Source organism: Astatotilapia calliptera, chromosome 11 (assembly GCF_900246225.1).
Source record: "Astatotilapia calliptera chromosome 11, fAstCal1.2, whole genome shotgun sequence".
Taxonomy (NCBI): Eukaryota; Metazoa; Chordata; class Actinopteri; order Cichliformes; family Cichlidae; genus Astatotilapia; species Astatotilapia calliptera.
In genome coordinates, this window is record NC_039312.1 from 13,299,570 (window position 1) to 13,556,524 (window position 256,955).

Below are 256,955 nucleotides of genomic sequence, written 5' to 3' on the forward strand. Positions count from 1 at the left end.
CCAGCAGTAGTCATCTTTTCTTTGCCCTTTTGCACTAACACCCTACAGTTCTTTGCGGGAATGAGCGGGCAGCAGTGCTGAAACCTCTCAACAACTCTAATGACATCCTCCATTGTCAAGAAGAGGTAGGTAGTTATGTAGTTCATGCTCAGTAGTGGCATGTTAGCCAAAGCAGCTAAAGGAAAAAACATCCTGTGCTGGTTCTTGTTAATCACATCAGAGATGTTTGCAACCTATTTAATGGTGTTGCAGATGGTGGTTCCCTAGAAACCTGAATGACTCTGTTATGTTCACAGTAGTGCCATTTGGGCCTGGGAGTTCTCCTGGATGTCAATCCTCACCTCCACCATCTGGACAGTATTAAGATTTCTTATTGCACAGCAAGACAGCATTCTGCCCCCTGCTTTGTGCGCCTACAAACCCAGATGTAGTGATGAAATCAGGAGCTAGACACATCACAAGTTTGATGAAATAAGAAGGATGATGAAAGGAACCTCAATGAGAACTTCGTGATTTTTCAGAACATTTGCCATCCACAATTATGTTTATAAATATAAAAGTTCTTTATAGTCAAGCACTCTTAAGTACAAACTTATGAAACTTATCTAGAAAGCCATCTTTCCTGTAGCTACAGTGGTTCACTCTGTGTGCTTTTAAGATTACCTTTTATATCTTTTCTTCTTAGCTTGTATGTAAAGCTGGTTTTTCTCAGCCTTTTATCAATATATTGTATAACACAAGGCACCCACCAAAAGCAGAGAAGTGAATTGTCCTCACGGGACCACGTTGTATAAATTGTGGTTGAATAGAATCAATTAATCAGGTTGCTGCTCAACTGACTCGTACGTTAAAAATCACTCATTGGCAAAGCCCAGGGAACCCAATGTGGGAAAACCCACTGTCTCCACTGATTTATCATAAGGTCTTATTCCTTTTTTTTTATCTCCTAGGGGTTGCAATAGATGCTGGGATACTTTATTATGTATAACTTTTTGAAACACTAATTAAAAAGTAATCCACACTGGTAAAAGTAACACACAGTAAAAGATATGAGGAGAAAAGCAGACGGAAGGTGCTAATCTCTTTGGTCCACGGTCGCAGTTGACTCGCTTCTAAACCGCCTGGAAGAATATTATCCCTGTCTTTCTCTTACATTTAGTTTTTTTCTTAACACAATCCAAGCCCCAGGGACAACTAAAATTGCACCAACCTCATTTACATGACATGTATTGGTAAATCCTAATACATGAAGAAAAAAACTACCTGTTTTATATTTTTCCGAAAGCAGTTTCTTTCCTGTCTGCGAAATAATCCTTTATCTTTAACACTTAGAGGGCGTAAAGCAAACAAAAGGGAGAATCAAAAGTAGGATGTCAGGATAGCGGGCATCAGGCCTGGCTGGGTGTTAGCGAGACGCATTGCATTGCTCTCCGGATCTGTCTCAGCTGACAAAAAGTCTTTGATGAATACAGGTGTAGTCTATACAGTACACGGAAACGCGAACACCCCTCGCACACCTAATTAAAACAACAGCAATATGGTATAGACTAGAAAACGGGTCCAAAGGGAGACGGCCTGCAAAACAAGCGGTTTCGTTCATGTTGTTGTTTATCATATTCACATTGTTCCCCCAGTGCTCTTTCCTCTTGTTTTCCGCGCCCTCTGGTTCTCCATCTTCTGCTCAAGATTAACTTTCCAATCTTTTCTTTCTCTCCCTTCGGCTCTGCCCTCCACTAATTTACCCTCCAACCTGCTGCTTTTGCCATGTACAATTACAAAGGGGAGTGCTAGTTAATGCGCACTAATAATGTTCAAGCTGAGAAGGTTTGTCAGTAATAATTACTTCCCGCAGAATGAGTTATAGTAGTCACAATATGTGTATAAATACCTACTGTTGTGCTGCGTAATTTACAATTTCCGATGCAATGTGATTGTCTCCTGGTGCTAACCTAATCATTTTGTTTTGTGTGTGAAATTTGTCACAGGTGAAAATGAGGAGTGAGGAGAAACAGAAACATCAGTGCAGGGATGTGTCATCGTAGATTCATGTGAGAAGTGAAAGTAAATTAATCCTACGTTGCAATGACTTTCATTTTATTATAATAATTTGAGTGTTTACATGCAGGAACAATTACCAAACTAAGTCTCGCCACAGGTACAAAAAAAACTCTTAAAAACCACAGAAGAAAATGTGTGATGACACACCCCTTCAAAGTGGATCAAATTCCAATCTTAGATTGCCTCCTTGGATAATGTGGAAATATTAGAGAAGCCTTGATCTAAAATGGAGCATGGAAATGAAGTGATAGAGGGAGCCCCGAGGACAGGCAGCAGACACAGCGCTGGGCCAGCCATACATACCTCTGGGAGGCTGCAAGCACAGCCTGCCTCTTCTATGTAAATGTCCCATTCCACACATTAGTCATACTGCCTTCACCGTACGCTAAAGTGTGCTTCGCCCATCAAACTCTGCCTGCCTCCCTCGAATGTTCCACAGATAAACCCTAGAGGCCCTTTCTACCCCTCTACCACCCCCACCTCCAGGACCACAGAGTGGCTGATTGGTTAGATACCCCAGGTAAATGGTGGAAAGCCTAATGGGATACTTGAATGCTGATGTCAGGGAATTTCTGATAGGGGGAAATTGATAACATCTGTGAAAAATATATCTAGATAAAGGCTATTATCGATTTATTTTCATCTAAGTCTACTGAATGACTCTGTAAACATAATTTTAAACATTTATATATCAACAAGCAGTTATTTTCTATGTAAAGATGGGAAATAAAGGTATTACTAGAAAAAAATGAAGTAACACCGCCTCTGTGTGCGTGTGTTGTAACCCCACATTTGAAAGGGTTTTAAAGTTGCAAAGTGCAGTTCGGGGCATTTAACCAAAACAATAAAGCATTTTATTTGTGTTCTTTATCAAATCTTGTCCTTTTTTTCAATTCGAGCTCATTGTGAGTTTTTATTGCTGTTTTGCTGCTCTTCTCTAGTTTCTCTTTCACTGCGTGCCTCCTCTACTCAACACAGGTCTGAGTGTATCACAAGAATTATATATATATAGCAGTAGATTATAGATTGGGTATAAACAATTAAACATAGTCACCCAGTGGTTTATACAAGAACATATTTGGATGAGAGCGTGGACACAGGGAACTACGAGCTAATGGTAGCATGGGTGGGCTAGCTTGGTTAGCTAAGTGTAGGTCGTTAAAGTGAAGTAGGTGAAGGAACCTAAAGTGTTGTTGTAGCACAGAGATGAGATATGACTCATTCAGTAACAAGTCATGTTACAATTTCCCACCTAGTAGATTTGACTTCAAACAAATGTCAAGGACATATATAACAGGAATAACTACTTGGCTGTCAGTGTCCGTGTCCGCAACGAAGTATAAATATAAATGAACTTTAATTTCAGTGGTCAAAAAGTAATGAAACCTGTCTGTACAGAATATTCAGTCCAATCTGATAAAATCTGTCTAAAGTCTTTATATCCTTCTACTTCTACTAGTACCTTTATTTCTGCTAAATTATGTCAATAATTTCAATTCAGATCTAAGTGACATGCCTCTCTTTAATAACATTACTGTTGCTACCAGGACCAAACTTAGCAGTGACACCACAGACTGCCTTTCACCAGTGCAACATAGTCCATCACTGTAAATTGCACCATGACACTGCAATCCACCCAGTTTAGCACTTACTACCCAGTATAAACTTCAGTATAAACAGTATCACATGGAATTTTTTTAGGGTTTTTTTGGTTGTTTTCAAACTCTTGAGAATATGAAATATGCAGATAACTTCACATCACTTATTTATGAGCAGTCCTTACCTCTGAAACAATCTCTCATCTTCCTCTCCTGTCCTCGCTCTCTCCATCTCTGAGAGTGAACTTATCACACAAACAAAACCTTTCTTCTTCACTGGAAAAAATAGCCGCTGTACCTTTAGCTAGCAAGCGGACTGTGTGCCAGACTGTACAGACATAATGTGTGTGCCATAAATCTCAAACTGTTTGAAACTTTTGAATTTGAAAATATTAATAAAAATACTCTGTATTCTAAAAGATTACTCTGCTTGTGCTTCTGTCTTGTAGAGCTAGCTAGATGCTGAAGTTTGCTAGCAGAACTGACATCGAAACAACACATCACAGGCCTAAATGTGTCTGTGGTATCAGCTAAAAGCACCACCAAGTTCCAGCACATGGAAAAATAAACTACTTCACAGTATTTTGTATTACAAATTTAATTAGGTGGTGTTCTCTTTTCCAGATACTTCTGGCACAATGTAACCCCTGCCAGGGTACGTGGATACATTAAATAGAAGGCTAATATTGACAAGCATAAAACAAAAAAATATATAAAAAATAAACATTCCACCAGAATAATTAAACAGCTGACTGAAGAGAATATCTGAGGATTAAATGGTATATCCTCGTTTATGCTTATGTCTAAGCTACAGAGGTTGTTGCTTGCCTGAAAAGAGAGGCAGATCAAGTATAGATATCATTACTACAGGTGGCAACGCATTATGTTACTGCAGCTGTTATAAAAACTTCCTCAGAATTGTTAATTTGCCTAAGAAGTTAACACCAAACTCTCAAGTCAAGCTGAAAAAATTTTTAAAAAGTAAAATAAAGCAGGAAGAAAAATGGAAACCTCTCTGGTCGTAAATGAAATGTAAAGGGAGGAAAGACTGATTTACCTATAGGTTTTGGTCTAGAGCTTCAGGACTTTGAGATGTGTTTATGGTGCTTTTATTTATTTATTTATTAAAAAAAACTGTGTTTAAAAAAGGTGACATAGTTATGATAGAAGTGCAGATTGGACTGTTGGGAATGAAAATTGATCCTCAAGTCAATGACTATTGATTACCATCACTATTGACTTTAACACGAGTGTTGATATGTTTCTGGTTTGAATGCATCGCCATTCAAAGAACATCTAATTACATATTATGAAGCAATTGAGCCAGCAGCAACACACCAGTCCCATTAGCACCCTAAATCCTTATGAGCGCCAAACGTATGGGCCTGCCTCAATGTGAAGCCCTGTGCTATAATCATCAGTCCCTGCTTTTCCCTACTCTGTTTCTATTGTTGAACGACGAGATCTGGGCTAAACTGGCTAATTTATTCCGCAATTAATTGGTCTTGGGTTGTGTGCCTGATTAAAACCTGTAATCGCTTACGGGGGGAGGGGGAGTCTTGGGGCTGGGGTGCTGCTGCTAACAAAATCACCGTATAAGACGTCTCATTGTCCAGCCAGGTCTCCACTCAGAGATCACATTTTCAGCCTTTATTGCTTCCACTGTTAATACATTTAGAATTTTTTGATGCTGGCTGCTTTTATGTAAACAGTATTGTTTGAGCTTTTCAATGCTTTACAGTGCAAATGAAGCATATTCAGCACAAGTGCTTGTAAAAATACAACACCTACAGTAACTCTGAATAAAGCACTCACTGGTATTTTTATTTTAGCTTGTGTAATGTAAGACAGCTCACTAGTGATCATAATGTTGCTTCACAGCTGGATGTGCAAATGCAACAGTTTGCTAAAATGCTCAGTACAATTCAGATTGTTCTTGCTGCCCTCATGTGGTTAAAAAATCTGCTGATGCAGCTTTAAACTTGTGATGTAGTTCTACATCAAATGCATTGATCTGACAAGGAAAGTGATCCATTAATGACTTAGATTCATGCAGTTTTAATTTGCATGAGATGATCACTCAGTACAAATCACAACTGGACAACCAGTAACTTGATTGTCTAGCTTTGATAAATACTGTGTAATTATAACACTCAACAGCATGCAATTGGCAAGCTTCTACAATCTTCAGCCACTCAGGGTCACGGGCAGTGCTTTGCTTTTCTTGCAGTCTTCTAGTATTTCCCTAAAGGCCAAATTGCCTGTTGTACTGGTCAGACAGAGGTAAGGTGATTCAGCCTATTGCTATTCTAATCAGGCTCTATATATGCTGGACTCTTGGCTCCAGATCTCCCCACCACATTCATGTCATTAAATAAATAATGAAAGATATGTATTATCTATCACTCCATCCGACATGGGATCGGCTATGTATTATGTATTACCTTTTCTAATTTATTCATTAAGACAAAACGAAAGTCTTGTTAGCCTCATTCCTAAGACATGAGCCCAAGTCATGCTATACTCCACTGTGATACACTCCTACTTATATACTGCCACAGAGGACTCCCAGGCTGTTAGCAGCGTGAGTGATAAGTCCACCAGTGATTCATTTAATTATATGACCAAAGAGGGGAAAAAACACATTAATTAATTTGTTTGGTGATTATTCTTTCCTCGCGAGCATGTTTTTTATTGTCAGAAAGGCGAGAATTATTGTAAGAATAACATACAAAAGAAAGTTAGCTTAGCACATTGTGTTTTTATTCCATTTAAATATGAAAATATTAAAATCTTTTTTTCCTCTACAAGTTGTTTTTTTTTTTCATTTTGGGAGACTGATACATCCTGTTGTTTTTGTTATTAGTACTCAACAGTGCATCTTTATGCAATGGATAGATTAGAAGAGGAGTGTTGTAGGAAGAAAATAAACTTAATTACTCTGCATATACACTTTAAGAGTGCTTTACTTTAGTAATTTCATTTCAGTCTACTTAACAACTCTGCTTGACTGTATTTCAAAGGGAACTGTTGTGTTCTGTACTCTGTATTATTTATTTTATAATTACACTGACAAGTTACAATTTTAGACCAAAATCTTCCACACAGAACCAAGTAGTCTGCTTATTTAAAAACATATTATTAGATTAGAAATATTACGTTTATTAATACTAATAATATATAGCAAATTCTGAATATGTTTTAATTTGAAGATTCTGACTTTGATCTTACTTTAAATTTAGATTTAAATTAACTTAAATGAACCATTTGAATTCTTCACAGAACTTTGTCATTGGTGACCCTTGTATTTATTACATATAGTTTTGTGCTGTAATTAGGACATAACAGTTGTTTCTGTGAAATCCCCTCACCTCACACCCCCATCCACTCCTCTTCCCACACTCCTGCTCCACAGCACTACTGTGTCAATAAAATCCATAGTAGGTTAATCTCCCGCCAATGGAAACATGAACACTTTATCCAAAGCCGCATACGTTCCACACCCAGGGTCGATTTAGTGTATGTCAGGGGCGATATTAGCATTCATATTAGCCGCTCTTCCCATGTATGATATTCGTCATTGCCAGGCCTTTAGCACACCAACACAGTTCAGGGATGCTTATCTCATGAGCCATAAATTAGGGGATGAATTCCCTTCCAAACATCGGAGGCGAAGGATGGAGGATGGAGTCATTGTGCCTGCTTGGTGTTTTGACACTGTAATGACACATGTTTTACAATCACCCCCTTCCCCTTTTCATTCGGAGGAGTGGACCTGTCCGCTCCTGTTGGAGAGAAATGGGCCTCTCGGACATTACCGCCTCCTCCCACGGGAGACATAAATGAGCGGGTGGCAATAGGGGGAGACTGTAGGCAGAAAAAGAGGAAGGTGCGACTGGAGTTGGTCCAAGTGAAGAAAGAGGGAGCGTGTACGTGTGTGTGTGTGTGTGTGCATGAGTATGTTTGGAGGTGGGGAGGGGTGTGAGGGTGCAGCGAGAGAGAAGAGAGAAAGAGTGTTTGTTTTTAATTGCAACTGGGGCTGCTGCACAAGCACAAAGGTGCATCATTACTTACCTGACAGTGCTCCACAATCACAGGCCCTCCCTAATAAATACTCGTTACTAAAAACTAGAATATAAATAAAGTGAAGGTCACATCTGAGGGAGGTGTGATCTAGTCCAGTGGTAGGTGTCTTACCCATCAACCTAGCCTCTCCCTCTCTTCTTCTTCTTCTTCTTCTTCTCTCTGTCTTACGCTCTTTCTCATACTCTTTCTTGCACTTTCTCTCTCACGCTCATTACAGGAGAAGCCATGCAGCGCTGGTTAGGAGAACGTGTGATGAGCCTTGGGAGATATATCCACTGGGAGGGAGAGAGGTAGAGAGAGACTGAAGGCGAAGGGGAATAGATAAAAAAATGCTGACTTGTCTTCAAAGGAGGCAAAAATAATTGAAATGGTGTGTGTGTGTGAGAGAGTGCGAGTGTGTGTTAACAGGAGGGGTGGGGTGAGGTGGCGGGGGGAGATTGAGTGGCTCCATGTTCGAGTTGGTCATTAATTGAGGAGGAATGTGAAACACTGTGTGGTCCTCCGCTGACACACGAGGGGAGATTGATAGAGGAAACGGTGTGATAAAGATATGAAAGAAGGAAAGAGACGGGGTGGGGTGGGGAGGAAGTGAACAGCGAAAACATAATAAAGTGGAGGGAACATTGTTGGAGCGACTGAAACAAGGAGGAGGGGAGAAAGAGAAGGAGAGAGAGTTCAAAGTGTGCCTAGACTGAGTCCTGTCCTCGCCGTGTCCTTCCTCGAGCCCCGAGTCACGCATCGCTCATCTTGTCACATTGAACTCCAGATGCTCCTACCCTGGAGAACGCTCCGGCCGCGGCCATTTTTCTTCATTCTTGCTAACAATTTGGTAATGAAATATTGATTTTTAGTTAGATTCATATTGATGCCATTAGCTTTGCATTGATAAATCACGTTTGGCTGCTTGTCTAGCGTGGCAGAGCAAGAGCCAGGGCAGACAGATTACAATCAAAGCCACTGATGTGTTAATTTGATGGATATTTCCCCTCGCCCCCCCACCCTCTACCCACACCCACTCCTCTCTTCTTTCTCTCTTTCTTTCTTTTTTCTATCTTTATGTTTGACTGCATTCCATAACATTGTGAGGTTTTTTTCTTTTTTTATTACAAAGCACCCTGCAAGGATATTTATGTCCATGTCCATTTCTCCTGAAATAGCCATTCAGCCGACCTGCCTGTGGCAACGCTGCACAGTCTTAAAGTCATTTCATCTCTGGACAAGACAAGGATATGAGGGACTGTTTCACACCCGTTGAGTCAAATGAGGACAGAAGAGGGCATGGCTATTTCTACACTTTGACATCAACAGAAAGACGCAACAGAGGCTCACAATTTATGAGAGGCCCGCTTTTTTCTTTTGCATGAGATAACCATAATCTCCGGCTGAGGGAAAGGATATGAATTTTATTCAGTTTTTTCAGTATTTATCGTCAAAAATATTGGCAATATATGTGAAAGCAGGAAAAGCAGCTCTCAGGGTACATTTTTTAAGGAGAGACTCGTTTAAACGCCTCAGAATCTCACGGCTCTCTTAAGTGTTTCACATACTAGGTTGGGAGGATATAACATTTGAGAAACATTAGAATCATTTTCCAGATTAGGGCGGTTTTTAAATGAGTCTCCTGCCGCAGCTTCGCCTTCCAACTGCAATATGTGTCTGCACACAGTCATCTTAATGAAAGGAAATGATGGCGTTCACTTTAATGACGTGGAGTTCAAGGACTGCTTATTGTTCCAGAGAAAAGCCATCTTTTTTCACGGTAATATGAGTCTTTCTTTTCCATTTTTTCTTTTTTTTCCACAGCGCAATTTCATTTTGAGAAACAGACACCGAAGGTTAAACGTGTTATATAGGTTGTCAAAATATGAGAGAGAACCCAGGATGTGAAACAGATATATTGATAACGTCCTCCTGTGCAGTTACCATTGTTTTGATAATGCTTCATCTCAACTTTTATCTTTCCGGGTGATTATGCAAAACAGAGTATAGTCCTAATTATCACAGACACATGAGCCACTCTGTTTCACTCTAGTTATAAAGCAATCCTGCTGCAGATGATCAACATGACTTCTGCCTTCGACATCCAGCACACATTTCTCCGTAGCTTTTTAAAGAAATGAACCAATGACAATCCAATTTACAGCATGTTTACAGTGTGTGTCATAAAGCAGCTCCCCGTTTACATTTATCCTCTAATTTAGTGCTCTGCATGGAGCGAATCTCCCACATGCTACTTCTCCAAATATTTTGGTTCAAATGTGATTTTGTTTGATAGAATGACAATAACTGGTATTAAAGGGAGGCAGATGATTCCCAGACGTCTGGGGTGCTCTGACATTTACTCGAAATACAATTAAACCCCAGAGTTATGGCTTCTTTAGGGTTCCACGCGTTCCCTTTGATCCCATAGTGCCCCCATCCCCTGTCATGGATTATAGGACAAAACGGGCTATTTGGGGAAAGGCCAGTCAGGTCCAAATGGCGCTGGTGGAAGAACGCAGGCTCCACTGGCCTCGGAGAGAGCTTCAACAAATCAACAGTTGAACTGGCTGCCCTCCAGTTTGGCTCCGACCTGGTTGATACGCGGTTGTCATTCTTTGAAATAACGTTGCCGATAACAAGGGAGACCTAGCAGCAGCTGATCTAACGATGACCTATGGGGGAGTCGTTTCTGTTTTGGAACTCCACCTAAAGTTGGAGATCTCTTTGACATTGGACAAGTGTCTTCCCCCCACAACTGTTATGATAGGTGCTAAATTTCCGCCCTGGCCAGATTCCCATCACTCCAACAACTTCCATCAAGTCCAAGAAGCTCTCTGTGCTCCTCATTGATTTGGCTTAGAGTCCCCACCTCTCTGGAGAAATAGCTCCAGCTCAGGAGGATTTACTATTGATCCCCACTTCCTGTGAGATGATATACCTTCATCCACACATGCACGCATTCAGTCTCGATTTTACCCGCAAGGTGTGCAGTGCAGATATAGTGAGAATATTATAGCAGAACAGATGGGCTGCAAGGGGAAAAGTTTGTCCGAGTCATGCCACTGTGCGAGAGAGCGCCAACTAAGAGCGAAAGAAACACTGAAATTTGGATTCTGTTTGCTTTGATTGATGAGCCTTTATCTTGCGCTGCCCTTTAGTGTATTGTACGACCAAGCCCTTTATTACTTTAATGCCTTTCCAGTGATGTCATCCTGAGGTCATGCTTAAATAGGAGCTGTCAGTGGCTGTTTGATTGGCACAGGCACCGCTAAGGCTCGACCAATGGCGGAGCACTGTGGCAGCTGGTTGTCATGAGAATGGGCAGGCAGGGGAGGGGCTTTGTTAGCGCCTCAGCCATGCAATGGAATCGATATCTACCCCCTGAGGCATCGCTGTGTTCCCTCGACCAGCCAGCGGAGAGAGGACAGCAATGCTCACACTCACTTCAGAGCTCCAATACTACAGCTCACAGTCACTAAATGAGAGGGGGAGAGGGGGAGGGAAGGGGGTCTGAGGGGAGAAGACAGAGCAGTCAAACATTTCAGGGCCCGCCATTCCAGAGTAATGAAGCATAGCAAGAGAATATACCCCTGCAACATTTGATAAAGATGGGCTGACACACCAGTCCAAATAGGTTCCTCTGTACGCCGGCACATGTCTATCCATCACCGGTCTGCATTACAGACAGGAAGAAAAGAAGGGAGGGCAGTAAAGGGAGGGGGGTGGGAGGGGGGCAAATAGACAGGCAAAAGAGAGTAAAAACTGACTGACAGTGAGAAAACAGGTGGGGAGGCAAAGGGTGGATAGAGAGAGGCAGGGCGAGAGAGAAGATAAAGAGCGGGAGTCTGTGTATCCTTGGCAGCTGGTGGATCCTATCAAGGCCGATTGGTTGGTGAATGAGGCTCGGGAGGCCCGTGTCCTTGTACCCACTGGTTTGTTTTCCGTTCACTCCCTCACTCCTCTCCTGCAGCGAAAGACAATAAAGAAGCGAATGAGTAAACGTTGTACATTTTACGTCCTCATCATCCCTGCACTCTGTCTCTCCATCTGTTACTCCCTCACCAGTGTCATAAAAGAAGGGAAGATGTAACAAAGCAAGAGAAGAAGGTGGAGAGCGGGGGAAACAGCGGTTGTGTTGTGTGCCTAGAGTCACATTTTGGGAAAAGTGTCCGTCGGGTTAAGCTGTTGACATGAACATTTGCGGTATTGGTGGGGAGAGAATAAAAACATTTGAGCTTTGTCTGATTTCTGATACAGGGGAACGAAACGATAATGGTCCTGACTGTTGAGCAACATCATAATGATAGAAAAACTGTTAAGATGATTGAGTCAGAGCCGCACGCATTCAGTGAGGAACAGCGGCGCTTTGACCTAACTTCAAACATAACAGGATTAACAGGTATCATGTTTACCCTGTTCATCATTTCTAGTTCAAGAACTTGGCATCACAGTCGTTATTAATTAGCACTGAACAGAGTACAGCTAAGTCTAATGGAAACAGTTCAAACTGATGGTTTTGTAAGTATTTGGTAAGAAATACTTACTTGGTCGTGCCCTCACCCCCAACTGGTAGTGACAGATGGCTTCTGCTCCCGAAGCCTAGCTCTACCAAAACTGTTAAAAGAGAGTTTTTCCTTCCCACTGTCACCAAGTGATTGCTCAAGGAAGTCTTTTGATTATTGGGTTTTTCTCTGTATTAATGTAGATTCTTTATCTTACACTATAAAGTGCATTGAGGTGACTGTTGTTGTGATTTGGAGCTTCTGGGAACACATGAAATATTAGGAAGTCAATGACATTATAACATTAATTCTGAGGAGGTTACGTATCTGCAATTAATTCACATCAACAAATGTATTTGTTTCAAAATTATGAGTTTCACAAAAATGTCACTGTCGACTAAAGTCACTGGGATTTGCGCTCTGAGGACCGTGGATATCATGGCACTTGAAACAGTTGTTGAACCAACTGACACACTGGCATTGCCATCCCTAGAGGCATGCAGCTGACATGATTACACCAAAGGGAACCCTTAAGAAGATGGTGCTTGGATTGTTTAAGTAATAATGACCTTTAACCTTTGTCTGTTTTTTTGTCTGCAACCTGAAGCCGAATTTATTTTCTTTTCATTGTTAGAATAATCCCAGCTTTCCCCGTCTAGTAGTCACTGCGGCCTCTAAATGACCCAAACAATAACACCATATTTCCACCAGTCTCTGACTAACCTGACTAGGGGACAGGAAATATTCTAATTTTAGATTATGTTTGCTGCGCTGTCAGGTTTGGTTTTGACTTCAGAATGAGCCTTTGTCAAACTTTTCCAGTTGAAATGAACTGGCGCTCGGCTCATTTCTATGTAGCACTGTCTTCCATCGATACACATCTGTAAGTATGGGGTTGCGTAAGCCAGAAATTTCCTCAGCTGGTCAAATAATTGTCGAGTCAGTTGGTATTGATCAACACACATAACAAGCCCCTGCTGGCATATCATGGTTGTTTTATGCTACTGGACAGTAAAAACTTTTCTTTTTTGCTCCTTTCAGCAAATTCATTCTTTTCGGAGACACGGTGTTACTTGGAACCGTGTAAACAGTGCGACAGAAAAGAGAGAAGAGACAAATACAACAAATAAGCCTTGCCATAACATAACACAACATGGCTGTGTTTCGTCCCCAGGAGGTTGTATACGGAGGCCCGCTGCCTGCTGGCTGGCCAGGTATGCTGCTTTGCTCTCAAGTCTTGGGGTGATTAATGAAATCTTAACGGCAGGCCAGACACAAATATTCATCACCTGGCTGCCCCTATTGTAATGCATGTGGAGAAGCCGGAGTGTGACAGAGGAGAGGGGAGACGAGAGCCGGCCCAGAGACAAAACACAACATGGGGCACAGGGATTATTACCAGGCCCACGGAAGCAACGCTTTTTGTTCTCCTCAACAAAATGGAGGCATTTGATTTATGGACAGCCAGCATCTGTTTGGAGCAAGGGGAGACACAGATTCATGTCTGCTATTATGGGCTGTCCATGTTGCTGGGGTAAGAATCTGAAGGAGGAGGCGATGGAGTTGGGCCGGAGTTGTGGGGGGGCTGGACGCAGCCCTTAAGAGCAAGACCTTCTGGGAAAGTACACCATGTCAATTCCTTGTCGTGCTGTGAATCTGTGACATTGTAGCGTGTGGGCGAGGTGTTGTATTACGGCGTATATCACAAACAGATGTAGGCCCTATACGAGCCGCCCCGGGGGAAGGTTTTTTGGAAAGAGTGAAGTGTTTGGTGGGAGGCACTGAGAGGCAGACGCACACAAAGTTTTATAGACCGGCTGATAATGTGTTACCGAACGGAGCACGAGGGAGGATGAAATCTATTGTATCATCACTCCGCGCAATAAATACGACTTTGCGCGCGAGACTGATATGATCATTTTGATTGATGACATGTGCGCGAGACTTCCAAGAATCCCGTGTTTCGTGTGTCTGTGTGTATTTCAGCATCTTTCGGAGGAGCAGAAGCAGAGGGACAAAGAGACATACATAAATACGGAGAGAAGGAATATAATAGCCAAGGAGCGGAAGTGAGACAGAGTGCAGGAGACAGTGAGGGAGATTGTGTGTCGGTGTGTGCAGTGTAGCATTGACTCTTGCATGCTCCCAGTGATAGATAGTGTCAGGTTAGGCTGCTCAGTGGCAGGTCTCACACTGTCAATGCTATGGCTGTGGGGAGAGCAGGGGCCTGAAATGTTTTAACACCCATCGCTGATCCCTGTCAACATACACACTAAAACACACGACAACAGGCGGCGCCGGCTGATGCTCGCCATGTATACATGCACCTGTGTGTTTTCACGTGTACGCGACCCCCACGTCCTGGCGTGCAAAAGACACACACACACACTTTGGGTTCACATCCCGTCTCCTCCCCTGAAAAAATAACACTTAACATATCCAAATCACAGCCTTAGAAAACAATTATACCAGGCAAGGTTTTTTTTTATTGTATTTGTTTTGTAGGGATCGGGGGGTTTTTTTGTTTTTTTTTTCCTCCAGGCAGCAACAGAGAAGAAAAAAAAAAATCCCTCATTGTTCCATTGTTCACATTGTGTCTTTCTTTGCCTTGGAACAGCGATTGTTTGCTGCACAGTTAGGAACACAATGGTGTTCACATAAAAATGAGCCACTTAGCTCTCATACTAAATTAGCACTGCAGAGGAGAGTCAGGCTTTCCAAATTCGCTTATTCACATTTTCCGCTACTTACCAGCCCTATAAAACCAGCCGCTTCTGCTGAGGTGGACAGAAACTGGTGACAGCCGGAGCGTACACTGTATCAGTACCCTGTGTTTTCATAGAGTATGAAAGGAGATATTCGGTTATACGGGGGTGAATTATATTGTCATTCACTATAATCGTTTGGGATCAAAATCTATAGCCTGTTTGAGAAAATATCTAAGAACAAAACATATTGGGGAGGAGTGGGGGAGTACTCAGGTAGACATGTGCAGCTCAGCGCATGAAGTGTCACCGGTTTGCAAAGGAAGAGATGCCATGTTGCATTACTGCAGCTCTAAATCTGAAAAGTGGCCGTGAGGTGCTCCTGGTGACGAGTGACTGGAAAGTATTGTGTCATCTGTAAAGAAGGAAAAAAATGGTGTACAGGAGTGGGGCGATTTTTCCAGGCGCTGTTAAAAAATAGTTTTGCATGGGTGCCTTTGCTCTCCTGTTAGTAAAACACGTCTCGGAGCCCTCCTGCTGCCGTGACCAAGAATGAAGTACTCTCTTGGGCCAGACAAAATCAATTCCTCACTCGGGCAAATTTCCTCCTTGCCTGCTTTTTTTTTCTGTCCAGCTATTTGTTTTTAATGCTGGCATAGACTTATGGCTTGGGGAAGGCAGTTATGCCAAACAGTATAAACTGCACCGCCTGACAAACATTCAGAACGCCATTGAACTTTCATTCATTTTTAGAGGTGTCAGCCTCAACTTTCCAAGGCTTTGTTATGAAGAGGTACTGTTGTGAATTCCACCGTTCCTCAACTGTGGTACACACCTGAGAATGCGCATTCGTCTATGTCTTTCCAAAGCCCACATTTATCATTGGAATCTGTTTATTTGAATGATCCCCCACCCGGATGAATTACCTAAGCCGCTACATGCACAGCATTTACAATTGATGGAGGGTTTTTTCCTGTGGGAAATCAGAGTCACTGATTCAGTACCCAGCATCCCCATTAAATCAAGTGTAATCCTATGTTAACCACCTAACGCTTGTTGCTACAACACCTCACTTACAACACTTATCATTAATCCCACTTGCTCATTCAATCATAGCGTACGTGTTGATTTTACTATTATTTTTTATTTTATAAAAATGACTTATACAAGGAACTTTCAAATACAAACAAATATACTTTTCTCACTCCTCTTTGTGATACTACAGATTGGCGTGTGATTAAGAAATTATTTAAAAGCCATTTCTTTAAGCTGTATGTAAGGCAGTCCAATTCAGCAGCCAATTTATAGCCTATAGATTTGAAATATGGAGTTAAACATTGGCACAAGATTGAGACCATTCTACTGAGAGCAATCCACCCCTCCTAATAACATAAAAATCCCCTTGCGAGCAATCATCTTTGTGTACTTGGCCAGAGTTGGTTTCACACGGTTTTTGGCTCCTCCTCCTCTCTTTTCTGTGTCGATCTGGAGTGATTTCCATGAGAATCAACTTAGCGATTAATCACAGTGTTCCTGCACTCCCAGATGTCATTCAGGGCCTTTTAAAGACAGCAGTGCTGTGTGATGTTTATGGGAGGAGAGAGCGCAAGAGATATAGGCTTGGCAGACCGGCTCAGAGACCCTTGTGGAAGCTCCCAATGGGACGCTCATGCAGTCAGTCAGTTACTACTGTCCTGGATCATCCCAAGCACAGTCACGGTTAAGCAATCAAAGCCAGAACTGACAGACAGTTGTGGTCAATTCCTGACTGGAGATGTTTACAAAAAGTTTGCAAAGCTAATCCCACATTTATACTTTATTTTGTTTACCCACATGTGCTGGACTTCATTTGCTTAAAACTGCGTCTGAAATTTCAAGAAAGGGAAACTTTTTTCACTTAAAATGAATCAGAATCTTGTAAAGAGTTGAAAGATTAAACTGTTTCAGTCAGTGCTGCAGCAGCAGTACAGTCTGCTATCATTTTGCTTCTTATGGCGATTTGCGTGTAGCAATACTTAGTGCACATTTTATTTTTGCTGAAAACACTTTACACAGCAAATTATTCTCCATGTGCTGCCTTTAAAAAAACATCACACATGATCATATGTACGTTATTACAAATTAAGATATTTTCATTAAAAAAAGAAAAACATACAGGAGTCATTAAAACGGCTGATATTTTAAAGGCGGATAAGCTTATGCAGGAATTTCCCGTTTCACCTATACCCAAATGACACATTGCTGCGTTACCTGAAGCAAAAATAAAGGAATAAATATGAGCGTTTTTTTTTTTTATTCCTACATCAAACAACGCGACTGCCACCCCAGAAAGTACAGACAAAACAAGCGAAGTGAAATTCCCCTGCATCGACTGAGCTAAAAGGTTAACAATCCCGAGCTCTAACAGGTCCCTGATAATGAAAGGGGAAAGCGCAGGCTTCAAGTGACGTCTGACTGAAGGTGGTGGGTGGAGGGGTGAGCTCGGTTTAAAGAGTCTACTGAAGTCAAAGACGTGTTAATAAACAGTTATGGAGAGCCCCAGGGGTGGGGGTGCTTTGGGGTCGCGGGGATATAAGGAAGCAAAGAAGGGTGAAGGGATTGTGTGTGCGTGTGGGTGGGTGGGGTGGATGGAGCAGTGCTGGATGGGGATGGGGGGGGGGTCAGGATCATGGTAGTCAAACTGCTGTTTCCTCCTGGGGAGAAGAAAGGAGTTAATGACACCCTAGAGCTTCCCACCCCCACCCGCTGCTCCTCCCTCTCCTTTATGGAGGGTGAACGACACACACAAGCCCTTTTGGAGGTGAGGAGGCCGGGGAGACAGCCATGCCGTCCCACCGCCCCACTAGCAGGAGGCTTTAACAAAAAGGAAGGATGAGGAGGAGGCGCGATAACTGTGATTATTATTACTAAATATAATATAAAACAGTCAGTGCGGGGGCACAGTGAACGGGATCCGCCCCTCCGCCCACATGCTCACTATTGAAAACTCTGTTGAAGATGCCGGGGACAGGTTTAAAGACAGCGCCTTTTCAATGCCAGGGGAAAAAGGGAGGGGTTAATGAGGGGCTTGGAGAGGGAGCTTATGGCAGGGCGGGGGAGAGGGGGTGAGGTGAGCGGGGCAGCGGGGAGGGATGCCTGGCTGCCACGGTGTCAGCGGAGGAGACAGCGGAAACAGACCTGGAGACAAAGCTGAGACAGGCGTGCAGCGAGCATGGCTTCTCCCCCACAAATGAGGGACAATGAGCAACAAATATGTCACCGTGTTTTGGAGCTATAATTGTAGCTTCCTCTTCTGGCCAGGAAGTGTAATTTTTGAAAAGGTGAGGCGCATCATTTTTCCTAGTTTTGTCAAAAATGGGAGGCAAGGTTGTCGGAGAAATCACACGTGATGGAGGGGGGAGTAGCAAACAGCTTCCCCCTGTGCCATTTTGGAAAATACCAGAATGCAGTCGTCGGTGTGAGATGATGTTTTTCACTGTTTTCCTGCCTGTGATTTCATACATCATTTCCCCCCCACAAAGTTTCCAGAAAAGTGGAGCAGTGGTGACAAAACAGCAAACAAGCAAAGTGACACAAAAAGCCCCTTCTTTTGATAAGCGGATAAAGGGATTCAGTAGCCCGATTTTGATGGAGTTGAGGTACAAAAGAAAAAAAGTGCAATGGAGAAAACAGCAAGTCAAGGTCACTGAAATTCAGAGCAAAGACAGCGGCTAAATGCTGATTTCCTCTGAACAAAAGGGGTACTGCGTGTGGGACAGTCCAGGCTGGAGTCCCGGGACTATAAATCCCTCTTCTCCTTGTCCAAAATTCATTAATGGCCACACAAAGTGGCCGGTGAAAACCAGATGGAGGGAGAAATTGGGGGGGGGGGGGGGGGGATAGGTGTATGCGCTGATGTTGGGTAGATCGAGGCCAGGTCGAGGGATAGAGGATAACTGGTTCGACTCCAGTGTAGTGTGAAATTATAAAGCGTTACCTGCTTTAATTTTCCAAATACAAATTAAATCCTCAGTAAGCTGACTTTAAATCAATAGTTTCATTTAAGAGGCCACGCGATTTAACAAAAATGAAAACTAGCTGGTCTGGTCAATGGAGCCGGGTCATAAATCACTGGGCTTTGGGAGGCAAAAAGCCGATTTGACTTGTATATGGAGCGGCTGGTGGCCAGGGGGGAGTGCAGCAGGGAAATGAACTCACGCTTTATTAGGACTCATATTGACCTGCCTCTCCTCTCCCTGCACCACCTCCACTCCCCGGCATCACAGCTTCAACCCTCCCATTAAAAACCCAAGACGTATTCAAGTGGAAAAGAGTTATTCTTAAATTCATATGCAACCCCTGAGTGAATCTTCTGGCGACTTTCTGATTTAAGAAGAAAAAGAAGAAGAAAAAAAAAGAAAGAAGAAAACGAGAGAGCGAGAGATAAAAACAATCCAAACTTTTAAAAAGGGGGGGAAAGGTAAAACTTGAATCGAACGTGGAAACAACAGAAACAACAAATGTATTGTCAAAAATGCAAGAAGACTAAAAAAAAAAGAAGAAGAAGAAGAAAAATCATGTCTCACCGGTGAGGTTTTTATTTGTACATCAGTTGTGCATGCCAACATCAAACATTTAATGTCAGCATTCTTCTGAGACGCAGACGAAAGGAAGAGAGATGCAAGGCCCACATTGTCATCAAACAATCAAACAGTCATCCGCTTCTCCAAACAGCTTGCAGCTCAGCTCAGCTGGCACCAGACACTCACATTACAATAAACATCTCTCCTAATGTTGTGCTTACACCATGCCTTGCTTACACAGACACAATGCACACAGACATAAAAAAATAATACTCTGTTTAATAGGTCGGCCTGACAGCTGGAAAATGGAAGTCAGAAGAAGGCGCGCGCACACCCACACGCTACGATCGGCACTAGCTGAAGTCGCACTTGCCGTCGATACTTGGTCGGAGGATTATGACGGGAGGAGGCCATGAACATTATGCCTGATTGTGAATGAATGGTTCCAAGTGCCACAATAAATCCATTATCAAGTTGTTATGTCATACTTAAATTCTCCCCCAAAGTGTTCCCATATATCTTGTCAGTGGTTCATTAGCCATTTGGACAGGTAAAGCTTTCTGAGTTCGGCCCGCAGCTGACCCCCACATTCTGCCTCTGTGTTCCACTTAAAAATAATGGACATCCCCTGTCCCGCATCCATCAATCACGCAGCGAGAATCCCCGGGAAAATAGTTTAGAGGGTTAGGAATTACAGTTACAGCAGCTTTCTGACTGGGGATAGATTAGCCAGGCATTAGCAGTGTTTCATTAACCTTGCGTTAAGTGACATCCTCGCATGATTAATGGACATTATTAACAAAAGGGAGATTGTATTTCCGAAAATGAACCTTTAGTGAAACGTCTGCTGCATTGTTAATAGGTTTGTTTATTAATCATTCATAGCAGAAGGCCTTGATTTCTGAGGTAGTGATACATAGAATGGCTATGAAGGAGGCTGACAGCGGCACTGAGTGAGGGCTTGTGCCGAATACAAGCATTTGCTTTCACATGTTTGGATTTCAAGCATTCGGCAGTTTTATAAAGTGTTAGAAATCAGCTTTTAATCGAGTGCTGGACTTCACTGTTTGAAGATTTTCATTTTTTCTGCTTGATGTTTGTATTGACATGCATTTCAGTGGTTTTTCTCAGCTACAGTTACTAGTTTTCTGTTTAACCATTTATAGTAAATACAAAATACAATTTTTAAAAATTCAATTGGATAATTTCTAACATTTTTACCAGCTTGTTTCAGATTTGTTAGTTGTAAAGAGTTCTTCTTAATTAATGTCAATGTTTTTGATGCCTACAGTACTTATATATCATTATCCAAATATGAATATAGATTTAGCTTACAGAACTTAGTAAACTACAGCTAAACCCACAGCAGCAAAAGTAAAGGTGCAACAGTCACAGTCGAATCATTTACATCCTTTAACTTGGGAAACTTTATCTTGCAAACACTAAGATGTTTTTGTATGTTGTGATGTATTTAACATTTGAGATCAAAAAAGAAAACATCTGAGCACATTGCTGCAGCTTAGCAGACAAAGAGAAGAAGACCACCTATACAAACCCGACGTCCTACCAGACTCCCCTTTCATCGACTGACATGCAAAACCACAAAGCAAAGACATCGCGGAGACGCGGCAAAGACAAAACATCACCCAAAAAAAATATTTTTGAGGATTACCGCTTCAACTTTGTTTCCTTCTGCTGTTGGCTCACGTCAAAGCGAGCTGTCTGTCCATGACGTTCGCCGGCGAGGGCGAGAGTTCACACCAGAGATGGCCTGTCCATCACCTCTTATCCTGCCGGGCTCTTCTGAGGGTTGCTGTCCTGCACGGTGAGAAGCAATGGGTGAGGATGGAGGTGAGACTAGGAAAGGTTTGTGTGTGCAAGGGGTGGAGGGAGGGGTGAGATGAGGAGAGGGCGTGAGGTGCTGCTGTCCAGGCCTCCTGTCCTGCTGTCTAGAAACTCTCTGGCCACATGGGAGCTCACAGGTGCTGTCAGATGACCTGACAAACCGGACTGCCGTCACATCTTCTGTGTATATGGGAGGCATGAGGTGCAGGTTTGTTTGAGTGTACACCTGTGTTTCTTTGAGTGTGCGTGTGTGTGTCCTTGACTGTCATGCATGTGTGTTGGTAGCTGGCTGTTATCTGTGCTCCTTCTGGCTTGATATTCAGCACACTCTTGCAGCTTAGGCAAATATATATATATATATACATACACATACACACACACACACACACACACACACACACACACACACATACATGTATATATATATATATATATACTAGTGCTGTCAAAATTATCGCGTTAATTGTTAAGATCAACGCGAAATGTTTAATGCATTAAAAAAATTTAACGCTGATTTTGTTTTTTTTATTAATTTCCTGTAATCTAAGACCTTTAAATTCATGAGCACCTCTGGAGGAGGGGGCAACAGTGTGCTATGCTGGCGTTTGGCCTGACAGAAATGATTAGAAGAAGAAGAAGAAGTGACACCATGCTACTATCTAGCTAACACTAGCTAACACACGCAAGCATGGACGAGGGCGGACTTTTGGGTGGAAAGTTTCTCTTTAAGAAGTTGCCTGATGGCTTGTTGGACAAAACGAGAGTAAGATGCACAATTTGCAACGCTGAATTCAAGTACCACAGAAGCAGTTCATCACTGGCGTATCACCTGAGAGCAAAACACCCAACTGAATCCACCTCTACGGGACCTCGCCAGTCTACGCTTCAGGAGTATGGTGCTTGTGGACGAATAACAAAAAATGTGAGAGAAAAGGTAACCAATTCCTTGGTTGTTTGGATAGCTAAAAACTGCCGACCAGTTAGCATAGTAGAAGATGATGGACTGAGAGAAGTCATTCGTGCTGCATCAGGAGATGAGTGTTACAATCTGCCCTCGAGAGGAACCATTGTGTCGAGACTGCACACTTTGTATGGGGACCAGAGGGCTCAGCAGTCCAGCAAGCTTGTGCAAGTAAGGAATGTCGCTCTCACCGGAGACCACTGGACTTCGGTGAACAACGATAATTACTTAAAATATAAAGAATAAAAAAATGTAATTGGAGCCAGGCTATTAATAAAGTAATTGAGATTAATCGCAATTAATAACAGAAAATTGTGAGATTAGTTAGTTTTTTTTTTTTAATCTATTGACAGCACTAATATATACATATACATATATACATATACATATATATATATATATATATATATATATATATATGTATATGTATATGTATATATATATATACACATATATATATATATATATATATATATATATATATATATACATATACATATATATATATATATATATATATATATATATATATACATATGTGTGTGTGTGTGTGTGTGTGTGTGTGTGTGTGTGTGTGTGTGTATAATGAGAGGGACAGATTGAGAAAGAGAGAGGCATAAAATTAAATAAAGATGTGAGTCTACCTGACAGGTCTGACAGGATAAGTAGCTCAATCATCAACTTGCCAGCTGTCAAATCGACAAGCGAGACACAAGCATCTGCACACGCATGGATCATGGAAGAGGTCAGAGAGCCACTGGACGTTTGCTTGAAATCTTTGGATCAGCTGAGCTCTACACCACCCCACCTTTGCTAGCAAAGCAAAGCGCTGAAAGCTACATCACCTTTTTCCTCTCTTTGTCCAAATGTTAGATAGACAAAAACCAAACAAAGCAAACACAATGTTTTTTATGCAATTTCACACAAAATCAAATCATTTTCTCGTAAAGGCAGGACTGCTCTCTTCCCAGTCTGCCTGCGGTGATTAAGGTCTGCCCCCCCCCCCACTCCTCCTCCTTCACTTACTCCTCTCTGTCCCACAGCCTGCTGCTGGGCTGGAGGATGACTGACGCTGTCATAACGTCTGGCAGTCAAACAGACCCGCTCCTGACGGGTGGCGGCAAACGCAATGTGACACAGCCAGCAGTATCTGGTTTCTCCTGCACCAACTACATTTCATATGGCTCAGAGGGGCTTAGGGCGGCCATGGGGAGGGCGCCTCTCTCTCTCTGTCTGTGTGTGTGTGTGGCTGTAGGAGGTAATCGAGCAGATGTCAGGAGAGAGTCTGAGTGGGGATGTGTACACTGAGGGACGACTGAAACCTGTCACATTGATTTTCTGTGGTCTTGTAGCATTGGCGTGCGTGTATCTGTGTGTGTGTGTGTGTGTGTGCCTTTGATGAGTATGTGAGCATGTCCATGTTAAGTAACAGAGCGAATGCAATCACGCTGAAGGATCAGACTGCTGTGCTGTGTGATCCCCACTTTTGCATACACAACTTACACACAGTTGTATGTAAAAGTAGAATATCAAAAAGTTAATAATATAACTATTTGATGGGGCGCGAGAGATAAAATAAAGTGCTTTTGATATTTTTAAAACATTCATATCAGCTTGTGCTCATTACATGTGTGAACATAAACTGTAATATTGGCACATCATGAATCATAATCTATTCTAGGACAGCCAGTTCCACATTTTTTTTTTCACTTGTTGTATTTTTGTGATAATGATAATGTAATGATTCCCAATTAACCCCACAGCGCCCCCCCCCCCCCCCCCCCCCCCCCAAAAAAGAAAAAGGAAGGGGAGGGGGGGCCATTCCAATCATTCATATCTGGGTAAGAAGAAAGTGTTTAGTACAGACATAAAACTGCCACACAGGCACGAGGAAAGAAAGATTAAATGAAATCAGCAACAGCCATAAAAAGACAATTTTGCTGGGATTAATGAGGATGCTTCATGACAAATCTGTTTAAAGATGATGTATGAAATGATCTTTTTCATTCCTCTCTCATTTTTATTTTCCATTTTTTTCCCCCTGCTCCTTTTTTTTAGAGACCAAAAATATTATCGCATAAAATACAATATGTCCTACCTGGTTAGTTAGGGCATTTATTTTCTCTTGGAGATGTTAAAAAACACAAATCATCAGAATAACCATTATTTCTAGCCGCGTTCTCGGATTGCACCGTAACTCCGCATGTTCTGCAGACAAAATGAGACGGGGGGCTCTTAGATAAAATGTCACAGCTATATATCCTCGGCCTCATTTTAGTGCAAAAAGCAGCCACGGGATAGCTTGTTGAGCAACATGAGCAGAGGCATGACACCCGTTCATCTACCTTGCTCCTGCTTCCTCCCTCCTCCTCCTGAATCCTAGAAGCAGAAGAGTCCCAGCAGAGGAAACACAGACGCTCTCCAGGTTCTAGGTTAAATACAGACACCACAGCCGCCGCAACGCTCATCACAGCCCTCTCCCCTCCATACATAGTGTGCCATCTTTTGGCCACTCACAGAACTGCTTCCCTTTCTTCCCCCTCTCCTTTTTCCCCCCTTTGCTTTGCAGGAAAAGATCATAAAATCAGTGAAATAAAGTGAAATGGTTGTCTGGGGATGGATATGTCCCTTGCAACGTGAAGTGGAACTTGAGGAAATCGACGGATCTCCTGCAGCTTTGCGGAGGACTGTTGCTGCAGGGCTCTTTTTTTTTTTCAAACCCTCACAATTTATGCAGGCTCTTGAGCCGTAAAAACACACATTTCTCCCTTCTGATGTCTCGCACACTCGCTCCTGATGAGAGGATTGAATGAATGAATGAGCCGAGAGCTGAAAGTAATTATGGCAGTTAAAAACAATTAGAGATAAATACTACAACTTGGTATAAATTCACAAGGACTTGTGTGCCTGCACGTTCAAAAGTGTGTGTGTGAATGGCATGCGGGCATACATTTGCACACAGCAAAATACAGAGAGAAATAGAGATATTCACCTTCGAAGGGTCACTCTCCTCTTCCTGGCTCATTAAAAACAGCCCCATTAGCAGTGTTCCATCAGAGTCTGACTGCCGACAGATATGTGAGTGTGTGTGTGTGTGTGTGCGCGAGTGTGTACAGTGAATCGTAAAGACATGCAGCGTTTTGGAGGCCTCTGGGCTGCCGAAGAATACATTAAACAGCAAAGAGCTCCCTCTCCTCTTCCTGACTGACTCCTGCTGGGACTACTTAGCATTTCTGGGGTGAAAACTTCTCCGGCAAGGTTGTCAAACACTATATACAAATTACAGCAGACCTAAATTGCTCCTGTATATAGTTATTTAACTTTTGTGTGTGTTTTTTTCCACTCGTGTGTTTGTCTTGAGCTGACGAAGACCGTATTCCCCTGATACACTACGGGCAATGTCGCTTGAAGGGAGCGGGAGCAGTAAGAGGAGGGAGAGAGCGAGGGAGAGAGGGAGATCTGTAAAATTGTGAAAGAGACATTCAAAGCTACAAATCCCACAAGAATCCAGAACAACTTCACAATCGTTAGCTCATGAAAATTCTAGCAGTTTTAATGTGTTTTTGGGTCACAGATGGTAAGAGGAAGTAAAAATGTCTCATTTTTTTGGCGCTTATTGTATCCCGATCCAGGGAGAATTGAGTGGAAAAATTAAAAATTAAATTAAATGCTAATCACAATCAGACCACATGCAAGTTTGTCCTTGTTGCCCTATAAAGCTAATGAGAGGTTTGATTGGCAAAGACCTGATCTCAGATCAGCACTAAAAGTCAAAAAATGTCTCCAAAGCCTCTGTCTCTTGTCTTTTCTCCTTCATTAAACCTGTCCTGCTGGAGTAATGAGTTGTGTTAAAGTGTGTGTTAGGGCTGTTTTCAGGGGTGCCGATGTGTGTGTCTGTGTGCCTCAGACACATCTACCGTAGCATGAGAAGGCAAACTCAGATCTTTCAATTCAGTTAACATGTAACAATGGAGAACGACTCCAGTAAATAACAGGGAGGTTTATTAGCAGAAATGTACTTCATGTCTCAAAAGAAAGCTATACAAGGATTCCTGTTAAATTACAGTAAATTACTGGCAGCCAGCGTTATTTGACGCGTGGGTCTATTGATACGTAACAGGTTTCTTAGTGTAAAAATATTGCAGTGCTGTTCTCTGTAGAATATAACCTTTACAGTTTATTATGCAGTTACTTTAGTGTTCCTGCTGGAATCTCCAGTTTATCATCATGAAATGTTACTGCATGTTCTCACCCCTGTGCTCTAAATTCAGGATTTCTTTTTAGTTTTTTGGTCCTTTTTTGAAGTACGACACTATATCAGCATTGTCACAGTCTCCCTGCTCTCTGCACTTTACAGTTACGGGCCATCTGCTGTGTTTAGCCGATCAAAGCCTGAAGAGAAAATAACAAAAAATGCCCATCAGAACACTTCTAAACGAATGTTTTGCACTTGTTTTCCTTCCTGAGGTTTTTGATAAAGAGAAAATATATTCCAGTGTCAGAACAGACAGAGCCCAGACACCAGCAGCTGCACTGTTCGATGGGGACTCACAAATCACAGCTTTTACTGCACATTATTTCCTATATTCTTTACAGTATGTTGTTGTGTTATAAAATTGGTTCCTCTGCAGGAAAAACACCCCTATTAGTCCTTATTATGTGACACTGCATAGCAATACATCAGCGTGTGGACATTTTTTAAATTTTATTTTAATGTTTTTTTAGGTGTAGTTTATGTACGATTATGAGGGATCCTGAGTTGACTAATGGTCGAGGGCTGCTATTAACGTAAACGTAAATTCATTTCTTGTGCTTTTCTCCTAACATCGTCTGGCTCTGGTAGAATATCAGATGATTTCACTTTTTGGGCTCCAAATAGTTATTTAAAGGAAAACACCTGCAGCAACAAGAGTGGGGAATATTCTTTACATCTGAATATGGAGAACGATCTGAATGTCACACAGGGGTTAAAACTTGTCCTTACCTTTGATGGAAGTTACTCTAAAAATGCTGGAAATGATATCTTTAGACCTTAACTGTGTCTCTTCCACCAGGACATTTTAGAAGAACTGCTTTTAAATCTTGGTTTATTTTATGAAAGGGACTTGAGATTACAGTTGTGTTGTTAAAGAACCGTCATTACGATTACTGGAATCTATGACTTCATTGTTTCCATTGCTATAAATCATAAAACACTTGAAAATAAAGTACTTTCATTTAATTCACAATGAAAACTTAGATTTTTTTGTTCAACACACCACAAAGCAATGAGCGTGATCTATTATGATCTACTTGTTTCTAAGAAGGTTTCAGGGACAGTCGGTAATAGCAGTGTGAGGGAATGTCCGTGCGCGTGTGCACGTGGATCTGTCCTGTAGGAGTGATAACTGATCGCCTTCCTGTTCATTGCCACCGGTCATCCATTAAGCGTGAACCAGGATTCAAATACTCGACCCATCAGAGGTGCCAATAACTAGGAGCACCACTGAAAATTACAGGGGAATTTAAGTCTGCTGGCTAATGGCATTGGCACAGACACTTTGCCAATACACATTTAGCAACGTGGTGGTGCGGCTGGCCCGGGGTGCCGGCGGAGACTGACACATCTCTCTTGAGTCTGTCCAGACGGAAGATTGGCCTGTCTGTCAGCAGCCAGGCCGCTGCCATTACCCCATGATCACCCCCAGCTCTCCTTACCCTTTCAACCACCTCTTTTTTTCTTCGTCCATGACATTCCTTGTGTTTTCCGCCTTAACGATCTTCCATCCTTGTATCACAACCATGTTCTAGTGGTAAACAAAAAGGTGCCCTCCAGTTGATCTTTTTTTTTTTTTAGAGAGAGAAAAACTTCTACAGCTGTTAAACCTGGAGAAAATTAAACCAAAATTTAAATGTTGTCTCTTTAGGTGTTTTTCCATTTAAAAACAAAAGTTCCTCCCTGGTATTGTACTTTGGGTTTACATTTAAGTCATGCTGGAGTGTTACAGTAGTTAAAATCCTCTAAAAAGACAAAGCAGATTGTGGAATTTACATTTTCAAAATAAATTGTAAACTTGTTTCTTTAAAATTTTAGTCCAAATTAAGTTAGTTAAACTCTTTTTTATAGGCTGTACATTTTTGTACATTTTTTAAAATGCATATAAGTAAAATGGCCCTCAGCTAAGACGCACTGTTCAGTTCTTAAAACATTCCTGGGAAATATCAAAAAGTTTTTTACTTTTTTTTTTTTTTACAATGACAATACCACAAAATTGTTATGTTGCTCATTTGCACTTTGCACCCCTCTCTTTGTTTCTTTCTCCCGTCAAAAGCGTCATCACCACAAATTACCTTTGTAACATGCTTGCTATAGAATCGGTTGACCTCGGCAAGGAAACACACGGGAAAAGCTCAGCGCCCTTGAGCAAGGTTGGAAACCCTCACTAATTACCAGAGCGCAGGGCGGAGGGCTGGTGGAGACTGTCGTTTGATACAAACACAATGCTCATTTTTCACATGATAATCTCCTCCATGTACAGATCTAAGAAAGAAATGTCCAATAGGCCAGTATTTCTTAAGGCCCTGTTATCCTCTGTGATTTGCCTTTGCTTGAGGACGGTACGGTGAGGAATGAGAAGAAGAGATGAAGGGTATTGGATATGACTTGTTTCAACAAGAGAAGCAGAAGATGACAGAGCAGGCAGGAACACACAAAAAAAAAAAAAAAAAAAACATGCCCCCCCCCTCCCCACTTTTCCATTCACACACTCCTCCTTAATCTGCTAGGATGTTCGTGTCAATTGGAAAAGAGGGTGTGACCGATAGAACAGATTTCCAACTTAAAGGCTTTGAAACACCCACTCCCTCCCCTACTTTAATTCTCCTGCCTTGTTGTCTTGTTGCAAAGGAAAGAAAGGAGCGACTGAAAGATTTTTGCCAGAAGTGTAACAGGAAATTTAAGCTGCAAGAAGCGGCCACCAGCATTAGCTGGTTAAGTATCAGCAGCAGGGAACGGGTAATGAATGTAGAAGGGGAGACATATGAAATGTCATTAATGTTAATTCTAATCACTTTTTGGCTATTAAGCACAAATTAGTGAAGGCGATGTTAAATGTCATGGTCTGTCCTGGGATTCGTATAAGAGAGGGTGGGGGCCACGGAATAGGTTCTCATTTACATACTTAAGATCCAACTTAATTCTCAAAAGGGGTGATGGAAAATGAGGCCGAGCCGTAAACCGACGGCGCTGACACTCGGGGAAGGAGGAGAGGGTTGGGGGTGGGGGGGACGCAAACGTTTTCTGGCGGCTGATTCTTCATTGTTCATGCTCAAGGTTATTTTCTTGAGCTCGTCGTCGAACGTCATTCCCTTGAATAATTCTGCTCAGGCTTTTCCTCCCTCTGGCTTTAAGGTTTGTGCTATTTAAGACCAATCATGTCAATGTGGAAAAGAATTAATCCTGCTTAAAAATATGTTACACGACTAGAATGCATGTTAACATCCCCCTGATTCTGTCGCGGGATATAGACTTTAGTTTGGTGGAGCAGGAGATAGTTGAAACAAATAATAGCGCGGGCTAGATTTTCAGAGGAGCTCATTGTCAAGTTTACTTATGAGCTCCAACGACTGCTCGTTTTCACGTAGGTACTCCGTTGCTGTCAAAGAGCTCGAGTCCTGCACGAAAAGAAAAAAAAAATCAAGGCAGTGAACAATGTAGCATTTTAAAAGCAAGATGAGCCAAAGCTCCGTAAAACCATGTCATGTAATTCGTTGCGATAGATAGATTAACCCCAGTCCACTGCAGAGGCCTCTGCATTCTTGTCCACATTGTTCTAATGGCAGCCCACAGTCTTTGGGAATATCCTGTCTTTTTCTTCCGCTCCTCTCTTTCTATCCTCTGTGGATACAGTTGACTGTGGGAGAGTAAATAACATTTGATATGCATAAACAGCCCCTTCCTATTCATTACTGTCAGAGTCTTAGAGTGCAGGAGGCAGAGGTCAGCATGTGAAGGTCCTCCTCAGGCAGGAGAAACGCCTGTGGTAGCTGTCACTCCTCTACCCTCCCACCACCACCGCCGCCCCTCCACCCCCAGCCTTCTCTCCACCACCTCTTCTATCCTCCTCTTCCTCCCTCCCTCTTTCACTTCCTCCCTCTCTCCCTTATTAGCACAGGCTCCAGGTCATAACCTTTCCGTGGCATTTTGCGATTCCACAACCCTTTGATTAGTGCAATATTTACATATTTCACAGTGGAGAGGGCGTTCTTGTGTCGCAGACACTTGAAGTGTTGTAAATGTGTTTGGCCTTTTGCCTGGGAAATGCGGAGGAGTCATACTCTCCGGTGGTAACTGCAGTCAAGGCTGCCGCGCTGATATACGCCGTAGTGCGTTTTAAGTATATTTACCCCACACCAACGCAGACAATCTACACATGCAAGTGCAATTTGGTCTGCGACGTGGCCCTTGGCCTCCCGAGGAAGGCCGTTTAGCAGCCATTAGAGAGGGATAGTGCTCCCTAGTGGCAGATATAGATCAGACCCTCCAACTTGGACAGTGTGCTGCAGAGCTAAAGAGGAAGCGAGGAGGTCAGAGGCTTGGCTGTAGTCCAGTCTTGTATCAGTAAAGGGTTAATATTTCTTTCTCAAGGTTTAAGTATTTTCTGTATTAAAATCCTGATGAAAACTATGAAAGTGCATTGTGTGTGGAATGTGTATGCAGAGTCCTCATGAGGCCTACTGTAGCAGTCACCACCTTGGAGACAGTTGTACGTACTTTGGTATGCATGCACAGATTTTCAGTGCTAAAGTAGTGCAAACGTCCAAGATAAAGTCACAGAACTGTAGTGACTGAAAGGAGCTGGGATTGTGCAAATTAAAATTAGATCTCAAAACTGATCACCGAGTTAGGACTGACCCATGAGTACTCAGTAAAGGGCATTAGTCCACGAGCCTCAAAGCATGTCGACATGTTATGTTTTGTATATATCTGTACTTCCCCACATCTGTGGGACATCATCTCATCTACGAACATGAAATATTTATCAGCCACAGCAATGAAGCTTAGATTTTTTTCACCTTGTAAGCCTGTTAGTGTACATGTCTACGTGTGTGTGCGCCATCATAACAAAATGTGGTGCTTGAAACACAGAAATTACCACAAAGAAGCTTTTGAGTACTTTTGGAGGTGTTGTCCATTTGTCTTTCTGTCTGTGGACAGATCTTATCAAGACAATAAAAGCCAGTACACTGTGTAATAAACCTTTACGTCATCATGATGAATTAAGGCAAAAACAGGTTTGGCTGTTTAATTAGCAATGTGCAGTAGCCTAAGCAATGATTTTTTTTTTAATGCACAATAAAACATATCAGGCTTAAATAATCCCTGACCACCTTGAAAAATGGATCCTCTGAAGGCACTAGTTCAATATTCTTATTCATTTAACAGTGTTATTGGAAACACTCATTTCTTTACAGTAAACAATAGGCTGCAGTCAGCAGCTGGGTTAGCTTTTCTCCCGATTAGAAGGATGGGTCAGGTGTATCCTTCGTGGCCCACCATATCCCAGAATTCATAGGGCGGCCCAGCCAATTCCACTTTCTAACAATGGCGGCCGCCACTAAGTTTTAATATTACTCTTATTACTCTTTCTGGGTCACAAAATAAACCTTTAACATATTTTCAGGCAAGAATGTAGCTGTGTAAACTTTAAATATCTGCACGGTTTATCAAGACATCACATATTCGCCAATTTTTTTTTGATGTTTTCGGAGACGTCTGTTACCCACCAGCTCGATAGCTAGCCAGGGTTCAAGGCTCGCTAGAGCCACTGAGAACGGCAAACTCCTGGTACATCGTTTTTAAACCCCTGCGGTCTTTTGCTACTCAGGTTAAACATGATAAATATAGGTCACTTAGATATCTTAAAATGTTATTGTTTGGCGTTTCAGTTTGGCTGACATTAAAGTTTTAAGGTTTTCACACAGCTGAATAAACGTCAAACGGAAGACTGATTAAACAGCAGTTTGACATGACCAAGAATTTACGCCAGTGTCCTGTTATATTTTAGATAGCAAGGAGCAGACGGCAGTTTATTAAACTCCACCAAGACAGCGGTGACGCGAATCTGAAGGCTAGATCGTCCAATTTCACAGCCGCTCACTTGCAGCCTACCCAGCCTCTTGAGGACCCAGCCCACGTAGACCGCAAAGGCCGGGTCCTCGGGAGGATGCAGCCAAGAATTTGGACACCCTTACTGTGTTTATCTTATGCTAACATAGCTGTGTCGCTATGAATCACATAGCACATCATTATATACCAGCTAGTCCAACTTAACCCTACAAAACTCACTGCTGTTTAGTTTTCTGTCTTCATTTATGTTAGAAGTGAGAGCAGAGCTGTATGTTTTAATTTTTTCAGAAATCCCTCAGTCAGAACATGAAAATGCTAACTTCCTGTTTTAAGACCGGATGTAGGGTTGTACATTTCCGGTAGCTTTATTTTGCAGTCAAAGCACCAAAACGTAAAGATCGCGTTATAACGCGGCTCACCTTTCGCGGCTGCGCTGTTTCACAGATTTTTTTTAGTGCAATTTTGCATGCTTTTTTTTTTTTTGACATCGCATTGTGTCCTGCGTCCTGATCGGCTGCAGACCACTGTCGATCTCCTCCGTGCCGTCTCTCCTGTACAGTACAGAATCACTACATCGATCGCTGATTCATTGATTCATTAATGATTCATTGATGTTGAATTATCTCGCAGCTGCTCTATTCCCATGTTCTGGAGTTTGATCTTTGGTTTCATTCTATAATACTGGACTTGGTTTGAACTTTGAGAGTGTTTAAACAAGAGAGAAAAGTGTGAAAATGTTTGTGCCTGTCTGAGAAAAGTGTATTAAGAGTGTAGTGAAGGGCGTTACAGTCTTAAAACATCTATAATAATTGTAGGAAATAAAGTTGGCTACTTCGCGGATTTCACCTATCGCTGGCTATTTTTAGAACATAACATCCGCGATAAACGAGGGACCGCTGTATACAAACACTAAGAAATATAAAATTTGAATCCTTTCTCCCTTTTGCTCTGAGGCGTGGTGGAAAAAATATCGACACATCGACGAACATCACCTACAGATATATTCGGTAAATGCCCAAGACATCTTGAGAAATGTAAATCGCCACTTGATTCATCCATTTGGCTGACTTGTTTTGGAAAACCCGACCGTAAACAAGGAGCGAAGCACTCTACAGGCGTTTCCCCACCGGAAGTAGCATATGCTTAGGTGCTCATAGTCTATCCCTCAAGCGGTGCGGCTTTGTAGCTTACCAAAGTCATACTAAAACATTTTTTGACAGATTTTTGAGCGCTGCGTACCAGATAAAATTGGTTCGAGGTCATTAAGCACAACCAGAATTCAAACATAAGGTGCACCGGATTATAAGGCGCACTGTCAATTTCTGAGAAAATTAAAGGATTTTAAGTACACCTTATAGTCTGAAAAATACGGTATACATGAAAACTAAAGACTAGACCCAGTGAAGTAGTCATTCCCTGTTAAAAAAAGAAAAGAAAGATGATGTCTAGATACACAGGTTTATAATGCTTCTGACTTTCAAAATACATGAAAAGCTGAAAGCTGTGTTTTGTTGTGCCAGCTGATTATTGTGATTTTGTGGTCATTAAAAGATGTTTAGAATTTGGAAATTGATGATTCATCTCACAAGCCATGACACACTGAACTTACCTACATCAGCAGTGTTGGGTAAGTTACTTTAAAATAGTAACTTAGTTACATTACTAGTTACTTCTCTCAAAAGTAACTCAGTTACTTCAAGTTACTCGTTACTTTCAAAGTAACTAGTTACTAGGGAAAGTAACTTTGGTTTTACTCAGAATTCTCTTGTTAATGTGTTTCTTCCATAACTTTGCCAGTCTTCTAGCTTGCTTACTTGCCACAAGTGCACTGTGCCACCTACCAATAGAAAGGATATGATAACGTGCATATTTCCACGAGAGAAATCCCACGCCTGGACCGTCATTGACTGCTGCCATGATTCTAGCCTACGTCACAGAGTCATGTGCGCCTTTTACATCCAACACAAAAACTGCAGTCGTGGTGCTTTCGATTGTACTCAGAACTCAGAAATTCTGCCTTCTGAATAGGAAGATGTAGGTAACACCAGACTGCAGATGAGCTGCATACAGAGCTGGACTGGGAAAGAAAATTGGCCCGGGCATTTTGACTAGAAACTGGCCCACCATTATAGGAAAAATCATAAAGCCTTTGAATGAAAACAAACGCTGTTGTGACAGTGATGTACACTGTTCTGATGGTATATATGCATCAATCTATCAATCGTTTGTTGTAAGATTCAGATAATTATTTTTTAAAAGCTAGACATTTTAAATGAGAATAAGAAAGAAAAGTATTTCTTTGTGCCCCCCTCTCCCTGTTAATGCCCTACCTGCCCCCTTGGCCACACTTTGCTAGATCCGCACCTGCACAGTTACCAGCTGTCAGCTACTTAGAAAAGGATCCTGGGGTTATTTGTCTCTCAGAAACAGTTCATAACTTCCCTTCAACTCATTCATGTCACCTAAAAGGTAAACCTGTTTCTCCATCACCTGTTCAGCTCTGATGCTTCAGTAAGGACATCTCCTGGTTTCATCTTCATGTTTCCCTCTCACCAGATAACCAAACCATATCATGACCAGCAGCTTTTTTTTTTACAGCTGTGGCTCCAGCAAACATCAGCTGATACTAGAAATTAATATTAAATAAATTCTAACAACAGCTGATCAAACGTACTGCTGTTGTTTAGCGCGACATCCGCTGGTTTCCTCTTTCGGCGCAAAGTGGGCGATAAACAAACAAGAGAGCCGATCAGCTGATCATTGATCAGTTTCATGATTGAAGTAGAAACGGGAGAGGGAGGGTAAGAGGATGAGAGAAGAAGAGGCAGCTGTGCAGCAAAGACACAGAATAACTCCAGCTTTGTGCCTTTTTCATTGTAGCTGAATTACGGGACAAACTGTTCCTTTTCACCTCAATAAGAAACGCGTAATATTTTCTCTGAATACCAGACGGGACGGTTGGAAACTCTAATAACTTATGAACAAAATAAGGTTCAACATCATTAACTTCATAGCACCCACCCAGCTGTGTAGAAACTCCGTCATGCTAGCTAGCACGCAGTACGGAAAAAGTCAGAATAACGAAAATAAACTCCACCTAAACTTGGTTCATATCTGACCCAGAGAGACTGCAGGTCAGAACTTCTTACCTGAAGTTCAGTTCACACTTGGACCGGCGGCCGCCTCGGGTCTCTTTTCCTTCTGCGTCCCTTTTCCTTCATCCACCTGCTGCCTCCACCACTTGCTAATGTTACTGAATCTGTGGAAGCTCCGTGATAGCCACCACACAAAGTAACGAGTAACGACCCTATCTAAATCCCAGTAACGAGTAACGCGTTCCTGATTTTGGCATAATAACTAGTTACCGTGCTCGTTACCACAATAATAACGTAGTTACTGTAACGCGTTACTTAATAACGCGTTAGTCCCAACACGGCATCAGCAATACTGATCCCATTTAAGATTCAGATTATTACCCAAATTTGCACTACTTTTCTTCTTCTAGTAACAAAAATTGCCATACATACAGGATTGAAGAGGTGCTGGTGAAAGAGGTTTCCTTTGACAAACCAAAGCAACATCATTTTCAAGGCTTACCAATTCCTCAGGTGTTACGTGGGGCGCCACTTACTTTTGGCTCGACTTCTCATCTTGTGAAACACCTTCAACCTAAAATAACTGAAATAAGCACATAATATCAGCTAAAAACTGACGTATAAATGCATAAACATGCATTTAAAGAAAAAAAAGATTGAAATCTGTACGTACCCCTGTGTTTATACCTGTGTAAAAGCAAAGACTTTGAAACTGAACAACATTTTTCCTTTATGACACGTAAAGATGTGATATAAAGAAGCACATTATACTGTTCTCATCAAAACACCTATCCTATCCATCAAGTCTGACTCAGCCTGACGTTTGGCGTATTTTCCACCTCAGTCAGTCATTCAGTCAGTCAGCTTCTCTCTGCTGTGTGACAGAAAGAAGAGATGTCAGCGAACAGGTTTTTCAGGGAGCTCGGGGCCATCATGTCTGCCTTCGCTGTGACTGATGAGGTTGTGAAGAGTGACGGGCAGCTGCAGTCTTTTCTCAGCCCGCGGGCCTGCTTGGCATTAACGTTATGTGCCATGTTCTCAGAGGGAACCCGTCATTCAGCCGTCACTCAAACCGGCAGACAGATGGCGCGCATAGACTCCGAACATGAAAGAGACTGGCAAAGTAGCAACAATCCCTAGGTGGTCCTTCGTAGTTGAAGGGTGCGGGTTTCTCATCACCGTTGCTTGGCAGCTCGACTTCAACTGCAAGGCCACACATGGACATCAAGGTGGAAACTGGGCCCAGACGAACATCAAAGTCCCGATCCATCAAACGTGTCATATGATATGAAAGGGAACAGCTTGCAGGGTGGCTCAGGTCTGATCTGTTTTCACCTGATCTTCACGACGCATGGGCACGTTCACTTTCTTCTGCAGGCAATGGAGTCGTATGCAGAGCTCAATCAGAAACAAAATAGGTCTGTTAGAGAAACTGGACTTTATTCGTAGTCGAGCAGCACAAGAGTTTTATTCAAACTTCTGTAGCAAATTTGGAGATTTTATCACGTATGACATTAAACAGCATGAGTAAGGATGTCTACAGTTATGTCACATGTGTCGTCATGGTGCAATTACAGCTGAAGGAGCATCTACATCATGATGAAGCAGCAACATAATCCAGATTAATTAGACCCAGCTATTCATCAGACCAGTTAAATTGGTGCCAGGTTGTAAAGGCTTTTATTCTGAACACTAGTTATGCATACGTGTTATTTATATATATATTTATATATATATATATCCATTATCTTCCAGTTTTCCAAAGTGATTGAAACCACAGATTTGAACCAAGGATCTTCTTGCTGTGATGTGGTGGTGCTAACCAGCACCACACCACTTTGCTACCTGTAAATGCTAAATTTTCATGTAACCCAGGCAACTAAACATTTACATCTGCAGTAAACTATATGCAGTTATTAAACAACCACCATCTGGTGTTGGCAAAAGAAATGCTGGAGTCGTTTTCTGAAATGAGAAAAGTACGGGTGACTGAAAATATATAAACACGTCATGAAAAGATTCTGTGTAAAATTAACACACACCTCATGTAAAATATATTTTTAAAAAAAAAACCAGAAGGCTGGTCTAATTTTACATATAGAATTGATGCTTGCACATAAACAGCCAGTGTAGTCACTTGATTGATACAGTGTAAGCCTCATTTTGTAGCATCTGTTCTATAAATGATCAGCACACATCATGCAACAGCATCAAAGAGCCCTGCAGGATGCAGTCTTCAAACTTTATCTGCCTGTCATGTCATTAGCCATTACTCGGTCCAAACGCTCCTCAGGTTCCTAAAAGCAAACAAACACTAGGGCACCACTGTGAGTTATAAAACGGTCCACATTCTTTCAGTTTACATGACCCGTGTGGACATTTTTAAAATACAGTCATGGATTTTAAATATCCATGATTGACAAGGTTTGGTGAAGTTAGACATTATCTTCCTAGTTTCCACCTAACAATGATATACTGAAGTCTGACTGAAGTATTTTGTAAAAATATAAATGTAAACCTCTTTGTAATTTTGGACAAGGAAAACTAAATAACAGCAATATTTGGAGGATTAGTGAAGTGGGGCTAAGTGGCATATGACGTGCTAACTTGTGGGAAACTACAGAGCTATATTTAGGCTAATAGAAACCCTTTAGCACAGGGGAGACATAGGATGAGGGTGAGGAAGTAAAGTTCATGTTGAGCATGTCCGATGGGCAGAGGCCTATTGCAGGAAAAAGACTCGATAAATGGAGGAAACTTCAGCAGATGGAACGTCTGAGATGAGAACATCCACAACACGAGGTTAGTCACGAATATGTTGCTGTGTGTTTCAGATTACTCGCTATGAAAAAAATATTCTGTCCCTAAGCTTAACATCTACACTGAAAGTCAGCTATTCTTTTCTAAAGCCTTCAAATATTTGGCGTCCGGGACATAATGAACCCCTGGGCTATAGTGTGCACTGTAAGGCTTCAAAAACTTGTGAGGAACACGAGTTGTGTGAACAAAAAGCCGAAGATACCGGGGGCGACTTGTTTCTAATAAATAAAATAAGACGAAAGTATTGCAATGGCTTCAAACAACGCTGTAGACCAGTGACTGTAGGCCATATATAGCCCACTTTGATGTGGACCGGACCAGTAAAACTCCTCTTTCCATTAGTGTAAAGAAGTTTAACTTTACATTTTCAAACACGAGAAAAAGAAGTGCAAGTAACATGGAAAAAAATGCATTGATTGACAGAAAATATGTGTTTTTTCTTTTTTGCACACTATAAAACTGATAAATATCTACAGTAGATAGTGAAAAATTTATGTTATTCAATTAATTAATTGTTTATCTATTACTTATTACTATCAGGGAGGTCTTTATTAGAAAGAAAAGCTGCAAAACCTACAAAAATAAAGTTAAAAGTATAAAATTTATGTCCTCATTCATATTTTCCAAAGCCGTCTGGTGGATCAGATTGGAGTCTTGTGCAACCAGACCTCAGGTTTGACACCCAGACACAGGGCTGATATACGATCACTAAACAAGCGAATAGGTGTGTCGTTGAGATTAGCGCAACTGTCGAGCTGAAAGATCTTAATGTTCTGAGTCTACATATCCCCTCTGATTCTCATCTGACTGTTTAGCCTGTGGAAAAGCAATTTATGGCAGCAAGCTGTTCTTCACCGCATCATGATGTACATCGTGATGCTGCGTCACTGTTGACAACATGGTAAAATTCTAGTCGATAGCTGACAGTGACAGGAGTGATCGTGATGAGAATAATTCGTGTGATGGAAAATGAACAAACACAAAATGTTACCGTCAGTATTCAAAGACAACGGGCTGCACGGTTCTAGGTGACATTCACACACAGGCGGCGTAAGTAACTGAGAAAAATGAAATCTTAAAAATTGTGAACGTGTGAAGCTTTTTCATCTAAACTTGGACTCGCTCAGTCACGCTGGCTGAGGTAAATTTAAAACAAACAAGTGAAGAAAAGATAAAACGGTGCCAACAGGTGTCATTTTGTGTGTCTTTATTGTGGACATGACATTACATCTTTTTGAAATGATGTACAAAAGTATAACAGAACTGAGAATGGCTCAGACGAGGTAGAGCTTTCACATCGGCTTGCTGGCTTGAAAACTACACAGTATAAAAACAACCCGGAAAAATCGAATTAAAACAAACACTCCTGTCTGCTTCTGTCCTCTTATCCTGTTTTGAAGTGATAATAAATACAGATATCAACCAAATACATCTGGAATAATAATGTCTTCTAAGGTAAATTAATCATCGAGTTCATAACAAATTAAAAAAAAGAAATATGAATACGGACACAAATAATACAACTTAAGAGGCATGTAAAACAAACCCAACCAAAGAGAAAAAAGAAACACCTGCCAGCCCCTCTGGGAGGGCAAACCATGACTAGCTACTCAACAAATCCTACAGTTTAGCAAATAGACTAAAAACACACTTTTACATCTTTATGAAAAAATAAGCACTGCTGCGCCTAGCATTATCAAACCTCCCTTGAGGAAACGTAGCTAAAAAGCTGTACCACACAGCAGTCACAGAACAAATCATTTTGCATTCATATCTATAGAATCATTCTAACAAAATAAAAGCCCCAAAATAGAAATGAAAAGAAAAGTGTTAGCCGGCACCGTTAAAAAGACATTCTCAAAGAAACCTTAGCTAGAACTGGACAAAATAAGAATGGTTAAAGCACTAACCTAGTCTAAGTGCACTAGTAATGCCATTTGGTTTCTACCGCTGTATATAAAGGGTTTGGTAAGAGTTTAAGAGATTAGAGATATACACTTTATATTACACTTACTCCTGCTTCATAGTTTTTCTAAGTCACACTTCGGAGTACAAATTCATAGCTGAGGAATTTATCTTAAAGGGACTTCTGTACAACATTGGTATTAGTACTACCCTACCTCAAAGGCTAGAGAATCCATTTCAAGTATTTTCACTAACCACACCTTCAACATACACGTTTGTGCATTATTAGTCCGATTCAAGCACACGATATTGTATGCATAACTAAACAACCCAATGGCATAACAACTGTTTCATCACACATTTGCGTAAAAACTACTGAGGTCTCAAAATAGATGGAAAATACAGTACTCTGTAAGCTCCGTCATCTACAACTGGTGTGAATTTTGAATCAGAGAAACCGACTGCTTTACTCTTCTTCAGAGTCTTGAGCTGCTTCGCTTTACTTCTCCTCTTCCCCTACATGCTGGGCATGGCGTATTCAATCCTGGGGGCTATTTTAAGGGTGAAGGACAAGTAAAACAAACAGCCCTGCTTGACATCAGCCAATAAATGTTAGCATGCTTTCATTACAGGAGGTAGGATAATATAGAAAGCATCGAGACGGAGGCTGTAGTACACGGGAAGTTTAGTCAACCTCTAATACAGTATAAAGAGGTTTGAAATGCACGCGCACACACTCTCTCACACTCTCTCACACACACACACACACACACACACACACACACACACACACACACACACACACACACACCTGTGTTAAGGCTGTGACAGCTCTACAATTCAGTGTCTCCACCTTGTGTATTTACTCATGAACTCTCTGATAGGCTGACCTCCTCACCTCTGCCTACTCTTTCTCTGACCCCCTCGAATGCAAAGCGTCATATCACCATTCAAAGAATCAGACTGACAGCCCAGGGGATAGGCTCTGCTTAAATGTTCTGGTAACCTAATCAGCTCTGCATTGTCGGTCCAATAAACACACTGTTACACAGGATGGTGGATACGTTTCATTATGTGCCCACTTTATCTTTAAAATAAAACCATTAAAGGCACAGCTTTAAATCCTAACACGAGAAGATTAACATCACGGTCACGTCTGTCCACTAAGAATGGCCGGGGACTTAGTACGAAGACTGGGGACAGGAAGGAACGGCAGGCCCAGTCGTGACTTTGAACATTTGAACAAGTTTAAAAACGGTCACACTACTTTGCAAAGGGAAAAAAAAAAGAATGCACTTGCACTGCTGCTTTCTTCGGTTATTAAGGCCCCATCATAGACGTCAAGTTGGTCGCTTGCTGTTACAGTGCATGTACCCGCTGAATAATAGGTGTCAGCCAGTAGCTCAACTACAGCACAAATAGGAGGTGATGTCAAAATCAGATGCAAAGAAATAGCTGTTTTTGTTTTGTTTATTTTTAAGTCTTATCCTTTCAGACATTTGCAAAATCTGTCTGTATAATCTCTGATCTTCTGTGCCGACATATCGTTAAAACAGCGGTAAAATCCAACAGGATGCTGTCTCCAATCCAGGTGCGGCGGCAGCTGCACAACATTCCAGGTTTCAGAAACTTGGAGGCGCATACGGGCAGGAACGAAGGCTTGCTACAGTGGATGCGATGTCAATTTGGCGTCAACTCTGCGTTCGTCAGATGCCGCTTGACGGCTATAATGGGGCCCTTAGATGGTATTCAGCCTGCCTATGGGTTCTGAATCAACAAGAGGGTAAAAGCTGGAATTAGGGGCCAAATATTCTCCTACTTCCTGGCTGCAGTGTTAATACCAACATGCTTAGTGCATGAGCTATTTACAAGGCTCCTTATCACAGTTTTGCATTTTTGTGTAATGTAGCCCATCGTTACCTATGTTACTTCCATAACATCCTTTATCAGTCTTGCAACTCAAACCATTTCCTCTCAAAAAATATATTTAAAAAACTGAAGTTGACTCATTAAGCAAAAGACTATCATTCAATCGAAAACGTTCAATCGACAGGCGGCCGGTAATTTTGTGTCATTTTTCTGTATGACTGTTTGTTGCCGGTGACGTGCTCATGCCGAGTTGTTGGGCACAAGATGCATTTATTTTTTAAAAATCAAAGCATCATGGTGGATTCCAGATAGAAAACAGACAGCATAAAGGTTCAGCCATTACCGTTTATGTAAGGCAAAAGATTTATGCTTTCTAAATCCAGCATAAGATGACATCATGAAATTTTTAAGAGACAGCGCGGTCAAAAGTTCAGAACTGCTCTTTAGCAATGGAAAAATCTTAGGACGCATCTCTTCCCCCTAACATGATCAGCACCGTATTTTTCTTTGCAATCTGGAGCCGACTTCTTCCTGCCACTTTCTTCCTGCTTTAGTGGAGTCCGCCTCATTTAAAGCCCAAATAGTCTGAGATGGTGACACTCTAATATGAACGAGTTACTGAGGAAAACTCCACTCAGTCCCTTCCTTTTAAATGGACAATAATTGAAGGGCCATAAAAAATGGTATGCTCATTTATATTGCCTTTTTCATGAGCATACATCTCCATTACTGTTCCCTCTCTTTTTTGTCCCTTTCTTATCCTACCTCTCTCCATCTTTCCCTCTCTTTCTAATCACAAGCTCTAGAATGGTCACCGCACTCGCACCATTACACTGTCGACTGAAGGGGAGTGAGTTTAGCACACCTAAACAAGCGTGCGCACACACACACACACACACACACACACGCGCACACACACACGCTGACAGAAAGAGGCAAGTCTTCTGAGTCAGAGCCCACAGGAGACAAACTTGCTATGTGCCAGCTGGTTGTCGATGAACCGTAGAGCTTCTTTCTTCTCTTGCTGTGTGTTGATGGTCAGTGTCCTGAGAAATGCACAAAATCTCACGTACAATAAAGCTTAAAAGAACAAAAAAAATAAACAATTAAAAAAAAAAAAAAAGGTTTGTGGGGGCATCTACAGCAGCCATGCAATGCCACAGTCCTCGATCACAATGCCAGCAGTTGCATCTGAGTTCAGTTTCTCTCCTCATTTACTTTCCTTCTCCTGTAAAGCAGCTGGCAGCAACTTTACTTGTTGGTACCTCCAAAAATGGCAGCAAGAGGCAACTCATCGAATTTTCAGGGCTCCCATGATCAGAAATCATTTAAAGGTCACAAGCCAACCTTCGTGATAAAGAAGACCCAATGAAGCAAAAGACTGAATGTTGGTGAGTCCAGCCTCCCTGCCAAAGAGAAACTTTGCATTTCACTCTTCACTTCTTCTATGGTGAGAGGTGTGCACACCTGACCCACGCAGCTTCTTAAAGCAGATTTCCATCAGGTGTCATTTCTATTAAAAAGACTTTTTCTGCTCCGGGCCGTCTTTGTGATTTTGAAATTTTCTAGCACAACTTGAACACGCTTTTTTACAGTAAAAAAAACAACAACAAAAAAACTACAATAACCTTCAATGTAGAAAATTCTACATCATTAAAGGGTGACGGTGAAGAGGAAAGGCTCAAAAAGTGAACTGTTAGTCGTAGGTTCTTGTGTCTAGATCTGTGAATTTCAGGAACGGTGACAGGGCTTTGGGATTGTGTAAGAAGCTGGTCCAGGTTGTGATCAGATCAGCTGAAGGTGTTTACTGTTGCTGTTGTGGGTTTGGTGGGTGTTTGGCAGCCGGTCCTCCTCGCTCCCCCTGGCTCAGTAACAAGCTCCTCCTGTCTTGGTACTGGCTGTTGTCAAAAGGCATATGGTGGACACTCTGGACATGTGTCTTTAAGTTCCCTTTCTGAGAGGCTCGGTATGGGCAGAGTTGGCAACAGAATGGCCTTTCCCCTGAGGAACACACACACAAAGTTGAAAGGTCATATGGCGGCCAGAGGTGACACCGTACACAGAATTTAGAGAGGACAGGGATGTTTAAATATACGAGACAAAAATGATGCAAAGCATAGATGAGGCTTGCTGCAGTGGGAATGGAAAAAGAAGGGGAGGAGGCCAGAGAACACAAGCAAACATAAGCAAAGACACATGGTGGAATCCAGCTAGAAGTACAGCAACACTCTGTAGGTTAAGTGAAGCCTTCATATTTATTTATTTATTTTTAAATCTATTTTCACTTAAAAAGTTCTCTATCCTGACCCAGATGGAGTAACTGTTCCTCGCCCTTTCCTGCCATCTGGAGAAGAGTGCCACACATCCCCCTGTCCAAAGAGTCCCACTTTTGTCTCCATACGTTTCTCTCAATCACCTGGGCCACCCAGCGGCCCCCTACACAAACACACCCCCTCTCAAACACACTCTGTGCGCACCCTATACTCTCGCTTCTAATTAGAATGACCTACAATGGCACAGACACCTCTGAAAAAACAAAAATAAATAAAAATAAGCAACGCACACCTGAGCAAAACAAATGAGCGTGCCATTTAATTGCACCTAATTATCATTTTGATAAATGGAAGAATATCAAAGCGGGAAAACAAATGACTCCCCGTGCCCCTCCCGCACCCCTTCTCCCAGAAGAAGAAACAGGGAAATATAGCTGTTATCATACATCATCAGAAACGCAACGGTGAGAAAAGGAAGGGGGGAGTGGGGGGCTGGTGTAAGACAGAAAGCGAGAGAGATAAAAAACAAAAAAGTATAATTAATCACACTGAACCCCCCCCCTTCAAAACCCCCAAAAACAGCTGCAAAGATGGTGAGGGTGAGACGTGCGGGGGAAGCGAAAACCTCCGCGACACCGTCCTGCGAGGGAAAACATCACTGACAGGACCGGTGCACTACATTATACTAAAGGTTATCGGCACCGTAAAGCAGCGTCAACACTACATTTAATTGGACCCCTCTGCAGCGTCCGCTCCCATCACTCACAGTGTGTGTTAAATCTGAGTTCACATGGGCGTGCTTGATTAATTATGATGGAGGTGCCGCGTGTACAGCCCGGGTCTCTCCGAATGTCAAAGCAGAGTAGCTTTAGCCCAATGTTCCCACTGACCCCAATCCTTACTCATCGTTTCTGCAATTTTTAAAGTTTGTTAATTACTTGTGTTCAGTTTCATTTCCACACAATCCTCTTGGTTCTTGTTGTATTTACACCTGCTCATAAACAAAGATGTTATAGTACACTGTATGTGAACGGTGAAAGTAGGAGATACTGTGATGTTGCCCAGTGGTTTGTGGACTGCCTTTTTGAAGTGATTTTTGAGACCCGATACAAGAAGCAATGAGTGGCTTTGACTGTAAATCTGATGGTACTGCAGATGCATTCCCCGCTTTATTGTTTTTTTATTTATTAAAAATAAACTTAAAAAAAAAGTAAATAAATAAAATTTATTAAATAAGTCGTGAAACTAGCAATTCAGACTGTTGAGTCTTCAGAAAAAGAATAACTGGAATCATAAAACAAGTCAGAAATATGGACATTTTCTCACTGAGTTTCATACAATTTCACTACTTTTTTGCAACCACAAGAGTTGCCCTCTGCTGGCCATTAACAGAAATGCATGATTAAGGCATTATCGCATTTCTATATACAGTCTTTGAATAGTTGAGTATATTGGCATTTAAGATTTATTATTTCTATGCAAACCCAAGCTTTTTGCTGTCCTCTTGCCATGCGTATGATCTCAACCTCTTAGTCTCTCGGCAAAAACTGCCATGTTACCGCTGTTAACTCCAGTTAACAGCATCAGTTAGTTTACAGTGTCAGTTAAGATATCAGGATGAATAAAAGCAGTAAAGTTACATCTGCTGACATGATAACAGATGGCTTTTAGTGCTGGAAATTCGTTTATGCTCAAAATACCTGCTAACAGATATTGCTAGGAATGATCATTTTCCTGAATTGTAGCTGCTTGAAGATTTATAAAGTTTGAATTGTAGCAAATGAAGCAATTTTGTACATTAGAATCTACATGCTGTCATTTTGCAATTGCAACATGCTGATGAGCCCATGTGAATGTGTCGAATGTACAGTGAAATTCCGATAAACTGCAAATCCCAAAGCCCGTCTGGCACTGCAGCAAAGCAGCAACTGCCCTTTGAGTTCAAATGCATACATCAAAACACCTAAATTCAATATTTTAGGTGAAAGAAGTGTCAAAGTATGGGTACGGTTAGCCAAAATGCCAGGCAGAGCTATTCACCCTCTACACATGGATGCAGATTTAACTGTATATGTCTGAATGTGTCAGATCAGAGCCTGCACATCCTTTCCAGTGTGATGAGGAAAAAGGGGGATGTGATATTTGTAATGACAATGTGGGGGGGAAAAATGCATCTCATGACAAGTAAAAAGCATGCGCTGTTCTTTAACCAATAATGCTTCTGCCTGATTTAGATAGCTGCGGGGGAATCTACGTTGTAACTTACAATGTAACTGGAAATCCTTTTTAACCCTATGCAGTTCCACATCATTCAGTCATTGCGGGCTCTTCCGATCTCATGTGTAGTTACATTTCTCGGTAAATGCACATCAGGTTACGGCGTAGTTTTCCCATAGACATCTAAATCAGGCGTTAGTTTGAAGTATCCCAGCCTTTTAGTGCAATTGAGCAAACCTCATTGTTTTCAAAGCAAAAGTGAAGCTCGTCAATGAGACAACTGTGAATACACACTCTTACGTGAGGTGTGATCCAGCAGCATGTGAGAATGCCAGGTGTTAATGCCGTGTGCAGAGGGCGCCACATGTGAATGTTAAACATGAACAAAAAAAAACAAACACACACACACACATACACACACACACACAGGCTAGGAAGCTGAGTGACTGACACAGACACACACATGCAGAGGTGAGACAGTAACATTAAGAAACATGCGGGAGCGATGAGCGAGCCCAGTGATTAGCCATTGTGCCACATACTTGTTTGGGAGCTTCAGAAGCGGTGGTGTGAGCGTCAGTACCTCTGTGGAGTCCGTTAAAATCAAACCCAACTGTGGGGGGAGAAGGAGGATTGGGTGGGTGAGGGGGAGAGGAAGAGGAGGAGGAAGGAAGGGGGAGGGAGGATTTGGTTAAACGCTCTACCAGATCCACACAAGCATTTTTTTTTTTTTTTTGGTCTACCACCACGCAAACAAAAAGCATTTTGACACCAGCACCCTTGTTAATAGAGGGGAGCTGGCAGTGATGATGGTGATGATGATGATGATGATGATGATGATGACGACGACGACGATGGTGGTGGTGATGATGGTGATGGAATCTGGTGGAGGCGAGTCGGTGATTTAATATGACGCATGTTAATAGAGGCCTCGGGGTGGCTGGCCTTTTCTGTGCGTGTGCACGTCCATGCTGAAGACAACTGTCGGTGACAACATTAATTACAGCCCCTGTGAGTGTTTACAGAGCCTGTGCATGGGCATCTGTGTGTGTGTGTGTGTGTGTGTGTGTGTGTGTGTGTGTGTGTGTGCGTGTGTGTGTGTGTGTGTGTGTGTGTGTGTTTACAATAGAGCTTGGAGGGAAGCTGAGCTCTGCATCACTTACCATTTGGCCTCTGTCACTTAGAATCACTGGCTGTGCCACATATCATTCACACTCTCTATAAAGAAGCTACTTATCTCACTGTCTACTGTGATCACCGCTGGCCCGGCTGATGGACATGACAGGACAGGAGAGGGAAAGGAGAAGAAGAAGAGGAGGAGGAGGAGGCAGGAAATCAGGCAGCCAAGGAGAAGAGAGTATGCGAGGACAAAAAATAAAAGTGAAAATTAAAAAGAAAGAGAGGAAGGGAGAAGGAGGAGAGGGAAAGAATGTGAGGAAGAAACAAGAGAGAAAAGGGAAGAAAAGAACCAGAAATCAAAGAGGGGGGAGGAGAGTGGGGGAGTCTATGGATAAAGGAAAAGCAGGGATAGGGAGAAAGGCAAAATGAGACAGACGGAGGAGATAAAAAGACCGCAAAGGTGACAAGATGTGGAGACAAAAAGGAAAATAACTGAAGTGAGAAAGAAGACAAAGGATCTAGGAAAGGAAATGAAAGGGAAAGAAAGGAGGGGAATGAAAAGCAGAGGGAATAAGTGAAAGTAGAGGAAGAGCCGGAGTGTCTGAATCAAGCTGTTTAGTGAATGGCACTGGGATGCATGCAAATGGATTCGTAAGGCTGGCGTGGACAAATGCTGTTCTGCTTCATTAGAATGCACAATTCCATCTCTCTAATTGACATGTAATTAATAATGTATACAATTTGTCACAGGTCAGTATCCGGAGCAAATCATGTTTCAGTTTAAAAAATAGAGACAGCTGCCCAGCCCAGGGCGGGGAAGGACTCACAGACCGGTTGTCACACTCAACTGAACAAAAAGATCTGTTTTGATTTATTTGCAGAATGCCAGGACGGAGCGGACGTACAGGGAGCCTGATGATGAAATATTGTTGAGAATGTGAATCCCTGTGCATATATCCTCTATATCTCATGTCGGCGTTGCTGGGTGGATAGATCTGTGTGCGCACAGGTGGTACAGGAATGAGTGACTGGTGAGAGAAACTAGAAACTGGGAACATCTAATACTGCAGGAATAGCAAGTAGCTAAATAAAGTTGTACATGTTAAAGTAGAGCTCTGGACTTCCTTCCCTTGTTTCCCCCCCTTATTTCATATCTTTTGCATTTTGGGTAATTTAATGGTTTCTGTGACTGATGTTTTTGCACCTTGACTACTACACCATTTATCCTCTTTGAGTTGCTCTGTATAACTTTAGAAAGTCATAGCAGAGAACTTTTCAAACAATAATCTTTGGTTTAGGGTTTGGAGATCCAGAGCTTTATTTGATATCTTAAAAAGAATTAATATTTCTAACTGTGCTCAGTGGTTTAAATGATATTACATTTGTTATAAGCTTGGTTTTTTTATTTTAGAGAAAACAATCACATTTTCTGTTTACTTGTGTATAAAAAAAAAAATGGTGCTCATGTCGTAATGTGACAAACATTCAGCAGAATAATGTATTGTATATTTTGCTTGCTGCAGTCCAGGGTTGTCACGATACTAGATTTTGACACTCAGTACTGACATAGAAAACTACAGAAACAAAATGGTGTGTATCTGTGATGAATATTTTAAGACTGTAATGCAAAAAAGCACAAAAAAAAAAAAGACAATATGTTTTGGAACCACTGCTAATCACATAAATTTGGTACTGTAGGCTGTCACTGCTTCTCTGTAGTTTCTGGCAGAACTTTATTAGCTTCAGTCTGGGATTTTAAGACTTTTTAGACACAAATAATTGTGTTATCCTGTCACTATCTACTAATATTACAGACAGGCAGGAGTGATAACATTTTTTGCCTAACTCACACATTAATATTATCATTTTATCATCAGCCATAGGCCCCAGCCGCTGCCTTAACGAGAACCCAACAGACGGCTAATGCTGCTGTTGGGTTATTGCTAATAGGTAACGTTAAGGTGTGCTCTGGCCAGATTAATATTTATTATAAATGTTTTAGTACTTCAGTGTTGTTAAAATGAGAGCTTCACTGTTGTTTAGCATTGTGAATGCCAATTATTCCAAACACTAGTGAAGTTGTGTCAATTTGAGGAGGCGAAGATGGCCGCGTTGGTGTCAATACTGGTGCAAATAAGCATCTAATCTGTCATTTTTACTATCAATTAGCACATTTGCAGCCCTACTGCAGTCACAGGATTTCACTATACTTAGTTCATATGAGTGGCCTTACATTTTGTCACAGTCAAATGTGCATTTGTTAGATTTTTTTTTTTTCATTGTTTAAATTTTTTTGTGACAAACAAAGGTTGTGAAATCCACCTCAAAAAAGTGAGAGTGAAGACGATTTTAACCCAAGGCTTAGACACTTCTACATTAGATCCAGCACGTGTGTGACAAATATGTACTTGCTTCTGTTTGGGGTTTTTTTTTTTTTTTTCCCCAGTGCGTAATGGCTGTATTTACCTGTATGGGATCTCATATGAGTTCGCAGGTGGCTGGGTTGGCTGAAACTCTTCCCACACTCATTGCAGAAATACTGTCCCTGCCGCATGAGAGACCTCAGCATCCCTGCGCACACAAACACGTGAGGGAGGAAACACAGGATTAAATGGTGGCTCTGCAAATTCCAGAGGTCAAAACCACTGCAAGCCATTCTGGATTTAGAGGAGGCCAAATGCAGTGAATTTGAACTTTTGATTCTTAGAACAGAGATAAAACAACAACAACACCAATTTATATTATATATGTGTGTGTGTGTGTGTGTGTGTGTGTGTGTGTGTGTGTGTGTGTGTGTGTGTGTGTGTGTGTGTGTAAGAAAATGGACTATTAGGGGACAAAGAATACTCTGAGTTTGCATAGGCTTTACATTTAGGATTTTTCTTTTAATAAAATGGGTCAAGAGTGAACATCAGAGTCATATTATTTCAAACAGGAAGACATTTTCACGTGGCAGTTTTTCCACAGCTTGTCTAAAGACGTAAAGGTCGGATTCAGGCAGAAAGTGAGTGGGTGTACATAAAGCGCAGAGCCTGGCTGGAGCGGTGGAGGTAGGTAGCATCAGTAGTGGACTCGCGCAGGCATCATTAGTATGTCTAATGTTTCATTATGAGCGGCTAGCTCCAGGGGCTGGACTGCAGCTGTCACACAGCATCATCTCAGAGGCTGACAGCCAGACACACAAAGCGTGCACACACACCGCATAAATTACAGGCAATTAAAACGCCCCGGCTGTGATGTGCCCGCTCCGCTGCCCGTGTGTCACATGTCAGGTATGTGTGTGTGTGCGCATGTGTGTGTTGGCATGTGTATGAGTTATAAGAGTTGTATATATGCGCGCTTGGGCCAAGGGAGGAAAGTGAAGCACGGGCTGTGGCACACACTGGCATCATTTAGACACACACATAATAATGCAACAACTGCGACATTACATGCACCGCTCACCTTTACATGTTCATGTCCTTAAAACGCGAAAAGAAATCAACTTGTTGATAACACACGCTCAAAGCTCGTAAGTCAGTTTTCCTTGATGGCACATGACTAAACGGACACTCCCTGGCTTCAGCCTTTTTGTTACGTCCTGCTTTTACGCAGTTATTTTCAATAACTAAACATTTAGACAAAAACCATCAATTTCCCATGCCAGCTTAATGCGGGTCAACAGGACGAACTTGTAAATTTTATACTGCCGGAAAAGAACCGATTAACTTTGACGTCACAAATCACAAAGTTCACTATGGTACTTTAGCACACATCCTGCGAGAAGAATCTGCGAAACTTTTAGGTAAACAAAATTAAACAGAGAACTCACCGACGCCTTTAACGCTACATGGATTTTACTTTAAAATTGATTTACAACAAAAGGAAAGCGCGGGAAAATCAATCAACTTTTATCTCGCCACATCTAATGAGAGCTCTAAAGCTATAACGAGGCAGTATAAGAAAAACGCCACCGGGAAATTAATTGTTAAGGGGACAAGAAGCCCGCCTGTGCTTTGTAAACCAGATGGAATGCATACTAAAAAGTGGTTAAAAAGAGCAGGAATTCACCATAAAACCCGCTCTGTGTTCATAATTTCGACAGCTATGCAGCAAAGACACGTCACTCGTGCCGGATTTTTCTTTTCCCCCCTGCGTTGCATGTAAATGCAGGGGCAGCACGAGGACGAGAGACATTTAAGGATGGTCTACTTAATGACAACACACATGCGTGCTTGCCTCGGACCTCTCTCGTTGACAAAAAAGAGGCCCGGAGATTCAGGGGTGCTTTCACTGAGGACGCATAAACACCATAAGCTTAAGGCCTGGCATATACCTGGGAAGTGCCCATAACTCTGGTACATTTGTGTATGTGTGTAGGCAGAGAGGGAGGGATGTGGGGGGGGGCAGCTGCGGGAACAAGGAGGACAGGGATGCGGAAGAGGTGACAGAGAGTGTCTCTGGCAGCCCGACTGCTGGCCTCTGGATACTCTACTTCTACTCTGGGCCGCCAGCCCTTCTCACTGACGCACTAATGAAAGACAAGACAGAGCTGGACGGAAAACACAAGCGGACACGCGCACACTCGTGTCCGCTATTACAGAGAGAAAGGGAGAAAGACTCAGTTGCTCAAAAAAGGTCACTTTATCGCATGTGACTCAAAGGGCTAAGGCAGATCGTGACGATATGCGCCTGGACGGGTGACAGCGATGTCATGCGTCTGCTCTGGGGCTGTTGTCTTTGACCCCTGGCTCCACACAGCCCCACTTGACCTCAGAGACACAACTGAAAATGGGCAAATAATACGGATGTTCGGTAATGACCATTTCCAAAGCAGCTGGTGGGGTAATTATTCTGTCTCATCTCTCTCTTTGCCTCTTCTGTTCCCTCTCTCTGTTTTTCCTCCCTCCATTCGCATCTGTGCGAGTCTCTCGTCAGGCAGAGCCGTGACCTAAACAGTTTGTGACAGCTTTCTGGGAGAGTGGAGCTGGAGAGTAGGCATGCCTCGCAGACCTGAGAGTAGCAAAGGTTCTCTCACGTCTTTCACGATTACAAAAAAATAAATAAATAGAGGCTACACACACACACAAACACACGTTCCTTTTGCATCTAAAAATTTCAGGCACATATGGACACACATGCTGCCTCAGATAAAGACTTTCATTATGCCTCACAAACATGCGAGCACACGTGTGCGCTCGTTTAATGGATCCCATCGTTATTAAAAACCTCATCAGACTGTGTGTGTGTTTGCCTGTCGATCACTTTCTCCCAGATGGAGTGCCAAGTGTGTGAGATAAAGAGAAATATGTGTGCCTGCTCTACAAGTTTGGATGTTTGAGGCTGCTGGTGTCTTTTTCTTCGATAGCTTGTCAGGTTTAATCACTTCTAATCATATCAGCTGAAAAAGTTGCTCAGACACTGGAAAATACTCTTCTACATACTCCTGACATTTGGCAAAGCCAAGGCCCTCTGGGCATTTTGGATGTGAGCTTATGATGAGGGACTTTCTGCAGTGCAGCTTTTTTCCAATGTTTGGCATTATAAAAACACAAAAAAACAGAACTTGGACTACGCCACTGCTAATTTTCACAAACAAAAGTAAATCAGCCATAAAAATAAATAAATTGATGCCTACCAGTAGGATCCATGAGGGCATTGGCTGCACCCCAGCGGTGGTACATGGTAGCAAATTCATGAGGGCTGTAGTTTTTGAGGAAGCCGAGGACGTCACTTGGCGTCTCTGGTGTCTCGGTAATTGGCTCCTGCTTTACCTCCCTGCGAGCCTCTGAAGGTAATGAAGAAGAGGATGAGGAGGGACAGGAGGAATTCTGAAAAGCGCCACCCTTCGCCTGCGAGGCACCAAAGTTGGGTCCTGCAGTTGAACTATGGGTAATGGTGCTGGGCCTCGTAGCGTTAGCCCGAACCTGGCTGTGAGGATTAGGAAGCTGCTGATGAGGGGTGCCCCTAGCTCGACTGTACTCTGCTAGGCCGTGTTTGCTAGACAGCATGAAACCCAGTCCCTCTTGGGGCAACAAGTAGCGGTCAGCTCTGGAAGATGTAGTGGAGCCGGCAGTTGGGGCTGAGGGGCGTGAAGGGGTGCCAGTGTTCTTCTCCAAGGAGCTGGAGGATGACAGCGAGCTTCCCCGCGGGTACACTTCCACTTTGGGTCTGAAGCGTGACTGATGAGTGTGGTCCTCCGTGGGTCTGATGTTGCTGCTGCCTGGCCGTGCTGGGACTCTCCCAGCTTGGGTGCCCAAGCTAGAAGAGGGGCCCCTTGAGGAAGAGGCACAGGGAGCAAAAGATGATGATGGTGTGGCTGAATAACTGGCTGGCTTGCTCTTTTTTAGAGCCTCGCTAGAGCACGCTGGAGGCCGTGTGCGCTGGGTGCGCATCAGCGAAGGGAGAGGCTGACACTCCTTCCCTTCCAGGAAAGGTGGAGGTCCTGTGCGTCTCCTAGAGGATAACGAACTGTCCTTGGAGCCTTTTGAGTTGGTTTTAAGAGCCCATTTAGGAGCCAGATTGGAACTATTGCCATTAATGCGGTGAGCCACAGTCTGGTGCATCCAGAGCACCTCGGGGTAGCGGGTGGAGTGAGAGCAGAAGGAGCACTTGTGGCTAGGGAGGCTTTTCTTGTCCAAGGCTAAAGAGGCTATACCCCTGATGCCCTCAGCCCTGACACATAGATCCAAAGGTGCTACGCTGGGATCGAGTGCAGTGGACTGAGCTGAACGGTAGCCAGGAGGGGATGTAGAGTTGTTTACTCCATGAAGAAGCGCTTTCTTAAGTTTGATATTACTGCTGGGAGTTCCTCTGTCCGAGCTGGGACTGGGAATGGTGCTGGATCTATCTTTAGAGGCAGGTGGATGTTGGACACGGACATGAGTTAAATAGGCCTGTGAATCTGTGGCGACAAAGTCACACATGCTGCAGATGTAAGGCTTCTCATCTGTAGGGAAAAGCAACAACAACAAAAAGGTCAGTGGCTACAAAGGATGTCATGTTGATTATAGTTTAATACACTTAATAGTTAACCCAGGGATCATTTCTTTCACATTCATGTTGGTTCGACTAGATGTAGTTTTAGTAAATGTCCACCAGGCTGCAGCATTGATCAGTCTTTCCAAAACCTCTCTTTTTATTTTATGCATACTAAAATAAAACAATTATATCTACTAATGCAAGAATATACAGAATAGCAGAAAACAAAACAAAATTACATTTTAACATTTCATTAAGATTTGGTATTTCTTCAGTAATAGTCTGTGACCATGCAAAACTCATGTGAAGGTTATGTATAAATATTTGAATATTATTTCAGAGAGATGTACATTTCCTTGGCAACTGCTGGGCTGTTTTATAGTCCATATGGATGGAAATAGTTACAACATAGCATCGAACATTGCCATAGAGTTCAATAAACTCCTTATTGACATATAAACAAATGAGGAGTGTTACAGGGCTGTAAAACTGGTTTATTTACTGGCACGCTCTTATGCTGGCACTGCTTTACATTGCATGTGTTAAATGTACTGAGCCAATGCTGCTAAGCCATGCAGGTGCAATTCTATAAACTCCCCACAAGGTGGCAGTTGACAGGTTTCTAACAGTGAATGTGATTGTTATGACTGGATTTCCCTAAGTGTCCAAATTTTCAACAGGAACAGAGATCATTAATAATGATGGTAAAATGGTAAATGGTAAAATGGTCTGTATTTATATAGCGCTTTACTAGTCCCTAAGGACCCCAAAGCGCTTTACATATCCAGTCATCCACCCATTCACACACACATTCACACACTGGTGATGGCAAGCTACATTGTAGCCACAGCCACCCTGGGGCGCGCTGACAGAGGCGATGATATCAAACTGAATGGAAACACTAGTAATAGATGTAGAATGAGTAGCAATATTTGGTTTTAAATAAAAAAAAATATATGTGAGGAAGAACAATCCTAAAGTTAGACTTTTTCAGTATGAAAGACTGCCAGAGGCAGGGTAATCGCACATGCAGACTCATATGTATGATAAAATACATCAGATACTCTAAGTAGCACATTATTGTATTCTCCATAATCCCTCCTCTTTTTTTTTACAGCACCAGCAATCTGCCATCTGTTTTTCCATTTGGCTTCCTGTTGGCAACGTTGGCCAGCGCTCACAGCCCAGGACCCCGCCAAAGGTAAAGCGTGGCACAGGGTAGACTACCAGTTAGAGTGGAACAACTGATGTTTTCTGGTTACCAAACCAGTACTTTTATTATTCAGTTAATAACCAGTGGTGTGGGGCCATCATATAAAGGGTGGAGTACACAACATATGTGTATTAGTAAACACAAATAGTGTGGTGGCTCGAAAGGAGCGTCCTCTCAGCCTGCATGGCCCCTCACTGGAAAGTGACGCTATAAATAACCAATCCCTCAAACATCAGGCTGCTTGGCTGGCTCAGTGGTAAGGAGAGTGGATGAGTGACGGTGGAAGTGTCACAGGAGGTAACCTTAGAGATTAGAAGAGTCAGCAGGCAGACGAGGAAGAAAGGTAACGAGGAAAAGGATGGATGGCCAGATAAATAAAATCTTTTGCTGCTTGAGAATAAAACACATTAGTTAATCGCCGAATCCTAAATACGTTTTCATCGCTAACTGTTAATTTAATGTTTCAACAGACTGATCCTGACACCCTCTGTGTATAAAATCCAACCTGACCTCAGTGACAGTGATCTCTGATGAAGAGACGTTATCTAAGCTAGATAGCACTGCTCGGATATTGGAACGGTGGATTCAGCGGTGTTTGCTACCTTCATTTTACCTTTGACCTTCCCTCGATGAAGCAATGTGCACACTAAACTGTAATTTTGCATCACTGTTGTACACACGTAAAAATATTTTTTAAATGTTTAAAAGAGATTTTAGGCATTTCTAGTATAACTAACACAATCTCACACAGTCAAGCGCAGTCTCAGATTGTTCTTTTTAGAGAGTGAATTCCTCACAGTGCTGCACAACTATAAAAAAAAAAAAAAAAAAACAGTCCGAGCCTGCCTTCAATGACTTTTTGATGTTCCCAGTAAAGCTAATAATTTGTTATTATATAATAAACAATACCAGTGTGTTAAGGGAAGCAAGCAAACATGTGTTCATGGCTAAGACACAAATCAGAGAGAGGAAAAAAAAATCATATTCACACACATATAAGCAGGAGGGAGGTGAGGGGAGTTTCCTGAGACAGGAAGACCTGAAATAGCGCACAGCTCGATCAGGCCTGAAGAAATGCTGCTGCTATTTTTGCATTTCTGTACTAGCAGGGAGGAAAAGAAACAATCACAACAATTCTATGCTATCCGCCGTCCCGTAGCTGTGCAGACAGAAATCTGAAGTTTGAAAGATAAACAGCAGAGAGCTGTAACGCAGGAATTCCTCCTTTAGCATTTTTAACCCATGATTATGGGTGTCCTTTCTTCTTCTTCTCCTTTTTTTCCCCCCTTTGCTTGGCAGTGTTTATTGGTTGTGGAGGTGAAAAAAATGATAGGCATTCCAAAAATGTCCTCTGCTCTGTTGACATGCCGCTGAAAGGCACAAACTCTCATTTAACTGCTAACCGTTCATTGTTCCGCATTACATAATAATGGCACTGTTGTAAACTGACTTTCCGGCAACTGTTAAAGTTTATTGACCATATATAATGGCATCTAAGAGCGGCACTCTGTTTTTATAGAGTGCCGTGCACAAATATGTAACTTGGACATTTTGCCACATGGTGGCTCTACTTCCCACTCTATAAAGGCTGATGAGCTGAGAAGCTGCAGCTTCACAAAGCACATTTCATCAGCAGATATTTACTGCAAGGCTTTAAAAGCACTACAATCACTCCTGAGCCTAAAATCCTTCAAGATATGGTTCTACACTTATGTTTCACATTATATTTTGATAGAATTGTTGGTCATAGCTTATTTAACTAGACTCCTTATCATCACATTAATTGATCCTCAGCTCTTTGCGTATATTATATATTATGTGGCATCTATAATGGAAGAGGGTTATTTCAAACAAATAAAAAGGGAATAAAACAAGATTAAGCCAATAGAAAATACTGTTTACTAACCCGAAAGCTCTCCAGAGTTTGCAGTACCCATCTCTGAGGCCTGGTCTCCAAGGGTGGAAGCTGGTGGAGAATCTCCATATCCCGGGGTGCTGGGCCAGCTGGGAGAACCTGACTCTGGGTCACTGGTGGAGCCCCATCGCTCATCTCTTGCGCTTCTTTCCTTGTCTCCAACAGAGGCCCTGCCTCCATCCTTCCTGTGAACCCGCTGGTGGACGATCATCTGGTGACGGCTGCGGAACACCTTGCCACACTCAAAGCACTCGTTGGACTTGCAGGAAGAAGCTTGCGACTGGGATGGGCGCCTTCTGTCCTGACGAGACGAAGGCCGGTACTCGGAATCACTGAGGCTGTCTGGTGTCCGGTCCCCTGAAGAGGTGTGGCTTCCCAAACCGGAGCTGCTGCGTCTACCCGAACTGCGTTTCTCTTGACCTTGCAGGACATAACGGCTGCTCTCCTTTTCAAAAACCACAGCAGCACCGGCTAGGGCTTCCTCTCCGATACTTCCTGCCCCGCAAGAGGCCTTGTAACTAGACTCTACCGGCTCCACAACCCTTCCTTTAGTGGCTAACTGCCAGGCCTGGTAACTGCAAACTGGATCTAGCTCTGGGATTCTTTGACCTATTATCTTTTCCTCACTTTCCTCCTCTTCATCCTGGTTCTTTCCCTCAAAAGGCTGGAGGTTTAAGTAGTCAAGGAAACGTTTCTTAGCAGCTGGGGAGTCCTCATCATCATCGGGCCTCCCTTGGCTCGGGGACTTCCTGCTATAGCCGAGACTGTGAACTTTATCGTGGGCTCTTAGGCTCTCTCTGTTGTGAAACAGGTTTCCACATTTGGAGCACATTTGGTAGACAGAAGTAACGGAGCCGGTAACAATATCAGGATCCTGGGCTACATCATTGATGGTGGCTGGATGCTCAGTTGACTCTGCTTTTGACCGTGACCTAGATTTGGTGTTGTGTGTTTTCATGTGAGATTTGAGAAACCACGCTTCGCGGAAACGTCTCCCACATATGCGACAGCAGTGATCCAGGATCCCCGCGTGTTTCTTCATATGTGACTTCAAGAACCAGGACTGGGAGAAGACCTGACCACAAGTCTCACAAGGGAAGGTCCCGTCACTCTGGGGCTGGATGACGTCAGCTTCGGTCGCAGCCTCCTCCTTGACAGCGGTCTCCTCTTCTGTGTCTGCTGTTATGTGGACCTTCTCAATGTGGCTGAGGAGCTGGTCTTCCCGCTGGGCCTCGTAGCCGCACAAACGGCAACAGTAAGGCCGCTGCTCAGTGACGGACTTTTCCCTTTTCATGCTCCTCACAGGGACTTTCCTACGGGTTTCCTCACCGCCATCCCCATTTATCATCCGGTTACAGGCAGAGCTGCTCTTGGTTGGGCTGGTGCCTCCATCGAGACCCTCTGAAACCCTCATCTCCTCCTCCTCAGCAGCACCATCTTCATCCTCATTGGAGTGGTGGCTAGACAGCGTGCCCAGCTTGTGACTGCGAATGTGGACTTTGAGGTTGCCCTTCTGCGAGGCTCTGTGGTCACAGTAGGGGCATTTGTAAGGGCGCGCACCCGTGTGGCGTCTCATATGCTGCGACAAAGAGCTAAGGAAAGGAAAGCTGCGTCCACAGATGTTGCAGTCGTAACTCCCAGGAGTTTTGTCGTCCTCAGCCTCCATCTCATTTTTAGGGTTGGCTTTGTCTACGCTCAACTTCTCCTTCTGACCTCCTGACTGAGTCTCCATTACGTCCACACTGTCTCTGGGATTCATGGTATGAATTAAACTACCCTGTCTAGGTGGCCTTTCATAAGCTCAAAAAGTATTTATAACTACTGCTATCTGCAGCTGTACATCTAGAGATGTCTGATGCGTCCTTGTTGGCACGTTGAAAACACTATCTGCCTTCAATCATTCGATCAGGCTACTAATATAGCAGCTGAAGTCTAGTCACTGGATGCCACGCAATATAGCCATCCTCGGTGACTCAAATCACAAACAGCTACTTGTCATTTGCTCTCTCAGGGTCGAAAAGGTCGGCATATAATACCTGAGATTTAAACAATCTCTTTGTCAAAATAATGTGAAAGTTTCACGCAGTTTCATGTCATTGTGTCGGTGGAGTGGCATGTCTGAAGGTCTCTGCCTCAGAGGTGGTCATTCGCTACTCTTCTGGTCTTCATTGTACTGCCAAACGGCGAGCGTTCTTTAAGCGGGGACCCACACGTATACTATCCACCTGTGAATAAAAATGAGAAAGGCATGTTAGTTCAGCTGCAGCGCATCATTTCAAGAAGACTTTTAGTTTTCTAAATCCACCTCAACAAGCCACTGTAGTGGCTGTGTACACAGCCATAGATGTATATGCCACATCCGGGCTTATCAGATGCAAGGATCTCGGGGTCTGACATATTCTTATTAAAAAAAAACAAAAAAAAAACAACCTTTATCCTGCTTGTTGGAGTTCCGATGGAAGAAATGTTAAAACGAAGCAACGAGGAATAACATTTGATATGTTGTTTATGATTTGTTACTTTGTGCTAACTTAATTATAAAGTCACTAACCTAACAAAGCTACACACGCTTGTGTAAGGTAAAGAAAGATGTCTTTGCATCTTTTACTATGATGTAGCCCTAACGTATAATTGTCTGTGTGTTAAATCTGCTTCATAACCATCACGTGCGTCCCTGAATTGTACCTCCAAAGCCATGTAAAGCTGCACAGCCCTGCGCAAATGGACTTGTTTTGTACATAGACTCCCAACAGATAAAGTCAGCAGTCACTGACAGCACTGCTGAGAAAAAGACACAATGAGCCAAATGACTCATCCATAGCTCTCATTTCAAGTCACACTTTAAAATGATGGACTAATTGTCACTTTTTGCAGCAGAACATTTAAAAAAATAAAAATAAAAAAAAAGCAGCTGCAGAATCTTCCTTTTGAAGGTTTCATAATAGAACTATTACAGTTACTATCAACCTACAGTAAGCATTTTGGTATGAATATTTTATCATGAATGCAGTTCCATTCTCATAATAGCAATGTTTACAAGTTTAGCAAGTATAATGTATTCATATACATACCATAGTATGTATGGCTACCCTATTCAAAAAGCAGCTTCCTAACCTTTCTTGGACCTCAAAGCTCACTGTGGTGATAAGCACTTGACCTTCTTGCCCACCGAACAGTCTGACAAAAATGTACAGGGTTTAGGTGTGTGTTCGTGTGTGTGTGTGCGCGTGTGTGTCTATAGGACACTGTGAGTCTGTATCTTGCACTGTTCGCTGCCACTATGCACGTGGATGTGTGTGCAGTGATTGTGCACGAGTCGGGTGGGGATGTGGGTGGGAGGAGAGCGTGGGGGCTCTGACACAATGGCTGAGTCGACACTTTACACAATCGGGGTTGGAGTTGGGTGGGGGTTGTGCTGGAGGAGTGGTGGTGGTGGTGGTGGTGGGGGGGGGTCGCTTTCACATCAGCAACATCAGCAGTGCCACCATATTCCCTCCCCACAGTGGCCTCATGCACCCGTCTCAACTGATTCTATCACATGACAGGGATCTTAAGTACACAACAGGAAGTGGCTCTTCAGACAGTTTGCTTTGCTCTATTTCTCGACTGGAGTTGAATGGGGTCAGAGAGAGAGTCAAACAGAAAGAGATAGATAAGAGAGAGCGATGAGACAAACAGAAACTTCCGTGTTGACTGCATACACAGTATTTCCATGAACAGGTGAAATACTGATTTTCTTAAACTGTTTGTGTCTACGACATTTCTTTATACCAATAATCCCGAAAATCCAGGCCTAACCTGAATTAGCCATAGTGTACCCTGAATACTGTTCAAAGTGCCTACTTTTCACCATATTGACGTTTTTCCTCATGGGCTGTCCCACTCTTTCACAATACTGATTAAAGGTCATTCACATCTTTATTCTTTTCTAACCGTCAGCTCATTAAAACATCAATGCATAAGGCAACCCTGTTGATTTAAAACAAGGAAACATTTTCCTTTATAAAACCGGACATATCACATAAGTTACTATCACAAAACTCTCAAGCATGAAAAGATTTCCATGGGAAACCTGCCTGAAAGCATGAACTATGTGAAATCTGACTGACAACATTATTACAGGCTTATACATAAAGTGTCAGAACCCGTGAGCTGAGTTACTGCCGAGCTCTAATTATAAGTGGATAATTGATCATAATCATAAGAGTATAAGGTGGTGGAGGAGGAAAGTTAGCACCAGAACAATCATGTGTCTTAAATTCTTGCACTGAAAATGACTACCCTGCACCAAAGCTATCTATCTCTCAAGAATGATTTATGCTATTGAAATCAGCCTCAGTAGGCTACCATGCTTCCTCTGGGCGAGCTTAGTCTGCTAAGATTTATAGTGAAGACGTACCATTGCTGCCATAAGTGGAGCTGTGCCTCACATTACCCTGAAATAAAGTACTGTATCAGATCGAGACAACTGTCTAAACATAATACAGTTAATCATAATTTATTTCTGTTTAACTGAAAACTGTCAACCTGTAAAAGCATACACAGTGTTAAGGGCATGGCTTTGTGGATGGCAGTGACATGCATAACCCAAATGCAGGCGATTAAATATGGTAAATGGCCTGCATTTGTATAGCGCTTTACTTAGTCCCTAAGGACCCCAAAGCGCTTTACACTACATTCAGTCATTCACCCATTCACACACTGGCAATGGCAAGCTACATTGTAGCCACAGCTGCCCTGGGGCGCACTGACAGAGGCGAGGCTGCCGGCGCCACCGGGCCCTCTGACCACCACCAGTAGGCAAACACTGGGTTAGTATCTTGCCCAAGGATATTTGGCATGCAGCCAGGAGGCAGCCTGGGATCGAACCACCGACCTTCTGATTAGTGGCTGACCTGCTCTGCCACCTGAGCTACAGCCACCCCAAATATGACCTTTGTGGTCCTTTTCAAAGTTTTTGCTTATCAATTTAAAAAGATCTCAGTATGTAAGGCTCCAGGCAAACAGGCCTAGATAGTGGTCGGCAACCTTTTGGCAAACACCAGTTAACAAAAGGTTGTACTATACTGAAAACCCTCCGTGCAATTGCTTTGGTTGCTAGCAAGTTGCTATGGTCACCAACCGTTTGCAAGGAAAAACGGACTAGTCTGCAATCAGTTGGAAGCTACTTTCCAAATGAGAAATAAAATTGTGAAAAGTCCATGCGCAAAAGTTGTTCCTTTTGAAACGTGCGGGACGCAGCGTTAAAGCACAACTTTTATTTGAAGGCAAATGTTCTCTGTTTCAGGTTTGAATAGCAATTTTTCACCTTTTGCTACGCTCACTTGCAAGGAGTTTGCCACCGTCCATGCAAACTGCAGCAATTTGATGGAAACAAAAGCAACTCCAAGGTTTTTGGTGTCACACCCTCTTTGATACTGATTTTAGCTGGTGACAGACAGCAGCTGGTCAAAAGGTACACATTTTTTCCTAGCAAACGGAGGTTGACAGGGGGTTGCTGACAGGTCTCTAGGCCTGTGTGACTGAGGCCTATTGGATGCACTGGGCTTTGATGTCGTGTCGTGGATTTGCATAGAATTGATACAAGAGTTTGTCAGTTTATGAATGAATTACTAATGAAATCCTCATCTGTCTAAACTGCACTCTGTTTTTAGTGGCAACAAATGCTAACATGCTAATACAAAGAAAACTAGATAACAATAGACCTGCTCAATATTTCAATGCCATTTTAAGAATTTCAGCGCACTGCACTAAATTTAGTGTCACAGAGCCGCTAGCATAGCTGCTGATTTAGATCAGAAGCATTAGAAGTATCACTGTATGTAGAATAATTACTACTGTAAGTTCATGATCTGCATTTCATCTGTGCAGCCTCCTGAAAGAGCACCACAGTTTGCTGCTGTAATTGCTAAGCCCTTATTATTTTAACACCATGACCCATGGCGCAGTGTTTAATTTATGTAGCTATCTTAGAGAAGATATTCATAAACTGTTATATGAGCCAAATATTATCACGAGAAGACTCCAGTTGTCACTGTAACAGACAGAAATTCAAGTGATGAGGGACAATAAGGAAAACAAAGCCATCTACCCACAGCCATTTATCCACCTCAGTTTCCCCTCAATCTGTTCCATCTGCTCTCTGTCTCCAGCCTAATGTTACTCATTAGTACTTAGTAGTTTTTTCCAGTTCTGGCGCTAAAAACAGAGGATAATGATCTTATTTGCTATTAAATGGCCTTGCTGACTGGGGGTCAAGAGGGTTGGGAGGGGTTGAGACTATTCAACTGTAAGCCTGTCATCCACCAGACAAGCACATGTGCCAATTGAAATGTAATGAGATTAACCACCAGAAGGGAAACAATGCAGGCTTGTCGCCATAGAGGCTAAAGGATGAAGAAAAAAAAAAAAAGACAAATTGGCTTAAGGAGAGAGAAACAGTCCAGGAGAGACAGAGAAAATGACCAATCATCAAAGTCATCAAAAACAAAAAGAGATAGAAGCTCTACTAAAGATCACCGTGGCACAATAAATGGATAGGAGTTTTTCTCTGAGACACGGAGCCCATTCCACTTTGTGACTGCCATTGACATCCTCCAGCTAATTAACCTCGTGCACAGTAAGAGGGGAGGAATTAATAGGACTGGAGATGGTGAGAGCACATAGCTGGAAAATGATCCTAGTTTACTGTGTTTAGTTCAGCTACTTCGTAACTGGAGTGTTTAACCTTTTTTTGGTTACTTGCAGGAAACAGATCGCCCTCAAACACAATGATCAGTCTAAACCCAGTTGGCAAAACTGCCACTCAGATATCAGACATGCCATTAACGGACACTTAAGCCTCCTTTGAGTCTCACACACTCAGCTGATAATGACTGCTGCATCAAATAAGAAGAAAAAAAAAAAACAATCCTTTTCCTGTCTTCCTTCCTGACACGTTCACCTCAGCTGATCTGCCTTCTGAATGCCAAACCCTAGCAGTTGTAAACCGGTAAGAGGAGGAAATCCGTTCTCATTTTCCCAACCCTGCGCAACCTTTACAGAGCAGCTTGGCTCGTTTTTTTTGTTTTTTTTTTGTTTCTGGATCTTCCGGGGTTCACATCTGGAGAGAATCTCAAAAAACAAAAAACAAAAACTGTGTCAAACTGTGCAAGCAGAGGATCTGTTTACAGATTTGTTTTCACACAGCAGTGCCGTCGCAAAGGCAGACGTAAAAACCAAGCTTCATCCATTTAGATCCACCACTGGTAGCAAGGCAAGCACAATTTATTTAAGAGTACCAGCTGCAACAGCACCCTCTAGAGGCCGTATATTCTGCCTGCAGAGAACATGTGAGTAAAAGGCATGCTCCCATTTGGCTGCACAGTTTTTGCAACCGTTTGCTCGCCCTCGCCGTTTTGCTCTTTTGTGACAGAAAATGCCACCATTCTGCCTCCATCACAGCAGTCGCCTCAGAGGCGTCCACGGCACAAATCTCCCATACCCGGGTTTGAGGAGATTGGCTTTCATAACGCAGTCAGTCACTCACGCTGTCACCTTATCACTGGTAACGACTCTAGGTCATTCTCATGTGGGACATCCTTCAGCAGAGATGGGATCTGTTTCCCTCCCACACAGCAGCACAGAGATCAGCATTTGAGGTTATGAAAAAAAAAAATAGACAGAGGGGGAGAAAAATAAAGAGTGGACCTTCTGTTAAAATAAACACACACACACACACACACACACAAATACATGCAGGGGGAACTGTGGAATCAACAAGCAAAACAGAGGGGTCTTTTAATGTCCCATACACACACACATCTTTTGAACGTCCGTATATGCACAATGTTGGCTTTTACTACTGTTTCATACAGGCAGCATTGATAGCTTAACAGCACATACAGAAAGGGCTCTCTCACACACACACACACACACACACACACACGCACGCACACAGCTTCAGGGAGCATAACATACAGGGAGCACTTTACAAATAAACTTACTATCCTCTATACAGTTGCTCATAAAGTGGAGACATTCAATGCTCAGAGTGGGACAGAGGCGATGGAGTCTTAAACACTCACACACACACACACACGCAGTGTATTCTCAGACCAATCAATAATCCATTATGAACAAACTGCTCTTCACCTCCCACCCAGCTCTAAACTGGCAGACAAAGAGGTCTGCTGTATGTGCCACAATGAAGAGAGAGAAATAGACCACAGCCGGATAGGCATCTCTAACACACACCTACAGGATGTTCACAAAAAAAAAAAAAAAAAAAAAAAAAAAAAAAGAAACACACACACACACACACTCACACAGAGTTCTGGCATTTTTAGGGTAAAAATGCCGTAGCTGGGAAAAAAAACAAACAAAAAAAGAATCAACTTTTTGTGGTTCACAGATCAGTCTCTGCTCCAGTTGCTGTTAAGTACTATTTATTGACTTACATGCCATATACCAAAAATCCTGTCAGCAGCTGTGAGAAGGAAACACACATAAAACTTTCTTTCTTCACTCTAGAAAAAAAAACATGTTGTGTCAGTAAAATATGTTCAGAATTGTGTACATTATTCCTGCACTGCTAAGAAATGTATGTCATCATCCCTGCAACATTTTTCACATATCTCCACCATAAACCAAAAATATGCTTGTGTGTGTGTGTGTGTGTGTGTGTGTGTGTGTGTGTGTGTGTGTGTGTGTGTGTGTGTGTGTGTGTGTGTGTGTGTGAGAGAGAAAGCTAGACAGGAGATTGACTTCCTTTAGAGATGAACTGCAGATGGATGTGGTCCAGATGTGGGTTCAAGACTTTTAGTCCCATTTTGTGCTGGATTCTTCCTGGTAATGCTAGCTGCGATACCCACAAATGACTAGTTTTAAATGACTTGTTTTGATTCTGGCTCAGACTGTCTGTACCCACTCATGCCTGATTCTTCTGATTGTGTATTTAACAAATTAAACATAGTCTAATGACAAGATCTGACCTCCTCCATTTTGCCATCCTGCACCCCACCCCTAAAGAATTTGGTGTTCTCTGAACGAGGTCTGGCAGAGTTTGACTGACTCCAAACTGAATCCCACTTAGGGCTAATCTATAACCAGATCTCTGACCAATCAGGGTCCGGTGTGGGCTGAGTGATATTATAGTTTTTCCTCTCTTCCTTCTCTTGTCAGAGCAGGTCATTCTCATAAGCAGGAAGAGCAGTGGGGGGTTTTGTGGCATTGTTGGGGTCTCCAATTCCCATCCTATCCCTGGTCCCATCCCTACGCCCCCCACCCATCCCTTAAACCCAGCCAGAACAATAGAGGGGGTCCATGCTGTCTGTCTCTCCTCAAGCCGCCACCCCCCCTTCTCTGATAAATAGACTGAGAAGGGATCCTGTCTGCCTACTCTATTTGCGTGAGAAGGGCCTTTTGGACAGAAAGATCCCACTGGGTCTCTGTTTATGTATGTGCGCTTTTGTGTGTGTGTGTGTGTGTGTGTGTGTGTGTGTGTGTGTGTGCGTGCGTGCGTGCATGTGTGTGTGTGTGTGTTTAGGAAGTGGCAGGTGTTTGGGTCAGTACTGTCATGTTACATTTTAGTGACCCACCCATGCTTGTGGGATTACTGGACGGGTCAGGAAAAAGAAGAGTGCAGTTCTCAGGCCCACACACTAACCAAACACACTGCAATGGAGGCTTTTGTCTTTCAGTACGATTCACTGTGGCTGCAACTGCAATCAAAAGAGACACCTGTTTTTTTAATTTATTTATTTATTATTAATATTTTGGGGTTTCTTGTGTATCACATGAAAATGGATAAAGGCCAGTACTTTTGTCCCCCCTGCCAAGAATTGTGAGAACACTACATTTTCCATTGTTTGATACCTGCTCCCACAAGTATAAAGCCAACAAGCGCTGCCTGCTCTTATGGACCCAACCATCTTCGGCTTCCTCTGTGTGTGTGTATAAGTGTGTGCATATTTCCCTCCCCCTCCTTCTCAAACTCTGCCTGTTTTTCTCACACCGCTCGTTAACCCCTGGGTGCTCCTGCCCACAGTGCCCCCCTCAACACACACACACACACCGTCTCTAGCCCTCTCCTAAACCACAGCAGCATTCCTCACACACATACACAAACTAGGATCTACTGTCACCATGCAGCGCAGACTAAACCATCATAACCCTCGCGTAAATTACCTCCAAGTTCAAAAACGAGCAGACACGTTTCTTGCAAAAGACAAGACTTCTTGTGCAAGACTGCGTTTTTTAATCGTTGGTTCCTAAGCCACTAAACCTAACTTTAACCCCGAGCCCAACATTAATCTAACCACAACCCCTAAATCCAAGTCTTAATCCTAAAGCACTGGAGTGGATGTAAGGATGATTAGAATGTCCTTATATAAGGGGATCTTTTTTGATTTTCCCTTACATGGAAAGACATTTAGGGCCACTCAAGCAGAACCGTTCTGCACACAAAAACAAACAAGTCATTTAGAGAGTCGCAGCAGTGTTTGATCAAAGATAAGACGTTTCATTCTTTACTGCTCGGATCTGTGTGAAAGGCCGCAAATGCAACTCGTTTATATGCTTTGTCTCAGGGTAAAACTGAAGGCATTAGGGTTGGGAGAAAGATGAAGAAGCACAGTGGCGAAGGCACTATAGCCACTCGTGCAGTAGAGTTAAATTGAAACTTCTCCATCTCTTTTAACCCCACTCCCTACTGTCCACTCTCCCTGCCTTCTTCATCCTCTTCCTCTGCACTCTCCTCAGTCTCGCCCGCAGCCCCGCGCGACCTCTGCAATCTCTCTGAAGTGTAATTAGACCAGCGACCTCAAAGTTGGCCACCAGTCTTCCACCCTGTCACACTTTCTGATGTAACCCTTTTATTTTGTGGCTTGCTGAGGCGAGATAGTCAGGCGGTTAGCGAGTTTGCGCACAGGTGCAAACACGTGGAGATGTCGCTTGCACACAATCAACGTGGGAGAGGGATAGAGTAAATTTTGTATTGATCAAGCTGTTGCATACTAATGGGCGTCTCTGAGCCTGCGCTAAGTCGCCCAAACAACAGCACAAAGACCGAGCATCACTGAGACAACAGCCAAGAAGATCTTTTTGTAATCGACTCACAAAAATCACAATTAACTAACTTATTGCTTATTTTACCAGCTAGCTATGGCAATGCGATTTATTAAAGGCCTTGTGTTTATCATGATTCCCCTTGCAGCTTTTTAGAAAGGCTGAAATTTTACTTCAGACTGGAGAGTTTCCACAAACATTATCTCAAATTTCAACATCACCCTCCTCAGCACAGTATTTAAAATGTGTTAGCGTCCAATGTTCTGCTGGAAAACGTAAAAGGTGTCCATGCCGAGGTGTTGCATTAGGTGTCTCTCAGAATATGTGGGGCGGTTTTGTGTGTGTGCTTGAATACAGTTTGTTTGGCTGCTGATTTGCTTGGTTATTTGCTTTTTCGTTACTTGCTGTGCTTTTCTTTTCAAACCTTTACCTTTGGGCAAAATCTGAAGATCACATCCTGCAAGAGTTGTCAAGAGCACATATGAGAACCAAACAGGGCAACAGATCTGTTTTTGAGTCTTTTTGTGTGTGTGTGTGTGTGTGTGTGTGTGTGTGTGTGTGTGTGTGTGTAATACAGGATGGGAGGGTTTCCACAGAAATCTCCTGATGGCTCTACTACAGAAATAGTGTGTGGGCTCAAACAGCCAGTTGTTGTTGTTGTGGGGTGTTCACACACTGAAATAGAGTACAAGCACACACACACACACACACACACACACACACACACAATAAACTAACAAAACTCCAAACAAAGTAACCTCAGGGCAAAATTCAATTACTTCCCTTGGAAAAACTGCTACGTAGAATACAAAAAAAGTTTAAAGACATAGTTGTATGTGGATTTGCGAATAAGAGCGTATAATAAAAGTAATGCCATGCTCACTTTTTTTTGCTTTTGTGGATGGGAGCGTCGCAGATAATTATTATAGCTATCATATAGCTTGTTTTAATGGTATATGACAAAAATATCAGGCATAATAAAGTCATGGCTAGCTTGCTGAATTAATGCCCACTGACATGGTGCATAACTGTTGTTTCTAACAATGTCAGAGTTACACTATAGTGGAAGTAAGATTCTCAATAATTGCACCAGACTACAGTCTACGCACATTTCACACAGGAACTTCACTTATTTTTGGTCAGTTCAGTTATACAGCTTTGAATGTTAGGTGGTAGGCAAACATAGCAGAGCACACTGGCGTAGCATTTCTATCCATCTGTGTGTGTGTGCGTCAGCTGCTTAAACTTAAAAGTAAATGTAAAGCTGTCAAACAATAATAATATATAGGTAAATATATAGCTGATACATTTAAATAACTGAGTAGTCAAATGTGCATGAAAACACTTTGTTGTGTGTACTGCTAAGTTAAAGCTAAGCTACATTAATAACCGAACCCAAGCCCACACAAGTTTCACATTCTTTTGAAACACTTAACCTGTTCCACAGATATGAAGTCACTGCCAGCAGATCATTAGCTTAATTAGCGCTCCTTCTTTTAGCCGATACCTTGAACTTCTGATTGTTTTTGGCCTAGTAGGTAAGTGGCACTTCCCCTTTATAAACCCACGAGGACTAAATATTCAAAGACACCGTGAAGAAAACAAGTTCATAAGCATTACTTTCTATAATGAAGATTTCTAATATAGCACACAAAAAAGAAAAAAGCCAGACAAAGACAAAGGTCAGGTAATGATGCCCACATTTGCAGTGTTTAACTTAATTTATCTCTGTGTAAATACCTGTCCAAATTATTAGAGAAAACTAGAGCTTACTGAGTAGTTTCTGATGCACTATTTTTCTAGAGGTACTTATCCTCGCAAACCTCTCAGATGAGGGGGAAACCACTACTTAGCACAGCCATACAAATGTAGAGCTACAACTTGGCCAGTCACCCATTTGCTCACTGAGTAATGATGTAGCTCACACAGAAGTACCTTTAACCTGCATTACATCTGAAGGCCACCAGATGGTGATAGTTGTGATTGCAAAAAGACTTCAGCTCTATAAAAGTCTATGGGGAAACAGATTTCTGACTTAGCCCTCGTAAACATTTTACTGTTTAATTTATGGGCTCAGTTACTCATTTTGGGTCGTATTGGATAAACAATAGAGTCTATTTTGTAATCTATTTTTCAAAATAGAGGATTATCTGTGGTATGAAACCACACTGAAACTCACTGGCTAACAACTGGTCAGAGGTCTTTAACCAAGTAGGTTTAGAGTCAGACCCGCCCCTCCTCATCACATCTGGGGGGTAATTTGGCTCTCAGGATGACAACAATGGAAACGGTCGGGGGTGTTAAAAGGGCACTTCAAAAACAAATAGGTAATGTCACAGCAGTTACAGTCATCTTTTACACAGACTGTGCTACTTGTATTGTTAGTAAACCACAATAATTTAAAGAACAGACATGGTTTGCCATCTTCAAAATGAAAATTTGCAGTAAATAACTGAAAACAAGATTTGTTTTTTTGTTTGTTAACCTGTAAAATTTGAAATTTGAGAAAACATAACAAGTTTAAATTTAGGACTGGTTTGTTTGTTTTTTTGTTTCCATGCTGTAAGAGTGCGTTTAAAAGAACAAAGAGACAATTTGCAGCGACGTAGCAACATTAGCTAGGAAGCTAAGCCAAGCAAATTTTCTTAGTTTGGAAGCTAAGCTAATTTGCTGGTGCTAGATTAACATTTACTGCACAGGCAAGAGAGGTGTATCAGTATACTTTTCTATTTCTTTCCTAAGCTAACACGTTTTTAGCATACAAAGCAAATGTCTATAAAATCACTGACCTAGAAACATAGTGGGCCTTGGGGGATTATTACAGTGGGAATATGAAAGTGACACCACCGCAAATATAAGATTCCACAAAGTTCACTGAGGTTACTGTAAACTTATTATTGACCATTATGAGGAATATTCCGGGAGTTGTTTATGTGCCCGTGTGTGTGCACGTGTGTGTGTGCACGTGTGTGTGTGCACTGACTGTAACATCTGCCCAGGATTTCATAACCAAAAATAATTTTGAAAAAAAGAAGCAACAAGCAGGAATTGGGGATGCAAGATGAGAATAACAAACATTGTTAGTCTTTCATGTGGGACAGAGTTTTTCTAAAGAGCGCACTAAAGCTACATGCCATATTTCAGGCTGTGCACAGGCTGACAGGCATTACTGTTAGTGTGAGCTTATGTGGCTAGGTAGTTGTGATTGATGGCTGTATAAAAAGAACTGGAGATCCCATCTGGGTCACGTCTTATCAGGCTGACTGATTCACATTGATGAAATCATGCTGGCTTGTTAACCCGCCCAGTGGAAAAACCCTAAACCAATACAGAGGAAAACAAGGCAGCATCAGAAACAAGAGAGGGAGATAGATGCATGTCAGGGAGAGTAGAAAAGGCTGAGCAAATAATGAGAAGGAGGGCAGCAGAGGGAAGATAAGTGGTAAATAGTGATGTAAAGTCATGGCAGGAGATGGATTAGGATAATAAGAGCTGACTGAGAGGAGCGAGAAGGGAAGATGTGGGAGATCGAGGTAGAAAGAGAGAGTGTGAGAGCTGCAGCGTTGGAGCTGCACACTGCAGATGTCCATTTTACAGGCGCATGCAATATTTTTAGGAATTTGGACTGCAAATCACCACTGTCTGTTGAGAAGATTGGTAAGAGAAAAAAAAACTTTTAGCTCATTAGTACTGCATTTTCTCCCTTTTTTTTTTGCTTGTAATCAAATTCTTCAGGAGAGCTGAGTCCAAACACCAACACCAGACATCACAGCGATTATTTGCAGAGTAACCACAGCACAGGAAATTGGCTAGAATGCACTGTCTCTTAACATTCATCCAACAGTCCTACAGAGACAATCTGCTAGTATAGTTACACTGTAACAACCCCCTCCCCTCTTCCTCCAACCAAGCTGTGCAGCTCAAATGTGGATGTGTGCGTGTGAACATGCATGTCTGTTTGTCACGTTTCATATACCTGCATGAGCTCTTAAACACAGGAAATTTTCTTACTTTGTTTTGATATATTTTACTTGAAAAATATTAAATCAAACAGGCAACAACAACAACAAATCTCCCACTACAGATTTCTAATGTTTGTACATAACAGTGAAAAAAGAGATCTAAATCTGCTACTATATATACTGATGGAACATCTGTCTTCAGAGGTTTAACTGAACAAGCTTGTTTCAAAGAAGCAGCAGCCAAAAGTCACATTTGACAAGTTTTCTTGCAAAACATGACAAAAAAAGGAAGATGAACAACACCTGCGTAGGTGACACACAAAAACTCCAAAACATGAAAAACCTGTGAATGACTAAGTAAATTACATCCAAGACACTTCAAGTGTTTCTAACAGATGAATATACATATGACAAAACAGGGAGGAAAACACTCCATATGCATCTAAATCAGCCCACAATGTCAGTTTATTTTCCCTCCAGATGCAGGTGGGCCTAAGAAAACCAGATCACTTCATTCTACTGGCAAACAAGCAGAATTATGCAAGCTGCCCGTTTGCAATAAAACTCCATGCCACAACCTGATCTGCACCAGTTGCACTGTTTACATAGTAGTGGGTTTACCATATTGACATGTAGAAGCAAGCAGAACGTATACTGGCATGAACGTCAGGCTGCCACCCTGTCTAGTAATAGGTTATGTGATAACAAATAAGTTAATGATAACAAATTGCTGTATTCAAGTATCTTGTACATGCAGTGTATGAGTTTGTGAAACTATAACAAAATCTCTAATACTTCTGAAACACTAGGTTTTCAGACTTTTTGAACAACAGTTTTAGTAATGAAATAATTTTTGTAGTTCTTATATTTTCCTGTTATTTATTATTGCTAAATAAAAACTGAAGCTTTCAGTAGAAAAATCATTCAGTGGTACTTTTCATTTGTAAGGTCTGTAGTATACAATATTAAATTCCTTGAGGTGATAGCTGCTGGGCATCAGCGCTATATTATTAAAACAGTTGAATTTTATATATTTAGCACCTCACTGACTGATGATAAACATGGTTTATCATAGTACTTTGATTCAGATTGAAACATGATGGCAACAAAGGTATATAACAACTATAAAGAGTAGCCTACTTGCCCACATAACCTTTGCTCTGTACAATCACACACAGTTCCATCATTAAGTTAGCTTGACATCTCTAGTTTGTAGAAATACCTTTTTTGGCTAACGTTTGTGTTCCAAGATAAACTCTACACAATGACTTTCCATTAACTTTTATTGACGTTCGAGTATTTATTGAGATAATACTTTCATGAGCATAACCTGTACTAAATGTGATTTTCATTGAGCACCAAATTTTAATTTGTTAGCAAATGTAAACATGTTAAGATGCTAAATCTGGAAGGTTAGCATGTGTTACCTCTTTTAAAAATCACAAAGAGCATGCTGTTACTCTAGCTATTGATATGCTACCATGCTTCTGGTAGCTTACCTCAAAGCAACTTTGGGGCTAATTATGGCCTCAAAGAGTAATAGTGTGTTTAGACTCTTTCAGAGTCAGGCTTTGCCTTTTTCTTTAGCTGTCACAGTGTGTTCATGGAGCTACAGTAGTCTACAACAGACTTTATGAAGTTAATGAGCAGTGTTGGGTAAGTTACTTTAAATTAGTAACTTAGTTACATTACTAGTAATGTAACTATCAAAAGTAACTCAGTTACCTCAAGTTATTCGTTACTTTCAAAGTAACTAGTTACTAGGGAAATTAACTTTGGTTTTATTCAGAATTCTCTTATTAATGTGTTGGTTCCCTAACTGGATACCAGCAAGGATGCCAGTCTTCTAGCTTGCTTACATGTTAGTGCTATCCTGCCACAAATGCACTGTGTCACCTAATGGCCTGAACCTAAAATGTCAGTGTAGTAGTGTGAGTGCAAGTTAATGATGAAATGAATGAAACTAAATTAGAAATGAACAATGTTTGTTTTTGTGTCTCACTTTTTATCTGTCTGTTTTAATCTATTTCTATTGTTTCAAACCTCTATAAATGCAAACACATAATTTTGGGGTTGGTGCAACAGTGTTATAAATCTAATCTTTGTACGTAGTATCACTAGGAAGAAGCAGTGGATAACAAAACACGACATAAACTTTTGAAAGGTATATTTATTTTTATCATTGAAATGGGTAGAAAGTATACTTTTAGCAGTGCCAACACTAAACTGTACCTCAGACCATTTAGGAGCTGTAGGTATCAAAATAGTGCAAATAATTTAGTGCAAAAATGGTTCAACATAAACACAGTGAGGTTTGTCCATTCTTTGTAAACTTAACTGAAAACAGCTGAACTGCACCAACTGGAGACCTCATGTTCAGTAATGGCGGGCAAACTTAAAAGTATTTTCAGCCTCACAAAGAAAAATAAAATAATAAATATTTTTAGCCACATAAATAGTCAATATTTAACCAAAATAATATTTCCTCCAGTCAGGTCATGTAGATAAATCAAATATGATGGTAGATTTAGTGCTTCAGTGGTCTAAGATTCTAGCCTACGTCACAGCGTCACGTGCACTTTTTATGTCCAACACGGAAACTGCAGTTGTGGTGCTTTCGATTGTACTCGGAACTCGGAAATTCTGCCTTCCGAGTAGGAAGATGTAGGTAACTCCAGACTGCAGATGAGCTGCATATGTGTTTAATAGTAATTTGTTTTTGTAGAGGGCTAGCAAAACAACCGTTTTCGAGGGCGTCGCCATATTGGAACCCCGACTTCTCTGACGAGGCTAACCAGAACACCGTTTACTCGAGTGTGACATCATTCCCAGGTCCGTGTTTCAATTTCTGAGGTAAGTCGAACGCAACACACGAAGTAACGAATAACGACCCTATCTAAATCCCAGAAACGATAAACGCGTTCCTGATTTTGGCATAATAACTAGTTACCGTGCTCGTTACCACAATAATAACGCAGTTACTGTAACGCGTTACCTAATAACGCATTAGTCCCTACACTGCTAATGAGTTAGTTTATCATTCAATTCTGGACAGAACATATTGTTCCTGAAATATTATGTCTGGTGCACCAGTGGTTAAGGCATACCACACAACCACAATGGCCATGGTTCAATTCATGATCAGAGAAACTTTGTAGGATCTTTTAACTCACTGTGTTCCATACCTTTCTATTGTGTTAACTTTTTTAAAAATGTAAGATGAAAAACCTCCTGAAGGTCAAGTCAAACTGTAGAAAAAAAGGCTGTCTGGCAGCTTTGCCTGTGCTCGATCTCGATGAACTCTTTAACTTCCAGGAGATATCTGACTGAATTTGAATTAAGTTTTGTCTATCGCACCAAGATGACTGTATATTATATTAAAGAAAAACTCTAAGACAACGAAGGGTTAGAGTTATGTGCTTAGCCATAACCATTCAAGTTATGTAGTTGTAGCAATCTACCCATCAAGTCTTCTTTTCAGTGAACAATCAATTTTGTATTCTGATAATGAAAGTCTGAGAAAAAGCCCAAATTCTTAATTGTAGCAGCTTGACGCAGCTCACCACTTAATGTTGAGTCATTAAATTGGACAGGCAGCTGAGGATAATATAGGAGAAGGCAAATATTGCATCAAACAGTGATGTTTGCACAGCTTTCCCTAAAGAGATCAGAAACCTCCAGTGGGAGCTGCTTGCATTACCCAGGCCATTTAAACCAGGCAACCAGCCACCTAACCACTGCTAAAAAGCAACAGCTCACACATGAAGTGAGGGACAGAGGATTGAGGATTACACACAGTCCCCCTCTCCAAACCGCACCAGTGGACAACTTTACACAACACATTGTACTGACTGAAGATGGCAGGATGGGTTACTAAAAATGGACACAGCTAACTTCTAATAAGAAACATAAACACATGGAGGCAGACACAAAGTCTGCTGATAAACCTGCATTTGCAATAATATCAATTCAAGATAAGCAGGGCTCTACCATACAAAAAGGAAAAAAAAAATATGGCACTGTCATAGCAACAAATATAGTTTAGGATCATATATGTGGTCGTACACGTGGACAATAATGTGGAAGCATTGGAAAGAGTCAGGGCAAGAGACTAAGAAAACTAGTTGCTTATATTTCCAGTGTGATGCAGCCTAATTAATTACGTATTTATTGTAGAATTAACCAATACCTCATGCACTGAACTGATCTAATAAGGCAGTCTAAATTAGTTCCACACATTTAGTAGCAGCACTTGTTTTAAGCTGCCCATAACAATTCCATTGACGTTTGAAAATAGAAACAGAAGTTCTAAATTTGAACTTAAATTTGGCCCAAACTGATTTTTTTTGCTCATACAAGTACTCTAATTCACCCACACAGCTCCGTAAAACCTCCTCCTTAGTTCTACCTCTCATGGCACAGAGCTTGCTGCCCAGATACTTAAATCTGAGTACACCACCTGCTTCTGGGACACAAACCAAATTAAAAAAAAAATCAATATGCATTTAAAGGAGTCATATCAGTATATGTACAGCAGTAAGCCAGTACGACGTTACAGATAGCACAACTATAGCAGTGGTTTAAGGGGGAATTTACATCTCACAGTGGTCTCAGTATGATTCAGTGTAAAGTAATGCATTTACTGCATTAAAATGTTTTGGGAGTTTTTTGACCCACTTCCAGATTCTAGTTTCTAGACGAGTCCTGACCATGAGGAGTTCTGACCTTGAGTCTCCTGTTTCTGTGTTTGAGATTATGCCCGAGATTATGACTCTGTATATGGGTCAGATTTTTTGTATGATTTATTAAGGTCTTATTTTCAAGGGAAGCCCGCCTTTTGTGACCATCCTTAAGACTATTAATTAGGTGATTTTGTACAGTTGGTCAGGTATAATCCGATGGGATTAGCGGCTACGCTCTTTAAATAGAGGTCTGCAGCCAGGGATTAGATGATCGCAGCCAGTTGTATTTAAGAGCAACAGATTTTCATCTCCTCGGTTTTAGTTTTAGGGTAAAAGAGCAGAAACGGCCACTGCGCTGTTTGTTGCTATGTGCAGCATTTAAACGTGCAAATATTGAAATGAAAATCTGGGGTATTTGCTCTGCTGGCCTCATTTCTTTTTAGCAGTGAGTTTGTTAATAAATCTTTGCTATTGGGATGGGATTAGCTGGCATGGTCTAGGGCTGGGGAGGGCAGTACCAGGGGCCCTTTTACCTTCCTCCCTTCAACCATCCTCCTCACATCTGGATACAATGTAGGAACAGGGCACTGAGGCCAGGCAGATAGCTAAAGGGAGGCTGTCTGTGTGCTGAGGGATTCTTTACAAAGCGTCAAGAGTGTTGTTGCATCTGCTGCTAGTAGCTGTGGATGTTGGGGTGTTAGGGTTGTGTGTTGTGGATGGGGGGGGGGGGAAAAGGTGGGGAGGGGGTGCTAAAAAGCTCCCTATCTTTGGTCTCTTCTTTCCTGTGTAGTTGACTGCAAGGCCCGGAGCAACAGACGAACAGAGAGACAGCTGGGAACAGAGGTAAAAAGCAGACAGCAACTAGGAAACACAATGGGAGACCAAAAACAGGTTTCTGTTCTTAACAGGCTAAATGCACTGGATATGATGCTGTCAAAGATTAAATACAGTTATAACTGTGATATTACTAAATGAATACTAAAAATGAAAACCACTGAAGCTGCAGATTTTTTTAATCTACACAAAGTTTTTCCCAAATTTTCACACAAAGGCAACTTTGCCACCGACTGTCCAGAATGATGTGTGTGATGTTAGTAGGAGGTAATGTTGCCTCCAGCTAATAGCCTCAAACACTCAAGCAGGCTCAGTAGCTGATTAAGTCAGATCACTTCTTTCAATTTTCATACATCCATTTCTTTCTTTCTTTTTCATATTGTCAGATTTGTAGTCTTTAGTCCCAACTGATGCTAACTCAAGTGGCAGCACCTGAGGATATTTGTTAGACTTCTCATTGTTCCCTTGGGAGACAAAAAAAAAAATCTTTTAGTAACTTTTTTTCCTCTTGAAAGCGAACTTTACTTTTAATATTACATAATAGTTTGATCTAAGAAATAGACAAACATAGGCAAAGAGCTCAACTAGTCTCTACATCTTCAGCTGGTCTCACTTGAAAGAGCACACAATGCAACGTATGTCACTCCCAGTCATAACAACGCTTCAGTATTTGTGCTACTTCTGACTGCAAACTATAACCTACCAGCCATATGGAACAGACACAGAAAGATAAAAAAAAAAGTTAAAGTGATAAGGTTGTTTTCCCTTCTCCTTCCATGTACAGGAGAATCCTCGAGAGCAGATCACAGACACGCACATGGCCTCCAATCTGCATCCAGATTGATTTCATCACGCATGCATGCTTGCAATTCACCTGGATGTCTGAGCCACACTGAGATTTCGGGTGAGCTGGCTAGTCTTTGGGCGACCCTCTTCCCCCTCACCTCTGTCCTCAGTGAACCTGACGCCTGCTTGACCCAGAGCACCTCCTGGTCCTACTTCCTCAGTGCCTCAGAGATGATGTAATCACTGTTCTATGACTGTCCCTCTTCTCCAAGAGGGCTTTAATTTTGCTATAGTTGAATAGATAGTGGTCTCAGAGTAAATATTACCCAAATTTGGATGTTTTTCTGTTTTTGTTTCTTTGCTCTTTCTTGTTATTCATTCTATTGATTCATTTTGAGAAAAAGTAAAACATGAACATTTGGGGAGTTTGTTACAGCAATTGTTGTATTTTTATGTTATATTCCCTCAGCAGGAGGCGGTTCCTCATCCATTATGATCAGCATTTGTTTGTTTGTTTTTTGTTTTTGTTTTTTTAAACAGAGTAAAGTCCATCTTTCCATCTATAACCCCCACAACCCGCACGCACACACATACAAACACAACTCACTAGAAAACATCGTGGCAAGGTTAGGCTGACATCAGTGGCTAACGATCAGTTCCTCTGTGGGCTGAATGATTAGCTGCAGTAGCCTGGAGACATTTCCAGCTTGTTTCCCTAAGTTAGTCAGACATGTAACATCACTGGCCTTCAATCTGGACTAACTACATCCACTCCTCTTCCATTTTCTCTCTGATTCTGTGTCCCCCCTCCCCCCCAAAAAGACTTCTTCTAACTAATAGACGTTGCTAGCAATGTAGTAGTAAATATGGGGCACTTAAGATGGATCAAGTCAAGTGGAGAAGTAGACAGCAGACTTTAAAGTGTGTTGTATTTAAAGTTTTTTTTATATAAGAATGGAGCGACAACAGTAGTTAATGAGGAGGTGTGTGTGTGTGTAGGGACAGTGTGGCAAGAAGTAAAACAATTACTTTTAAAGTGGTTATTCATAACTTCCTCTTTTTTTATGTTTGCATTTTTAGTTCCCATAAGTGGCATTTTCTTTGTCTGTGCTGCCCAAGTGGAAGTCACCTATTCTTAACTTCTTCCCTGCATATAAGTTTTTTTGGACTGTGGTGAATTTTCCAAAGAAATCAAGCCTTAAAAAAATCTGAACCTGTACATGTAAGCAATGGGGTTCTTAAAAATTTCTGTAGGCACTTGCATCCCCATTTAGTGTGTTTATTAGACGGCAGGGAATGGGTATGTTAAAAAATGAACCTCTCTTCTTAGGAATGGGTTCACCCAACCCCCCACCCACCCTTAATGCCCTCTGGGCTGCTGTGAGTTTGGATTAAGTTTGGGTGCTGCGTCCCCTCCCTGCCGAGCCCTGTGAAACACACACAGATACCTACATGCTAAGTGACTGTGTCGTCTTGGTTTATCAAACCTTAAAAAAGGACAGACATAAAAACCAGGCCAGGCAAGGTAGAAAGAATGCAGAGATGGAGATATTTCAAAATATTCTTCAACTGATGTATGCTTACGCACAAAAGAATATTCTATAACGAGACACATATTTCAATGTAAAGTAAGTAATAAATCAGCAGTAAATGGTGTTTATGTAGCCAAATTGAAGGTCTCACTTCTTAAATTTCCTTTGTATAGCTATCTAATTAGACCGTGTATGTGAGTGGTGTGCAGGATATGTGTGTGTGTTTGTGTAAAGCAGCAGATCAATAAGGGCAGTCTACTACAGTGACATCTGGGCTGGACAAAGACTGCCGTTCCTCTCCTCTTCTCTCTCTCTCTGAATCCCCAATCATAGCCACGTGGTCCTCTGGGCTGTTTCTCTCAGCTAAGCTTATTTCTCTTCTTTAATCCAGCAGCAATCACAGCAACGATGCCAAGCTTCGGTTCATGGACGCAGGCAGAAATCTATTAACTATGATCACTATGTCAGCTCAAACCTGATAAGTGCCGCTAATGAATCCAGCGCAGTCAGCTCAGCGCTGCGTTGCTCCTGGTTGTTATTTCATTGTATCGTCAATAATGCGTAAGGCGGAAAATCAACATGAGTGACGGTGATGGACAATGTGGCTTGTAATGTGGCAAAGGAGCTTGTGTTTGAACTGAAGCAAGAGTCAGATTTTCTGCAAAAACTCTCCAACACATCCCACTCTTTGTAACTGAAGAAATCTATGCACTGACAAGACTCTGCAACACTGCTTGCATCCCTACAGGCCCAACCCTGCTGTGAGCGTCGTCCGCTAATAAATGGCGGCACTGATAAATGGAGTCGATATCCAACACTGATCATCAGATCATCAGCCACTCAGCGGGGCCCACCCCTGATTTCAGTGATGGTCCCAGCCTACTCACAGCTGGTGAAAATATTATTTATTAGGGCAACTAGTAGGAGTATCAGCAATAGCGCTAATCAGACCAGGCAAACTGTCAGTGGTGGAAAACTGCAAAAATACTGGCACACACCTACACGTGTCAAAAAGGTACAATGTAGCGCAAATGTATGACACACTGGTTTAGCAGTCGATATAACAGTCCGACTGTTATATCTTTTTCTATTTAATATCTGGTTCATCCTGCGCGAGTCCTGTAGAGGTTTGGGTTCGCTAATTGAAGTTTTTAACAAGTTTTGCCTCAAGAGCAGAAGGCTAATGTTAGCATGTAGAGTTAGCATGGCTGCTAGAAAAAGAGAAGAGAAAACTTTGCCATGCTTTGTAAATGGCATGCATTTGGCTCTTGTATCAGGGCAACCAGGCTTATTAGACACACAACACACATAGCTCAGGTATGGAGATGATGTTTTAAAAATGTTTGTTTGCTAGGTTTAGTAGGATGAGCTGCCATATTTAGCTAAGGCTGCCAGCAGCAATTGCAAATGCCTGCTAACATTATTTTAGTGTACTTTCTATTTTGCACTACAAAGTATGGAAATATAGGATTTGTATTAAATTTTAAAAGCTCAAATTGACCTGTTTCAGGGGGGTGTTGTACTAATTTAGTTATTTTATTCTATTTGTTTGTTTTTTCTTTTTACCAAGAACCAAAGATCCAGCTCTTACCATCAGGTATAAAAAGCACATGCAAATACACACACGGGTTACGCTGTTGATTTCATTATTTAAAATGGAAACAAACGTATGTGTTCTTGGGGAGCTTATACCTAAGAAGAAAAGAGTAAACATATAAAAATAGATACTTTATATATAACCTGAGTAAAAAAATAAATAAATACATTGCAGTAAGAGGAACCCCTCACACTAACTACTCCTAACATCACTAAAATACTTTGGAAATGAGCAATCTCTCAATGACTAAAAATGCTACCTTGTGTCACAAACAGTTTCCATTAGACTCTCAGTGGATGTGTGCAAATGACAGTATTAAAATGTCATGAAAAATGTGGAATTTAGTTGAAAATCATTACTGTAGGTTGCACCTACACCCACCTAAACCAGCTTCAGCTAGTTTATGAAGGGAACTGTGCTCTGCCATTATTGTATCAGTAACCCTAGTAAGGATAGATATAAAGTAAGCTGTGCCAGATGTACTCTATATAAATGTGCACACTGGGTTTTTCTGGGTTTCTTTCTGGAAAAAAAAAAAATCTATATATGGCTTTCAAAGGGAAGTTATTCACTCCTATTAGGGCTTGCTGTCTCAGAGGGGTTTTCCACCACTGTATTAGTAAACTTTAGGTGGGAAAAAGTGAATCCTTCCCAAGTCTGAAGATCACACTTTGCTGAATGGATGCGTACTTAATTTAAAAAATAAAAAAAATAAAAAAATAAAAAAAAACACACCATTGTCTTTCTCTCCCCACCCCAACACTATGAGTAGATGACTAAAATGGCCTGTGCCTAAATCCCCTCCCTACCCCCCACCAGCTCTAACCCCTTAACCCCTCTCCTATCTTAATCCCCTGATTACTACATCATTTTATTTGGGTCTAATTTAGACAGATATCTGTCTTCACAGTTTAGTACCTGGACAATGCTGCTTGGCTTGGCACAGACTGTATTGATCCATACGGGAGGGGGTAGAGGGTGCAGGTGCAATTGGAATAAAGGGATTAACTGCACACCTGTTATCAAAAGTTTTAAGAAAACTGTGGGCACCACAGGAACAGAAGTTAGTAGAGAGGACAAAACATCCACTGGAAATGTGTAGGATGACAGCAAATGCAAAATTCCTTCTGATTATCCTAAGCAGTAAGCAATACGTTTCCCACGGAGGGCTCATTTATAATTTAATCCAGGAGCTTGGTGTTTCTAGGCTAACACAGAGAGACTGCCCTTTCAGAGTGGAAACCCCCACCATGTAGCAGGGAATCAATGCCATCACCAGAGAATAGACACTAGACCCCGTATTAAAATGATGTGGCTGTGGAGCACCAGTAAAAAGACAATAAATTGTTTGATTTTTTTTCCTCTTCCATTTCTGATTCATACCAGAAAATTGTTTTTGCGTTCATCATTGCCCATCTCCAATCCAACTTCAGCATGTCACAAAGTTACTTAACCATGTAAAGGCAGATGCGTACATGTTTGCTTTCATGTAAAAAGCGCTGATATGATCTAAAACATAACAAGGAAGAGCTGAGAGAGGGAAGGGGGGGGGGGCGGCAGGGCACACGGAATGACTTCAGACTATATGCCTCTGCACAAAAACATATCTGTCCTCTGATTTGATTACTTTTTTTCCTTTCATATCAATTATAGTTTCAAACCACACAACATTGCCACGAACGGTTGGGACAGAGATGAGAAAGTACGCTCAAAGCAGGGTAGTAATTACAGTGGAAAATGGACTGAATGGATCGGATTTACGAATTGTGTATGCAGGACAACACAATTAGCCAGCTTTGGAACCATTCTCTGTGAATTCAGCAAGGTCTTAGATACCACCAACAGAGAATGCTCACACCCCAGTATTACAGGGAAAAAGGATTTTTACAAAGGTCTTTACTAAAAGATTTAGACACTTAAGCCATTGCCATTTTCTGAAAAAGATACTAACAGGGATTATTATTGTTGTTTTAAATCTGTGCACCCTGCTTATGAAGAGGAACATTCATGTTTCTTGCCGACTCTTTTTTTTTTTTTTTTTTACTTCCCATCAGTTCATAAGAAAAATATACACTTTTTTTAGCCAATGATTTGCTCTTTACACTGACTATTTATGAAGTTTTTCTCTTAAGGTCTATGCTGGAAATGACTCAATGAGAGCATCAACAATGAAGTGGAACAATAAAGCTCGAGGCCAGACAGACAAAACACTGAGCTAAAAAGTCACAATAGATCATGCACATTATATCACTACAAGCAGAACTTTCCCACTGAACATTATCAGTTCATCCTTTCTTAATGTCTATATCCTAGAGCAGCTTTAATACTGATTGTTGAGCAAGAGACAGTTAGGCAAATCATAAGTTTTACCCCATGTCCAGTTCTGAAAATCGACTATAAACAAGAGTCTGTATAGTGTTTAACCCCCCTCCAGTGTGGTGAAGGTAAATGACTCTGTACATGGTGAAAAGGCACAAGGCAGTAATGAGTAATGAAAACAGCCGAGTTAGTGCTGCCATTCAGTAAAGAGCCTGCTGCTGTGGAATGTGAGGCGCCATTCATTCACATGGGTTAAAAATGCATTTCTGCCACCACAAAGCCCTGCCTTGTCCTCATTGTTTCTCGCCACACCAATAAAACACTTCTACACTCTGAAGGGACAATACAAACCCCCACTCCAAAAAAAAAAAAAAAAAAAAAAATTTAATTGCTAATTTTACTCCCACAGATACAGGAAGAACAGGAGGGGAGGAGTTAGGGGCTGGATGAACTTTACAAATAAAAAAAAAAGTGTCAGGGTAAGATAAAAAGTCAAGGTATGGCTCAGAGTTTGATCTTGATAAGCACAGGGATGGAAAACTGAGTGCACAAACTACGTGCGACAGACAGGCAGTTCTACTGAAGATATACGCAGCACTTCTTCGGTTTATGCAAAGACACGCAGGTGGAAGGCAATCAAACACAAAGGCTTCACTCGAGCCATGCATAAGCTCTCCGGGGACTTGTTTGTGAATGTGAGGCATCTGTGCTTTCCAAAAAGTTCTCAACTCCCTGAACATGACTTACATTTGTATTAGTCAAGTGATGAACCGTCATAATTCACATTTAAACACAGGTCATGTTCCTCTTTCACTCTGCTGCGATGGTCAACAAGTGACGTCACTGCTTATTTACTTCTATGACATAACCTTCTAAGAAAAAATAATACCCCCAACGCTGAACTCGTCAGCTAATCCTGTTTACAGCTTTTCCTTCACTCTTGGATTAAGAAAAGGAAAAAAACTAAACAAACAAAAAAAAAATCAATTAAACATTCAGAAAAACTACTTTTTTCCCCAAACACCCCCCTCCATAACTGACTAAATCTGTTTGCCTATCACACCTATTCTTGTTAGTATCCATGAGACTCAGATCACACGTAACTGCTATTTATTATCTAACAGTCAATTTGGGGAAGTTAGATCATTTATTGTTGTTGTGCCGTGCTGCAGGGTGTTATATTTGCTGGCACGAGCACAGGGCGAGAGTCGCAGGCCTAGAAATATTTAACATAATGTCTGAAATCTAACATGGGGGAGACAATGTAATCCTGTCTGCAAAACAACACACTCTGCCTCTCTTCCTCCCTCCTCCCTTGTTCGCTCCCTCCGCTCTCTACTTCTTTCTCTTTCTGTATGTGTTTGTGTGTGTGACCCTTACACAGAAGAAAAATGCTGTATCTTTCAACAGCTACAGGGGAAAACAGTATGCCACAGAAAGTCAATCTCAAAGAAAATAGACAAGAGAAAACTGGCAGCTGAGAGTCCCGTGCACAATTAGAAACAAAGCCGTTGTAGCGGGGGACAGTGAAGGGAACACAACCCTTTTGCCAAAATTTTCTTACTTGTAGGGAACAGCTGAATATCACAGTATTTGGTGTATACGCATGTGTGTGTGTGTGTGTGTGGAAACTCCACTCGATACAAAGCCACCATTATTTAGGCTCCTATTTGAAGTCAAACTTCCTACACCAGCAGATAAAGAGAACAGCTACCCCCCTCCTCCCTCCCTGTGTGTTTTTTCATCATCTGTATTGCTCAAACTACAAAGCAGGAAGGTGAGCCTGTTTTGGCACATGTGCACACTGCCATGCATGCGCACACTTTCTCCTCTATCTCTACTGCAAACTATGCTTTTACATAACTGTCTCCAGTGACAACTTTCTTTACAACCCCTTATAATATGCATCACTTTATTGATTTTGTTTTATCCTCCTTTATCACCTACAGTGCAGCTATCATTTACACTTACTGCTACCATTAAGACGTTTGAAAGTGTTTTATGATATAGTTCTAATATCCCCGTGAAGCTCCTTTGGGATGTCAGTTTTGCCTACTATTTGCATAGCACCATTCCTAAGTGTATCACAGGATTATGTTGGCTTCTACTTCTTCTTTTTGTTGTTGTTGCTTTTCCTAGCCACAAGGTTCCACTTATCAGTCAAACATTCCCCAAAATGACCCTTATCTCCACTGTAGCACATGCCGGTTTTTTTTTTTACTGACCTTCTCTTAGTCACTTCTCTCTCGCCTCTCACTTAAAGGAAATGACAAGGTTTCAAACTAAAGAATGTGTAACAGCCAAAGATTGCAGGAGCACCAGCAGCTGCTGCAGTAGTAGCAGCAGCAGTAGTAGTAGTAGTAGCAAGACCAGCCAGCACGAACACACCCTCTAAATTACAAACAGTAATAATTATGTGAACTCACTTCCTCACCAGTTAAAACAACGCTGAGCAGCTCAAACAGTCGGAGAAAGAAAGGGGGCGGGGGGTGCAGGTTTCCTAAAGCGTCCAAGAGTCCAGATCCAGCAGAGATACAGAGGAGACCCCGCTGTGTGAGCCAGTGCGGCGACTGACAACAGCAGCCCGCTGATCAACTTCGCCACAATCCTGCACGATTACTATTATTATTATTATTATCTCGGCCGAATTCCTGTCTCCTTGTGTTGTAGCTACCACAGTACAGGTTCCTCTCTCTGCTTCTTTCTTTCTGTCTGTCTTGTCTCTTGTCGTTTCGCTGCTGTTGATGCTTTTAGGTGTTGTCGGATATGTCATGACTCAGGGATAAAGTGACACACGGTTGGAATTATGTAGTAAATTTAGCAGCGACGTAAACAAATACTACTGTATGTTGAATACGGCTCTAAAAGATAGTGTACATTATGGCGTGTGTTGTTAGAGGTGCTAGCCAGTTAAATGGTAATTATTTTTGCTTAGGCATTTATATAGTTTCTGTATTTTCTGGTTTCTCTCATCTGCTCGTCTTTTGAGTCAATAACTTTTGTACACAGAATGATCAGATAACGTTGGAAGACGTCACTTTGCGGATTGCATTGAGTAAGACATTTATTGAGTGATTGGAAATAAAGGTTCCGCAGGGCATTGTTGATTTAGATTAGCCTGTAGTTTTTGATGTCACTTCATTAAAATTAATAATTTCATGTATTTGTTACTTTTCACGTTGAGTCACTCCATTTCCTACAATTCGCATGCGTTTCAAGTAAAGGAAGCACACTAGGCTGGTCCGCACAGACTATCTTTTCATAAGCCATGCAACATCCCCCATGTCACAGCGAGATTCAACAAATCCTTCCTCTTTTAAAACCACCACACACTACTTTCTGATCACATTTTCTAGCATGTGAATGGCAGAGGTTATGAGAGCACCTGAACGCACCGTGCATGGAAAGAAGCCCCATCTGTGTGTGTAAGAGAGAGAGAGATTGTGTTTGTGAAACGGTGAGGTGCAAGATCGAAGGCGAACAAAAGCGAAGAAAAAAAGTTTGTCCTCGCGGTGTCACCAAACCTCTGCCCCCCACGCAGAGGACGCACATTCCACTCTTCGTGCTTTCACGTATGCCCATCGCTTCCTATCAGGGACACGTGAACTGGCGCCCGCATGTGTATTGGCAATTAATGATAAAGTGTACAGAGAAGTGAAGAAGACGCTCATCTCACAATGACCCCCGTGCGCAAATGTGCTCGTGTGTTATATTGGTATGAAATCCCTTTGACACTGGTGTTCTGGGCTTAGTTTTGCACACGCACATACACTCCCTCATTTTTGTATCACAGTCACCTGTATGTACACGTCACGTACACGGTTATGTGAAACAAGGCGAAACAAGCCTCAGTCATCCCAATTGTCTTGCAGTAACCCCCCCGGTTGGAGCTTAGTGCTATTGTGAACCTTTACCATAACAGCAGGCACACATCCTGTAGGTGTGTGTCATCAACTGCGGGGGGGCAAGTAGTAGCTCCTACTTACACTATCTCACACGAACTACACGATCAACCCCCCCCCCCCCCCCCCAACACACACGCGTACGGGCACACACCCCGCATGCAGATTGTGAGAGCTTCAGCAGGCGCAGAGATTGAAAGAAGAAGAAACGCGACACACCAGAGAGCTTCCAGCGGTTTCAGATCCTCATATGTAAGGTCTAAAAGAGCCACCGGACCCCGACTGCTGCCCGGCACCTGTGCCTTGCTCAGTGGCAGTTGTGCCATGTCTATTATGTAGGACACGGCTTCCTAATATGGATATTGCCCCCATCCTTCCCTAACGTCCACCTCCACCCTCCGTGTGAATAAAACAATCTCTAAAAAAGAGAGAGAGAAACTGTTCCTCCTCCTCTTCCTCCTCTTGGATGTTTTCTGTATTGAGCCTCTGAGCTGCCTCTTTTTTTTAACACTACTCAGAAGTCTACAGCTGCCATCTGTGTTTCTGATGCTGCAATGATAGAGTTTATTATCCAAAACATTACTCAAGGAAGAGATGAGTGTGTGTGTGTATGTGTGTGTGTGTCGAGCTGATGGAAAGTTTGCCTGAGCTGAAGGATGTCGGTGGAGCATATTAACCAAGTACTCCACCTTTTATTCAAACGCGTTAGTTTGGTTTAGTCCCTTTTTTCTATCCTTCCTTTTTTTTTTTTTTTTTTTGAAGGATCACATTAGGTATGAGGAGTCTCACAAATTCGAAGTATCATCAAACTGCTGTGACTCACTCAGTGTCTGTAAATCTGTAAAGAGTGGAGAATTTATACACACTTGTACATACTTCTGGTTATGTTACATTGTGATAGCCATACACGATATATACACACACACTGTTATATATATAGAAATACATATGTATTTAAACCAACCACTACACCCTTTCTTGCATGTAACCTATTTATAAATCTAGATCAGACAATCGCATACCACCTACAACCAAATCCAAACACCGACGAGATCGCCCCTGTGTTTTTCTATGTGTCTAAAAGGCAGGGAAAGACGAGATGTGCGTACCTGCGTTATCCAAAAGAATAATCCAGGGTGACTTCAAGAAGCACAGACAATCCTAAAGGTGAAAGCATGCTCTTTGCAGTGTATGCTGAAGAGTATGATTGAGTAGGTCGAATCCATTCTGTCCCGTGAGGTGGGGGGGGGGGGCAAGGTTTCCTCTCCGCTTTCACTCGACCATCACGCTTGTGCTTCGTTTTTGTAACACATGCATAAACTCAGCTCTTACCGTTCATATCACACAGGCTCGTGACTTAAAATAAATATGCTCGACTTCGTCTTTGGGTGAGTGTTTTGGCAATTTCCTGACACCCCTCTTCTCCAACCGAATGGTTTCTCACGCATTAAATGGAACTATCTGCTATTGTCTCATCAGCGAAAAGTTGTTGATACTGCTAAGGACTCAAAAAAGTGCGTCAGGAGTGTGAAACTGCCCAACCCAACCACTTCTTAGAAAAACGCTCAGGTTTTTGTTTTGTTTTGTTTTTTAATGCCACGACACATAAAGACACAAGGTGCCGATGAAATTTCACTCTTCTCCCGTCGAGTCTGATTATATTGACAGTTGATCCAGGATGTTGTTGAGATCTATCTAGAGTATAGAGATGATAAGGTTTATCTTACTGCAATATATATATATATATATATATATATATATATATATATATATATATATATATATATATATATATATATATATATATATATATATATATTTACATATTGCAGTAAGATAAACCAATATATATATATATAAATATATATTGTTAACCATATGGTTAACAAAATCTGAGTAACTACATTGTGTGTTTAACCTTGAGAGAACCTCTTTCCCTTTTTTAACACAGCTGTTACATACTGTACAACGACACATAGATAATATGCTGCCAGCATATTGTCTCATTCTCTGCTTGTTAAACATTGAGTGTTTTGTTTTGTTTTACTTGTCCTTGTGGTAAAGCCAGTATAAGCCTGACACGGTAACTATACAAGCGATTTACAGACAGAATTTGCCCTCAGTTTAAAGATTTAAAACTGGTAGGATAGTCTTACAACGTGTATCTTCTTCTTCTTTTTCCTCTTGATGGAATGCATGACTATAGTCTGGTTTAAGTTAAGCAGGTTGTTAATCCTGTTACACAAACACATGCACAAACACACACACACATACACACGCATGTAGAAGAGACAAACAGAATAACACAGAGAGGTCAATACTAAAATGTCCAATACACAGACATAGGAGAAATTCAATGACTGTCAGCGCACACACACACACACACACACACACACACACACACACACACACACACACACACACACACACACACACACACACACACACACACACACACCGCTGCTAGTTCTATTTTTTTGAAATTTAGTTAAAATGAAATTGTTTGATTAATTGGCTCACTTTTTTCTCTTTGTTTTTAAACATGCCCCAAAAAATGTGAGACAGGAACGAGTAAACAGTGCCTCCCTTGCAGGACTGGAAAGTCTGGAAAAGCATGAAAAATGAATGCGATAGCCCAAAGGTGTGGAAAAGTGTGGACACGCATGCTTATTCAGTTCCAACAATTGTGATTACACTTAAAACTGTATATCAGTGTGGGACCTTTAAAAAATGCTTTTCATTAAACCACCAGAGCAAGTTTTTTTTTTTTAAATTGTCCAGGCATAAACATCACAATACTATGCAAATCAACCCTACTGCTAACAAAATGCTCTGTAGCTTATTGTACTCTGAAGTCATGTGTAATAACTGTCACTCTGCTGTGTTGTTGTGGGTGTTGCGCAGAGGTCAGGCTTGTTTGCTCAGCACGACGCAGTGAGAGGGAGCCATGTTGCTGACTGCTGATATACCAGTGACTTAAGATACACAGACATCTTATCAGCGACAAGTCGTGGAATTGTAATGGCAGGCACTGCTCTTAGTATAGGCAAACCCCCAGAGCTCCATAGGGGGGGTGGTGTGCTGAGAACTTGCACACACTGACGCTGAAATCCACACATCCTTATATACATTTGACATTTGTGTATCATAAACCAGATACGCATCGCTTATTCCTCAGAATTAAGCAGTACTCCTATCCAAATGCGCGCATACAAAAGAACGTGCACACTGAGGCTTTTGAGTAAGGCATCGTATCCTTGTTGAAATGTGATCCATTGAGCTAAACACATGAGAATTAGTGATAGCCCCTCTGGCACACGCTAACAGATTTGTTTAGTAAAACGCACCATTTTTTTTAAATTTGATTTAACCAGAACACAAGAGTGCATGTAAACTTCCTTACACGCACACACGCACGCACACACACATTCACTAGCGCTATTGATGTTCATTATTATCATGTTATTTTTTTATGCATATTTATGCAATCCCACTTATATTTATAACTCATCATACACACACATTAGAGATATGTAGTTCCATGTAGTTGCCTCCATACTCTCTCTCCATGTAGCGTGTGAGTCACTGTTCAGATACTTCCTGTTAGAGAAGAGCCGTCTTTAAAACAGCCTCCCTTTCTCTTCATTCCTGCTTTCCAAGTCAGAGGGAATGTCAGGCCAAACACACACACACACACACACACACACACACACACACACACACACACACACACACACACACACACACACACACACACATCACCAAGGTGTCCTCTCTCTCTTTTCTCTCTCTCTCTCTCCCCCCTCTTTGCCTCTCTGTCTTTTTCTCTCTGAACGAGCCAGCAGAGAAGCTTCTCTGTCGTTTGTTGCCCTTCAGTCTGCACCCAATCTTTTTTTTTTAAATATACCCAAATGAACCTTCACCTTTTTAGAAAAAAAGGATTTGGATTTCTGATAAATATTGCACTGGTGGCACATCTAGATAAACAGTGCATGCATGCATTTCCAAAGTGCTGCATGCATATCTACTTGTGCATGCGTGGCAGACACACACACACACACACACACACACACACACACACACACACACACACACACACACACACACACACACACACACACACACACACACACACACACACACACAGAGCTTGGGGCAGCTCTTATAATAGCTACCCCTGGTTTTAACACAGTGATAGTGCAGTTCTCCAGCCAGCACTGATTCACATTAGTGTGTGTGGCATCAGTGTTTATTTATTTATTTATTTGTATTACCTAACTAGAGTTTCAAATAAAAGGAGAACGTGAATGTGAAATCCACAATTTACTTCAAGCATCAGTAAGCAGCAAATATGACTCACACCCACAAAGCAATAAATTATCTGTTTTTTGGGGGTTTTTTGTTCCTCTATTTAACACGTGATAAATATTTGCTATTTTTGGTAGGGGGCTAACCTGTCTTACTTTAATTTGCCTCATGCTGTGACCCACATTCCTCTCCAAGTTTATCCCTTCTTATCTTAAAATGGCAGTTCTAGTATATGCTCCCATATACAAGCCTTCTCCAGTGACTGACACCTCCAGCCCCCTTGTGCTCAATTAGCTCCTAGTGCATTAGCAACTGCATGCTAATTGTCAGCTGGCAGAGGAGTGCAAGGAGAACCCTCAAGGAGATACCTCGGGGAGTGCTGGGGTATGTGGGTGGGGGTGTGGAGGGATGCTTTGTTGCCTAACCAGCCCGTGAGCACATACAGTATCTGTGAGCAGCAGGAGGAAGCCCACCTCTTGCTGTAGAATGTAAAATATTTATGGGGGATATATCGCATTCTCTCTTTTGAAATAAATAAATAACACCGTCTTCTGGACTCAGATGACACTTCTGCTCAGACCAGGAGAGAAATCAAATGTCTTTTATAGGTTGGAAATAAATAAATCTTGTTGGTACAGAAACCATTTCTCTTTCTTCCTCATGGTAAATTGCGTGTGACCCGCTCGCAGCTTTTCTGTCTTCTTAGGTGATGAAACAAAGCTTGCCAGACCAGCTGCATATGATTTTGAATTTAGGAAGATTATATTCTCTTACTTCTTCATTGTGACTGCCATACAGGAGGAAGTGCTGCCCCCCCCCCCCCCCCCCCTCTCTTTTCTCTCTCTTTTTCTCGGTCTTGTTGACTTGATCTCACACTGCTTTTGGATCTCATCTATTTCCTGCTTACACTCCTCCCCTCCCTTCCTTTTTTTTTTTAAATTCACATTTCTCTCATTCTACCCCTACTCTCCCACCCTCCCTTTTCTCTCTCTCTCTCTCTTGTTCTGTTTTGGTCGGCCACCTTTCCTCTCCAACTTATCAAATTCCATAGGGTGGGGAGGGGAAGTGAGGGTGGATCCACCCACATGAGTGATCATTCAATGCTATTTTAGAAATGTTGTTCTCAGTTGGGGCCAGAACATCCACCTGCAAAGAGGAAGGAAAAAAAAAACAAAAAACAAAAAACTCCCAATAGAATGCAAATCTGTGTTACGTCACCGGATCAGCATTAATGTTCTAGCATCACAGCACAAACATCATTAAATCATGCTTGTAATGGCTAATTTGCTGGCACGAGGAGGGATGATGAATATTAAGGTGAATGACTGGCTCCTGTTGCTGTTGTTAGACCAGGAATGGTGAGGTGTGTATCGGTGTATCAGGCAGGGGAGGGGGGTTGTTGAAAAGTCTTCTCTGTATAAAGGGAAGGTGACTGATTGAGAAGTCCCAGGTTGTGTTCTGTTGTTAATATAGTTATTTGGTGTAATCGTGAAATAATAACATCATAATCCCATCTGGAATGAGAAACTGCGCACTGTGTGCTACACTAAATGAGGCCATTTCCTGTGTGTGTATGCGTGTGTGTGTTTGTGGCAGTGCATTTTAAGCAGCGGTGACTGCAGGAGGCAGCCTGATGGATACAGGATCATACTGCAGCGCTGACATTGTCTTCCTCTTCCTCCTCCTCCTCTTCTTCCTCCTCCTCCTCCTCCTTCACCCTCCCCTGTACTGTCTGCCTGCCTCTCAGCAGAATTATCACTCTAAAACACACACACACACACACACACACACACACACACACACACACACACACACACACACACACACACACACACACACACACACACACACACACACACACAATTTCTGAACAGTCACAGCTGCAGATGCAGGAGCAAGTGCAGCCCTACACTCACTGCAAGAATGCATACACATTAGACACACTAATGAAGCGGATTTTAAGATGACTAAAAGTGCAAGTGAAAAAAAAAAAAAAACAGAGCTGCATGATCCCTACAAGCAAAACTACTGCTCACCCTTCCCTGCAGACAGTACACGTACAGTGTGCTCTTTCAAAGGCAGCCATGCATGTTCAGAAACAAGGTGCTGCAAGAGCAAACAAAAAAGACAAAAAGCACCGATCAGGGGGAGGTGGGGGCTACATAGACTATCACAGGGTTGGATTTCATCATTACAACTTGTCATTGTGTGAGCGTGTTGCAGAAGCCATATGAGGATCCCATGTCTGACTTACACAAGGCAAACAGGAAGTCACCAACATGCACCCATGGTTTATTTTACTGGCGACAGCGAACCTCTCACTTACACCCTGTCACAGGAGAAGGGAAGTGTCCGCTCCTGTCGCAGCCCTTTAATCCAAACACAGAGACAGCTCTGTCTGTCCTCAGCTTCAAAAGAAGCAGGGAGGAAAGAGAAGGAGCTGGTAGTATGTGCACATGTGTATTTGATGTGGCAGGAAAAGGCGAATAAAGCTTGTGTACATGCGTTCTATACATCAGCTCACATAGCGATGTTGAAGCCACTGCTGTTGTGCTGTTCGGTCTCATGCAAATCATGTGCAGTTATAAGTGACATCCGTTTTACCTTTGTGTGCGTTGTGCGATTTGGTAACATCTAACTAATATGTGAGCTTTTTCAGCTCCCCAAATTTCAATCTGCCCTATTTTAATCTGGCTAACTTGCTTAGTCACACCCGCAATGATACCTTGTGTCGCAAGCTGTCATATTGCCATCGTGTTTATTTGTGCAGTGATGTTGTAATTAACACTGAGCCCTAGACGTGTTGCCTGTTTGACATTGTGCCTGACACTGACTGCGGTGATAGACAACCACTCAAAGGCATATGATGAGTATGCCGGCGAGAGGCTAAAGTCTAGACTCCAGGCGACACACCATATGATATTGATTATCTTTTGTTTGGCTATCTCTGCAGCTGCTTGCCTAAAGGACTTAACTCACATTATTGTCTGGCATGAGGCTCTATTATTTCAATCTAGCAAGCTCTGCAAGTAGACAGAAATGCACTACTGCTGAAATGTCCATGTTTCCGTGATTCAACAATGAGGCTGCGAAACATTTCACCACAATTCACTCAAATGTCAATAACACAGACTTCCTAAATTATTTAATGTGCTAATGATCTTAAAAGGTCTGTTAGATCTGCTAACTATATCAGCTAAAAAGCATACATTATTCTAAAATCAAATTTTTAAAGCATTTCTTTCTTTCTTTTTTTGGTCTGGCACCTGCTGTAAAATGGAGCACATGTGAGGCAGTGATAGGGTAGTGGATAAAAATATAAGATCACCTCTGCAAGTTGTCAGCTTTTCTTTATTTACTCGTTGGCTTTTAACACATTTTGATGGAACTTCAAGGAAGGGTCACGTACAAATTTGTTGGTTAAAAAACCCATAAATGACTGCAATTTCATGCGTAAGTGTAGGTGCGAGTGTGTTTGTGTGAGCCTGAGATGGAAGGCTTTTTACAAACAGTGGTTTTAGGTGACCCTTTTTCTATTAAGTACAACATCATTGTAACCGAGGTCACATAGCTAGTGATGTAGAAATCGAGAATTAATAACTGTATTGTGGTAAAGCGTCAGCACATGTTGGGGCCCTGATCATTTCTTACCAGAGACCTAAAAAAAAAACTCATAACCATGTAGGCTCATTTTGTCGTCTACAACTACATCTACAAGTACAAGGAATTCTTAATATTACACCTAGTAGCCACCAGTGCAAATAGCACAATAAAACGCATTATACATTGCATGTAAAATTCAGTTTGCATTGGGCTTCATTTGCAGTTAATGGCTCCAACTATTGATCATCATAAAAATTAAAATTATTCTCTTAAAAATAGTTTTATAATTGCAATTAATGCCTCAATTCAGGTCCATCTTAATAATTGCAATGAAAACTTTTTAATTCTTTAAACACATAAACAGGTTGTGCTTTAAAGAAACATTAAAAAGTCCTATAAGGATTATAAGCACAACTTTAAAAAAAATAATCAATCAAAAGATGTCAGAGTATGGCTGCATCTCTATATCATAGTTTTTCCACTTCATAGCCCAGCTCTACAGCTGATGCATGAAACAGGATGTGAGCTGCAAAAATAGTTCAGGCTCTTATATTAGCTGCTTTGCAGACACTTCCAAAATCATAAATAGGAGTTATATGTAAAATCTGCTTAAATGCCCACTCACCTAACCCTCCCCTTAACCACTCTCACTCACCATCGTGTCCACCCCCACACACACACACTCCCTCCATTATCAGTCCTGAAAAATTGAATTTTTATTTTTCTGCTACTATTGTCAGACTTGCACACATTTATACTGTATATATAGCACATGTGATTTATGTGGTCTCTCTTAAATAAGCTGCAGTTTATATAGAGTTTCTATGAGTTACTTTCCAGCAATGCTTCTGATCTATGACATAAATTTTGGATTGTCAGGTAGTAAAATCTGACTATCACTTTTCTTTATTTCTATTTCTGCAAATATTCTGGATCTGAATCCATTTTACAACAACTGCACAAGCGAATATTAAAAGCATTCATTAATTATTTATCTAACTATAGAGTTTATGGCTTATCAGAAAATGGGAAGTTCATGAGCATATACTAATGCTTGTATAATGATTGAATCCTCCCATTAATGGGTAATGACTTTGAAATATAAATCAGTACTGAATCATTTAATAACTATGATAAAGCAAATTGTTAAAACTTATAAGGTCTTTATTAAGGATGCCTAATCAGAATCAAAAAGACACTGTACTGTAAAATGCCCATCTACCAAATCAGTGCTCAAGTTCACTGAGGATACATATTTGTAAGAGTGCCTGGCTGCAGTCCTGTCCTTTTGAAAAGATCTGCTTGCTAGATATTTATTACCTACCTGGCTCTTCTCTACTTGCTATAAATACTCAAGTAAAATATGTCACAGGAAGGCTTTTTCATGTGTGATGTGCACATGTGCAGGCAGGTGTATGCAAGCTGTCATTCCAGATAAAAACTGCAGCACGTGGTTTCAGTAATTAGTTCCTGAGAAAGCAGCACACATGGCTCAGCGGCCTTGATTTTTCTATGCAGTACATTCACCGTCCTCAGGTGGGAAAACTAATAGACACATATTGTTGGCAAGTATTATAAAGTTTTATATCTTAGCAAACGTTTAGGTTTTTGTACTTTATGTACTTTTATGCTTATTTTTTAAAGATTTATAATTTCACTTTCTGTCTCTAAGAACTGTTTTTATTGCTACTTATATTTCAGAACAAAGTCTATTATGGAATTGAAGTCATTTTAATGTATTAAAGCAGTTATTCCCAACCTTTTTGGCTTCGGATCCATTGCAAAACAAATGAGTCTCTAGCTGGAGCAACTTGTCACTGTTTTACCAAATAGAGTTTCCCTCCATGACCTAAAAAGAGTCCAGCATTTCATAAACAGGAAAAATAAACAGTCTAAAGATTTTAAGGGGGAAAAAAAACCTTAAAAAAACCCTACGCAAATTTGTGCGCCAGAGGTTCATTAATCATCCCACAACCCCTTGCATTTATTTTGTGATCCCACAGTGGTTCACAGGCTGAGACTCAGTGTTATTTGACGATACATGTGCAGCCTTACTGTCACTGGTATGTCAGCATTTACAGGGGTTGTTTCTGCAGAACTGTAATAATTATACTTGCTTGATATATATTCTTGCACATTTACACAACATTTAGCACAAATAAGCAAGTTTTTATTAGCCATTGTGAAGAGGTGTAAATAGTTGTTTTGCAGTGCACAGAAAACACATAACAGACTTCTTGAATTGCCCTCCACTTATCTCTATCTTGCTAATTATATCCAAGATGCTTGTGTGTGTCTGTATAGACAACCGTGTGTTTGACTCTCCTGCTTATGCCACAGACAGCTGTTGTTTGGATAGCCCTCAAGTGCTCAAACCCACTTTGTAATTAGCCCTATCTAGTTTTACTTTACCAAAGTAATGAGTGCGCAAGGGAGACAAGAAGCCCCGAAACCCCCACCAAGCAACACCAACACCAGCACCGTCCTACTTCACAACAGCCAACCGACCCCCAATCCTTTCTGCAAAGTAAAGCCTGGATCACCCACCCACATATACACAAACACACAAAGACACACAGAAGCACACACAGCTCAGGCCACTGTCAATAGCTTTTACACAGAAGCCATGCTAGAAACAGCTGACGTTGAAATGTGTCAGTTTAGGGTTGGCCATTGTTAGTTTCTCCCAAATGACTGAAGATTATGTCGAAAGAAAACATTTAGAGTTTAGTGTCATTTGAAAACTGCTTATGCTCATAGAAACCTGTTGCCTTAAGTGGCAAAGCTGTTAGCACTGAAACCAATGCCACGGTGCATGTATAGACACAGCTATAGGGGTGTCTGAGTGTTTTACATTTTCTTGAGTGCTTAAATATAGAAAGTAAAACAGTGGCCTCATATAAGTGAGAGAGGAAATCATGGCAAGGCACGCATTTCTTTCTACTTTTTTTTTTTTTTTTTTTTTTTTACAAAGAGGGGGGATGGGTAGCTTTTAGATTGTCCCTCCTCCCTCTTCCTCTGTCTTTTTTTCCCCTCTTCCCTCTCATCTTTGTTCAAGTGCTGCTTGGCTTAAACAAGACGCCACTGCTGAATGCTGAACTATCAGAAATGAGTCAAAAGTCGGCAAGACATCATCTGTGACGTTGAGTTAGCGTGTTTACTTGAGATAATGTATACTGTTATTGTGTGTGTGTCAGTGTGTGAGAGAAAATGAGACAATATGAGTGTGTGTGTGCATGGGAAAGAGTGGGTGTGGTATCAGGGGATTTGCAGTAAAATGGACATAAATGGATGAGAAAACAAACTGATTCCATTTCCATTCGATGTATCTGGAGTTTACATGTATTAAAAAAAACTATCAGAAGCAAAACATTTGTTCTCATTTTGTTCTCGCTTAATTTTCCCATGGTCACTTCTTGCAATTAATAATAAAAGACCCAGAAAAGTATTTATCATCTGCATCACGATCGTCTGCCTTTTTTTTCCACCTCCACTTCATCACCATACTGCCAGTGGCTCTGGTGTGTGTCTTGGTTTAATGACCGCTGATGACGCACAAACACAATTTCCAGCTCCATCTATATGCTCAGGGTAGGCAGAGACACACAAAGCTCCCCTCTGAAAAACTCTCTCTCCATCTCCCTCACAAAGCCCTCATGCCTCTCATTTGTAAATCACTTAAAAGCATGACAAATGTGCATTGGAAGTTTCAGAGCGTCCCCTTTGAAAGCATTTGCAAGTCTCTCATTCACACCCACTTCTCTGATACACAACCACATTGTGCAAAGTAGACATATAGCTTGGCTCTACACGCATTGTCATTGTGGCTTAATTGGTATCAGAAAATGTAGAAAAATACAGAAAACGATTTACTGTAATGAAAAGGTGATTTGCAGAATGCGCGAGTCTTATCTTTGTTTGCGTCTGCTTCTTACGTACGCTGAAATGACGGAGGCAGGTTAGTGTGATTTAGCTGATTACAGCTCTTTTTTCCCCCTCGGTAGATGAACAGAAAGCAGTTTTGTAGTTGTGAAATGATTTGAAAGCAGTGGGAATGTTAAACCAAAAACCTAAAACAAAGGAGTCTTGTCCCACAACAGTAATCCCAGGGGAACATTTCTGCAAACGAGTAGGAATTACTGTGTTTTTGAATCATGTGATGGGCCATCAAGCAGGGGGTTTACAGCATTTTCTTGTGTGCTTGGGTCTGAATGTAATCTAAGCTGATGGGCAGTGGCTGCAACTTTATAATGCTGCGCCAGTATTTTTTACAGTTTGGGCTATGAATGAAACATGGTGTAGTTCAGCATGATAACACATCACTGCATTTATGCAAATTGTAGGGAGAGCGATTGTACTTTAGAATGGGTCAGTAAGGGGTCACCTGCTAAGCAATGTTAACCTTGATTAAGTACACTGTTACTGCAGCAGTTCGTGTATAGAAACTGGGTGTTTAACCAGTGCAAAAATGTTTAATATCATGAAAAACTCTTTGCAGCTGCACCACAAGCGTGCAGTCAATCCAATACAAAATGCTTAAAATGTTTTGGGGTTTTTCTCCTTTTTTCCCCCTTTTTGTGTGTCAGGAAAAAAAAATCAGCAGCGTCCTCGCTGCAGTTATAAATCGCTGAACTTAAAGAAGCATAATAATAAATCAACTTACAAAAAAAAATGCTTAAAATGTGACTTCACAATCTATTTATTCTAAACAACATATTACATCATCAAAAAGGTAAACAAAACATGATGTCTTGGCACGGCTGCAGATTATTTTCTGCAAGGTGGATTTGCAAATAACTATTTGATACTATAAATTAATCAACCAAAACAGACTTTACAGATTCAGGGGAAAACTAAAAAAGACTGAGAAATTTTGTGTAACAGAGCTTCATTAATCACACCACAAACCCTTAAATTTGTTATGTGAGCCCACAGGGGCAGATTCACAAGTTGGGAATCCCTGGCCCTTACTTTAGTTAAGAAAACTACTTACAATCTAATAATGTTCTAGTTGTTATGTGAGCATTTACAGGGGTATTCTTTCTACAGAACTTTAATAATTACACTTGTCTTCATACTTCATGATCCCATATATGTTTCCTAGGCACATGTACACTATATTCACCATAAATAGGCAGGTCTTTATTAGCAATTGTGAAGAGTTGTTTTGCGGCGCACAGAAAACATATAACAGACGTCTTGGACTGTGCTCCACTTATCTTGATCTTGCTAATTATATTGGAGCTGTTTGTTTATTAAAAAAGGCCTGTTTCTCTTCAGTAAGAGTTAGCGTTGCTTCTCTGCATATTGTTGTGCAAGAAAAGTACAGAGAAAATTAGCAATGACTAATGACTACTTACTTTCTTTCTATCTAGATATAGAAAGAAAGTAAGTACATTTACTCAAGTAAGTGTAATTGAGTGTTTTCCATGTATATTATTTATTGCTACACTGCAGTTCATAAGGAAATACAGCGGACCCTCGCTATAACGTGGTTCACTTTTCGCAGCCTCGCTGTTTCGCAGAATTTTTTGTGCCATTTTGCGTGCTGGTTTTTGTTGTTGTTGTTTTTTTCAGCGCATTGTGTTCTGCGTCCTGATTGGCTGTAGACCATTGTCACTCAATCTCGTGCCGTGTCTCCTGTACAGTACAGAATGCGTTCAGCCCATCAAATTTACTCTGAAGCGCTTTTTCTTAACATTTTCAACTGGCCGGTAGACAAGCCTGGAAAATTTCATCATGTTGTGACATATGAATAAGAATAGCTAACCATGCAGTTTCAGAACAATGCCAGCTGTCAACAGTTACTGGATGTATGGCTCTGTGCCTCCAGATTAGACAGTTATTATTACAGACACAACATTGGTGCCAGTTTGTAAGTCACATGCAATTTGCCGGCCGCAGATCGGAGCTTATTTGGTCAGAGGTGGTGGATCGTCCGTAGCTGATCAGCCATTCTCTCATAGTGTGAGATCTCTGTTCCTCCCACAGGAAGTTATAGTTTGCTTTTTACTGTCAAAACTGCTGTAAATATCTTATGACCTTTTTTTAACCCCTTTTTTTCTTTTAGTTGTTTGCCAAAATGATAAACACTGTATTATCATACAGTTATATCTGTCTGCAAACTAAATGTTTATAGTCTTTATTAGTGCATTTGCAGCTCTAGGTTGCATATAATTGAGTATTATTTGGTTTCCTGTCTGTAACTATGGCTTTAAAGGGATCTAAAGTCAAACTAACAAGAAGTATGGGATTACCAAACTTGCTGCCAAGCAATTGTTGCCAACATAGAAACCCAGGCAAAAGTATAACACATTGCCCGTAGAGGAATCATGTTATAACGCAACTCCCCCAGCACATCCATTGCTTATGAGGTGTGCGTTTTATTCTCCTGAGCCAGCCTTGGATTGTGTAGTGTTGCTCTCACATCACCGTTTTTAGCGTTATCTCAGCATTAACGTGACATTTAAACACTCCACGTTAATGGTTTACATTCAAAACGAGCCACATTCTCCTCGACATCAGCCTGCTAACTGAGAAGTGAATCAAATGATTTGGTCAGAGGAGCCGTAGCTCTTACACTATACACTTGACAATTTAAACTGATACAGATATCACATCTTCATGATTCACCCATAAATATGCTGTAATGAAAAATTTATGAGGTATACTTTGTCAAAGGCTAAATTATTTATCCCCGCACGAGGTTTCAACACCTCCATTAAGCGTCTGGTCATTCCCTGCAGCACTTTGTAAGACTGTTATCTGTTCCTCCTCACCACTGCACAGATAACAAAAACATCTGACAACATATCAAAGTTTCTCCTCCTAAGCTCTCTTTATATCTACACTCTGGTGTTTTTTTCTTCTTCCTTTAAACGAAGAGCACACAATACACATAAGGACACCTCTGCTCCTGCAACCCACACCACCACACTTCTGTCTTCGTATGAGACCCCTGCCTCATCCCCATTGTCATGTTAATTACCTATTTGGTCTGTTTTGCAGGAGCTCAGCATCAATCAAAGCGTCTCCTAGCTTTTCATCTCACACAGTGCATCTCTACCTGTAATTAGGTTTGGGTGAGGCAGGAGATGGATTTAGTTAGCACCGTGCAGAGGGGGAAAAGAAGACATTAGGTAGTCTCAGTGGCTGTTCTGGGACCAGCCTTTAATGGTGTCTAACTGATCTGAGCTGTCATGGGGCTGTGGCTTCATGTGGTAGGAAGTTGATTATTCCTACGTGCCATCCTCGAGCTCAGCATTTTAGGCGCAGAAAGAGAGACAAGGTGGGTGCATGCATGTGTGCATATAGGAACGCGTGTACGTGATTAGGCACATCTGTGTAGGCAAATATAACAACAAACCGTTTTCTGCAAAAAGATGGGGGATGGGATCCTGGGTGCATGTGCACTACAGTGAGGCAATCGTAGATGTCTGTATTGCTGTGTGCACAAATGCGCGTACGTGTTGGAAGGGTAATTTTACATATGTGTATGCATGGTTTGTATTTACAGCAGCTAAGGAGAGAGAAGGCTGCTCTGCGTCAGAATAATTTAGCATCCAGATGTGCAGATGCCGGGGGAAATCAATACAGATGATGACTCTCCCAAGCAGGTGATGAGCATGCTGTCATAATGCAGTAAGGATGGAGACGGATTAATATTTAACAGTAATCTGGACTGAACAGATGGGCGTTGATAAAAAAAATTGAGAGGTGTGAGCGCGAGTTCATATCAAGGATAAATATTCACAGAAAATTGTGTTATATCAATCAGAACAACTTGCAATCATCTGGTTAATTACTTTGTGCGCGCAGGATATCAATAAAACACTAATTGGGTACTTACCAAGCGTAAGCATAAAGGAAGAATGAAAAAAGAGGTGTGAGGTGATTTTTGGAAGGAAGAGGCAATAAATTACACTTTAAGTACTTCTTGGAGAACCTATTTCGTAATTACAGGGTAGATATAGGAAGGTAATTGTTAACATAAACAGATGCATTTTTCATTTACACTACTGCTGTAGCCTTTACTCAGTCATTTGGCATAGCCTGGAATTAGAGATGTGTGTCTTTTTTAGTCTATAACCATAAAATTGTTCTTTGTTTCAAAGGCCATATTTATGTTTTTTATATCATCATTAAATAACGCAGGAGAAAGTGTTGTTCTGTGGTTTTTATTTATTTAGAATCCACTTAATAACTGTGCATGGTTAAAAAATGCTTCATGTTTAACTGTTCATGAACTTTTCCCTGTAAGTATACTGAAGTTAAATTTAGGTTCCACACAGGTTCTACATGTTTGTTTGATGTATGATATATAGTAATTATTAACTTCGCATTCATATCACTGAGTATCCAGTAAGTACTTTCTTGATTATAGTCTACAGCCTTCATCTTGTTATCCTGATCTTGTTTTTTGAAATGATTAGATTACATTAGTGATCAGATTACTTCAACGGAAGCTTTCCTCAGATGACAGGGCAGCATAATAAAAATGGATTAATGCTTGCGATGAATGAATTTAAAAAATGTAATAATACATTTTTGCACGCGTTAACTTCTTTGCGTTACAGACTGCAGGGACTTCCATGCGGCTCTGCTGACCTTCAGCATGAAATGAAAAGTGTGTGATGCCTCTGGTGTGTTTGGAGGGGCTTTCTCTTTTCCAGAAGATAGGCAGCCATGCATTATTGATTACAAAACACTCCTGCAATGCTATTTCATCTTTCTGGCGTGGCTGACCGTGAATTGAGCTTTATTTTAGAGTAGTTGAGATCTGTTTTATATCAGTACAAGGACTTTTTTTTTCCAGCAGTTGCGTGTACTTGTTTGTACAATGTTGCCCCCCCTCACCCATTCAAAATCACGTGGGAGTCTAAATGGGAGATATGCAAAAAAACAACTGCCTTATCTTCTCCGTGTCCCTGTGCACAGTACACTGACAGACAATTGAAAGACAAAGGTACACAGAGGAAAGACAGTGTGGTGCAATGAGAGGGTGAAATCCAATCTAATGGTTATCACACCAACTGCGTCTCATCTAACGACATTTCTTTGACATTATTTTGAGCCTCATGACATATATCTGTTCCACTTAGGCACCTTGTGTTTGCATCATGCACACATTGCACAATCTTTGTATACGTACTATGTCTGATACTGCCCTGCTTTCAAATGCTTGCTTTATCCTCATAGCATGTACATTGCTTACTGAGTTTTCTGACACTCTGTTCTGTTCTGCTGGTGTTATTTTGCACTACATGCCTGCCGGATAGCAACACCTCATCTTATGAATTCTAGTGTTTCAGACTGTGAAATGTTAAATATTCATTTAGCCGAATTCTTACGAATGTTCCATATTTTTATGATCCGCCTCCTCGCAGCTGCAGACTTTCACATGCAACAATCATTCAGAAGTCCCTCGTCCTTTGGATGTGTTTTGAATTTTCACAGTAAAACTAAACTACAGGATTTTTTTGGTTTTGCTTTTCTTTTCCGTGCAGAAAAGCTTGCTTTCTAGAGCAGTGAACCAGCCATCCAGAGAGGGTTGCTGAGCGATGGCCTTACCTCCCCGGTCCCCCGTCGAGGATGGTCACAGGGGAGGATGCCCATGGCGACCACGGCTGTCAAACGCTGTTTCCATGATGCCAAAGAATGATTGGTTTCATGGATCCGGACAGTGCTCTCTGACAGCACAGGGGGAGTCTCGGCTGCACCTGGGAGAAGAAACACTGGCAGCATGTGAAATGTTACTGAACAGGGTCATTGCAAGGGTCATCGTATGACCTGTCACCCCCCCCTCCCCGTCATCAAGGAATTTACAGCCAGGCCTCGTGCTACATGTTGAGAATATTAGGTCTGAATTTATCCTTTGTTTGAGCCTGAGTTATAGTCTCTGTGCTTTCTGTGAGGCTGTGGTGAATCTGCAGACAACAATGTCTTGGTTTGAAAAGTGAAGCAGCAAGGACACCGCTCCTGACAGCTGACGCTTCTGTGAATAGTCTTTTGTCATTAAAGTTCAACTACAGCGGCTGACAGCTAAGAAATCAAGGTTTAAATCTTTAATTGGGAGGGAGTTATTCACAAGATACCTAATTTGCGAAGTGCTGCAAACAAGCACCGCATTTCCAAGTCTGACTCATGTCTAGCCCAGTCTGTGGAAAAGCACTGCCAGTGCCATTGATTGTCAGTGGGCTTTTTTTTTTTTTTTAGTGAGGCTTGTTAAGCATGAATGACAAAGCAAGTGATGGGACCCAACGACAGCAGCTCCCTCACTTTATTTTCCCTCGCAGCGTGTTTTTATCACACCGTGGCTTTAGCATATCTCTTAAAGATGTGGTCTTCCTGAGAATCCCACTGCACCGAGCCCACGACAGTTTTAATGATTGATCACTTTCCTCTTGCCTGTGGTGAAAGGAAAGTGAGGGGGGTGAATAAGAAAGAAAAAGGAAAGGGAGCAAGTAGGGGCGTGGACAATCCCACAAGGTCAGAGTGATGTGTCCAGGCTTTTGTTTTCAGTGGTGAGATCAGTGGCCTGTGCAGCCACGAGGGGACGTGCAAAGTAAGTGGCGGCCTGGCAGGAACAGATGTTCTTACACAATGAACATGCACTTGGTTGTTTGCTTATTCACTAAAACTCAAGGAGATGACTTCCCCTTTTGGAAACAAATAAAAATACAGACAAAAGTCGTTGCTTTTCCACCTGTAGGCCTCTGGGGAAAATGTTGCTGAGTCAATCAGGCTCATCCTTACATGCTGCCAAACACGTCTACAGAACAAAAGGGCAACAGAGCAAAGCTGAACAAGCATCGTTTTTCATTAAAAAGCATGTATTTTTAATATTTTTCAAATTAGTAGGAGTGGTGCCTTTTTTTCCAATTCTGTGAGTACATGTTAGTCAATATGTTAGATTTGCATTTGGGTGTGTTTTCTTCTTCTACACTTATATACCGTAATGCCAGGATGAAACTTTGAGCAGGATTTATTTATATTTGGCCACAAACCTCTGCAGGGGTTTCAGTAACCTAAACAGCAATAGTCTTGTTCCTCTATTTTAGCTCCGAGCTCTGCTTCCCTGTGTTTTACCTACTAAAATACAAAATAAAATAAAATCCTTTTGACTTTGTGTGAAATGAAAAGTGCTGCCATCAATACAAACATAGATTATTATCAGACAAAGACAAGCAAATGAGAAGCATGCATAGTCTTTAACATGCCCTTAGTCATCCTGGGTATATTTGCATGGGTGTGTGCACCAACTGTCTTTTAATTCAGCAGTGTGTCTGCACTGTAAAGTTCAAAACATTCACTAGATATCAAATCATTTGGACTCCCCGGAGATAAGAGTGAAGTATACAATCATTCAGGTAATGCAACATTTCACAATCATCCAGTTAGTGTCTTCAGGATTTTCGGCCCATAAATGACCAAAGCTATTCATAACTCATTGCTTCCCTCTGCTGGTGTTAAATTAAGCTAAAGTCAGATTACAACTTGTCTTTGAAAAATTATTAGGATCTCAATTGTGAACTCCAAACTAACATATTGCACGTTATGATATTTTTTTTATCTCATACTCCTAGAGGATTTAAACTACGTCAAAAGCAAGTTTATAGTTGAATTAATGCGGAGCATTTTATGGGTGCTTTTATATTCTCTGCCAGCAATATTACACTCATCCTTTTACAGATAGGCTCTTTAATGTGTCACTAGCATTTTAATTCACTTTGTGGCATTTTCTCTCTTTTAGTGGGCTATTAAAACGTTCCAATCAGTGTATCTGAAATGCCTAAGAAAGTGTGTTTTAGTCTGTTGGTCTGATTATTATTATTATCATTATTGTTGTTATTATTTTATTATTATTGGCCATTGATGAAAATAAATACCTCCTTTTTTAAAAAGAAAAAACATTTTGACGAATTTGACTGTACTTGTGTCTTGTTATTTTATCTTTTTACGGCTCGTTTACTGCTAAGATAAGTGGCTTTGCGCATATTCCAAGCATTTCATAACAACGTAGCTTCAAAACTTGAAAGTTGCTGTTGTAGTACACAAAAAGTGAAGTACAACAAACCAAACAGTAGATGTCTCCCTAGTCCGTGCGGCTGTGTGTCTTCGCGAGGACGCTGCTGTCTACTGATGACAGAGTCGCCATTTTGAAAAGCAAATCGTTCACAGCACACCCACCCTGAGTACTGGAACTATGCCGCGGGGCCGGCCTCGCAAACTGAGAGTTCAAAGCAACGACGAAACAGGTAACAAGTGCCAAAATGCAAAGAATAAAATATATATATAATGGGCTATCCAAATAACCTGCTATTGTTTTGCCAAACACCCCTGTAGCGCATATAATAACACTTCAATGTAGTGCATATAGTCCCCGGATATAGTATTGCGGGTGGGCTTTGCTTTGTACGGCGAAGGAGTGATTGAGGCGGAATGATATTAATAACGTTTCGGTGCCTCTTCTTATTGGCTTCCAGTCTAAATTGGTGTCCGCGAGGAGCGGAGCTCGGTGCTGTGTGGCGTTAGTTAATGTACGCTTTTTTTTTTTTACATGGAGTATACATTTAATAGTATTTCGTTGTTAGCATGTTGTTGCTAACTAGCTGGTTTCGCTATCGTTAGCTTCTTGGCTAACGCGCTAAAATGTTGGCCATTGTTGTTTTGATACTGTGAAGCGCTGTAGCGAGGCTGTCCAGCTGCCGATGCATATCTTGGAACAAGTTGTCACAACCGCACATTTAACACGACCCAAAGAAAATGTTATCATGTGCTGTGGAAATGCATTCATTTTGCAATTTGATAACATTGTCAGAACACAAGGTTGTTACAGCTGCTCGGTGGCCGCATAACTTAAACTGAATGTTACCCCGTGATCCCACTGATTGACGAGTAAACGAGGAGGACCCGACATTATATCAAACTTGATGGCTGGATTATACAGTCCGACCCTGCCGGCGACTTAACCACTCCAGTGGACATGCAACACTTGAAATCAAGTTAAACAGGTGCATGTGTATAACTAAAAGCACATATGACATGCGATTGTAAATGAGCTGAAAAGGACAAATACTTTTGTTAATTTCATATACGATCAGAATGATAACTTATGTTCACAAATATTGCTTCTAGATATGTTTAATGCTAATCTTAGACCTGACATCTGCTGTTATATCATAAATACACTATCTGAATGAAGAGTCATGTGACGTGTACAATATAAATGCTACCTACTGCTTGAATCCAGACTTCAAAGAAAAATATCCAGGCAACACATAACCTGTGTTAGTGAAGAGGTACAACATGTACTTTAGCTATCCTTCACAGGAGAAATCCTCTTAAAGCACATTAAGATACTCATGTGTCACTTCTTGTGCCTGTCATCAGATGCGGATCCCAGTGAATCTAAGGCAGAGGGCTTCAGTGATGGGGAGCTCAAGGATAAGAAGTGCACAATATGCTCCCAGATTTTTACCACAGATAGCCAGCTGCAGAAGCACCTCCGTGAACATGAGGTCAATGATAAGGTAGGTACAAGATGGATGTGTCAGCAGGACACAATATCTTGGGTCTGCTCACTTTAGATGTAGGTCACTGACGGTCATCCAGGATTTTAGGGTAGTTCTGGTAGTGCTTTTTTAATTGATTTTCAAGCATTTAATGTCAGTTCAAATATTTGTTGAGTTGAGTGATGATGTCCAGGGTTTTAGTTGTTGTGTATTGTATTTGCTTGAAAATGATCTAGCCCTTGACAAAAAGTTGGGAACATTAAAAAAAAGTAAGCGACTACTTTAAAGTTGACGAGCTTAAATGTCAAATGATTTCTATTACTGCTAAATTAAAGTGCTTATTAAGTCATCACAGATTTTTTTTAGTTAAAATGACTTAGTTTACATAGTCCAGTAATTTAAGTGGGCACTACGGATAAAAATGCCTGTAATACAATATTTTTTTAAAATCCATTGAATTAAAGCTGGATCTGTACTTGTTTTACTTAAACCTCGACACTGTGAAAGTGTAGAAGGCAAAGCTACAAAAATGACGTGTTTGAACGACAAATTATAGACCTGACTGTATGATAGCACACCTAATATTTTAGCTAACATCTACAGTTTGCTACTAGAAACCCAGAACGTCCTCAAAATGAATTCCAACACCGATATTAGCTATTTGGCAATATATCTGTATCCTTTATTTATAACAGTTGATTAGTGAACATTTTTAAGAAGTGAAGAAGATACAGGAGAAATGCCCATTAACCAAGTTATAAGTGTTCATGTTACATAGTTTGGCCATCAGAGGGCACTCTGCAAGAATGTTTGAAATACCACAACAACAACCAGTGATCTGAGCATAGTCAGGCAGAATATGTTTACGTTTTGTTTGTCTGATATAGGGCTGCCACAAACGTTTATTTTGATAGTCGACTAGTCACCGATTATTTTTGCGATTAGTCGATCATGCATCCATTGGACGTAAAACGTACAGCATATTGCACCAGCATGCATCTGCTCTTATATAACTATCATTAGCTTACAGCTTTAAGTGTTTAAGGTATGTGCTAACTAAAAAGAAAGACAAGATGATAGTTTATTAAATTTTAATGAAATTTACAGATTGTTTCGGTGAAGTTTAATAAACTCCTTGCTATCTAAAATATAACGGGACACCGGAGTAAATTCTCGAGCATCTCACACTTCTGATAATCAGTTGTCTGCTTGACGTTTATTCAGCTGTGTAAAAACTATAACTTTAATCTCAGCCAAACCGATTTACTCAGGAAGAAATAAAATACAAAAAAAAAGCCAAACAATAGCATGTTTAAGTTATCTAAGTGACTTATGTATGTTTAACCTGAGTAGCGAAAGACGGTGGTGTGTTTGAAAACGATTTGCCGGGAGTCCGGTGTTCTCACGGGCTCTAGTGAGCCTTGCCCCTGGCTAGCTATCGAGCTAGTGGGTAACAGACGTCTCCGAAAACGAAATATGTTCAACGTTTATTTTGTGACCCAGAAAGAATAATAAGAGTAATTTTAAAACTAACTAGCTGCCGCCATTGTTGGAAACTGAGCTGGGCTGCGCTATGAATTCTGGGACACAGCTTCTTCTTCTTCTTCTTCGGGGTTTAACGGCAGCTGGCATCCTTGTACATGCAGTGCTGCCCTCTTCTGTTTCAGTCCGTTATTACACTCTTAAATCCTACGACTCATTCCTACGTCTTTTGTGATCTTACAAAGCTTCAAACGACGCGTCGACTATTAAATTAGTCGTCGACGATTTTGATAGTCGATGTAATCGTGACTAGTCGACTAATCGTGGCAGCCCTAGTCTGATAGAAAAAAATATCACCTGATATATCTGATTTTTAAATCGCCAAATACTGGTGATTTCTAAACCTGATATCAGTCAGGCTCTATCACACCCACTCTGGATGCTACAATATTAATAGTCAAGTGTAGCTTGTAGTCGATGCATACAATAAAAATAATTACTCTAAAATTATACTTGACCTAGAGTTTGCATAATCTGCAAAGTAGCAGATTAAAAGTACTGAATCTGGTCAACTCAAATGGAAAAAAAAATCAAAATCCTTAAATAAATTTTTTGAAAAGAATTAGGCTAATTACTTGATTTAATTGGTTGGAGTATTAGGGTTTGTGATGATGGAAAAAGAAGAAAGTGTTAGTCTCATACCATGTGAGCAGGTGAAGGGAATGACAGACATGGTGTTAAAGCTGCAGTGGATGACCCAGCTACAGCTACAGGTTGCATTTGGGCCACTCTAGTAGCTTAGCATTAAAGCTGGAGCTATCCTGGATGTTTCAGCTTGGATCATTTTTCACAGCGTGAAAGTTTAAACTTGCTGTAGTCTGTTTGGCAGTCTTAGCACAGGTCTCACCTTATTTACAGCCATTTACTTTGAAAGCTTCTGAAATGTACTGTTACAAACAGTCAAAAGACCATGGTTTCTCACCCTACCTTTCCAGTGACAGCACAGTAAATATTACTGTATGATGTCAGCTGCAGTCTTCCCTCTGTAGTTTCAGAGTTCTTTTTCCCACCTAACACATGTCATGCTGCCACATAGGAAAGTCCTAACATTCCTATTAAAGTTTCTGAAAAACATTAACTGATGTACAGATCCAAACAAAATATGAAATTTAAAGTTTTTGTCAAACTTTCCCCTAGTGCCTTTTTAACAGAGCAAGGGATTTTTAACATGTCTAAAAAATATTAGTTTTCTTTAAAAATATTAAGTTATTTATGTTTGCTCACAATAACACAGTTATTTAAGCAAAACAAAAATGACCAGGGTCACTATTATTAGCCCTCTGACAAACTGACCTTTTTATTTAGCCATAGTACAAACTACAGCTGTGCAGTGATGTGCTTTAACTTTGTAATGTTCAAAGCTTGTAAAGTCAAGTTAAATCTGAGGGTTATCTTCCCATTTACACACAGTAGAAAAGCTACAGAAAGGGTTTGAATTGTCACTTGAGAAAGTGCCAAAGACAAAGGAGATCAGTTTAAAATTGAGAAAAAGAATCACTTATGCTAACACAGGAGGAGATGGATATACAAAGTTATCATAGGCTGGCATAGATCGGACGCCAAAGATTTCAAAGATTCTGGAAAGAAAAATAGTAAGAGATGTATCTAATGACTCAAGAACAACTGCCATGACGCCAGTAAATGACTTAGCCAGGTCAGGAATTGAAATCTCAAAGAAGCCAATCACTACAACCGTGCACACGAATGGACTACAAGACCAAGAAAATCTTCACTTGACTGCAGCCGGACTGAAGTATGTCGATAACAACCTGGAGAAAGATTATGCACACTGGAAACACATCCTTTGATCATATGGAAAGAAGCTAGAGCTCTCTGGTCACAGATGCACTGCTTATGTTTAGAGAAAGAAGGGAGAGGTGTACATCTCCACAGTGTCCCCTCAGTGTAACACGGTGGTTGGAGTATTAGGCTGTGGGAATCCTTTGGCACGTCTGGAACTGAGAATTTCATCAAGTTGGAAGGAAGAATGAAGGATATGTGAAGATTTTAAAAGAAAACCTCAAGCAGTCAACAACAAAACTTGTTTCCTTCCTTCCATTTTTTTTTGCAAAAAGCTGAGTTCAGTTTCTCTTGCCACACCCAGGCCTGATTAATGCCATACCTGTTCTCAATCAAGAAATCACTTTCTGACCTGTCTGACAAAGTGGAGTAGACCAAAAGATACTCAAAAGCCAGACATGATGCCATTATCCAAGTAAATTCAGGAACAAATGAGAAACAAAGTAATTGAGATCTCTTGGTCTGGAAAAGGTTATAAAGCCATTTTTAAAACTGTGGGACTCCAGTGAACCACAGTGAGAGCCACTATCCACAAATGTCAAAAACATGGAACAGGGGGGAAACTTCCCAGGAGTGGCTGGCTCACCAAAATTAATCCAAGAGCGCAGCAACGACTCATCCAAGAGGTCACAAAAGACTCCAGAACGACATCCGAAGAACTGGTCTCACTTGCCTCAGTTAAAGTCGGTGCTCATGACTCCACCATAAGAAAGAGAGTGGGCAAAAACGACCCGCATGCAGAGTCCCAAGACAAAAACCACTGCTGAGCAAAAAGAGGTTCATCTCAGTTTAGCCAGAAAACATCTTGATGATTCCCAAGACTTTTGAGTAAATACTCTGTGAACTGAGGAGAAAAAGCTGAACTTTTTGGAAGGCGTGTGTCCCACTACATCTGGCATAACAGTAACACAGGATTTCAGAAAAGGAACATCATGCCAACAGTGAAGTAAGATGATGGTAGTGTGATGGCTAGCACCTGAGTCACCACATAGGACAAAAAGTATTCTTGAAATAACATTTTGAAAACTTCTCTTCACTTCTTTATGATCACGTATGGCGATGTTGTATGAAGCGGGTACACTGTGATAATGGTTGTGTTGGTGGTTTCTCTTGGTGTAGGATAATCGGACTGCGTTCCTTGGGAACTCATTCTACATCACATTCATTTATGCATTTTAAAGCACTCGCAGCACTCACATCTCTGCCTGCTTCACTTCTTGCTCGCTTTTGGTCACACTCCCTCTCTCACTTCTTTATTCTCAGGATCTCACACATTGCGCACAATCACAGGCAAGTTAAGGGATTTAGTTCTTAATGCCATGCTACTGAGGAGAAAGTTAGAATAGAGAGACCGGGAGCAAAAATATGTCAATTGGAGCTTAATTCATTTCATTTGCAGCTGCACCTGTAGCTCTGGGCCATTTAAATTTCAAGTCCATTGCCTTTGCTCCCACTTTCCAGGTTGAAGAGCAGTGGCCTCTGAGTATGCCAGAGTGAGTAAGACTCAACTGTGTCAGTACCACTCTCAGACTTGACTAGATTCAAAAAAGCACTCTAAAATGAAGTCAGCTTGTTCTCCTAATAGAAAAGAAATTTAATATTGGGGCCATTTTTGCCTCATGGGGATTTTTTACAGTACTCTCTACCCTTCACAACAAAGCAGTTTCTTAATTTAGACAAAGTAGTACATTGATTGAGATTCAGCTGTTCCATCTTGTCTTTTTAGTCTCTTCTCTGTCTCCATCTGCCTTCACATAGTGACAGCAGCAACAAGAAGCTCACAGCAGAAGGTCAGTTTTTTTCCCATTCTTTCATTTCTCTTTCTCTTGCAGCCTCATCGTTGTGACCAGTGCTCACAGACGTTCAACGTGGAGTTCAACCTCACGCTACACAGGTCCACACACACTACATCGGACTTCACCTGCCCCGTTTGCAATAAGAAGTTCTCTCGCATCGCCAGCCTTAAATCCCATATCATGCTGCATGAGAAGGAGGAGGTAAAATGCCTCATGCTGTGGTTTCTGTGCATATTATGCACTTTTATTTCTCTTTTAGACTGCTTTCTATGTTATTGGTTTCCATTCTTGCAGAATCTGATCTGTGTTGAGTGCGGAGATGAGTTTGTTCTTCAAAGCCAGCTCTCTCTGCATTTGGAGGAGCATCGGAAGGAGCTCTCGGGCATCAAGGTCTACACCTGCAAGACCTGCGACAAGGAGTTCAAGACGTCTGCGCAAATAAAGGAGCATATGAAGAGTCACATCAAAATGAGGTCAAACAAGACACTTCAGGATGCTGATTTATTACATTTGACACAGTCAAGTGGAAAAGCTTTGGGTTAAAAATTTGGTATGAATCATGCAGCTGTTTAAAGAAAAATTCAAAGCATCGACATATCTAGTATTTTGTACAGACCGAGGGGTGTCTGATTCAGGATAGATGAATCTTTTATGAAGAAAAAAACATTTTTGCAAAAACAGTTTTAGGTGAATTTGCAGCTCTGCAGAGTGATGAAATTAAAGCACCATCTTTCATGGCGTTCATGGAAAATAAGTACATTTGTAGTCATTGTCAGATAATCTTTCATTTGAGCTAAGCACAAAAATGCTTAAGCGAGTCTATGCAGCTGTTCTCAAAACTCTCTGTAGCCTGTTACTGCTAGAGGCTAAGCCAATTTAATGCTTTATGCTACTTCAGAGCTATTCTTTTAGACATGGTTTCTATGATAATGTTAATTTGCAGACTAGTAACAAATATGCTACTTATTGGACTAAGGCCTGTTTTAAAGAAGTTCAATTTCCTGTAAGTGTACAGCTGAGTACTTTTAAAACTCATTAAACCATTCAGAAAGCACTTGTGTGTAATGCCACATACCATTTTGTCTTTACTTATAGAACAAACATTTGTTTTAATTGTAAAGAAAATAATTACACAAAGGATAATTGTCTAAATCTCAAACATAAGGCTTAAAAAACTGTTTTGTTGTATTATGAGTGACCTTCCGTGGTCCTATGTTAATGCACACTATATTAAACTAGATTTTTTTCTCATGGTTCTTTCCTTTACAGGCCACTTACTTCTACTTCAAGAAACTACAAGAAAAACATAGATCGCAGTGGGTTCACAAACAGCTGCCATCATTGTGGAAAGGCTTTCAAAAAGCCCAGCCAGCTCATCAGGCACATCCGAATACACACAGGTGAGTGAGAATGGAAAAAGAAAAACCTGATTATGGTGCTTATATTGAGATTTAAGCTCAGAGCAAAAATACTGCAGAAACTGGAGGGTAGAATTTGTATCTACTTCAGGCCAATACAGGATCCTTTAGGCTAATTTTCTTTGTTCTGGATAATGAATTTATAAACAAAAAAAACTTTAGACAGCCATTCAGCATTGAGAAGAGGATCTAATTGTTTCTCCTTGATAGTTCACAGTGGTTTTAATTAGCTTAGATCAGTGGTTCCCAAACTTTTTTTGCTAGGCCCCCCCTTTGTTTTACAAGAAAAAAAGTGTGGGGCGGGAACCCACACTTTGGGAAGGTCTGGCTTAGATGTTAAATTAAAATATTAGGATGAGCATTATGAGTCTTATGTGAAGGAATGTAAAGTTTACAAAATTTGGGAATCCCCAACATTGCTATGCAATGCTGTGTGGTGAAATAATAATTGTTCATTTTGGAGGTGTTTCCCCTTTTTGTAGTGACACAAAAAAAAGTAATATATTACAGATTCATACATTACACAGAACACTTTTATTAAAAGTAAAAAGTTATTTTACTGTTTTTCTATAAAATGACCTGAAATACATTGCATCATAATTACCAGTTAACAATATAAACCCACAGGCTACATCCATACACACCAACACAAATCCCTATCCTAATGAGGACACACACATAATCTTTCTCTTAGTATTCAGGTATGAACACAGAGCAAAGATGAAAACCACCACAAAAAGACTGTCCTGGATGCAGTGTGCACTTAACTCTCTCCGTTTGTGGAATGAAAAAAAAAAGTCCATACGCATGCAATGTATTTATTAGAGATGGCACGATACCACTTTTTTATGTCCGATACCGATACCGATATCATAAATTTGGATATCTGCCGATACCGATATGAATCCGATATAGTGTTTTTTAATCAACAAAACTGTTTTTTAAAATATCTTGCTGCATTTTGCAAGTCTGCAAGTTCATACTCAAGTTTAAAACAACAACTACACTAAAGCTATTCTGTTATACCTGTATACAAAAAAAATATTTCATAGTTCAGCAATACTGATCAATCTAATAAACTTAGACCTACACCATCCTCCCTATTCTGGTATTTTAAAGAGTACTTAGCGTAAATATTAAGCAACCTAACTAATAGGGTTCCAACTCCCAGCAACAACAAAATTAAATAAATAAAAAATAGGGAACCACCCCTCACGCGCCACCTCATGATGCTTAATCGACGTAATCAACCTTAATTTGATGCAGTGTGAAAAAAAATGCACAGAAATCAATTATTTTTCAAGAAATATTAAATAGATTCACATCTTTCTTCAACAAAATTGCAGACTGCACAGATGGTACCTTCCCAAAGTAAAAAGTACTATAGCTTACTAGGGTATATATATTAGACTTAATAGTCACTATGTACAGTAATTGACTTCTATTCATTTTACATCAAATTAAAACTTTGGGTGTCGGATAATTATTTATTAAAAGCTAGACATTTTAAATGAGAATAAGAAAGAAAAGTATGTCTTTGTGCCCCCTTTTCCCAGTTAATGCCCTATCGGTCCCCCTGGCTAAACTTTGCTAGATCCGCCCCTGCACAGTTACCAGCGTCAGCTACGTAGAAAAAGATCCTGGTGTAGAAAGTAATATTAAATAAATTCTAACAACAGCTTATCAAGCTTAAACGTGCTGCTGTTGTTCAGCCGCTGGTTTCCTCTTTCTGGCGCAAAGTGGGCCAAAAACAAACAAGAGAGACGGACTCGGGACAGAAAAGCCGATCAGCTGATTTAAGCAGTTTCACGATTGAAGTAGCAGCGAGAAGAGGCAGTCGCTTGTTAAGCTTAACGTGGGAATGCTTTACAAACATTCAGAGATGGACTTACACACTTGCTTTACTTCTCTCGGGGATAACTTTGTCGGAGATGAAATGCCAGGTTGCTAGCGAAGCTCCACATGCTATCCAGACCACCGACAGGTCCTGCATGACACAGCTGCTCTATCACGTGATGCATACGTTCTGAGGTGAGTTACGGCGTGTTGCAAGTTTTGTGAGGTGCTTTCGTGATATTTAATGGATCGGATTACATTTTTTATTTTTCTCCGATATCCGATCCAGTAATTTAGGTCAGTATCGGACCGATACCGATACGTAATATCGGATCGGTCCATCTCTAGTATTTATACAAGTAGAAATGATAAGCAGGATCAATAGACACGCAGGCTAACTGTAAAAACTTCTCACTTTTAAAGTTTAACATGATGTTTATATCAATTTCTATTAAATATAGGATAATTGATATAAACATCATGTTAAACTTTGAAAGTGAAGGGTTTTATAGTTTGTAGCAGACTGCAGGCTCACGTTAAATTGGATGCCAACAATACGTTTTTGTAATTTGAGTCTTCTTTTGAGGAAACTCTTATTTTAGGGACTGAGGAGATCAGCTGGTGTAGTTTTGAAAGCCAGATGTCTGCCATTCTTGCTTGTATAGCTTCTATAGTATTCAGCTACTTGTTTTATAATGTGTCAAACATTTGTGTGAGCAGAATGTAGCTGATCTATGTCCTGCTTTAAATAAGCAAATTCTTCAATTATATAATCTGTAAACACCATTAAGCAAAGATGTTAATAAACCCCATGTACGAATGCACCGCCACCACTGATGCTGGCTACTGACCTGTGTGCTGGTAAACATCTATTCAGAACCCGTCAATAGTTTCTAAAACGAATTTAAAATCTAACCAAAGAAGCATTTGTGGTTTTGTCTGTGAAGGTTGTTCTCAGTCATCCAGGTCATCGTAGTCAAAGGAGCTTGCAAAGAAAAGCGTCTGGACTTCTTTAAGTTGCTTGAAGACGTTTCACCTCTCATCCGAGAAGCTTCTTCAGTTCTAAGGTCAAATGGACAAAAGGACCCCCTGATGATCCTCTAATCGCGATTAGAGGATCATCAGGGGGTCCTTTTGTCCCTCTGTGGGGGGTTACTCCCACTAGGTTTATATCAGAGACTCTCCACCATTTGACCTTAGAACTGAAGAAGCTTCTCGGATGAGAGGTGAAACGTCTTCAAGTAACTTAAAGAAGTCCAGACGCTTTTCTTTGCAAGCTCCTTTGACCATTTGTGGTTTTAACTTTCTTTTGTGTGTGCACTGCAGTAACAACTTTGTTTACTGACACTGTTCCTCTATAGTGTTCTTGAGCCCTTGTGGTATGTGTGGTGGAGAGAGGTATAGATATTTCTCTGGCTTCTCTGAATCAGTTCTCTGAAACAGTGTGAGCGGTTGCTTCTTATATTTCATTTGTGAATGAATTTTGCATTTGAGGTTCCAGAAACCTGAAGAGTGAGTGGATACTGTCAGCAGCTTGAATTGATGGGGGTTCAGTAGCCTGCAGTGGACTTTCAAGGTGTTTGGAGACTTTTTGTTTTCTTTCATTTTGTTTTTAAATTTTATGTCCCTTTGAGGCACTTTCTTCCTGTGAATGCTGTCCAATAAAATTAAAATATACAAGCCATATATAATCAAGGACTTTTTTGTAGCTCAGAATGAGGGTTTGGGGGGTTTAAGCTATGCCACAATTGGCCCTGATATGGTTAAAACATGGAGTTTGTATTACCATTTTCTCCTGTTATATATGGGTATTTGATATACAAAAACATATTAAGACTTAAAACCACAGGTTAAAAATAATCCTGATGATTTTCTTTTGATGGAAAACTCTTTGGTAGCTACAAACATTTTTATGAGCAGGAAAAAAACAGCGCTTATTCTGGTTTTCTTTTCTTTTGCTCTTTCATATAAGGCTACAAATTCGTAAGTAGCTGCACTGCTTATCTGGAAAAACTGCACACCTTCAGCTGGGCCCATTGCTCAGCTGTGGTATGGAGAGATTGTGTGGGTAGAATTCAATATTCCGTTTCAATTCAAATGTTCTTGTGGTTCCTGTGAACGTTCAGCCATCTGGGTTCAGGTTAATGTAGCCAGTAGCTGCCACCCACATGTTGTTTACCCATCATCCACATGTTAAATTGTTTGGCTGGGCTGAGCTGGGGTTTTTTTAATGCAGAATTGAATTGACTTCTCTTGTGCTTTGAATCTCAAACAACCTTTCAGTTGATGAGGTAAAGACTATAGAAACACACATTATGGTTCATTTGCACCTCTGTGGTTTGCAGTGATGTTGGAATGGTACAGGACTGTATTTGAGTCATCTTAATTTAGCTTGAAGTAATACCAGCCTTATGTTGTTACCAAGGTGATAAAATTGCATGGTTGTACTGTAACAAAATTAGATATCCTACCACTGACAGTCACATATGTGGGTAATATTGTTGGACAAATTCTTATTGAAGCAATGCTGGTGAGTTTTTTAATGATCATACATTAAACACAACCATGTATTGTATAACATATAATAATTACTATATCTCCAGGAATAGTTTTAATTTTGTTGTTGAATTTTCTGGAGATGACAAGGGATTCATTGAGATTGTATAAATTTGATATTATTATAAATATTGTCATTATTACAGCTTGATTCTTGACCTCATCGTGCTCTTCCTCTGCAGGTGAGAGACCCTACAAGTGCACGCACTGTGGCAAGGCTTTCAACCAGAAGGTGGTGCTACAGACTCACATGGTGAGACACACCGGGGAGAAACCTCACCTCTGCATGTTGTGCCCTGCCTCCTTCTCCCAGAAGGGGAACCTGCACTCTCACGTTCAGAGGGTTCATTCTGAGGTAAGAGCACAGTAAAAACACAGTCATGGCTTCAGATGCATGTTTCAAGACTGTGTAATTAATTTGTTTATAAAGATTAGATATGGTCATTAAAGGGGAATTGATGCTATAATGTTTTACATTTCTGAAATCCTGGTATCACATTGTATAGAAATGGTACCAGTTTAATCTCACCTAAAGAAAGGTTTTCCTTGGGTGAAGTCAGCCATTGTTTTTATTAGAAACGGTTAATGAGCTCCTTGTTTTGTTTACTTGCAAGTTCCTTTTTAACTTAGTGAATCGACTTAAATTCAGGAAACTAAAACTACATTTCAAAGTAAAAGTTCTAAGGACTTTAAATGGTTTCGAGTTAAGGACTTCACACAAATTTATGTAAACAGTTAACACCCAAAACATCATGTTCATGAAAAGTTTACCAGCTTTCTACAATTCACTAGCATGTCTTTCAGTTGTACTGTTTCCCCAGATACATATATGTATTTTTTCTTGTACATCTTGTTGAGCCACACACTAAATTGCCAGAACCTCTGTTCACAGCTTGTTATACTCAAAGCACGGTACTTTGTCATATTGTTTGTGTGTCAGGAAGGGCATAAGGTTCCTTGTTTGATTTTTCTCCTTTGTAAACACCTCGCAGAAGCCATTTTTTTGCAGCCTAGCTGATTTATCCTTCCTCGTATTGTCAGGGAGGCTAAATGGGGACCGTCAAGTCTTCCACTTAGTGCTACACTGTGGTTGAGGGGTCAGACGAAGGACACACATCATAGATCTCTCTGGGGACCTAAATTCTCATGTGTGTGGTTGTGTCTGTTTCTCGAATTTATAAACTGAACTAGTTAATGGTTGGATTTAAAGAGGTGGTGGTATCTCCTGGTTTAATGACTACTTCCAGTAATGTGGCTACAAGCTGAACTAACTCAGCTCTGTGGCATAATGATTGTAAAGGTCCCTCAAAGGTCCCTCATCACAATGAGCAGCGCTAGGTGAGCATGAATGATGTGTTGTGCTTGCACACCAAGCCTTAAACTAATTTAGTTCACTTCAGCCAACCTGGCTGCTGAGAGAAATAGGTTTACCTGGGTCTTTTCTGTAGCACACACAGTCTGTACTTTCTTATAGTCAGAAGCAAGGAGGTGTAAAATTCTCATTGTTGCAGTCGGGTTGCTTAAACAATATAAATATAAATCAAGCTTAATTATGCACCTAAAGAAGAGATACAGGAAATTGCTACAAATATGTTAGCACATCCTTCTTTGTTACTGAAGCGGGGGCGTTTTAATTACGGCTCTTTCAACAGATTTTACTGATTAATAAAAAGCTTCACACTTAGGTTAGTGAGCTGTCAGAGATTGGCAATCATATTAAATGGCTGGTTGTGGTCTGTTATTTGGATTGTGAATAAAAAGTGCTTTTGAGAAAAACGTTGCATAACTTTTTTGTCACCGGTTCAATCGGTCAAATGAATTGAAGTGTGTGTTGTCTTACCTGCATACACCATTGTGCATTCCATGATAAAAGATGGTGATTTGGTCAGTTGATTGAACTGGAGAGCCCAACGGCTGGACCCTTTAAATAATGCATCAGTTTTTCACAAGAGTTCTTTAGCTTTGCTTTTGTAGACAGTTTGTTCTTACAATTGGCTGACTTAAAAAAAAGAAAAAGTCAGGGGTTATTCACAAAAGATTTCATGCTTTGGTGCTTACTGAGGAGTCAGGGGAGAAAGTGTTTAATGGCATCCAAAGCCTTTGCTTGACACAGATTGTAGTGCTGAAGCTTTTGGAAAAAACTCATTCTCCTGGGAATCTGTGATTTAAAATCAGCTGCAGAACATTAGTCGTTTCATTGATTGATAAAACACCAATTTACAATATGAGTATCATATTAACCTAATACTAATGAATTTATGGTATTATGATTTGTCTAAAAGTAAAGGACAGAATATTATGCATATGCATATAGGGCTGTTCGATATTGGATGACAACAAACGCTATCGTTTGTTTCGTGGTGTCGTAAAATAAACAGTTTACAGCAATATTTTTTTTCATCGTTTTGATGGTCACTGCAGTGGCTATATTCATTTCTTAAAGTTCTCTCATTCTCTTATATTTAATATAACCACACTACGGACGGACGAGCACCTGTTTTTATGTGTTGTCGTTAGCAACAACGACAGTAAAACCATCGTGTGGCTCCGCTGTCCGCTTGATTGTTTTCCACATAAACCTTTCACAATAAAGCTCAAGATCCTGTTGAGACTTTTCAAAATAAACTGAATCACGTGAACGAGTATGCAGAGAGTTTACGGATGAGAAGCAAAAAAGAGCCGTCAGGTGCTAAAAAATAAACCTTAGACTCAAACTTTGAAAGAAAATGGTGGCCGTTTCGACTTATGTCTAAAAATGTCTAGTTCCCTTTCAGTCGATTCACTCGGTACAACACATAAGTATGGGATATCACGCCCTCGCGTGTCCTGGCTGAAGAAACCTTTATTCACGCCTTTACGGCAGATGACGTGTGATGACACGCGCAAGGCCCCGCCCGCACATATAGCCGCTGCCATCACCGTCATCCCTCAGTTCTTACGCTCTTCACCTCGCTGAGAACACCTCTGCTGAGTTGGGCTAGCTAGCTACTGCTAGTTAGCTCCGTTGTCTGCCAACTTGAACCTAGCTTAACTGCCCCTGTTGGTGTTAGCCTCCACCGCCCAGCTGGTGCGTAGGCTGCCCGCGGAGCGCTATTTTCAAGTTTTTCTTGTGCAGCGTTTCGCTTTGCGTTTTGGGAATGGACTCCAAACCGAAGCGAGCAAAGCAGAAATCTTCTGTTCGCCCCTGTCCTCAGGGATGTGGTTTCTCTTTGCACGACAGCGACCAGCACGATGCCTGCCCTGTCTGCCTGGGGATCGTCCACGCTAGGAGAGCGTTGACGGAGCCCGAAGCTTGTGCGTTTTGTCGCCAGCTCCGACGCTCGACCCTGGAAAGACGGGTGACGTTTGTGGAAAGAGTGCTGGGACGCTCGGCTGTCGCACGGCATGACCCTCTTCTTTCCGAGTCTGGAGCCCCGGCTTCGTCCGAGTCCGACGACGAAAATTTTCAGGTCGATGTCCCCGCGATTAGCTGGGCTGACCACATGGAATACGTTGACGGGTTAGCCGATGACGGACCGGAACCATGCAGGAGCGCTGACGGGCTTCAGCCTGGGTTGAAGCCCGCCAGCGCTCCCCAGGAAGACGATGACGTGCTGGACATCGGCCTGGACATCCATGGTTTGTCGGAGGATGAGCAGGAGAGCTCATTGTCGACCCAATATGCCGCCGCTGCTGCGCCGGTCGGCCACGATGACACCTCTCTTTTCTCCCTGTTTCGCCGTGCCGCTGAGAAGCTGCAGGTGGACTGGCCCTCTCCTCCACCAGCTCGGAAGCCGTCGCGGTTTGCGGGTTTTTTCCTTCCACCGGAGCCCGCAACGGCCAAAAACTGCCCCCCCATGTTCCCAGACTTTCTCTGCGAGCTAACAGCGTCATGGGACAAACCTCTGTCTACCCGCGTCACTGTGCCCGGCTATGGACAGTACATGGAATTGGACGGCGCCGAGGGAGCTGGTTTAGCTAACCCACCCCCTATGGAGCCGTCTCTGGCTGCTTATCTGGCCCCGTCCCATAACCATGGTGTCGGTGGCCCCGCAACTCTGCCGTCCAAGCACTGCAGATTCTCGGCCTCGCAGCTGGAGAAGATTTATCGGGCTCAGGCCGGCACCGCTCGAGCCATGAGCTCCGTCACCATGCTCCAGACGTACCAAGCAATGTGCCTGGCGGAGCTTGGATCGCTGGTTCCGGAGGACAGCCCGCTGTCACCTCTTCTTAACGAGGTTAGAGTCACCACGGATTACATCCTCCGTGCGTCTCGCTGTGCAGCGCTCTCCCTGGGCAGAGGGATGGCTTCGACAGTGGTGGCGCAGAGGCACCTGTGGCTGACCCTCTCCGACGTCCCTGATAGAGACAGAGCTGTGTATCTGGACGCACCAGTGTCTGCGGCTGGGTTATTCGGACATTCACTTGAAGCCATTCAGGCTAGATTCGATCTGAGGAAGAAGCAGACGGAAGCTCTGCGCGACATCATCCCCAGACGCCAGCCCCAGCCCAAGCCCACTGCTAGCTCTCACAGGCCCGCCGCTCCTCTGACAGCTGGCAAGAGACCGGCGCCCACTGCTGGAGTGGGAGGGCCGCCGGCGAGAGCACGTACTCCGGCCCGAGCTCCACGCCAGTCGGCCTGGGGCAAAGGCCCTCCCCCGGGCCCCCGACGGGACCCGACGCCCAGGAGGAAGAAGCCTCAGCCCTCCTAGCTGTGATTGCGAGTGGGGAAGGGATCCGGCAGCAGGGAGACGCTGCTCTTACCCCTCTGTTGCCGCACAAGAGGTGCCGCTTAAGTTCTGTTCAGGTTGTCAGCCCCAGAAGGCGCTGCACTTCCCTATCGCGGTCTCCCAAGCACATAACCCCTGCACACGGTTCAGATGTGTTGAATGTTCAAGCGACCACATCGAGTGTTCCCGCTGTTTTTCATTGTTATGCCCCGGAAAAGGTGCACCCAACAAAATGTATAAATGTACATGTTCCCATGTTGCAATCAATAAAGAGTGTTGTTTACTCTCAAACAATCTCAAATGCTCAACCTGCAGGCGAAATGAGCCAGGTCAGGCAGGGGATGCAGTCCCCTGCAGACACACTGGGGGGCGACGGCGCCCCGCCGTCAGTGCTGCAGGCCAGCCGGCTGGCTGCTCACTTCCCTCAGTGGCGCGCTTGCGCCCCCTCTCCGTGGGTGCTGCAAACCGTTGCCATGGGTTACCGGTTGCAGTTCCGGGTCAAGCCGCCTCGTTTCCAAAGAGTCGTGAACACGATTGTCAACCCCGAGGCAGCCTTGGTACTCAGAGAGGAAATACAGGCGCTATTACAGAAGAGAGCAATACGGGTGGTCCCCGCTTCGGAGACGGACAAAGGTTGGTACAGCCGTTATTTTGTCATTCCGAAGAAAGGGGGAGGGCTTCGTCCCATCCTCGACCTGCGAGTCTTGAACACGTACCTGCGAACGTACAGGTTCAGGATGCTAACACTCAGACAGCTCCTGAGTGCAGTCGGCCCGGGAGATTGGTTTGCGACAATCGATCTAACAGATGCTTATTTTCATGTCGCTATACACCCGAAACACAGGCAGTTTCTGAGGTTTGCATTCGAGGGCGTAGCCTACGAATACCTAGTGCTGCCGTTCGGGCTGTCGCTCGCTCCCCGCACCTTTACGAAATGTGCCGAGGCAGCGCTAGCGCCCCTCAGGAAGAGGGGCATCCGCATCTTGGCCTACCTGGACGACTGGGCTCTCGTGGCTTGCTCCAGAGAACAGGCGGAGACGCAGCTGTCGCGGGTTCTGTCACACATTCAGACACTGGGGTTCTCTGTGAACTTTCAGAAGAGCTCGCTAATCCCAGGTCAACAGATCGCTTTTCTCGGTCTGGAAATATGCTCTCTTTCCAGCCGCGCACGGTTGTCAGAGCACAGAGTGGCCGCGTTTCATCGCTGCCTCGCTCAATTTCAGCTGGGACGCAGACTGCGTTTCCAGACGATATTGCGCTTGTTGGGCATGATGGCATCTATGATCGCCGTAGTGCCGCTTGGGCTGTTGAAAATGAGAGCGTTTCAACGCTGGACTCTCTCTCACCGTTTGTGTGCTTCGCGTCACCTCCGGAGGAGGCTGCCGGTGACTGCGTCTTGCATGCTAGCTCTCCGTCCTTGGAGGGAGCCCGGGCTACTGCACCAGGGCTCTCGGATTGGGAGGGTGTTGTTTCGCAAGGTGGTGTCCACAGATGCTTCCCTAAGTGGGTGGGGAGCGCTGTGCGAGGGTGCGTCAGTGAGAGGGATCTGGTCCGCGGCTCAGCGCCAGCTGCACATCAACCACTTAGAGCTGTTAGCAGTGTTCTTAGCTCTAAAGCGTTTCCGTCCAGTCCTGCAGGGCCAGCATGTCTTAGTCAGGACGGACAATTCAACAGTGGTGTCTTATATAAACAGGCAGGGAGGAACACGCTCTCTTCCCCTGTTGCAGCTGTCTCGCTCTCTGCTGTTATGGTGCAGTGTTCATTTTCTGACTCTAAGAGCCACCCATGTCCCGGGCCACCTGAACCTGGGGCCGGACCTTCTCTCCAGGGGGGGTCCTCTGGTGAGAGAATGGAGGTTACACCCTTCAATAGTGGCTCAGATTTGGGATCTATTTGGCGAGGCGCAAATAGATCTTTTTGCTTCCAGGGTGAATGCTCACTGCCCCCTGTACTTCTCCATAATCGACCACGATGCACCCTTGGGCTTGGACGCGCTAGCGCACCAATGGCCAGACGTGCTCCTGTATGCATTTCCCCCAGTGGAAATGATATCTCCAATTCTGGAGAGGGTGCGTCGGCATTCCCTCTCTCTGATCCTGGTGGCCCCTTGGTGGCCCGCGAAGTCGTGGTATGCAGAAATAATCAGCCTGCTTGCAGCAAGTCCTTGGCAGCTTCCTCTCCGCAGGGATCTCCTCTCTCAGGCGGGGGGGGAAGTGTTTCATCCGCGCCCGGATCTGTGGCACCTTCATGCTTACCTGCTGAGAGGTTAAACTTGGTTGCTAAGGGTCTGCCACCTAGTGTGGTAGCGACGATTCAGAGCGCCAGGGCCTCGTCTACTAGGGGCTTGTACGCTTACAAATGGCGAGCCTTCGAGCGATGGTGCCAGGACCGCCACACTCTCCCATTTCAGTGCTCTATTGTGGATGTTTTAACATTCCTGCAGGAGCTGTTGGATAAAGGCCTTTCGTTTTCGACGATCAAGGTTTATTTAGCGGCTATATCTGCTTGTCATATCGGTTTTGACGGGGTGACACCAGGTGCGCATCCCCTCGCCGTGCGTTTTCTGAAAGGGGTTCGCCGGCTGAGGCCCGTGCTTAAGTCCAGTGTCCCGGCTTGGGACTTGTCTTTGGTGCTGGAGGCCCTTTGTGGCCCTCCGTTTGAACCCGTTGAGTCGGTAGATATGAAACTTCTTTCGTATAAGACCGCATTACTTCTCGCTTTGGCCTCGGCGAAGCGAGTGGGGGACCTTCATGCGCTGTCTGTGCATCCTGCCTGCACACAGTTTTCTCCTGATGGCCGCAAGGTCGTATTGCGTCCGAATGCCGCCTATCTTCCCAAGGTCATGCCTGCATCTTATAGTTCAATGGAGTTTGAGTTGCTGAGCTTTTGCTCCCCTCCTTTTGAATCTGAGGAGCAGAGGAGGGTGCATTCTCTTTGTCCGGTGCGTGCGCTACGCACCTACATTGAGCGCACTCGGGATGTGCGTTTGTGTGACCAGTTGTTTGTCTGCTTCGCTAATCCGAATAGGGGTAGAGCTCTGTCCAGACAGAGGCTGTCCCACTGGATTGTAGAAGCTATCTCGCTGGCATACAGCACCGGAGGTTTTGCGTTGCCCCACGGGGTGGGAGCTCATTCCACCAGGGGGATGGCGACCTCATGGGCTCTTTTTAGAGGGGTGCCTGTGGCTGATATTTGTGCAGCGGCTAATTGGGCGTCGCCGCACACTTTTGTGCGGTTTTATCGGTTGGACGTTACAGCCCCTTCGGTGGCTCATGCTGTCCTTTCTGCTGGGTCTACCACTCACTAAGGATGTGGTGGTCCCGTTCCGGTTCGGTGGCTGCTCTGCGGGGCGTGTATATAGGTCCCATACTTATGTGTTGTACCGAGTGAATCGACTGAAAGGGAACGATTAGTTATGTCTATAACTTCTGTTCCCTGAAGGAGAGGAACGAGGTACAACACAGGGTGGCCCCACTGAGCAGTTGGCTCGGTGAAGAGCGGCTATCGAACTGAGGGATGACGGTGATGGCAGCGGCTATATGTGCGGGCGGGGCCTTGCGCGTGTCATCACACGTCATCTGCCGTAAAGGCGTGAATAAAGGTTTCTTCAGCCAGGACACGCGAGGGCGTGATATCCCATACTTATGTGTTGTACCTCGTTCCTCTCCTTCAGGGAACAGAAGTTATAGACATAACTAATCGTTTCATGCATCGGTTAAAACACTCGACCCCAGGTAAAGGACGCCCGGCTGGAAAAATTTCACGCAAGTCGAGTTGCCCGAGATTCACAGAATTTACAGAAAATATTACATTTTTGTGATTTATGTTGTTGTCAGGGCGATAAATGTCTTATATCGGCATATGAGATTTTGGTCATATCACATAGCCCTATATGCGTATTCATTCACCACAATTTCACACCTTATAAGTTAGACTGATCCACTACAGCCACCTCCAGTTATAGCTGGCTTTTGACTTTTGTGAAATGGGAACGTGAACCTTGAACTCTGTTTAGCTTGCTTTTGCATTCTTGATAAAACAGTTTCTGGCTTTGTGAAAAACTTTATGAAGAACCAATGGCAGCATTACAAATGCCTTCCAAGGATTACTGTCTTAAAACGCATGCTGCTATTTCCTCATTTGATTTATATCAGCTAGTAGGGGATATATACAATGTATATGTAACTTGTACCCTGACACAATTTTCTCAACATTTCCTCTGCTCCAGAATCAACCAGGTAACAAGTACAGTACTGTGCAAAAGTCACGAGCTGCCCCCTTTAAAAAAATAATAATAAATTTTGCGAGGAAAATAGGAAATGGGTACACGTCATTGACCAAGGACTGGACTGAAGAAACTCTCAGAAAGACTTGAGAACTGTTGCTCAGGACTAATTAATCTTTAGGAAGCAAAATATAAAGAAACGACAGGTGGCTCAAGACTTCTGCACAGCACTGTAGTTGAGGTGTAGACTTTTACATTGGAGTTAACAGAATTAGAGGAAAAAAAATACAGATTCTTTCCACTGTGACCTTTAAGGTGAAGGGGGTCAAACTAAAGCACTATATACATACCATCCCTGGATCAGCTCCCCAGTGAATTACATTGAAATATATTTCAATAATAGAAGAGTATGCCCTCCAGTTCTTACACTTTCACTCGGCTTCCTTTTTCATCTTCCACAGACATTTCTGTCATGATTCATTTGTCATTGTGGCCATCTGTACCCTCACCCTTTTTACCAGCTCCCCATATGATCTTCTCTTCTAGTTATTCCCCATCTTTGACAGTCCTTTTCTCCCGCTTCATCACCACCACTACAAGAAAATAACAGTCCTCCTCCTCTGTCCAGCCATCTCTCCCATATGTTCCACACCAGCACAGGCTTGTGAAACAAGCCCATCATCCTGGCACTGATGATACCTTTCTGGGGCTCTTTCATATGCCCCACACTCTTCCAAACATACTTCAAATGCATCCTTTCCAGTGAATACAGACTTGAACCAGCTTCATCTACTTCACCAGTGGTTTACCCTCACAGGAAAAGCAATCAAAAGTTTTTGGTGTCAAGCTCAAAAGACCTATAGATATTTTTTTTTTGTAACTGCATTTAGATTAAATATTAGACTTACCTCATTTCCATATACTGCTGTGTTTTCAGTTATGGAAGTGTTCTTCAGCATTCTACCTACACGTTTGCTCAGTCTCAAGGATTTTACAGCTATAACATACAGACATATGTAGGACGTCTATGTAGAATGTAGACACAAAGCTCCCTCACAGCAAAGTAACACAACATCTGACTGAAATCTGGTCACATTTGTGGTGTACACTTGAGGGATTGAATTTTTAGAAAAGGAAGAAAATTGTAAAAACTAAATGGACAATTTATATTTTACTTCTTTATAAACATCATACTTCATGTCTGACACAGTGACTATATAATGTAGTAGTTAAAAATCTTTTGCCTAACACATGAAAGATCGCTGGTTCTAGCAGCAGAGCAACCATAAGAAGCTTACTTGAGGTCTAAAACAGCTTGAAAGAGTGATTTATAGATTGATGTATGCACTCTTTATGTTCATATGAAAGTAGATTTGACATAGTTATAGATATTGATAGAAGTCTACAGAGTGCAGTTTTACAGTTCTGTGACTCTGTCCATTATAAATAAGCTATATGCAGACATTAGAGCTAATTCTTATATTTTGCAAACTTTTTAATATATTGTATTCTTTAATTTAGTTCAGTCTTTAGTACTGTTCTTATTGACTTGGAGCAACTGTAACCATATCATTTCCTAAGGCAGTGGTTCCCAAACTTTTTTTGCTAGGCCCCCCTTTGTTTTACAAGAAAAATGTTAGCGCCCCCCCGCCACGCAAACACATCCTCCAACCACACGCATCCATATTTTGTTTTCAAACTCCATTGCGGTTTATTTCACACCTCATACATTTAGTAAACAATTAAGCAAATACAATCAAACTGCAATAAAATCTGGTAGTAATAAAATACACTACTAAGTCCACACTTAAATGGGTATTTTTGAAAACGCAGCTGCTTCTATGCGTTTGGGCCTCCGTCCACACGTAAACGACGTTTCAAATCACTGAAAATGGAGATTTTTTAAAACCCTTTTTTTGCGTTTACGTGTGGACGAGGAATACAGAGTTCGTTACGCAACGTCAAAGGTATGTGCCTTTTTCCACGTCACGCTGTGCGCCATGTTATTGTTTACATGAGATGAATTGCAGAATGGCAGATAGAGACAAAATACTGTTACTGTTAATCTGACTATCTTCAGGTTTTACACGCTTATATATACACATGCAGTTACTGTCCCTCCATTTAGAAAGGCAGAGACGTCACGGTGTGATTATTTTAAGTGTAGTTGTTTTTTCCTGTGTAATAATATTCAACATACATTTCTCAAAAAATGCCTCTCTGTGCAAAATGGGTTTAAAAACATAAACAACTGTGGGATACTGTTTGTCTGTGATTTGGACAGGAGGAACAAATTGTGGCAGGATCAGCCTGATATTATTTGTATCCCACTGTAACTTTACTGTGTAAAGAGCTAACATCTCCAAAATGTCAGCAGTAGTTAGTTATTACAAGAAGTGTTTGTGAACTAAAAATCAAGAATGTGGGATACTGTTTGTCCGTGATTTGGAGAGCCCAGCACGTAGTCACTGGGAAAACCAATTCGGCAGGGGAGACCTACCTTGGCACTTGTGCAGGTGAAGCCAAAGGGAAGATACACTTCACCATTTTCTAGTCTTTGGCTTGGAAGGAAGTTGGTTTGGAAACATATTTAGCGATGCTTCATCTCCTGCTTTGCCTTTGTGTGGGAGCCCCGTCGAAAACCTGTCCATTATGCTAGCAGTGTCCAAGCGTTCTTTTTTTAAAAAAAATTTTCATAGACCCCCCTAGGGTCGGGCCCCACACTTTGGGAACCTCTGTCCTAAGGGATTAACAAAGCATTCAGATTCTGATACTGATGATTCTGACACCATGCACTGGTCCTTAGCAACATGCGCTAATCAACATGCTTCAGCTTGAATTTTATTTTGAAGAAGCGTAGAAAGTTGTGCACCGCAAAGTGTGGTGAGTGGGGTCAGCTGTTAGTGAAGATTGCCTCGATTTAAAAAACAGCATGCACAAAGATGCTGTTTGTTCTCGTGATATTAGCCAGCTCTGATCCTCAACTCAAAAGTTCACATGTCGATTGTTTTCTAAGTTAGCAAGTCTGATGTCCGTGGGGAAACTGTGGGTCTGAATGGACAGAAGAGAACCTTCAATGTAAATGTCGATTACGGGTCCATGATAAGACGACCTTGAAGGGAGACTTACCAGTTTTAAAAGTTTTTTTTTATTTTTTTTTATTTAATTTAAAAAGTTTTTAATACAGTATGTAGGATTTTGGAGCTTCATGATCACACCCTGTAGGCTTTTCCCCTGATGTTTAGAGTCAGTTTTACATCTACTTCAGGCACTTCAGCTCCATTATATGCAATGCTCACAGTAATCTAATTGATGTGTGGTTTTATTAGATTACCGCTATCATCATCACAATGATCAAGGGAATTCGAGAAACTAGTACCCAACCTGTGATTCCTAAGGATTCATAAACATATAATTTCATTGTTTATGAGGCAGGTTTACCTCGTGTCCAGTTAAACACTCTGATATATGTGGAAATATTATTATATAGCTAGCTAGCTGTAATGTGCTTTGTGTGTTTGTGTTCTCTTACAGACCAAAGGGGTGCCGCTGTTCCCGTGCATGGACTGCAGCTGTGTATTTAAGAAACTTGGCAGTCTGAACGCCCACATCAGCAAAATGCACATATCCGTGATTGAGGTGCCATCCACCACTTCGGTAAGAGAAGGTTGTGTACCAAACGAGAACATCCGCTGGAAAACATTTCTTTGGTCCAGCATCTGAACAGAGGGTTCTTAAGTGTCCTGTGGTCCTCATGTTTAATGTTAACGAGACACCCTGGAGTTTGTTTCCCAAATTAGTTCATACGTAGGCTGTTTGCTTATACTTCAGAAAATTATGCTGTTTTTCTCTTTTTTTTTTTCCCTGAGGAAAGAAGTAGCTTCCCATAACTCGATTATGATCCAGAATTATTATCACTTTTTCAGTGTGCCAGCAGCAGGAAAAACAAAGTGCAGCACTAAAAAAAAACCTCAGCTGTATTGAATGCAGACAAGTCTAGTTTGATTCACTGTGGTTGGTAGCTTTAGCGAACCCCAGAGGCACTGTTACTGATAATGCTTCTCAAATTGTGGACTTTTATTTCCTTCTTTATCCAAAGATTACTGCACAGGATAAAGGGTTTTAGTTTTTTGTTTTAGTTTGTTTTTTAGTGGTAGATAATGGTTGTGGTTTGTTTTTTTTGCCATTGGTATTTCAATACATCCATGTCACCACTGCTAGAAACTCTAAAAACTTCAATTTTATTGCACTAAAAGAGCAGCACCGTCTTTCAGTTTTGACCTGGTAAAATATTTCCCCCTGCTCTAGAACAATCAAGAACAGCTGCTGCCAAATTTGACCTGGTGTACAATCATACAAAGCAGCATAAAGCCAGTCGTCGCCCTAGTTAGAACGAGAATGGTGTGTTTCCATTATTTGGTTGTTAGCAGGTTATTAATTACAGCCTTCATTATTCAGTGATGATCTACCTGCCATATCTACACTTAAACGAACCTTGTGTTGAGAAGTTGTATCTCCGTGTTAATATGTGCATAAATAATGTGGGCATTAATATTTTATTTAATAATCACCAGTGCTTTGTTTCAAGCTCAACAGAGCCACTAATCAAAGTTAAGTCATCCCACAAATTGTGACCTGTCCCAGCTCTTCGTCACGTTGCTCTGTGTCTTTCTTGGTCCCCTCACCTCTTTTTTTGTCTTTTTTATAGGAGGCTGAAACAACAGGTCAGGCTACAGGGGTGCCAGAAGTTGGCGAGGGAGTGACAGATGTCATCCAGCAACTTCTAGAGCTGTCAGAACAGGTCAGTGGGGAGACAGCCCAGCCCCAGCCCCCAGAGCCAGCTATCACAATGGAAACTGCTATTAACCAGGACATCCTACAGGTGAGTGGCGTGTAATCGCATGATTGTTACAATATAAAAAGCAGTATCCAGTAACAATCTGGACGACAATCCGCAGACCCAGCTTGTACATTACAGACATTAATCTTCACTCAATGAGAATGGACTTAAACTGCAGATAAACATGATATATTCAGACAGAAGTTTTGAACTAAAAAGACTCCTGAGTGATGAATGATATGCTCTGCTTTCATTTGGTGATTGAATGTCAAGATTTTTTCACTGTTCTGCAAACACCATCCATCCAGGAGAGAGGGCAGTTTAACAAATATGCACCAGGAACTTTTAGAGATGAGCATCATCACAGAGTTTAAAACGGCCTCTACTCCCCAGCATGATAAGATATGATTGTCGCTGAACTTTGCTTTGCATCATGGCTTTTTTAATTTTTTATTTTAGTGGCCATATTAAAATTATTAGTACATGAATAATGAGATATTTTTAAATAATCACTTTCAGTGTTTTTCAAAGTTTTAAGCAGCAATCGTGTTTTCGATTTTGCTTTTCCCGGAAATATTCTTTGCACTTTGTTAAAAGAACCTCGTTATTTACTGATGTCCACAGGTCCTGCACTTTAAAGGGTTCTCTTTCAAGTAAAAAAAATCCCTTGATTTGTAATGACATTAGTGTGTGTGTGTGTTTTACTTTTAAAAATGAAATGATTTTGTAAAGACGACTGTAATTTCTAAGTTTACACTACAATCACATCTTGATTGTTCGGTTGATTGCTTCTTTTCAAATCCATTGCTGTGGTTATTTGAAATTGCTTGTGTGTGTGAGGTGTGCATGTATATTAAAGTTGTGGTGGTCCTCTGGTACTACAGCAAGCGCTGGAGAACAGCGGGCTGAGTGTGGTCCAACCCCAGAGTGACGCCCCACCAAGAGAGTCAGAGAACCAAACGACCGATGGCGCTGTTGTGGAAAACAAGAAAGTGCAAAGTACAGACAAACTGAACAGGGAGAAAAAGAGGAGCATTTTTAAGAAACCTATACAAATGCCAGGTAGGAGGGGATATTTTACTCTTTATGAGTTTACCCTTTCAGTGAGATTCATTTAATAAATACTGTTACAGAGATAATTGTTTTTTTTTTTTAAAATAAAATTATGTTCTGCCCTTTCCAGGCTCCATCAGGGAGGAGGATGGCGTTCGCTGGCACGGATGCCCCTACTGCTCCAAGGAGTTTAAGAAGCCCAGTGACCTTGTTCGTCATATACGCATCCACACCCACGAGAAGCCTTTCAAGTGCAAACAGTGCTTCAGAGCTTTTGCTGTCAAGAGCACCCTCACAGCACATATGAAGACGCACACGGGTATCAAGGCCTTCGAGTGTCAGAGCTGTCTGAAGTGCTTCTCCACCTCTGGCAGCATGAAAGTGCACATGCGGCTGCATACAGGTGAGAAGCGGGTCCGCTTTGTGAAGGGGTCACACTTGAAGCCATAGCAACACCAGCACATTTCACTTTATAGAGTCACTCCGTATGTTACATTATTTACTTGTTACTCTAGCATAGTTACTTTAAGCATAAGTTAAAGGAGAAGTGTGTGGGCTCTAAATATGTTTCAGCCGCTGTTATTTAGAATAAATAAGATATGTTGTGGTAAATTATGCAACAAATTGCTCAGGCAGGACCTGCATAAATCTCATGGTGCCACTAAAGCTAGAACCCTCATTTGTATTCATGTATATACTGTATACGCTATATGTGTTTGAGCTACTATGTGCACTGGTGCATTCGTTTTTGTCTCTCTAATTGCTGTGTAGTGTCACTCTGTTAGGTGTTTACTTTAGTGCTGGTTGTGTGTTAGTTCTAAGGTAAAGTTTTGATAAATGTGTTTTCAGACGTATGTCTCCGAAGGCTTCATGCTTTCAAAGTTTTGTGTCTGTTTTGTTTCATACACTGTTACCTGCTAAATGAAGGCTTTTAACCTTATGTAGCCAAAATGAAAGCAAATTACGAGAGCGTATATTTTTATATGTGTTATGTTTTCATGTTGATTTAGTTAATAACTTTAAAACCTCTATCTGAGTTTAGATTTTCATTTTATTTTATTTTTCTGTTGTTGTTTAGAAAAAGTTATTCTCTAAATATAAATTTTCCAAAACATCTATTTTTTTCCCTGACTTGTTTAAGGTGTGAGGCCTTTCCCCTGCCCTCACTGCGACAAGATCTTTCGTACGTCGGGACACAGGAAAACACACATCGCTTCTCACTTCAAAAGCTTGCAGCAGAAGAAGCATAAATTTCCACGGAAAGCAAACAAAGCCAAAGTGTCCAAAAGCAACCTACCGCTACCAGATATCCCCTTGCAGGAACCCATCCTGATCACTGACTTTGGTAAGAGGGCATGGTGACAGGCACACATATTGGGCGATGCTGCATTATTTTCACCACACAGAAGGCTAGCTGTTGTAAGCTCACGTGTTGTTTTTAACAGGTCTCATCCCATCCCAAAACCCCCGCCTGGCTTTTCAACAGTACCTGGATGTTGTGGCCAATGACCGGCCATACAAGTGCCAGTTCTGCAGTAAAGCCTATAAGAAGTCAAGTCACCTTAAACAGCATGTCAGGTAAAGCTTCTATGTAATAGTGATGTTTCAGTGCATAGTCTCAAAGAGCGAGAACACAATGGCTTTTTGAGGGCCAGTGCAAGTGTTTTTTTTCATAATCTGTTGCTACTTGCTAGTTTCTTTTTAGAATACAACACAGGTGAAGAGAATTATGGTCAGGATAACCACGTATGTTGAAGGCTGGAGGTGAGAAGAGCAGAACAGAGGAGGCATCACTGACAATAGATCTGACATTTAACAAGTCAGATACTGAATGACAGGAGGACACCACAGGCCATCAAAAGAGGAGACATCTTTGGTTCTGAAATTAGTTTTTGGCAGGATCCACATTGTCAACCCGTTTTTAATGGTCCTCTAGGGATAAACCTTAAAAGTGGAAATAACCTGCAATTTGAATATTTTTCCCCCAAATAACAAAGTTTAGCAAACGCTTGACTTTTTAGATTTGCGTCTAACACGAAATGATTTCACACTGAAGTCAGCAGAGCAGCGTGTCCCACAAATCCTTTCTTAGCTGATCTTATAATGTTAGTCTACATAATCATATCAGAGAAGTATTAACAAGTGTGTACCGCTCAGCAAGGTTTCATTTTGCTTGTCTTAAGCTCATCTGCAGACAGAAGGAAGGAGAAACAGTGGAACAGATTAGAGGGAGTTGGAGGTTTGTTGACAGACATAATGAATTTGGTGAGAATGAAATAAATGAGATTGAATTCATGCAAGAGAAGAAAGAGAGTGTGAAGGGGAAGTACAGAAGAGTTGAAAAAGAGAAATAGCTATATTCAGCAAACCCACTTCAACCTGTAAATATATATACTCTTAATCCTTTTTCCCCCCAATTTATTTGCTTGTTTTACACCGCACATGGCTGAACTTTATTAACCTTGTTTCAAATGACCCTGTCATTTATGGATGGAGAGCAATAAGTGGTCTAATCACTCAGCTGCTCTGCTCTGTGTATCTCTGTTGAACTTTCTAGCCAATCTTTATGACAGAAATCTAGTCATTTGTCTTTGAGGATAATGATAAATAATGATGCTGCCATGTGTGTAGTGCCTTTTTAATGGCTGGTGCCTCATTATTCTTGTTTTCTGGCAGATTTTGAGTTCTAACTTGTAATGCAAGCTGAGGATCTATGTCTGCCTACCCCTACTGACAGTGCCCTTGAATTACCCATGAAGCTGTACTGATACTTAAAAAATTTAGGGAATTTGATTCAAGTTCACCAAGTAATATATCATCCTGACAGGTCATGCTGGACCATGCATAGTGATTTTCCACCTTGTACTAAGGATATACCAATGAATTCTGTTCCTTAGTATTGGCAGCATTCCTCAAAATCTCATCTACAGCAGTGTGCTAGTACCTTTTAGGCTGCTTGATGTCCCAATACACACTGAACCTGTTTTTGAATGTTGCCAGGTCTCATACAGGAGAAAGGCCCTACAAGTGTGTCCAGTGCAGTCGCAGTTTTGCCTCCTCGGGAGTCCTCAAAGCTCACATCCGAACACATTCGGGGCTAAAGGCATACAGGTGTTGTATGTGCGACACAACGTTCACCACCAGCGGCAGCTTAAGGCGCCACATGACCACTCACAGTGACCTGCGACCTTACATGTGCCCCTACTGCCAGAAGACCTTTAAGTCATCACCTAACTGTAGGAAACACATGAAGACGCACAGGTCTGATTTCTGACAGTCTGCTTTTTCACAGATGGATTGGACTGTTTACAGGGATGTTGTTGTGCTCTGTGAATGTATCAATCAGACTATGTCCTGTCAAACCAGGTATGAACTGGCCCAGCAGCTACAACCCCAGTCAGGAGAAGACCCCCTGGGAGCTGGCACTGTAGCCCATGACATGCAAGTGGAAATAGAGGGTGACACTCTCCAGCAAGCCCCGGCTGAAACAGCAGAGCAGCAGAGCATGCTGGGACTGAGCCAGACAGAGGTTGTAAATGGAGGCCAGCAAGTGACACTGGACGCAAACCTGACTGTACAAGGAGAAGGTAAGAGCAACTGAATTCATGTCATATTATATAATGGAATATGTGCAAGTTGTGAAAGATTCAGTAGAACTCGTGAAAGCTGTAACACTGAAACCTCATTTTGCAGAGAAAGCGTAGCATTAAATTACCAAATTCTTCCAAAAACTCTGTGACTCACCTTCAAGAAAGTTTTCTGAGGTAATCTGTGCGTTGTGTGAGTTAAGTTTCATTGCACTGAAAACTTTCAGTTTTCTTAAACGTGTCAGAGAGCAGAATAACTTCAATGTACCTCCCCATCGTCTCCATCTGTTTGCTCTGTAGACCAACACATATGGTTTCACGCAGTATAGCTCAGCACACAGCCTCCAGAGCTTTAGCACTCCAAGGATAGTAATAGAATGATTAGTAATCCCTCTCTAAGGTCCAGGATCTGGTCCCTTAAAGTAAATTGAAAGTCATCTCCAGAAAGAAGCAGCTCAGCCTAGCTGACATCTGAAAACTCTCTAGATTTAAAATGTACATCATGTAGTCAGGTTCCATAATCTTGACCTCAGCTCTCTATATTTGATAAGACTTCATTAATATACAGAAAGCAAATCTACTTTGCATTTAAAGAAGGTACACTGCTAAAAATAAAGTGTAGCTTACAGTATTTTAATATGATACTTATAAATAAATATTGTCACACATAACACACAGTTATTTTTGTTATTCTAAAAATGTTCTGTGCATGTAACTGTGCATGGTGAGCTGTGTTAGTTAGGGAATCTGCAATGTAACTTGCTTTTTTAACCTCAATTGAAAGTTTAACAGTGGAAATATTGTTCTACTGTTTGTTTCTGTGAGCACTAACTAACTTGTTGCTTTGCATCTCTTTCTTTGTCGTGACAGACTCATATGTGACTACCCAGCATGCTTTGCCTCAGAATATCAGCCAGTTTGAGACACCAGCACTTCCTCAGTCTTCGTTTGACCAGCAAGCTCTAACACAAGGTATAAACATAGCATGTGTGGGCTGTTATGTGACAAAGATAACATGGTATGTTTATTTGCTATATCGTCTGTGCAAAACACAGGTTCACTGTTTCAGAATTCAAGAACCAGTAATATATGAAGAGTAGTAGTAACTCGTGCATAGTACCTTTAGTTATATGCACGCTTTCTGTTATAAGGCTTAACTAACAAAGTGTAGGTATTGGCCATATTAGTTATGAAATCTCTTATTTTGAATTAATACCAAAGGAAATCAGTCACACATAAATAGAATTGGTGGAATAACCCTTACTTCAGCTTCACAAAGGTCCCAAATGACAGAGCGATCGTGGGAGAAAGGAAGACTCTTTACAATTCCCACAACAAACCGAGCAACAGTTAATTTCATCAAACTATATATACCCTCTACCAATGTGTCTGGTATCTCCATATGTCTTTTGAAATCAGTGTGTTCTCAAACACTTTTCTTCTTCTTCTTGCACTAACTCACCATGGCGGCTGACTGCTGTTGCCAGCCAGCTTCCTTTGAGATCAGCATCAAACATCTGTGAGGCAAACTGAACTTTTCAATTCTGTGAGGAGGTTCTCTGGGAGAAGCCCTGTATTTCTTGCTACTTTATATATGTGTTGTTTACAGTAACTACACTGTGGTTGATTGAAGGTTGATTTAAGGTTCACACACTGTTTCTGCTGCACATTTGGTGGCTCTTAAAAGTGTCACATAAAGAATGTGCCCACACTGCCACTTTATTAACGCTACAGTCACACTAGAGAAAACAGTGATTGAGGTCGCGGCGCGAACAAAAACATTGTGATCGGATACTTTAAGGCAGCGGTCCCCAACCTTTTTTCGCCACAGACCAGTTTATGCCCGGCAATATTTTCACGGACCGGCCTTTAAGGTGTCACAGATAAATACAACAAAATAAAACTAGTACCGGTACCGAAAAAAAGAAGATTTATTCATAACACACGTGAAAAGACCCAGAAAAACCGAGTTAACGATCAAAACGATAACAAAATAACGCTGAAAACCGATAAAAACCCTGAAAACTATACATTTCACACCTGAGCCTCAACTCTCGCGGCCCGGTACCAAATGACTCACGGACCGGCCGAGGCCCAGGGGTTGGGGACCGCTGTTTTAGATCATATCAGTGCTTTTTACATGAAAGCAAACATGTACACATCTGCCTTTACATGGTTAAGTAACTTTGTGACATGCTGAAGTTGGATTGGAGATGAGAAATCAGAAATGGAAGAGGAAAAAAATCAAACAATTTATTGTCTTTTTACTGGTGCTCCCCGGGCCTCGGACCAGGGATTGGGGACCGCTGCTCTAAGGAGCTTGGAAAGAAAAGCGTCTGGACTTCTTCAAGTTGCTTGAAGACGTTTCACCTCTCATCCGAGAAGCTTCTTCAGTTCTAGGGTCAAATGGTGGAGAGTCCCAGATTTAAAGCCCGGGGGGGGGTGTACAATGATCTGTTGCTGTCTGCACAAATGCAAATTCACATTAGCTACTTACATTCAGAGTCCAGCCAGGGCATCATAGATTTGGAACATCTGTCTGCTTTTATAAATTAGATTAAATTACTTGCAAACCTTTGCGATTCTGTCCAAGGGTGATTGTAGCCGATCTCCAGATGGGAGACAGACTGCTTTCCTTCAGGCAACCCGTGCAATCGCCTCAAACTGCATGCATGAATGCAAAAACAATTCAAGACAGTCACCTTGTGTTCTTTTAGCCAGTGCAATAATTGCAGAATATTCTTGTAACAGCCTCTAGGGTGTACATCACACAGCATCAGTTCAGCTTTAATTATGTAGCATGGCAACTGTTATCTCAAGGGAAGCTTTACATTGTAATGTAAAGACCTCCCAGTATTATAAAGGTAACCTAGAGGTCCCCAATGAGCAGGCGCTTTGCAGTAGTGAGGGGGAAAAACACTTTTATCAGGAAGAAGTGGGAAAAAAGCAAAGAGAGAAGAAGAGCACAGATAAACAAACAATACCAGCTATAACAATAAAACACCTTTCTGCTGCAGGCTGAAATCCCAGGGGCGGTCTGACACTTTGGAAGACTGATAGTGTTGAGTTCAGCTTTTTTTTTTTTTTTTAAATCAATAAAAGCCATCCTCCCTGATGGCTGATATTGTGCTGTGTAATGCAGATCTTAGACACTTTTTCAGATTTCATAGATTCCTATTATTATTCCTATTATGTTTTTAGTTGAAAAAAAGTGAAACATGTCTTGTGTTTGGGTTTTTTTTTTTTGTTTTTTTCAGGTAGACCCAATATTGCTGTCAGCCAGAGGTTAGATCTTTGGATTTGACTATAAACAAGACTGATTATTCTCGTCTGACTCCATCTAGGCTTCACCATCACTGAAACAAGCTACAATCAGTCCCAGTTCTCCACAGTCCAGCAGCTGCAGGACTCCAGCACCCTGGAGTCTCAGGCCCTTTCATCCAGCTATCACCCTCCAAATCTGCTTCATGTCCCACCTGCTGAGGTGGTAAGTTATGAGTAGCTTTCCTTCTTTCATTTTAAATACATCATTACATTTTCATTAGTGTGCAACCACCTGAAACTAAAAATCGTGTTTTCACTGGGTTCAAATTAGCCCACTGGATCTGATATACAGGGAGTGCAGAATTATTAGGCAAGTTGTATTTTTGAGGAATAATTTTATTATTGAACAACAACCATGTTCTCAATGAACCCAAAAAACTCATTAATATCAAAGCTGAATGTTTTTGGAAGTAGTTTTTAGTTTGTTTTTAGTTTTAGCTATTTTAGGGGGATATCTGTGTGTGCAGGTGACTATTACTGTGCATAATTATTGGGCAACTTAACAAAAAAAAAAATATACACATTTCAATTATTTATTTTTACCAGTGACACCAATATAACATCTCCACATTCACAAATATACATTTCTGACATTCAAAAACAAAACAAAAACAAATCAGCAACCAATATAGCCACCTTTCTTTGCAAGGACACTCAAAAGCCTGCCATCCATGGATTCTGTCAGTGTTTTGATCTGTTCACCATCAACATTGCGTGCAGCAGCAACCACAGCCTCCCAGACACTGTTCAGAGAGGTGTACTGTTTTCCCTCCTTGTATCTCTCTCTATCATGCATATGTTATGCATATACTAGTGTCAGTAACCTCATTTATTCCCTGTCCTTGAAAGTGCACATGTATTTGTATGTGTTTTAAGTTGAGCCAGTATTGATCTTTTTTTTATGCAGACGAATGGGCTTCTTCAGCAGAGCAGTCAAAACGACCTCCAGTTGCCTACAGAGACACAGGAGTACCAGGAAGACTGTGAAGACAACACTAAGAGAGCCTACAGGTGTGTGTGTTTCCATGTACCTATACGACTGTCTTAAGAAATGACTCCCACCTCTTTAGTGTTTAAATTACTATCTTTTAAAAACATCATTAGTTTGAATTACAGCTTCCACACTTCCTTGCCTGTCTGTGCACCCATATTTCTCAAAGGCAGGTTCTGCAGTTTGTCTTTGCTAAATTATTTCAGAAATCTGTCAGGATAGAGGTCACTAGCTGAGCTCTAGTCAAAGGTCTCCTCTCCAGTTTTCTCTGCTTAGGCCAGATGATTCGGGACATTCAGTGAGATTACCAAAGCTGTTCTTGTTATATTTGCTACAAGTGACTGTACTTTAAAGTAAATCTTTGCCCATTCTTATGTTGTCCACAATCTGCTCCCTCTATCATCATGACTCACCTCCTCCTGGATTGACTACCTTAAGGCTGATCCATTACAGAAGTGATCTCAACCGTACAATGAGCAGAACCTGGTTTACACCACAGCATTTGGCATTCAGACTGAAGAGTTCAATTTTTATCTCATCAAAGTAGAAAATGTGCCCTTGTGTTGTTTGAGAGCAGTTTTACAGACCACGGGTTATTCGAGGGTAGTGTCAGTCTGCTCATTCCACCATTTAGAGCTGATTTCTGCAGCACTTACGCCTGATGAGTCTGGGTGCTGCAGGTTTTCTGACATGATCATTGATCATAAACCTCTGCTAGGCTCTCCTGTCCTTTTTTCTTGATCTACAGTCTTGTTATTAATTTTGTGTCGCCTAAATCACCCAAACAATCTGTTTCCAGAGCCTAAAAAGATTAATGATATTAAGTGTTATAAGCAGTGACCTTGAGAAGGCAGATGGTTTATAACTTTGTCCTTAATAACCTTACCTAACTTTGTTATCAGTGTCTTTCAATTTAAACTTTTGCACAGATAAAGCAATAGTATTTACAGAGATTTATTCGCTCATGTGTCTCAGGCTTCTCATTATGTTGAAATGGATTGACATCATTTTTTGTCTACTTATTTTGCCTTATTTATGGATTTAACTGAAATGAAATTCAATATTATTGGTTTTCTAATTTATTTCTAGTTAGACAGTTGGTGACAGTTTGCTGTCTATCCATACAGTCCATAAAAACTGACCAGAGAATAGTTCAGTTTCTAAATAAATCTAAATACTTTAACTGCACTATGTGGATACTGCTACTGCTACTGGGCCAAACTCTTTTATATTCGAAAAGCTGAGCCTGTAGTTTGTACTAAATTATTCAGTTTAGCTCTGGCAGATGATGTAAAGGCTCACCTGACTGACGAGTGGTCTATCTTTAAAATACAGCCCAGGGCCTTTGCTTCATCATGACCTCTTCCTATGCCCTGCATTTCTTCTCTTTCTTTTATTATCATTATCAGATAATGCCTTATGCTTTTATGTGGTTTATGGTCATGTTTAAGAGAAGACTAACAGATGTTGCACAAAACCACCAGTTAAAATAAAACATGTTTGCGAAAGGCAAGCTGCTGTTTTCTTAAGCTGTCTTGTGTGTATGTCCTTTCTCTATTTCACAAATAACAAGGCAGTGTAGATCATACGTCCAGTGAAATATTGCTATGTTATTAAAAATGTAATAAAATAATTACATGTTAAGAATTGTTCCAATTCGCATAAATTACTCTCCCAGATCTGGTGAATAACAATAATTCATAAAGATTTACAGCGATTCATTCATTCATGTTGTTGCTGTTTTTTCCATCATCAGGTGCAGTTGGTGCAGTAAAGCCTTTAAAAAGTCAAGCCACTTGAAACAGCACGTGAGATCGCACACTGGGGAGAAACCATTCGGATGTAACCTCTGTGGACGAGCCTTTGTATCAGCTGGAGTACTCAAGTCCCATCTGAATACCCATACAGGTGAGCTCGAGGTCGAGTATGCCATGTTTCACAATGGCATCCTAATTTGCCTAAATTATCTACACTCTAGTCCTTCAAAAGTGGAATAAGTCTATGAACTAAACATACTAAACATGACATTGATTTCATTTTAATTTTTTAATTTGTAAGTCTTTTTCAGGGACTGGCAGTAACAGTAGTGACACCCTAGAGGCTGTCACAAGGATCACACAACACCTTACCTCTGTTCTGTCTTCCCAACAGGAGTGAAGCCCTTTAAGTGTAATGTTTGTGACGCCTCCTTCACCACAAATGGCAGCCTGAATCGCCACATGATCATTCACATCAAGTCTTTCAAATGCTCCATGTGTGATGAGAGCTTCCGGACCAGCCTGCTTTGTAAGAGGCATATGAAAAAGGAGCACGCCATGGACGATCAAAGTAAGCATTACTGCATTGAGTTATACTGTATTTATATTAAACTATATGGTCTCTCCATCTTACACTGTTATGCAGAGCTGTACATGCACCACTTTTCCTTCAGCGAAGAGTGCCACATTAATCAAGTACAACATACATTATATCAGGCTTCAGCTTGTCTGAGTGCATCTTTGTCTCAGTCCAAGCTGCCTTGCATCAAAAGAAAGTGTCAACCAAAGATAGAAAGTGAAAAAACTGACTCTGTTTATCACAGTTATAAGCCTGGAGTCAAGTCAAGATGTGGAAGAAGAGGAAAATGAAGAGGAAAGTGAACAAAAGACATCAAAGAGGAGGGGTATGGAAATTATCACGTTCACTGAAGAGCAGGCAGCCGAATTGGCGAAGGATCCCGGCGAGGAGGCCTCAGTTTCGGAGCGAATACTTTCCCAGTCGGCAGCTGAAAGAGATCGGATCAGTGAGATTAAAGACAAAGCCGTGGAGCTGGAAACCGAACCCAAGTTTGCCAACTGCTGCAATTACTGCCCCAAGAGCTTCAAGAAGCCCAGCGACCTCGTCAGGTAAATGTTGTGCTGCGTATATAAATTTAGAAGAAATTTGTTTGTCTGCAGTAGTCAAAGTCTGAATTGTGTGAGTGTTGATGGTTGGAGGCTTATAGGACTGTGGACCTTATTTAGTTTTACAGCACTTGTCTGAACTGAATAATGACACAGCATAATAGCATTAACATTGCTACTGTGTCCTCACACCCACAGTTGGGCTGTGAAAATGCAGTGGAGATTACATTAACCATCTAAAGGAAATAAGAAACAGCCTTAGATATAAATCATCAAGCTATAATTTAATGCATTAAGTAGATGTTGGATAGATTAACAACAAGCAATAGTTTATATGTATGAAGCCAAGGAAAACAAATCAAGGACATCAGAGAGGAGGTCAAAATAAATGCATTTTAAATCTCTTCAAATTCTGCTCCATGTTATTAAAACTGCACCACAAACACATTTTTTTCATGATCTTTTTCAGTTTCTCAGCTAAACAACTCACCAGAAAGATAAACTGTATGTCCATGGATGATAACCATTTGTATATATCTATTCATATTAGGGTGTGTCTTTACTTTATAATGCATTTAGTTTGTTTAAAAGAAATGTAATCATCACTTTGATATTCTCATGTGTCCTTGTGCTCTTGCAAGTATAACTATATCAATCCTTTTCAATGTCCAGACACATCAGGATCCACACAGGAGAGAGGCCTTACAAGTGTGACGAATGTGGGAAGAGTTTTACAGTGAAGTCGACCCTGGACTGCCACGTTAAAACACATACAGGTTAGTGGTTAATCAGTAGAATATGTTGCTGACTTGTTTGTGTCACCACAAACACCAACCTTACCTTAAAGAAGCTGACACAGTAAGATTGAGCTCTGTTAATTCCGTTCGTTTTAGTAGACCTAGCTAGTCATATATTTGTATAACCCTTTTTTTCAAACACACAGTCAAGAATACATTCATACATAACATTAGGTTTTATAAAAATGGCTGTACATCGTAACAAGATGATGCAGTGCTTTAGTAATTTAAAATAAGAGCATGGACCAAAAAGGAGGCCAACTGCTGGAATACAGTCTCAGCAGATCGGCTTATACAGCTCATCTACTGAGACCTTGACATTTGTAGCCATTTAGATGTGATTAATAGCATCTTAAAATGCATTGTGAATTTTACAGGACAACGAGATCACTGAAAAGTGCACGCCTAAAGCAAGTTAATCAAGATAAGAGAAAAAAGAAAAAAAAAGTTTATTAAAAGTAGTAAAAGTTATTGGCTGACATTAAAGGTTTGACGTTTTTCTCTTTCTCAGATCAAAGAACCAAGATTAGATTCAAGATTCAAAATTCACATGCTGGTCAAAAATAAACCTGCGGTTTTTAAAGAGCAACGATTCATTTTCAGTTTGCCGCACATAACATCCTCTTTGTTTCTTATTCAGGTCAGAAGCTTTTCAGCTGTCATATGTGCAACACCTCCTTCTCTACAAAGGGGAGCCTGAAGGTGCACATGCGCCTCCACACCGGCTCCAAGCCCTTCAAGTGTCCCTTCTGCGAACTCCGCTTCAGAACTTCGGGTCACCGCAAAACACACATCCAGTGTCACTTCCGTCCAAATGGCGACGGCCGCAAATCCAAGCGTTCTTCCTCGTCCTCCAGTCAAGCCAGACAGGGTCAAGACCCAGCGACTGGGCAGGGTGTGGCTCCAAGTCAGGGGCAGCAGCCAACTGGATCAGAGGCTCTTCAGTCTGTGGGGCTACTGCAAACACCCAGTGCTGACCCCAGCATTTACCTCCCAGCTAACCAGGTTCTCACAGGACAGTTTGACCAGAATCTACTGCAGTCAGGACTAGTAGGACAGGCCCTCCTGCCCGCCTCCATGTCAGGTAGGGATAATTAATGAGCCATTACTTTAATGCTGTAAAAGAGAGAATTGCAGCAAGAACAATGGTGTTTTGTTTATAACACACCTTTGATTTTAACTGACAGGTCCTAATGTTTTCAGTAAAGCACCATAAGAGCACGAAATGAGTGAAGACTGGTGCCCAAATTTCAATATCCAAGATATCACTGTGCAGTATTATTGACGACCCACTGGCAACACATTTCTTGTGAATGCCACAAAGAGTTACACATTCCTTGGTAGAAATGATAGGTGTACGATTAATGCACCAACAGTTGGTTGTTGTCAGCAGTTGTGACAGGAATGCCCCAGAGGATCATCATTTGTAGTCTCATTGCTTCATATTCAGTTGGCAACATCAAGGGCAAAAAAGGGTTGCACCGCGGCACCCGATGTCAAGCAGACAAAAACACGCCTTCATTGAAGCCCCAGCGCAGTGCGTGGTTGTTTTTGAAGGAAATCGGTCTTTATGTGATGAGAAAAGTCTATCAAAGCATCTCCAAACATTCACAGTGATCGAATAAAAGAAAAGGGAAACAACAAATGATGCAGGGACGACATTGTGATTATTAATTGGGTTTTTGGAGGAGCTCTGATTTCTAAATGCAGCACTGCAGTCAAACATTCGCTAAAATGTTTAAACGATTAGATTGATGAAGTCTGGCAACATATAAATTTACTTTTCCCACCCTTCACCTGGAGCAGGACAGTGGAGTATTCAGGATTCCCCCCCCCCCCCCCAACATAGAAAACTTTTAACTCACATTTTCCTGCTAAGAACTGTTATCCATTAACCGTTAATTATAGTCTTATTCGCGTGGTCCTAATCCTGTATTATTACATAGCTACTCTCCTGTCAAACATTTACATATGTTTGTGTCTGTGTGTGTGCCTCAGCTGCAGGAGACTTGACCGTGTCGCTCCCAGATGGCCTTACCACGCTGGACGGCATCCACTTGCAGCTGACGCCCGCCAACCTGGTGTGTCCCAACGTCCAGATCTCCGGCATCGACACCAGCAACATCAACAACATCACACTACAGGTTACACATCACCCCTGCCGAACTCTGTGTTATTATCCATATTACTATCCATGTCTAGCCAGCCTAATGTAGGTTGAGATGTGCTCCGAAGAAAACGTGTTTGAGTAATGGTTATTGAAATAGTGTAAGCTATTGAAGGGTGAGTGGTGGCAGGGTGGCAGTCATGCTTCTGAGTAATCGACAGGGAGGCACATCCTATAGTGATACAAGCTAGGAATGAGAACAGTGTCAGTCAACAAAGTCATACATAAAACTTTGAAAATGTTTAAAAGCATTGAAAGGAAATCTTATCATTACTTTATTCCATAATGTAAAAGAAAAGAAAATCCTAACATTGTTGCTGATTCCCCCACACATGCTCTCCTTCATTTTCAAGTTAAGTAATACTCTCTCCTTTCAGATCGATCCCGCCCTCCTGCAGCAGACTCTACAGCAAGGCGGCCTCCTCTCGCAGCCCCTGAGTGTCGATACAGGTCTGGTCTCCCACTCAGGGAGCCAGCTCATGTCTACAACTGACACCTCAGTGTCTGCCAACGTTGTCATCCACCCACTGACCAGCCTGGCCTTGCAGCCCTCCACTATCACACCTGCGCAGGTCACAATGGCTGGACTATCTGAGCAGGATGCTGCCAGTATGTATGACAGCTCTAAGTGAAAAAAACATACAGAGTGGCCACATTGTACTAGGAGGTCACCATCTGTGTTATGTTGCTGTGGGTTGTGCAGGTTCTCAGGACCTAAGCAATGTCATGGGCAGCTCTGCGCTAGTGGCAGGTGGCAACAGCGGTCAGGAGATCACCCTGACCATCAACAACTCCAGCCTGACACAAGCTCTCGCCCAAGTCCAGGCTTCAGCTGCTGGTTCTGGCACAGCAGGAGGAAATCCTCAGGAGATCACCCTCACCATATCAGGTAGAAACAAAAATATCAAATACCAAAAATACACAGCTCTGCTGAACATGTTTTTTAGTAAAGGCAGAAAGGGGCTATTGATAACAAACATGGGAAAATAATAATTTAAAAAAAGCTCTCAACTATCACTATTGATTTTCTCACTCAGGCAAATACACTAGCAGGCAAAGAGGAAAAAATGAAGCCAATAATAACTCAGAGCCATTTCACAAACCCAGATCTAAAGACACTCTATTAGAGGCCATTTTTCAGCTTTTGTATACACCATCAGCATCACCCATTTGGCTGTATCATCTGGGGATTTAAAGTTCATTGCATCAACAATGTGAAGGAGGGATGTAGCTGTATCACTAAGCCTGCTAAGTCTACTCAGCTCAGCTCAATCTCTCTTTCATTTCAGCTCTCTGACTTATTGTATCGTGATTGCAGTCTTTCAGATTAAAGCTTTAAGAAGCTATTCTCATTTCAAGTTTTTTATTTATGAATAAGTGTAGTTCCATCAAAAATAAGATTTTTTCCTGCCCAGGCAGCAGAAATTATTGGGCTGGAAATACATCGTCTTAAGAGAGAAAAATGTTATCAGTCATATTCTTCTTATTTTAGTGTGACAATATGTTTGGTTAATAAAAGTTAAGCACTTATTAAACTACACCGTATGTGGCATTGCATGGCATATTAATCATGTGTAAAACCTAATTCAATTAACCCTGAAGGAATTTTGTTGAGTTACTTTGTTTGAATCTTACTTTGTTACTTTGTTTGCGTTTGACCACCCTTCAAAATATGAATTACATTTCAGAAAACACTTAGCATCTTTATAATAGAAGCAAATAACCTCATGAAAATAATTAAAGCTCATGTTCTACAATACAATTGCAGGTCAGGATCTGCTCCCCCAGCCAAACAATCCCAGTGCCGCTGAGATGAACGGCAGCATCAGGCTAGCGTCACCGCTAAACGGCCAAACCACCAGTGCAACTCTGACCATCACCAATGACCACCTGCTACCTCAAAGCCCCGCCAATACTGGAAATGCTGGTAAGACTATACTCGTCTTCTAACCGCGTGTGATAAGAGAGTTGCATTCTTTCCAAACGATTTTTACAGCTTACTTCAAATATGCATCTGCATGTAATATTGCCCTGGTCATGAAAGACATGCATGACCAGAGAAGATCCTGAATTTGACTTGCACCTTCTTTCACAAAAGCCGTTTTTTCAAAAGCTAAACTACAGTAGCTGGCATGACTTGCAGACTTGCAGTTGCTCTCCATGATCTGAAAAAGATTATGCCTGTTTATCAGACTCCTATAAAGGCTGTTATGTTTTTCCTCCACGTTGTTTACACTCTCTCAGCCCTGAAGCATCCCTTCTGTGCTGCTGCACGCACTCTTTCGTTCATCCTCTTATGACTTGCAACTGCCAACATTTTGTTTTCATTCACATTTTGTTCAGGATCCCAACAGATTTCCTTTGACTTTTTTTGTAATATGACAAGACTTTTGGGTTTCAGAGAAACTAAACTTTATTAGAAGTAGAGGGTTCTACTTCACCAGCACAAACTGTGAGAGGTCCCCCAACTGTGGAGAGATCAAAGTGCACGAGGAAAGCTGCCAGATAGATTTTCAAACCTGAGAAACCCTAATCGTCTGCCATGTCGAGATCACTCAAGAGATATTAAAAAATTGCTATGACAAAAATGAAGCTTGAACTTTTCTGCTCTCTAACAGGGAGCGTGCCAGAAAAATTGCAACTCAGGGTTGTGTTTTTATTTTTTTTATTTTTTCTCCAGACAAAAAGCTAAAGCAGGCTCGTCAATTGTTGCAATTGACTGTCAATGCTGCTGGATTCAAGTGTTTTGGAACCCCTCAATTCGAATGCTAGCAGCTAATTTTGACAGATGGTTAACACCTCTTTCTTTAGCTACCCACTTATGTCTGATTTTAGGGTTGCAGCTATCGATTGTTACTTTGACTGATTGACTAATTTGATAATAAATACTTTTGTCTTCTTAATAAGCATTAGTAAATATTCGAAAGAGAAAAAAAATTACAGGTCTTTCAAAATGAGCTGCTCATTGGTTTCCATGTTAGAAATTCCAGTGTTTTACAGTGCATACAGCATCTGTCAAAAAAAAAGAAAAACAGCTTAACCCCGTGACCCTGTTTATATATATTTTTAAAGAAAATATTATATTAAATGCAAAAATATATAAATACTCTCAAGTCAAATAAAAAAGATATATATGCAATATAAACAAAGGCATAAACATTTATCTTAATTTTGTTATTTTGGAAAGATTTCTGACATTAGTAGGAGGTAAAAAGAGTTCTGAAAGTGAAGATTTTTGTGGCGTTTGTATCTGTGAGTTTTTATGCTGTGCAAGTTCAAGTGTACAACTGAATGAGTGAGTTTGTGCCTTTAAAACCTAACAACGCTGAGGTCAGTGGGGTTTTACTGGCTTTGATCTGAAAAAGGTAGAAAAATAAAATAAAATGTAAAAATGAAAGCCTTGAAATAAATATGGTCCAGTACATACTGGTTTAGACTCACCCCTGTTCACCTCCATGTAAAATAGGACAAGCAGTACAATTTAAACATATTATCAAACTGAATTAGCAGTTTATCAGCATACTTTAATACAACTTCTGGAAGCTTGAATAACTACTTTATAGTTATGAAGTCCAGTCTGTCAGAGAGCTGGTCACCTAGAAGCCTAATCAAATTTTCAGTCTCATCTATATCTCTTCATTACCTTCCACTTAACTCAAGTGGAAAGAAAAATAATAATAATAATGTTCCCACAGCTTCTCTGAGACACACAGAGCATCTTTGATTTTGTTGCTTTGGCTAAAACCTTCCTGTCACTCTGTCTGCAGACACGGTCCAACCCGTGATTTGACTGAGAAACTGTATTTTTATTCAAACCAAATATTGTCTAGTTTTGTGCGTCTCTAATGCAATATCCTCCCAAACCTAATGAATCTGCCAGTGTTAGTTTCAGTCAGAGAGCAAAGCACCAAAAGAGCTGTGGTTGCCAGCCCAAACCCTCATCTGTCTCAGGTGTCCCAGATTTGTGTGAGAGGATACTTGTCAAAAGACTGTTCTTTAAAACGTGGAGTGAAATTATCCTTCATTCTGGCCAGCCAGAGATATGATTTCATAGACCCAACAGGAAATGAAAACTGCTCTGATAAGGCAGTATGAGAGGCGAGGTTAGTGAATGTAAGTGGGCTAAAACTGCAGCTTTCCGTTGTCACAGACAGCCAGAGTTTTACGCCGGATTCTCTCCCTGACGTAACCCCAAAGGGGATTTTTGTCTGTAATTGAACCAGTGACCCTTCATTTGCCAAGAACATTTGTTAACCACTACACCAATGGAGACACTAATATTGCAAAAAGGTTTTGTGGATAAGTGAAAAATGAGCTTTTTTATGGCATCCAGGTCTGTTGTGTCTAAGAGGATAATGTTCATTTAAACACAGTTTCTTTGTATGTCTGCATTTTGCGCACAGTTGCTGGTGGCATAAACCAGCTGGGTATTAACCTTTTAACCACTCTCTCCTGTCAGTCACCAGTCTGCCACCAAGCACCACCCTGTCTCACACTGCTGCCTCCCAGAGCCTAGTGATGTCACCAGGAACTGTGGCCAGTGATGGCAGCGTCACACTAACCCTTGCAGATGCTCAGGGCATGCTGGATGGCGTCACCTTAAACCTCAATACACAGGTATAAAAAAAACCCAAATGTCCAGCACAATTTACAGACTGTAGTAGCTGCTATTTTGCATTATTACTAATTTAACATGACAATCAAAATGTGTCAGACATGAGTTATGTCATGAAGCGCTTTTTCAATGTATATTTTGTTTTTTAGGGTCAGACTTTCCCTGCAGTACTGAATGATTCTGGCCTAACAGGACAGCCAGGGACCACAGGCCAGCAGGTCATACTGGTTAGCCACCAGTCCCAGTCCGCAAATGGAGCAACAGACAATGGATATACTGTAAGTATATTTGTTTTGCTTGCTTCACCAATCCAGGGGAAGAGCTCAAAGAGTGCCTGTCAGCTGATGTTTATACCATCACCATTATGCATTGTAAGCTCTTTGTCTTTGTGCGTGCTTCAGATTTCCACTGATAAGGGTGGGAAAGAGCTCCAGGTGGATACTGATAACCGAAATCAGTGTTTCTACTGTAATCAAGTGTGCCAGAATGCCAATACACTGCGACGTCACTGCAGACAGGCTCACGGCAAGGACCGCTGTCATGTCTGCAGCCTCTGTAGAAAGGCCTTCAAGCGAGCTACACACCTGAAAGTAAGAACTTATACAGACACAGCCTGTTGAAAAATTGTTTTAAATCTAAGCTGCTGAGAGCATTTATCTAAATCATCCAGCTATTGGAATACAGGAAAAAAACCCTGCTTTTTATATAAAGACATAGAAATGATAAATGACCCTCTTTAGGTTTTATTAAAGCAGTATGTCAACTTGCATGGCACGGTTTGTTTTTTTATTTTATTTTTATTAGTCAGTGCCTCTACCTTAGGTGTGAAAGTTATAGATTTGAAGACTGTAAGAAAAGTAGCTTCACATTTTAATGCATCAAAAAACTCAATACAGCACAGCCTGTGTACGGGTAAATCTTCAAGTTGCAGTCCCTGTCACTTTTAACTACACAACAAAGCAATCAGACTGTGAAGGAGCGTGCATGCTTCTCTTTGCCACTGACCCTCTTCACAGTCAAGCACACAAATGCCAGGGAGAAGGAAGACACAGCTCTGTACTCAAGCCCTCTTCCTGCTATTTTTCGTCTTTCTTCTCAAAAGCCACAAAGTGAAAGCCCTTTTTTTTCTGTAAATGTGCCCTAGTGCGTTGAACAGTAACTGTCTCCCATGAATGTAGTGCGGTGGAGATTAATTGCTGTCACACAGAGAGCGGCTGACCTCTTTCCACATCCCTGAGACTCTTTATTAGTCTACAACCAGAAGTTGGATGTTGACGGGTTTTTTAAAATGAATTAGTCCTGCAGTTATTTTTCATTTTTCCTGTTGGACCCCAGATAATGATTTGGCTTTTTTAATTACAGCCAGACATCCAAAAACTTTAGCTTCATAATATACTGAAAAAATTAACTGCACACTTACAGAATACCCAATCCGTTTTTGCTTCAAAGCAAATTCCTCCGGAAATATCAGGAATACAGATACATTAATAATGTGGTACAATTGTACAGTAGTCCACTGTCATAAATCACTGGAGCTTTTTAAGCTGCAATAGAATATTTACCTCAATTAATATATAATAACTCACTGCCTTTTTTGCCAAAAGTTAAGGAGGTGTCTTTTGTGTGTATATCAGAGATAAATCTACAGCCAGGATAGCTTACAGTGTAGAAATGGGAGACTGACTAGCCTAGCTCACGCCAGATGCAACAAAATCACCCTATCAGTTATTCAGTGTACACCATAGTGTGTTTTTTGTCAGCTCTTTTACTTTTGTTGCTATGATACTAGATAGTCACAGAATAAAAGTGTCACTGCTTAACTGTTAGAGCCACAGTGAACAAAATGTTCCTCCAAACATTATTTTTCATATCAGCAATGTAGTGTACTTGCAACCCAGTATCGTGATAGCCTCGAATTTCATTTGCTACATGTATGAATATTCAGAGGGCTGCACTATTGACTTCTACTTCATTAGAGTTTAGCATTTGTACAGCTAGGATGTAATAGCTGGTCAGTGTTGGTTACTTGGAAAACTGAGTACAAAGTGTTAGCATAAGTAGTGTTAGATTTCCTTGATAATACAAAAAAGCACTACCACGGTACTAAAACTAGCTTAAAATGTTGTCTGATAATAGTAATATATAAATAGAACGTGGAGCACAGAAATGTGAGAGGTAATATATCTTCAGTAATTCAGAAACGATGACTACCTTACATAGATTTATGTCATTGAGATCAGTACTCCTGATCAACACTGATCTTAATAAACATTTACTGAGATGAGCATATTTTTATTAATCCTTTATTTATCCAGGTAAAAAATCTCATTGAGATTAAAAATCTCATTTCCAAGAGAGACCTGGCAGTATAGTAATACTGGGTGTAATTAATCTCCTTGTGTTGTCAAAGCAGCCCTAATTCTCTGTGACAAGGTCAAAGGATGCTGCTAATTTCTTTGAGGAATACAAATACAAATGATGAAATACAAATATTTGTGCAGGTTTTTCGCACTGATGCTGTGAGCGCCTGTCTGCTGAGGACAGAGTTAGACTGTAACTGTAAACTCATTTTATCTGCAGGAACATAAACGAGTGCACCAGCCGGGCCCGTCACCCAGCTCCCAGAAGCCCAGAGTCTTCAGTTGTTCCTCCTGCGTAAAAGCCTTCGCCAAGCGTAGTCAGCTGGAGAGACACAATCGAACGCACACAGGTGACAAAACACTGTCGTTCATTATAGTTTAAAATCCCAAACCCTAATCTGACAGTAGATGTAAAAGGCTGAGATGGTTTGGACATGTTCAGAGGAGGGGTGGTAGATAAGAGGAGAGTCTGCTATTGTTTTAGAAATACAAACGACCGTGTATTTTCTTTAATATTAACATCATTTCAAAGCTTGAAGACTTATTTATTTTTCGACATAATCGCCATTTTGGTCGATTTTTAAACGCTGTGGCAGTTTTATAATACCCATGTCATACCCGCTTGCTGCCACTGTAGCAGAATCGCCTTCCGGACAAATGTTCTTTCAACCTTGGCAACATGTTGTAGTCACTGGGTTGTAGTACAGGCCGTTTTTAAAAAAAAAAAAAAGTAATATGTAATAAATAGTGTTGTGTATATACAGTTGAGTTATTGCCCATAGGATTGGTATTGCACAGTGGTGGTCCATAGAGGAAGTGGGAAGAAAAAAAAAAAAATTTTGGGGGGGGGTCAGTTATGGCTTTGGGAAAGAAACTGTTTTTGAGTCTGTGGGTTTTTGTGCTGATGCACCTGTAGCGCAGGCTGAACATGTTGAAACCAGGGTGGGAGCTGTCCTTGATAATGTTTGCTGCTCTGCTGAGGCTGCGGGAGGAATAAATGTCCATCAGGGAGGGGAGAGGGCAGCCGATCATCTTCTGTGCTGTCTTGACCACACTCTGAAGCCTCACTCTATCCGCCTTGGTGCAGCTGCCGTACCATACCGTGATGCAGTAGGTTAGCAGGCTCTCAATGGACGAGCGGTAAAAGGTCAGCAGCAGGTTGGAGTTCAGCTTGTACTTCCTGTGGACTCTCAGGAAGTGCAGCCGCTGTTGGGCCCTCTTGACGACCGCTGAGATATTGTCTGTCCAGGAGATGTCAGCAGAGATGAGGACACCAAGGAACCGGAAGGTGTGGACCCTCTCCACACACTCCCCATTGATGTAAAGGGGGGCCAAGTCAGTGCTGTGTCTCCTGAAGTCAACAATGAGCTCTTTGGTTTTCTTAGTGTTCAGTGCCAGGTTGTTTTCTGAACACCATGCTGCCAGCTTCAGGACTTCCTCTCTGTACTCTGCCTCGTCTCCCTTTGAGATGAGTCCGACTACCGTGGTGTCATCTGCAAACTTGATGATGAGAGTGTTGTTGTGGGTCGAACTGCAGTCGTGGGTGTAGAGAGAATACAGGAGGGGGCTCAGCACACAGCCCTGTGGGGAGCTGGTGCTCAGTGTGCGAGTGAAGGAGAGATGAGGGCCGAGTCTTACAGTCTGGGGCCGGTTTGTGAGAAAGTCCTTTATCCAGGCACATGTGAAAGGAGGGAGGCCAAGAGTGACCAGTTTGGTGATGAGGCTGTCCGGGATGATTGTATTAAAGGCTGAGCTGTAGTCCACGAAGAACATTCGGACGTAGTTCTGCCACTGCTCTAGGTGACTCAGCACAGCGTGGAGGGCTGTGGCGATGCTGACAGGTACTGTGAAACACTGGAAAAACTCAGACGGGCATTTCAGAACTGGAGAACAGGAATACTGAGCAAGGGCGTAAGCATTCTCCACGACACCGCGCGTCCACAAGTCGCCCGTCATAAATACACGGTTGTTTGTATTTCTAAAACAATAGGAGACCTTACTTTTGGGATTACCCTCGTACATTAACTCCTTTGTTGAGACTAATAATATGATTATTGAAAAAAAGTGGGATTTCAAGCAGTGTGTGTCATATTAAGCAGCTACAATCTTCCCCTTTCAGGCTCACTAATTCAAAAACTTATGCAAAGTTTATAAGCACATAAAAAACATATTTCTGTCCTATCTTTCATTGGATCTCTCTCTGCTGGGTTAGCTCATAATTTTGTGCTGCGGGGTTTGTTATGCTTTATCTTTTAGCAGAAAACCCCCCAGAAATGTTCCACTTCCCCTTTGCTCCCAGCTTACGACTGACGTTTGTCACTGCTTGTTATCTCATGCCTAGCTTAACAGACGTGACAGGCCCTGAAATGAAAAATGTTTGAGGAGAAGCGACTCTGGTTGTGTAGCCCTGAATTCCTTAGGAATAGGAGCTGTTTCTTTGGTTAGTTTTGTACAGCAAGTTAGTGCAAAGAGTTGTAGCTTAAGCATAAACAATGTAGGCATAGCTGCTTTGCCTGTGTGTCAGAAGATGTGAAATAAATTGTGTCTTGAGGGGAAAAAGAATATGATTTCTTTACATGGCCATTATCACAATAGCATCCAGCTGCTTCGGTTCAGCTGGATGCTGATTTGTTTGTTTCAGCAGGACACGGCATTAATACGTGAAGAGTTTTCTTACATCTGGCGTACTGAAGGGTCTGCATTTTAGATCCCAGTAACTGAACTGCAGGAGACTGCAGCATTAAAAACACTTGCTTTAGGTTCACCATCTCTCCTTAATGAAACCAGAAAATCACCACCTCTAAATGCACACTCCTACAGTAACAGTGACCTTTCAGCACCCTCATCAAGGACGCAGCGGGTTATGGCAGTTTAATTTCGACACCTAGAAAATTACTCACAAGAGGAAACATGTCAGGATTTGTGTGGCTTTTGTTTCCTACTCAGATTGTAGTACACTTTTGTTAATAACATAGCTTGTGAAAGCAGTTTGTGCACAATGCAGTTCACTTCACAGCTGCTTATTTACAGGAATAAAATCCTTATATCATTATCCATCAATGGGAGCGTTTTGTTCAGCTGTTTGTGAATCAGAGAAGAATCTTTACTAAGAATGTACACAGTATGTGTGAGTTTTTGAACATATTGGGGTAGCATCTGTTGATACTGATTAAACTGTGGGCCTGTGTGTTACTGCAGGTGAGCGGCCTTTCAAGTGCACTCAGTGTGACAAGGCCTTCAACCAGAAGAGCGCTCTGCAGGTCCACATGGTCAAACACACTGGAAAGAAGCCATTCAAGTGTGAGGTGTGCAACATCAGATTCACCCAGAAAAGCAACATGAAGCATCACATGAAGAGATCGCACGGCTACGGTAAGCGCCGGGTGTCACGGCACTAATTAGAAAAAAACCCGCATCTCTCTCCTGTTAGATTCTCTTTCAGTCAGAAAAAAAATGTTTCCAAGGTCATTGAGGAATTTAGCGCGTCACAAAAAAGTCTTTGTGTCTCTTAGTGTCAAGGTTACATTTCCTACACGGTGGGAATGGTGAACATTAAAAGGTGTCTCTGAGCGCTTAAATGATTGAAAAGCACTACAGGCTGTCCCCATTAGAAAAAACACACACCATCTCTCATCCTCGCATGTAGTATCTGTGGGGCTTCACTTCATGATCCTTCTCATTAAGAATGAGTTGTTAGAATGCCAACACTCAGTCTCATCACACACACACACACACACACACACACACACACACACACACACACACACACACGTGCAGTCGCCTTCATCTTGCAGGCTTGGTGAAGCTTCACAGCAGGGGAGCTTTGCTGAGTGGTCCATCAGCTGTTCCCAGAAGCCTCCACTTTGATATCTATCATTGACATGAATGTTAATTTATTGTCTTTCAAAGTTTACCCCAAGACTAGGGATGAGTATTGATAAGATTTTAACGATTCCGATTCCATTTTCGATTCTGTTTAACGATTCGATTCTTTATCGATTCTCTTATCGATTCTTATTTTTAAAAAAGGAGAACATGTCGATTAGCATGTCGATTCTAATGGTCGATTAGCTTAGAACTTTGTTTTTTATCTTCTCTTTGAACAAGATAGAAATTTAGGAGTAACATGGCCTTACAAACCCAACAGTGAGATCTTAAGAGATCCAGCCTACGGCTCTTCAATGGGGTGTCACAGGGTCCCCAGGAAAAAAAATGGATATGTAAAATAATAAAATAAATATTCTCCTGTAGCAATAACAAAGTGTAACATAAATTATTCTCTAGCAATTACACAAGAATATCCAGTAATGTCCCTGCCTACAATTAAACACATTCACTTACCAAAGTGAAATCGGGGGCATCTGCTGTGGCAAATGGGTGCAAGCCTTTGACCACAAACTTAGACACTGCTGGGTGACATTCGTCTATCCTGGCCTGAAAGGAGACGCTACCGGTAGACTGCAGTGAGAACTGCCAGCATCTGAGCCAGCCAGACTCTGTCTGTCTCTCTCATCATGGTCACCTAAATGCACAGTAATGGCAGGTTTTGTAATAAGGCAGATCGCGCTAACATAATATGCACTGTTAGTTGATTATTTACCTGCCGCATTAACGGGAGAGGACGTGCAAACGTTACCGCTGCTGCTGGGTTGAGATTCACGAGTCCGGAGCGGAATTAAAAACACGACATTCATTTAAGGTTATCACGTGTTTTGTGAGCAAATGCTTTTGCATATTCGTAGTGTTTCCTCCCTTAAATGAAATATCTACTTTGCAAGTATTGCAAGTTGCCCTGTTGTCATCCGTTCTCGTAAAGTATAACCAAGCTTTTGAGCATTTGAGCCACTGGCGCCGTGTTTCCTGCCGGGTAAATGACGCTCTGCAACGTGGTGACGTCATTCGGGGCGACTGGAATCGATAAGGGAAACGTTTGCAAAAATGGCAAACGATTCCAAGGAATTGAAACAGTGGGAACCGGTTCTCAACAAGAACCGGGTTTCGATACCCATCCCTACCCAAGACCCTCTTTTGTTTAACCTTGGACACATACACAGTGTTCGCTGTTCTGGGAACCTGAGCGGTACATACTGAGGAGGGCCTGAGGAGGAGAACAGAGCTGTCAGATCTGTTTAACAGAACAGCTTATTTAACTTGAAATCCAGCTCCGCAAAAGGTTCCTGCTCTGTACCCTCTGGCTGAATAAAGAAAACCAAGTGTCTTTTTCAAAGTTGTTTTTTTACTTTTATAGTTATCCAAATCTTAAAGACATGCCGAAATTAAAAGAATATGTTTTGAGGTTGACTAATGTCTCATATTTTCAGAAAACAACAAAGTCACGCAGCATGAAATGCGTGACTGATTCTTGCTACAGTGCAGATAAGACACAAAGCAGCCGTGTCCACGCACTTGAAAACTGTATTTTCAACTTACAGACACAGCGTGTGCAAATCACAGCGACAGGGCAGAATATTAATGTGTGATTCAAAACGCAGCCACCTGCTCTTCTTTGTGTTAGCGGCCTGGCTTCTCAATGAGGGTTTTTTATAAGCTTTTCATCAACATCTTGTACAAGAACGGTTAGACGCTTGTGTGGGACCATGTGATCAAGGTACAAACATTTGAGTAAAGTGACAGTTTTCAAGCAGTATACTGTCTTCAGCACATCTTCTTGGTTTTTCAAGCTGAGATTCATCTCCAATGTCTTAACCACTATTTTCCAGGTGGCCAGTAAATCTTGGAGCTTTTATTTGTCTACCTATCTCATATCATGAGCCAGCTGTATCAGTACACTGGAATTTAGAGGTCTTTAGTGAACTTAAGTTTGTCAAATACGGGGTTTAGTAGTAGTAATAATAATAATAATAATAATAATAATAATAATAATATAATGGATTGCATTTATATAGCGCTTTTCAAGGCACCTAAAGTGCTTTACAATTCCACTATTCATTTACTCTCACATTCACACACTGGTGGAGGCAAGCTATGGTTGTAGCCACAGCTGCCCTGGGGCAGAAGCCTCGCTTCTGCCACCGCTTCTGCCATATCGCGCCATCGGCCCCTCTGGCTATCACCTGTAGGAGGTAGGTGAAGTGTCTTGCCCAAGGACACAACGACCAGGACAGAGGAACAACCTCCTTCTAAATGTCAGTAAGACAAAGGAGCTGATAGTGGACTTCAGCACTAAGCAGGAGAGGAACTACCAGACCCCCGTCATCAACGAGTGCCCAGTGGAGAGAGTGGACAGCTTCAAATACCTCGGAGTTCACATCACGCAGGACCTGTCATGGTCCTGTCACATCAACACCGTGGTGAAAAAGGCCCGACAGCGTCTCTACCACCTCAGACGCTTGAGAGACTTCCAACTGCCCTCCAAGGTGCTCAGGAACTTTTACTCGTGCACCATAGAGAGCATCCTGACGGGAAACATCTTAACCTGGTTCGGGAACAGCACCATGCAGGACAGACGAGCTCTACAGAGGGTTGTGCTCAGCTGAGCGCACCATCCGCTCCGAGCTCCCTGACCTGCACTCAATCTACAGCAGGCGGTGCTGGACCAAGGCCAGGAAGATCGTGAAGGACCTCAGCCACCCCAACAACAGACTGTTCTCTCTGTTGAGGTCAGGAAAGCGATTCCGCTCCCTGAAGACCAACACAGAGAGACTGAGGAGGAGCTTCTTCCCGCAGGCGATACGGTCTCTCAATCACACCACCACACAGTACTGACCCACACATATGGTTCTTACACACACACTGGACTTTCTGGACTTTGTTTTCACTTCATCACTTAAATGACTTTAAGCATATTTGCACTGCACAAGACATAATGTGGATTGCACAACACTGGTTACTATATTCTTCATTTCCAGTTAATACTTGTACAGCTGCTGTTATTGTGTATATATATATATATTTCTTCATACATTTTTATATATTTCTATACTGTGTATTGTGTATTTTGTTGTACAGTTATTTTATTTTCAACTTTAATTTATATATTTTATCTTATTCTTTCCCAGTTAAATTTACCCTTCATTCTAATTTGTGTTGTACAGTTATTTCATTTTTAACCTTAATTTTTTTATATTTTATTCCTTCCTAGTTAAATTTACCCTTTTTAATTTTTCATATTTATTTCCTATCTTATTCATAGCCTTTTCCTTTTTTTTTTCTGTAGGTCACGAGCAGTTGTCTAAGCATTTCACTGCATATCGTACTGTGTATGACTGTGTACGTGACAAATAAATTTGAATTTGAGAGAGCCCGGGGAACAAACCGGCGACCTTCCGGTTACAGATGCGCTTCCCAACCCCCTGAGCCACTGTCGTCCCCACTGGTTTATAATCAATTATAACCTGATTGTTTAATATAAGCAAATGTTAACATGCATGAATGGATCAATTAACTCACTAACACATGTAATTCTTTAACCTTAGCCTGAATAAAGGGATGGTGAACACAAAGGAACAACACTGAGTGAATGAATTAAACCATTAAACAGATTTAAAAATGACAAAACGTTCATCTCATTAGAAAATATTTGTTTTCTTCAGTCTTAAACACACTGTATCCAGATCGTGTAACCACAGAAAAATGTCTAAAAATATGGATTCATTTTCTTTGATTTTCATTTTAGACCTGACCCACAGGAATCTTGTTAATAGACTCAGTTTAATGACCACTTTACATCAAATGGTCCTTAAGTTCCTTAATCTAGAGAGAAAGGTTGTCATGGTGCTGTTTGGAGTGCTTATATTCACCACATGACACGCACAAGAGAAAGGCAAGACGAGAGCAGTCTGTGTTAATAAGGAAGATTTATTAACACAGACACTTGGCATTAGGAAGTTTAAGGCCACCGATTATGAACTGAGGAAGGTTTGCACGATGAAAAGACAAAAATCAGTAATTTAATAAAATTCTAGTAGCGACACTGTCTCCTCTTTGTGTGTCGGCACAACACTGGTTCTTCCCAAGAGTTAGGTGCCTTTTTTAAGCTTGAATAATTCATAGATCAGTATTAAGTTCCAACTCGCACTGGAACAGTCGCAGCTGAGTGTGAAGCGCTGGGAATGAGAATTAGCATCTCCAAATCTGAGGCCATGGTCCCCTCTGTTCGATCTATGTTCCTACCCTCACCTATGGTCATGAGCTTTGGGTAGTGACTGAAAGAACGAGATTGCAGATACATGCGGCAGAAATAGGCTACCTCAGAGGGGTGGCTGTATTCTCCCTTAGAGATAGGATGAGGTGGTGGCCATCCGGGAGGGGTTCAGACTAGAGCTCCTGCTCCTTCACATCGAAAGGAGCCAGTTGAGGTGGTTGGGGCATCTGACAAGGATGCCTCCTGGGCGTCTCCTGGGTGAGGTGTTCCAGGCGTGTCCAACTGGGAGGAGGCCCCAGCGCAGACCCAGGACACGCTGGAGAGATTATATCTCTCGGCTGGCCTGGGAACCCATTTAGTGTTCCCAAGCTAAAGCAGGTGGCCGGGTAAAGGGAGGTCTGGGCTTCTCTACTTAGGCTGCTGCCCCTGTGACCCGGTCCCGGATAAGCAGCAGAAGAAGATGGATGGATGGATGGAAGTGTTAAGTGCCTAACTTGGAAAGACCTTCAGAAAGCCTGGCAAACTATTGCTCAAGACTATTTTATAACATAAAAAAAAGTCTGGCTGGAAACATAATGTCTACATTCATGACCCTGCAAGATCCCCACACGTTGCAAAGTTATCAAGTCTTTGTCCATCGACATGTTGCAAGATGTAAGAAGGTGACAGACTTGTCTTTTCAAAGTCATCTTAAAATGTATGATGGGCACAAGGACTTTGAGTATTTTTCTCATGACCCCTTTAGAAAACTTTTACTTTATTCTTTGTAAAACCACAAGAGATGAAGGACACCCCCCTCCCAAAAAAATCTTTTAATCTTTTTTATTCTTTTCATTTTTCATTTCAACACTTTTCAGTCAGACTTGAGCATTGTTTCAGTGAGGAATAAGGGCAGAAACACTCCTGACAGCCTCGATATGATCTGACAGCCTTTTCTTTTTGCTCTTAATACATTTTGTCATTGTGAAATTGAAAAATTCAAAAAGAGCTTTTAAAGCAGAAAGCTATATTATATATTTTAATATGAATACTTCCTAGTATTCCATCTGTGACTTCATGCAACTGCAGGCTCATCAGCAAGGTTAAAATGTTCAGGAAAAAAATGGAAAAATTTGTCTCTTTGCTATTCGAGTCATGTGTCTGCTTCAAAGAGTAAGATTCAGCCCTTTCTGTTCTGAAAAACAGTTTTCAGCCTAATGAATATTTGTTTGAAGTGTTTCAGATAATGAAATGATTCTAAAATATTAGTAAAGGACTGTGAGGTCTGTAGCGGTAGAAAAAACGTACGCCAAGTTGACTTATTGTTGTTTTATACTGTGACACGAGTCTCAGGTGCTGTTTTTTCAGACTGAAGGCTAACAGTGAGGATGAGGGTACATTAAAACAAATGATGGAACAGCGCAGAGAGGGAAAGGCTGCTTTTGATTCTTATTTGCATGACAGCCACTGGTAAATTGAGTCAGGCATCAGAGCTGATGGTGCTGCTCTACCAACGTGTGTGTTAATGTGTTTTTGCCAATGCTAAAGAGAATTTCACTGGAAGAATCGTGCAAATCCACTCATTTTTTCCCTCTTTCTGCTTCCAGGTCAAATACAAGATGTGCCCCTGGGCCAAGAGGAAGCGGCGCCTCGGGTCGAGGTGACCCCTGAACTTGACCTGGAAGTGGTTCCTGAAGCAACAGGAGACTGGCCGAACGTCTTCTCCTGACCGCAGCCCGCATGACTGCCAAGTATCAGAAAGCACTGCAGAGTCTCATGAGCACTTACTGGCTAAACAGCAAAGCTTTGCCAAACACAATAATCCTCTGAAAGGGGCTGTGTGGCTGAAAACGGATTTGAGGCCCTACCATCAGCTGAAGTGAATAGCGTTCATCATTTCTTTTCGTTACTGTTCTGCTCGGATCTCGGCATTCATGTGGATGTTTCTTTGACACCTGGCACCCAGCTAAGCTTTGTTGCCGACCAAATGCACCTCTACTCTCCGGCCTACTTCTGCAGGGCAGTGGAGCCCCGCCACCTCTCAGAAATTACTCAAGAAACTTATCAAAAAGCCCTTCAAATTCCCCAAATCCCACTTGGATTGTGCAGCTACAATCTGAACTGGGAGAACTCCATGGCCCACCCGACTGTGGACAAACACCCCCATAGCTCCTGTCTCCATCTGAAAATGGGTCCGAGCTGTTTCAGAAGGACAACACAAGGAGGACCTGCACAATATCAGTCAGGTGGTCTTAATGCTGTACATTCAAGTCCTCTGTCCTTGTAGCGGTCCCTGGCTGTTTATTCAATTCAGCATCAAAGCAAGGGGAGTCTGGCTCCCTCTGATTGGCCTAATGACTTTAATCCGTTCTGCTGCGGTCTGATTGTCATCAGTATGATAACCGCTGGAGAGGTTTGGTTCAGGGAACACAGGCATCCCAGATAAGTCTCCATTCTGGAGACAGAGGTCTCCCTCTAATGCCGGCCCTGCTGGAAATAGAGGAAACTGGAGCGTGCTGCAGAAACTTCCTAGTGACCAGTGTCGTCTCTTCTTCGGTGGTGTGCTCACAGGGAGCTGCAGGCAGCTTACCGCTGTCATGGCCTAAAAGCAACCGTCTTACAGTACATAAGACAGAAAGCACTTCTTTTCTACTGGTTTACTTTTGTCATATTTATACTGTACATATTTCATCTCCGAGTGAAATGTTTATTTTCGATTGATGTTTTAGTTTGAAAACAGCGGCTCACTGTGAAAGCTGCGCCATTTTCCAGATTCATGATTGAGGACTGCAACACTTTTTCTTTACTGTCTCACTTTGTAAATAGTGTAGTTAGATGGGGTATATTTTTTGATGAACCACCACAACACAGATTATTGGATATATATAATTTGAGCATTAGGTTGCATTTGTTATGAAGCAAAGCCAATGTACAGCTGTTTCTTCTTCTTTTCTATTGTCCATAATAAGTTAAGATTAAAGTAATTTTTCTACTAATTAAAGCTGGTTGTTTGTTCATTACTATGAATTACAGATAGAATAAACTGTTTTGACGTTTTGGATAATGGGGGCTTATCGGCTTTGTTGCCAAGAGTCAAATGAGGACAGTTGCTTTTGCACAGGAGGAGCATTCAGGCAATATAAAAAGGTGGTCCCCTGCTGATTTTGTGCTGCTTATCTGAGTCAGTGTGCAAGCAAAAAAAAAAAAAAGGAGGGGGGGTTCAAGCTATTTTTATAAACTGCCTCTCCAGGTGCGAAATGTGACAGGGAATGTGCTCATAAGTCACTCAAGATCTGCACACTAGATTTTGGCGAGTGAATTCAAACGGAGCATTTTTAACAAGAAAATTCCAGAAGGCACCTGGAGTCACAACCGTGGTCGGCTTGAGCAACGAGCCCGGCCTTGCTCTGATTTGTTGGGTAGAGGCAGTGCTTCTACATAAAAATACAAAGTAGCTGTTTGCTGGATTTGACCCAACACCAGCGTTGATATAAAACTAGTCAACAACTGTTTTTTCTTGAGTTTTTTGGACCAAACATGATGTAATCTATTCACTGGTGAGTTTGTGATCTGGATGTAGGAACTCCTGGCACAATTTTCACACAATTAAAATGTCTTTTTTTTTTTTTTTTTGTCTCTGTAAACCCACAGTGGGGATTTTAAATCAAACAATCAATATGCGATTGAAGTCCAGACTTTCAGCATCTCAAGGGAGGAAACTTCAGGTTATAGATGTCAGGATTTTCATGCATGTCTTAAAAACAGACCTTGGAATTAAAATCATGTCAATTTGTCCAGCTACTTCAGAGCATCTGAAATGGGGTCAACATATTAAAAATGGTTGTAATTCCTGAACAGTTAATGCAGTACTTTTCTTAAAGTCTTTGAAAGTCTACACAGCAAACTCTGGACCTATCTGTACCTCTTTGCTATATCGTCACATAAAACAGACAAATATCCATGTTGGGTAACTCCATCCTGTTTTCCATTAACTTCCCCATTCACTGTGCAACTACAATAGATTTCCCCAGGTTCAAATTAGAACTCATACAGCTGTTACATGGCTGGTGTTTCTGTGGCCTCTGATTCACTTTTGAATAACCACTCCAAAATGACGTGGAAAAGGAAGAAAAAAACATGTTTGGAGGGCCGTGTTTATCTCTAATTATGAAAGCTGTGGTAAAAAGAATTTCACATGTATCCTCTTGGGGGAAATGCATTCATACTTTCAATGCTCCAGCAAGCTTTTGTACTTCAGTAATTTCAGCATGACATGAAACTGCATATACTCTGTGTGATTACACATGTGCTAGAATAGCGAGCAGGTACTCCATCTGCTCCGGTCATGAGCTCGGAAAGCTTGGCCCAAATAGTGATTACCGAGTGAATCACGAATTTAGGCTTAATGGGAAAAAAAAGACTGGCATGTCTTTGTTTGGTGTGACCTTGTTATATCACTTTGTTTCACTGTTTTTTGTTGTTTTGTTTTTTTAAAAGATACATCATTTGCTGCTCTAGACAAAAAGACACTGCAGTCAGTAGAGCTGGTTTTATATATTTATATATATATAGATATATATATATTTTTTAAATGTTTTATTCTCAGTTAAGTGGCAGGTCGTGTTTTATTACACATACAGTAATGCGGAGGAAGTTTACATTCATTCTCAGGGTCCTTTCAGAACAAAGAAAAACAACACAGCTCTCAGAAGGCTCAAGCAAACAGGGGGCGGGTGGGGATGCTGCAGATCACACGTGGCTGCTTTTGGAAGATGGATGGAACAGCACAAAACTTCTTCTTTTTCTTGTTTGTTTTTTTACAGAAAACTCACAAATTGTCAAAAAGAACAAAAACACCTCATAATGTGTCATTACAAAGTTAGTTACAGAGCACCTTTTTGAAATTGTGTGTTTTTTATTATCCACATGAAGGAAAAACAGCACATTGTATTTGGTAGTCAGGAGGAAAGGCACTTATTGTTGAGCTTTATTTTTTAAGGAATTCAGTTTACAGTATCTGTGCCAAACAGGAGACAGAAGCAATGAGAAGAGGAGACTTACAGAACACTAAAGCACTGAAGAAAGGTCTGAATGTGGCATCGTGATTCAGATTCAAGGTTTTAAAAAAGGTGGAAAACTGCACTGTTATGTGTGGACAGGTAGATTAGTCATTATCTCATAGACTGAAAGAGACTACAGGAGAAACTCAATTTAGAAAATTTGGAAACTTTTACAACAAAACTCCAGATTCAGCCTTAGGTCCTATGATGACAAACGCAGATCAACGTACATGTAGGACAGGACGCTTAACTTAAGTGACGTAGACAGCGTGACGAGACAGAAAACCGCTCTTTTCTAAAACAGAAGTCACCCGGTCTTTTCACCCGATCGGCAGACGGCAATGACGGTCAAGTCAGTCGGACTTGCACCGGCCCTAACCTTCAGCTCTCCGGGTCTGCTTCAGTTTTAGCCACCTTGTGTTAGAAAGAAATACATGGAGACATCCACAGAAACGCAAATACACGTAAATATAGAGGGGTGGGGGCGTTCAGGCTGCACATGTGAGCGGCTTCGGGATCAACTTCGGCAAACGGTTCACACCGGTGATGATGACTGCATAGACTTAGCACAATGCAATGCAGGGAAAGGAGGGAGGAGACAGATTGTGTCGCTATCTACCAGCCAAAAGAGTGTTTGGGGCGGTGGGGGGGGGGTGGAAAGAAATGAGGGATTTAGTGAGCATTACAGTGTTAACAGAGGTGGAAGGGAAGGTGAGTCTAAGGGATGACTAAGATTTCCTCGTTTTCTTCCTCTCTTTTTTTTTTTTTTTTTTTTTTAAACACCCCCCCGTGCTCTTGAACGTCTTCCGTCGTGCTGTTGGAAGGGGCTGTACAGATGGACCTCAGCGTTTGGCTGGAGAAGCACTCCTGCTTCCCTGCATAAGACAAGACACATGATGAAAATGTGCACATGACATGTCGGCTTCAGCACTAAAAGAGAGCCCTCCGGTCATTTTGCACAGAGTGTAATTACAGTATTCACTTAAGCACTTTGCAGACAAATCCACGAATAGATCATTCAGCTAATAACTTCTGAATGAAAAAAACAGCCTTCACTGTGAATGACGGTCATTATAAACCATCAGCCTTGTGAAAAGATAAGCTGCCCAGATAAGTTGCTGTTTCTCTTTTGAATACATGATTTCATCAGCTTTCCCATTAAGCCTGAAATTGACACACATTGATGAATTAACCAACCTTCAGGCTTTTTATCTCCCATACGTTCTCAAACTGAACAATGACCTTAACATTTGCTTGAAAATCTTATTAGCTAAAGTTAAAGTCATAAGCAATGTGTTAAGACCAATGTGTCACCCACCTGCATCTGGAAAACAAACTTCAATACAAGAGCAGTAAATTTAGGTCAGTGTAATGAGTAATATGACAAACTAACCACCTCCTCTGGCCAGTTTCAATTCATTTTTTATATAAATGCATTTATATAACAATGTAGCTGAGATATGCAACTGTTTCCATGGTCTAAGGAGCTTGGAAAGAAAAGCGTTTCACCTCTCATCCGAGAAGCTTCTTCAGTTCTAGGGTCAAATGGTGGAGAGTCCCAGATTTAAGCTCAGTGTATTTCAGACCCAGCAACACACTCAGACAAAAACTGGTTCATCCGAAAGACAAAACTCCAAAACACAAACGTAACAATGTGGTGTATGCTGTACAGTGCAGCGAGGAATGCTCAGACCTCTACATTGGAGAGCCCAAACAGCCACTTCACAAGCGCATGGCACAACATAGAAGAGCCACCTCCACAGGACAAGACTCAGCAGTCCATCTGCACCTACAGGACAAAGGTCACTCTTTCAAGGATGCCAATGTTCACATTTTGGACAGAGAGGACAGATGGTTTGAAGGAGGAGTGAAATAAGCCATTTATGTCCACTGTGAGCGACCATCTTTGAACAGAGGCGGGGGTTTACGACACCAACTCTCTGCCATCTATAATCCAGTTTTGAGATCCCTTCCCAGACGCCTTAACGCCCACTCACATCCTGGGCTATCTGACCTCAGGAAATCACATGATAGGGTGGGGCCAGGTTTCATAATGAGCTCACCTGAAACCCTGGCTGATTGTGACCCACACCCGTTTTCATGCCTTGGCTCATGTGATTACGTAGAGGATCATCAGGGGGTCCTTTTGTCCCTCTGTGGGGGGAAACTCCCACTGGGTTTAAATCTGGGACTCTCCACCATTTGACCTTAGAACTGAAGAAGCTTCTCGGATTAGAGGTGAAACGTCTTCAAGCAACTTAAAGAAGTCCAGACGCTCCTTAGACTACGATGACCTGGATGACTGAGAACCTTCACAGAGATACTGTTTCCATAAAAAAAAAAAAAAAAGGATTTAGAATTATGAGAAAGTGTGTCAGAATCGAATATATTTAAGCAATGTTGTGCAATATGGCAAAGCTTCTGATGCTGAAGTAAAAGTGATTATGCAAGTGACAGATGTGAGTTTTAAAATGACACAAAGTAAAAAAAAAAATGTGAACGCCAAACAGAATTGTAAGAAAATGAAACAAAAATAGGGAAAAAGTCTGTGAAAGGTATCAGAAATGTAGTCAGAGTTTGTAAAAGCTGGGGCTCATCCAGCACAGAGGAAACATGAGAGCAGGATAGGTTGAAGATCGTTGGCCAGTTGCAAATACATTTGCTTTGTCATCTTCAAAGCAAAGATTTCCAGTCACCCATTGATTTTCATCCCAAAAAGAGTCCAGAGCAGACAGGCTGCTTTTATCTCAGAGCTCTCTCTTTACAGACTTTATTGAATTTTTTTTTTTTTTTCCTGTCTCGCTTGTTCTTGTTCGTGCCTGCTACTCTGCCAGAAAAAGCAAGCAGAGCAAAAGGCATAAAGATTATTCAAATGAGACAAATCTTTACAGACTGCAGTAGGAGAAAATCCTGCAATGTACAAGGCTTTTTATTCATAAAACAGCGGCTGCTGACTGCTCTAGCCATTTCACATGAAACTCGATATCTGTCCCGAAAGGGAGCGATGGTGTTCGGACTTAAAAAAATATCTTACTTCCATTTGGGCCTTGCTGACATTTATGTGTAGAAATGCTACTGTGACAGCACTAAGTCAACACTAATCAGCCTTATTAGGAAGATTCAAATGGAGCGTCCCAGGAGTGCGTCGCCTCTTGAGCTGTTTACACTCTTGTAGCTCACTGACAACAATTTAGCACTACAGACATGCTGCCCAGGGGAAATTTGAATATCTCTCTACTAGCAGTAATCGCTAAGCTAAATAACAATCTCAGGTACAGTCAGAGTGGCTGGCTAATTAAATCCTGTCAGGAAATAACTAGCAGAGCATGAAGACTCACACTCCTCTTCAAGACGCACCAAAACAAATCTGGTTATTAGGAACTGCTCTGGAGGGGCCGTGAAGGCAGCAATGTGAAGCTGATGGTGAAAATATAAATGATGGTGAATATAAAATTTTTTTAACATAACAGAAACATGCAATCAGCCAGTGCTAATCTATGGGATACGCATTAGTACAGACTTGGAACATTATTGCTGTCTGTCTATGTGACATTCATTAAAATTTTCTCAGCTTCTTTATTATTTTTGCATCAGTTCTCTCATCTGTTTGTAAATTACCTGCGTCTTAAACACCAGAGAATCACACAATAAAACACATTAACAGATGGAGGCAGCGGGAGATCAGCAGCTCCTGTGCAGCTCCTATATTTTGGCTGCTAATGTGTTTTTTGTGCCAGTTAATACATTCCCGAACACAAAAAAAGGACTAAACTAAACTAAACACTGTATTGCTTGTCACATGATTAATGCCAGACCTTATTTTGTAACAGCATAAAAAAGGGGTTATATTATAAGCATTAGAAATAGTCCCAGCGAACCCTCATCAAAAGTGGATCTTCTGCATGATTATATCAGCGCTGGCGTAAAGCTTGTAGCGTGCACGATGAACAATTTTGTGTCTAAAAGCCTCTTATTATTCTGCTGCTGCCTGCTTTAGCAATGACATTACAATGGCTTCTAAGCATATCAATGCTGAACAAACGAGCAGCGACTCAAACTCAAGTATCCCTCCACCAAGTTTCGGTTACTCACTCTGCTGCTGATATTATCACTGTGGCAAAGAAGAAGACAAGGCACGGAGAGGGATTAGGGAGAATCATTTTCTGTTTGCATTACTAGTGAAGAAAATCAGCATGAAGAAACAGAGAAAGCAGTGTGATTTTATTTATTTTTTTACCATTTTGAAGATCCTAGTCAGGGTGCCTTTGCCGTCCCCTGCACTGGCCTTCTTGCCTTTAGCAGACTGTGACTTCTGGGGGCCCTGGCAGTGGGAGGGAAGAATTAAAGTGTGTTAAAGGACTCTGCAGAAAGCTCAGCCATCTCTTAATCCTCTGATAGAGAGCCCTGAAGAAATTTCCAGCCCAGCATATGACAATGATAAATTCAGAGTTACAAGGGATGGTTTTCTTCGTGACAGATTGGTGTGCTTTCCAAAAATTGTGTAAATGTTTGCAGAATATGCTGCAATCCGCTGGTGAGGTTTTCATCCAAATATTTGAATTATGCATAAAACCATCAAGCAGCATATCCAGTTTTTGCTGATTATTTGAATGTCATTTCTTCTGTTTGATAAATAGAAGAGGACCATTCGTATTATCATAGGTGTTGACATTTAAAACTGCCCTGCATTGATGGATCGGTGTGCCTTTTAAAAACACCCCAAGTGCTAATTGTTAATCAGCATAATCAGTGTTTCAATCTGGTAATATTTCAGACACTAGGATGAAAGTCCTTGGACATTCTTTTCAAGTAGGTGTAAAAATGTAATCAACCCAACATACTGAGGACTGCTCTGAGAAAAGCAGTTAGGGACCGTCTGAAAATTACAGCAGGGAGCTGAGCTTAAATTAGGCTGTCCTCGCAACACATTCAAATCCTTTTACTCCATTGCCTTTATTCATGTACCACCCTTATGACACTTGACACATGATAAAAACAAAAACAAAGGCTTTTTCTAAAAGTGTAATTAAGCACTTTATTAGGTGCACCTTGCTACCAATAGTCAGGCAGTTTGTGGTGTTTAAACCAGGGGTCTCGAACACCAGGCCTTGAAGGCTGGTGGGCTGCAGGTTTTAGATGTCAGCACACCTGAATCAAATGATTAGTTCATTATCAGGCCTCTAGAGAACTTCAGGACATGTTGAGGAGGTAATTCAGCCATTTAAATCAGCTCTGTTGGATCAAGGACACATCTAAAACCTGCAGGACACAAGCCAGCGAGGCCTGGTTCGAGACCCCTGGTTTAAACAATGCCCAGTTGGTACTAAAGGGCCCAAAATGCACCAAGAAAATATTCCTCACATCATTAGACCATCACAAGCCTGAACCAGTTTTAGGTGTGCCTAATAATGTAGCTGGTGAGTATACTTGTGTAATAAATAACTATTTAAACAAATTTGAATACTCGTCTACCTCGGGTCCAAAGAACAACTTCATTCTCTCCCTTGCCAGTAATTTCTGCACAGCCCCTAAGCAAGTCTGCTTTTTCACTTTTACCCACAGTCATCCTGCTGCTGCTTCACATACATGATGGAGACATTAAATTAAATGCTTGCCAAATGAAGCAGAAGGCGGCCTCGCTTCAGTCGTTCTCAAAGTAATTTCGGAAATGCAACAAGGATGATGAAGAGGAGTAGGCCTGTGTTATCATGGATGCACAATATGCGCACATGATGTGGATGAGTCGGGCTGCGAGGTCACCAAATGGAACTGATATACTTTGAAAATGGACTTAAGTCAAGGAAGGAAATGAGGGCATTATCGCTGATGTATGGACAGATTATGAAGGCTTAAGTGGATGATGGAGAGTAAATGGAAAGAGAGCCACAGGCATCATGCTGAAGGCAGTTTGAGAAGATGAACTCAGCTTCCTTCAAGTTTAATTAGGCATGATACCTCCATTTGGATTTTTTTTTTGTGTTTTAAACCACCTACCAGGCCTATCTTGGCTGCTAGTCCTCTCCACTGGGTGTGTAGAGAAGCGAAAGACAAAGACAAGAGATAGGAGAGAGAGGAGACAAATAGCAAAAAAAGGGTGTCTTACTCAGTGCAAAGGCGGGATGGGAAGGAGAGGAGGCAGGTAGGAGAGTCCATCCAGAGGGAAGGAGGGGAGTCACAGGGTCACAGAGGGGAAGGCAGGTGCACAGGAGGTGCAAAGGGAGGTAGAGGAAGGAGGAGCAAGGCAGATGCTCACATCGAAAAGAGCACAAATTTAGTGACATTTAGCAAGGAAAGCATTGCCCACAAAGCATAAAGCTGCACATATATGTTCCCCAAGGCTGTTTCTGCACATTTACACATCTCATCTGTATTTACTGTTTCAACTGATGCTCAACGAGTTGACCTTTACTACCTGAAACTGATTCTATTAGAAAACAATAAATAAAATATTACATTTTTAAAAAATGTACCTTTATTCAGTGTCTTTAGACCTTATGATACACCATAAAGATACACCATCCATCCTCTTAACTGCTTATGCACGTTAGGGTCTGTAGCCTATCGCAGCTGTCATTTCGAATCAAACATAAATGCAGAATCCTTTTAACAAAGTAAGAAAGACTCACCCTAGACTTGGGAGGGGCAGGGGACACCTGAAGAAGAGTTAATGACAGAAGGTAAGAAGGTTTTCACAGAGCGGTGGCCTGTTCCCGCCACTTGAATCGTTCATCACGTATAACGGCGAGCATATTAACGTCGACCTCAGCAAATGAGACGGTTCCAATTAAATAAACAGATCTTGTGACTACAAAATGCCATAATTGATAAAAAGGCGAATAGCCAATAAGAATTGGCACTTTATGTCGCGAGATGCTAAACGCACAATCTGGTCCACCAACCAGCAGCTGGCACTGTTCGATAAGTCCCACAATGGGGTGCAAAGACTGTTAACTGCAAGAACTTCTATTAAAGGCGATTACTTTGATTACTTTTAGGCGATTATCTTGATTTACTTTCTGTATCATACAAGTCCCTAAATCAAAGCGGGGTTTTCTCATGACATTTTCAACACCACCACTTCTGCAGTGTCATCAAATCGCTGCAAGGACTCAACTTTGTTTGACTCAACGTTATTTGACTCATTCTTCACGACGCAGGCGGAAAAGGCTTTTAGTTAGAGACCAAAGGAAGTAATAGGAGAGTAAAGACACAAATACTGAATAACAATGGAAGAAAAGCCCACGCTGACAAAAAACATGTCTGACTCAATGTGAAATGTCTGGTGTGAGAGGATATGAGTGTTTCTAAGGTACAGTTCACTTTAGGGATTACTCACAATCGTGCGGAAGAAATGGACCACGGCGTTCTCGGCCCCGCGCTTACGTGGGGAAGTTGCAGAAGCTTTCTGAGGGCCCGGGGAGAGAGCGCCTCGGAAAGAGCCCTGGAAAAAAAAGGGAAGGAAGCATAACAGTAATATGGCTTCACTGACCTTTACTCAGTGTCGCTAATAGTAAATGTCAGCAAGGTTGGGATTTCATGAATCTCTAATTTAGCCAATTGAAAATAATGTCACATATGGTGTTAACTACCTGAAACATGACTAATTTTAGTTTTAATTTTAGAGTGTTTCATAATGGACAGTGCTGCTGCATCAAGGTGTGAATGTCTTCACTCCTGAAAGTCGTGGTGTATTCAGAAGTGGCTGATGATATCATTGTGCAAAATCGTTGCACGTCACCTCATAACCTTTAGGGGCAAAACCTCTAGCCACAAGCTATTCAAAACAAAAATGGTACAAATGAGCTGTTGGAGTTGTCTGTGTTCTCCTGTCAAAGGGTTGATGTCAAAAATAAAGAGTAATTATCATCCCAAAGTAGAATTAAATGCAGCTAATTGCTTTAAAGTCATGCTTTAAAGGGTACATTGAGGTGACTTTTTATGCCTGTGTGAGAACTGTGGTGCATTTAAAATATTTAACTGATGGAAACATCACGGGGACACAAAAAGGTGGCAGGTGAAATGCATAAAACTAACACAAATAGCGGCAATAAGCAGCAACCCAGAGAAAAAGGAACAAAATTCATTTCCACCTACTCACTGTGTGCTAATGTTAGTGCGTTGATCAGTTTCAGTGACCCTACTAATGTAACAGGAAAACCTCTGTATGTGTGTGTGTGTGGGAGAGGAGGATTCACATCCATTACCTCACATCAAAGAACCTTAAGGTAACCAAAGGGGGAAAACTTTACTGCCAACACCATTACGCAATCTGAGAGCCATCTGGTGTCACACACACTAACTTTAATGGGTTTTGTTTAAAAAAAAAAAAAAAAAAAAAAAAAAAAAAGAAAAGAAAAAGAAAGAAAAAATGTAAAATTACAATAAAAACTTCCCAGAAACAGGGACGCCCTGTTTTCTTCTTGCATTTCCTCAGTGATGTCTTTGTGTGCTCTCTGCTGCTTCAGTGCTGACCCTTTAATGCTTATGTGTGAGTGGAGGTGTGAATGAAAAAAGTTGAGGAATTCGAGTGATCTCGGTGACTGAGAGGAGAAGAAAAAGTAAAAATTGGCAGGATTTTTGTTGCTATATCCTCATTTTCTGTCAGTTGCCCCCTTTGAGGAGAGAAAATCCTTTTCCTTTTGTTTTCTCTGTTTTGCTCTCTTCCATTTTCTTTATCATTTGGTGAAACATGTGCATAATAACTTCTGTAACTGCTCCTGTGAGTGCTTCATCTACATTTCAAATGAATATTACACATTAGTTTTGAGAAGACAAAAAAAAAAAAAAAAAAAACAGGGGGCGCGGTCGTCCATTAGTGCCTCTCCTGCTGTTAATGGAGCCATTCGACTCTTGAGCAAATGATATGGAGGCATTAAAACCAAGTTCCTGCAGTGGTTCTGTTCAGCTTCTGGAACTACTTTTTAAACTTAATTGGCATCTGAAAGAGAGGGCGGTTGCAATCACTGATAGCTTTATGTCTGAAGAGAAACGACATCAAGCAAGCAGGTGTGACGGAGTTTTTTTGGATTTGTGTGCTGCTTTCATTTAAGTGCCTGCTAAAGTTCCTTGAGATTTTAGCTCTTTGTGCCAGCCACTTTTCATGTTAAATACCTACATGTTTTTCTATTTCCATTCCTTAATTGAGACTGCACTGAGCTGCAATTATTGTTTTAATGAAATAGTTTGACATTTGTCAAATATACTCATGTTTATTTGTCGAGTCTTCAGAGCTCTAATTCATGCTAACTATGGCGATGTAGTTAAGAGACTACTAGCTTAGCACAAAGACTACCATGACAGTTTGAGGACTACAACAACTGTTTACTCGAGTTTTCAGTTTTGTTAGCTGGGCTAACATTATGTAAATTCAACCGTAAATTTTCATCTCTTTTGTAGCCTCTTCACCAGTCTACAACCATGCAATTTTGGCTCCCCCTTACCGGTTTTGTAGTGACTAAGCAAGGCAGCCATTTATGCAGCAGAAGCAGGTCGATGTTAGCCCGTTAGCTAGCAGCAAACCTAGCTTAATCCTGCAATAAAGTGGTCACTTGTCAAGAGCTTCATTACTTCTTTACGTTTTGTCATTATTGCCTATCCTGCCTTTAATAAGACTTACAAATATTCTATAATAGACTGTCTCTTTTTACCTATGAAATTATAAATGTGACTGGCACCTTACAAGATAACTGGTTACCATATCAAAACTAACCATATCAACAATAAAGTTAATATTTGGTTATTTGTAATTTGTAACTTACAAATTGTATTTTCTTTTTAAATTGTCAAACCACTGTGGTTATCACTTAGTACTCCGTGTAGCCTATGCAGTTTTTTTTTTCTTGTTTTAGAGCAACCAAAGTTGCAAGTAGCGTAGCATTCATTTGAATGTGGTTCCAAGTTTTGGGGAACATTTATTATTCATTTTAAATTCCAATAATGATCAGTATTACTATAATTTCACCACATTTAAAATTATAACCCACTTGTTTTTTAACTTAGCGGAGGTAAGAGCTGGAGGTAAACCAGCTACAGTAGCTACTACTAACAAAAAAACAAACAAGCCCAAAACAGAACAAACACATTTTTAAAGTCAAAATTACTTGTATTCAATAATCATTAGTCATAGTCAATAATACCAATTAATAGCAATACAAGACAATTTGTTTTTGTTTGTTTTAATTGAAACATCTTCAGTCCTTCCTCCCACCTCATGCTTTTCCACACACACACTTCCATTATTAGATTGATTATATTTGCTAAGTGGTGCATAACCCAAACACACAGAGGAAACATTTGAAATGCTTGTACATTTCCCCCCCGCCGGCCAATCTCCTCAAAAGACAGCATTTGTTTTTAGTCTGCAGTAAGTTACTGTGCCACAGTGGCCGACTTGTTTCTTGGTCTTATAGTGCTGAACATAAACTTCTGTTTTCAATCAGCTTTAGGTAATCACTGAACTCAGCTCTGTTGTATTATCTTTTAATTTCATCTTCAGACTCATACAAACAATTCAATCCAGTTATCCATTACTTAGCTCCAAGTAGAAATAAAAAGTAGATCAGCTTTCCAATAACGCCTCATATTTATATGACTGACTGAACAGTTAAATATAGTATCTTGTCTTCTGGCTCAGCCTTTACAACCAAAAAGTATAGTTTAACATGATTTTTTTCCACCCTTATTTCCCCTCTGATCTGCAGTAAATACGAGTTGAACAGTTGTTAGAGCAGTTAAAATAATTTATTGCACTTAGAACTAGAAAGAGACATTGAGCCAAACACAGTTAAAACAAAAACAATGCGCTGATGTTGTTAAAGAGTTTTAATCAAGCAAATATCCAAAAAGCTTAAACAGGATCAGGTTAGGAACAGATCACCGGTCACAGCAGATACAGTTATTACAAAGGCATTACACAGCAGTGGATTATTGCTGGGCCACTGTTGTTTTAAATAAAATCTCAGACTGGATCATGGATCACATGAGAACCTGAGGTGAGCAAAGCAATGAGACAGGGGGTCGCAGAGCCCCTCTCCCCCATCCCAAGACACTGGCATTTAAGAGTCCTCAAAACATTGGGCTCCAACTGTGAGCTGTCCTGTAAAAAGCCTGACACTACTCCTGCACTAGAATATGACTCACTATGCATGTCATTCAGAAAATTAGGAGGCAAATTAAGACTTCATAATTATTCTCAGTTCTTTATGAGTCTTCATTTCTGCTTGAATAGCTAATGCTCATGCAAACGTAATTTTCTATCCAATTAGCACATCATTATCCCTGTTTGAAATAATCAAATCCCGTTACTATTCAGATGCAGATTAACTGCAGCTGTATTGTGTCCTAAGACCTGAGTTGGTTTTTTATGGCGTCTTCTCACAACTTTAGACTACTTGGGGACGGTCTTTATATCTTCTCAAAGCCCCGACTCAGGTTTAGATTGAAAAATATGTAAATAAATCAGACAGAAAGAACATTAATAAGCACGAGGGATCAGTGTGCAATAGACTCCACATCTGCCGGTATGAAAACAATTCAACTCTACTGAAATAAGCATGCATATTCACAATCCAACGAGAAACACTGAGACAATCTGTCTTACTAATACTGCAGCCCGCAAATCAAAGTATGCATCAGGAACGTCTGTGGAGAATCTGTGCACACAGACTAGATACTGAGATTCAAAAATATCTGTCTTTAAGAGGAAATCTTTCTGGAAAAATAAATGTTTGCAGCCAAAAATTAGTGCAGGTTTTTTTTTTTTTTTTTCCTGTGTTGTTTGTTTTGCTAGAGGCAACAGAGGTGAGACCAACCTATCATTTATTTGAGATGTGAGCACTCGTTCATTTGAAGGCAAATCCTCGGTGAACACATAAATATATATTTATAGTTTGTCTTTTGTAGACTCGCCATCAATACGAGAAACAAGATACAATTTCATGGCCACGGCAAAAATGAGAGAAACCAAACAAACACGGCAGCGAATTAAGAGCTGACATTACATGAACGCTTCATAATTTGTTCTGTCGACACGTTCCCTTAATTTATTTTCCAAAGTAAAATAATGTCTGATCAGCTGAACAGGCTAGGGAAAAAAAAAAAGAACTGTGATATATATATATAGATAGATATATATATATATATAACCCCATTTTATCCTGAATCTTACACTGAAAACAATTTCATGGCTGGCATAAGGCAAAGGGAAAAATGCATATTTTCATGTTGTTCAATGATTTCTCTGCAATTATTATGTGCCAAAGCACTCTGATTAGCACTCTGCGGGGTTAGAAGAGCTTTACAAAAGGAAAAAGCATACAATCAGAGAGATATTGTTGCCCCCAGGAATAAGCTCGCCATACCATATGATTCCTTTCAAACTATTATCATGTTTTCAGACAGCTGTCACAGTGAGTAGACGTGACTCGTGATGGATCATACAGATCAAGCGCACTTCCATTCCTTCTTTCTCAGAGAACTACATTGCAGGCTCAGCTTGCTGCAGTAGCATCATCAAGACAAGCAGATATACTCAGCGCTGTGTGGTAAACTCTCTGCGCTCATAAACCAGATTAGGTGCTGAAGCTTGGAATTTTCTATTTCGTCACCACCTCCAGAGGGCATCGCTGAATGGACCGAAAGCGAGTGGAGCCGGCTGAGCTGTGGCAACGCTGCCAAGACTGGTGCCAGGAGAATAAATGGAACATTTGCTATCACAAATGTTCAGACTATTGGCAGGCACTATAGCAACATATATAAAAAAAATGTTGTTGTTGTTTTTTGTTTTTGTTTTAAAATGGGATTTTCTTTCTCTCTTTCTTAATTTTTTGAACAAAGTGGGCCTCACAGGAATACTGTTAAAGATTTGCTACTGTTCATAAAGGAGGTCATCTCAACAACATCGGAGTACATGGTTATTAGAAAGCAGCGCAGGCTCAGATGCTTCATAATCGCTCGCCTGCCAGACAAGCCTGTTCTTTCTTAACAGGATGCAGACTTGTATATTCCCAAACCTGGGATGATATTAAGCTCCTACACTAATATACTTATTTATATGCTAATACACTGTACATGTACTACTTGTTTGATCAGTTGTAGCATCATTTCATCCTCAACTTTGAAAGTGACTTAGCAGACTGTGGCAACGTGCAAACAGTAGTGAAGTACCTCCCTGTGGCTCGTTTATCAAATTATAGCTTAAAAATTTTTTTTACATACAAGGAGGTGAATTTCCCAGCTTATCATCACCATCATTGCAAAAAGTACCTGAACTGAGCTGTTCTCCAGTTTGACAAACGTTCCAATTAACAACAAGCTTAATGACAGCAACATGTGAAACACTATAACGTTACATCTAGAGATATTAGATCTGACTGAAGAGGAAAATGTTATTAATGTCAGTACCATTCAAATAAACAGAATAAAGAAATATTCTTAAATGGGTCAAAATCACAGCGTCTTTAGAATTAAAACAAAAAAACAAAACGAAGAAACTAACCCCCGCCCAAAGTCATTATCCAGTGTCGATTCAGGATCAGCCAGGTAATGTGAATCGCATGACAATGTCAGACTTTGGTTTAACATAAAATCAACAGTAAAACCAACACTATTATACATGACAGATATCTGACAACAGATTCTAACAATGTGTGTTAGCGAATCACAAGTAACAAGTGGTTCTGGGAGCCACTCTGCAGAACAAACTAAGGTACATAAGAAGGACTGAATCTCTTGGTTTCCTCACCTTGCCCTTCCTCTTCTTGTCCCCTCCAAAGAACTTTCCAATCTGATCCAGGAGGCCGGGGTTCTTCTTCCTCCGACCCAGGCCGAAAGCGGCCTGTGCAGAGCTGCTTGCGGATGCCATGGTTGTATTAGCAGTTGGTATTACGCTTGTGTTTGTCAAATGTGGGGTTCTTGCGTCTCTCTTAAATGAGAGCCGACAGAGGAGGAAAAAGAAAAAAATAGAGGAAAGGGAGGGGAGGAAAAAAAAAAGCTAGCCTAATCTAGGTCCTGTTCTTGGCTCTCCGACCCGCACTCTGAAGCCGCTCCGCTGTGCTCCTGGATGGTCTGCAGCTCGTCCGATTCGGAGGGTCGGTCTTTGAAGGTGTTGTCCTCTCGGCCCGGGGCATCTCGGGAGAAGAGGCGGACCAGGTGGGGGCGTGGTGTGGCAGCGTCAGGGTCAGCTGTGCTGGCGGGGCTCCAACACTGGTGGGGGTCTGTGGAGTCAGTCACCGCTGGCTTCTCCGAGACGCAGCCATTGTTCTGGTTTGCATCTGCCTCACTCAGGCCTGCGCGAGAAACAACAAGGGTCATCTATGGGCTTGGGCCTGCATGGCACACAACAAACCCAGAGCAGCACAATGGCTTCTTTTGATGAGAGCAGGGCCTTCCTGCTGCAGCGAAGACCAACAGAGCTAATACAATTTACATGTTAGCTGCAATGAAACCAACCAGTGAGCTGGAAAAGGTGTGAATGAGACATGAGTAACTGAAAGATGTTCAGTAAGTTAACTACTCCCTTCTCAGGGGCTCTTACCACATTGTGGGCTCTACTTGTATGCTGTAGTAGGTGGGATCACTAGTTTTGACTCAAACACAAGTAATTAGACTCTTGATTTTTATCTTTATTTTGCAATAATTCAACTATTTCACTTTACAAGAGCAGTTTTAAAACAATCACTCTGAAACTTGACAATGGCAACGGATTATCTTCCCATCGTGGCACTTTTTCGCTTCAACTCAGGGGCGGCTCTACGGGGGGCAATCCCCCTCCCCCCTGCTGTAGAGCCTTGCCCCCCCCACACTCTCTGAATCGTCCACTTTGACAGCTATCCGTTAAACTGGCCAGCTCCCACAGCAGAGGACATCCAGTGCATTCCTCCGTCCAAAACAATACGCACACTGTACTGACAGAAATGGTGTAGCACTACACCAGAGAATCTGCATGCTAATGCTGGCTGAAACAGTGGTCTTTTGTCACAGCTGCATAGTTATTACAAATAAACAAAGGGCCCACTGTCACTAAAATAACTCCTATAAGTATGGATTTTCAGCCCGATGCACGGTGACACTTATCCGATTTAGGACCCGAGAGCTACCAGGCTGCTGGCTGTGGGTATAGAGCAAGTTTGGATCTAGTCTATGCAGAAGTTAAGCTTTGATTTACCACAATTTTAGGTGGAATTACTTCTACAGAAACACATCCAATGAATCTTCTTTTCTTCTGGAAGATTTACATCTCGTGAATCACTTAAAGATCAATTGAAAGATGGGTCATTCCATCATCCATTATTCCGCCTATTTTAACAAGCCAATACTCAGACATTTATTGATGTATCCGTCCCAAATTACAGATCCTGATTAATTATAATGGTAACAAAGACCAGTGAAAATTTTCAGGCTTTTATCTTTATTAGTTTAAAAAAAAAAAAAAAAAAAGTATATTCACATTCAAACATCGTCTCAGATCTCAGAAAAAAAGTGAAAGGGGTACATTTTGTTCTTACTTACAGCTTTTAAGACAGACTGACACATAATGATGATCAGCCTCTCACCCAGCTTTTTAAAGACAAAACTTAAATGCCTATACACACTGCTTTTGATTGTGTCTGTCCAAAAGGTTTTGCAATAAAAGTCTCACATCACCATAGAGAAAGAAAGAAGCTGTTTTAAAAAAAAAAACCAAAAAAAAAACACCACCATTTCTAAAATGACGTTTAAAGTGCCTTATTAAACAGATCTAATAATGCAGGTATTTTGCTACCAGTGCTGCTTTTTCATCACTTATTCAATCCCAATACTTTCAGGTTGCCCAGTTACCTCTAATACCCTTGCAATTTAATGCCAGCAAAGGTGTGAGAGCCTCTGAAGAAAGCCATATCCTTTAAAAGGCCATTTTGAGAAAGCAAGGCCCTGTAATCTAATAAAAATCTTTCAGGCATAACATTTGCTTTAAGGCAGGTGAGACATCCAGTTCAAAGACCTCTTATAAAGAGTTTATATTAGCTACAGAAATACTTACGAATAAATAAAATGTGCAAAAAAGGTCTAGTCAAATACGATGCAGCTCATATTAAAGCCAAAATTGCCACAACAACCTATTCACTGTATTACTCTCATTTTTTCCTTAGGAAAAAACAAAAAAAACAAAACAAAAACAAAAAAAAAAAAACAGGCTGCTTTAAGTTGTAGTCCTAGCACTGATCCAGTTCTTCACCACCAAATTGGTGTGAGGCCAATAGCCTGTGTGCTGTTACTACAGTTTGTTCACATATGCAGCCAATAGTAAGGCTCAGTGTAACTCTGTGTTTGAGGTGCTGTATTGATCTGTGGCATTTCCAAAGGAAAGTCTTAGTCATCTCATTTGCTTGAAGCACCAAATACATACTGCACTACAACAAAAAATGATTTTTAGATTGTTTTTAGATTCTTCTCTACAACAAGAATACCATCAGGGATCCATTTGATGGCCTTCAAATTCTGCAGCATTGCAATGACCTGAAAGTTAGAGCCAGATACCATAAGAAATTTCCTCACAGGCATGAGCAATAAGCAACAACAAGCCCCGGGTGCTGGAGTAGTGCTATATATGATGGATGTAGCCACTTATGCCATACATTGGCTTTTTGACTTAGTTTCACATTTTGTTCTTTTTTTCCCTGTCCATTTTTAAACCTAATGGTAGTGGTGGGAGATATATCGAATATACTCGATGTATTGCGAATTCTTCCACGTGTGATGGTTAAAATGGCTTTAGCGTAACCATCGAGTATAAATTGCCAGGGAAATATTGAGCTGTTTGCATCTAATTCACTGTGAGTTTTCTTTCCCCAACATCCAGCGAATGCATCCCAACTCTAAAATTTTCTACCTAGCATATAAACACATACTGAGCATGCATGTTTATAATCTACCAGATAGGAAAAAAAAATATGGCGACAGCGGGAGTTTCAGACGAGTGAGGGAATGAGACCCTCTGTTGTTTGGATTTCCCTCTTGAACAAAATGTTATATATCACACAAAGCAGGGATAGTATATTAAAATGCTCAACAGGTTTTGTGGTATCAGTTATTGCACAGCAAACTGCAGAATTAATAAGACTTTTTTTTTTTTTGTTTTTTTTAGTGGTCTGCCCATGAGGCCTTTTAGATTTCCATCATCTGCTTTTTTCCTCAGCACAGTGGTGCTGGCATCACCTAACGCAATACCAAGAAAATAAAAATTACACTGAATAATATCCTGACGTGCAGTAACTGCAGGCAATAACATGCCAGCATAGTATTAACTACATGTTCATCTTATATTACCAGAAATAAGGTTGCATGCTTGTGAGTAAGAGCTTAATTAGTGAACTCCGTGTGTGCTTATGACAGCTGGATAGCACACATGTGGGTGACTGACGGGGCTGTTGATCAATGCTGATGACTCAGAGATTACTGAACCAATATGTTGGCATTTGAAGCCAATCTGGACTCACTCAACAAACCATACTCTGGTGGACAAACACACCCCCTCCTCCCTAACATGCAGACATATCATCAGCTGCCTAATGATGAAGGGTAGAAGATGACAAAGTGACGTGAACCCATTTGTTTAAGTCCTAAACTTTGAAAATGTTATTGTTACCGTTCAATGATCGATCATCGTCACCTTTAAGTGGTTCTATTGGATCTCTTATGAGATAAGGCTGTTTTGTGTCCATTACCATTCTGCGTACAGTGGAGCAGACTGCCATCTGTGTTTTTGATCTACCTTAGTCTTCTATTTGATCAAACAACAGCCGAGGCAAAAAGCCATCAATTGTGATTGTGACCTGCTGCTTTCATTTTGTCTACTGCTTATTTTGCACCCTATTATCATTTGTCTATAAAAAATTAAACTGCTGAAAGAGTCTTTCTGAAAGATTACCAGATTGCTTTGGACACACGGTTTTAGCTCAACGAACAAAACATGCTGAGAGTGAAATTAGATGGACGTTAGATAGAAGATTTTGATTTAAAATCCCCCAAATTCATATTAAGTTGTCAAATTTAATTGGGAGAAGAAACAGGACACTATCCTGCTGTATAACTACTTGCACAACAGTGGCCCATGGAACTGCAATTAAAGTAATAGAACAAGCTCAGAATCCCAGGTAATGAAGCTGGGAAGACAAGATGTCCTTGTTAGCTAGCTTGTCAAATATCTGTGTGTTCTCACAGATTTTCGGTAACTTTTCTGCGACATGTTCACTGATAATTCCTTGCTGCTGTCAAGAAGTATTACGCACAGTACTTCTAAACAAGCTGAACTGTAGGTAAATGCTTTGAAGGCCTCTAGTTTCAGCTGCTAGGTCACTGACGGCTGAGCGACAGCGTGAACTCTGACATTTTAGCGAATCCCAGGCTCTTCATCTAAATACAGAATGACTTGTTTCTTCCAGGATTCAATCTACCCTTTAATAGCATTTTCCGGGAGTCGGTGACTCAATCAACACCTAAGAAATATCCTTCAAACACCTCGCCAATTCCATTGATTGCAACTGTCTGTGCCGCTCAGTCTGACAACTAGTTTGATTTGAAGTCACAGAAAAGTTGGAGCAACAAAGTGCTTCTTTTCATTTTTGAAGAGAAGAGAATCAAGCAATTCATGTCATAGTTTCTCCCCCATGTAGTCTTTGACTATATTAAAAACTTTTTATCCAGCTGCGTGGCTACACCTGAGACGACACGACATACATGAGATGCACAAGTTGTAAACAACACTAAGGGCCAATTATCCAGCAGTATGATGTATAGCAGGGTGGAGAGAAGCAAGCATCTGCTGAAAGCATGTTCACTTCACCATGTTGGCTTTTTTTCATAAATACTGCATTTATTCATGGTTTGAAGACGGGAGATAATGAGAACTCCTCAAGCCCTACCATCAATGCTTCTGCCGAGGGCTCCTTAAACCACTGCAGAGGAACCAGTGAGTAATGTCAGACTGCTGTGCATGCTCTTTCAAACATATCACTCTAGGTTTTTGCTATTTTCTTTGCATTAAGAGATGCTCGTCTTATTCAAAATAAACTTTTCATCTTTAGATATGTCATCTTTAATACTTCTCCACACCAGCTTCAAGATATCCCGATGAAAATTTAGGTGACAAAAGTGCCTAGATGGGCGGGTAATGCTGGTGAAGTTACAGGTGTCCCTTCCCACCTTTGAAATCTCTGATTATTGTGACATGAACAATTACCATCACCACCTCTGCTTCCTGCAGGATCTACATTCAGTAGTGAGGTAAAGACAACTGGCCTGTCTGATCTGTTCAATGAAGAAATTCAGCACCGTGCAAGAGGCGAAATTTCAGCATCTAGAAGGACGAAGGCATGCAGGGAGTGGGCCTCAATCTCCTCATTTTTCCTCCTCTTCCTCAGTGTGAAGAGGATGTGCAGCCAAGCATCTGGGACAAGAACAAGGACTGTGGTGGGACTGAGGCACGGGAAGCATTCCTCTGAAAAAACATCCATCGCTATGTGGCCCCGGACCAACCCTCCTACCCAGGGGCAAAAATCTATCTGCTGCTGCATTGATGGTGGATCTGAAGCACCCACAAGCTAAGAGCGGGAAAAAAAGACGTCCTCTGTCTCTGTAACCCCCGCTGGCATTCAGGGCGTTAGTCTTCCAGAGATTTCCCTAGCAGAGATAAGCAGTAGAACCATTCCCTGATTATCCAAGCCATGTTCATGACCTCCGAACTTCACTTGAAACAGTGATTTTAAATGGAAAAGAACTTCATCCTGGGGAAACAATGCACATTGCTGTTAAGCTCGAGTGATTATAAATCAACATGAGATATAGCTTACAGTCTTTCTGTTTGGTTTTAATCTGAAAAATCCAAAGAGTGAGGACCCACCACAGTTGGATTTTTGTTTGCTATGCATGATGCAAGGCACCATTATGCACATAGCAGTGTCACAGCTGCTGCTTTTATTCAAGCAGCTGTAAGGCTGACCTTGAAGTGCTTCAATGCTTTGTCATTACCAACAGCATAGAGGAGATCAGGCTTTCGCAGTAGCAGCACCCAGACTCTGGAATAATCTGCTAGAGGAGATTCATACTTCAGAGTCTATTCAGTCTTTTAAATTGCGTCTTAAAACTCACTTTGGCTTTTAATTCAAGTTCAGTATGAGTACCATCAGACTGGTTTATGTTTTTTTAATTGTTAATTGAGTCTATTTTTTTCTCGTGTTTTTAACCGATCGTGAAGCACTTTGGTCAACTCTGTTTTTCAATGTGCTATACAAATAAACTTTTAATTGAACAGCTCCTCACAATGACTTGTTTCTGACAAACAGGGACAATTTTCTCTTTGTTTTCTTGACATTAGGATGACATTTTCTCATATAATTAATTGTCTGATTTTGTTTTGATGAAAAACCCACACATTCTGCACTGTATGGTGAATGGACTGATTTTTGTACAGCGCTTCTCTACTCTACTTGATCAAGAAGTGCTTTTTACTACATGGCTCATTCACACACATTCAATCACTTTTCCTACACCAGTGTCTTAAAGCTAAAACTCAGACACTCACACTCCAGTGAACACATAGGGAGCAACTCAGGTTTCAGTGTTTTGCCCAAGGATACTTTGGGATGTAGACTGAAACATCCAGGAATTAAACCACCAACCACTTACTGGAGGCAGTCCCTAAAAGTCATACATGCAAATGTTAAAAACGAGCCTTTCTATAATGTTAACATGTTCCACAAATGTTTTCGCTGTCTCTAGATACTTCCCCTTCATTTCAGCTGTAGTGAAACTATTACTTTTTATACTGTATATCTCAACTGTTTAAGTTATATTATAGCTTAAAGTTATGATTGCGTCCTAAAAGAGACTCAAAAGAGCCGCTTAGCTTCTTTAGGCCCATTTTTGCCATCCAAAGTTACCATCACATTTAACACCAAACTTAACACTAAATCTTATAATCTCAGGTTGAACATCATGTTAAATGTTTGGTCACATACAGCTCACAAACCAAAATAAATCTGGCAACAACCATGCCAAATTAAAGTGTATTGAGTGTGCACTTAGCTGTAGCATTTAAAAATTCAAATCGCAGTAAACTCATGTGAAGCCTGGTGTTTTGATAAAGAACTATATCTGCCATGCCAGACGTGTTTGTGGAGGATGAGGTTTTCCCTGGCAGCCACTATGAATGGCTGTCTCTAGTATGACAGAGAGCCAGCACACAGAGCAGCTCAACATGGGTTGATGCCATCAGCATAGTGCTCAGGGACATTTCCTCACCCATGGAGAGGCCAAAACACATTTATAGATACACACATTTCAGCAAGGGAGTGAGCATGACTAATGTCCCGGACTCATAAGCCAGCTGGATGCTTGAGGCTTGAGATGAGACATTACACTCCAAAAACAAACCTGAGACAAACCTCAAACAAACAGGACCGACATACTCTGAAACACTCTGCTCTGCCGAGCGCCCAAGACCTCAAAATCCAAATGTCACCATAATGAAGATGAACTCTATGTGTGGAAGAGCACCAGTGCTAGTTTTTATGCACCTGAAAGCATTTTCAGTATTTTTTATAAGAATCTGTTGCTAAAAATAACCACAGTAGACTAAATGGAACAGAAGGTTATGAATCCTATATAGCCATCACCAGTGCTGATAATATGATATCAGTTTTCTCCTTTCTCTCACAGCAGAACTATTTTCTTTAGATAGATAGGACAGATAGACCTGCTGTAAGGATTTCTTAAACTAGATCTAAAAGAAAGTCCTGGTTTACCCCCAAAAGGCTTTTTCTAGTTCAGGTAGTTCAGACAGTCTGTATGAGAAAAAGACATCTTACAGTGAAATAACTGCAGTTTCTTACATTAAAATAAAGCAGACTGTTCCCAACACAGTTTAGATCAGGGGTGGGGAACTCCAGGCCTCAAGGGCCGGTGTCCTGCAGGTTTTAGATAGCACCCTTGGTCAACTGACTAGTTCATTACCAAGCCTCTGGAGAACTTCAAGACATGTTGAGGAGGTAATTTAGCCATTTAAATCAGCTGTGTTGGATCAAGGACGCCTATAAAACCCTTGAGGCCTGGAGTTCCCCACCCCTGGTTTAGATCATAGACTACAAATCTGAAATATCACACTTTGCATCCAATTTCCACAACCATCTCCAGGGTTTACAGAGAAAGTTACACTGTAAGAACACTGACCAATGTTCGGGTGGTTTCTTCCAGCAGTATAAAACATCATGTCATAAAGCTCAAGTCATCTCAAACTGGTTTCTTGAACATGGCAATGTACTCAAATAGTCTTCACAGTCACCAGATTTCAATTCAGCACAGCGCCTTTGCAACTCCACTCCACTGTGCCACACCAACATGTCAATATCGACCAAAATCTCTGATAAATAAGGCAGAAGTGGGCCCAACTGCGTAATACCAAGGTGTGCATAATAAAGTATCCAGGGAGTGTGTGGGGGTGATTTAGGATAAGAAAAAAAAAATCCTAGAGCTGTAAACCAATCTAAAGTGTGATTATCTACTGTATTAGAATAGAGCATTTGATTTACTTCTGGAAGTTACAATGCTTGTGTCTTGCATGGAGGAGGTTCAGCAAACAGCTTAGAGAAGCAATAAAAAAGCAGATCATAAAAAAAGCACTACACAAACAACATTTGGCAGTGATTAGAGCTGCACACAACCACATATTGCAGGCAGTGAACTATGAATTCAAATGTGTCTCTAGTGGCACTTAAGGACCACTTGATCAGCTGTGCATTTAATGTGATGAACCCACCTTAGATTAAAATGCATTTGTTTTGTTTTTTTAATACAAACCCATCATGACCACTACAGAAAAACACTTGAAACACCCCTCTCAATCGGGATTACCATACAGAACCTGCATGTCTGTTCTCCAAGAGTAAAGACTCTAGATAATCTTGTCTGACATTTGGGACACAGTAGCAAGAGTAGTACCTTTGTACTGTTTTGTTACCCATCTATCCCCTCCCTTTGGACTCTTGTAGCCTCAGAACCACACACACACACACACACACACACACACACACAAATTCAGTAATTGTCCTGCCAGATGACCGAGACAAGATGACGTGGTCTCCTGAACTCATGGCCACAATGAGGCACAATTTCTTCACGCACAAAGATGAAGAATACACAGGGAGCTGGTTCAGAGGCTGCATGCAGAAGGTCATGAATACGGCTGCATAAACACAGGCACATTTAGAGCAGCAACAGCGCGGCTTTTAAATTTCCGAGTAATTAATTCATCAACTGGAGAAGAAAAGAAAAGGGGGAACTACAAAAGTGGGTCAGAAAAAGGAAATGCAAGGTGAAGGAGGACAGAAAAGGAGACTGAACAATGGTGTCAAACCAAAGAACACTAGTCCAGTGATGCTGCCCTTTAACAATCAGAGCTTTTGAGGGTGGAGGGAGGGGAGAGGAGGTGCTTCACATCGGCGGTGCCAGGGCCCGTACCAGCTAGAGTCAGCCACCGCCACGGAGACAAATGACTGAGCCACTGCACTTTTATACATGTGCGACTGGCAAATCCACAGCACCAAACATATTGTCAATACTGCGCTGTATGCACAGTCAGCAGTGCTTACACAATCTCAGTGACAACATGCCATGTGTGCGCATCACAGAAGACCAAATCCAACATGCAAAAATTAGGTTAAATTTGAGTTGCTCACACTCACCTCAAGTTTGACTATAGCCTCCATTATCACAGGGATCAGTACAGGCACATTAAGATATTCACTTACCCATAGTGATGATGTCACTATGAGGTCAAAGAGAAGCGTGGCATCTGGCAGAGTGACACACAATACTCGCACTGCAAGTTGTTGATGTAATATTGATGAGAAAAGTCATGAATAGAGAGCCCTACGTACATGAATTTTAATGTTTTATACCAGTTTTCATTGTTAATGTCTATTGCATAAGCTGATACACTCACGGAAAGCTAAGAATCTCTAGCAGGCCAAATGTGAAGTATTTTTTCCAGTAACTTCAAAGCAACGAGCTGAAACATTAATTCTTATTTACGGAAGTTGTAACATGCTGCACAATTTGTTAAAGAGAAGTCGCTCAACGTTGATGCGATTTGTAACTATAGGAGGTGTCTCGGTTCATTTATTCTCCTCTCTCATTCTCAGATAAATAAATTATTAAATAAATTTGTTTCCAGCAAACAGCGAAGCCAGCCGATTAAAGAAGATATATAGTGATAACTGAAGAAAGCACAGGGAGCTTTGTGGGTCAGCTGAAGGGCACGTCAGTAAATGAAAAGCCAGCTGTGTACATCACACACACACACACAACGCCGCATTAACTCCACCCAGAGACGAAATCAGATATTAAATATGCACCCGACTTCATGAGGGGGAAATCCAATTTCCAGCGAGCATCCTCCGATTCTGTTTTAATTACGGCTCGATCTGTATTTTCAGGAGCTTCTCTACACAGTTAGTAATGAGCAAACAGAGAGGTGAATCAGTCTCAGCCACTCCGCCTGCTCCGATCAGCCAGTGCTCTCATTAACCTCAGCAGGCTCGAAGTAGATCAATGGAGTCTGAAGCAGCCTCGCCCTAACAGACCAAATTTCCCAGAACACGTCCAATTTTAACAAAATTACAGAACAGCGCTAAAAATGGCTATTGGTATGTCTACGCAATACTTTTCATGGTTACTGACGCAGTCTGTGACTAACATTTTCTTTTACTTTAGCAAGCTAGCTTGCTACAGAATGCATCAGTAACAAACCACTTTTTAAAAAAGATCTCTATCTAGTCCGCATCTACTCACTGCAGTATTTTCGATCAACTGAAGGAGTTTCAAAGAGTTTTTAGGACAGCCTGATAATAACGAATCATAAAAGTTCAGCCTAGAAGTAAAAAACAAATGAACTAGTTCTTCAGCGTCACTCTGAGACTCTTTGTTTGTAATTTTAGAGATATTGTGCAGATGCAGTGGAAGTGCTACATAATTCCTTAATATGCACATTGAAGGACGTGTCCTTTCAAAATACTGGTCATGCAATGTTTCAGAGAACATAAGCATTTGTAGTACACTATGTTCACTGGCTAACAACATGCCCTGACCTGCCCCTTTCTCATCATATACAGCTTCAAAACAAAGATAGGTATGCTATAAAACACTTATCTCGAAGCTTCAGAAACAAGTGGGTGACATCAAAGTATCTATGTTCAACTTTTAGTCACTGTCTCTGCTCTGTAGTTAGCTGGCTAGTTTAGCTCAGTGGTTCTTTAATGTTATCGGAACAAGGCCCCATTAGAAGTATTTCCAAGTCACAACTTGACAAATTATCTTGTATATAGATAAATTAAATTCCCCATAATATGTATACATGGCATCCGAAAATATGTGACTTAGCATATGCTAACAAAACTAACAAATTGCATTCTTTTTTTCCTCCTTTCTTTATTTTTTTTAGAGGAGAACAGAAGAGGACGAGGAGGAGATGAGGGACGTGACATCAAAGGAGGTGAAAAGAGAGAATGTCAGATCTATAAGACGCTCACTTTCAAATTTGTCAAAGTTCAAAAAAACAAGACGTCGTCACATAAATGGAAGCAAAAGTTACGTGACCAAGGCAGATGAAAAAGCAGAATTCAAACCGGCGTACGACTTCATTGACATCAAGCCCTTTTCTTCTTAAGAGTTTTGGTCCTGCTGCTAAAGTTAAAAATAATAACCAAGCTGAATGAGAACTCAGAGTGCACTCATTTGGTTTATATTGATTTCATGCTGCAAAAGCCCCCTGTGCACATGACCGAAACCTTTTTGGTACAGTACAGTCTCTCACATAGTAGATTCCTTTTAGGCAAGAAATAAACTGAAAATAGTGTAATCTGGCTAATGATTTGGATAATGTTCTTAAAGCCTTTGTGGTTCTACTGAATGACATGTGGAGGTGAAGAGCTAATGCGTGCATTTCCCCTGCTGTAAAAAACAGCCCAGTATTTCAGCAGCGTATTATTTATTCCCAATAGTTCTTTATTCAAACAGCTCTCTGCTTTTAGTTTATGATTAATGACAGATTGGCTGTGTATAGAGAGACTGTAACAGTTCAAATGGTTCAATTATAGCAGATTGTGTAAACTCATATTGAGCATTCTTCACAGTTCGACAAAAGCAAGCCACATATATTACAGCAGTATTGGCTAAATGGGATCTTTTTAAGACAATATTAAGTGGACAAAGGGAAACAAATTAGATTATTAAAGTGAGAAAGGCATTTCCTAAATATTTAGTATACTTAAAGTATTTAATGGAACAATATTTGGTTGATATTGATTCCTGCTCTTAATTAAAATCACCACAAAATGACTATATGCACTAAATATATTTAATGGGACACCAACAGAATAAAAACTATATCTGCTGCTTTGTGCAGGGATATTTCCATTCCAGTCAGATCTTTCATCTTCATTTGCTTATTTATGAAGCACTATTGTAGCTAGAGACAATTTCCCAGGAGCACTGCTACAGAGCGTTTTCACAGTAGCTCCAGAATTGGTTCCTCCCAACAGAAGGCAGGATTGTTCCCCACACATTTCAATATGAGGGGGGGAAGACAAGAGATCCTCCGGCTCCCTCAGGCTGCCTGTCATCATGTAATTTTGCATGATAACAGAGCCCCTTACATTATCCAGCTAAGGTTATCTAAACAGATTCATCACAATAAAGCCGTCTTAAAGTGTGAGTGCAGAAAGAGGCTGCTAAGGAACCAAGCATTTACAAAGAAAAGAATTTTTTCAAGCCAAATGCTCTGTAGGAAAAACACAGCTTTGATACACTCTCATACACTGATACGGTCCAACCAAGCTAAGTGTTGAGACTAGTTCTCAACAATAAGCCTGGGTGGACAGTTACATGTTCATTGCCCAAAATAATGGAGTAACAACCCAGTACTGAGCCTTTAGAGAGTACAAACAATCTATCCAGGCAACCTTGGCCCATGACTGGTGCCTGCAGTACTCACTTTTCTGTGAGCAAACAAGCAATTAGCAGTCCCTTTAGCAGTAAACCAACAAATGGGGTGGCCACTTCCACTAAAGGGTGGGGAACTCCAGGCCTCAAGGGCCGCTGTCCTGCAGGTTACAAATGTGTCCTTGATACAAAAACAGCTGATTTAAAGACTAAATTACCTCCTCAATATGTCTTGTAGTTCTCAAGAGGCCTGGTAAGGAACTAATCATTTGATTGAGGTGTGATGACCCAGGGTGATATCTAAAACCTGCAGGACAATGGCCCTTGAGGCCTGGAGTTCCCCACACCTGCACTAAACGTATTTGATAAGTGGAAGGTCCCTTTCTTTTTTAATCATAGAAGTCCCCACCAAGTGACCCCACAACTTAGTAGGAACGTTTGGCTGTTGTCAGGTCCTGGGTACAGGTAACAATTCAATAGCGTACAGAACCTCTTTTAGCAGCAATAATATGAAGTCAGAATTTTCTGAATGACTTTATTAGTCTCTCATATCATTATGGATGAATTTCGGTTTGCTTCTCTTGACAATGTTGCTTCAGTTCACTGAGGTTTGCAGGCATTTGTTTAAGAACAACATTTTTGAATCAACCTTGGGCAGCTGTGGCTCTGTTAGACTGCAGGCTCTAATCTTAGAGTTGGTGCGTCAAACTCAGGCCCCTTAGTGTGATAAAGTGTTCTTGGCCAAGACTCTGATCTCCCGAGTTTCTCCATTACAGACCACCTACAATTTAGAAAAAAAAAATGACAACCTAAAGCCATCTTGCCCCAAGATTTTTGACCAGGCCACAATTGCTAAGCCTTTCCCCACCTGACACTACACTTCCTCTCCTGGTTTCTATCCACAGCTGCTGTTCGTTTCTCCTCCCCTCACCCTGACAGCTAAAGGGGGCCCGTTTTGCTCTGCTGTGGGCCTGCTGCAAGCTAGGGCAGGTAATGGAGTCATAATGGGCTTTTAAGAGCCATACAGCCAATGGTGGTGTTTGCCCTTCAGTGAAAAAGAAAAAAAAAAAGCACTGCAAACAGGAAGTGCAGTATGGAGACATGAGTCATGATACCTGCTGATGACCACTACACCCTACAACACGCTCCAATAGAGACTGCTAACCTGCTGGTCATAAACCACTCACATTGGGCCAATATGATGGAAATCCCTCATTTTCCTCCTTTGCCCAGCACTTTAGAATCACCTAATGGTACTAAATTATTTCACCCTTGGTGCACAAGCCAGAGCAGCAATGAGTTAGAAACTGATAAGAAAACATGATTTTTACACACTACCCGAGGCCAGCGCAGACTGAGCAAAGATCCAGTTAAACATTAAGAGTTGAAGCAGAATCGACACATTAATGATATTGAGGTGCTCAGAGGTGGTGTCCTTTCAATGAAAAACCTCATTAAACCAGTCTGTTTGCAGGAAAAGCTAAGCAAAAACTTAGCTGACATGGAAAGGGCAAAGTCTTAATCAATCTAAATACCAAACTAATTATTTTTCTTCCCTTTTCAGTAATGAGTGTGGTATGCAGTCGAGTCATTTATGTTTTAGGTTGCCTTACAAAGAGATGGCTACTTTAACCTGTATCCTAAGTTGTGTATACCTATGAGCTGCCAGAACTGCTACGTGGCCTCTTAAAAACACTTATGTCAATAGCGGACCCTTTAAGTCTGTTCCACTCCGATCAATGACGAGTGTTTAACAGGAGGGACATGAATTACTGAGGTTGTAGGAGGAGGAGCATATCGAGTGGATCCAATCTGATGAAGCTTCTGCGTGGTATACCTTTCCTGCCGATAATCAGTGAGAACAAGCAAGAGTGGTGGTTCTCTGGTGCTGCGCACACAGGCGTGATTACACACTCAAACAAGCTTCCATGACATAACATCATTATGGAAAGAAAAATTTAATTGTGCCTTCATTCACATGCATGCATACAAACACACTGCAGCTGGACTGATAAATTTGTTTTGCATTATAGGAAATCAATACTGACCTTTCTTAGAAAATGAGTCGGTTAGTGCCGTCTGCACTCCAATATCTTTTCCAGTGATTTCACGCTTCAATGACTTTGTATTTCTTGGATAGTCACTGAATACTACATTAATTGTTTTTGTGTGTAGTCTAGTCTCTCAGTTTATGAACAGCTGTTACCAAAACACAAAGCAGCCTAAAGCACTGCATGTTCCCCCAACGTTAATGTGTGAAGGTTGGAGAAGTGCAGAAGCCAGACTGGACCAATTCCTCCTTCTTCAGAGCATCCCCCGGGTTTGAGTGGTGGGTCATTTAAAGACATAAATGTAAAAGTCATATACCCAACAATCAGTCTCAAACTTCACCCCCTATGGCAAAATTATTGCTCAACACAAATTTAACACACATTACATGTTTGTACGAGTTCTTCATGTGACCAGTGTAAGGGGAGGTTTATTTCTCTATAAAACAAACATAAATATTGAGTTATGGCAAATAGTTTGTTGCTAGTAGTGACTGAAACACTTTTGAAAAGATGTGGTCAAATGTGAGCCATATACAGCCAGAGCTGCTCAAAGTGTTTGCTGCTTTCAAGAGCTGGAATGTTAACAGGCCTGTTTTATCGAGTGCCCAGCATTGGATTAATAATTATAATTGATGATAATTAGTATTAGTAGTGATATGGTAACTGAACCAAAGTGCTCGTAAGAGTTGGGGCTCAACACTTTATGTAAAAATGATACAAATGAAGCTTGGAAAAGTATTGATGACACATTTAGCCAGCTAGTTGCTAATATCATCACACGTTTTTTGAAAGACCATCAAGTTACATTTCCATAGCTAAAAGTCAAAAGGGATATTTGTCACAACTGCATAAATATCCATGTGATAAACTGTACAAACATTTTTACTTTTCTAAGCTAACGCTGCCAATAAATGATAAGTAGCGTTAGCTTAGAAAGCTAAACCTGCCAATAACAATAATAAGCTTCTGAATAAGGTTATTCTGAATATGGACTGAGGTGATTTGGCAAACGCATTTGCATGTTATAAAAAATTTCATGAAACGTAAATAAATAGAGACTAGAATGTTCTACTGGTTGATGCCTTCTGGCAACTCTAAAGCTAGCTTAGCTGCTAATATTCAAGTTTTAGACCAGAAACAGTTTAACTTAATTATTATATTATTTATAATATTATAAAAAATATTTTCTTTTAACTATGAAAAACTAAAGAACTACAAAGAAATAAGAGTTAAAGTTAAATATTATTTCAGTGTTTTAACCTTAAAATAGATATTGAAATCTTTGTTTTGAGTAATTATTTTGGTTACAAGCAGTGACTGAGCCATTTACAACACTGCTCTCAATGAAAATTAGTCAGTCAAAAGTGGCTAAAGCAAAAACAAAAAGTAGCTTTTGCGATTTTCTTTTGTGCTTTAGACACTTTAGTTCATACATGTGAGTAGGGCTGCACAATTTTGCATAAAATGAGAATCACGATTTTTTTGGCTTAGAATTGAGATCACGATTCTCTCACGATTTTCTTTTCCAGTATAAATATTTATTGCACTTATTAACTGCACATCAACTTCGTAACAGTTGAGACTGAACATAAAAACAATAAATAAACATAAAAACAACAAATGTCTCACGTTTTGTTGTTGCCGCAAAATGTTGTACTGCTTGAAATTCCGTCTCCACCGTTGCTCGACACTGCGTGTATAGAGCAGGTAGTGCAACAATAAAAAAATAGTTGCGGGACGGCACTGTGTAGCGTTTGTCTAGGGTGTTGATCATTTTCCTAAATCCCTCGTTTTGCACAGTGTTGATGGGAGCCATATCTTTAGTCAGGTGATAAGTGATATCCTCCGTAATTTCTTTGTGCCTGCGGGAGTTTGACGTGTATAGGGAAGCGCTGTATAAGGTTCCCGTTATTGATGTTTGGGTGGTTGACCGGGACGGATTTTCTCCTGTCACTTTCTCGTCATCCCTGACGTGCTCAACGTTGTTTTTTCCCTGCTAATTTTAGCATCACACGGCACAGCTTCTGTATCACGTGGTATAAGGCTCCGCCCTTGTCATTTGTTGAGCAGGAAGAGTGAGCGCTTGTTTTCATGCAGATTACGTCCCGGATCAAAGTGCGGTACAATCGTCGACTTTTTTTCTTTTTTTTCTTCTTTTTTTTAAATCGTTGTCATTTGGAAATGAGATCACACATAAGTATGAATCGAGATCGCGATTTTCTAACAATTAATCGTGCAGCCCTACATGTGAGCCAATCATTCCTGGCTTGGTATTCACTAGGGTTGCCAACTCCCTGAAAAATAAATAAGGGACACCTCGTGGCCAGGGCCGGGCAAAGTGTGGTAGCTCTTTTTTTTGTGTGTGAAATTATTTTTTAACCATTTGACTTGAATTTGATTTAAGCAGATGCATATTCTTTGTGATATGACCATATGGGAAACAAATGATCATTTAGCCATTTATTTTTAGCTCAAAATGACAACATTAACACAATAAAACAGGTCTCCTTCTTAAACAGAAGCCTGTCATGCTTAACTTTTGAGAATATAAGTAAATCTTTCTTTAAAAGAACTCTGTCCTGCTTAACTTAAAATTATATAAATTAATAGAAAACAATAGAACAAAATCATTCTTGTAACAGTGCACATATAGTGCATTTAGTACAATTGGCTTCAGTTGAGCTATTATTTCAGCTTTTCTAATGCTAATCAGCTGCTCCTGTTTGTAAACCCACTTGTTCCCATGATTACGCATCATAACTCATCATCATTATTCATCTATGTATTACTTTTATGTATTAGTCATCAATTTGTTGTAATCATCTATCCTTGCAGTTGTTTATTACACAAAATAAATTATATTATCACACTTCTGGCCACATAGCGCTGATATTCACTGCACATGCCCATATTAACCTTAACCAGAGGGTTTAAAAAACAAACAAACCAATGTTTACATACCATATCTGCTTCTGCCGTGGCCTGGTGGACAAGAAATTGGTTAAGGGTTCCCCGAGCTTTCACGCCCCTCATGTTCTTCATGTGCCCACCATTAGAAGCATGCCTATGGAAAAAGTGCGCCGGCACACAGTGCAGTGCGCTTTAAAGGTGTTATCGTGCACTTTTCCACCCAGGTGTTTTCCTTTTCCCATTCCTCCCTGTACTTTTACAGCCTATTTTTCTTTCTCTGAGGGGAACAAACATTGCTGCTCTAATGCTGGGCTCACACTGTGCGATTTTTGGCCCATTTTGAGCCGATTTTTGAGTCATGCGACCGATTTGGTGATCGGCCCAATTTTGGCCTTCATCGTGCATCGTGTAGTATACGTGGGGTAACGAGAAGCGATTAACACCTCGAGCAGCTCCCGATCATCAATCGCTCGTGAGGGTGTCACCGCAGCTGCTCACACTGCTCACGCGCAAACACGTAACCGCCGGTGAAAAAGACGGCGCAGCACGGCAGTGCAGCGTGTGATCTGGACACAAGTGATGGAGGCACAACTTGTAGAACTTTGGAAAGCTCATCCGAGCCTTTTCGATGTGGCATCACAAAATTATCACGACCACAACAACCGTGAAAATAGTTGGATTTACTCTGCTGCTCAATCACAGCTGCCTGATTAATGTTTTTCATTAGAAATTTAGCAAAGTTGATGGTGGTGTGCGTGTCTGTGTGAGTGAAAGACAGAGGGAGAGCGAGCGACAGATTTTCTGTTATAACCTTCATTTTATGGAGGCACAGTGTGAGCACTCAGGTCGTATCAGAGCATCGGGCGGTATAGTGTGAGACCCTGCATCGTGACCTACAAACTTATAACCCCTGCGAGTCAATCGTGCAGTTTGAAAATCGCCCAGTGTCTGCCCAGCTTTAGGTGTACTGACGTCCGAGACTTGCACCGCAGTGTCGGCGTTTGTTTCCCTGTTGGCCATGCTTCTTGTTGTGGTCATCTGTTGTCTTCCTGTATTTTCTCCGTAAGCGACCTTTCCTCGACCAATGAGATAAGCGGTAATATGAATTGTCATACTCGAATTTTCATAAGTGTGCTGTCAGCTCATTGGTCACAAAGCAGGAGAGGGGCTGGGAATTATGTTTTCCAACAAAGCGTTAATTCCATTAAAAGTTATAGACTACTTTTGATTCTCACTGTATTACGGGACAAAGTGCGTCCCTTATTAGCTCAATACGGGACGTGTACTTTTGTTTCGAAATACGGGACGATTCCGTTTTTTAAGGGACGGTTGGCAACCCTAGTATTCACCAAGCCTCACCCAGAAAACGTCCCAAAATTCAGGAGAGGAAAGTAAATATGCTGCACATATTTTCCGCTCTGTCTCTTGGGTATTTTAGCTGCTTCTAGGCAAAAATACAAACTTCAGCAGGTGGCTAAAGAGACCTTAAATCACTGCAATTCAGCGGCCGATGGCTTTGGATGTTTAGGAAGAGCACATATTGTATGTGAAGTCTTAAACAAACAAACAAAAAAATAAATGTAAACAATTTCCTTCACCCTGGCAGGGTGCATCTTTACATAGTAAACAAGAGCCAACAGGATGCGTCACAGACTCAAGTTGTTTCACTGACAGTAGGGACAAGAAGAAGAAGAAGATGAAAAAAGGGACTATGTTGATTTTGTTGTGTTAGAAATTTGATTTCTTTTCTTTAAGCAGAGTGCCTTACAGTGCAAACTCCACAAGAGAGATTTAGTCTGCTTTTTAAAAAAAAAAAAAAAAAAAAGACATAGTCTGCATATTTGCACGCACAACTGCAATTGCCTCTGGTTGCAAAAATAATCCCATACATTCTAATTTGCAAAAGCACTGACTCCTAAAATCAAATCATAACCAACCTACATGGGTCTACTCCTGTGGATCAAACTCAACTGCCCTCATCTGCTGAGCTGCAGTATTACAGAGGCCTTATTTGTAATACCTGATCCTTTCACACGAAACATCACCGTGAATGTGACCCAAAGACAAAACTTTTCTAAACTATAAGAATCAACAAAAAAATTTGGAATGATTGGAACAGTACTTTTAAGAAAGGCTGTCCTTCATAAATCATTGCTAACTTTTTAAAAACCAGCCAGACGTGGCTAAAAATATGATGGATATTCTGTAAATTGACTGATGCCAGCTTTGACTCTCATAAGTGGACGTGTATGGGTTGGGAAGGCCTCTATTCAATCTTTAGATTGCTCCAGAGCTGATTATGCAAACTACAAACTGTCATTCATTTTCTCATCAACAACTGAAAAACATATACATCTCCTCGTCTGTCTGATGGGAGTATTTCCAATATGTAATATGCATGTAAATTTTAATTCAAAGACCTCTTACCAAAGACTTCATCTTGTTGTTCAGGTTCTGCTACTGCCGTTTCTTTGGGTTCAAGTGACGGAGCCTTTAATGAGAACACAAAAACAGATTGAAGAGGTGAGATGCTGAGGTGCCATGGCAACAAAGCAAAGGCAGAGACAAACAGGCCAACTGTGTGAGAGAGGGGTGATGAGAAAGAGAGACAATGCGAGGGGGAGGTAATTATACCCATTTAGTATTTTGGGGCTTTATGAGAACAGAATTAAGCTGAGACCCTTTCATTCAACTTTCATAAAGAAGTGGGTACATCCTGTGCACACTGGAAGCTGTTGCAACACTGAATGTGTGACCGGTGCTTTTTGTCAGGATTTTATCTATTTATCATCTGTCTTATTTTGATTGATTAATTGATTTATTGCATGTATGCACTTGTGAATCTTTGGCAGAAACTTGTCTGGAATGCATATGCAAAATGACATTATTATGGTTTCAATTATTTTCATGTTATTTGCTAATATTCATTAAGAGAAGTTAAACCAAAACGCAGAAGCAGCGAGTGAAAAACTGAGTACATGCTTACTGCTTCCAAAGGAATTAAGAGTATAAGTAGCAGCCAGGTGCTACTAATCAAATGCATTGATTGATCAGCAGCAAGTGTGAGCAGCTGTGTAAAAGCAGATGTTTTGGCAGTTTGCAATGTGCGTTAACACAATCCTAGGGAGGAAAGAAATCAGCGATGATCTTAGAGAAGCAGTTGTTGCTCCCCATCAGTCTGAGGATGGTTATAAGGCTATTTCCAAATAATTTTAAGTCTGCCATTCTTCAATGAGAAAGATTATTCAAATATCAGGGGCAAATATTCCAGACTTGCGCTAATTTCCCCATGAGCTAAAGAATTGCTGAAAGATTAAAATAAAGAAATTGTAGTGAGTCAGTTAAAGTCCAGATCTCAACCTACTTGAAGGCTGCGGGGGACATTTAGAGAGCTGTGCATGAGCAAATGTCCACAAAACTCAATGAACTGAAGAAACATTCTACAGAAAACTGGGCCAAAAACACCTAAAAGACAATATGAGAAACGAATAACGTCACGCAGAAAGTGAGTATTTCAGGTTACTCAAAGTCAAGGTGATTCACAAGCTATTGATTGAAATATGAAGTGTACTTAGTTTTTTTTTCTTAGTTTTTTCCACTGATTGTACATTTTGGCTTAACTCTTATTAAATAAATAATAGCACAGTGTAATATAGCATGTGTTATTATTAATCTTAGTTTGTATTTACCCAATTTTAGGTCATGGAAAGGTCATTTTTGATCATGCTCTGATATGCAAATCCTGTGTTCAATATCATCTTCAATCCTTTAGGAGATCTGGCTACTGCAGAGATGTCAAAATTACTGTAGTTCATAGGCCACATACAGCCAACTTTGTCGAATTAAGTCAGCAAATTCAAACCGGATGATCGCTGTTAGCACAGTCGCTCGCTAGCTGCTGATGTCACCTGGGAAATGGCCGAAAAACTCTCCATCAGAGACCGATTTGATACGGATGGCCGCACACAATCTGTCATTCAATTAAAATGTTTTGCATCATAATTACATCTGTTCAGAACCCAGTTAGCCTGTGAAATAAACAATCTGTAACCACCGTGATCATTTTGGCTCTGCAGTGGGTGGGACATGTTAACTGTTAACTCACAGAGCATCAACAAACAGCTGTGCACACATGTTTGTTGTGTGACTTTTATTTCGTAAGCTGACCATTTTGACAGCATTGAAACAGCAGGAAGTGATACGGGAAACGTACGAAGTAAAATGGCATTAGTTGTTACATAATGACAGAAATACTGATTCATCTGCAACAACCCACCCACTTTTAACACACAAAGTCTAAGCTTACACTAGCATGCAAGATGAATTATTATTACTGTCTGTATTCACACTTCTGGCTCATCCAAAGAATTTGTTATGTCACTATGACTGGCATGTTTACAGCCTTTGACCATCATGTACAGTGAAGTGCCTTCTGATTTTATAAATCCTCTTAACATCCCCCCTCAGAAGAGGCATGAACAGTGCTGTTGCTGGTCACATGCTCTATAATGTTGTACTGTGGACATTTATGTGTTTTTCTGTGCAGAGGAGTTTTTTTTGTTTCCTGTTCTCATGCTGTCCTCCTGTAGCCCAGCATGAGTAGAGGTCTCTTTTTTTTCCTCTTGTACCTTTCCCACTGTAGTGTACATTTCAGTGTTTTTTTTCCTGTAATGCAACCGTTCTCCGACTTGTATCCCCATGTAATGTCTGTGTTGTATGTGTAAGGTCAGGGGGCGGGTTCATTCCACTGCAGGGCAACCTGCCACTGCATGTGGCGAATAAACTTTGAACTTGAACTTGCCTGCTTCTTAGTGGGCTTGCCTACATGGGGAATCAGAGACATTCAAAAACTGTGGGCACACTGATCACCATTAAATCAGAACAGAGGAAAGTGCAACTGTGACGCAGTCGCAACAGCTGAGGGACAGTAGAGTGTGGTGAGCAAGCACTTACTAATGCAAATCACTTAAAAGTCAACAAGTGCTCCTTTTTTTGGCCTTTTATTATGCAAACAAATGAGTCTTGATAAGAGGAGATTAAATTACTACTGGACAAGATTTAATTACGTTTTTTCCCCCCTTTCATCAAGAGCAGAAATTCTTAAAAAAAAAAAAAAAAAAAAGAGAAAAATGACTACTAGAGAAAAAAAAAAGTCATGCCAGTGACTGTGGGTAACGAGACATTTGTCATGCAGCCAACTCCTACTAAGACTACGTTCACACTGCAAGTCTTAATGCTCAATTCCGATTTTTTGTTCACACTACAAATAAAATGCGACAACAAACGCGCTCTAGTGTGAACGCTCAAAGCGGCCCGCATGTGCAAAAGAAGACGTCACACACAACGCGCTCTGTTTAGACCCAGAGCAAACAATATTGTTTGACTGATGGCTGTTAATATAAAGACTTCAGACTTTACGTTTCCCAATTTTTGCTTTAAGTTATTTTGTTATTTACATAATAATGTAGATAACCTAATAATGATCCTTATTGCTGTTTTAGAGGAGCGGTGCTTCAAAGAATAGTTGCAGATTTCTATCAAAATCTGCAGATTATACAGTACAAATAAAATGTTCACGTTGTCTTCCCAACAGTTTCACTAACATCTACACTGGATGGCCAGGAAGCGTTCGCGATGTCTTCTCGGGCGCTTCTCCGGCGCTGATAATTGGTGTCTGTCTTGTGTCAGTGACGTAAAAGACGGATTTAATGCGACATGACCGTTCAAACAGCAGTCGCTTTCTAAAACATCGGATATGTATCGGATTCAGTAGCACATACGAAAGTGACCCAGATCGGATTTGAAAATATCGGATTTGTGCCGTTCACACTGTCATACCATGATCGGATATGGGTCACATAGGGTCAAAAAAAAAAAAAAATCTGATTTGATGCGCTTTCGCCTGCAGTGTGAACGTAGCTTAACAGTGAGCAAAGTAGGATGATTGAAGAGCTGCTCCCAGGATATGAGATGGTTAATCACATGTTTGATCGAAATAGGAATAGCCAAGCAGGGACTCTGCCTCCTCTCTTGCTTCGCGTGCAGCCTCTGTGTTAGTGGGTGCTTGATTACAGGATTGGAGACAGGTGCCCTGTAGCCTGAACAGTGCCTGACCAGCTGCAGCCACTTGAACAATCAGGTCTTCTGAAATGCTCTGCCCTGCCACTCCTTTGCAACTAGAACACAGTCTCTGCCTTTGCAGTGCTCATCTGTAAACTGGCCACTTTTACTGTTCTGTTAGTATTCTGCTTATTGAAATTCATGCTTTCTTATCTATGCAGTTTCTTTGGCTGATTCAGCCCTTGCCTCCCAAACTCCCGTCTTGTCAGTTCTCTCTGTTCAGCTCCCCTTTGTCTTGGCTTATTTCTACTCCCATTTTCTTGGCCCAAACCTTAGTGACATCTTAATGCCACAGCTTTAGCTTCTGGTTGCCAACGTGTAGCCTAGCTTCCAGGTCCCTGGCTACCAGCCCAGACTAACCCAAACTTCAGGTTTCTGGTTACAACTCTAACATCAAGGTTACTGTTGCCACCTCAGCTCCTCAAGTCCTTTTGCCAGTTTGCTTGTTTACTGAATAATGAGTCTACAACTCTGCACTTCGCTGGTGAACAAATGATTTGTAAATCAGTGATTCAAAAAAAGGAACACCACATGTATTTTTGTGCACTGATAAAGCTTAAATTTCTATTGAGGATTTGCAGATATGTGACCTCTAACCGTGTGACTTGAACTTATCTGCCATTTTGGACATGTGACAATGTAAGATCAAGTGAATAACATAATCACATAGGCCTAGAGATTGGGCAGTGACTTCCCTGGCAACCGTCTGTCCCTAGGGAAAAAGGTTTTCCCCAAAAACCTCCTTGTGATTACTTTAGTCACTAGTATATTGCTATCTTAGCCTGAGGTGAAGTTATAGACTTCATGGGTTATGGACTCAGCTACTCTAATAAATAAATTATAACAAACTGAAAAGCATGCCAAAAATGGAACTGGAGATATCCATCAAATGCCTTCAAAGTTGCACCTTGTGAAAGATTTTGGCTCTAGCGCTGAAACAACTTTTACTCTGCAGGGTGAACCTTCTCCATTTCCAGTTTGCATGGCTGTTTTTTAAGTTTTACTACTTCTTGGCTGGTAGTTTGTATTTGCAGGATAACATTTGAAAACAAACTACAGGTAATCATTTGCCACCAACCAAAGCAATCACTAGGAAGTTTCTGGGGCTAGCACCATCTCTGATCCAATTTCATCCAATGAGATACAGCAAACTCCAGAAACTAGTGTTTAGCAGTCAGGAAATACATCATTTTTATCCATCAGCTGGTGGTTGTACGGCACACTTGATATGGCAATCACAACTAAAAATCCTTAGCATTCAACCTTTGCTAGATTTTCTTTCACACCCCGACTTAGCTGTCTTGCCTTAGTTCTTAGCCTTTCCTTTTTCATATAGTGTAAAGAATTAGCAATGCAAACAGATTGGAATACACAGAAAAAACAAAACAAAACCCTCAGTCACAGAAGCTTGGATGGTCATTAAAATGAAGGTCCTTGCCACCAAGGAGGATGCTGGGCCTGAATCTGCATGTAAATGACTTCACATTTAAAAATAAATAAATAAATAAATCAGTTTGAATTAAGTGCAACTGTAAAAATACAGCTGACATTTTGGCCACAAGGCACACTTGGATTTTCAGCCTCTGAAGGACACACATTATATACAAAACTAAAGGGGTCCTCGTTAAAAACTTGTCACAACACGACCACATCAAAGGAAAAATGAAAAGGGCGATGTGGGGCAAGAGAACTAAACTAACATCTTAATGCCATCCTCGCTGTCGGTGTGACACTACTCGCCACAGGTGCCTTATTAAAAATACAGTTCTTGTCAAGTAGAGCTTTCAAAAGAGGTTCATGTTGGAGACAGAAGCACGTCCTGACCCTGTGACAGCTTCGACAACACCTGACAATTATTCATACTTTCCTGCCCGTCTCAGTCCTAACCTACTGAACTTTTAGCTTGCCAACTGCGACATATTTCTCTAGATTATATAAAACACAATCACACAAACAGATCCCCCCTCTCCCTGTCATTACAAACCCTGAAGAGAGTATAATCAGGTGAATAAGTTGTGAGACCACCAAAACAAGTCCCAGAGTACCTTAAGACTAGAGCCTGACCAATATATGATCTTTAAGACTGATATTTGTTTTATATTTGTTTTCCTTCTCTCAGACACACGAAACCTGAAAACATTTTGCTAATATATTGCCTTGGTTTTTTTTTTTTTTTTAATTACTCATTTACTCTGTGTCGGACTGTGCTTGGACCTGTTATGTTCTTGTTGTTTCAAACCCAGTTGCTAACAGCAAAGTTGCAAAGTGCCCTCTGGTGGGCAAGCAATGTAACATCAACACTCATAACCTGGGTGAATGGTGTTTCTCCTGGCTCTTCTTTAATTTTTCCACTTCTATTTATCACCATTATAAATGTGTTAGCCCTGTGACACCGTGTACCCCACGTATACCACCTCTTGCCCTATGGCAGCTGGGCCAGCTCCCCACCCCCCAAACTGGATAAGCAGAAAGATATGACAATAAACAGCTAACATGAGAAATTGCACAACAACAAAAAAATCCGCTAAACAGTGAGGCCGCAAAAGGTGAACCGCGTTATAGCGAAGGACCATTGTATTAGCCCACCATAAAACAGATTGGGCTCTACTCAAGATCTTGTTCCTCTTACTCTTTACTTTTGGATGTTAGCTTTGGTAAAATGTCTTTTTACTACTATAGATGACCAGAACCACATATCATGGCTTAAGCCTAGCACCTACAATGTAAAGTTATGCCTTTCTTTTTTTTAAGGCTATCACACATGTAAAGAGTGGACTGTTGTCACTAATATAAGACACAAACATCAGAGTTAAAGGCCAACCCCCCCCCCCCCCAAATAAAACATTTATCATAAAATTGCCTTAGCCTTGTTTTTATTGTACTTATTTTTTGGGAGGTTTATTTGGTTGGTCCACTCATCACCATTAAAAGTAATAAATTAAGTCTTCCTCTGTAATTGTACTGCTGTGTGACAATGGAAAATTCCACTGCTTCAGCTTCAGTCAGGCCTCTGATCCCAATTCAGCACTAGGATACTGTAAGCGGTTCAGTGTTCCCGAGCACTCCTGACATTTGAGCAGAGAGAGTGGGAGTGGAACACAGTGATTTGAACACATTTCAGCACTTGGGTCTTCTGAGACTTTCAAAGGGATCCAGGTTCCACTTCGTACATGTGGTTTGGTGATAACTGTACCCTTCAGTGTTACATCCTGTCCATTCTTTACAGATGGAAGACATTTCATCTCACATTTGTAAGGTACTGTATAAAAAGACACTGGAGTCTCTGGAGCTCTACTTTCTCAAGGTCAGTTTTATCCCCCATGTTGACCGAATGTACCCAACATTTATTTCTTTATTAGAGCTGTAAGAACATCATTAGATAAACCAATTAAGACCAAAGAGCAATATACTGTACATTTACAGCAATATAAAATGAGCAGTGTGTCGTTCAAGCACAAATGTGTCAGTAAAGTGAGACACAGTAGACTTAACTGGGCTAAAAAGCCACAGAGTTTTACCAGTCATGGGCATTGAATACAATGGTATCCAATGGTAAAATGTTATCCAAGGCAAATAACTAGTCAAAGGGTTTGTAAACCCTGTAGCTATATATCACAGGAACAGACATACCAGTCACAGTCACACAGCTGCGTCTCTGTAGAAAGGCCGTCTACTAAGTGGGCATCCAGCTCCCTCATCTGGAGACCTTAGTCTTTAATTCAACAGCTTCAGTAATAGTGCTGTATTGCAACTATATTGCAACTATATTGCAGTGAGTCACAAAGTAGCACATAACTTATTTTTGTGAAATTACAAAAGGACCTAATTTAAGGTTATGAGCTGCAAGATATCCACATGGCTCGTCTACAGAAACGGCTAACGTCAAAGGTCCTAAAATCCTTTCATATAAAGTTGAATTAGTAAGGTAAGAATAATTACAACTTGTTACTTTCAATTTCATCATCTGCAATCTGTGCTTTCCTCCTTTAACACTGTATTTTTATTTCCTGTGTAGCTGAAGGTGTTTGGAAAATTCTACAGGTGATCTGTAGTGAGACAGATCACCTGTCCAAGCAGTTTCTTAGCTCAGAGACTGGAAATCAAAAACACAGTCTGCATTCACTCTGCTCTGCGTTTCAGTGAGCATTGCAGTAACCAGTTGTCATTACCCAGGTGGGCGTTACACTGATCAAGCACACAGGCTTGCCAGCCAAACGAGATAATGCTGGAACCTAGTAAGTCACAAACATTCTAGTCCCAGTGATCCAGAGCACAATCGACTGAAATCATTAGACCTAATCATAGAATTTAATTGGAGACATAAGAGTAAATATAAATACTACAATGTAATTAACACCTTTATTTTAGCTAACAAAGTGTTTGAAACCGCAGACCTACCTGTGAGGTAGGTTCACCTACCCTATGTTTATTTACCACGCTGGTACTTCGTCTATTTGATACTGTCACAGGAAATCATTCAGCCTTTATCAGTTTAATGTCTGCGAATGGCTTTTGTAAGTCGGTTACTGTGAAAGAGCTCGGTTGCATTTTTCCTGTTGCAAAACATCTGACGATCACCTTCATTTCTAAACTTACAGCAGTGAGTGATGTGGGTGACTCTGTCATGAGATCGACCACAAACATTATCCCGGCAGTAGTCCTTCCTCTTTGCAATTTTTTTTAATTTCTTGAGAACATTGATGGCATATGATTGCATGTCTGTGAGTGCAACCAAGGTTCTTGGTAGCAAATTTACATCATATATTAGTCAGCTATAACCACAAATGTTAAATAAACTGCTGTGTTCCTTTTACCTCAAAGTTCAGATGTGGGAGCTGACAGTTGTTTTAGTAGTAGAGGTAGTTGGAAATGCAAGAACAAACAAGCTTTGCTTTGCTCCATAGCAAGGCAGAGCCTTTCATGCATCACTGGCAATACAGCAATGTTTTTATGGTTAAAAACACATTCACAAATAAAGCATGGTGATAAAATCTGGTCACTGCTCTGTATATGGCTTCTACAGCGAGTGCAAGTTTTACTCGTACGCATGTACACTGCCGCAGTCTTGGATTGCAAAGTCAGGTGGGTGGGGCTTCTCTGACTTGAGTATCAATGTAAATAGAACACAGCCTATGACTCATTCATGAAGTTAACTGTCCCTATTTCTCCTTCTCCGCCTGCCTTCATCACTAAAGAGACAAAAAGCTAAATTTGCAGTGCCAGTCGCAGGCAACTAGCAGCTAACAGCATTTTTTTAAGGTGGAAGTCAATCAACACAATTTAATTATCAATGTGACAGACACATTAGTGATGGTTGGATCACCTCAACATAAAAAGACAGATTATACAAACTGGTTTATTTAATTTAATCACTTAATAATGATGACATTAATCATCACTTAAGAGTATTTTGGTGAGCTTCTGTAGCTCTACGCTGTTTTTTCTGCCTCTTCAAAGCCCTCGTTGTAGGTTTACTGCTAAGGGGTAAAATCCTTTATGAACAACTCATCTATGACTACTCATATGCCAATCAGTGGCATCCTGCACTCTGACTAATGTTCACTTCAATCACTCACCTTAGTTGAGAAAAGTGAGCCCCCACACCCCACCCCAAAGTTATTTTGCATATCGTTGCTTAAAATTGCACATCTGTAGACTAGGAAACTGTCTGCCTGTCTGAATATGTGCTCTCATTCTAGCGTTGATTATTCTAACTAGATACTTCTATGAATGTATTCTTTTCCATTTCAGGACCATCATACCAAGAAAATTTTCTTCTGTTGTTTCCTTTGTTACATTTCTCAGAATGGCTTACAAAACCATGTGAGAATGTAACTGCAAATTCCCTGAAGCAGCACTGGGAAAATAGTATTCCTGTAACAAAAGCCACTTTCCCATGCTGTTTTTGAGCTTGAAGGCGGAAAAAGTAACCCTTTGTTAAAACTTCTTGTCAGTTGACAAACTGGTGGCTTTGATAGTATCTCTGAGTCCGCAACATGGGTAAGAAGAGGTACTTCTAGGTGGGGAGGGGGAGAGAGTCTGCATTATGCTACCACATCGTGGTAAAATTGCTGACATTTGAGATAAGCGTAAAGTCAATTTCTTTAAATGTCGCTGAGCAAAAATGGTCTCAGCATGAATTGCCACAAAACCTGTGGTTGGCCACTAATGAGCACAAACAAAACGGTGGTTGAAACTGCAAGAAGCCGTGCAAATGGGTGCTAGCTTGGGCTGCTATTCATGTGTCGATGTAGCATTTGTTGCTTTTTTTTGGGGTTCCCATTTAAAAAATTTGCTCACACTTTGCCAGATTTAGTCAATACTGTTTATACAAACTGTAAGCATGCAACAGCCTGTGCCTCTGTCTGTAATCAAGTGTTGACAACACAGCAATCAGACTACATCCGAGCAGGACCAATATACAGTAGCAGCAAAGGAAAAGCAAATATTTCTTATCTGTTACTCTGTTATGTTTTCCAGTGACTCATTTAAGTCCTGGGTTGTATTCTATCGGGAGTTCTGCGAAATCTTCAAAAGCACTAGCCACTAAAAGCACATTTGATCAAACCTTATTATGGCTAAATTTCTACTCTGGCAAAATAAAAAGGCCAGTGTTATCATCTTATACATCCAGGTGGGATTTAGAGCTGAAAAATAACAGCGGTGAGAAATTGTCCGAAAGCTGACAGAGAAACACTTTGCCTGGTGTGTGAGTGAAGGGATAGGTACAACTGATAAGGGATTGGGAGAAGGATCATGACTCTGACTTCAGCATCTAAACACAACCTGCCTTACCCTGTCACGCTTTGTTCCCTTTCCACAGTCACTATGACAACCTGCTCTTTGGCCAGACCTTTTAAAATTGACTTCAATTTACGATAATGGAGCTGAAAGAAAGGGGAAAATAATTGATATACAAAGAAAGATATACGGCACAATATGTGTCTGCATAGGCTAAACAATGCTGCTTTAGTGCGACACGCTTCCCCCAACACCTCTCCCACCAGCTCGGCACGTGACTAATACATCCACTTCTCCTGCTTCTGCTCCGCGCTCTCCAGTGTGTGTTTTTGCAGGAATAGGAGACAAATCATGCGTGGGCTGCATCAGCAGCACCCCTGCTGGTTCGGGCTCCCCCATTCACCACATGACCGCTCTGCCCGTCACAGGCATTGGCCAGGTAGTGACACATAACCCAGAGCACACAGCAGACTACAGGGTTTACACGGTGCACACATTAAGCTGCCTTATTCTTTCCTTTTGCTTTAACTCGCTCACTGTTTGGGGTCGGAGACCTCACAATAAACTCAAAACCTCTTCATGTACGGTAGGAGCCTCTCTTCCAATGGCTTAAAGTCGTTAGACAAGGTCGGGGTTAATGATCGAATATCATTAAACTACATTAACATCCTAATTTAAGCCTCCAAATACGCCTCCACGCTTGGCATACAGAAGCAGTCTCAGAGCACACAGATGAGTCAAGAAAGTCACACCGAGATTTGTTCTGTTTAAATACAACACTATCAGAAGCAGTTTCTGTGGAGCATTAGCCCCAGGGCAGAGCAGCACACCTTGCGTCCTAGCCAATTTGAAAAAGTCTATTTGTCAACTCGCGGCACGAACTACACTTAATTCTCCACTGGATCATTGTTTATTTTATACCATAGTTTCTGCTTAAGCTATAGCACTCCTGTTAGAGGTGGAGTATTTGTTGGCTATAACTTCACTGATCTGTGCTCAGGCTCTCAGCAGCAGCACACAGGAAATTACCAGCCAGCGTCACCTTCCAGTTCATTATTTTTAGCCAAGTGCACTGACACAGCAACAGTTTATCTTCTCGACTCAGATGGGCAAAAATTCCCCAAAATGTGGTGTTTTTATTTCTACACCCACTAGCAGGGTGGTAGCCCATCTGAGCGCCGCTGATCACTGGGCCAAAGCTAATGTTTAAATGAGATGTGTACTTGGAGAGGGTTTAATGTCAGCCCTGATGCACGCCATCATCTATTTACTCTCTCCAGTTCAAATGGGTTCTCTCGTAGAGTGGTGCTGCGGAGAGGCTTGTTGTTTCGAGGGGATGACCCAAGAGAACCGCGGAGGTTCGTGGTGCCTGGGATATCGCCATGGCAACATGGTTCAATTAAGAGTGGGATGCCGGCTGTTGAAAACTGAGCGTGCCGAATATTATCTCTTGAAAATTTGCAGCAATTCAAGTCTACACAGAATTATATTTTAAAAATGACTGCCTCAGGTGTGCCAAGGTTTAGGGTTTCCCTATTTTTAGAGATCAATATAAAGTACACTGAGCATGCTTCTTATTCCAGTCTAGCAACAATTAAAAATACAAAACCTCAATGTCATCGACTAAATTGCTTGGAAACAAAGGAAAAACCCAAAACACTTGCCACAAAAATCTTAGACACACATACACTTGCAAGGCATTTATGCAGCTTTTTATCCAAAGAGATTCAACACTCACACACACACACACACACACACTCACACTCACACACACATTCTCTATACTGGTTGTCACTCCTGCTCAAAGCTCAGCGGCAGCAGTACATTAGCATGAGTGAAGGAGCCCAACAGCTTTTGTGCCACAGAGTCCAAAGTCCAGCAGATAACAGCCACCGCTCGCACACAAATAAAAGAAAACTAATATAAAGCTGCGATGAGCCCTCTTACCTTGCCGTCTGTGTTGGGCTCCTTCTTTCCTAGATGCTGTCCCATGCTGCTAACAGAGCCTGTAAGAAACACACACAATGAGTTTACACCAGGGGAAGACTGTAAACAGCATATTATGTGAAGATTACGAACTCCTCCTTATTGCAGCAAGAGAGGCAAGCTCCAGATTCAGTGTGAAACTGTAGCTTCACATACAGCCATAAAAAAGGCACCGGGGCTTTCCCTCCCTTCCATCTCTTAATGGCAGCAATAGCATTTAAAATGCCACAGTTAGAATCAGAATACCTTCTTCTGGGATTAATAAAGTATGTGGTCACAGTTGCTCCACGACTACCAAAACAATAGCAAATAACAACAAATAGCTCTAATTATTAATATCCCAGTATATAACACAAAACTGAATATATACAGCTGAAATTGAGGCGCCCCTCTTATAAGGGTTATGATCCCTGAATCTGTATTTCAGAGGACACAAGAAAAAAAGCACAATACACTGTGTGCATAAAGTGAAAGCAGGCTTTTAATAATTTTCTTATTTTGGTTTAAAATATGATCGCCTAAATCATCTGAAGTCAAAACAAGGGTAGTTTGGAGATGTTGGAAAACTGCCTGTAAGTGAGAAAAATCCAAAAATACAGTAGATACTATTCAATTCATTGTCCTTCCTCTTAAGGGGAAGACGAACAGCCAAAAATGTATGGTAACAGGCAGGCAACAAATCTAGTTATTTCAAATGAAATGAGGTGCAACATTTAAAGCAATTCAAAAATGAACCACTGTAGACCTTGTTTGAGCTCAACCCTAGCCTCCTGTTTGTGTTTATAGTTCTGTGTTCCTTCATCCATTCATTTAAATATACTTTCTGCCTGCTGCTAGTAGCTACCTGTCCATTAATGTGATCTTTAAATATTAGATCGCTCTCCACAGTTGCTCCTTCCTGTTATTGCTTTGCTGCAGGGTCTCACATATTAGTCTCATCCTCACCATTATCATCTGACTAAAGGTTTTCTCGCAATGGGGGGGAAAAGGAAAGCATTGTAGGGCTTTCTTTTTCAGATAATCCGATAGGTTCCCAGATTCATGTGATTACAGACAACAATAGTTCAGTTAATTCTACAACACTCAAAAGTGAGACTGTATGTGTTTCCCATCACTGTGTTCTTGGCATCAGAAACACACGTGTGGAGTGATTTGAATAGAAACAGTTAGGGGATACCTTAACCGGAGATCAGATCTGTGCATTTGATTTTTGATTTTTTTGAGTGTGCATACAATATAAAAAAGTGACAGAGTCTACACCCCTCTGTTGTCCATGTGGATCTGGAAATCATGCATATCATTGTAACGGGTCAGCTAAAAGTAAGCCATGTAAACATGTCTAGGCTAACCTTACTGTACTTTAGAAAAGACTAGTGAATCATCTGCCTCCATCTCACCCTGCCCCGAGCATCCACACCAACCCTCTGCATGTCCTCCTCCATGACATCCACAAACCTCCTCTGTGATCTCTCTTTTCTTCCTGCTTGGCAGCTCTGTATTCAACATCAGAATATCCATCATCCCTCCTCTGCACATGTCCCAACCATCTCAGGCTTGTCTCTTTAAACTGGTCTCCAAGATGCTCAACCTGAATCTAATACATTATTTTTTATGAGACATGAGATATTGCAATACAGTAAGCATTAACAACAGTGCAGTGCTTTGTTTCAACAATTCTCCAAACCTCTGGCAGACTCGGCACAGGTGTGCACCTTTGTGTTATAAAGGAAAGGGTTCGTCTTTGAGAACGGATACAACACGTCTATTTATTTCCACAGAGAATGGAAGTGAAACCTGATCAAGAGGAATGAGGCGACACAATGTTTTGCTAAGTGTGCCAACATGTGCACTGCAGCGTGAATATTCATTTAAGCTTAAATCTTAAAAAGCCAAACATAAAAATCACAAGGAAGCCGTGTAAATAACAAACAAATGCAGGAAATAAAGAGCAAAAATAAACTTCTTTAGATTCTTTAAATGTTTAGGTGCAAAAAGGAGGAACGTGATGAGTAAATGAAGGCCAGAAATCGCAACAATTTAAATCTCTGCCTGACACTCACCACTGAAGGAAAAACCATCCAATTACACCAAAAGAATATTCTTACTTTCAGAAAATCACAGCATGTATTTGGCTTTTAGAGGAGATCTGCACCCATCAGAAAGCCTTTCATCACCTTTTATGGCCTGTCTTCACTTTTTCACATGGCGGGTGTGGAAAAGTGCTGTCAGCATTGTTCATGTGGAGGGAAAAAAGGAACGGTAGTGTGGTTTATTGATGGTCTATTGATAGTCAAGAAGGAGAGAATCAACATAAAAAACCAAAAAAAGTCCCAAAGGAATCTTCATTAATTCAAGATTACCATGTGTGTCAGCTGTATTATTTAAATTTCACACGTATTGACATGCTCACATTCTGTACTGAGAGGTCAATCAAGCAATTGAAGGAAAAAAAAATGATTGAGCTTTTAAACAATAAAATACAAAACAAAAAACACAAAACAAATCAATACAGCACATTATACAAGCACATTTAAATGCCATGTTTGCTTTTTGCAACGGTCAATCCAGGTTAACTAAATATGAGTTTCCTCTGTGCCTGCACTGGAAAAAAAATATCACCTATTGAAAGGTGTTATTATATTCACTGTCATCAGAAAAGAGAACGTCGATTTAATGCCAGTAGCAGCATCACAGTGGTTTGGCTTTTTATTTAGGAATGAGTGTAGTTAAATTGCAATAAGCTTAGAAAATGACTGGAAACCATAAATAATATAGCTCACAAATCTATACCCAGTGGAGCGAAATGAGCTTTTTCAATTGGAAAGTGTTTTGTAAACAGCTATTCTGTGAGCTTGAGTAAATTTCACCAAAAATTGCAATGTAAAAAGGGAGAAGGTGAAAAGTAAGTTTGCCCTGTGTAGTATTTGAAATCTTCTTGTGATCAGAACAACTTGTAAATACAACCTAAGCTTTAATAGTGAATGTTGATAAAATCATTTGTGTCTTTAGCGTTTAAATTACAAGCTATTTGCTAAAGCAGTATTAGCAAGAACTAGCTAACCTAGCTAGTTCCAACATCAAAACAAAACAGAACTATCTATACACTTTGTATGTTGAAATTTCACTTCAAGTATTCTGTGGGCTGTTAAAAATCCTCCCAATCATGTGGCTAATATAAGCTGAACACTAGAACCACCAGTGTGGTCATTTCGACCTCATCCTGCAACAACAGCACCAAAGGCAAAAAAAAAAAAAAAAAAAAAAAAAATTCTTAAAAGAATTAAGTTAATGTAATTAGTTCAACCATTTTTTTTTCTGATTATGAGTAACTGATATATTATTTCATAGGCAAAAATATTATCAAAGGATAGAACATCTAATTTAATATTACAGAAGAATATTATAGAAAAGTAAACAATCCGCTTCCTGTTTACTTGCTAACTGAAACTTAGCTCTAAGCCACAGCCCTTTTATGAAGAGAATTTCATTTGAAATACAAAGTGGTTGTTTAAATAAGTTCTAACCATCCAAATCAGTTTGTAAAAGTTGAAATTAAATTAAATTCATTTCTTGAAGCTATTTTTTTTAATAAGCCAAAAAGATAAAGCAGTTAGCCAAATCATGCTAACACAAGAATTCTAAAGTCAGAGCACCACTTTCATTTACCACATTTGTCACGTGGATAACACAAAAATGACAGTTTTAAATATGCCGTTAGAAATCTTTCCTACAACAACTACCGCACAAAAACTTAGAGGGAATGAATATAACATAAATAACATGCTAGTTGCACTAGAACCAATAAAAGACGACGAGGTGAACTGCACTTTCTGTCACACGATGTGCTTCTTACAGTGCACCTCTATGCCATGATAAACACCTATGGACAGTCTCTTTCTGACCATCATTAGCTCCAGCTAGACTTGAATTATAAAGTTTCTGTTTTTACAATGAATAAGCATTCACAACACATTCTTTGCTGAGAGCTATGTTACTTCTTGCCTGTTTAAACAAAACTGAAAGCTTTATTTAGCTAAAAATGACACGATATTTCTTGTAACAGTGAAAAGGAGGGTTTATACGAGTCTTGGACCAACATTGCACACACTTTCATGACTGTCAGAACTTAAGATTCCCTTTTCATAAAGGAAAAGCGGTAGGTTTTGTAACAGAAGTGCTGTTGGAATTGTATTTTCAGGACAATCTTTTCTGGGCTGCTTACTTTATTGGTTTCAAGTAACATAAAAGGCTCTCTTCCTTTACTAAGCAAGCACAGATACTGTAAAGCTGTTTATTATATTAACTGTAGGCCTGTGTGCATGAAAGCAGTATTACCTTTGTGCAGCATTTCAAACCTCTAGGATTGTTCAGTCTCCGTGAGACTTCCTCAAACTGACTTTTACAAGATAGTAACTCACAGAAAAGATGGATTTAAGGAGTCAAGTAAACAACATGGCACATTTTTACCCCCACCCTTACCTGTATAGCATGTTAGTTCATCAAAACGTTCCCACCAAGTTTTCCCACAAAGGGAAGTAAGACGGTATCGTGAAACTTTACCTTATTGTTTTATTATTAATAATATTATTATTATTTATGACCAGAGGGATGTTTGTTTTTTGACCAAGCTGCTGGATATCTGAATTTCCCCTTGGGGATAACTAAAGTATTATCTCACTATCAATCATATCTGCTTGTGGATGAAAGCAGCCACAGAAAACTATAAAAATAAGCTGGAAGAAAAACATAATCCCACTGGTTAAACAAAGGGATATAATTAGAGTGCCAGTGGCTGTGCAATCAGTGTGGCGGAAAAATGTCCGCTGAGGACTCAAATATTTGCTGGATGTGGCGAGGCGTCGCTGGGATTCTCTGCGGCTAAATGTGAGGCCTTACAGCCTGTTCCCCTCTCAGCGTTACACAATCCAAAGCTGAGATCCTGCAAGGACTTGCAAGACAGGACTGTTGCATAATCGAGTGACAGAGGGAGAGGTGGAAGTGTGCATGTGGAAGGGCGTAACACAAGGCTGCAATTACAACTCAGTAGTAGCATTTAACAGTGACTTGCTAACTTGGATTTTGTTTTTGCACACACAGTCCCTGACACAAAGGGATTTGTGTGGAAAAAGCCAAATTTCGAGTGCCCCTTTCTATTTTAACCTACATGAGTTGCTGTGACTGTCAGCACGTACCTGGAAACATTTCCATTTTATCGTTAAATAAGTCATTAAGATGGAAAAGCTCTTATTATAGGATGGCTACCTAAAGCCCACCACCTGATCCATTACCATGCAAAGCGGAAGCCTGTATATAAATAAGCAATTATATCCATCTGAGCTGTCCATTACCTGAGGCCATTTAAAATCATCATCCTGATAAGCCCCTAGTGTTTCTGCATGGATTTGATGTGGATAAGAAATGGGGCTCATTATTTAGAAAAACGCCTGCATACTGACATTTAAATAAAAGCTTCTAGATTTTGCGTCATCTGTTTGCTGCACGTACTGAATTCCGTTCATGACTACAATCCTGTTGAAAATGTAAATTTAAGGGAAAAAAATAGCTTCACTGACAGAACCCTGTTCAGTAACATGACTGAGTACGTAAAGCACACTGAACCCAGTCTGTTTCTGCATCCACATATGCAAATTAAAACTCTACAGTGTCAAGACAAAAAAAAAAAGACTATAGAAACACTGCCAGGATTATTTAAGACGGGATGAGGCAAAGAGGAATATATGTTGTATGATATGTGTTTTGCATGCATAAGGGTTTGTATACACTCGCTTTTATGATTATCATATCTGGCCGGCTTACTTCACTGCATCAAGTAACACTAAAGGCCCTCATCCATTTCTCAGTGAGCACAGACTGCAAAGCTATTTCTTTCTTTACTATAGGCCTGTACAGGTGAAAGAGATTAGTTTTCTACATCATAAATCTCCCCCATCAGGGTCTAGTGAATGCTTTATAATGCTGATGAAACAGGATGAATTATGCATTAAAGTAGGGAAACCATAACTGACTACAACAAGACTCAAGAAGAAATTATTGCAAACAACAGTGTGGAGGGACAAAGCTGCATCATATTAGCATGTCCTACAGTTGGAAAAGGTAGTCCTTGTACTGCTCTGTAGCTTTGAAGATCTCTGTGTCCCAGCTTCTGGTTGGAGTGGCCCTCAAGAGCAGAACAAGGATTACAGTTGCCAGCTGCAGCAAAGAAGGTGGAGTTAGGACGAGTTGGAAGACATGGCTAAAAATCCAACTGCTGTCCCAGCCATCCAAGATTTGTGTTTAATGCGCGTGCATAAACCAAAATATAATAATTCTTTCGCCGGCGCCCGAGTGGCTCAAGCTTTTCCAGGAATTCTAAATGCAACAGGTTAACGATTATGATGGATAGCACTGTGAAATCATGGCCATACACCTGAGTTTCAGAAGCCTGTTAGCTAAAAGCAGTGACAACTGTTGAGTTTTACTATTAACCTAGCTTATATACAGTACCATTTATGGTAAATTGTTTTGCTTCATAGTTGTTTACAGCATTTTTAATAAATGGGGACATAAGGATCAGGAAAAATAACATAGTTAACACAGAAGCAAAACCTGTATGTGTTTTCATTAAACACAATTCAAGACTAACAAACCCCCTGTTCTGATTAGAGAAGTGTTGCTTCTCTAATCAGAGTTGCTAACGTTAGACTGAAAATCAAAAAGTGAATGAGTTTCTAAAAATAAGAATCAGGTAGTTTTGCTGTTCTCAAATTGAAATTAATATCTAACCAAAGGAAGAAATAACCATTTAAAGAAAATACAGCATGCTTAAAATGTGACAAACACGACAAATATGCGTCAGAGTGGGTGAGAGCAACAGCTGAAGAAATAGATTTTTTTTCCCTTCTTTATTCAGCCTCTCGGGTAGCTAAAACACCTTCAAGTCATCACGATGGCTTATTGAGCCCACATAAAGCTAGTGCATCCCAGGAGAATATTACCACAGCTCTTCAAAGTGCTTTAAAAGCAGCAAATTTAAGGAACAACCAAAGGCAAATATTCCAAAAAAGCGACTGGCTGCTGCAGACAGATCTATTGGTATTGACTTTTGGATAAAACTAAAATGACCTCTGGCTTTAAATCTGTGTTAAAAATGCATGACAGCTTTGTGTTAACTACAATAAACCCAACACATTTTTCTCTGTCTTTATTGGACATAAGTAAATTTACACTAGTGCTCTAATACTGTGTCTGCACGCACGTGTGATCCTCTAGCTCCACGACCACACCTCTCTGCTGCTCCCTGCTCTCTTTGATCTGCTCCATCACCTAACTGATTTATAACAGACCCGTGGCTACTAAGACCTCAGAACTCCAGTGCAGAATATGACACACAGGGAGAAATTAGGGCTGAACGATTATGGAAAATAATCTAATTGCGATTTTTTGCCCCAATATTGCGATTGCGATGCGATATGCGATTATTTTTTAAGGTCTTTGTCTTCTGTATTATTAAACAAAGACAAGCAATACATCATATAGTATGGCCAATACTATATTACATTAATTTTAAACTGTTCTTTCCTGGAAGACAGACCTCTGTTATGATAACATGAGGTGATGCATGAATTGATGACTGACATTTTTATTTAACTTCTTCAATCACAACAGTATATTTGAACATACACAATAGCTTATTTTTAGCTTACAAACATCTGAGCATAAAGTGCTGACAAGGAACCCTGGTGTAAACATTAAAATGAAAGTCAGTACAATGTGCAGATTGCAGAAATATACATAAACAAAATCAGTGGCTTTACCACACTCAGTTTTTCGACATCTGTGAACTACTAGACAGTCATTCAATTAAAAAATAATATTAAATAAATAAAACTAATAAATAAAAAATACACACATCTTACTGATCTCTGCAGTCAGTAACATTACACATAAAGTGCAAACATAATAGCAATTGTATAAACACACACACAAACACGCCTTTAAAATTTAAAGGCGTGAAATTGGACGGTCTAGTTCTGATTAGCGTCACCGCTGTCTCGGTGGAGTTTAATAAACTCGGCCGTCTGCTTCTTGCTATCTAAAATATAACCAGACACTGGTGTAAATTCTCGACTGTCTCATACTTCTGTTTAATAAGTTTTCTGTTTGACGTTTAGTCAGCTGTGTGAAAACCAAGGAGGAACCCACCCGGGGGATTAATAAAGTTTTATTTTATCTAATCTAATAACTTTAATCTCAGCCAAACCGATTTACTCACGAACAAACAAAACACTGAAAAAAGCCCAACAATAACATTTTTAGGTTGTCTAAGTGACTTATATATTACGTTTAACCCGAGCAGCGAAACTCCGCGGTGATCTGAAAATGATGTGCCGGGAGTTGTGCCGTTCTCGGCCGCATCAGTAACCCTCGAGCTCCCGGCTAGCTGTCGAGCTGGTGGGTAGCAGACGCCTCTGAAAACGTCGAAGCACTTTTGCAAATATGGGATATCTTGATAAACCGAGCAGATATTTGATGTTTACACAACTACTTTCTCGCCTGAAAATATTTTAAAAGTTTATTTTGTGACCCAGAAAGATTAGTATGAGTAATTTTAAAACTTAGTAGCGGCCGCCATTGTTGGAAACTGGAGTTTGGCTGGGCCGCGCTATGAATTCTGGGATATGGTAGTAATTTGGACAGCCTTCGGCGCGTCGCTGTGACGTAATCGGTCTACAAATGCGGCCTCAGGAGGATGCAACCCATGAATTTGGACATGTCCAGAGTATAATCGCAGCCTTTGCGGTTAGAAAATTGCACTTGATCATGTCGCGATATTATCGCAAATGCGATATATCGTTCAGCCCTAGGAGAAATGTTTTTGCACTTGGATCCAACTAAAGACCTGTTCTTGCCATTTGCTGCAGCTCTCTGCTCTGCCCACCGTACTGTCTGCAAAGCTCTTAATGAAGCAGATTGTGACAATACTCAGCTGGCAAACTGTTAAAACTTCCAAAGAAATGTGTGGTCGAAAAGTCCACTTAGCCAAAAACATGAAAGAGAATGAGCCTGAAAGTGACACAGACAACACTGAGGTGCCAGAAGCCAATCAGAAGACCCATATATAGTATGTTCGTGATGCATATATAAAAGGTAGCAGATCAAAAAGTAAGTAAGGAGGAGCTTTCAGGATAACCGGTCATTAATTTTGCGTTCGGCTTTTGTCTAAGCCAGCTTCTCTTGCTTTGTCAGAGTGAAGTATTCAGCTTTTGAGGTGAACACATCAAGCATCACACTGGCATGCAGTGCTTGCTGTAACATTAATTAACCTAAACAAAACACTTTCATTTACTACCACTGCTGTAACCACAATCTGCACGGTCCCAATACATTCTTTAAGTAACACATTCATTTTGGTCCATGCTGCATTTCTGTAGTTCGTCTCCACCGAATCATTGTGACCAAAGAGACACTACCTCTTTTTTTGTGTGTGTGTGCGCACACAATAAAAAAAGGAACACAGCTACTCTGCATCTCTGAGCCAGATCCCAGCACGCAGTTCTCACATACTAGCCTATGATTAACAATCACATGAGGCCCGTGTATGATGGACTCATTTAGCTTCCATAACTTGATACGACGTCTGCGTGGCATATCGTCACACAGCAGCAGACTGACAAACCCATGTCTCTAACCGGAGCATGTGTTGCTTGGTTCCATTGTTTCACTTAAAGTTTGCTCTTGTGCGTTCGACATAACAGCTTCTTTTAAGCCTCGGTGACTGCGCCGTGTTTTGCCCTACTGCGAGAGTCAATTACGTAATGAATACGGAGCATGTGCGTATGTGTGTGCATGTGTGCCTTTGGGCGGAAGGCAGTGGAGAGAGGGGATGAGATAAGAGATCTATAGCTCTCCCTATGTATCAGTGGAAAGTACACTATATTCTTGACAATAGCTTTGGGGTCAAAGGTTAAAATCTGTCCCAGAGGGAGGGCAGTGCAATGCCAGAATGGCAATCCTTATAAAGAAACTGGATTGTTTCATCGTCTTCACCTCCTTTCTCTCTTCTTCTCTTTCATATAATACTAAAAAATTTATATTTAAATGGATGTGAGAGTGCCATGCGTTACTGCTCCTAAACAAATGCAAAAAAAAAAAAAAAAAAAAAAAAAAAAAAAAAAAAAATCACACCAATTGGAGAAAACGGGGTATATGTGGTCGATCAGGAAAACGAAGGCTGGGATCCGTTCCTCCATGCAGCATTGACTACTATCTGTCAAACCAATGTAAAAAAAAAAAAAAAAAAGAAATAAATTATTCTTTCCAAATCTACTTGTCCTACTTTAAAAGGAGCGCATGCAAACTCATTTTCAACCCCCTTTTTTCTGATTAGCAACCACACAAGAGCAATACTCGACATTTAAAGGGCTCTGAGGCTCGTGCCTTTTTATCCCTGGCCTTTCTATAATCACAAGCACAATAGCAAAAGTAATGGAAATGGACAAAACTATTTAACTTGCAACAATTACCTAGTCTAAAATGTCAATGAATTAGTTACTACCCAGCAATTTTTCCAAAGGACAAAATAACAACATGAGACGATCGTTTAAAACAACCCGTTTAATAAATACAACCCTGGTTTCACATGACATGTGAAATAAGCACAAATAGAGAAGGTAACACTGGATAAGCAGGGAGATGATGAATAGGAAAATCAAACTCACTGGGATTTATGGCTGATCTTGAGCTTCTGGTGCCCCGTGTGTCAGAAAGATGTGCACTGGAACTTGAGCATGTGGAGGGACGTTACGTTCGGCTATGAGGCCGGATTCTACCTACGGCAGCTGGATCGCTGGGTCAAAGTATGGAGAAGATGTGGAAAACGCTATGCTGATTGCTGCACTGATAGGGTAACAGCTTTTGGTGGAGGCAGCGTGGTGATGATGTGGAGCACCATCTCCCTCACTGGAAAAACAAGGCTTATCATCACTGGAGACAATCTCAATGTGGAGAGATATCGAGAGGAGATTCTACAACCAGTGTCAGTCCCATATCACCACAGACTGGGACCGGACTCTGTCCTCCAGGATGACAACGCTCACCCCACGGAGTGAGGTTTTGCAGAGACTACCTCCAGAATTTTGGAGTAGAGAGTAGGGAATGGCCTGCCTACAGTCCTGACCTCAACCTTATCGAACTCTTGTGGGGTCAGCTTTGGTGTGCTGTTCGTGCCAGACTGACCAACACAACCACATTAGCTGACTTGTGACAAATGCTGGTTGAAGAATGTGACGCCATCCCACAGTATTGGGTGACCAAGCTTGTGACTGAAATGGGGAAGAAATGTCATGGTTCTCTACATCTGCTGAGGCCCCCGTTTGTTAATGAATCAGTTCTTAATTTGCCAGTGACTTGTTTCTACAGACTTCAGTCAATCCAATAAACGCCAAACAATATTTGGTAACAGAATAAGCTCTTTGGCAAAAAGATTTTTTTTTGTCAAGTTTCACCTCAATCCAAAAATGCATTTTCCTTATAAATGTGGGACTATTTCAGGAGAAATAAACAGGCTTTCCAACAGTATGAGATTTATTGCAAAGTAGCACTGTTAGCACAAATCAAACACAAATTTCCTCACTTTTGTGCTGTTTGGATATTAATGATCGATGCATGTGTAACAATTTTCAAGCAAAGTTTCGTTCAGATTGGCCCAAGTTTTGAGGAGGAGGTAGGGTACAAACTAGAGCAGGGCGATATGGCCAAAAATATTTATCACGATATATATTTGAAAATTTGCGATAACGATATAACTGACGATATAATTGATGCGAGACAAAATACAACTCCACAACATTACTAGCGCAAAAAGACAACCTTCCATTTATTTTCACTTAAACAAGAAGCTGGTTTTTATGTACATTAAAGCTTTATAAAAATGTAACAGTGCAAATGCAAATTCCTTGCTGAAAGTTTAACCAAAAGGCATTTCCAGTAGAAATGGGCTGACATATCCTGAGCATAACCATGTATAATATCCACTGAAGTTAAAAAGAGGTGCTTTGCAACATTAAACTGCAGTGTGCAGTACATATTTTTCGTACCATAAGGTGCACGGGATTATAAGGCACATTAAGCGAAACAAAGCAGTCAGATAAATCAAACTTTATTAAACTCATTCTTCTTGCTTCCTCTACTTCTGTACCATTGATTCATTAATGCTGTATTCTCTGGCAGCTGCTCTATTCCCATGTTGTTGCAGTATATTAATGACTAACCTCGTATTGTGGATGGATTATCTCAGTCCTGACTGAAGTTTGGTCCGTTTACAGCATCCTGCCATGCGATTGCATTTGTCTTTAACTATCAGGAACCTTAACGTTAACTTTTATAAGTGGTAAAGTGTTAGTGTTCGTCCTCCAGCTTCACTGTTTATGTTATGCTAACATAGCTGTCTCGCTAGCGATCACGTAGCACATCATTATATACCAACTAGTCCAACTCTAGTAACCCTACAAACGTCACTGCTGTTTAGTTTCCTGTCTTCATTTATGTTGGAAGTGATAGCAGAGCTGTACGTTTGAATTTTTTCAGAAATCTCTCAGTCAGAACATGCAATATCATGCTTAGGTAACTAGCGAAACTAGCGAGCTAACATCCGCTAGCTTCCTGCTAACTTCTAACTCCGTTAAATGTAATACATTTTGTTTTCATGGATGCCTGGAAGTTAAACTTCATAGTTTCACCTGGTAAAGCAGCAATGCTGATCGTTTTATTAAAGATGAAAGAATTTAGACAGTTTTTAACTCTCAGTGATGCTGCAGTGTTCGTTTGACCTGAAGTTTACGGAGTTTAGGACCCAGATTACTCCCAGATTTAAGAGCATCTTAGTCCGACAAATACGACAATAACGATGGCCGCTTGCATGTTCTGCAAAGAAATGTGCTTTGTCGTGTATCTGACGGACAAACACCAAACCAGTTCCACATCACTGAAGTTGCTCCATTTTTACAAACCAATTCTGGTTCATCTGTTTCACTCAACAATCGGCCATGTGCGTATGAAAACAAAAGCACTGCGCATGCGCGTTTTACTCATATTCTATCGCGATATTTCATTTTCCTATCGTTGCCTAACATTATACCAGTATTACCGTGAACGGTATAATATGGCCCAGCCCTAGTACAAACATACGCTGCAATCATTACCGTAAGAAGAAGACTGCATTTTCTGAGACAGCACTGATTTGCAGAATACATGTCACCTTACTCAAAGACTTAACTTTTTAAAATGGTAAATGGACTGGTATTTGGAGCAGTCACAAGGATTCTACACTACAAGGTGGGGAGAAGTTTGGGGTTCTCTGCCCTTTCCAAGAACTATTCAGTGTGTGGACTGCAGGAGCTGGGGAATGGAACGTCATGCCAGTGTTTTTCATCTGTGGCAGCCTAACACAATAACAACATATTTACCGTCTACATTTTTAAATAGCTATTTTATTGAGGGCACTCAGCACATGCACTGCCTGAATAGCTCCTTTTCATGCTGAATCATTATGAAGGCTAGAATATGGAGAAACTGGCACAACTGTACAGGCTGACTATGCAGATAAAGTTAGAGCAGGGTGCCAAAACCCCTTGAAATTAAAATGTGTTTGTGCCTACTAACTTTCTTGGACTATGTCAAACTTGTAGTTTAGACTAACAACTTGGCCAATTAAAAAGGGATTAATTAAGTAATTTAGAAGCAAATAAGCCTGAAATTTTATATTAAGAATCTGAAATTTCAGAATTTGACATTTTTCCTTTTCTCCATATTTGTGATGTCTCTCAATGCTCTTCTGACATCTTTTTCACTGCCCCTCTGGTTCTGCCACAGATCTCTTCCTCCTCTTAAGTGCTTGCTCAAAGAGAAGAATCAGATGAGATCATTAGAGTTCTCTCTCTAAAATCAAAGCATCTTTAGCTTACTATGTAAAGCGCCCTTCGCTTCGGGTTTTGCATGTTTTGCATTGACGCCATTAAAAGCAAAAACAAAACAAGCTGAACGGAATTTAAATGAAAACCCTTCAAGTCGTTTTCCCCTTTCATCAGTATTCCTCTTGAATGAAACGGCAGTTGGCCACGCGCATCTGCCCGAACTACAGCAGTTCCACCACAGAGAGAGGTGATGCTAGCCTGCGGGCTCCAGCTGTCTGCCTAAAACACCAGAGTCACTGCCTTCTTCGCTTCTTGCTCTCCTAACATGAGATAATTGGTCTCAGGGTTGAGTGATTTATTTGGATAAGCTCCCCTTTCTTTGACTAAAATATCAAACTGTGGCACTTTTCATCTTAAACTAGCAAAGATTCTCTGATGTTGTTTCGAAGGAGGGCCATGACAACATAGACTACAAATATACTCTGTATAAATACAGAGCTGCTATTGCATAGAAATGTCTGAGAAGACAGCTGTGGGATCTTCCTGTCTTTAAAAAAAAAAAAAAATTGGTATATATAGCTCTATGGGAATACCAGACATCAGTTGGAAAAAAAATACTCCCAGTGGTCCAATACTAAGCACAGCAATTTGCTTTGTTAATTCATGTTTGTTTTGAGATGTTTTGCACAGGAACTTTCCATCACTCCCACAGGGGCCTTACTGACATAACCTGGAGCCTGAACACTAGCTTAGAACTCCACAATGAAGATGTATGACCCAAGCAACTTGCTTGCATTTGCCATCTATAATATGACTCTAAAGCAGGGATGGGCAATTATTCATTTTCCCCAAGGGGCTATATTTAGGACAAAACTATAACATTTACTCTTACAAAGACATAAAATTAATATTGAGCAGGACTGAGTTCAGCTCACTGTTGCAGCCCTCCACAACTGTCCCAGTTTTTCATTTCATTTCTTTAGAAAATGAATTGCCCATCCTTGGCCCAGAGGGATAACGTTTAAGCAACACTTTCAAGGCTGTGACGCTACTTTCAATGACAACATATGCTGTCAAGAATTTCATAGAGCAACGCTGCCAACACCCCACCTAGGGTAAAACTAACAAAACGAGTGCACTGCTGCGCAGGAGGTGAAGGTAATGTGACTCAACCTGTTTGCCAGAGCAGGCACAGACAGGAAGGGGGAAGTGAGAAACGGGAGGAAGTTTGTGAATCTCTGAGCACGGAAGTTGACAAACCTCAGTGTATCACCTGTAAAACACAGATGTAGCAAGTGGATTCAGTGCACGTGCAGAAATGGGGTCGAAAATGTTGGCTGAGAAGGAAAAAATTCTGAATGTTTGCACAACTGATTGCATGATACTCACGGGGGGGGGGGGGGGGGGGGGGGCTTGCTGGTGCAAGTACAGCATGTTCATAAAGGCAAAGGATTGCCAGCCGGGACATGTGAGCAAACCTTCCTGGTATTTCTTTCTCTTGGCCTAGACAAATGCATTCCTGTGGCCTTCGCAACTCAGGTACTTCCACAGAAAATAGAGTTGGCTCCAGAAACTTTGCGAAGGTTAACCTGGAGCCGCTGGTAAAAGCTATGTCTGTGTAGTCAGCGATACTAAAAATATCCACGTTTCAATCTGTACCAGAACTGAAACCGGAGTGTAATTGTGTTATGTTACGATAACTATTAATAACTTTTTTCATCATCTGAAGCAAAATAGAAAAAAGGTGAGGATTAAACCTACATGGGATTTCTATCAAACAAAGCCAGGGGTTATCTTGCACAATGTTCCCTTGCTAGAGGGTCAGCAGGCTTTAATAAATCACTGTAGTTCAGGCACAGGCACCCACTCATGTGTAAGTGCTTTATTTAGAGCTTGAGGAAAGCAGCAATAAGTGAGCATGTCATAACAGCTTTGAGCTTCAATGTCCCTTTTTATATATAACTGGCAAAGAGTAAAAATACACACATAGCTGGAAAGCTTATCGTTGGGTCTTGAGCTGCACAAGCTGCTGCTCCTTCCACTAACAGTGTGTGGATAAAAATTCTATGCTTTCGTCATAGTCACAGAGAGGCTTATGGTTTCTGTCACCAGCCTGTTTCATGAAAAGTGAGGAAAGGAGGTGAGCTTGTTGTAGAATAGCCTTTGCTTGGGATGCAGTGATGTAATACTTCAATTTCCTTCTGCTTTACACGGTTGAGTGTGCTGAAAGGCAGCAGCCTAGTCAAAACACCACCATAATTAAAGCCTAACCCATGATAAACACCTACAAAGAATGTCCAATTTAAAGACTTGTCTAGCATTAAAAACAAACAGTTGTAGCAATGCTGACTGCTGCAACTGTGAAAGGTACACTCAACAGCTTTACGCATGCATTAAGGTGCTCAGTAAATAACATGTAACCAGAGTGATCCACACTGAAGTTTGGGCGCAAATCCTCATTCGAATTCTCGCCATTTAAAGGCGCCGCACTTCGGTGCGTGTGTTCGTGTCGAGGGAAACGTGACATAACGAGTCGATTTAAACCACGGATAAATTCGGAAAACATTTAAGCCATCTACCGAAAGTGATATTAATGCTGTTTAGACTAAATAGTTCCTTTCTCTGCTAGCCCAGTGGACGACTGCTACCAACAACAAAGTGGGGCTTCCGGTGGCAAGCATTAGGAAGCAAATAATAAACCCTTAAATTTACCACATTAAATTCCAGCTTGTCGAGTTAGGTGCACGCCGAATTAAAGGCACTTAAGGGCTGACTGTGAACAAGGCGTTGCTCTCACACGAAACGCTTTGTCATGTTGCGGTTAAGCGAAGAAGAGTCAAATCGCACGGTATGCTAACTGTGTTCGGAGCGCGAGGAGACAGCCGCGGGGATGGATGGACGGGGGAGTTGTTGTAGTAGTGCTGGTGGTGGGGCGACACCACCGAAGCACATGACAAACGCAGTGTCACAGTGTGATGACAGGGATGCTAACACGGCTCTCACTCCGTCGCTGTCTTCTAAAGTTACTCAGGAACTACATTCCGAGCATATTTTCGCTTCAGCTTTTGTTACGCGCCGTAAAGGCGTCGACGTGTGAAACATGTTTACTATCGCTAAACCACACGAGCTGCAGTCCACATAAAATGCAAATAGTGTCGTATCCCCCGCGTGTATGCCACTGTCTTTACACTTGCTTTCTTTTACGTGTATGTGTTTGTTTCCCTGTGAATTTTACAACCTTGACTGTGCACATACCCTTCTCCGGTTAGACTGTGTCAAATGCATCCACAGCTGTGCCTTGTACTGGATGAAACAAAGTGTCAGTCTTCTTTTAGTAGTGGTCACCGGTGGTCGTCAGCAGCATCGAAGATAACGCCTTCTTCCCCCTTTATGGTTCGCAGTTGCTGTAATCACCAAAGTGTCTCCGTTACGAAAAAAGGAAAGAAAACAAAAAAGGGGAAAAAAAGAAAAACGTGTCGGTGCTTCCTGATTTAGGTACAGTGGTAGTGATGATGTTGTTTGTTAAGGGGTGGGGCGGCGTGCAGCTGTAATCCGCCAAGAAATATGGACTAAAAAGCACGCTTGCACGTCTGTGCATGATTAGTGACTCGTGGTTCACGGTGGGGAGGGTTAAATAAACGTGATTTTAAAGTGGATCTCACGAGCACAGAAAACAGACGGCTGTAGGATTTGCGCACTCTGAGAGCAAGCTTTACAGCCAGCAGGGTCAACGATTGCACAATACAGACAGGCAGTCAGGTTCATGCCTCGCTCAAAGCCTCCAACAGGTTAATTAACAGGGTTTCCCCCCCTCGATCGCTTTGGCGCAATTCTCATATCACAAATGTCGATCTTACCACTGCAAATGCAGTTCTCAAATCAGTAATGCATTGCCTCACCCACGCTAGACATTCTTGTTGTTTTTACACAGCTGTGGTTTCTACACATAATTTACTACTATAGATATTTGTTGCTGTGTTTATGCACTTCTTACTTAAATCTGACAACTCATCAAAAAAGTTTGTACTTTTGTCAGTCACAGCTCTTGCTTTCCTGAATAATTCCCAGCATTGCTGATAGTGTTTTTAATAAAAATTTCAAAGACCAGTGTGGTCTTCTGCTGCTGTAGCCCATCTGCTTCAAGATCAGATGTGTTGTGGCTGTTTCTACCTTGAACCTTTGTAACCAGGGGTTATTTGAGTTACTGTTGCTTTCCCATCAGCTCGAAGTAGTCTGGCCGTTCTCTTCTGACATCAACAAGGTATTTTCACCCGGAGAACTGCTGCTCACTCTCATTTTAGACCATTCTCTGTAAACCCTGGAGATGATTGTGTGGGAAAATCCCAATACATCAACAACATCTGAATTATTCACATCATACAGCAACCGTGCTGTTCAGTCGTCTTTCTTAATTAATTGCTCGGTTTGAATTTCAGCAGGCTGTGGTGATCATGTCTACATGTCTGAATGTTTTGAGTTGCTGCTGAGGTGAAAGGATGATTCGATATTTGGATTAATGTAATGAGCAGTTGAACAGGCGTACATAATAAAGTGGTTGCTGTATGTATGTAGTGTGACTTTACAGGACTATACAGTAGTTGGTACTTTGTTTAAAGATGGTGTATGTGTTCTTTGTCTGTTTTCTGATGGATTATATAAAAAAAAAAACACCCAGCACGCCCCTGCGGGCGGTTTATCCTTCAAGCTCGGGTCCTCTACCAGAGGCCTGGGAGCTTGAGGGTCCTGCACAGTATCTTAGCTGTTCCCAGGACTGCGCTCTTCTGGACAGAGATCTCCAATGTTATTCCCGGGATCTGCTGGAGCCACTCGCCTAGCTTGGGAGTCACCGCACCTAGTGCTCCGATTACCACGGGGACCACTGTTACCTTCACCCTCCACATCCTCTCGAGCTCTTCTCTGAGCCCTTGGTATTTCTCCAGCTTCTCGTGTTCCTTCTTCCTGATATTGCTGTCATTCGGAACCGCTACATCGATCACTACGGCCGTCTTCTTCTGTTTCTCTACCACCACTATGTCCGGTTGGTTAGCCACCACCATTTTGTCCGTCTGTATCTGGAAGTCCCACAGGATCTTAGCTCGGTCATTCTCCACCACCCTTGGGGGCATCTCCCATTTTTACCTCGGGACTTCCAGATTATACTCGGCACAGATGTTCCTGTACACTATGCCGGCCACTTGGTTATGGCGTTCCATGTATGCCTTGCCTGCTAGCATCTTGCACCCTGCTGTTATGTGCTGGATTGTCTCTGGGGCATCTTTACACAGCCTGCACCTGGGGTCTTGCCTGGTGTGATAGACCCCAGCCTCTATGGATCTTGTACTCAGAGCTTGTTCTTGTGCTGCCATGATTAGTGCCTCTGTGCTGTCTTTCAGTCCAGCTTTGTCCAGCCACTGGTAGGATTTCTGGATATCAGCCACCTCCTCTATTTGCCGGTGGTACATACCGTGCAGGGGCCTGTCCTTCCATGATGGTGCCTCGTCTCCCTCCTCTTTCTTGGGTTTCTGCTGCCTGAGGTATTCACTGAGCACTCGGTCAGTTGGGGCCATCTTCCCAATGTATTCTTGGATGTTCGTTGTCTCATCCTGGACTGTGGTGCTGACACTCACCAGTCCCCGGCCCCCTTCCTTCCGCTTAGCGTACAGCCTCAGGGTGCTGGACCTGGGGTGAAACCCTCCATGCATGGTAAGGAGCTTTCTTGTCTTTATGTCAGTGGCTTCTATCTCCTCCTTTGGCCAGCCTATTACCCCAGCAGGGTACCTGATCACGGGCAGGGCGTACGTGTTGATGGCCCGGATCTTGTTCTTACCATTCAGCTGACTCCTCAGGACTTTCCTGACCCTCTGCAGGTACTTGGTGGTTGCAGCTTTTCTAGCGGCCTCTTCATGGTTCCCATTCGCCTGCGGGATCCCCAGGTACTTGTAACTGTCCTCTATGTCTGCAATGTTGCCTTCTGGTAGTTCAATCCCCTCAGTTCTGACTAACTTCCCTCTCTTTGTTACCATCTGACTACACTTCTCCAGTCCGAACGACATTCCAATGTCATTGCTGTATAGCCTGGTAGTGTGGATCAGTGAATCGATGTCTCGTTCACTCTTGGCATACAGCTTGATGTCATCCATGTACAGGAGGTGGCTGACAACTGCTCCGTTCCGTAGTCGGTATCCGTAGCCAGTCTTGTTAATGATCTCACTGAGGGGGTTCAGGCCTATGCAGAACAGCAGTGGGGACAGAGCATCTCCTTGGTAGATCCCGCACTTGATGGTGACTTGTGCTATAGGCTTGGAGTTGGCCTCTAGTGTTGTACGCCACATCCCCATTGAGTTCCTGATGAAGGCTCTTATGTGTGTGTGTGTGTGTGTGTGTGTGTGTGTGTGTGTGTGTGTGTTTATATATAATATAGCAGCATTCTGACATACCACTGACAATGTGTTAGTGGCCTTGTTCTTTTATATATTTCAAAATGAGTCAAAAGTAATTTAATTGAAAATGTCAATGCCAAGCTGTAGAATATTCAGGAAAGTGTGAGATTTAGAGTTGTGGCTGACAAAAGCACAAACTGTTTTGATGACTTGTGAGATTCAGATAATAACAAATGTCTTTAGCAGTGAAGTATGCATGGAAACTATAGCAGTGTGCACAAAAACAGAGAGAAAAGGCCAATGTGTGTGGGGAAATGTGTTACTGACATTTCTGATGTGAGAACTGCATCAAAGCGATTGATTAAAACTATAATAACACTGCTGTTCATCAGGCACTTAAAGAATTTTAACCATTCATATAGTTGCTCATACTGTAACTGCTGTCATTGCCTTATATGTTAGTATCATGCCGCGTCATATTATCTTTTACATTTTTAAAGAGGGCTTCTGAACATCTTTAAAGTGTAAAGACAATTCTGAAGCTTTGACCTCTATTTGGCTCGTGGTGCACTGTCTGACTTTTCAAAACTAATACAATAACCTCCTAAAGAAAGCATTGATGTTTCATCGCATTCTTTAAAAAGGCCACAAGGGGGCGACTTCTTAAGCAAAAAAAGAGGGGCTCCTTTGATCAGCTCCATCACCTAGTGGGGGTGGGGGGTCATAGTTTGGTCCCGCCTTCACTGTTGTGATTGGTGTGGGGGTAGGGACAGGCTTAGGGCGTCGGGGGGTTCCCCGGAGGCATCTTCCTTGGGGGGCTCAACCCGGGGTAGCGGTCATGTCCGGTTAGGGGCTCTGTTGGCTCTCAGGTGACTGTTTCCTCGTGGCTGCGTGCAGCGGGGCTAGGGGAGGGTCTGTGCTGACGGACGTGGGTTACTGACCTGGTATCCTGGCTGCCCCTGGGTGGGTTCTGGGGGCGCTCCGTCTCTGGGCTGGGGCCCGGGCCGGGCCTCGGGGGCTTGGGTCCTGGTTGGTGTGTTGCCAGGGTTATGGGCGGGTGGGTGCATGGGGGCCCAGCCCTGGAGCAGGGTGCCGCCGGTGCATCGAGCCACCTGGGGGGCTCTTCAACTGGTGGGGAAGATTGTCACATCTTGCAGGAGCTTTCCTCTCCTCAGGGGCTCTCTCTGCAGGAGGGGGAGATACAGGAGAGGTGGAGGAAGATTTCAACCTGGGTGTTTATTGTCTTATGTAGTCTGGAAGATGAGTGGATGGTGGGGTGGGTGCAGTTTTCTCTGTGGTGGGGTTGGGTGGACTGTCCCGGGCTCTGTGGGGCCGGGAGGTGCTGCTGCGCTGGGCCCCGGTCTGGATGGGCCTGGGCCCCCTTTCTCTGGCGGGTCGCGGAGTATGGGGGTGCCTACTGGGGTCAGCGGGGGAGCTGGCCCCAGGGAGGGGTCACTTGCCCCTCCCTTCCTTCCCTCCCCATCTCCAGCTGCCTCCCTCTTCCTGCTCCACCACAACCACCCACACATGCAGGACCTTGGAGTAGGGGTATGTCACCAGGGTGCAGAGGAGGCTACCCCCCCCATCCCCGTCTGGCTGCCTCTGCCTCAATTTTATCCCACAACTTAGACATTCACATTACTCACACTCTCATTACACATACATATAGGATCTTGGGGGTGGGCACGATACACGGAATCCAAAGTACCATCAGGGTGTACACCCCACCCCTGGCGTCGTTGCCCACCTCTCAATGTTAAATACATGTAGACATTGAGGGCCAGCAGGAGGGACCATGCGCTTACCTGCTGCTCTCTGGCAGGTAGCTCCATGCCCTCCTGGGTTTTAAATGCACCTTAGAACACACATGCATCAACACTACAATGAGCGGGTGGAGGGAGGTTTGGAGTCTTCTCTCACCCCCATTCTCTGCGACCTGCTGGAGCGGGGGGGCTAGGAGGAGGAGTTGGCCGTCCGACTGCGGTCTGGAGTGTGGGGCCTCCCTGCTGCTGCGGGGTCGGGGTGGTCTGCCTCCCCCCACCGCAGGGAAAAGGGTAACACCACCTGGGTCTGGGTGCAGTTCCCCCTCCAGGGGCAAGGGTACCTAGACCCGGTTTGTAGAGTACGCTTGGGGAGTGTGATCGTGTGTACAGCGTCTCTTTATGTCTGTCTCCATGTTGGTTGAGTGTGGAGTGAGTGCATATGAGAGCATGGGGGGTTGGGGGGGGGATGGATGTTTGTGTCTGTGTGTGCCTGTATGTCTGTGTCTATATGTCAGGTTGGGTATCAGACGCCACCTCTCTGGGGACACCTCAGGCCCTCCAAGGTTTGGAGGCCTATCTCCGCCCACCACCACTTCCCCTGCCGGTGGCGGACTCCCTCAGGTGTCGGTGCGTTGGTGGTTCTTTGTGTCTGGGGGTGGGCGTCCAGGTACACACCGGCTCACTCCTTGGCGGCTGCTTATCGGGGCCTGGAGCCTAGGGCTTGCTTGGGCCCCTTCGGAGGTTGGGTGCCCCCGGCCTCTCGGCCTGGGGCTCGGTCACTCAGGCACAGCTCGCAGCCGGCGGAGCTCACGGGCGCGTCACTGCAACTCCCCCTGGCTTCTGCTCTGCGGCTGCTGAGTGAGCCCTCATCGGGGACTCTCCTCAGCTCTTACTGGAACAGTGGCACGGCTGCCCCTCTGTTGGTCTTCCATGGTCTCTTGTGTTCTGGGGGCCTCTGGATGTCTGGAGTTTTGATCTCCTCCATACCCGCTTCACACCCCGGAGGACGGGGCTGTGGCCCCCCCACACACTCCCTAGCAGATCATTACATGGAGAAACCTTTGGAATGCAAGCGCGCGGATCCACACAGGTATGCACACGGGTGTTCACTGCTCGTAGACCCAAATTACACCTTTCTTGGCTGCTACTTCGAAGCACATCTGTCCTGCGTGCTGCACAACAACATTGAATATTTAGTATTTACTGCTGTTTACACTTAGCTAGATTAATGCGATGGTGTTGTGTTTAGTATGTTGCTTTGTTTTTTTTTTCTGCTTGTTTTCTATTCTTCTCTCAACAGGTGATCCAGGAGATTTTTATTTTTTTTCTCCCCCCCTTTCTCACTGTCCCTCTCCCCTTCTGTTTTTCCTTTCCTTCCTCTTTCTTTCTCCCTTTCCTATCCCTCACTCATGTCTGTCCCGTCTGTAACATCTGAAAATAAAATATAATAAATAATAAAAACAAAGATCGACCAAATGGACCAATACGGCAATGCCACGATGATCCATTTGGCAAAGTAAATCCATTGGGTATCCTTGTTGGTCTTCAGACAACAATTCTGATGGCTAAAGAACCAAATGGGACAGGCAAAAAAAAAAAAAAAAAAAAAAGTCTTATTAAATAAAAATAATAATTGAATTTTGTAATTTATGGTCACTATTAGAGCCAAAAAGCATTAGAAAGCAGGGTATGCTTTAGGGCTTGTCTACCATGTGATTCACAAAAATCTCCCTAACTGTGAAGTATCCTTTGTTTCTCAGAGCCACCCATCGCTACTTAACTCCACTCTCAAAACACTCAGCACGAAATTTAGCAAAAAATAAAAAAATAATTAATTAATAAAAAAATGTATCCAACTGAAAGTTCAAAAAGATGATTTTTTTTTCATTTAAGCGCTATCAAGTGAATACAAATTGGCAACAAATGATAGCAGCAAATGTTTCAAAGTAGTTTTCACCATTGAAGATTTTAGTGCCAAATCAACACTTACACTTACCACAGTGACAGATTATCCAGCAGAAGGCTGCAGTTTTCCCCAAACCTTTGTCTGAATTTTGCGTAGATGAATACTGTAAGCCAGTAACACCCAATAGAAATGTCTTTCATACTGTGTAAGCTATGCTGATATCTAGAAACATTTTCAGAGTATAAGTAGACTCAAGAAGGGTATTGTTCATTGTCTTTCCTAAAGATCTTGCCCGACATAGTTTCAGATTTCCACGTCATGCGAGGTGAAAGTACTTTTACTCCAACACACACACACACACACACACACACACACACACACACACACACACACACACACACACACACACACACACACAAAACAGAACAAAAAATACCAAAAACGTACAATGGAAATGAAACATATGGCTCCTATGTACAGTGGTTTACCATACTAACAATACAAAGCTGTGACAAATGTCACCGCATGTTCATGCTCTTCTGCATTTTCTATTCCCTCTGTTTGCTGCACTGTCTTACATTCTTACACTTTTTTCTTTTCGTTGTTTTTTTCAGAGAAAAAAAAATTCACACATGACTTTGAAAGTCAGTTCTAAAATGACCAAAAGCAGGTCTCAGAGATAAATCTAAAGATGACATTATGATACTTGTTGGCCGTGAATGTAAGCAACAATATAAATTTACCCTAGCTGGAAGTAACTTGGAGATAAAAACTGAACGATGCCATGCTTTAGCACCACAGCCACCATTACAGTTCATCATGTCTGTTCTTACAATTTAATGGGATATCGCTGCTGCAGTGGGTAAAAAAAATGGCATCTGGAACATTATAAAGTGCATTTGGTATAATCTGAAAGTGGTGTATTGTGCTGGGTAATGATGCAGGAACACATCTGGGGGCAAAAATGGAAAAACAGACTATAAAGAAGAAAGAAAGCAATAAAATCTGTTTACAGGGTTTGAGAGTATTGTTCAAGCATTTGAATGTTATTATACATACTGTGTGTATAGATGTGCACATACACTATGAGGAAAAAAAATTGGGCCACATGGGCTCTTAATCCTTAAATTCAGGTGTTTTAGTCTCATTGCCACAGGTGTATAAAATCAAGCTAATAGTCATGCAGGCTGCCTTTACAAAAATGACAAAAACGGGTCGTTCTAAAGAGCTGAAGTCTAGTTGTTGCTATAGCAGGATCCCACCATTGGCGATAAGTCAGTTTATGTGAGTTTTCCTCCTAAGTATTCTGCATCCATCTGCTAGGTGAAAGCAACAAGTCAGCCACAAAGTGACCCATAAAGTTATAGAGTGGAGTTGTCGAGTGCTGAGGTACATAGTATGTAAAAGTCGCCAACGCTCCTCTGATTCAATAACTGCAGACCTCCAACCCATATGGAAAAGAAATAGTAAAAACTTATATGATTTACTCTTGAAAGTGGCCACTTTCTCATTACTTTCATATATTGTTTTAGTAAGTATCCAAAACATACAAGTTTCATTATATAATTTTTTCTCAAGGGATCTTATATCTGTTTTCACTCTTGTATGCTTTTCACACAAGTTTCACACAAGACAGATACAAACTTTATAAGATTTATATTTATCTTTTCCATATGGGAAACCACCTCTGGGATTAGCATCAGCACAAAAACCTTGTACTGGGAGCTTCATGGCATGGCTTTCCAAGTCTAAGCAGCTCCTATAGGTGTAAGATGTAGGTGGCCCAGTACTTTATGTCCATGTATTTCAAAATAAGACAAACATTTGACCCAAAGTTTCAGGAAAAATTATTTGGGCTCACCAAGACTGGATCCGTTTCAGCCAGTCTTTGTTGTGCTACTTTAAAAAAGGGTTACTGTTTTGGAGGAAGGAAGGTTCAGGGTTTCAGTAGTCATCATCATGGGCTCATCCGATTAGAATGAGAATAAGCAGTCATCAATCATTTGCAGGTTTTGTTGTTTTATTGTATAACGGGTAAAGGAAAGAAAGACACACATGGACTGCTCTCTCCATAAAGGACAAAGTATGATTTAAGTAACTCAAAATGATACATGAACTCAGGAGCCTCAAAGAGAAACTCACCTCAGCTGCCGCCCCATGTGGGAGTGAAGAAAGAGTGAGGGGTAGGTGAGTGCAGTCCTTTTAAAACGAGTGACAGGTGAGTGTAATTAAGGCCAAGCACCACACCCAATCAAAGGTGAGGAAAATAAACAAGGTGCATCTGGTGAAGTGAATGTGCTAAAAGGTGAGCCTTTACAACAGCCGCCCCCATATTTCTACTGAGAAATATGTTCAAAAGATTAGAGATGCTCTTTTTCACAAAGCGGGGGCAGAGGAATCAGCCATGCTACAGGTCTAATATAGGTTCAGGTGATGCAGGAGCAGGCAGCGCCCTGACCACTGGTGGAATGGCAGCCACAGGCGGTGGAACTGGTGATAGGGGCACTGCAGGTACTGCTGATGGTAGAGTATGAGGTGGCTGAATGAATTCAGAGCCATCAGCGGACACAAGGATGTGCTGGAGCGGTTCTCCTGAACCTGAACTGGAAGATGTGAACAAACATTGGGCATGCGTGGAACTGCTCTGGGGTTGGAAGTCTGTGATTGGACCTTGGAGTGTCCATCCTAAGCGGGTTTTGACTGCTGCAGGAGATCCAAACTGTCCATGTCTAACTGGTGCAATAGGCGTAATAAGGTGGGTATGATCAGAGCCTATGAGCAGTAGTGGAGCTGCTTTGTTAATAAAGGTTAATAGGATACCTTGAAGATGCTTGTATCTCCATTGAAGAGAGGATACGGGGTAGGTGTGGTCTGAAAGTGCTAAGTGACTTGTAGCGAAGGCATTATTAATTGTGTAAGTTTTCTCTGGATGTGCGATGGGAGAAATCTGGAAACTCACACAAGAACCTTGAATAGTTTCAACTTCTTGATGGACAGTTCTGAGTGATAATTTTTCAGCTTTCCCAGTTAGGTGGAGCTGCTTAGCTGCAGATGTCAGAAGCATGGTATGTTGGGAGCCATCATCAAGTATTGCATATGTTTCCAGGGTTCTTTTGCCATTACGCAGGAGCACTTTCACAACCTTTAGTAGTACACTAGGACAATCGCTAGGTCTATCAAAGTACAGTGTCCTCACTACAGGATTAGTTTCAGTTCTAGGTCTCTAATTCACCTCACATAGGATCTGTAGATGTCTTTCCATGCAGGTGGCACATGCTTTCCTCAGATCACACTTCGCAGCCTGATGAGTTCTAGCACAACACCAACACAGTTTCTCTTTATCCAGTTTATTTTCTCATCCTTTGTCTTGTTAATGAACTCAGGGCACTTGCTAATGTGGTGTTCAGGTGAGCAGCAATATGCACATGTTGCCTTAGTCATTATGATGGGTTGTGCTGCCTGTACAGGATCGGATGCATTTGTCCCATGTAATATTGTTGTGAGTGGAGAGGTGTACTTATGGGCAGGTCGTGGCTGGTTAAAGGATGAAACAGGACTGTCCTTTCTTGGTTGACACTTGCATTCCATTTGCAACCAGGATGAGAACAAAGGTAAGTCATACGTCATATCTCCTTGTTCCCTGTAAATGTGCCGTTTGAAGCGACTGGAATGCTCTGCGGGCAACTTTTCAAGTAGGCAATCGACATGGGAGCCACAATTTAGTTCTGTCCGTCCTGATCACCCATAGTGCTAAACAAACCAACTAAAGCTTGCACACGAAGAGCAAAGTTATCCAGAGTCCGACCATCACCTGCTCTGATAGGAGGAAGCTCCAGTATATTCCGTAGCTCTTTCAATGCCAGCTGTCTTGGTTGCCCATAACGCTCATCAAGAGCTTTGATGGCTTGAGTGTATGGGTCAGGAGCATAGGAAAAGGAAATAGCTAACCGTTTAGTTTGGTCTACTTTCAGATGATCGAGAAGGACATGATATTTAAAGTGCTCTGTCTCATGAGGGTCAAGCAGGTTAGTAAGGGCCATTCGTAACAGCCTATACTGGATTTCATCTTCTCTGGTAAGGTCTGGGAAAGAAGGACCCTCAAGCTTATACACATGTGTTCTAGTGCTAACAGGGTGACTAGAACTAGCAGTAATGGGTACTGAAGGGTTTTGTGCATGCAAACCATCAGATGTAGCTGGTTGCTGCTTTACAGGAGGGTGCTGCCTTGGTTCTGGAATGCAAACGAGAGGTTGAGCGGGGTCTTCATCTAGAGGAACAGCAGGTTGAACACATGAAATCTGGTGGGGACCTTGCAGTGGTGTGGCCAGGAAATTAAAAGGAGTCTTATCTGGTGTAGGAAAAACTGGTCTAGGCAAACCACTTGAAGGAACTGCAGCATCTAATATTGTTGAATTAGGGAAAGGAGGGCTAGCAGCCAGAACTGCACCAGAGTGATGGACTCCCCGTCAGGATCCTGCAGCCCATGTGTGTCTTTGTCACTATGCTGGCATTCTGTTTGACTCTGTATCACATCTAGCACTTCTACTTCCAGGATACTGAACATCATACTGCTGCAGGTGGGCAGGAGGTCGACTATCATGACCGGAACGTCTCAAATCTTCAGTCGATGGCTGCTGTGAATCCATGACGCTAACGCTACTCCGGCTCGGAGGACCATGTTTTGGAGGAAGGTTGGTTCAGGGTTTCAGTAGTCATCATCATGGGCTCATCCGATTAGAATGAGAATAAGCAGTCATCAATCATTTGCAGGTTTTGTTGTTTTATTGTATAACGGGTAAAGGAAAGAAAGACACACATGGACTGCTCTCTCTAAAAAGGACAAAGTATGATTTAAGTAACTCAAAATGATACATGAACTCAGGAGCCTCAAAGAGAAACTCACCTCAGCTGCCGCCCCATGTGGGAGTGAAGAAAGAGTGATGGCTAGGTGAGTGCGGTCCTTATATAACGAGTGACAGGTGAGTGCAATTAAGGCCAAGCACCACACCCAATCAAAGGTGAGGAAAAGAAACAAGGTGCATCTGGTGAAGTGAATGTGCTAAAAGGTGAGCCTTTTAGCACATTGAATCACCTTGTTGTTGAATTGTGCTATAAAAATAAACTTGCCTTGCCTAAACTTGCCTTGCCTTTACAACAGTTACAATTGTTTATCCATTTTTCTTTAAGGTTTTTGGAATCATAGGTTATCTCAGGACATTTTAACCATACCCATAAATGTCCTACTTGAGGATGATCGGATTTAGGCTGTAACACAATTCTGCTTTGGCCAGAGAAATCAAATAGCTTGTGATAATGTATCCAGTCCAACTCAGAGCTCCTGATTTGTGACTGTAGAAGTTGGGCTTTGTGGGACTTATGCGAAGAGTGGGAATTATGTGGGGTGGGGGACACTGGCAGAATCAACAATCTGATTGCTTACCAAGGAGATCAGCCCAAGGCACAGAAAATGACTCAACATTATCAGTCATATAATAATAACCCATTAGCTTAGAGCCTGGACCGATTTTGACTGAGATACAGTAACTCGTTGTCATGGAAATAGCCAGCCCTCGGTCGAGGTAATGGGTCTAAAACAACATGGATTATCCATCACAGTAACTGAGGGGAGAGGGCAGTTGTTTGTCGTCTTATGTATCCATGCTGAGGAAAGCATGCAGCAAGATATGTGGGGGTCATATTTCCTTTATACAAATCATGTCTGGGGTTATTGACTGAAAACAAAATATGAGTACCAGAGGTTCTGTTTTCAGCAGTTGCTTGTAAGGACAGATGGTGAATTACAGAGCTGGGAACGGACGCATCCTTGTGATTCTGCATTTTTATGTATCACTGGATTTACTAAGAATAAATCCAGGGGTCTTACTTTCATGTTTCTTTCTGGAAGGTTATTACTCTGATTGAAAGTGTTCATGCATAGAGAAGCAAGACAGAGTTCCTGCTTTCCTGTTTCCTATTATCCTAACTAATCTGAAGGTCTTCCAGCTTCTTTATGAATGTTCATCTACCTGTAGAGCAACCCCTCTTTTTGCATCTATCATTTGGGTTGGAAATAAATCACTGGAGTTTCAGTATTGATAAAAGGTCCATATGCAGAAGGCAAGAAGTTCTCCAAAATAAGTATGCAAGTCATCTCCTCTTCCTTTTGTTCAGGTATAGAGCAGAGTTGTTAATTTCAGTAATTATGGTGCTTCATATTAAAAGACTTTATCTCAAAGCATTAATTTTTTTAAATCTATTATTGAAAAGAATGTTAAAAATCATTCATCAACATCAATGATCTGGGAATGTTTACTTAGTTTACCTTGTTCAGTGCTAAGGTGCAGTGAGCACAGACACCTCTTAGTATTAGCATAGGGTGAGTCAGTAAAGCCATGATCATGTGTAACGTTGGACAATCACAGCAGAAGTCCAACTTGCTTATGTGGTCATTGAAAGTGAAGGTAAGACTCTCCGTATTTATTTAAATCAGTAATGCCAAACTCACTTCCCATCGTGGGTCACTAAATGGGCCGGACTGAAACTCCCCTTTCTGTCCTTGAAAATAGGTATACTGCACGCTTAATCCCTGTGATATATCTTAACATGAGAAAAAGAAGTGCAGTTGGTACAATGAGTTTTTCTACATGATAAAGAAAAAGCTGCTGTAGCAAAGAAGGAAATCAGTCAGCACTTTGGGCTTCTCTTTGTAAGAAATGTGTAAAACAATAGAATTAATTATTACTTAGTTACTTTGGTGTACTATGAGTGGCCATGGGGGAGGTCTTTATCAGTAGCAAAAGTCAAAAAAGATGTGAGCATATAGTTTAATGTCAGCTAAAATTTATGCCCTCCTTTGGGCCACAGTTTTCACTGTACTGATTCTGGCCCAAGGGCCTCATGTTTGACACCCCTATTTTAGATAAAGCCTTTAAATTAACTGCCCACGTAACTGACAAAAGCATTATGAAGACTGGCAGCAGGTGTTTCCACATGAGCTTTGGTGAACATTTGTGAGGAAATGTGAAACCTAAGTGTTCAGAAATAGAAAAGCAGATTCAAAGCCACATAAGCATGTACAACTCTGCTAATAAATAGCAGCACTTCTAACTGTATTCTCTGTGTCTTCCTTCATATCTTTATCACATTTAAAATATTAAAAATGCAACATTTTATCTCTGGTTCCATCTCTGGGTGACTATTCCCACATCCAGCATCACTGCAGGGTGCACGACACTGACAATATTCATCTAATGCGCTTCTCAAAAACGGATAGTTTGCATCCAAACCAATTGGATTCTCACATTTTGTTTTTCAGTATTCACTAAAACACTATAATTAGGGTAGCTGCGTGACTGTTATCATACTCCAATGCACTCAAAACCCCTCCTCTAAAAAAATATTGACTTTAAAACCTGTGTAGGCACTGCTCCATCCTCCTGCTCCCCTCTAAAACTCCACCGCAGTTAATAGGAGTCAAACATCGCTAGAGGACTTTTTTTTTAAAATCTCACATCATAGTGCTATTATTTTCAGTGTTGCTTTATTTCCACCCAGTGACAAGCCCCGTTGTCTGTTTTCTTTTTATTCTACCGGTAAATTTCATGAAGTTCTCTTCCAAACCTGAACCTTTTCAAGGTAACAACAGTGCTCTGATGCTTCTTCGTGCTTGATGCCACCTCATCCGTCAAATCCAAAAAGAAAAAGTATCCATCTCCGTGGATTAATGAGCACATTGGGGCTTGAGAGAGAACGCAGTAAAGCTGAGTGAATATGTCTAGAGAAACCAGAATAAAGAGGAATGATCTGCCCTCCTCCCACTTTCATTCTCACAAATGTCTGTGATTTATATAGTGCTTTTATAGTGTTACTGATGAAGTGGAGTGCTTTCTATAGTCATTTTAATACCAAAATATCAAAGACTAAATCAGCACGAGGATTCTGATGAAAAGTTGTGAAGTGAAAACTTCAAATATACCTCCATCTGCCGTCACCCTCAAGGTAGGTTTCTGTGTCCTGTTACTTATTATTTAGCTGCTCTTCGGTCAACAGGATTTTCTTTTTGTATCTGATCTTTACATGGCTTACAGTTCACGTTTGATCCATTTTGACATTTTGCAGCAGTAGAAATAACCTAAATGCCATTATTTTTAGCATGAAATTTGATTACTTGAACTAAAGTGACACAAAAATCAAAATAGCTACAAAATTTTATACTGTTGTCCGGGTGCTAGAGAACATCACACACTGAGGGTGTTTCAAATCAGATCATGGAAAAGGATGGCTTTAGGGAATGTTGAAACTATGTACTGTATGCAAGTAAGGTGATAACTGGGAATATGTATGTCCCAGCAGGAGTTCTGTGACTGCACTGACTGGGAAGTGGCTGTGCTGTGGTTACTTTTGAAACACGCTGATGTAACACACCTATTTGCTGATTTTTGCATCATTCCTTGTAAGTAAGCTAAAAACGTTCCGGATGGGAAGAGTAAATAAGACTTCTTAGCTTACTTAAATCTCATGGGGGGCAGCTGATCATGTGCCTAATCCAATGAGGTTTGCTTACAGACCCCTCAGGAGAGCAGAGGATGTTTCAGTCCCTTTGTTTAACTTACTTCTTAAACACAACACAATGAATCTGGTCTTATGCCAGACTACTATTTTGTTTCTTCCACTTTTAACCTTTCAACCTCACTGTTTAACCATTGGGCTTCAGATCGATTTGATCCGTGCAGCAATTTTGACTTTTCAACTAACACACTGAAAAGAAAAATGAGAGCCGATTTCTGCCTGACCACACTTCCTCCTCTACAGACTCCTCACATGGATGTGTGATCTTACCATTATAATAATTCATCCCAATACACAAATACGTGTCAGAGCAGGTATGAAAGCAGGACTGTTTTAAAGTATGCAGATGACTCTGTTATTGTTACTCAGGCTGCAGGACTGCGATACCAACCTCTGCTCAGTTACTAAACATTTTGTCAGGGGGTGTAACAAATGCTATCTTCAAACCTAACACGCAGACCGAAAAAACACTGACATTTTTAGAAGGCAGCAGAATGGGGGAAATCTTCAACCACCCTCTTCTTCAACACATCCTGAACGCTCTTAGGCAATCTTTCTTGTAATTTCTTTAAGTAGTCTTCAGGAATAGTTCTCCAGGCTTCTTGGAACACATTCAAAGCTCCTCTTTGCATGTTGGCTGCCTTTTGTTGTTTTCTCTGTGAAGATGACATTATTGAAGCACCGCTTCAGGGATGTCAAGGTCTGAGCTCTGGGGAGGGCAAGCTATGAATGAGAGTGTTTTATGTGTGTGATTGTATGTTTTTCTATCCAGTTGTGCTTTTACTGCATTGGCTTTGTCTATCAGATGTTTTCCAAATGATATTGCACGGTGGATCTTAATCTCATTATGGTTTTCTGCATTCATAATTTCATCAATCTGAACAAGAATGGCTTCTCAACAGCCACCCTTACTGGCGATCTTCAATTGTCGCCCGGTTACATCTCTCAAGTCCTGTATTGGATTTTTCTTCTATATTTTTTAAGGATATGACTTTCAGAGTCTGTTCATCTGTTACTATCCTGCTGCTTTTGTTGCATGCTGTTTCCTCAAAGGTTTTAGGAACACACTGCCCACTGTGTTGAGATATGCCCAATTTTTTGAAAATAGTTCTTTGAGAATCAGCTTGTTGGTCATAAAATGCTATTTTATTCCTGTCAAACTGTGTTATCTCTGGGGACTATATTATAGGTTTTTGTAACCGGCTGGTAGTAACAAAACCACTCAAGATATGATTTAAATTTGGTTCTTTGCTAAGATGTCTGTTCTATGTAGACACAAAAGTGGTTGATTCCTTTGTTTTGGTGCTGTTTTTATGCTTGAATGATTCACAGCTTAACTCAGCCTCATACACTGGAAGTTTCTGGCTTTATCCATCCATCCATCCATCCATCCATCCATCCAGGGCTAGAGCCTAGCTTACAATATAAAGCACGTTGAGGCAATTGTTGTTGTGATTTGGTGCTATATAATAAAATTGGAGTGAACTGAGTTGAAGTGTGACAGAGCCAAAGGTGGGGTACACCCTGGACAGGTTACCAGTCTATCACAGGGCCAACACGATTTGGTCTTATGGTCCACTTTTTTCCCCTTTTGCTCTCTGCCCTCCTCTATCTGTGTGTGTCTGTGTGTGTTTAACTCTGCTTGTGAGTTTTAGGGGCAAAGGCTCCTCCCGGCTCCCATTTTTCCATCTGCATACCTTGGAAGCAATCTGGCAATCACTCACCTGTGTGCAGTCTGTGATTACTCACCCCCTACTTACGGCTGAAGATCCCACTCAGTCAGTGCCAGACTGTTGTGCCAGCAGGGCTGGCATAACTCAGGCTCCTCTTGCTTTGAATTTTTGTGAGTGAACGTTTTGTTTGCTGTGGATTTACCCGATTCTCCCGTTGCGCTGGTGCTTCCCCTCTGTGCTGATGTGCTGTGGGGAGAAACCTGTGGAAAAATTTCTCTGAAAGGACATTTGGAACGACTTGCCTACAAACAAATACCACACAGAAAGGTCCCCGTAACTTCTCGCTGTGCACCACTGCGCTTCCCACAGAACAAATTGTTAGTTATTCGTTGAAAAACGTAATTACCACTATTGCATAAAAAGGAAAAGAAAATGCAATCAGCTATCCCTAGCCATCCATATACTGTAAACCACCTTCATCAGTAACAGTGTTGCCTAAAATTGTCAATTCACTGTGTAATGTTGCTGCGCTGTCACCAAAACAACACTGATTTGCAGATGTGAAGTTAACTGTCTAATGTGTTTACCACATCATCTGTTGCTTCAGTGTTTTTCCTCTAAGACTCAGTACTTGCCCACTTCTCATCACTAACAGTTATCCTGCAGCCTGGGGTGGCTGTAGCTCAGGTGGCAGAGCAGATCAGCCACTAATCAGAAGGTCAGTGGTTCGATCCCAGGCTGCCTCCTGGCTGCATGCCAAATATCCTTGGGCAAGGTACTAACCCCATGTTTGCCTACTGGTGGTGGTCAGAGGGCCCGGTGGTGCCAGTGTCCGGCAGCCTCACCTCTGTCAGTGTGCCCCAGGGCAGCTGTGGCTACAATGTAGCTTGCCATCGCCTGTGTGTGAATGGGTGAATGACTGAATGTAGTGTGAAGCGCTTTGGGGTCCTTAGGGACTAGAAAAGCGCTATACAAAATGCAGGCCATTTAGCATGTAAAGTTTTCATTGATCTATGGCTGCCACATGACTTTGAGCCTCCTCCTCGTGCGTCGAACTTACAGACTGCCAGTGTAACTATGTCCTCTTTTCAGCTATGAAGGAATTATTATTTAATAATATTTTGGCTAAAATTAATTTTAGGCTGTGACCTCTAAATGGCACCAACATTTTAAAAATGACCATAAAGTTGTATTAAGAAAGACTTGACTGACATGATAACCTATTTTATAAATATTCAGTCAGCAGAAGTGTAACAGTCCAGTGGATAAGGGATTATATTTTGTAATGTGCTTCTCACTCTCTCTTCATTTTCATGCTCTCTCGTGTTTTCATTGCACCCAAAACACATCTCAGATGTAATATTTCTATTTCCAGAGATTATCATTATCAAGGCACAGAGAAATGCAGCGTGATGAGCCACATTTTACTGTAGGTCATGTGATCCTTGGGTAGTGTTGAGGAGGCCTAGTCAGCTGGTTTCCATCAGGGGTTGAGTGTGGCCTATAGAATATATAAGGAGAAGAGCTCACCAGTCTTCCTCCCTCTTCTCTTTGCAGATCACCTCCATAGGCTAATGGATTCTTGCTGCTGCTCACTCATTCTGATACACACAATTTACATGCATTTTTGTTTTTATAGATAAAAAAAAAGCTCACTCTTGATGTTTGGATGTGTGGACACTCTCATTTTATTCCCTCTATAATTACATTAATTCATTTCAATCACTGAGAATGTGTACAAAACCAACAACAGTCCCACACCGGTATGAAGGGTGTGGTGAGCTAAGCTTGTACACCAAACTCTTTGGTTGGGGCTAAAATGCCTTAACAGCGTCACAAAAACTAAGAACAAAGTCACACAAATCTGTGCACTACATACACAGTTAAATCACATAATGTGACCACACATTTTCTCATAGACCCATACTCAGTCTGACTAGTCCCAGACTGTTTACTGTTAAAATTAATCAGATTTGAGCCACCTCCACACTGGCCTTTACTTTTTTGACTCAAGGGCTCTATCTATTTTCAGAAAAAGCTTCAATTCTTTCATAATCAAAGGTATGAGGGTGGAAATGCTGAGTTCATTCTGAATGGTCAGGCTAACAAGGTTACCACCCAAAGGGCACAAAGTCTCATTATACAAGCAGCTCTACTTTATCTCTACACTTTGGAAAATGAGTTCCAAGAAACCTGATTGATATTAAATATTACCTGGATTCACCCTGTTAGGTTTAATTACAAGGGAAGAAGAAGAAGAGATAAGATCTCTCACACAGAAGCCACCACAATGGTCATGCATGGTAAAATTCAAATTACTTTAAAAAACTCATCTTAGGCAATGTCTGACTAACAGGCTAATAGCTACTGTTACATAGCTGGTTCCTCAAATTCACCATTCAGTGTGTTAAAAAGCCAATATATTGTGAGTCTTACACCAGTCGTCACACACATTATCTCAAGATGTTCGTAAAGCTGTGGCTTGGCAACTGTCTGTAATAGTTCAGCAATAAAAGTAATGAAAAGACTGCATTACTTCCAGCCCTAACTCCTGAAATTCTCAATAACTGATAACAGCCTTTTCCTTTTTGCCAATATCTGATAGAGCAATGATGCTTGAAATCTATCCTTCCCCTTGCAAAAAAAAAGTGCTCTCAAGCATGCCCAGTTCATTTCAGGAAGAGCTAAGAGCCAGATGCAGTGTTTCTAATTCATAAAAATAGGCACGTTCTACTCATTGGAAACCCCTACAAAACCTGTGCTCTGATATCAAGAAAATCAAGAAAAAAGCTTCACCTCCAGCAGAGATTTGCATGGAACAGCAGCATGCATGAATTCTGTGCAGCCTGAATACATCCTCTGTGAGTCAGTGGGACACAAACGAGGGCTAAAAGGCTTCTGCTGCTTTTGATTGTGACCATTCTTTTTATTTTTTTTATTTTTTTTGCAATTTGTCATTAAGCCCCCTAAAGCCTGGTACCAAAACACAGGCATCTGTTAAAGTTAGAGCCGTCTAATGGGATTTTACATTCATTATTGTCACCAAAACGAATGTTGTTGAATTCTTAAGGTCTAAAAAACACATTTAAGTCTGTTTGCCAGGCCCTTTGCGGGCACACAATATCCAAAATATTAATAGCATGCACACAAATGATATGTTTTATTACACTGAAATACTCTTGTGTCTGTTTGCTTTGCTTGTTTTGCGCCTGACCTTTAAAATAACAATTATTTTGAGCATTCAGAGGTCACATGCAATTGAATCACGCCCAAATTGAATGTCTGTTGAGATGTGAGTGCACTCCATTCTGCTTGCGGCCTCACCAGTTACTGTTCACCGGGAGGCACGCCGAGTGTCGAGTTGCACTTGTGGTAATCTGAAAATCTGGCAGGAGCAGAAAGTACGGAGTTATTCCACCTTGACCTGTCCTCATCTACGCCTTTCACCCGCCTTGCCGCTGCTGCCGGAAGAGCTCGATAAACCCGTGAGCATTTCATTTTCCAACACAGCTCAGGGTAACGGAGCACAAAACCAACGGCAAGGCTGTCAGGAGAGAAGAAGAAAGGCAAACAATAGACAGGAAAAAAGACTTTACTCTCTGACATGGAAGCAATCACTGTCCACAAGGAAACGCTTTACAAGCAGAACATGCTGTAAATGCATTAAAAAAAAAGACAAAAAAAGTCTGTCCACGTTATGAAATATGTCAGGTGAAGGCAGCAAACTGGATTTAAACAAGGGCTGCCTGACATTCAAGGCAGGGGCGGCAGATTGCTGTAAAGTTAGATGGATGCGAGTAACCTTTCAAGTAGCTTAACAGCATCGTGAAACAAATATGCTGCCAATTTAACCTGCTGCATTTGATAGCAATAAACTAATTACAAAGACTGTAAACAAATGACTTTGACACAACGCAGCCATATGTCCAATTCAAAGATTTAGCATGCTTCAGCAAAGGTCCGTCTTGATTTCTGTCGGTGCCTACTTGCTAACACAGTAATGTCAAGCTGTGCAGGATGCAGTAATAACACTCTGCAGATGTGTAGCTGAGATCAAAAAGGATGGCCATATTTCCAAGAAAATCTCTAGTTCCTTCAGGATTTGAGGCTGATGCCAGAAGTGGTTTCTTCCTGGATGTTTCCTGTCTGTGTCATTGAAAGGCAAACAGTAATACAGTGTATTACAAATCCAGTTCCCAAAAAGTTTAAAGACAGTGTAAAATGTAAACAACAGAATGCATTGATTTCTAAATCTCACAAGCATGTATTTTATTCAATCGTAACAGAACATAGAAAACTTCTCAAATGTCTAACAGGCCAGTAAGATGGCTGGGTATAAAAAGAGCATCTTAAAGAGGCAGAGGTTCATCACTCTTAAAAAAAAGGAAAAAGGAAAAAAAAGAACTACATCTAAATTTTACGAAATAATATTTTGGAATAATTTCAAAATAATGTTTCCCAATGTAAAATTGCAAATACTTCTAGTGTTTTGAACCTGGAGAAATCTCTGTATACACAAGGGACAAAGCTGAAAGTCAGTATTGGATGCCAGTGATCTTTGGCCCCTCAGGCAGCATTACATTGAAAACATGGACATGACTGCACGGGTGCAGGAACAATTCCAGAAAGCCCTGTCTGTGAACACAAATCTCCATGCCATCCACAAATGCAGGTTACAGTTCTGTCATGCAAAGAAGAAGCCTTATATAAAGATCATGCTGCTAGGTTCACTTAAAATGGACTTAGGCAGAGTGAAATACTGCTCTGTGCTCAAAATTTGAAATTGCTTTTGGAAAACATAAACAAATTGTCTTCTGGACAAAGATTGGCCATCCAGCTTTTTAACAAGCCTGCATCTCTGATAGTGTGGGGACTTTTCTGGGAAGGCTTTGCATATTTGAGAAAAACAATGCTAAACTGCACACTGCATCTATCACAACAGCGTGTCTTCATACCAGAAGAGTTAAGAGTGAGGAACTGGCCTGCCTGCAGTCCAGACCTTTCACCAACCGAAAACATTTGGAGCATGATGAAAAGGAAAACACATCAAAGAAACTCCAGGAGCTATAATCCTGTATTGGACACGAATAGGATAACATTTCTCTCCCAAAAGTCAAGCAGCTGGTCTCCTTAGTTCCCAAATGTCTATGTTGTTAAAAGAAGAGTGAATGCTACACAGTGGTAAACATGACCCTGTCTAAAGTTTGTAAAAACCCACATGAAACACACAGTCATGAAATTTAAAATAGGCTGATATGTTCCTGGATTCTGTTTTTAATTACATTTTTGGAAACATTTTCCCAACGTTTTTGCAATTGGCTTTGTATAAAAAGTTCCCACGGGAGCTCGCACAAAGGAAAAAATGTCTGAATGATTTAATTAAAAGTTTCAAGGAAGCTCCAAATGTGGCTCCAAATGAACGATATTGCTATATTGAAGCTACTTCACCTATAAACAAGCAACAATTTACAAAATCACATGTGCAAACAGCTGACTTATTACAGAGTGGATTAAAAAGGCGACACAGTAAAATCCATTTTCCTAATCAGCACGAGGGTAAGGAGCACCATGGTAGACTCATTCTTTATTTAAAGCAATTCACATCAGGTACAATTCTTGTTAAGGGTCTTTGAGCTTATTAACTGGTTGTATGCATGCTCAATCATTCAGGTAAGGATGACTGAGCATGCATGGTTAAAATTCACTGAGATTCACCTGTAGTGCTCAACAATAATACATTTCTATAGATGAAGAGCAAATTCTAAAAATCCTGAGTAGAGCTGGAGATTAGTGGTTACATTTATTAGCAGAATGGCAGATATTTTGCAGTTTTACTGCAAAAAATAAAACGGTCAAACTGTTTTTCTCTTGCAAGAATTTGCAGCATTTCTGTCGTTGCTTTTTTTTTTAATAGTACACAGCGCATCTTCTAGTTTTTGATTGCTGCCTGCAAGACAACTCAAGCGACTTGAAAATGTCACTTTGGACTCTTGGAAATTGGCTGGTATTAATTTATTTTCACTGTTGCTGTTTAGAGGGAAAAAAGTCAGCGTGCCCCTGTGTTATTTCCATAATGTATTTTTAGTCGCTTTTCCGCCACGTTATTCACAGAACAATAAGTTAACAGTTCATGCATGACATTCTTGTCAACTTGGATTTGAAAAAAGACTCCCCAAGTCTTCTGAGGGATCACAACAATCTGAGGGAACACACACAGACACACACATGCACACTAAGGTCAACATCTGCTAAACAATCTTCGTCTGCTTGTGATTTGATTATTGTTCATATTATTGAGTAACCAAAACTTAAAAACTGGTCAAATAAGACAAATGAGAGCTTTTCTAATCAGAAAAGTGCATCAGAATGTACATTTCCTTTTTACTGGGTGAAATAAGGCAGACATTATAAAAATGACACTGCAACCAAGTACCATTTGTTATAACATGTTTCGGCAG

The 256,955-nt window shown here is 41.4% G+C and overlaps 4 protein-coding genes across 15 annotated transcripts; 1 reads left to right on the top strand and 3 right to left on the bottom strand.

Moving 5' to 3' along the window:
- Positions 1–40,992: 40,992 nt before the first annotated feature.
- Positions 40,993–89,664, bottom strand: znf516 (zinc finger protein 516). 7 transcript variants are annotated; one of them, XM_026183704.1, is made up of 6 exons: positions 89,563–89,664; positions 57,785–60,018; positions 53,323–54,633; positions 50,172–50,276; positions 47,129–47,199; positions 43,966–44,097 (listed from the first exon to the last, which is right to left on the bottom strand). In XM_026183704.1, the coding sequence occupies exons 2-6, from the start codon at positions 59,550–59,552 to the stop codon at positions 44,038–44,040; spliced, it is 3,315 nt and encodes a 1,104-aa protein (XP_026039489.1). In that variant the 5' UTR covers positions 59,553–60,018; positions 89,563–89,664; the 3' UTR covers positions 43,966–44,037. The 7 variants fall into 7 exon arrangements, 6 of the variants coding, with proteins under 6 accessions (XP_026039484.1, XP_026039485.1, XP_026039487.1 ...); XR_003273747.1 differs by lacking the exon at positions 43,966–44,097 and adding an exon at positions 47,365–47,567 and having other exon boundaries at positions 47,135–47,199; XM_026183699.1 differs by lacking the exon at positions 47,129–47,199 and having other exon boundaries at positions 40,993–44,097; positions 89,563–89,663.
- Positions 89,665–108,445: 18,781 nt separating this feature from the next.
- Positions 108,446–168,966, top strand: znf236 (zinc finger protein 236). 2 transcript variants are annotated; one of them, XM_026185244.1, is made up of 32 exons: positions 108,446–108,621; positions 109,757–109,896; positions 115,053–115,217; positions 115,311–115,489; positions 116,286–116,416; positions 121,009–121,181; positions 133,295–133,417; positions 134,469–134,642; positions 135,485–135,662; positions 135,784–136,056; positions 136,795–136,998; positions 137,099–137,231; positions 138,654–138,914; positions 139,020–139,240; positions 140,111–140,212; positions 142,585–142,727; positions 143,472–143,575; positions 145,312–145,463; positions 145,707–145,883; positions 146,137–146,440; positions 147,110–147,213; positions 147,875–148,318; positions 149,233–149,378; positions 149,779–150,010; positions 150,096–150,290; positions 151,170–151,328; positions 153,861–154,018; positions 154,166–154,294; positions 154,418–154,606; positions 156,597–156,726; positions 159,575–159,748; positions 166,067–168,966. In XM_026185244.1, the coding sequence occupies exons 1-32, from the start codon at positions 108,570–108,572 to the stop codon at positions 166,186–166,188; spliced, it is 5,571 nt and encodes a 1,856-aa protein (XP_026041029.1). In that variant the 5' UTR covers positions 108,446–108,569; the 3' UTR covers positions 166,189–168,966. The 2 variants fall into 2 exon arrangements, with proteins under 2 accessions (XP_026041029.1, XP_026041030.1); XM_026185245.1 differs by having other exon boundaries at positions 108,447–108,621; positions 150,105–150,290.
- Positions 168,967–169,040: 74 nt separating this feature from the next.
- On the bottom strand, positions 169,041–183,389 carry LOC113032357 (myelin basic protein-like). Of its 5 annotated transcripts, XM_026185247.1 has the most exons (7): positions 183,261–183,389; positions 176,856–176,960; positions 176,146–176,172; positions 175,514–175,543; positions 173,757–173,840; positions 173,612–173,630; positions 169,041–170,394 (listed from the first exon to the last, which is right to left on the bottom strand). In XM_026185247.1, exons 1-6 carry the CDS (start codon positions 183,378–183,380, stop codon positions 173,628–173,630), a joined length of 369 nt encoding a protein of 122 aa, XP_026041032.1. In that variant the 5' UTR covers positions 183,381–183,389; the 3' UTR covers positions 169,041–170,394; positions 173,612–173,627. The 5 variants fall into 5 exon arrangements, with proteins under 5 accessions (XP_026041032.1, XP_026041031.1, XP_026041034.1 ...); XM_026185246.1 differs by lacking the exon at positions 173,612–173,630 and having other exon boundaries at positions 169,355–170,394; XM_026185249.1 differs by lacking the exons at positions 173,612–173,630; positions 175,514–175,543 and having other exon boundaries at positions 169,355–170,394; positions 173,757–173,831.
- Positions 183,390–183,497: 108 nt separating this feature from the next.
- Positions 183,498–233,829, bottom strand: mbpb (myelin basic protein b). The gene is made up of 4 exons (XM_026185251.1): positions 233,463–233,829; positions 216,259–216,317; positions 203,878–203,941; positions 183,498–183,804 (listed from the first exon to the last, which is right to left on the bottom strand). Exons 2-4 carry the CDS (start codon positions 216,301–216,303, stop codon positions 183,515–183,517), a joined length of 399 nt encoding a protein of 132 aa, XP_026041036.1. The 5' UTR covers positions 216,304–216,317; positions 233,463–233,829; the 3' UTR covers positions 183,498–183,514.
- Between the last annotated feature and the right edge of the window lie 23,126 nt (positions 233,830–256,955).

Coding starts and splice junctions, on each gene's coding strand:
- LOC113032357 (XM_026185246.1), bottom strand. CDS start 183,380: ATGGCATCCGCAAGCAGCTCTGCACAGGCCGCTTTCGGCCTGGGTCGG. Junction 176,961..183,260: donor ACAAGAAGAGGAAGGGCAAG/GTGAGGAAACCA, acceptor TTTTTTTTCCAG/GGCTCTTTCCGAGGCGCTCT. Junction 176,173..176,855: donor TCCATTTCTTCCGCACGATT/GTGAGTAATCCC, acceptor ACTCTTCTTCAG/GTGTCCCCTGCCCCTCCCAA.
- mbpb (XM_026185251.1), bottom strand. CDS start 216,303: ATGGGACAGCATCTAGGAAAGAAGGAGCCCAACACAGACGGCAAG. Junction 203,942..216,258: donor AGCCCAACACAGACGGCAAG/GTAAGAGGGCTC, acceptor TTCTCATTAAAG/GCTCCGTCACTTGAACCCAA. Junction 183,805..203,877: donor ACAACAAGATGAAGTCTTTG/GTAAGAGGTCTT, acceptor TTTCTCGCGCAG/GCCTGAGTGAGGCAGATGCA.
- znf516 (XM_026183699.1), bottom strand. CDS start 59,552: ATGAATCCCAGAGACAGTGTGGACGTAATGGAGACTCAGTCAGGAGGT. Junction 54,634..57,784: donor AAACTCTGGAGAGCTTTCGG/GTTAGTAAACAG, acceptor TTTTCCCTACAG/ATGAGAAGCCTTACATCTGC. Junction 44,098..50,171: donor TCATATGAGATCCCATACAG/GTAAATACAGCC, acceptor TGTGTTCCTCAG/GGGAAAGGCCATTCTGTTGC.
- znf236 (XM_026185244.1), top strand. CDS start 108,570: ATGCCGCGGGGCCGGCCTCGCAAACTGAGAGTTCAAAGCAACGACGAA. Junction 139,241..140,110: donor CCTGACTGTACAAGGAGAAG/GTAAGAGCAACT, acceptor TTGTCGTGACAG/ACTCATATGTGACTACCCAG. Junction 142,728..143,471: donor ATGTCCCACCTGCTGAGGTG/GTAAGTTATGAG, acceptor TTTTTTATGCAG/ACGAATGGGCTTCTTCAGCA.